At 39.5% G+C, this 288,358-nt stretch overlaps 2 protein-coding genes across 14 annotated transcripts; both read right to left on the bottom strand.

Annotated features, from left to right (window-relative positions):
- Positions 1-30,545: 30,545 nt before the first annotated feature.
- On the bottom strand, positions 30,546-41,485 carry aar2 (AAR2 splicing factor). The gene is made up of 4 exons (XM_052031410.1): positions 41,346-41,485; positions 39,943-40,715; positions 34,641-34,870; positions 30,546-30,945 (listed from the first exon to the last, which is right to left on the bottom strand). Exons 2-4 carry the CDS (start codon positions 40,697-40,699, stop codon positions 30,778-30,780), a joined length of 1,155 nt encoding a protein of 384 aa, XP_051887370.1. The 5' UTR covers positions 40,700-40,715; positions 41,346-41,485; the 3' UTR covers positions 30,546-30,777.
- Positions 41,486-54,295: 12,810 nt separating this feature from the next.
- On the bottom strand, positions 54,296-262,355 carry LOC127578716 (remodeling and spacing factor 1-like). Of its 13 annotated transcripts, none has more exons than XM_052031069.1 (26): positions 262,065-262,355; positions 148,404-148,561; positions 145,080-145,283; positions 118,702-118,806; positions 115,962-116,004; positions 113,685-113,760; positions 111,115-111,333; positions 108,909-108,996; positions 105,990-106,142; positions 93,756-93,853; positions 88,889-89,064; positions 83,935-84,119; positions 80,710-80,745; positions 78,771-78,950; positions 74,411-74,518; positions 72,077-73,925; positions 71,067-72,040; positions 70,354-70,491; positions 70,037-70,087; positions 69,409-69,795; positions 67,903-68,019; positions 65,863-65,943; positions 65,662-65,754; positions 62,678-62,758; positions 61,457-61,573; positions 54,296-58,098 (listed from the first exon to the last, which is right to left on the bottom strand). In XM_052031069.1, the coding sequence occupies exons 2-26, from the start codon at positions 148,545-148,547 to the stop codon at positions 58,093-58,095; spliced, it is 5,709 nt and encodes a 1,902-aa protein (XP_051887029.1). In that variant the 5' UTR covers positions 148,548-148,561; positions 262,065-262,355; the 3' UTR covers positions 54,296-58,092. The 13 variants fall into 13 exon arrangements, with proteins under 13 accessions (XP_051887029.1, XP_051887034.1, XP_051887031.1 ...); XM_052031074.1 differs by having other exon boundaries at positions 72,113-73,925; XM_052031071.1 differs by having other exon boundaries at positions 71,067-72,148; positions 72,185-73,925.
- Between the last annotated feature and the right edge of the window lie 26,003 nt (positions 262,356-288,358).

The following is a 288,358-nucleotide window of genomic DNA, read 5'->3' as shown; positions in this document are numbered from 1 at the left end:
TTCTTCTTCCTACACACAGTCCATTTCAATCTTTCCTTCTGAACAAATGCCTTTGCCCCAGCAGGAGTTACTTACTCATAATTAGAAGTGGGGTATTTGTCTGACCTTGTTCCCTTCTGAAAGTCAGAGAAAATGAGGCAACATTTAATGCTATTTCTGAGCTGGTGGTATGAAAGTGTATATCAGAACTGGGGTGCCACTTGTGTACATGTGATTCACATAATGCAGCCATTTAAAAAAAATTATTACCACTTATAAATTAGTGTACTACACAGAAAGTAATATTTCTGCTTTTTATATTGAACTTGCTGCCTTGGTTGATTTCTCCTCCCATCTGTGCTCTTAACTCTTCCCTCACTGGCATGCACTGTCTTCTGTCAATCCCTGGTCTATGTTCATTTTCTGCTGATGGAGTGACATCATAGCACCCTTCTCACAAACCACAAGTTTCCACAGTGAAAGAAAGATCCATCAGTACAAATCTAAAAAATGATAAAGTCATATTCTCTGGCAATTATACTTAGCATTCTGACTGGTTGCATCACAGCCTGATCTGGAGGCTCCAATGCACATGATCGCAACAGGGTGCAGAGAGGTGTAGACTCAGCCGGCTCCATCACGGCCACAAGCCTCCCCATCATCGAGGACATCTTCAGGAGGTGGCATCCACTACTAAGGACCCTCACGATCTGGAACATGCCTACTTCTCGTTACTACCATCGGGGAGGGAGTACAGAAGCCTGAAGACCCACACTTAATGATTCAGAAACATAAGAACATAAGAAATAGGAGCAGGAGTAGGCCATCTGGCCCGTCAAGCTTACTCTGCTATTCAATAAGATCTGGCCTGAACTCAGGTCCACCCTTTTGCCTTTTCCCCATAATCCTTAATTCCCCTACCATGCAAAAATAAGTCTTAAATATATTTAATGAGGAACAGTAGCCTCCACTGCTTCCCTGGGCAGAGAATTCCATAGATTCATTACTCTCTGGGAAAAGCAGTTCCTCCTCATCTCCATCCTGAATTTACTCCCCTGAATCTTGAGGCCATGTCCCCTAGTTCTAGTCTCACCTACCAGTGGAAACAACTCTCCTGCTTCTATCCTATCTATCCCTTTCATAATTTTATACGTTTCTATAAGATCCCCTCTCATTCTTCTGAATTCCAGTGAGTATAGTCCCAGATGACTCAACCTCTCCTCATAGGCTAACCCCCTCATCTCCGGAATCAACCTGGAGAACCTCCTCTACACCTCCTCCAAAGCCAGTATATCCTTCCTCAAGTAAGGAGACCAGAACTGCATGCAGTACTCCAGGTGCAGCCTCACCAGTACCCTGTACAGTTGCAGCATAGCCTCCCTGCCCTTAAATTTAATCCCTTTAGTAGTGAAGGCAAACATTCCAGTTGCCTTCTTGATAACCTGTTGCACCTGAAAACCAACCTTTTACGACTCATGCACAAGCACTCCCAAGTCCCTCTGCACAACAGCATGCTGCAATCTTTCACCACTTAGATAATAATCTGATCTTCTATTTTTCCTTCCAAAGTGGATGACCTCACATTTACCAACATTGTATTCCATCTGCCAGATCCTTGCCCAGACTCTCCACATCTTCTGTACTATTTGCTTTTCCACTCAATTTAGGGTCATCAGCAAACTTAGATACACTACTCTCAGTCCCCTCTTCCAAATCGTTAATGTATATCATGAACAGTTGCAGGCCCAGCACTGACCCCTGCGGCACCCCGCTCACCACTGATTGCAAACCCAACTCTCTGCTTTCAATTGGTTAACCAGTCCTCTATCTATGCTAATACATTACCCCCAACTCCATGCATCCTTATCTTATGGATGTCTTTTATGCAGTACCTTATCGAATGCCTTCTGGAAATCCAAGTATACAACATCCACCTGTTCCCCTCTATCCACTGCGTTCATTATATCCTCAAAGAACTCCAGTAATTTTGTCAAATAAGACCTGCCCTTTCTGAATCCATGCTGTGTCTGCCTGATGGAACCACTTCTATCCAGATGTCGTGTTATTTCTTCCTTAATGATAGCTTCAGGCATACTTCTGACTGCAGACATTAAGCTAACTGGCCTATAGTTACCTGCCTTTTGCCTACATCCTTTTTTAAACAGTGGCTTGACATTTACTGCCTTCCAATCCATCAAGACCTGCCCAGAATCCAGAGAATTTTGGTAAATTATCACAAACACCTCTACTATAACTTTTGCCATTTCTTTCAGTACCTTGCAATGCATTCCATCAGGACCAGGGGACTTGCCTACCTTTAGGCCCACTAGTTTGCTCAGCACTACCTCTTTAGTGATAGCTATTGTATGAAGGTCCTCACCTTCCATCACATTCACAACATCTCTCTTTGGTGTGTTAGATATGTCCTCCACCGTGAAGATCAACACAAAATAGTCATTCAAAGCTTCGGCCATTTCCCCGTTACCCAATATTAACTCCCCCTTCTCATCTTCCAAGGGACCTACGTTCACTTCAGCCACCCTTTTCCGCTTTATATAATTATGAAAACTTTTACTATCTGTTTTTATATTTTGTGCTAGTTTACTTTAATAATCCATCTTCCCTTTCCTTATTGCTTGTTTAGTGGTTCTTTGTTGCTTTTTAAAGTTTTCCCAACCTTCCAGTTTCCTACTGCTCTTGGTGACTTTGTATGCATGAGCTTTTAGTTTGGTGCCTTCCTTTATTTCCATAGTTATCCAAGGCTGGCTCTCCCTACCCTTATTGTCCTTGCATTTAACTGGAATATACTGTTGTTGAGCACTGTGAAAAATCTCTTTGAAAGTCTTCCACTGTTCTTCAACTGTCCCACCATATAGCCTGTGTTCCCAGTCTATGCTAGCCAACTCCTCCTTCATCCTCCCTTGTTTAGGCATAATACACTGGTTTTAGATCAAACTACTGCACCCTCCATTTGTATGAGAAATTCAATCATACTGTGATCACTCTTTCCAAGAGGATCCCCAACTGCAAAATTGTTAATTTTACCTATCTCATTGCATAGGACCAGATCCAAGATAGCATCTTCCATTGTAGGTTCAGTAACATGCTGTACAAGAAAGCTATCACAGATGCATTCTATGAAGTCCTCCTCAAGACTGACTTGACCAACTAGATTCTCCCAATCTATGTGGAAATTAAAAATCCCCCATGACAACTGCTGTTCCATTCTTACATGCATCAGGTATTTCTTGGTCTTTTGCCTGTGCCACTGTAATGTTATTATTTGGTGGAAACAGCTTCCATAATTACATAATGTTATTATTTGGAAGAAAGAGCTTCTTCCTCTCCACCATCAGATTTCTGAACTATCCATGAACACTACCTCATTATTCCTTTTCTTTGCACTATTTTTTATTTTTGTAATTTTATGTCTTTGCATTGTACTGCTGCCACAAAACAACAAATTTCATGTCATATAAGTCAGTGATAATAAATAAATCTGATCTAATCCGAACTTCTTGATATAATTACCTATTATACAATTTCCATTCCGTCAACGTAGCACAATTTACATTCAGTATATCTCCTGATCACTATTTCCAGGTGGAGGACAGGAATGTTGAATATTTCCCGTGACTACCAAAGTGTGTCCTTCTGGCTGGTGAACACCTCCTCTGCCTGTCTTCCTCATCTACAGACTTAAATAATCAATTCCCCACCTTTGTTTGAGATTCCCTTCCCCAATTCCAATCACATCAGCTAACCAAAACAGACTTTTGACACATATATATCATTTCAAATGGGCAGACTTGAAACCAACACAAAATCTAAGTCAGAGGCATGAATTGTATGGGATGCACTAAAAATTGGATCAATTATTGAAACCACAAATATTACTCATTGAATTTTGCAAGCATAAGGTATTGCACCTGCTTCAAATAACAAAGCCTTCTTCAGTTCCATTGTTGAGGAAACCATTTTCTGGAAAGTCAGGAGAAGGAAGGGAATCAATGATGGCATTCATTCCCCACACTAACATCATCACCAGTTATATTTCATATCTAATGCCTTTTCCCCCAACACTCCCTCCTGGCACCATGTACCATGCCCCTCAAGCCCAGAAGATTTTCTCTTCTTCTGCTTGTGGAGCTCTTTGGCTATCTCTCCCCACTAGAATCCATATCGTCACATTCCCAACCAAGACCCATATGTAATTGCAATAAAAATATCACAAAATCATACAAGACTAAAAAAATCTATTCAGAAAGATTAATCTGTTCCAATCATTTCAGCTACAACTGGAAAGGTGCCAACACTTGATTAATTTGATATCAGATAAAATAAGAGCAATCCTCTCTGTAATAACTCACACACATGAAATCATAAAATGTTAATATTTGAATCCAACACCAATACCAAGTAGCCATGGACAAGAATGCAACTGTACAGAACCACGCTTCTATCATCTCTCCTGTGGTCCATATTTTCAAAAATGTCATTCCAATTAGTCCCAAAAATAATAATGCCAGCTCTGGTGCTTTGCAACAACCAGTGCTGAAACACTGCAAGGCCATTCTCCTAAAAATGCCCCTGGATTACGGAGAACTCCGATTCACAAATTGCTGTGAGAAGGTAAAACATAGAGGGAATAAGAAAGGCATGAAGAAATTCTGAAAAGATAAATCCAGCTTTCTTTATTTTAAAATGCATGAAGAAATGTAAAGGGAAATTTTAAGAACAAGAGAATGTATTGCATAGAAGAGAAGCAATAGGCTTTCTTAATGTAGATAAAACTAGAATGTTTATTAGCTGACATCTCTGCAGCATAGCAGTTTTATTTGTGTTAATATACTGAAATTTATGATTTTAAATATCTTCCTTTCAACTTAATTCAATAATTTAATGATAGTAAATAAAACAAAGACATGTCTTACATCTACACAACAGATGTGGTTTAAACATGAATTTTGTTTGACTCCTGACAGTTCAGGGAATCATAAATCATTTTTTAGCAATAGAAAAATAAGAACAAGTGTGCTCTGACAGATTCAGTGAGAAAATGTATTGTAGTTATAGCAGTGAATTTCACATTCATAAATCTCAATGTGCCATGGATATTATTGATGGAATTAGGAAGAATGACAGGTTTTTAATAATCTCTGACACTTGAAAATTGTGAAAAATGTTATTTTGTTGTGTAAACTAGAGCCATCATCCAACCTGAAAGATCCCCTAATCTTGAACACAAAACAGTTCTGAAGAGAAAATTACAGAAGGAAAATTTACAACAATCATAAAGTCTGCTGGTTTCTTAAAAACAAACGTAAGACTCCATCAACTCTGATCTTCACTGAGATGTTAAAAAACAATTCTTTGGACAATACATGGGTCTCTTATCAACATCGTACAAAGCCACGGGAGACTAAAAATTGTCGTTTCAAAAGATGCTCCAACTGAGAAGGTACCAACATTTCATTAAATTGGTATCAGTTTTAATGAGAGACATTGATATCCCATCTAAAATAACTCATATCCATGAAATCATGAAATGTTAGGAAGTAGTAACATTATTTGTATGATGAGTTTAAAATATCAATTTTCTTCAAGCACCTAGGGTTAATTTTAGTCTTTGACCCTTTCCTAGCAACTAAAATATTACTAATATTTAACAAAAACATTTCCTTTTCAGTTTTTATTTGGTTCAAACACATAAGGTACCAATAATACATCTCTAATTTATAACCTTTTTTTGTTAGGATGCAGGATTTTTCATATGATTTAGGTTTGTTTCTGATCCTTGAGCCGGTGCCAGAGTGGTAATAATTCCTGAAATGGATAAACTAAGTGGGTCCAAAATAAATGGTCAGCTAATTTATAGGATCATGATTAGCATTTTTGGGCTTAACCGACCAAACTGCAAGTATGAAACTGTTCATTTCTCTTCATCTCCTCAAAATGTTTAAGAAGTTTCAGAAAATATTTAAAATTAGCTCTGAGATGTTCTAAAATGCTTCTGTTTGATCAGTTGAGTGGTTTCAAGTACATTATCGGTGCTATATCAAATTGTCAGCTTCCTGAAAAACTGTGGGGTCACAGTGCTTTGAGTATTTCTTTGATTGCTGTGGATCATGGGCTGCTGACAACCCATTGCAATGAATCAAAATCAGATTGAACTGCTTGCACTGGAAGTAATTAATTAGACACAGAGTGATGGCACCCTTACTGTTGCACTAACAGATGGATGATGGAATAAATGGTTTCGTGGCTAAGTTTGCGGATGACACCAAGATAGGGGGAGGAGTAGGGAGTATTGAAGAGATAGGAAGGTTTCAGAGGGACCTAGACAGTTTAGGAGAATGGGCAAGGAAATGGCAGATGAGATTCAATGTAGGGAAATGTGCAGTTGTACACTTTGGAAGCAGAAATAAGCGGGCAGATTATTATCTAGGAGGAGAGAAAATCCAAAGCATGGGAGTACAAAGGGACTTGGGGGTACTCGTGCAGGATACCTTAAAGGTTAACCACCAGGTCGGATCGGTGGTAAAGAAAGCGAATGCTATGTTGGCATTCATTTCGAGAGGTATAGTGTATAAAAGTAAGGAAGTGTTGATGAGGCTCTACGGGGCACTAGTGAGGCCTCATTTGGAATATTGTGCGCAGTTTTGGGCCCCACATCTTAGGAAAGATGTGTTGACGTTGGAGAGGGTTCAGAGGAGATTTACGAGGATGATTCCAGGAATGAAAGGGCTTACGTATGAGGAGCGTTTGTCGGCTCTTGGACTGTACTCACTGGAGTACAGAAGAATGAGAGGGGACCTCATAGTGACATTTAAAATATTGATAGGAAAGGACAGAGTAAATGTGGCTAGGCTGTTTCCCTTGGTGGGTGAGTCCAGGACCAGAGGGCACAATCTTAGAATTAGAGGGTACAGTTTCAAAACAGAGATGAGGAAAAATTTCTTTAGCCAGAGGGTGGTGAATTTGTGGAACTCCTTGTCACGTACAGCAGTGGAGGCCAGATCAGTGGGGGTGTTCAAGGAGGAGATAGATAGATATCTAAATAGTCAGGATATCAAGGGATATGGGGATAAGGCCGGAAATTGGGATTAGAATAGTTTTTTTTTCTTTTTTTTTCTTCCCCCATTCCCCATTTCTCATTTCTATTTCCCTTTCCTTGAAGCAGACTCGATGGGCCGAATGGCCTGCTTCTGCTCCCTTGTCTTGTGATCTTGTGATGGTTGTGTGCTATATCACATCTAGTCAACTATTCCATTGTCGTGGCTATCCCTCGAGGTCGAGGATGATGGTCTTCGTTCCGTTGATCTATTTATGGGCTCTCAAGTGGCTTATGAGTCCAATCTTGGCTCTGAAAGTTCTTCCGCATTCAGGACAGGTAGGTCCAGCTGGAAGATCGGGCTTTGGTTGTTGCTGCCTCTCTTTCCATTTTCTTCTCTTTTCCTCTAATTCTGCACATCTGTCGGCTTTGAAGGTTGCTGTTCCTTCTCGGGTGATGGTTTGCCAGAGTTTCCTTTCCTTGGCATTGGTTTCCCAATTGTTGATGTCGATGTTACATTTCTTCATGTTGGTTTTTAAGACGTCTTCAAATCTCTTCTGTTGTCCACCTCTTTTACGCTTGCCTACCTTAAGCTGGGAGTGGACTATTACGTTTGCAGCAGTTCATGTGCAAGATCACTGCTGAAAGTTGACTTTCATACTAGCATGTCTGCATTTCTCATTGGACTGGATTGTGCTGATGGCTGGCCAACTGTTCCATTGAGAACCACCAACAGACTGCAGGGTTCACCATTCAGTCAAAGGAGCATTTAATCAGTTGCTGAGCCAAACAAATAATTTTTAACTTTTAAAATCAATTTCAATGGATTTAACATGTCTTGGATTATGAGGGACATTAAATTGCTGTCAAGGGTACTGGGAACAGGACCTTACCACATGAAATCTGGATGCCGGGCCACCACTGGTGACTTGCTCTGCTCACAGGACTGCAAGGGAAATAAAGCACAAGGTAACTGTGTGGCAGATAGGACTGAACAAGATCTGGCTGGTTGTTTCACTGTGTATAAAATGATTGCCATCTATGCTGATGTAACAAATCTGCCAGGACTTGGAAAATTTAATTCATTGCATATGAAGTAGATTTGTTTATATAGTCAAAAGACTGAAATGGGGCCATTTATTGACAAATTCTATAGCATTCAACAGCATTCACAATTGTTCTGATGATGAATGTTCATAGAGCAGCATTAAGACTTAAGAGAGCATATAGTTGGTAACATTGGTTTTGCTTACATTTTGGCAAAAGAAATATCCATTCACTTCTGCCATACTCCAACAGTGTCACCACAAGCAAGTCCCCGACCAGCACCACTGTGAAAGTCACCCCTGATTGTACCAGCTGTATCAACACAGTCACTACATAAGTGAGAAGAGTTTGCAAAATGGGTGATTTTAATATCACAGGTGTTTAATGATGTGGTACTGACTTCATTTAGTTTAAGGGCAGGACAGCTGAAAAGCATACAGCTAATAAAACAATGTGTAAGATGAAGAATCTAGAGGAACACTAAAGGAAATGGAACTAGTTTTCAGAATTAATCCCAGTGCAATTTCAGTCCTCCACATGGGTAATAGTCTATAACTATTAGATTTAACTTGTTCAAACCAACAATCCTTTTGCAAATGTAATCTCTATGTTTGGTTCTAAGCAAACTAAATTTGCTAAGTTGGCATCCAATTTAAGTAAAATTGATCATTTGCTGCTGGTAAACAAGAATGGATAACAGAAGCAGTGAAAAAATAATGGAACATTTTTAAAGCATGCTTCTGAGGAAATTATTTGACCATGTCTGTAATATTGGAGGGTTTCTTCAGGAGTGATATCCAAAAGCAACTTAGACAGAAGTTTAGCAAGTTTAAGAATAGTAACTCAAAAGATACGAGGATCAGCTTTAAATTCCATTAATTGCTTTGAAAGCAATCAAAAGGAAATGTAATCAAGGATGGATAATAAACGTCAGACAACTGCAAAGCATTTTTCAGCAATGAAAGTTGTCTGTCACTTTAAATCTCCATCACACTCTCAGTCTGGGTCTCTGTCTTTGCCTACTGACACTGTTCCAATGAAGCTCAAACTAAGCTCATAGAATAGCATCTCATCTTCCAACGAGACATTTTATAGCCTTGAATAAAACAATTCAGATAGCCAGCCTTTCCAGTTTGTATCAGAAATAGCCAATTCTCCCTCTGCACAGATGCTGCACGATCTGCTAAGTATTTCCAGCGTTCTTTGATTTATTTCGTTTCCAGTATCTGCAGTGTTTTATATCTCACATTTCCAGCATGGCATATTGTATGAATATTTTTTATATCTCATCTTCTATTTTCATTCATCTCCTTCTCTCCAAACAGCCTTCACCATCCTCTCTCAGCTGGTACCACCATCATCGTATCAGCCCATTAGTCACCACTCTATCCCAGACGTTTCCTTTGTTCTCTTCCCCCACTCCCCGTTCATTAGAACGGTGTAGGTAGGCAAAGACAGAGAGCCAGGTTTCTAACTTCTCTGGGTTAGAAACATTAACTCTCTTTCCCTCTCCACAAAATCCAACATATTGTTTATGTTTCACATTTCTATTTTCTCTAGATTTTTCAGTTTTATAATCCAATTGTTTGGTTGCAAAATAGCCCAACATATAGTGAGCTTCTCACTAATGTCTTTGAAAGGCAAACTAATTTTTAATGGGATAATAACATAGGAAGTGTGTAATTTATTAGCTCCATTAATTCCAGCCAGGCTTCAATAATCCTTTCTGAATCACGGCACAAAGTACATGTTCCACTGAGACAGAGGAGTAAAATATAATTCGTATCAAAGATGTTGATTCATGGAATAAAAAAAGTCCACTTTACAGTGCTTTTGGGCAAATACAATCTTGCAGAGTGTGTGTTTTATTAAGTAAAACTGGCATTAGAAAATACGTCTTGGTGTATCACATGTGTTGAGAAAAAGGTAGATTCTTTGTAATTCAGAATGAGACAGAAAGGAACATTGATCACAGAGGACCAGCACTAACCTTTAACATCAATCCTATTACTTCTTTGCTCATCACATTCTTCCCTTCATGGCCTTTTCCTTGTCAACATTTAATAAAAGAATTGTGTCCCGGAAAGCCACACAATGTCTAAACCAATTAATTAGAAAAAAACAAAAGCAGAAATAAAATGCAGATGCAGGGAATCTGAAATAAAAACAGAAAACGTTGTGAACACTCTGCAGATCAGGTGGCATCTGTGGAGAGAGAAACAGAGTTAACATTTGAGGTCAGCAGTTTTAAATGTCTTAACACAATTAATTAGAAATTATTTTTCAAAATACTATTTCAGAATCTTGTCACTGAGGGGTTATAGATGGAGCTTTCTTATTTCAAATGGCCTGTTCCCCAGTAATCTGCCACCTTGCTGTGTATGTGTGTGTCATGCACAGATATTTGCCTATGAAGTTGTGACATCCTCCTTTGCAATTACCTGATGGTTGGGCCTTTGGGCTGACAAGTCTCCTGACTCTTATAAATTTTGTCCTAGGATTTTAAAAGAAATGGCTAGTGAGATAGTAAATGCATTGTTTTATTATTCCAAAATTCCCTAGATGCTCATAAGATTCTATTAGGTTAGAAAATACCAAATGTGATGTGTTTATTCAAAAAGAGAGGGAGGCAGAAAGCAGGAAACTACCTAGTTTGCTTAACATCTGTCATAGGAAAAATGTTAGAAGCAATTATTAAAGACATTATAGCAGAGCACTTAGAAAAGTTCAAGGTAATCAGGAAAAGTCAACACGGTTTTCTGAAAGGGAATTTTTTTTCAACCAATTTATGAGAGTCCTTTGAAGGAGTAACGTGTACTATAGATGAAGAAGAACTACTGGATGTACCTTATTTAGATTTCCAGAGTGTATTTGATGAGGAGCCGCATCAAAGGTTATTGCAGAAAATAAAAGCTTGTGTGTAGGAAGTAACATATTGACGTGGATGGAAGATTAGCTGGCTAACAGGAAACAGAGAATAGATATAAATAAGTCTTTTTCTGATTGGCAAGATATAATGAGTTGGGTGCCAGAAGGATTGATGCCAAATCTTCAAGTTTTTACAATTTATATAATGACATAGATGAATGAACTGAAGGTATGTTTGATAAATCTGCTGATGACACAAAGTTAGATAAAAAAGTAAGTTGTGTAGAGGATATACAGAGACCATAAAGGGGTAGAGCGAATGGGCAAACTTCTGGCAAATGGAGTAGGAGGTAGTCAAGGTGTCAGGAGAATTTAGGAGGGCAAAGATCACTTTTGCCTGGTGGTCCATGAACCAGTCTGGGTCTTGATCTTCAAGTAGTCGTTTTCTCAAATAACCAAAGATTGTGCTGCCAGCTTGAAGGTGGCTCTTGAGATATGGGAAGTGGTCCAACATTTCCCAGGGTTGTGTTGTGAACCTTTATTGTAAGAGAGCAGTGTGGTGCAACAGGGGCAGATTGGTTGAGGACCTTTTTCTTGAGGGTGTTGAGTATAAGGCCCAACCTCTTGTTTACTTTGGTGAACAAGTTGACGATGGCTTGGAGCTCAGCCTCCAAGTACGTGTGAATACAATGAATACTCTTCACTGAGATTGGTGCTGCTGTAGACTCATTGGTTAATATTATTGCTTGTTTACCACCTTGAAGCAAATGTAAAATGGAGATGAATTTTTGCAGTAGCTGGATTTGAGGAAAGTGTTCATAGTCCCTCTTGACTGATGGAGACAAAAGCTTTAGTGACATAGTTCCTGCCTTACCGCCACTCCTGACTTACAAGAAGTCAGGAGTTACAAGAAGATCCATGACCATTATGAACTATTGCAATTCCAGATGTTTCAGATTTACTGGGATAAACCCTCTGCTCAGCCAAGATTACCAGTCACCTGCACTTTGAACTGTGCCCTTTCTTCCACACCGGTCCAGGCCTCGGTCACCACTGGGAGGCCAGCTGTCACTTGTCAGCAAAGCCCAGCGGCTCTCCCAGTGTAAACAGCTGACAAAATCAGAATCAGATTTATTATCACTGATATATGACGTGAAACATTCAAGAAACGACAAAAAACATTTCAAAAATGGAAACAGACAATGTCATGTTGCAGCTGTACAAAACATGGTCAGGACACACATGAAGTACTGTGTACAGTTCTGGTCACCACACTATAGGAAGGATGTGGTAGCAATAGAGAGAGCACAGAAGAGATTCACCAGGATGTCGCCTGGAATGGAGGGCTTCAGTTACAAGGAGAGATTGGATAGGCTGGAATTGTTCTCACGGGAGCACAGAGACCTAAGAGGTGACCTTATAGAGGTTTATAAGATTATGAGGGGCATAGATAGGGTAGATGGTCACAGTCTTTGCATATTCTGTGTTTAAATCTGGGATTTCCCTATCCTATATGTTTAGCTGCATTTCATGCCTCCAATTATTCCCAGCTCACTCCCTTGGCTACTTGTTGCTGCTCATGCATCAATCTTTCTTTGAAATTAAGGCCCATGAGATTGAATCCCAAAGCAGTATGAAATCTTAAAAGTGTTTCAATGTGCTTTGATTTTTAGCTTTGGCAAATGTTATTTTATTTTGAACTTGGCAGAATTTTAGGCAATTGGGATTTAAATATAAATTTTTAAACATACATGCAAAGTAACAATGCATCAAGAAGCACAAAGTGAATTTTCACAAAATACTTTCAGAGAAGCAGTAGAGGTTATACAATTGATTAATGTCTTAAGATCAAATAGAAAGAAATCAGTAAAGTCCTCAATCTATGTCAGGATTCAGAAGTCATAGAGCTAACTATAAAACTGCATGAAGTACACACATTGATGATGTGTACTTCAGAATCAGAATCAGGTTTATTATCACTGACCTGTATGTCGTGAAATGTGTTGCTTTGAGGCAGCAGTACAGTGCAAGACATAAAAATTACTATAAGTTACAAAAATAAATAAATAGTGCAAAAGAGGAATAACGAGGTAGTGTTCATGGATTCATGGACTGTTCAGAAATCTGATGGCAGAGGGGAAGAAGCTGTTCCTGAAACATTCAGGCTCCTGTACCTCCTCCCCGATGGTAGTATTGTGAAGAGGGCATGTGCCGGGTGGTGAGGGTCCTTAATGATGGATGCCGCCTTCTTGAGGCACCGCCTCTTGAAGATATCCTCAATGGGGGGGAGGGTTGTGCCCGTGATGGAGCTGGCTGAGTCTACAACCCTCTGCAGCCTCTTTTGATCCTGCACATTGGAGCCTCTGTACCAGGTGGTGATGTAACCAGTCAGGATGCTCTTCATCGTACATCTGCAAAAATTTGCAGAAGTCTTTCATGACATACCAAATCTCCTCAAACTCCTCGTAAACTAGAGCTGCTGGTGTGCCTTCTTCATGACTGCATCAATGTGTTGGGCCCAAGATAGATCCTCTGAGATATTGACATCTAGGAACTTGCTGCTGCTCACCCTTTCCACCGCTGACCCCTCAATGAAGACTGGTGTGTGTTCTGGTGTGTGTTGAAGTGGATCCTTGAGCAAATGAATCTCAGAACATTGGAGGATTTGGACTTACACCACTAAAGAGTTATTCCATAAAGATAAGGAAGGTAATAGGATTGACTTCCTCAATCTGTGTTACATTATGTGATGTCTGCCACAGAGCATTTAGGAATGGTGCAACTGGCCTCAAGTCCCTAAGGTGGGCTTGAACTGACCACATCACCTTTATAATCTTTCCAACTTGTGAAATTTTCTCCAAGCTGGTGTCTCAAAGAACAACCTGCATTACTCTGAGTTATTTCTTGTTTCCCTTTACATCATATCAGTCCGAATCTATCAATCACCCTTTTCCTCATAGCTTCCATTTCTCAGCCATTGTATCTATTTAGTTATCCCTAACATTACCTTCAAAAGTCTCCTTTTAAAATTATCTTCTTGACCATACTTTGGCTTCTACTTCTTACTTTTTGATTAGCATCCACATTTCAATTCACTAAAACACTGTCACAATTTACGTAAAGAGCATGTATAAATGCTAATGTATAATGTGACTCGGAGGCTGGTGAGTCATCTGTGGATTATGATTTTATTTCACAGATACTTATAACAGACTTTATTAACCCATTTTTCTCATGAAACTCTTTGAAAGACAACAATGATTGTTTTACAAGATCTGAGTACAAAGAATGCCTTTTGTGATTGTGGTGCTTTGAGAGTTCTCAGTATCTGTTTTGGATGAGAAGTGAAGATCAAACCCACATTCATTATAGTTAGATGAGCTTCAGGGATCTCTTGTAATATCTGAAGGGAAGAGTAATCTCTCAGTGTGTAGCTTTCAAACTTTCAGTATGAGAAAGAGCACATTGACAAGGTGGTATTATTAAATCATTCCACTTTTACTAAACAATACTTAAGGCTCAACAATCGTCCATCTGCTCTCACATATTTTCTCAAACTGAGATAGTATTTAATGCAATGTGATGTGTGTTGGCATCTGTTGTATAGTTATGATTATTAGAGTGAGAGCCTTTCATACCAACAGACACCAAACAAGAAGCAAGGGCAATTAGGGAAGGGCAATAAATGCTGGCCTTGCCAGCAATGCTCAAATCCCAAAAAACAAATAAACAAAGAAATTCTTAATTTAGGTAAGGTATTCATGCATGATTTTCCCAACAGACTGTTATCATTCCTTCTCCCCCTTAAGGACATGGATCTGCAATTCACTGAACAAGCTGCCAATCTGTTCCACAGGAGTGCTCAACTCCAGGAGTGGAGGAGCCACCTAATATCCAATCTAGTTCCATCTTTTGATAACTTGTAAGCATAGCCCTGACCTTCCAAAACCTTGCTGGTTGAAATGAATTCAGAGTAAACACATCGTGGTCCCATTTTTAAACATCTTCATCTGTGAATCATTGTTGCAGTGAGGATTATTCATTCCACATAGCTGAAGAGCCTGAGACGGCACTTCTCTAAAGTACATTAAGACAGGTCCTTAAGGTGATTGAGGTTGCCAAGATGCTTTAAACTGTAAATCTGTTTCATGCTGCTCCACTGCAACCTTTTCCAGGTATAAGTTTATTTAGTATTAGATGTGTGCATGTGCACAATATTACTTTTCCACATTAAATATTATAACCAGTCCCATGTTCTCAACACACTAAGTTCTGCTTATGCTATTTATTGCATCCGGTGCTCCCGGTGCGGCCTCCTGTACATCAGTGAGACCTGATACAGATTGGGTGAGCGCTTCGTCGAGCACCTTTGCTCCATCCGTCGCAACAGCCAGGACCCCCTGGTGGCCACCCACTTCAATTCCACATCCCACCCCCATATTGACATGTCTATCCATGGCCTCCTCTACTGCCACACTGAGGCCAGACATAGGCTGGAGGAACAACACCTCATATTCCGCCTTGGGAGTCTACAACCTGGTGGCCTCAGCATCGATTTCTCTAACTTCTGATAACCCCACCCCTTCCTTTTCTTCCACCTCCCCCCACTCCTTTGTCTTTCCTTATTCCTGTGGCTCCCTTCCCCCGCCTTGATGACCTGCCCATCTCCTCTCCTCCACTCCTCCATCCTTCATTCCACGGTCCACTGCCCTCTCTTACTGATTCCTTCTTCTTCAGCCCTTTGCCTCTTCTACCTATCACCTCTCAGCTTATTACATCTTCCCCCCCACCACCCACCTACCTTCCCCCTCTCACCTGGACTCACCTATCCCCTGAACTCACCTATCCCCTGCCTGCATATGCTCCTCCCCCTCTCCCCACCTTCTTATTCTGGCTTCTGCCCTGTTCTTTTCCAGTCCTGATGAAGGGTCTCGGCCCAAAACATCAACTGTTTCTTTCCCTCCATAGATGCTGCCCGACCTGCTGAGTTCCTCCAGCACTTTTTTTGTATAACTTCTGCTCATCATGGGTTTCTAACTTCTACAAATCCAGAATTCACATACGCAGCTGTGTATCATCTGTAAACTTTTGGATCGATTTCTCAATCCTTATATTTGTCAGAAGAACATAAAAGAAGCAGGTGCAGACATTTGGCCATTCCCACTATTCAATGACATCATGGCTGACCTGCCCAAGGCCTCCTCTCCTCTTCTGTGCCAGTTCCTTATGGCAACCCAATTTCATAAGGCCATAAGACCATAAAATATTGGAGCAGAATTAGGCCATTTGGCCCATCGAGTCTGCCCCACTGATTTTTTTTCTCAATACCATTCTCCTGCCTTCTCCCTGTAAACATTTAACTCCCCTACCAATCAAGAACCTTTATGTCTCTGCCTTAAATACACCCAATGACTTGGCCTCCACAGCCCTCTGTGGCAAAGAATTCCACGGATTCATCACCCTCTGACTGAAGAATTTCCTCCATATCTTAGTTTTAAAGGGACGTCCCTTTATCCTGAGGCTGTGCCCTCAGATCCTAGACTCTCCCACTAATAGAAACATCCTCTCCACGACCACTCTATCGAGGCCTTTCAGTATTCGGTAGGTTTCCGTGAGATCCCCAATCATCCTTTTGAACTCCATCGAGTGCAGGCCGAGAGCCATCAAACGCTCTTCATCCATATCTCTTTCAAGGATTTATCTACTTCCTCTTTAATACCATTCCAGATTCCAAAGATTCACCTGCTGAGAAACATTTCCTCCACAAGTCAGTTTTAAATGATCTTCCCCACCCTCTGAATCCTGTATTATGTCCTCTCATACATGATTCTCCCATGAGTGCAAACAAATGAACGCAAGTCATTAATGAAAACTGTTCTTTCCTATCCTAATGGCCGGCACCATCAATACTGGTAACTGATCTCCAAGCATATGCAAATCTGTTGATAACTTTATGCCAATGGTGATTCAAATAACTATTAATCTATTCCCAATCATTCCAGAGGATTCTAGCATTGATAATAGCCTCTTTTCAGTTTTCTCAATTTCTTTCTGAAATGTGAACAACTACTTCATCCACTCAATTAGAAAATTCAAAATTTGATCAGATTTGTTAGACAAAGCCTTCTTTTGCAAAAGCTGAGTGTCTCTGAAGATGCTTTCCCATCCTATGGATGTTCTTCTAGTAAGTCACCTTGGTATCTATTTGCAAAGATGCACCAGTGATATTTGATGCAGCAGTGTAGTGATTATATAATAGATTATCCCATTAAATCTCACCACGAGAAAAAGAACAACTGCAATGATCCATTTGCATCAATTCATGGGATACAAAGATATTTTAGAAATATCAAATGAATGGCATCCTGTTTTCTTGCCAAACCACTTATTGTCCAGGATCTGACTACATGTCTGCCTTTCTTGAAAAATATGTGAACCAAATGGTCCTCTATATGGTTCACAATAAAACTTCTGAAAATACAAGGAAGGATATGATGTGACTACAATCTCTTCAACTATAAAATGGGTAGAAAGGTGACCAATGGAATAGCTCTCATAACAACTGTCCACGTTTGTTAAACTTTACTTTTATCCAGCAGCCAACATTAAAAAGCTCCTTATTTCCATTATGCAAACTTGTGCTTTCTAATGTATATAGTTGTTTTTCCCTAATCCCCTAAAATCTGTCTTTCTCAGCCTTGACTATTCAATGGTTTGACCTCCACAGTTCTCTCAGGTAGAGAACTCCAATGATTCAAAATATTCTGTGAGAAGAAATTTCTCTTCATCTCCTTGTTAAACGGATGACTCATAACCCTGAAACCATGTTCCTTAAGAGTTCCTCAGTGAGAGGAAGCATCTTCTCAGCGTTTGCCAATCCACCTCAGAATATTTTATGTTTCAATGAGGTAACTTCTCATCTTTCTAAACTCCAGTGAATATCGTCCCAACCTGCTTAATCATTCTTTATATGACAATCACATCATCCGAGGAATCAATGTAATTAACCTTCTCTGAAGTGGCTCCAATGCAATTATAGCCTTCCTTAAGTGAAGAGATCAAAACTGTACTCAATACTTCAGGCATAGTCTTACCAAAACCATGAACAGTTGTAGCAAGACTTTTCACCTCTTGCCTCTCTTCCATTAAAGGCCAACATTCCATTTACATTCCTAATTATTTGTACCCGTATCCATCCTGTGAAATATGGGACATGTTTTAAATATTTTGGGTGTTTGCAATGATGTCACATAATACTAGTTCAAACCGAACATATGGCAGATATGGATTAACTGATTAGATTGTTTTAGTTGGATTACCTTGGATAAATCATATAATTTGTGCACTCTAATAACTGCCTCAATTTGATTATGATCAGAACTCATAAAACACACACTGTATGATGTGGTTTCCAAAGTTGATATGTCCTCTAGTAAGGTAAGGCCCTCTTGTAAGGTATCTTTATTAATCACATGTACATCGAAACACACAGTGACATGCACCTTTTGCGTAGAGTGTTCTGGGGGCAGCCCGCAAGTGTCGTCACACTTCCAGCACCAACATAGCATGCCCACAACTTCCTAACCCGTACGTCTTTGCAATGTGGGAGGAAACCGGAGCACCCGGAGGAAACACACGCAGACACGGGGAGAACATAAAAACTCCTTACAGACAGCGGCTGGAATTGAACCCGGGTTGCTGGCGCTGTAATAGCGTTATGCTAACTGCTACACTACTGTGCCTGCCCATCTTCAGTCCATTAGGCAGGAGTTTAGATATGTGGAGGGATATTCACTTGAGGTAATTGTATTTTTTAAATTATAACAAGTGCATAAACCCCAGCCAAAGATAAGAAAGTAACACCTGTGCAACAGAAGATTGGAAACAATGAAGTGAGAAACTAAATGCATTTATTCTTACCTCTCCCAAATGGAAGATGATAAAGGTACAAAAACATATCCATTCCATCATCTCTACTCCATGAGTGACTGTTCTGTTTGAATCAATTTCTGTACCACCTGAAGAGGTAAAGCTTTCAGGAAAATAATTTCTTTCCCAAAACATTCATGCAAATAGATCAATAGACAACAGTTTTGTTTCTCAATAGAAACTGATTTGGCTTCTTTACAAGAAGGCTAACTAATGATGAGCTGACAAGCTTTGCTAGAAATTAGTTTCATACATTTGCTATTTGTTGGGAATGGGAAAGAAGTGGATGTCTAATCTCATGTTTCAATGGATTTGCAGCACTGTGCTATACATGAGTGATCTTTCACTGAAAGTAACAATAGCAAAACAATAATGTAGGGGCTCTCTGAACAGAGCTTTGCCACAGGACATAGTAAAAATTAGTTCCAGTTTTTATTCCAATTGAATTTATCATCATAAACTTAATATTTAGTTTGAATAATTCTTGGAAGAATTGAAACATAATTAAATACTGCTTACGCATAGTTGACCAGTACTGCAAATTAATTATATGTTTCCCATAAACAAACATCCATTCAGCATGGAGTGAACAATCTGTTACTTTCAAACATTGCTGATATCACTGAAGAATTCCATAGAAACCTGACACATTTTGATAGCATTGTAATAGCCTGAATTTGTAACCGTTCTAATTTAAATACAATAAAATCTGTTTTAATGAATAACTTCTTATTCTAACCATCCAACAATTGTCTCAGCAACAAATTAATAATGACTTACATTTGATCTTGCAATAGCAAACCAATTATTCTTGAAGATTATTTGAAGGCAGCACATACATGCCTATGCATATTCAATGGTACTCAAGGTATCAGAAGTCATAGTGCTGCTGATCCATGTAACCCCACGAATGTATACATCTCAACATCAACATCCCTTTACTTTCACCTCTTAAAGTCAATGCTAGTATATATACACAATGTGTAGAAGCACAAGTGGACATAAAATCAACAGGAACTTTTAGCAGAAAACGGGTATAGTAATTTATGGGACAGAAGGAGGCCATTCAGCTCATTGTGACTGTGTTTCTCAAAGAAGTGCCCGACCTAATTCCACTTCCCACTTGTCCCTAATTCGGCACTTTATGTGAAAGCCTAGGTAGTTTTTTCAGTGTGTTAAAGGGTTTTGGCTCCATTACCCATCCAGGCAGTGAATTCCAGGCCTTCCCCATTCTCTGATTTGGAAACATTCTCCTCATCTTCCCTTCAATCCTTTTCCCAATTATTTTAAAATCAAGCCTTGATCATTGGCCACAACACTAGGCTAAAATAAAAGTCCTTCTTAGGCAATGCAACTAGGTTCTTTTAATTTTATTCAATTAATTAAATATCCAAATCAGGTTTATTATCACTGACTTATATGACATGAAATGTGTTGCTTTGTGGCAGCAGTAAAGTGCAAAGAAATAAAAATTACTTTAAATTACGAAAATAAATAAAGTTTCATGGACGATTCAGAAATCTGATGGCAGAGGGGAAGAAGCTGTTCCTAAATCATTGAGTCTGGGTCTACAGGCTCCTGCACCTCCTCCCCAATGGTAGTAATGATCTTATTCCTTCAGCTGACAGTGTTCCACAAAATTAAAGTCAGCCTGTGCAATTTCTTATCATGGCTAAAACTCCCCAGTCTTGGTAGAATCCTGACAAATCTCCTCAGATCACTTCCTGGTGAATCCTTCCTATAAGGTGGTGAGAAGAAATGTATGCAGCACTCTAGCTGTAGTTTAAATGGTGTTTTATATATTTCTTGCACAATTACTGTGTTCTTTTCTTCTACGCCTTGCTAATACAGAAAAGAAGCCCATGTGTTGTCCATGTCTGCATCCAGAAAAATTGAGCAAGAACATTCAGAAATAAAAATGGAAAATGCTGAAATCACTCAGCAGGTCAGGCAACATCTGTGGAAAGAGAAACAGTTAATGTTTCAAGCGTTGGACCATTGTCATAACTGGAAAAGAGAGAAAAACAAGTTAGTCAATGGGATGATAAATGACAAGTAATATTCATGTCACACAAATGCCAGGCAATAATCATCTCTAATGAGAGAGAGTCTAACCACCCACTCTCGACATTCAATGACATTTGAGTCCCCCATCATCAACAGTCTGGGAGGTCACCATTGATCAGAAATTCAATGAACCCAGTCATATAAATGCACTTACTCTCCATTTACCTGGATAAGTATAATTCAAACAACATTTTAGAAGCATAAAACCGTTCAGTACTGAGCAGTCCACTGGGCCGACACCTTATCCACCAGCCTGAACAATCATTCTTTCGAGCATTTTTGTACCTTGTGTGCATTGTGAGTCATCTGCAAAATGCTTCTCCATTACTTTCTAGACCACACCCAAAGCACCTCACAAACTCATGACCTCTACCAGCAAGAGGCATCAGGGTAGCATACGAAGACCATTGCCTGTAGGTCCCCCTCTAGGTTGCACACATAGAAGTAATTGGCATTCCTTCATTGTCATTGTGTTTAAATCTCTTAACTCCTTACCCAACTGGTTGTATTATCCTCAGAAGGGCTGCAGAGGATCAAGAGGTGGCTCATCATCATCTTAACATGCAATTAAGGATGGGCTATAAATGTTGGCCTTGCTCGGGAGAACCATATCATCAAAGATTAATTTAAAAAACACATTCTCAACCATGTTATGGATCTGTCCTGTCTCCTTCAGCAAGGTCCAAATCACCCAAAATGTTTTATCTTTCCAAGTACTGACATCAGTCCCTTTTAAATTAGGATTGAATCTGCTTTATCACCATGCCAATGAAAACTATATGCATGCAAAAATGTTTTTCAGGATATTCCTTTGTCTATCACCTGTAAACTCTGTTTATCGGCCCTTCCGCCTCAGGGAACAGTTTCTCTCCATAAATTCTGCCTCATTCGCTCATTAATTTAATCAATTTAATCAGATTCCCTTGCAACCTTCTCTGCTCAGAGATCAATCCCAGCTTCTCCAGACTTTCCCACTAAAGTCAATCCTTAATACCTCTGATGGAGTTTGATGAAATGCTGAATTTGTGGCTGAACCAATATTTTATAAAGCTTCTTAATAATTCTTTTACTTTTACATCCTTTCTGACAATGTTCTCAAGTGGCACTTTATCAAGTTCATTTTCACCACAGCAGCTTTGACCCCATCTGCTGTTTCTGTAACCTCATAAAGAAATGCATTCAGATGAGTTAAACATGATTTGTATTTTACAAATAAAATCAGAAAGTGCTGGAAACAGTTTGCACATCAGGCAACATCTGTGGACAAAGAAACAGAGTTAGCATTCCAAACTGGACAGGTGAGAAAGCAGGTTTTAAGTTGCAGAGACGGTGAGGTGGGGGAAGAGGGTGTTGATGGATAAGACAAGGGGAATATCTCTGGTATAATAGAGTCGGGATTGCTTTGATGATACACTGTTTATGAAGCCATATGGTGTAGTAGATACAGGATAGCAGTTAGAGACAAAGCAAAGGGACATATAAAAGCTGTGAAATGCAGATCAGTATTGTTGCTGAGAACTGAAGCCAAGAAGAGAACATTGGAAATGCCGGAGCAGGCAGTGCCTGTAGAGAGAGAAAAAAGTGAGTTAAATTTACAAATGGATAACCTTACAGCAGAGCTGTCCACTTCTGGTCAGAGAAAGCAAGCTACTTAAAACTGTTGAATTTTATAGTGCCAGAAGTTTAAACCCGAAACAGTAACTCTGTTTCTTTCCACATTTGCTGTCTGACCTGCTGAGTGTTTTCAGCATTTTGTGTTTTATTTCAGTGTTCCAGAATCTGTAGTTCTTTGATTTGTATTAACTAATCCTTACTCCTTTGAGCTTCCATTAATTTCCTTACTTATTTAAATGTTCTTATTTACTGTTTGTTCTAATTTACTGTTCGTAAAACCAAGGACAAACCAACTCATTTGTGCTTGCTGGGATTATACTCGATTTCCTTGGTTGAATCATTGATCTACCTTTATCCTTTACCCAAACCACACTAGATCAGATTGAAAAATTATCAATATTGCCAAGATTCTTTTGCACTGATATCTCTTCTGACAACTTAACTTCATTCTCCTAAATATAAGTCTAGCACTGCCTCCCCTCTCATTAGGCTTGTTGTGTATTGTTTATAGAAGTTCTCCAAAATGCAGTTCGGGAATCCTGCACCTTCTATTACAATTCCACTGATTCTGTCCCAATTAATTGCCCACATATTTGTTTTATTGTCTTGGAAACTATAGCACAGTCCCAGCAGTGTGAATTACCCATTTTATTCTTCAGTTCAGTCCATGTAGTGTCACCTGAGGCCCTTCAACCATTTCATCTCTCCTCAACGCTGACGTTTTTCTTCGATTGAGAAACTTAATTGTTTTCATGGGTCTATATAAGAATAAATCCATGGATCTCATCCATCCCTTCCTTCCTCTGGAGAAGCTACCAGTGTTCATGCACTCATGCAAGAACATACGACCTGCAGTGGTTGGGTTTCTCCTGCAGTACCAGAAGTGGAACCTTAGATTTTTTTGCAGCTTTGAGTATTTTGAGAGCCAAATAGTTTATTCATTGAGGCAGCTCTCCTCACGAAAAAAATAGATGTAGTATGCTTGGTAACACTGTAACACAGGTGTTAATAAACTGAAGCAAGGCATTTAAATAGAGCAGTTGCAGCCTGGTAAAATATCTAAGTTGAGTCTTAGCTCCATTTAAAATTCAAACTATTGAAGGAAATTGTCTTTAAGATACACACTATCATTTTCTTTTTTTTCTTTTCTTGTAAATTCTCATAAAGATGGTGCACAGGTAGTGTTTAAGCAAAGTGATATAGTATTAAAATCAATGGGAATAAAAATGAAATTAAGTAAGCTCTACAGCTTTGGGAGGAAATCTCTTGAAACTTTTAAATCAATCGACTAGGGTTTCTCATAGTAATGGACCTTATGAATAGCATCTCTTTTCTAATCTTACTTAATGTGTTTGAACAATATCACATCAATATTCATTAAATGTATCAATACAGAGTTGCCAATTTTGCAAAAAAATTCTATTTTTTCCTAATATACTAACCTTGTTCAGGAAAGTTAATAGATCTCTAATAACATTACCCAGAGGATTCAGTGAATATGATGGCTGAAATGTAGCAAGAAATAAAGGTGACTCATTTGGCAGGTACTAAGTGCATTCTATTTCTCAGGAATAAGCAAAATAAGGCAGGGTTACAGTGAATTCTTCATCCTGAAAGCTTAGAAAGGGGTAGGTAGAGAGGTCACACTATCCCAAAATGTTCTGATTGCTGTATTTTATGATTGCATTATTAAGTAACTCATTGTAAAATTGCACAAAAGCAATTGTGCCACACGAAGCAGTGTTAGAGGGTGGAAAGTAGTTGGACTGTAATTCAACTCCTATTGTGTTCTCAAAATATTTTGTCCAAATTATTTAATAATGTGTTGATCTGCAACCCACAATCATATAGAGAAGGGTCCCGGAGCCTTAGGTTTTGGACCTTGGCCCAAAAATCTTCCACTCCACCAACACCCCCACCCCAACCTACATAATCTGTTTTTGCAGTTCTGAGCCAAGAATAAGGTTGGAGCTCTTATGCAAAAGTGACAATGCACATACCTGGATTTGATCCAAAGCCTCTGGTAATTCAGGAAAATTATAGGGTCTCTGGTATGCCCTTTCACCTCACAGCCATACCAGTCCATCCATTGTTCTGGCATTAAATGTGTCCAGATGGAGCCTGTTTTCTTCAATGCAGTTCCTCCCTCTTACTTGTTTCCTGTATGGAGATTATACATAACATCCAACTATATGAGAACTGGAATTTAAAAACATAGTTTCTAATATAAAGAATAATTTAATTGTTGGAATCTCTTGCTATGTAAACACTTGAGACCTTTGGATTGACAGGACAGAGTGTGCTTATCTTGGTCACCTGGACGGCGTTGGGCCCCTTTGTTCTCGATACCTTAACATTTCAAAAATACATTAAGAATTAAAATTGCAAAAGCAAAAGAACATTGCTGCTAGAAATCTGTAATGGAAACATAAAATGCTGGAAATATTCAAAAGGTAAATCAGCATCTGCAATTAAAAGAAACAGTATTGAAATGCAAATCTGTATAGTATGTAAACAACATCTGAGTGATAACTCTGCCTCATTGTGAATTTCTTTCAACAAATAAAGATAATGCAACCTATTTAAAAAATACTCAAGATTTGCTGGGTAATCCACCCAGAACCAAAAGGCAATCAACATTGTTCAATATTGGCAGCGTCTACCTCAGAACAAACAAAAGTTGCATAAGGGACTGGAAGCAGATGTTCGGCAAAGGGCAGTGCCTATTTCAAATGTGGAGAAGTGTTTTGGAGAAACAAAGGACTGCAGGTGCTGGAATCGAGATGAAAAACACAATGATGCTGGAGGAACTCAGCAGGCCAGGCAGCATCTGTGGAGAAAAGCAGGTCAATGTTTCGGGTCAGGACCCTTCTTCAGAAATGTTTTTCCTTGAAGTGCACAGAAGTGGGGCATTGTAAAGTACCATGATCTGCAAATGGTCACTGTTGGATCTAAATGATAACTGCTACCGATCCTGATATTATGCTCTTTGAATTAATGCACTGGAGCTAGAGTAGCTTGTGGAAACAAAACTGAGGCATTACAGCACCACCTCTCGGGCAAGAGTATAAATACAGCATTGTTTTGAATGTTAAGAATAATTAAATTGTAGTAATCTCTTGCTTCGTTTATCCTGCCACAGATGCTACCTTAGAATTTCTGTTTTATGTTTTATGTCTACATTTGTTTTTTTTTTACTTTCCTTCTCTGTGGTGAGGCAGAAGGTTATTGTAAGTTAACTGTAACTTGATCAATCCTGGAAGTTGACCAAATGTTATTGCAAATCCAACAGGGTTTTAAAAAGACTGCACACGGCTGCAAGTTGTTTTTCACAGATAAGAACAAAGCAGACCTTGACAGAGTATTTTGTTGGTAAACTGCTTCAAAAACATTTTCAGCACCAGATAATGAAGTATTAAGTTTTTAAGCCTTGATGGTCTAAAGATTAGGATTGACTATTGTTAATTGGTATTGTGACAGATTTAGATAAGAAAAAAATGGAAGACTTGAATGTCGCATCAATGCAGTCATAGCTGGGCCAAAGGACCTTTTTTTTGCTGTATATCGTACGTAATTCTATGAAGGAGAGCAAAAGAATGACAGCTATTATTCCTACTAAATGTCAAATTGTCATTGAGAGATTACCAAGCTTGGGGATATAAATGTGCTGCAATAACATTTGGACTGCAGTCAGGAAGGGGAAACCGGGACACAAAAGAGCCATATCTAGGCACTGTCAAACCAACCACTTGTTGGTGCTAGTTCATGCGAGTTATTGATTTATGCTTGCTTATACATAATCAAGGATTGTTGTGTTTGATTATATCTTATCAGCAGTCAGGGATTACTCTATGTGAACAGCTTTGCATGCTTATTGGTATTCAGGGCATACTCCACATATAAATGGTGCTGTTAGATGCTTCTTTGCAACATTTAATTTGCAATTTCTTGTTGATATTTAGGTAAAAGAAGCTTACTGTAGAAACCTTTGCCTTGCATTTTCTACTCCATAGATCCGATCTTTGAATTGTTGGACAAGATGGAGGGATAATACTACATGTTGTACACCATAATGTGAGCGCATAAAGTAAAACTAATTAGCACATGTTCATCAGTATTACTTTTTAACATAATGACTATTTCCTTTCAAGGTTCGTGAAAATAAATTCATACAGCCACAGCACTACAAAGCTATGGCATAAAGTAGGCAGATCTTGAGTAGGATTTTTGTAGTACAACTTAATTTTTCCTTCGGTCTTTCCAAAATTAAGGGAAAATGCCCATTTGTCTGTGCAGAAGTTTCTGACAACTTCAAAGATGCCAGATCAGGGTATTGGAAAATGCCTGGGTGCAAAAAGAATATTCCTTTAACAAAGATTGGCATTGCTATAAAACTATCCAGACATTCAATACAATCTAGGTTACTAAAATGCTCAGAAGGTGACAATATTGATTTAAAAATAAATAGGGCAGTATAATTTCATTAATACTTTGTTCTCAATTCCTGGTGCCCCAATGCACTGTGCCACAGCTGCTGATACATTAGCAACAGCAAATGTGTGTCAAATACATCCCATTAAACAATGGAAAATATGAACTAATCAGTGACCATTGAGATATGTTTCCTAGATTTGCCAAACTGAATGATTTTCATACAGATCAGAAAGAAAACCAAATAAATCTAGATTCCAATGGAAATGTTGTTTTGCACAATGCGTTGGAAAACCAAACCATTTCTTCAAGATTTTGAGACACATATTCTCTTCAATCAATGTTATATTTTGTTTTACCTGTACGCCAGTCTTCTGCCCCAATGTTTGACAATGACTGGGCACAAGGTCAAAACAATAACTTCATACATTTCAAATTGCCAGCCCTGGCTGGCCCACTGGAGAAGCTACTAGTCAGAAGTTAGGTACTTCTGATTGAAAGAGGGCAATCAGATGGCGACTGATTTATATATTTTTGAAATAACATTGAAAACAAGTAGGAAAAATAAAGTACATTTGCCACAGAATTGTCTGATCCATATCATTTTGGTTTTGTTCATTTGTAGAAAAACACTAGTGCTTAATTTATTTTTAGAAATATTTTAGTGGATTTTAGCTATAACAGTTTTTTGGCCAATTTTTAAAAATCATATGTTCCCAATTGGAGTACAGCAATTGTTCCACATGATCTTTCTTTCATAAAAATAAAAAGGAATTTGAAAATAATGTATTACTCCTTCTCTGTAATCAAAAGTTCTTTTATGTGATTATCTTACAAGGTGAATGACTTGGAGTGCTTCCTCAATAGGTCACTGTTTAAAATTTTTACTTGAATGAACTCAGATTAGTCACTCCTTGTATGTAGTGATTGTTGAAATAGAATTCTAAATATCAGAGTTTCTAGAAAATGGAAAAAAAGATGTTGTCATAAAGGACTCACAAACCATGAGTGATTTAGTGCAATGGAGAATATGAAAATTGACAACTGACTGTCAACAATAAACTAGATTAAGCAGTCTCTCGAACCTAATCAATGAACAAATCTTGTTTGAATATGAGTTGTAGTACTTTTCCAGGTAGCATATTTTCTGCATCACTTAATTTTTCCATTTATTCAACATACTTCAGCTATTTGAAAAACATTTTCAGGGATGAACTTCCTTTCCCACACCTCTTGCCAATCTTCTTCATTCTCCATTGCCTTCTGGCTTAACTGTTTCCTTCACAACAACCAAATTGGTTTAAATGTCTTTTTAATGCTTCTTGCAATGTATTATGACCTTCTACAGAAACAAGTCAGTATTTTAATTTCAAAAACCTATCTGTGGCTAACTATATTTTCCTTCAATCTACCCTTCACGGAAATGTATTATAGCCGTATTTTCCAGAAGAGGGCCAAAAATGTATTACTTACTGTTTGTGCACTGTACAGTGAAGCCAGAGCTAAGAATAGGGCTTGATTTGATGTGGTAACACACTCAATGCTTCATATTAAACAAGCAGAATATATGTCAAATGTAAACTATCCCCACCACTTACATCTTGAAATTACATCACCTAATCTTAAGGGACATAAATATCTAAAATGCAATTATTCTTTTGCTATTTTAAAGCAGTATGAGCTCATTTATTTCAGTTTGGTTTGTAACTCCACAATATTATTGGAATGAAAGAACTTTACAGTTGTTTGAATTTTTATGATAATATGCTATGACATAACTGTTGACTGCTAATAGATCATTTAACTTATTTTTGAAACCTTCAAGCTTAAAACAATCATTGCTAAACCACTGTAATTAAGATTATCAAAATTTGGTGCAACTCACGATGAAAGAGCAGATAGATCTGATGCCTCACGGTTGCACTTGCAGGGAAATAGAGCAAGAGGTGATTTGATTGAGGTATTTCAGATTAACACAGATGGCATCTCTGAGTTATGGTGGCTGGCAAAACCAGATGCCAGATGTAAATTGAGAAAGCTGGGAATGTATGCTTTACTTTCCCTTGAGGGTGCTCAAACATAAGGCTCCCTAAGAAAACAAAGGCGTTCTTAACATCCTTTGAGTGGGTGTTAATTGGATTTCTGGCAAATAGGATGGGGAAGGGGGAAGAATAGGATGGCAGAAGGCATAATAAATTGCTCTGAAAATGTAATGGATTTCGTGCCTTCTGAGATTTTCCAAATTCCCAAGCTGTTTCAGATATCATAATTTAAAAACTTCTGAAGTTTTTTTTTGACATATTTGGAAGAGATTGTCTTTGTCTAAGATGCATAAGCAAAGACAGCAAACTACTAAGTTAGGTCAGGTAGAGTAAAAAAACCATGGAAGAGAACATAAATATTTCTAAAATTGAGAAAGGATGAGGCAGTCATACAGCACAGACAAGCCCGTCAACCTACACGGACCATCAAGCACCCATCCATACTAACCCCATTTATCAGCACTTGGTCCTTGGCCTGCTATGCCTTAGCTTGTCAAGATAATTCATAAATGCTGTGAGAGTCCCTGCCTCTACCACTACAACCAAATTGATATATGAAAAATCAATTGGGTAGTTAATTCACTGGACTTGGAAGTTGAGCAGACCTTATAAGTAGGGTAATACCTTATAAGCAAGGCTGAGACTGAAACTAGGTGCAAACGTAATCAGATTTTCTCACCTTTTTATTGCTTTTCCTATCAGTGTTCATTTCCACCAACCCATCATAGAACAATTTACTGACACCTCCAGGTATAAATCAAAAGCCTTTATGCCTTATCTGAAGCAGTACTAAATCTCAGCAGAGCACAGAAGGCTCAGACATGCAGGTACAACATTAAAAAAGGAATAGGGAATTTTTGAATAATTTCTTGTGGGCGAAAATAAATCTTAGTTATTTTCGCCCACAAGAAATTACTCAAAAATTCACATTACTGTTAATACTATTCATTAACTGGAAATTCTATCTGCAATTGTCTGTCACCACCTCCCAAGGCAAATTAAGTATAATGAACAAATTCTTGCAATTTAATACTGCACATTTCTGACAAAAGCTTTTGCCCATTCATGTTCTTCTTCAGGGTGAATGACTATCAAAACATTTTGTGTCAATGACAGGCAATGGAGGCTCAAGAGCACAATATTCATTCTAATTTCTAAAAATTAATAAATCAATGTTTAATAAATTAATAAACCACAGAGTTGTATTAGCCATAGGCGAATTGAATGAAATGCTTTCATGCTGTCTGAAGGCCATTGTTCTAATTTTGTTGTCTATTATATTCTGTGGAGATCTGCATCCTTCACTGAAATACAAATCACCGAAGTCAAGTTTTGCTCTCCTGTGTGATATTTCTTTCCCAGAATTGACAGGTGAGTCATTATTCCTTGTATAATAGTCACTTAGTGACATTCCAACTGAATCTGTTTTCCACACAAATGAAATGCTGCATTAGAACTGTTAAAAGGAGAGATTAAGATCAGACACTGAAGAAAAAAATTAGCTAGTTATAGTTCTGGACATCTTTTTAATCTGTTCAGTTTGGACACCATAAAAACAAACATTTCAAATGATACACAAAATGTATATACTCAACATAGAAGTGTATTTTACAACTGCATTTGAAACATCAGCAATTTTTTTTGTAATTTTACATGGTTTTTCAGTTGTTATACACAAAAGTCACATACTTTCAAATAATTAAAAAATTTACAAGCTTCAATCAGTTAGTTCCTTAATGGAATAAGTCAGTCCAGGGTCACTCCTTCGGGTAACTCAACCATTACTGGGGCACAATCATCAGGTTCTTCATCAAAATCCCACTTGAACTTTTTGGTTAAATGAGCTTTAAATTTTTCCACACGTTTTTGTAGAGCTTTGTCCACATTAGGGCCACACGAGTAAGAGAAGAATTCCTGAAATAAAACCAAGAAGTTTAAAGTCACAGGACAAAGGAATCATTTGAAATCCATTTGTCTTTTCTTAAAAGCTACATCAACCTAATTACCAGCAACCCTCCAAATAGTTTGTCTCCAAATCTTTGTACTTTGATGAGTCTGCTTAAAATGTTAATATTTTGATTCAATCTGCCTAAAATATAAATTTACATAACCACGATTCCTTTGAGTAGTAATTTGAATCATGAAGTCACGTATTTTTCCCAACCCCAAGTAACTTAAGTTTCAACGCATTCAGGTCTCTCCAAATATTTTGTGCTGATATACAATGAAAAATAAAACCGATATAACCATTAGCAGTGAGTCACTGAAATAAACTGTAGAAACTTGGTGCAGAAGGCTGTTAGCCTGTCATCCTTACACTGATTCTTGAAATGAACACCTGCAAGTTCCCCACCTTCATGTATTTGTCTAACATCTCTCAAAACTTATAGAAATCAACTTCTGCCACTTAGCTAGATAGTGTCCCAGATCCCATCAACCAAGGAAAAAAAAGCTATAAATTTAAAATGATGTGATCATATTTTTGATGATGCTTTGGTGCTTATACAGGTACCCACACTGCCTTTCTAAGCTATGAATACAGCAGTATTTAATAATATTGTTGCCAGTTCCAACCAGTAGATGGTGTGAAAAGTGCATTTCTGAAGTCTCTCCAACTTGGTCACAACCTTCCCCATTCACCTACTGAGATGGATAATTACACAATCGAGTAGTAACAAAATAAAAAGCTAGAACAAACTGAAGCATTGTACAGTGAATACATTATTGCAGTTTTGTCCACTGGCAACACTAAAACTTTAATTCTGTCCCAGTATCCAGGGGACAACAGCACACTTTGCAAAACATACTTCTTTAGAGCTATTCAGTACCCTTTAAATATATAGTTTAGTTTATAACATAACTGGACATGTGTACTACCTCACATAAAAGCTTAATCTGACAATTATTTTTTTCATGCCAGGTTGCATAACATGGGCGCAATGCCTCAAGATAGAGGGGAAAAATAATTAATTCTATTGCTAATCCTTTATATTTGTATAAATGAGGTAATGAACACCAATGAAAATTTTAAAAAACACATATTTCTGTGTATTGACTTTGCTGGAACAAAAGCAAGCCATGAAACAACAGGCCATAAAACCTAGTTTAAATAAAGAAATATTAAGGGATGAGAGAAATGACAAATAAGATGTCAGCATGTGCTTGTAGGAGAAAGGTACTGACTCAAATACAGTGCTATGTGGGAAAATAATTAAGACTTTCAGTATGGATCATATAGATTAGGCCAAGATTTGGACTTCTTAGGTATATTGGTTAGAATTTTATTGAAACTTTGCTACACATATGCATTAAAGTAGATGTAGACATTTTTAAAATGTATGGTTTATTAAATAAAATAATCAACTTATTTTACATCTGCTCTCTGCAAATGGAAACCAGTAAATGTAGTTATATGATACTTGATTCAGATTGTTTCAATTCCACTGCCATACATTTGTTCCTGGAGTTAGAATGGAAAAGGATCACAACCAAATCCTGTGAAAAGTCAGATTTGTTCTGGATAAATCAATGCTGTTTCTTGAGCAGTTAATGCCTTAATGTTCCAACAATAAATCAATACACAGAAATATATCTGTGAAACTAATTGACAGATTTTGCTCCACAGACTGAGAAACCTTTCTCAAGAGTCAAAATGGCATTCAGTGAAATTCCTTTGATAATTTGATCACACCAAATTTAAGCACAGAGTAAAATATTTAGCTCAATGAAACACAAAGCAAGTTGTGAAAATAGAACAAATCATCTGTTACTGTTAATATTACAAACAAAATGCTAAAAACTTTCAGATAATAATGCTCTAAATTTTAATTCAAAATCAAATCTTCGTGCAAAATCTAAAATAACAATAATAAAAGCATTCTGGGGCATGAGGGACGATAAGTAAAGCTAATAATACTTTTACATTCACTTTTCTGCATTGTGTGATATGAAACAATGCATTTCAAGGTGCAGATAAGTTTACTCCCATCAGAAAAGTCAATTCTTAGAATTTCCAGTCTTGCTTTTTTAAGTCAAACAGATAGTAATTGTTATCATCATTCTAAATGGAGAAACATGTTTAGGCTCATTGAGCAATCTCACACATTGAGTTTCAACCTGAGATGATTATGTGCATCAAGTGGAAGACAACAACTGCCATTCACTGCCTGCAGACGTCATGGAGGCAGGTTCCATTGCAGCCTTCAAGAAGGAATTAGGAGGCAAGGCTATGGAGAAAGGGCAGGTAGGTGCAACTAGTGAGTTGCTCTGATTGAGAGCCAGCATGAACATAATGGGCTGAAAGGCCTCCTTCTACCCTTCAACTTTCTATGGTTCATTTAAGATCTTCAGGTGTTTCAGACCTATAGCATTTGTGAACATCTTTACATTTAAAAAAAACTGTTTTGATCACATTGTCACTGATACGGGAGATTATTGAATGCCATAAGAAACCTGATGCAGCAAGATATAAAAGGATACATGGAAACATGGTGGTAAGAAACAAGGGAACAGTCATGCACAGCTTCAAACTGATCAACAGCAATACTGCTTGCATAAATCAATATTTTGGTCTGGCATCTGCAGGAGTAACAATGGAAAGGAAATGCTCAACGATAACATGGAGTAAATTCAAACAGCTTCCACAATCCAAGATTTGGTATTTAAAAACAGAGATAAGAAACTGCAGTCAGAAATACACAGTTCTTCCATGGTGTGCTATGCAGTAGTCTTCGCCAAAAGACTCAGTGTGAAACTCAAATACAATGGAGAGAGCTTGAAGTATTTGTCCATACATTAACCCACAAACACCAGCATGAGAAGTTAGTCTGACAAAGGTAATTACTAACAATCTACCTTATCCTGAAAATTTAATTTCAAGGGCCAAAAAAAACCACAAAATATAACAAATTCTTGAAATTGTAGAACTTCAAAAGTGAAAATTTCATTTGAAATCCAATTGAGAGTCATTTGATTCTTACTTAGTTTATGCGATGGGGGAAAACCTCTGAGCCAATCCCTCACCTGCTGCATTGGACTGTGTACTTTGAACAGCCCTAACAATGCAAGTTAATGCCTGATGCAAGTTTCACGGTTAGATCAAGGATTAGAATAAATAAAAAATTGTGCCAAATTCACTGTCACATCTCCTTGAAGGAAAAGAGATCTTGAAGGTACATCAACAATTTTCCACAAATAGGATTTCATTTGTAAATACATGCAGAAAACATTATTAAATATGTAAACAAGTAATAATCTCGTTACCCTGGAGAAGATCTGAGGTGAATCTTGGCAGCTGTGGCAAAGTACAACTAAATCATTTTCTAGTACTGCAAGTGAATTAAAACACTACTGAAGCAAGGTTTATATTTATAGTCAATGAATATTAACAGACAAAAAAAATTTGTGAATCCTCCAATAAGCCATTGTTCAAGTTTGAAAACAGATTTCTAACTTAAATTCAGAATAATTGTGTAGCACTGCTTAAAGTTTTATTCAAATCACAAAAGGCTCTCCATAAAGTATTCAAAAATGTGAAATATCTAAACACAAGCTTTAATGTTTGATTTCAATCGCTTTCTACCTCAATAAATATGATTTAGATAAGCTACCTGTAAAGTTGTGGTTAGGAAGTTATCCTTGGAGACTATATCCACAAAGAAGTCAGCAGGAATTTCATTAAGCTGGTGATAGAGGACAGAGATGAGGGCAGAATAGAGATCCTTTTGTTTTGTCACAGCTTCCTCAGAGTGACAGAGTAGACGAAGTAGGTCTTTCCAGTGCTCAAACGCATCGTAGACATTACCAATCAGGAAGCACACAAAAGAAAACTGCAGTTCCCCTGTATGTGACACAACAAAATCTATGTTCATTATATTAAAAACACAAAACAGTTTATGGAACATCACTGAGAGGTAAATCACATTATTAGGTCAATGTAATTCAGTGAAAATGTCCTAAACTCTACATTATGCAATAAATTTGCCTGAATGGATTTCCTTCCATGTTATTTAAGTGGTTTTTAAGCCATAATCCAGAAGCATTCACTATGTTAAAAAATAAAAAATAGTCACATACTACGCTGCACTTCAATTGCAAATTTCTACCAGTCATGTTGAAAATATGTTCCCAATAAAATACCAAAGCAACCTTCACAACCTGGGGTTATAATGTAGGAAATGCAATGTCCAGTACACAGGAGCTTGTCATGGTATCATTAACAGCTATCCATGAGACAAGACCTTTGTTTAACATCTCATGTGAAAGAAAACACCTGACTGTAGTCTTTAGCATGGCACTGAAGCATTAGCCAAAATCTGTGCTCTCAAGAATCCCACAGTATACCCCCAACTGTATCACAGTTAAAGATCATTCTTCAGATTCTAATTTGAGTAACAGGGCTTTATGAAACTATTTATTAGTTTCATTTTTGTTTACACTCAAAGTGAAATTATATTATATGAAGTGACCAGTTCATCTTCAATAATTTTATTACATTTTACTGATCAACGCTTGCAATGGCATACTCAGAAATAAAGCTTTTGTCCCATAATTTAAACAGTATTCAAACCACTTAAGTGTACCCAAAGTTATGAAATATTCTTTCAACACATGACCCATCTTCAAAGTAGAACACTTGCTCAGAATTTGTAGTCAGAAGCTAAGCAGCAATATCTCCTGCTAACCTCAAACAAAACCCTCCACAAACATCTAGCTAGCTCTTCAGTAGGAACTTGTCATTTTTTTTATGCTTTCTACTGTGAGCTCAAGGTGATCTATGGCATCCAGCAATTAAATATCATCAAGTGGGTTCTGAAGCCAGTTATATTAAAGAATTCTCACATAGCATAACAAGAAAGAGAAGGCACAATTTTTTTAATTAAGTATTACACAGATGGTGCAATGATTAAGGTAGTAGAAATATCATAAATTAGCTTTTTAAAAAGAAAATCAGAGAATTACATTATATACAAGTTAAATGATCTTTTTGGGGCTATATAGAATGCCAAACATTAATTATGGGTTTAGTACAGTATTAAAACCACTCAGTCATCATGCAACTATGCATAAAGCATTCTGAAATACCATAAGAAATACCATAAGAAACCCACAGCATCTGAAGAGAGAAACAATTATTTTTTCCAGATGACTGACCTTTGGTCTGAACGTGGAAAATTTGGAAAGCAGGCAAAAATTTAGTCCACTCAAGATGTTTGACAATTACGAAAAGATTAAAAAGGAAGAAAAAAATTAGAGTACAAAATAAAGCGGGCTCGAAATGCAAAAACAAATAGTAAGAACTTCTATCGATATTTAAAAACAGAAAAGTTCACAAAGTGAGTGCCAGTCCTCTTGACAACAAGTCTTGAGAAATAAGGAAATGTCAAATGAATTAAATAGTTTTTTTTCCATCAGTCTTTGTTTAGGGAACACAAGTAAAATCTCAGAAATGTAACCATTTTGTTCAAAAAGGGAGGGAGACTACAGGCCAGTTAGATTTACATTTGTCATGGGGAAAATGTTAAAAGCGATTTATAATAAGACACTACAACCTGGCATTAGAAAAATGCAAGGTAATCAGGCAAAGTCAATGTGATTTTGTGAAAGGCCTGTCATGTTTGATCAACTGATAGCAGTTCTTTGAAGAAACATGTTGAGAATAAAAGGGTGGATAAAAGATGCCATAATGAAGATTATTTTGGAAAGTCAAAGTTCACAGTGTAGGAGGCAACATCACAAGATCACAAGGGAGCAGAAGCAGGCCATTCGGGCCATTGAGTCTGCTCCAAAGAAAAGGGAAAAAGAAAAAGAAAAAAAAATGAGAAATGGGAGAATGCCCATGAGAGAGAAAAAAAACCTAGTCCTTTCTAACCCCAATTTCCGGCCTTATCCCCATATCCCTTGATACCTTGACTAATTAGATAACTATCTATCTCCCCCTTAAACACCTCCAATGATCGGGCCTCCACTGCTGTACATGGCAAAGAATTCCATAAATTCACTACCCTCTGGCTAAAGAAATTTCTCCTCAACTCTGTTTTAAACCTGTACCCTCTAATTCTAAGATTCTGCCCTCTGGTCCTGGACTCACCCACCAAGGGAAACAGTTTGGCCACATCTAACCTGTCCATTCCTTTCAACATTCTAAATGTTTCTATGAGGTCCCCTCTCATTCTTCTGTACTCCAGTGAGTACAGTCCAAGAGCCGACAAACGCTCATCATATGTAAGCCCTTTCATTCCAGGAGTCATCCTCGTAAATCTCCTCTGAACCCTCTCCGACATCAGCACATCCTTCCTAAGATATGGGGCCCAAAACTGCACACAGTATTCCAAATGAGGCCTCACTAGTGCCCCGTAGAGCCTCATCAACACCTCCCTACTTTTATACACTATACCTCTCGAAATGAATGCCAACATAGCATTTGCTTTCCTTACTTCCAATCCGACCTGGTGGTTAACCTTTAGGGTATCCTGCACAAATACCCCCAAGTACCTTTGTACTTCTGTACTTTGAATTTTCTCCCCTTCCAGATAATAATCTGCCCGTTTATTTGTTTCCAAAGTGTACAACGGCACATTTGTCAACATTGAATCTCATCTGCCATTTCCTTGCCCATTCTCCTAAACTATCTAGGTCTCTCTGCAACATTCCTGTCTCCTCAATGCTCCCTACTCCTCCACCTACCTTGGTGTCATCTGCAAACTTAGCCACAAAACCACTTACTCCATCATCCAAATCGTTAATGTACAAAGTAAAAAGAAGCGGCCCCAACACCGACCCTTGCGGAACACCACTAGTAACCGGTAGCTAACTAGAACAGGATTCTTTTATTCCCACCCTTTGCTTTCTGCCTACCAGCCAATGCTCCACCCATTCCAATATCCTACCTGTAATTCCATGACCTCACATCTTGTTAATCAGCCTCTTGTGTGGCACCTTGTCGAAGGCCTTTTGAAAGTCTAAATACACAACACCTACAGCTTCTCCCTTATCCACCCTACCTGAGATTTCCTCAAAAAACTCCAATAGTTGGTCAGGCAGGATCTTCCCTTCACGAAACCATGCTGGCTTGGACCTATCTTGCCTTGCACCTCTAAGTATTCCATAAACTCATCCTTGAGGATCAATTCTAATAACTTTCCCACCACCGATGTCAGACTAATAGGTCTGTAATTTCCTTTATGCTGCTTCCCACCTTTCTTATACAGCGGAACTACATTTGCGACCTTCTAATCCTCAAGAACCATGCCAGAGTCTATCGATTCCTGGAAAATTATCACCAGTGCTTCTGCAATCTCTAAAGCCACCTCCTTCAGAACCCAGGGATGCACCTCATCTGGTCCTGGAGACTTATCAGTCTTTAGTCCATTTAGCTTTCCTATCACCTTCTCTCTAGTAATCTTAACTGAACTCAGTTCCATTCCTTGAGACCCCTGACTATCCGGTATATTGCTGATGTCCTCCACAGTGAAGACCGATGCAAAATACTCATTTAGTTCCTCTGCCATCTCTTTATCATCCATTATAATCTCTCCCACACCATTATTGATTGGTCCTATATCAACCCGTGTCTCCCTTTTACTCTTCATATATTTAAAAAAACTCTTAGTATCCTTTCGAATGTTAGCTGCCAGCTTCCTTTCATAATTCATCTTTTCTTTCCTAATGACCTTCTGTAATTCCATGACCTCACATCTTATTAATCAGCCTCTTGTGCTTCTAACATTCTAACATTTTTACTTTTATTTTTCTTATTATCATAAGTTGTTATTAATAAAGTAGTTTTAAACACTGAATCATGACTCGGTGTGTTTCTTTTGTTGCTGGTTCTCTCTCAGAAGGTATGAGTGTTTTAAAACTCTCTTCTGCAATTGATGGAATTCAGAAGGGAGAGGTACTTCTTGATAAACAAGGGAGTGGAAAGTAACATGGTTGGTGGAAATGTGGAGTTGAGGTAACAAAGAGATCAGACATGATTTTTTTCGAATAGCAGAGTGGACTTGGAGAGCCAAATGGCCTATTCCTGCTTCTAATTTGTATGTTCGTATGTTCCCTGCTGACAAAAACTTGAAAAACTGGTTATCAGAAATTGTTAAGTTCAGTATTGAGTCCCAAAGTTATTAGGCATTGTTGGAATAGTGTAGGAGACTAAAGACAGAAAGGTTTTTAATCATGGAAAATTCATGACAGGGAACTAGAAGCTCAGGGCTATCCTTGTTCTGCAAAATAGTTACTTAATCTGTGTTTTGTTACAGCATCTGCAGTTGTTTGTTTTGTTATAAGATTTAAATTATTTTTAAAGTGCAGTTGGTTTGAAAATAGCTTAAATTTGTATATTCAAACGATTTCCAACTGCGCAAAGGGCAGTGCCTGTGAAGAAGCTTTGAATCACTGACAACTTCGAAATTTCTGTGCTAAACTATGCACGCGTGCTATTTCCAAAGTCAGTTGCGGTTTCATGGATTATTAGTGACAAACACCATTAGATTGTGAAGAATTAATGATGGCCAATTCTAACACTTGTCATTTTATCAGGCAAACCAAGACTGCGACAGCAAACAGAGCACAGATATACCAACTTTGTATTCAATGGATTCAGGAAGGGCACACCAATTTCAATTTAGACCAAAATAGTGGAAGACATTTGATTAATTTATTCTCTCCGGTTGCCTTTAATTAACTCAGAGATCCCATCATGAAACCAAGGCCCTACTTTTCTGTCATTCATCCCTACTGAGTTTGTTCTGAACTTGAATATCTTTCACACAACACAAAGGAAGCCATTCAGTTTATCACTCCGGTGCCAGTCAAGTCAATTGTAATATTGAAATACTGTTCAACTTTACATCATTTGAAACTGTATATCACATTATCTCAACAGGCAGCTCATACATTTCATTAAATACTAACCTAGAATATCTTTCGGGTTTGATGAGTACCGCTGGTTTATTACAGTTTCCAGAGCATAGCTGAAGTCCATATTATATTTTGTTATTTCAGCTGGGGATGCCCCCTCCGGATACTTCCGACTCGGAATCTTTGAGAATCTGATCTCTGTACCAGCCTTAATCTTCATTTTGGGCAGCCTAGCTAAACCCTCCTCATAACTTTTGCATAATGTATCATAAGGCAATAGATTCTGCTCCACTCGATCTTTTGTATGTGGCATTACTAGTTCTGGTTGAACTTCACAAAAAGCACTGATTTTTCCACTTACAGGCTGCAGCCTCTGAATCAAGGGATCAGTAATGAGATTGGTCAAAGAGACCCATCTTTTCATCGTGTCATATGGATACGGCCCCAAGGACTTGTCAAGTTCAGTCAGATTCTCTCTTATCCGTCCCAACTCTTCTTCAGAGACCTCCATCAGAATAATTTCTTCCTCTTTCTTGTCCCATCGCCTTACAAGAATTTCCCTCTGTTTTATATGAAAGAAACAACCAGTGCGTGGTCCTGTTACCTGACCACCTCTGCAATTCACAGCACTGCAATGCATGAAGTGGATTCCTGGTGGGATCATCTTTACCCCTTTAAACTTTGGTCCCAATTGCCAACAGTTATAATCAATGCCAAATTCAGTGCCTTCAGGAACTCCAAGTATGATAAGAGTGCCTCCTTCAAAGAACAGCTTTTTGGCAAGTTCTTGATCCATTTCCATTGTAGCCATGTTTTTAACCTGTGTTCTAAAAAGAGAGAGAGAGAGAGAGAGAATAATTTACTTTGCTGCACCATTACTATCCAATACATGCAAATGTTCTTTGTCCGGTATCTCACATGGAATATATTACCATGATTCGGTTGTCATGAAACAGCACTTAATACTGATTGTTACAAAGGCTTCCCCACAGCTTCAGTTTGGGGAAATTTCTTCATTCAGAGGGCGATGAACCTGTGGCATCTCTATCACAGAATGCTACAGAGGCCAAGCACTGAATATGTATGAAAAAGATAGATTTCAAGCCTCAGTACTTCCCCACAGCCCACATTGTCATCGGGGAAGGGGGGGTGGAGGTTGGTGTGTGGGGTGGATGGGGGGGTAGGGGTGGAGGGGGATAGGGGTGAATGTGGGGGTTGATGGGGTGGGGGTGGAGGGGAGTAGGGGTGAATGTGGGGGCGGGGGGAGGTGAGGATGGGGGAGGTGGGGGATATGGTGGACGGGGGTTGGGGGGGGATGAGGAGGCAGCGGGAGAAATTCCAGGAGGACCCGTCGGGGGAAGAGGTGACACTAGGCAGCTCGGCCCCTCGGCCCTCCTCCTCCTCCTCCTCCTCCTCCCCCGCCAAATTGCCCGCTGCTCCCTCCATCTCTGACTCACCGCGTCCCGCTGCCGGCCAATCGGCCCTTCGAGCGATTCCTTCCTCCCTCACCGCCTAAGCACAGCCCGCACTGCCGAGTACCGCTCACCGTCCCACCACTTCCTGTCCGACGGCAAATCCCTTCCCCGCTCCGGCTCCGGCGTCGCCGTTCCGCCTCCATCTGCAACCCAGCAAACATGCTCCAGGGCGGATCGAACAAAACCAAAACAAAAACTTGATTTCAGACGTAAATTTTAAAAGAGTGTCTTAAAGCATGAATAGAAGTTTTGAGAGCAGTTTGCAAAGTTTAGGTCCCTTGCAAAGAAAGAACAAATGTTTTTGGCGATATATCGGCAGATGCAATATGCAAGTGTTGAGTGGGGGAATTTCAGTGGGTGGAAGGGCTGGAGGAATTAAGAGCAGAGCTTTGCAAACGAGGATTAAAGTGTTAAAAATGGAACAACTGCTTATTCTGAGGTGGTTGAAGAAGTCAGTGTGAGGATCCTAGACTCTTCCACAGATGGGGCAGGAGGTGGTGGGCTGGTGTGCTCTCTCATCCACTTACACAGAGCTTCTGTGTTCTCTTGATGTATGGACTCGAGGTTCTCAAAACTATACCGAATGCTTCTTCTCTGCTTTGAGTAGTCATGATCCAGAAGTTCCCAGGAGTCAATGAGGATATTGCATTTCTACTTGGAAGCTTTGAGTTTATCCTCGAATCTTTTTCTCCTGCTGGCTGGTAATCCATGATAAAGCCCGGAATAGAGTGTCTGTTTCGGGAGTCTAGTGTCAGGCATGTGAACGAGGAAGTAGCTGATTGAGAATAATTAGGGCCTCAACGCTGGCTTTGTTGGCCTGGGAGAGGACAGTGATGTTGATTTGCTAGAGAATTTTACGAATACAGAGACGCTGGTATTTTTTTCAATGAGATGATCCACCAGCAAGGTGCCCCTGCTGAACTACACTACCTTCCAATAATAATAATTCATGAGATACTGGAAAATGTGGACCACTTATCATATCTTGGGATCCACAACTCAGTGAAGGCAGACATCGATGGTGACCTTCACCCCTGCTTTCAATATGCCAGCACAGCCTTTGGTTAATTGAGGAAAAGGATATTTGAAAGTCAAGAACTCAGACTTGGCACAAAACTCATGGTCTCCTGGGCAGTTGTCATTCCTGCCCTCGTATATGCTTCTGAGACCTGGACTACCTACAGCAGGTTTTAAATTTACAGAAAGTACTACAAGGAAAGCAAGCCAGCAATGCATTTAGCTCAATCAGAGCCACAAGGCTGCAGGCATCAGCTACAGCACAACAAACTCCATCCAGCTTCCTTTTTTCTTTGACCTTCTGGCCTCAAGCGTTGTCTGATATCGGCCCTCTGTTAATGAGGGCTGATAAATCATCAAGCAACTGCCTTATGTCCTATGCCATTCTGACAGGTGATCAACATTGGGATAGGAACATCTGCCCCATCATCTCTCTTTTCAATCTTTTTATTAATTTTCAAATTAGTACAAAATAATATATATAACATTAGTAATTAAACATACGGTGCAAAGAGATCAGGGTAACAATCATAACAGTTAATATATATAATCACAAGGAGTAAAAAGAAGTAATCTACACCTCCCGCTCTCTTATTAAGTGAACAAATACAAAAGGAAAGATTGAAAAGAAATAAAATTTAATTATATGGAAGATGAACCGCCAAATCAAAAAACAATATTGATAATAAACCAAAAAAAACCCAAAAACTTCAAAAAAAACTGGACTGATATTTCAATTAAAAAGAAAAAAACATTATTATGTCGTCAACTCCGCTCCTCTGTATTCAAGGGTTATTGAAAGGGATCTGAAAAAGGTCAGCTTATATCATATGGAAGTATTGAACAAAAGGACTCCAAACTTCCTCAAATGTAAGCGAAGGATCAACAGTACCACTCCTAATTTTTTCTAAGTTTAAACACGCTGTAGTTTGAGAAAACCACTGAAAAGTGGTGGGAGGTATTGGATCCTTCCATTTGAACAAAATGGATCACTTGGCCATTAATGTGACAAAGGTGATCATACAACGAGCAGAAGCAGATACATGGCGAGATTCCATCATTGGTAACCCAAAAATTGCAGTAATAGGATGAGGTTGTAAATCAATGTTCAATACAGATGAAATAATGTTAAAAAATCTTTCCAATATTTTCCCAAAAGGGGACAGGACCAAAACATATGCGTTAGAGAAGCCACCTTCGAATTACTTCTATCACATTTAGGATTTATATGATGATAAAAACAGATTAACTTATCCTTGGACATATGGGTCCTGTGAACCACCTTAAACCGTATCAAAGAGTGTCTAGCACACATTGAAGATGTATTAACTAATTGAAGAACTTTCTTCCATGTCTCTGTCGGTAAAAGTATCTGGAGTTCTCTTTCCCATTCAATCTTAATTTTATCAAGTTCCTCAATGTATTTTCATAATCCGATCATAAGTTATTGCTATCAGGCCCTTCTGATAAGGATTAAAACTTAAATTTTTTTCCATAATTTCAATTTTATATGGTGTCAGAAAAGAAAGTAAAGTAACTTTTAAGAAGTTTCTAATCTGTAAATATCGAAAAAAATGTGATCTAGGCAGATTGCATTTATTAGACAACTGTTCAAAAGATTAAAAAAACAGTTATCAATGAATAAATCTTGAAAACATGTTATTCCCTTCATTCTCCATAAGGAAAAAGCTGAGTCAATTCTAGATGGTTGAAAGAAAAAATTAGATTGAATAGGACTTGATAAATTAAATTTATTCAATCCAAAGAATTTATGAAATTGAAACCATATCCATATTGTATGTTTAACTATTGGATTAGTCATTTGTTTGCTCAATTTAGTAAGTGCAAAAGGGAATGAAGCTGCTAAAATAGAAACTAATGAAAATCCTTGCACTGATTCACACTCAAGGTGTACCCAACAGGGACAATGAATTGCATCTAAATCTTGTGCCCAGAAAATGAAGTATCTAATATTAATTGCCCAATAGTAAAATCTAAAATTAGGCAAAGCCATACCACCATCCTTTTTTAATCTTTGTAAATATTTCTTACTTAACCTTGGGTTTTTATTCTGCCATACATATGAAAGAATTTTGGAATCAATAGTGTTGAAAAAGGATTTCGAAATAAAAGTTGGAATCGCCTGAAATAGATACAAAAATTTTGGTAAAATATTCATCTTAACTGCATTAATTCGGCCAATCAATGATAAAGAAAATGGGGACCATTTAGTAAATAATTGTTTAACGTAATTAATTAAAGGTAAAAAGTTCACTTTAAGTCAGTCCTTGTGTTTCTTGGTAATTTTAACACCCAGGTACGAAAAGTAATCAGTCACTAATCTAAATGGTAATTGCCAATAAATTGGGACTTGCATGTTTAATGGGAAAAGTTCACTCTTATTAAGATTTAATCTATAACCAGAGAAAACATTAATCTGAGCAAGTAGTGATAATACTGCAGGGATAGATTTCTCCGGGTTAGAGATATAAACTAACAGGTCATCTGCATAAAGAGATACCTAATGAGTTCCCTTTCCATGAGTAATACCAAATATGTTAGAAGAATCCCGAATGGCAATTGCCAAAGGTTCCAAAGCAATATTAAATAATAAAGGACTCAAAGGGCAACCCTGTCTCGTGCCTCAAAAAAGCCTGAACAAGGGGGATCTCTGATTATTAGTAAGTATTGAAGCCATAGGTGTGTGGTAAATCAATTTGATCGCGGATATGAAATTTGAACTAAAATTAAATTTCTCAAGCGCGTTAAATAAATATTCCCATTCGACTCTATCAAGCGCCTTCTCGACATCTAATGAAATAACACATTCTGGAATTACAGATGAAAGAGTTGCCCCATAATCTCTGATTAAAATCATATTGTAATATCTCAGGTTTCTTTTGCATTGCTTCTTACTAAGGTGAATAACAGGGATTGAACTACCAACAAAATATTGTTTAATGAAAAGAGACAACTCTGAAGTAACCGGAAATTCAATAATGCATTAAAAGTCAACGCACATGATACACTGAGACTCAAGTACATTGCTGCCCCTTTAAAAAATTCTGATAAACCATCCAGTATACAACTTACAAAAATGAAATTATGTATTTAACTAATTGTTTACATATGCACACTTTAAGCAAAACCAACACATATTCACAGTCTTTTAGTCTTCTCAAGTTCAAAACCCTTCACTTACAGTCATATTTAATATCTCTTTAGTGGCGCCAGGGATGGATGATTCCATTGGATCACTTCTCCAGGTAGGCATCACACAAATCTGGTCTCACATGCCATTCCACAATCATTATCTGAACCTAACCATTTTCAGAACTATGCATTGTTATGAATACATTGTATTGCACGTTTAAACATTAAGACAAAACACAGTCTAATAATTCTTAGCTACTACAGTGGTTACAGTTATACATTATATTTGACACATTACAGGAAATCAAGAACTTAAGTACAAATATTTTTACTTTGGTTGTCTATCAGAAACTCCATTTCTGTGCCTCTACTTTCACACTCTCCGGCATCCTGGCTTTCTCTCTGACCTCCTGTGGACACTTGACCTTTCCTCTTTCTTGCTGTCCCCTTTGAAGTAATGAAGTTACCTCTGACTTTCACTTTGTGGCGGTGTCTCAGGGAGTCTCAACTGCCATGACCGTTTTCAGTGTCTTTTGTCACATTATAACAATGCTGCATTGGGCTGACATTAGTAAGTTCATATGTACAGGAAAATCCCTCATGGATGTTTGGAGCTTTGAACTACGTCGACATTGCAATGCCATCCCCTCTCAAAAAATCTGGTTAAACCTGTGCTTGATTAAGGGGTTTCACTGACTCTGTTTGCATCCAAAGCCTTATAGACACTGAACTGTTCACCAGAACTCGTGCAGTTTCAACATATCCATATCATCTGTGCCAAACAAGCTGCTATAGCATCTCGTCTTGAACCTCCTGCCTTCGCTTTCATCTGTGGATTTTTGTAATGGCAAAGCCACTTGCTCATCCCAAATACAGGGTGAATGGCTGAGACTGCTGGAATCTCTTGAGACCACCGGCATATTCATCTCACCTATTACCTGTCATCATAACTGGTTTACCGAGAGAACCAGACTTGCTAATAACTTTACACTGAATCACTTCCCTCCCTTAGTGAGCAGCATCCCAAAACCAAAGCCAATGCAACGTTTGTAGGTTCGTTTGTGTTGCTGCTTACTGAGGTAAATAACAGGGATAGTGCTACCAAAACATTCTTTACTTAAAAATTAATCTCAACTAACAGCAATGGTCGCAACAATGCATCAAAAGTCATAACAAATGTAGCGTTGAGTTCTTGTGGTAAACACATATACTCTTTTAATGCAGTTTTAATTCTGGCAGAAATGCCTACTATCTCACACATTAGTCAGAACTTTGTATCACAACCTTTGTCTTTAGTGTTGAATCCTGTCTTAATAGAGACATAGAAGAAATGCTTAACTGCTCAGGCTATTTCTCAACCCCAAGAGTAGAGTAACTACACTTCACAGCAGTATAATGCACTGAAAAAGTGTGAATTGTGCATGATACTGAACTGGTCCTCAAAAATTGGCTGACCATTTGACTCAGAACCCCTTGATTACCAATATATTAGAAATGCAAAACATAACAAGTTAACACATGCTTGATTTGGTTACTAAATTCAAAATTCTATTCTTTGGAAGTAAATTCAATGTTTGAGGAACAAATCTTGCCAAATTCACAGCTTGGTTGAATACTCATTACAAATGAAACACTGCGAGGGTGCAAGCACATGGGTTAACTATTAATTTATTGCACAGCTTGGTTGTACTTGTTCTTCATTATTGTCTACGAATTGTAAAAAGAGCAATTAAACATACTGAAAAGCATTCAGCCTTTTTTGTGTTATGTTTTTCTCATAAAAGTTTCAATGGTTTCTGAACATTCTTGTCGTTTTAATAAAACATTTACTTATAGCCTTCTACATTAATTTGATAAAGTTTTGAAAATAATACTGCATTGTTGAGCAGCTGAGATAATTGTGTCCTGCTCAGGTCAAGAAAGAAATTAATGTTTAGTTCAAATAAAGCTTACTGTGTTACTGTAGTTCAGGGTACTGATGGTACTTTTTAATTTACTGAAGAATGATGTCAATTTAATATGAGACTCAAAAAAATATTGTTTGTGTTATTGCAAGTAGGGGAATAATCAAATCCATTCAGTACTGATCCTTACGCAAACATCTGTCATGAATCCTTAAAGCCCCACTCAGTGTCTTATGCAGTATATTAAGAACATTATCATGCTCAATGATAGCCAAGTTGGTATGAGGACATCTTTCCAATATTGGTGAGAATTTGCAGACTAACATGGTAATTTACCACACCATTAAAACTGAATTCTATTGTGCCAAGTATTTTTGCTATGCATAGATTACCAGGATAATTATCATGGGAGATTGAGTTATAACTGGCCAAACTATCAAAAGCCTCGATGAGTATTTTGCAAGACACCAAACTATTGTGGTCCAATCTATGAGCAGCTCTTCCTTCCTTCCCTTAGGAACATGACATCATGAGATTCCCTCAGTATTCATGTAGTTGCCTGATTTTATTTTAAAAGATACAAGCATTACACAAGATTTTAACCAGTTATATTATCTTTATTTACTTATAATGGAATTGAACAGAGACATAGTTTAAATAGGTTTCCTTTATAATTATTTTACAGTCTCAGAAGGTAGTACCTACCCACAGAAGAAATGAGCATCTTATACAAAACTACATTTCATTGTAGGCTTTTGTGGGATACTGGTCTAAGGAACTTTAGTTTCTTTAATGATATGGAATGCCAGAATCAAAATATCAATTGCTACTACTGCTGATTAAAAGAGAAGTGAATCCATTTTTAATCATTTAACTATTTAATGATTCCAGTTTTTCCCCAATACCTAGTTCCCCAATCTCTGGATGGATTAGTTGGAGACCTCAACTTCAGCTCTGGTTACATTCAGCAGCCCAAAACTTAGAAGTCAATTTTTTTTTCACTAACGTAGCTGTTTCGAGGAGTTAATAGCCTCCTCCTGTTCCTAATTTTGTAGGATGAGGTTAATAATTTTCTTAGATTCTTGCCAATGCTTGTTCGTACTTGCTTTTACAACGTAATGAAAATTGGACTTTGAGCTCGTGTAGTTGGCTGTTTCACACAGAAGCCTATTATTTTTAATCAGGCAAGCAGATGACATGAAATATAACACAACTAACAATGTCATAATGACCCTTTCCAAAATATATTTCATTTTGTACTGTCTGCAGCTTTTTTTGTTTCATTTGTCAATGTATCTTTTACCAGAAAAATAAATGCTTTCTAGTTAACACTCTTTTAGATACTACTGAGGGAACATTCAGGAATTGCAGAACAAATTTTCTAACCTTGGAGGATTCAACATTATCAAAGAATTTGACTTTATAATGCTGATGAGATAGTCAAAATTATTCAGCTTGATCATTTTCTAAGTGCAGTCACTTTGACAGGGTTTGCAAGATGCATCTACAGTATTTCTCCAGTAGATGGCTCAGCTGAGGTCAAGAATACAAACATGAGGTTTGTTGGTAATCAGAGGCAGCTGAGGGGTGTACAGAAAAATTTCATTGGGATGATCCCAGTTCTGGGGGGATTGTCTTTTGAGGAAAGGTTGAACAGGTTGAGTCTGTACTTACTGGAGTAGAGAAGGATGAATGGCAATCTTATTGAAATTGATTATTACGGGACTTGACAGGATGTTTCCTCGTTGCAGAGTCCAGAACCAGAGGGCATAGCCTCAGAATAAGGGAGCACCCAATTAAGACTGAGATGAAGAAAAATTTCTTCTCCCAAAGGATTGTGTCTCTTAGGAATTCCTTGGCCTTTGGAGGCTCAATCCTTGAATATGTTCAAAGCTGAGATAGATGTTTAATCAGTGAGGGAATCAAGGGTTATGTGGAGAGGACGGGAAAGCAAAGGCAAGGAAAATTAAATCAGCTTCGATCTTACTGAAAGGCGGAGGAGGTTGGAGGGGCCAAATGGCCTCCTCCTATTCCTATTTCTTATGGTCAATGTAATGCTATGTGGATAAACACTGGAAACAAAAATTTCCACAGGGCCTTCAAGAAAAAGGGGAATAGGGCCAATTGAATAGTTCTCCAAATGTCCCACCCCCTCCGTGTGTTTTGTATAGTGACTCCAAATTTCATTCAGGGATTTCTTTTGGCACAGGACACTGTAATGGTACGTCAATGCATATGCTTTAAGAACACTGGTTACAGCAGCAGAATGGATATGTAATGGGGCAAGTCTCAATAAGCCTGAATTATTGGATCTAAAGACAAGCTCTATTTTTACCATGGGAAACGTACATTTAAATAATTAAATAAATCCAAACTAAAAGGTTGGCATTAGTAATGGTGCACCGATATGAAAGTAATCTGCCAACCATTCCCAATCTGGAGCATATTTGACTCCAGACCAATCATGTAGTTGATTATTAACTCTCCTCTGAAATGGCTCAACATGCCATTCTGGTCGGGGGACAATTAAAGGTGAGCAATGAATGCTGGTCCTGCCACTAAAGTTCACATCCTCTGAATAAAAGATTTAAAAAGCTTATGTTGGACAGTTACTTTGTTCTTTCAGCAATTCTTTTATTTTTATGGATCACCTTTCAACTGGGGCATCATTCATTTTAGGCATTTTTCGTTATACGCAAATTGCTGGTGGTTTTATAAATGTTCTTCTTGGGACAACATTCTTCGTGGTATACCAGTTTAGGGATATCAGCCACTGTTCATTCCTGATCTTCAGCAAAAAACAGATTATATTAAGGGAAGATGGTCTTTCTGCTAATTTCAAATCAAGTCATTCTGAGGCTCATGAAAATCCAGAATTCTTGCACCAAGAAGCCAATTGAAATTTTAAAAACTAACTTTGGTCATTTGTACAAGGCAATAGAATTAATGGATATAGGATCAAGTATTTATGACAGGCATGAGCAGTGATATGATTTAATAATGGGAAAGGGATGAAGGGCTGAATGGCCTTCTGTTCCTGCATACTGTAATCCTCTACATTGTTTGCAGTACTGGAGTAAAAGCAATTATATTTTTTCCATTGTTTTTCCATCCACTGTTGTAATGAAGACATTAACCAATTTATTTTAAAGGGTTTGAACACCTGATGAAAAATAATTCAAAGAAATAACCCATTTAAAGACATTTTATAACAAATGGTAACTTCTCGGTTTACTCTTTTTTGGAATAATCAGTCATTTTGTTGGATGGTGGTAGCTTTGCATTATTAGCCATTTTACTGGGCCATCTGTTTTTGTGAAATGTAGGTGGCTTATTGAGATCTTTCTCACTGCGGGACACTATTATTAATTCACAAAGATATCCATTAATTAAGTTGCTTTGAGAGGTTATGGCAGTCAATAAAATTACTGTCTTTCCTATTTGTTAGAGGAAATAACACTCAACTTTTACTTTGCATAAACAGCTTGAAAATATGCATCTGAACAGATGTGTACTGACGTGATAGTGATTGTACTCCCGAAGTAATTCATGAGGTGAAGCAATGTGAGGATATGCTGATGCATTAAAATGCACCATTTATGTGCAAGTTTTTTTAAACAAAGTATTCTTGATTTCAACCCCCCGTTTGAAAATGTTAACTTGCACAGTTTTAGCTGTAACTTTCACAAAATGATGACAGCACAGAGGAAGACCATTCAGCCCTTTAGGTGTGCAGCGAAGCATCGCATCTGACTGTCACACATTTCTCTCCATTCCACTGCAATTTTTAAAATCTTAACTATTGATCCAATTCCTGATTAAAATCTGCAATTGGATCAGCCTCCATTCCTCTGTCCAGCAATGCATTCCAGGTACACCCTCACTATGTAGTGAAGTTTTTCCTTCATGGGATCTTTGTGAAATGCCACTCATTTAACTGCATGGATAAGTTATGATTTGTGGGCATAAAGATGTATTGGGTGATAATCAGGAATCAACCTTATTCTATTACCATTGTGCTGTTGATCTAAATTTGTTTCTTCAATTAGATATAATCAAAGCTTGTTATAATATGAACCACTTTGCACACTAATTGTACTGCCACATCTGTTAACCCCTTGCCATCTCAAGTCATCAAAATAAGCCCCCAATCTACTGTCACCTTACTGTATTCTGACTCGCACAGCAGTCACATCTTCAAATATCTCCACAGACTGCAGAAGTTTCTTTAGAAAAGATTGTGGAACATTTTGTAAGAGAGAGAGTAACAAAGATATTTTTCAAATCTGAAACATGGATTGGCTTTAGATGTACCACACACACAAATCTGACACAGAATTGTATCGAAATGCTATTCCAGCTGTCAACAGAAACTGAAAATGTTATTTTCTCAGCTCTGAAATAAGCAATTTCTAAGACTTCAACCTGATGATTAACACAAAATAAAAACACTGAACAAATATAAGCTGGTTTTAATCCTGTACGACAAAGAATTTAGAGTATTATATAGGAACAGAAGGCCATGCAGCCTTCAGCTCCACTCATCTCCATCACAGATACTTCATCCTATATCTTTAATTCTAAATCAAATAATTAAACTGAGTTTTTACATGTTCAATTGGCCTTGTTTCTTGTATAATAGCAAATAAAATGTGAAATGTCACTTTGATGATTTTTTAGTGAATGCACAGGTTTATTTAAAAATAACTTTGTTACTGAGTAATAATATCAGGCAGCCAAACCAAATGTTGGTCTATGGCTCAACTCCATGAAATTTATTACACCATTTTTATAAAATAATCTTCAATTGACGAAAGCTTCACTATCATTTTAATGTAACATCGACTCTGTGCTGTCTCTTATGTACCACTGCATGACAGCAAAATTGCAGCCAATATCAAACTTCTCTGGTTGGGTTAAAACTAGCTACACTATGGATCTCAGTTAACATTATAAAATAGGCAATCCTTCCAGATCATTATGGCCTTCGACTCCAGGTTTTACTTCCTAATTTTCATTTTACTTCTTTGAAATTCATTGTCCACTCTGGCAAATTTCAGCCAATAATAATGGTTCAAAGAATAAACTTCAAAATTTGCCAATTCCATAAAATATATACCAAGACACCGATATTGCACATTAGTCAAGTATAATTTGGATCACTGTGCAAGGGCTCAGAAACTTAATCCTAAAGTTCTAAGAACAAGAAATCTTAAAACTATTGAGACAAGAATTTTAATACAAATATTACAACAAACATCCAAAAATTTAGCATCCTAAGGGTTTTATCCATCAGAATATTTCCGCAAGTTTTAAATGTCAATTGAAATATCACAGTTTGCTGGTATAGTCTCAGAGATTTCTGCATTTGGAATCAGTAAAACTTAAAGAACCCAGTAGATCATAACAGCAGTAGTAAGTATAAACAATTAGAACTTCTTGTGCAACAAATGTTGAATTATGTCAGCAAAAATCCTAGCTATGAAAAGACTTGTGGAGTTAATTAATATTGACATATTTTGCAGATATATATCAAACACATGATCTCGCAGATCTCCCAAAAGAAAAAAAAAGCTTCCATGAAGACCAATGTGCAAATTTTGGTTACTTATTTCATGCCTGGACGTAAAGAATTATTTATGTATCAGCATTGAATCTCCAGAGCTCCTTCTCACATAATGTATATGCTTGTATTCCCAGATATGTCGGTAGCTACAACTTGCAAACAAAGAAGTGCTTGGGGAATTTTATTCTAGAAAATGATCTAGAAAGCTTGATTCCATATTTGCTAATGTTTGCTGAGGAGCCAAGTTAGAGGGACATTGAATTTTCCTATTTCAGGTAACCCACATCCTTTTTCTCTCCTTCTGATCCATGCAGGTTTTCTCAACCCCTTCTTTCCAGGCCGCCCATCCCATTACCCAGTTTATTTTCTGCTGCCCCCATTTGCCCATCATACCTCTTTTTTCTGGTTCAACATAGCACCTTCCTTACTTATCAGATTGCAGAATCCGCAACTCTTTGTCGTCTCCACTCATCACCTCTGACCATCTCTCGACCCCCACCTTCCCCCCAACCTCTCCATCATCCCCCTCCTCTCCCTGTTCCACCTATTGCCTGCCAGCCCCTCCCCTCTTTATACTGGCTGTCTCCCCCCTAAACTCAGTCCTGATGCAGGGTCTCAACCCAAAACATTGACCATCCCTTGACCTGCCTGACCCACTGAGTTCCTCCTGCAGTTTGTTTGTTTGCTGTAGTAATTGTTCTTTCTGTAGTGTTAATTTGTGTTGTAACTAATTTGCTTTATGACATAATTGCTAAGCTATACAAAGCCAGTAATAGAGCTCAATCTTTGTATGCTGCATTATTTTTTTATTGTGAAGGAAAACTTGGAAGACTCAGTAGGTTGGAATATTCACACATGGAGAATAGCTTTTCTCATCATTAGTGCCATGTTTTTATCCTTTTAAATGTATTAAATTAGTTTTATCATTCATAACGCTGGTGTGGGACCATCAGGCTTAACAACATGAATGAAAACCTCGATATTTGTCAATACTTCCACACAACAACAATAATTGTCATTTTGATGAAAAATTAAATAAAAGCCTATGGAAGAAGGAACATTTAGCAATGAAAATGAAGTTTATTTTGTTTCTTTTGTAAATACCCAGCAGTTACTGTATTTTATTGGGAGGTAAATGTCAACATAAAAATATTGGCACTCCTCTGGCCTTATAGTTCACAGTATTTACAAAAATATCACATTTTCAAAAAGAAAAAAGCAAAAAAGATATAAAATAATTCAAAGAAAAACAATGAACAGGAATACAGATGGTGGTTAATGGAAAAGATGGATTTAAACATTTTACAGAGGAAAATATTTACTAAATAATTTGAACATACGATAATTTATAGATAAAGAATGAGTATGTGAAACAGAACAGATAATTGATGAGCTTTGGCTCATTTTGCAATGATTCTGTCCAAAATCCATATTTTGCTGAAGATCCATAAATTAAGCATCGCTTATGGAATATAGAACACAAAATCAGTTTTTCCAATGATCTCACATCCACGACTATTCAATATTTTCTTGATTTAATAATGCATCTAAGCAGGGAGTTCCTTTCCTATACACTCCTCAAAATACTTCTCAAAACAGAATGTTTTGTTTTCTAAATAGAACAGCTCGTCTAAGTTTTCACCTTTGATTACTAGCAGTCAACATATAAATATGGATTAAAAATATTATTTTGAAAAGCAAGTGATGCAGAGAATAGGGGTGATCACCTTGTAGAAACATTTAAAAATCTCCTGAGACTTGGTCACTAATGCCAGTGTCTCTTCCCAGTTTTGCATTTCAGACTTTCCTGAGCAGCTGATCAAGGCTCCCACTGAAAACTGGAGGGGTCCCCTTTAAATAAGCAGATCTGGTTCTAATATAGTCATCAGACCCACGTGCTATATCAAACATAGAACAGCACAGCACAGGAGAAGGCTCTTCTGCCCACAATGCCTGTGCCAACCACAATGCCAATTTAAACTGCATATCTGCCTGCAGTGGTCTATATCCCTCAATTCCCTCTATTAATTGGTCAATTGCTATCTTAACCAGAAACCTGCATATTCTTTCCAGATCAACCAAGAAAGGAGTTAGGGCCAGAGAAGCCACAAAAAGTACAAGTACTTCTTATTTTTTGACTTTACTTGTGGGCCAGGAGCAGCAGAAGTAAGCCTCCCTTTCCCAGAAGAATTGTTAAGCGCTCTCCTCTTCTAGCCGAGTCTCCTCTCAGACCCCACCCTATCCCAAAACAATAGTGGAGTAACAGAGTGTTCCTCGGACCTCAGCAGAGAATTCTTACCTCCCAATATTCTACTTCCACCCACCAATATGCTGCTGCTTCTCTCCATTTAAAATATTTCTGTGCCTTCATTTGCCGAGGCCCTGCTGCCTGACTCGAGCCCTTCCCACCCAATTGCAGTTTAAAGTATCACCTTCTTTACTTTAAAACAAATAAATTTAATACAGTTAATGATATAGGCCATGCTAAAAATCACAGAGCTCGAATCATAGATCTATACAGCATGGACAACAGACCCTTTGGCACAACTGGTTCATGCCGACCAAGTTGCCGAACTGAACAAGTCCCATTTGCCTGCTTTTGGCTCATATCCCTCTAAACCCTTCCTATCTGTGTTCCTATCCAAATGACTCTTAAATGTCATAATCGTACCTGCCTCTACCACTTCCTCTGACCCCTCGTTCCATATATGAACCACCTTCTGTGTAGAAAAAGTTGCCCCTCAGGTCTCTTTTAAATCTTTCCCTCTCACTTTAAGTCTATGCCCTCAAGTTGTGGACTCCCCTACCCTGAGGAAAAGACTGTGGCTATTCACCTTATCTATGACCCTCATGGGTGTTATAAAGCACTATAAAGATCACCCCTCAGCCTCCTTTAGCTCTAGGGAAAAAAGTCCGAGCCTCTCCTTACAACTCAAACCTTCCAGTCTCAGTAACATCTTTGTAAATCTTTTTTGCACCCTTTCACAACATTGCCCATAACTGGGCATACACCGAATACACAGAGATATGCAATTGAAGCAGGGAAGTGATAAATTATCCTGAGTCAACTGCCATCGTGACTTGAAAAATCAGACATTACATATCCACTTCTGACGTTAATTCTTGAACGTGCAAATTATAAAATGCATTTCACTCTGTTTCAAAAGTGTACTCTTCAATACTTCTCATATTTAACTCGGAATTAGCCTAAAAAAACCATAGAGCTGACAAATTTTAATCACCCAGGCCATAAAAATACACAGTTGGATCCCACTGCATGAACAAATACCCATAGAAATTCATCCTGGGTTGATGGTATTAAGAGCTTTCTATCGTAGCATATTTTACTTGCGAACAGAGTATAATATGTTGTTTCCACTATATACTGAGTTAACCTGTTCCAAACTGGGGTGTGGATCTCTAAGGTGTAATGTGTTTGAATTCCCTTTTTCCATGATCTTACTGTAGACATTGTTCATTTTAAACACTTTGACTAAGGTAGCCGAGAAGGGAATTTCCAGCGAAAAATAGTTCAATATCCTTCCAAATGTTCATCAACAGCATTAGCGCCTGCACTGCAGCAAAGCTACTGAATAATTCGCATCCTTTTGAATATATAAACAAAGGGCACAGGAGATATATCTGGCACATTTATTTCACTTTGAAGTAAAAGGATACAATGAATACATATCATAGAGCTGTAGAAGGGGATAAAAGCAATGATGGCGCATTTCATATCTGTATTAAAGTGCGTCATTGCACTCATGCACACAAATTCATGTCAGTTCTTGATACAAATGGAAAGATTTTCAAATACTTCATCACTCATGGTCATTTTAAAATATTGGATAAATCACTAAAACAATCCTATCAAAAATATATTTAGCAATGGTAAACAAATGAATGACAATTGATTAAATGCCAATTGTGCAAATATTTTGCTTCTCTCAGCTGTTCATTGCATCATCTAAGCATGCACAAGGCATTTGACATCATATGCAACTGCATGTACAGTAATCTGATATGCAGTAATCAAAGTGCCTTAATACTAATGATGAGTTATGTATAAATGATGTCTCATGTCATGCTATGTAAAGCAATGTATCTGTATACTCAGCAATGCTGAATAGTCCTTTGCAGGCATTATGAACAAATGTGACTTTACTGTAACTGTTCTAAAGAATTCAGAACAAACCAAGGGGGAAAAAAATCCCAGTATGCTTGCAGTGCAATGGAATGGAGAGGAAATCAATTTTGGAACAAAACATTCTGTCCTTTGTGAACCATTGCTAAGTATTTTTACTGAACCACTATTTTGATCACCTTCCTATACACATCACCTGGAACAGCTAGTTGTGTGCTAACAAATTTCTATCCACTATCATTTGATTAAGACATCTGTGAAAACTCATTTGCCTAAAATTATTCACTTTCAAATAATTAAGATTTCTTTTATTTTACAAAAAAAAAACACGAACAGCTGTCAAACCGAGCGTCAGTTTAAAAACCAACACCAGGTAACCATTTGAATATTACAAACCTCAGATGAGGATTACATCCAATCTTTATATTACCAGATAAGCATACTTCAATATAAATTAATGCACATCCAAATTGGGAACCAATATGTGCCATTCATTTCCATAGGATATTTTGTATGATAGGTGCTGACCTTTATTAACAGATCAAAAAGGAAGAAATTTAATTGACACCCATAGCATAAGCATGTGTTATTAAACATTAGTTGCAATATCTTGCTTCCATCTCCATGAAAGATGCTCCCCTGTGGGGTGGGGTTCTGCTTGCTGGAAAAGCTCATATTGTAGAATGATGGTTAGAAGTTCTAGTTTTGGCGTACTTTCCCTTCAACATGCGTTTTCTGGAATTGCAAATGTTTTACTTTCTTGGCGGTGATTGGAACTGAAATTTCTTTTTGCACAGCAGGAGTATATTTTTTTATATTAATAATGATATTCTTATCCATTTCTTCTGTGTGAAATTACAAGGCAGCAAAATTCTGTGTTGATGAGAGCAACAGTGTGATTCCATGTTTCTCCGACGTGATTTGTGGAGTTGTACTTCCACGTTATTACTCCTGAGGGAGAAGAAGAAAATGTTTTTTTAAAATTATTCCAATGCACCTCCGTCAGCCATTTACTTTCCCCACCTGACCCCTTACCCCAACCCTTTCTGGCTTGTGCTAGTCTGAACATAAAACATTGAAAAATTACTTGGCTCTCAGTTGGTGCAGTCACAACTTTTCCTGTTTTCATTTTTTTTTGACCAGGAGTCACTGGACAAAGACCAAGAGCAGACAGATATTTCTCTCATCAGCAAAGGTACCGCAGTGTCCTGTCACTGTACTAGGTGTGAATTATTAACAAACACACAAGGAATTATGCATGGGTGATCCTATTCAATAGAGCTCACTGCCACAGTTGGCAGTGTACTTGTACACCAAAAGGTATTTGGGAGGGTTACATTTTTTAAGAGTAGAATGCCTAAAGGAACATTTCTAAATTAGAAATGTGTCAAATATAGTGGTGGAGGCTGATACGTTGGTCAAGTACAAGAGATTGTTAGATCGGCATATGGAGGAATTTAAAATGGGGGATATGTGGGAGGACGGGGTTAGTTAGTCTAAGGCGTGGTTTAAAGGTCGGCACAACATGGTGGGCCGAAGGGCCTGTATTGTTCTATGGTTCTAAATGCTCATCCTTTAAGTGATAAGGAAGTGTTTAAATGAATAGTTGAAAAGTTAGTAGAAATGTGTACAGTTTTTACCTCTATAAAAACAAAATAATGTGTGGATTATATAATGAGTTGATGGACTAAGAACTATTTATTGCAGTACAAATGGAAAAGTTTTGAAATATTTGCTTAGACCTTAGCACAATAGCCAGAGGTAATGGAGCAAGGCTGTAAAACAATTCATTACTCCATTAAAGAAGCTGTCAAAAATTCTGGATGTCTAAAAATTCATTGTTTGCGCATTGGATTTGAAAGCACTCTGTAACCATCTATTAAAGAAAGAATTTATACAGAGTCAAATGTATGGACAGATGGTAAATTTAAAACTACATGTAATTAAAGTGCTAAATGTAAATCTAAGTGGTTGGCAGCCTTGCATCAGTTATTAGGATGTCCACTTTCTAAATTTTTGTCAATTATAGCTTGACAATGAATTTCAAGCCCATCTGATGCATTGATGCAACTATCAGCTTGACTCAGTGGAAAAGATAATACAAGGTGGCATGAAATAAGAGAGGCCAATTTGTCTGATCATCCTGTCCACTCAATGGATGCAGAATTTTCTGTCATGTAATCTATTCAACCCACTCTAAGCAAAGAAAGTAAATTGTCCAAGACAACAACACTATAATTTTTTCAAGCAATGCAGCTTAAACTGAAAGAAATTAATCCACTCAATTCAGCCCTGTCCACTTGCATCCCATGGATGACTAGCCTTTTATCCCCAATGGCAATATTAACCATCATGTTCTATACAGAATGTGATCGACTATTTATAACTTTCAATCTTTTTATTCAGCTTTTCTCGCCCTGCTATATTTACTTAAGTAGTATTAGGTGCAGATTCTTGACAGAATTTTTGTACTAAGGTTTGAAGTTTTTAGTTTTTAACCACTAACCAAAGGACCGACTCAAAAATTTGTGGTTTTTTTTATTGCATCTATGAAATTGTGTTAGCAATTTATTACAATGCTAACCAGGCATTTTGCTAAACAATGATAAAAACTGAGGAAGCAATACCATTGCACTGAACCAAAAATAACCACCATATAATGCAGTCCCACTTTTCACCATATATTGGAAACAAATAAATCAAAATGCTGGAAGAACAGCCAGTCAAGCAGCATCTGTGGAAGGAGAAACTGGTCAATGTTTCAGGTCGAAGACTCTTTATCAGAACTGAGAAAGAGAGAAAGCAAGTTAGTCTAAGTGGGAGAGAAGATGGGGGTGGGCAACGGGTAGAACAAAGGGAACGTCAGCAGTAGGGTGAGATGGACAGCCATTGAACAGACATTTGAGCTCCTTTGTCTCTGGAATGTGTTGCTAATGTTGTGAAGTCTGGTGATGTTGTATAGTCTGGCCTACTGGGATGTGCTGAGCAGGCCAGAACATAAAAATGAAAATAAAAAAAGGGAGAGGACTTGCATGTACAATTGGCCAGTTCCCGATACAAACAGAAAGAAAGAGCAAGTTATCTGAAGTTGGAGAATCCAATATTGTGTCCTGCAGGTTGCAAGGTACCCAGATGAAAAATGAGGTGAGTTTTTTTAAGCTTACATGTTGTAACAGTGCAGGAGGCCACAGAAAGACGTCAGAGTGGGAGTGGGATGGTGAATTAAAATTGTTAGCAGTCGGAAAGCTCAGGGTCACTCCTATAGACTGAGCATAAGTGACCCTGAGCAATCATCCATTCTGCATTTGCATCTTTGACCTGAAACATTAACTGATTTCTCTTTCCACAGATAATGCTCGACTAGCTGAGTTCTTCCAGCATTTCTGTGTTTGTTGCACGACATATCCATTGCTGAGTACTCCTGTTATTTTAAAATTGAATTATGTTGCACTTCAAAACAAGCAATTATAGGAGCATCTACAAATCCCATCTCATGATATTCCCCTCAGAATCACCTATGGTTTTGCAATCACCATTTTATTTAGTTAATAACATTTTTTTATGCTTTTTAGTATTTTCAAATCTTGAATTACAGAGTTCTTCAATTGTCTTTTCTCCAGAGACCAAGTTTAGATACACTAATCTCTCTTCTCAATGGGGAAACTTCAAGGACCAACCCACTTTTGTTGCCCATTTTTAGAACTCATTCAAAAGTATCCTTTTGTAAAGAATGAAAAAAAATTTCTCATATTATTTTTAAATGTACAACTAGTAAGCCTACATTTGTGAACATAATTTATCCTGTGAAAAGCTTGTCTTACAAACCGATCGTACGGGTCAATTCATTACACAGTGCAGTTACATTGAGGTAGTACAGAGTGCATCGATGTAGTACAGGTAAAAACAATAACAGCACAGAGTAAAGTGTCACAGCTACAGAGAAAGTGCAGCGCAATAAGGTGCAAGGTCACAACAAGGTAGATCACGAGGTCATAGTCCATCTTATTGCATAAGGAAACCGTTCAATAGTCTTATCACAGTGGGGTAGAAGCTGTCCTTAAGTATGGTGGTACGTGCCCTCAGGCTCCTGTATCTTCTAAATCTTTTAGATGAAGGTTTTTAGATTACTGCCTCTCAATCTCATCTGACACAGAGCTACATTTAATGTATCTACAAAGAAATATTAATGATAGAATAGCTGAATGAAGAGATGTAGCATTAAATGATCTGCAGAAGGCAAATAGGAGAGAAGAAATAATGATAAAGAATGATCATATTAATAAAAATGACGGACACTGAATTATCATACCTTTGATTCCTTTGCGTTCTGCTCAGTTTCAGACTCTGATTCTTTATAAACAACTGCCTTTGTCACAAGCATGTCAGGGTGCTGCTGTTTCACCTCCTTAATTGCAAGGGCCAGAGCCTAGAGTGCATAGTTTAATTAGTGAGACACAAAGGTAGAGCCCTACTGAAAATTGATTGCTAGATAAATTAAGGAATTACAGTAATACACTGATTTCTTTGTTCTGTAGAGTTTAGAAACTAAAGACACAATGTCCGATGGATTATGAATCATAATCTTTCTTAGATCTTTTTTAAACATGTATGGTGACCTTAACGATAAGTGGAAGGTATCAGGCAAAAGGGAACCTAGGTGCCTACCAAGCCCACTTTTGACCCCAGGAACAATGACATGCCAGTGACTTGAAATCTCTGAACTCACCCTCATGCCAATGGAATGGAATTCAAGAAATTACAAGATGTCGGCCAGCAAAGGAAGGATCAGAGCAGCTCGACAAGTGTTTTGGGAAGGCAACCAGGAGGTCTGTCTGAACCCCAGACTTCTGTTGGATGTTGGAGACCGCTTCTTTGGGCCCTCAACAGCAGCTCCATAATCTATACCCACAGGTGCTGCTCTTTGATTTCTACCAGGAGTCTGACAAGTCTACGCAGATAGTCCCAGGGGTTTAAATCCAACAAACTGAGAATGACTGCACCCTCATTGGCTCCAACCATACCACTGCTGGTTTGAGTTAAAATTGAGGTTACTCATTTTTGAAACTGGAAAATTAATATTAACTAGGAATCTCATCGATCTTTCTCTCTCATAAATATTCAAGATGTTTAGAATGTATCAACAACAGCTTCCAATATGGAGGTAACCATTGTACTGATTACCAGGAAGCATACTTTATTTATAATTGAAATATAAGCTGTATTGGGAAATCAATGTGTTAAATTGCAGTCTACACAAGTGCTCATTCATACAACATACTGCAATATACTGCATTCGTGAAATCAGTGCAAAATATTTTCCTCCATGCAATCGTTCTACTGCACTACATAGTCAGTATTTACTTTCCTATACATTGCCATATCACTATGGAAAGCAGCAAAATCTATTTTCTCTCCTATTGGTGGTCACTGAAAATATCACTATATAAATAAAGTTCCTTTTCCTTTAATTCAACATCATAGGCCTGTGCAATAATGACTTGATGAAATGGTTGCATTTTAGATGTTGTACCTGATCTTGATCAACGTCAGCATCTCCTGTGATGATGATTCTCTTCTCAATCCTGGTTTCAGAGAATCCCCCTTTCACTGACTGGATAAATAATAATATCTTTTAGAAATACAATTTGAACAAAGAAAATTGCTTTGTCAACTCTGTGGACCTTTGCCATCAGGGTGTGCATGTAGGGAAACAGCATGCACTCTGTACTGGCCAAAACCTGTGATGATTTCTTGGCAACTTATTTTGAGAATTCTTGACATGATAATTATTTTCCTTGTAGGTTAGATACCCAACTGATCAAAATGTAGATCAGGAAATTGTCAAATGTTTGGCATTGCATCAAAATATCTGAATCAAAAGAAAAATTACGCACAATTCCCATGACACATTATGCTAACTGGTTTATCAGATCTTATCATTGGCAAAAGTAGAATTGACTAGAAATTTTTCTATCCCCTCTTTCTGTTTTATCAGTTCAGAATTTTCAATTTTTATTTTTCTTTTCCCCCATTACTCCTCTTCACTAACTGAGTAAGGGGCAGAACAGAAGAAATAGTCTTTGCTGTTTCTCAGGAGCATGAGAAAATTGTGCAATCCAGAATTGGAATTTTTATTCAAGAATACAACACCGAAGATGCTAAAAGTCCAAAACAAAACAGACGCTCTGGAAATATTCCACTATTAAGCCAGATAGTCATCTAACACAGAAACAGAGCCATGCATATCCATTTACACTAATCCAACTGTCCAACAATTGGCCCATTGCCTTCTAGGTTTTAGTGATTCAAGTGCCTGTCGAGACACTTCGTAAATGCATTGAGAGTCTCTGCCTCTATCACCCCTCAGGCTGTGTGATCCAGATCCTACCCACCAACGTGGTGAAAAAATTCTTCCTCAGTTCCCCACTAAACCTACTACCCCTTACATTAAAACTATGTCCTCTAGTTTTATACAGACTGCCATGGAAAAAAAGTCTTTCACTATTTACCCTTTCTATGCTCCTCTTAATTTTTTAAATCATTAATCTGAAATGTCAACTATTTCTCGGTGTTGGATCTAGGACCTAGTTATACACAATTTAGCTGCTGTATTTCCTTACAAGAGTTAGTACACTTCAAAAATACTTCAAGTTGTGAAACATTCTGGAATGATCAGAGTTCACAAAAAATGTTTATATAAATATAGGTTCCCACTTTCAAAAAGCTCATACACTCAAATTAGGAGAGGGTTAAGGAGGATGAGGAAGAGGGATTGGAGGTCTAAATGGGAAAGGAGGAAACCAAATACCATGATTTTAAATTAATTAACGTAGCAAAGAATGGTTATTAAGCTGAAAGAAGAGGAATCAATAGTGTCTCTGTTAAATAAATTGACTAGCAGAAAACAGGAATTGGGATAGGTTTGGTGGTAGCAGCATTAAAAGGCATAATCATAATCAAACAGCTTAAGAAACCCAAGGTATGAGGAGAGCCCAGGATTGCTCACTGTGGAAAATACTCAATGTAATTATTTTATGTATTCATGTTGCTGCAACAATAGCCAAGGCATGAAGATCAATGGAAAAGCAGATAGTACTGAAAAGGAAATGTTCCAACATCTACCAATACAAAATTCACACTTCTGTTTTCACTCCTTTGGTGATTTATACAGCTCAGATTACAAGCTCAGTTCATTCACTCTCATTGCAATTGTTTCTCTCCACCCCCCCCCCCCCCCCCCCCACCCCAAGCCAAATGCAAAAAACACAGAAAATAGGCTGAACTGCACAACGTCATCCACAAAACACTGGCAAGTATCTGAAATCTGTTATTAAAAATGGTATTTTGTTTCATTGATCACCACTTTGCAGTTGGTCATAAACCTAGATTAATGAGTGCTTTTGAGTTGTCAGCTTTCTTCGAGTTGTGTCAACATTTTTGGTGCTTTTCAAGTGCTTTGAAGTTTTACAGGTGGGAAGCATCAAGTGGTCCAATTCATGTGACTGGGTCTGGAGGGACTGAGTTATAAGGAGAGATTGGATAGGCTGGGACTGTTTTCCCTGGAGCAAAGGAGGTTAAAGGGTGACCTTGGAGGTTTATAAAGTTATGAGGGGCATAGAAAGGATAAATAGTCATAGTCTGTTTCCCAGGGTAGGGGAGTCTAAAACTAGAGGGCTTAGGTTTAAGGTGGGAGGGGAAAGATTTAAAGGTGACCCGAGGGACATATTTTCCACATTGAGGGTGGTGGATAGACGGAATGATCTGCTAGAAGAAGTGGTAGAGGCAGGTAAAATTACAATATTTAAAAGACACATGGACAGGTTCATGGATAGGAAAGGTTTAGAGGAATAAGAGCCAAATGCAGGCAAATGGGACCAGCTCAGGAAGAAACCTTGGTCGGCATGGACTCGTTGGGCCAAAAGACCTGTTTCTGTGCTGTATAACTCTGACTCTATAATGTAAACTCTACCATAAAGAATGAACACCACCACTACAGTTACCTCTGCTGACCTTTTAACATGTCAAGCAACTTGGCTACACAAGATAGTTGGAATACAATCAGAAGCAAAAATGCAAAACACCTCAGCTGATAAAGCAAGATTAAAAATGAACACTCAAGATCATAACCTTTCCATTAGTTCGGAGACACAAGAGATTCTGCAGATGCTGGAATCTGCAACACACACAAAATGCTGGAGGAACTCAGCAGGTCAGGCAGCATCTATGGACCAGCATCTCAGGCAGCACCCAGGATCCTGATGAAGGGTCTCGACCCAGGACATCGATTGTTTATTTCCCTTCATAGATGCTGCCTGACCTGCTGAGTTCCTCCAGCACCGTGTGTGTGTGTGTGTGTGTGTGTGTGTTTGTTGTTTTCAGTTAGTTCAACCATCTTGATAAAAGTAAAGTGCTTTCTCAGCAACTACCCAAGTGTTTGGAATTTAACAACAAATAATTTAATTTCTATCGCCTTTGGGTGCATTCCCAGTGCAAGCGATCTATGAGCAGTGTTACCTTGGTGATATGAGTAGTGGTTGATGTAGATATAGTTTCTGAAGTAACAGACTGAGAGCTTGTTACAGATACAGCTCCACTATTATTGTCAACCTGAAAAAGTAGTAAAATATACGCAGCTTAGATTTCAGGGTTCAAAAGGACTGCTTCAGTTGAAAGGAAAAATCTTGAAAATTGCCACTTTAATAGTCAGCAACCTACAGCTGATGCAGACGGAGTTTCTGAAACAATTGTTTGAGAGCTTGTTACAACTTCATTCCCCGGATCTGGACTGTTGGCAATCTACACAAAACAAAAGAGAACTCTCAGTAAACAGGTGTTCCAGTATTAAAATGTGCAGTTTTCCAAATTTATAGAATGACAGCACTCTATTTATGCTCCTAGAGTCATAGGGATACAGAATGGAAACAGCCTATATTGTCCATGCTGATCAAACAGCCATTTTACACGAAACCTACATTAATCTCATTACCAGCTTCCCCCCAGATTCTATCACTCACCCACATTCTTGGGCAATTTATAGTGGCCAATTAACCTATCAACTTGCACCTCTTTGGGATGAGAGGAAACCAGAACACTTGGAGGAAACCCAGAAAGTCACAGGGAGAATGTGCAAACTCCACACAGACAGCACCAGAGGTCAGGATTGAACACAGGTCTCTGGCGCCATTAGCTGCACCACTGCGCTACCCTGGTGTCTTTTTCCTAGTGTCGAGTCTATGACCTTTTGGAGCATAAATCTGTTGAGCCTACCTGACTGAGATCATTACGGTATGTCAATGTGCCAGTGGAAAACAAAAACAATTCAAAACTAAATGCAGACCGAGAAAAACTAATAAAGTCTGTAAAACCTCAAGTGAAGCTATTCAGAAACTCATCTTCAGATCTGACAGAACTTTATACATCTTGGTATACAAGTTTCAGTATTCCCCAGATTTATTTTGAAGGTGTGAACGGTTTAATAGTAAAAATAAAATAATAATATAAATGCCACATCTCTGGAACAGTCCAAATAATATAAAAACATGCATTTATATTCCACCTTTTAGAACTTCAGGGCAAATCTGAAGGACTTCACAGCCAATGACTTCTCAATATTTACTGACTGCAGCAGTCAGAACAGTCATTGCAATAAACGACCTCAATATTATTGGACTCATTTACACCCTTTTCTTTTATTTTAAATACATGCGCAGTGCCCAAAAGCCACTAAGCACACATTAGATCTCCCAAGCAGTCATTTCTGGGCTTATCAATAATCATCAGGAAATTGGCCTGGGCATTTCCATGCAGGATTCACCTCAGCACGGCTGACATCTGCCCAGAAACAGCTGTGTAACCAATGGCATTTGAGGTCACACAGCATGTGTTTACTCCACTGCCAGCAGGAACTGGAGCTTCTGGGGGAAACCTGTAACCTCTGTTATTAGCTGAGAAAAAACAAACAAGTGCACAGGCTTCCAGAATGAAATGTTAATTAAAGAGTCTGCACCTCATATCGATGTCCTGCACACTTCTTCTCCCCGCCTTGTTTTTAATATGTCTAGATAATGTTGCAGAATTTTTTAGTCCCTTCACTGATCACAGTGTTGTATAATTGTTTTATTATATTTTTCTTACAACATGGAAAGCCACTCAGCCCATCAATTCTGTGCCCACTCTCAGAGCAATCCTTTCCCCCTACTTATTTCCCTGTAACTCATTCTCTCATGTGTCCATCAACTGCACTCTAATTTACCTCTAGTATAGGTGGGTAGCAGGAAAATCACAGTAACCAATCAGCACATTTTTGGGATGTGGGATGAAACCCAAGCTCCCAGGGAGAACATGCAAATTCCCCACAGACAGCACCAGAGGCCAGGATTGAACCCAATTCACTGAAGACACCAACAATACCTGTTGCAACAGTGCTTGTGGGCTGCATGCAGTGATCACTGATCTGAAAAGTGTGCAGTGACTTGGGACCACTCATGGCATGGGAATGGGGTGGCCAGACAAAATGAGCAGACCTATGTTGTTCTCCCCCCGCCCCCCCACCACCCTTTTCACACTCCTACAAGGCAGCCTTAACACTATAGCAACAGGTGGCTGATCTGTTCCTTGCTTGTGGCATCTGGAATAAATGTTTAAAAAGGGATTTAATCTTTCCACCCACAAAACCTCTTTGCACTTTTCATTTCCATTCCTACACTGACCACTGTTCAACTCCAAAGGAACAGCAGAAATAAAACCCCTGAATACCTGTGTGGTTTTGGTGGGTATTTTGATTTCCAATGGTAAAAATGTTTCTTTGGAGGTGGTTTCCATTTTTACAGTAGGTACCTCACTCGACAGCCCAGTTTTTGTTTTCGTAACATCCTGAAAAATAAAACAATGCCCATATTTTTTCCATTGCCAACGTTTTGTAGATTTAATGTACCGACCCTAACCATCAGGAGATGGGAAAACATTTCTCCTTTACTTACTTTGGTCAGATAAGAAATAAAGTCATCAGGTTTTCAACCATACATTGGCTTTTTACATGAAAATGATCTCAACTTTAACATCTGCACATAAAATGACTTTCATTGCATGTATTTTTAAGCTGAATACAGAAGCCCCCAATTAACTGCTGATTAAAATGGCCAAATGTGCAATTTCTCTCTTGGCCTTTAACATTAAGCCATCTGTTATGTATGCTGATTCCAAAAGAAAGGAACATTAAGTTAAGCAACTGCCACTTGCATTCTTGTATCCCTTTATATAATTCCATGTCAGGTCTTTGAAAGACAATGTTTGAACCTGCAGAGGACTACAAGAATATAAATGAATAAGGTTAAATAATAAACATGGAAGACACAACAATCGTGTTCATGCACACGAAATGCCTGGCAACTAGCAACACAAAACGAGTTAGACATTGGTACATACTAAGTTGCATTTTTTGAACTTGTATTAGATCTTCAAAAAATATTCATCAGTCACCCAATGTCCATATCATGGTAGCAAAATTGGTACCATGATTGGTAGAACTACCAAGAGCACGTTTAATTAAGCAAAGCATTAATATGGTTTAAAATAAAAACACAAATGATGGCAAAACAAAGCCAAATGTGTGAAAAGTGCTAAAAATAAACACTTTTGACCCAAACATTGCCTTTAATAGAAATACCACAGTCAGCAGCAAAATGCTGCTTTTGTTCAATATTTCTAGATGTGCAAATGCTGAAGAATGGGCAGGAACAAACAGTCATTTAGTTCTTTTAATACAAGCAATTTAGTTAAGCAGCACATGCACTGGTACAGATTATGCAGCGTAATATTACATTCGGTTACAAGAAATAAACATGCCTTTTATGCATTCACTGAAAGTCACAGATTAATAATGCAAATTAATGCTTTAATCTATAGTTAAAATAGAAAATGAGATGTACAGTAAAACAGAAACTGTTCACAATAGACAGGTCAGTCAACATCTGCATACAGAAGAGGGTTACAACATTACTGGTCAATGTGCTGGATAGGCACCCAACATGTTAACCTATCCTTTTCCATTACAGATGCAAACTAACTTGTTCTGAAATTCCTGTGACGTGTTTTTACCCTTATAAATGTCCAGTTTATGAAATCACCATCCTTTGGTAAATCTGATCTATTGTGGTTAATTTTGAGGAAGCAAGCGATTAGATGAGATGGTTACAGTTTTACACCCAGGGAGACGTGAAATGTAGAAGGTGGGGGCATGCATTCTGCTTCCTAAAGGGTTACCTCATGTTGAGGTTTCTCTTGGGTGCCTTCAGGCTCCTGGTCATTGCTTTTGTGCTGATCAACTCCGTCCTCTTGAGTGAGCTGCTTTTCAGTACTTTTGGTACTCGGAGTACTGGCTTCAGACACAGCACTGTCATTTTCTTCTTGTTTAATCACCTTAGTTTGTGTTGATAGCTTCTTCCCCTCCAATACTCCATCAATTCCTTCAGATGCTAAGAATTCTTTCTCGACTTCAGCAGGTCCTGAGGAGTTTGTAATGATGTTGGAATGTTTGTGTTCAACCACCACTGTCTGGGTCACAAGCTCTTGCATCTGCTCCATGGCTTCTTCAGATTCTTGTCTGGCCAGCAAGGACCTCCTTTGCAAATCCTGCTTTGCTTCAGTGCTCTGAGTAAGAAAGAATGGTGAAGATCAAGGTAATAAGGATCAAAAAGCAACAAAGGTTGGAATGTGAATGTGTGTTAGAGACCAATGCAACTGGAGTTAAAGTTAACTGGAGGAATCTGGAGGATGAGCAAAAAAATAAATCAAAACATGAGAAAGGACAAATGGTTGATGTGACATATGGGTGGTATGAAGAGACAAAGTAAATCAAGGTCTAAACTGGATGTTAATTAAAATCAGCAACCTTGGATTTGGCAGATTCTTCATCACTAATTTCATGTGAAGAGAACAGCTCCTGTAAAATGAAAAGCATATTCATAAATTAATAGAATATGGTTCTTGCTTTTCAATATAGAGGTGATACGTTGGCAAAACCAGAGGAACACTTGTGATTAGGATGATACATCTGATTGCAAGAGGGAAACCCAGAAACATTGAATAAATTAAACAGGCTATTAGCAGAAAACACAGAAAGCTTGCAGTAATAAGATACAAAATAAATGATATGTAAATTAACTCTTAAATCATGTTTAATTATGAAGTTTAGCAAGAGTTAAACACCTGGGATATAGTCGCTGAAGTAACAGAATCTTCTGAGGCTTCCTCTTTTATTGAAGTCTTCCCTGGAGATTTTGAAGCTTCTCTTGCAGGTTTTGCATCTCTGTCTTCTGAGGTGCTTTCATGAACAGCAGGTTTAGTCTAAACAGACAAAAGCATCAGTTAAAAGCTGAATTGGAGAATTCAGAAAAGAGCCTTCATTGTTAAATGACACAGCAGCAAACAGTTCGGGAGCTAGCACCACAGCAATAGCAGGAAATCAGCCACTAATAATTGTTTTGACAGGCATTAGTATGCTTAAAAAGGAAGGAGCAGAACAGTGGAGAGAGAAAATAAACTAAGCAAGGGGAAATCACAGCCTATTCTTTTTTCAGAGCATCATCAAAATGCAACTTTCTAGCAATGTGAGAAAAGCATTGACATTTTGTTTTTAGGAGACACTTCAGCTTCGACTGTTCTCATTGCTGCCAAAGGTCAATGTGGTAGATCGATTGACATTTGCAGTTGCAAAACTCTAAATGGTCTAAATAAAAAGGAAAGCAAATTAACGGATTGAATACAATGCTCTGCATTTAGCAATACACATGACTAAAACATAAAATAGCAATTCAGAAATAAACTTGTTTCAAGCTATGTAAAGTTGTATGATGTAGGATGCTATTTGACAAAACATGCTGGAACAATGTTTCCTTGTGATAATTCACATGAAGAGTTACCACTGCTTCTGTCAATTCCACTTCACAGCCTGAATCCGGGGATCCAACTTCAGAAATCTGTGCAGCCTGTTCCAACACTTTGACTGGCTTTTTTAAGTAAATATTTTCTCCCAATTTCAATTCAAAGTACGATATTTTATCCTTCAGAGTAGCCGACCCCATATCATACACATCTGGATCTCTCTCTTTAAGCTTGGCTGAAGAGTAAATTTCTGCCAGCTGCTCTGATGGATTTGGAAATTCTCTGTCGCGCATAAATAAAATGCTCTCTCTTCCCGGTTTGCATATTGGCTTCAGAGGATCAACTTTTGGCAACTCTGTAATTCTTACGTACTCAAGTTCAGTAACTTGATTAGACTTGGGCTCTTCCTCTCTCGATTTGGATGGAAGCAAAGTTATTGTTGATGGTTGCAATCTTTCAACATGAGAAAATTCAGCTCTAAGGACCACTTGTTGGTCTGACAACTCAAGATCAGGTGAATCCAGTTCAGACAATTTTCCCTCAGAATATTCCTTTTGAGATTCTGTTCTGGAATCTACTTTGTTGTTCACAAGAAACTGATCTTGACTCGCTTCTGATAACAGTTCATTGGATGCTAAGTTGTTATATTCAGTCATGTTTGTGGATTTTGAGCAGTCCAACACAGATGATACATGCGCAGAAGAACATATTTTATATTCATCACTCGCTGTCCTTGGGAAAAAGTCTTTCAATTCATCCCTGTCATTTGATTGAGACACAACTTGAACAGAATCATTGGCATCACTCTGGGAAAGCTGCTTGAGCATTTTATTATCATTGAACTTTTCACCATTATCTTCCAGTGTACATGGCCTTGTCCCTATTCCATTGTCCTTAGGTAAACATAGCCTTCTCTCATTTCCATCATCCTCCAGTGTACTTGGCTTTGACTCTTTTCCTTCATTTTTCAGTGTACATGGCCTTGTCTCTTGTCCATCGTCCTCCAGTGTACCTGGCCTTGTCTCTTGTCCATCGTCCTCCAGTGTACCTGGCCTTGGCTCTTGTCCATCGTCCTCCAGTGTACCTGGCCTTGGCTCTTGTCCATCGTCCTCCAGTGTACCTGGCCTTGGCTCTTGTCCATCGTCCTCCAGTGTACCTGGCCTTGGCTCTTTTCCTTCGTCTTCCAGTGTACCTGGCCTTGGCTCTTTTCCACTATCTTCCAGCGTGCATGGCCTTGGCTCTTGTCCTTTGTCTTCCAGTGTACCTGGCCTTGGCTCTTGTCCTTCGTCTTCCAGCATGCATGGCCTTGGCTCTTTTCCTTCGTCTTCCAGCGTGCATGGCCTTGGCTCTTTTCCTTCGTCTTCCAGCGTGCATGGCCTTGGCTCTTTTCCTTCGCCTTCCAGTGTACCTGGCCTTGGCTCTTTTCCTTCGTCTTCCAGCGTGCATGGCCTTGGCTCTTTTCCTTCGTCTTCCAGCGTGCATGGCCTTGCCTCTTTTCCTTCGTCTTCCAGCGTGCATGGCCTTGCCTCTTGCCCTTCGTCTTCCAGCATGCATGGACTTGGCTCTTTTCCTTCGCCTTCCAGTGTACCTGGCCTTGGCTCTTTTCCTTCCTCTTGCAGCGTGCATGGCTTTCTCTTTTTCCCATCGTCTTCTCTTGTGCATGGTTTTGGATCTTTTCTGTGTACTTCCAAGTTTGATCTTTCCTCTTCCCCTATAGAATGAGGCTTTAAGTCACATGTTTCTGACTCTTTTTCTGAGAATGTCCTTGACTCATTATTATCCCATCGCATTGAACAGGGCTGAGACACTTCAGAATCTTCTTCAAAGGCACAAGCCCCTTCAGCCTTGTGAGCTTCAATGGTATCCAATGGGGAAGCAGCTTTGCCCTCTACTTCAGTTATTATTTCTGATTCCTTTACAGCTACTGAATAACTGGATTTAGAGTCATGCTTCTCTTCATAAATGGACATGGAGTCCTTTTGGATAGCTACCTTGGTGTCTGATGTCTTCCCTTTTTCGGAATGCAATTCGTCTTTTTCAGTTACAGAGAGAATTGATGTAAATGTGTGGTTAGAATCTATCTGGAAAGTTGGCTCAATTTCTTCCTCTTGATCAAATGCTTGCAATTCTGCCTCCACTTCTTGTAGACTTTCTCCTTGAAAGCCTGGGCCTTTTCGGTCAGCTGTTAGAGAATCCGGTTTTTTCTCACCATCTTGTGGAGAAATGTCCTTGGAGTCTTTAGGTTCCTCACACCTGGTTTTACCATTTTCCGGAGAAACAGATTTGGATTCCTCTCTGCCAGTCATTTGCACAGGCAATGTCGACTGTGCACCTTTACATGGTTGGGAGTCGGATTTTAAATCTTCCTTGGATTTAGATAGCTTTTCTCTAGTATGTATTGAAACTTGTTCTAACGATTCTGAGCTGCAAACTGAGGTATCATCTACATGTTTGTGTTCAGAAATTAAGCACTCTTCATCTAAAACTTTCTCAAATGCAACTTCATATTCAGCTTTGTGTTTTTCCACTTCAGGTTCTTCTTGTTGATCTGACTTTGGTAACTCTGTGCAATGCAATGGAGTAGTTATTGTCCTTGTCTTTTCTATTGAACCAATAGATTCAGAAGAGTCTTCTTTTTGTTCAGCAGATAGAATACAAATTTCTTCAGTCACTGGAGATTTGTCTTCACATGGCTCATCCTTGTGAATTGCTTCTTTTATAAGCTCCATTTCAGGAGATGATAGTTCTAAATCAATTTGCTTTTTGTCACAAACAAGTGATATAGCCTCAACTGCTTCTTCTTCTTTGGATTCATTTCTGTCACTTTTCACTTCAACTACAACTAGTTCTTCTAGCCTAGAAGCTTGTTTTTCTATTATAACCCATTCATCAGAGCCCTACATTTCAAATACAGAAACTTGTCAACATCACAGTATTCCATGAACAAGAATATAGCAACAGACATGCATTTCATTTATTTCATTTTGCTTTATGGTGAAGTATGAATTGCTACAATTGGATGAAGCTAAATTTTCTAAATATACATTTTAGTAATTCTGTGAAATGTGAATACATGGTAATATGATTTAGTTTTCTAGGTCCTCAATACAGCAATTAATGATGAAATAAATGAATCATAAATGGGTAAACAACAAATTTCACAGTAACAAACATCTTTTACATTTGTCTAATTTTAATGCTTAGCTGTTTTACATCAATAAATATTAACCCTTTAGAAAATATTAGCAAACTGGTTTAAAAAAAAATCACCCCCCGATGTCAGTTCTGCCATCTAAAAATAACCATCATTAAATAAGCAGAGATGAATTTTGACAAAACTATAATTCAGTGTGTTGTTAAATATATAACTGAAAAGGTCAACCTCAGGGGAAGATGCAAGACTTTTCTTTGCTGAAGCTTCCAGAGATAAGGCAATGGCACCCACTTGAGAAGTAGGCTCTTCCTTGACCTCCTCTTCAGCCCTCGCAGACTGATAAAAAGGTTAATTAGCTGATGTACCAGAACATATTGCATAAAAACACATAATAGATGTGCTAGCTTCTTGCTTGCACTTTTAGGTGTAGATGTATCAGATTTTCCTTTAAAATAGTATCAAAACTGGTCATTCACGCTTGCACAATACGATACACTGTACTCGGTTAAAAAGCACAATATGCGGGCATTTTATCAAATAGCACCATTTCTTAAACTTTGCAGTTACTTTCAAGATGTTTGATTTTTTTTTCAATTAATAAACGTAGCATTAATAAGAAAGCAGATTTTCTTGTAACGTTGAATTGTGGTATACCAGTCTATTTGAGTGATCTATGGCGATTTTGCTCATGCTATTAAATATCTTAACAGCTGTGGGGGGAGGAGGCTGTTAAACTTTAAAAAAAACTAAAGGCTCAAGGCAAGTGATGAGCAGAAGTTTAATTAACACTTGTCTGCTCCTCAAACTGCTTGCAGTTCCTAGAGGACCCTCATCCTGTAACAAATACCACAACAGTCAGATAAACATGTCCCTGAAAATAACTTCCCAAAATGTTCTAACTCATCCCTGAACTAAACCTCAGATTTTCTCAAGGCCAGATAAGCTTCCACATGTACCAAGTTCTGTACAGCATGACAGGAAATGCAACACAGGAATCACAACACAGGAATCTTGCATTCAGCTTTTTTAACCGCTTCCAAATGACACCACTTTCAGAGCAGCTATCTGCTGCCTACACTTTGTGTCTTTTCAAAAGCTTCACCCAGAAGGTTGCCAAGTGAGGGCCGGCACCTGACATGAAAAATGTTGATGCCATGCACTTACCTTGTCAGACATGGAAAGGTAATTTTGCTGGCTGAGTCCACCCTGGAGCCAAGCAGCAAGGCCCTCAAGTGGCACAACGGCCTTGAGCAATGTAATTGGATTGTCTGGGTGGGCCTGCCTGCAAAACCTCAAAAATTTGGACTTACGGCAAAGCCACAATATTAGCTTTGCTGTCAGTCAAAGCTCTTGGAGTTTACCAATGCATTTGAATGTTCCTGATATTTAGAAGTATTCGAGAAAGTTCACAATGAAACAAACTTAATTTTTTCTGATGACAAAAAAAATGCGAAAGAAAAATCACCTATTTCAAAACATTGTTCAAAGCACATATTTACCTTCCCATTCTTCCTTGCACTTGTAAAATTTGTGGATCCTGTGCCAGATCCAAGACCAGGTTTCCCAGCACAAATACAAATACTGGGGTATTCCAGTGAGCTCCTGCACCACAGCTGGATCCCACAGGGAGCACCCGGGAAATCACTGGCAGATCTTAGCTGCAAGTTTGGGACTACCACATTCAACGTGGTGAGTCCTACACGTGCCAACACTATGCTGAGAAACTGTGGCAGTTCCATCTGGAAATGCCAGTACAATCCAGCAACATCGAGGCAAGTCTGCTGTCAAACACAAAGCCTGTACAAGAAGAACAACAAACAAATAACACTGAATATAGAAAATTACTTGAGGCACCTTGACCTTCAGAACTCCCATAAAATTTAACACTTATTGATTATGAAATGGAATTCTTTTCTTAAAGATTTTCCATATTCATTAAACTCCAATGTATTTTAATCAAATACCACCGTGGGCTGCATTTATTGATTGAAGCACAGCACGGCTAAAGAACATTTCACATCTATGAACTCATAACTTTAAATAGTTAATTAAGAAAGGTCTGAAGACAGATTATGGCATTATTTTAATGATATCAAAGTGTGTTTTTTCCTACTGACTTTCAGTTCAGCAATGAGTCAATACAACATCTAGAACTGCATGGCTTATCACAGGGATAAATTGAATGAGAAATAGTTGAGGACTGGAAATAAAACAGTAAAACTGACTCATGTGGTTTACTTGGTAAGATTTGTTAGTACTGGCAACAGTCTGCTCGGAGGTCAGAGGATGCCAGTAAAGGCTGGTGCAGCACACTGATGGGAAAATGGCCAACACAATCAGTACAAATGGATTAAATCAGCAATGTTAGTGATATGACAGTACTGGTAAGAAATTTAAGATACATTCATCCCCAAATCTACTAAAATTGAAATTTGCACATTTCATAACACTACTTGGTTCTAAGAGCCGCTTCTGGAAACAAACTAAAACTGCAATATAGTTATGTTAAATTTTGTTTCTGGCCTTCAGTAAACTGTAGCATTTGAATAACAAATTAACAAAACCCCAAGTGAAAGAACCACAAGGGAGAAAGAAGCCTCATTGTTCAACAACTGAAGAATTTAAGAAAAAAAGGAGACATTATAAGCAAATATACAAAACACATGTTGCTTGTGCTTTGTTCTTCAACCATCAACATTGCTGAATTTGTGTCAGTTACAAACATACAAAAAATCTATTAGCAAGTTGCAGTTTATACAAAGTTTCCTTGCAACACAAGGACTATGCAAACACTGAATAGTAATAAAAAAAATCATACACATTGCCTATCTGAAGATTACAAGTACCGCTGTCCTGTGCAGCATTTTTCAGACACATACCCCATATCGTCAATCAGAATACAAAATATTTACTATAAAATTTATTAGAATCAAACAATAAATTAGTGACTGTCACATCATTTTTATTAGTACTAGATTTTTATTATAACTGCACAATATTTAGTACTCTTTACCCTCTGAATGTACATGTCATAATCATACTTGGTTAAGCAAAGGTATGTCAGAACAAAAGCTGTGCCATTCTGCTTTCTTATTCACTTACTCTCTGGACACCATGGATAAATCAGACCTCAAATGAAGACTCCTTCCACACCAGGAAATTTAGTAGGTCACGCATAAAGATCTGGTGTTGTCTATTTAAAGCTTGTTTTTAAATATATAAAAAACAAGTATAAACATTTTAAAGCTTTTGTTTTAAAAATAACAAGTCAATTTTGTGGGGCAAAAATAACACTGAAGGTGGAAATGAAAGATCACAATCTCACAAAAATAGTTTTAATAGATCTTCTTTGGATCCATCAGATGTAAAAGTGATTGGAATGTGCATGGTATATATTCTAACCAGTTCCAATCTAATGTGGGAACTGGGAGAACTTACCACTCTGAAAAAGACAGGCACCTTGGATGGACATCGATGATCCTTTTCAAAAATGGTACCAATTGCAGAATTAGCATTAACAAAGAGATCCGATATCATTACCATCCCCTTGGCAAATTTAAATGAGGCCTCTTTAGACCGGTGAGTAATCATGATGCGTTCATATTCAATGGTCAAATGATATTCATATGTGCAGCACAATATTTGGTATGCTTTATCTATGCTGTCAATCTCATGGGTGCATAGGTCATAATCATGCCAAATTAAGGCTACAGTCAGTACAAAACCTCATTTGAGAGCGAGCTCGAGACAGACGAGTAATGAGAAAGGGAGCTGAAGATGTATCAGATCGGCCTCCCAGATGTGGCTCGGGAAAGGTTATTTTTGAGCACCAATGGAAATGTTTTGAAGTAACCTTCGTCATTAACCACATTGCATAGATGAGAAAGAGTGCACTGCATTTTATTGATTTGCTACAACTGTCCTCCTCAGTCAAATTTGATTTATGTCAATAAATATGTGGAATTTAAAAGCCACACAACATTGAAGCTTGCACATTATCTACAGCTGCAGTAATGTTGGGTTAACTGTAGATGGCACAATCTATTAAAAAACTCTCCCTAACTCTAATGCATCACAAAGGTGAACTGTGGTGGAAATATTATTAACACTATCAAAGCAAATGCACTTAAATACCATGGCAAAATCACATTGCTATGTTACTGAGGAGGCAAGATTAGAATGGAAGTTTTACACTGCCATGAATTTTTCACAAGGAATTTGGAAAATGTTAAGTACTTTATTTGGACAACTCTTCTCTATCTAGGGTACAGGAATATTGCAGTCTGTCATTCAAAAAATTGTAGAGTAAATGAATCTCAGTCAATAGTCTAATCACCGTTCATATTTCTGTTAGAACTTCCTATCATTTTATTCTGCACCAAGGTGGTGGTCAAAACCTTCTGTGTGAGAACTAACTGTGGTGCAATTCTATTTTAAGTAACATCCACACTGTTCATCCCTTTGCTGCAACTAGAAAAATAGCCATCACCAACACAGTAACAAACAAACGGACCAGCAAGAGCCAAAACCAAGTTGGTAAATCTAACACACTTACAGCTTCAATAAAGCGCTTAGAAACAGAACCCACCTCTTTGAGCTTCTCCGATTCCTCCTGCTCCTTCTCTTTAGGTTTTGATGGAGAAGTTGTTAATTTCTTTTCCCGGTCACCGTGACTTATCTTAATATTAGTAGACTCCTGTAAAGTCCGTTTGAGTTCATTGATATTGGCCTGATGCTTTAATAGCACATCTTCTGATTTATCCAGGAACTTTAAGCAGAATTGAAAGAAAAAGAGATTGTTACATTAGTGGTAACAAGACATTGGTTTCAGTGTCACTGATGAAGAGAGGGAAAAAGATTTGCCCATTTCTTAAGGTACTTGTCTGAAATTTCATTGTACCATTTTAGTGAAGCAAGAACAGAAATTTAGATTAATAAGATGGCTGTTGGAATTCTACTGTTCTGTCACTTGGGAGATTGACTAGACTAATAATTATTTTTCTACAGTACATTTTCATTTCAAAAGAGAGTTCAGCTTAAACATGTGCGCTCCAATTTAATACAACATCCTCAATATGATTTCATTCCCCCGAAATACCTTATGGAGATTCCAATTCCTGTCAATTTCATAGGTAGATCACCTTCAATTCCTTTATCATGACTGCATATTATTAAGTGACAAAGCTCAACTTTTCAATGTTTATGTAATGGTGTTAAATCTACAACAGCTGGGACATAAATGTGAATAATAACCTGCATATAATAGAAGATATATTATTATTTATCAGTTTACTCATTTACAAATGTGGGCATTATTGGCTAGACCAGCATTCATTGGCCATTCCTAACAGCCTGAGACAATGATGGCGAGCTGCTATCTGAACTGCTGCAGCCTCCCTGGTGAAGGTACTTTAGTGCCGTTGGGCAGGGAGTTTCAGGATTTAGACCCAGCATGAGAAGGGAACAGTAATATATTTCAAAGTTCAGCTAGTGTGCAGTTTGGAAAAGATGGTGGTGGTATTATGTGCCTGCAGCCCTTGGACTTTGAGGTGATAGAGATCATGGGTTTGTGGAGGTATTTTTTTTAAAGATGCTCTGCAAGGTGCAGAAGGACATTTTCTAGATGGAATACACTGCAGCCACAGTAGAGGATTGGTGTCACAGTGTGGAAGACTAGATACCAAAGGGTGATAGGTAATAAGTACGTTAAACATTATAGATTTAGCAGTATCCATAGCTACCCAGCACCACAGACAATATAATCCAACCCCAACTGTAAAGGCGGCTTCCATCGTACCAAATTATATTTCTATTAGTTGCACCTGCCCCTTCCTCAATGAACAAGAAATCATAACAGTCAACAATGAGTTACTGCATCTAGTGAAACTAGCATTGCATCTAATTGGAAGTCATGTTTCTAATGCTGATAAATACAATCATACAATGGAAGATCAACAAACACACACAAAATCAAATGGCTAGCAACTTTGTATGCAGCAAGCAAGTAAACAGCACAGAGTGCTACACTGCAATGTAATGCATTTGGTGATCAAACAACTTCAGCAACATCTGATGAATGGTTAAGACTTGGTTATCTTCCAGAGTGAAGCCTCAGCAGGATTTTTACAGCACCACAGCCACTTATGAAATGTATATTAGCGTATAAGTAGTGTACTGACAACAATGAAAAAACTATGATTCAGAAAATTATCACCCACTATTCTGTAACAAGGAGAAAGCTCAGTATTTTAATGTCTCAAACAGCATGAATTTCCAGTTTTGAGTTACAAATAAGTGTTTCAAAGGGAATAGTAAATATCTTGGATTTTGTAGGTGATAAATCTTGAAGGATAAACAAGCTGGATCTACTGGATGTTATATCTATAATTAGTTTGATGAATGAATATCCATTCAAAATAAATAGATACCAGTTATCTTCTAAGCTGAGAATGTTTTTTTGAAAACAGATATGAAAATGTTTCACATAAACTACAGTAAAAACCAGTCCACAGTGGTCTGTACACTACCTCTTGCCTAAGTTTCGGCTCATCTTCACGTTCCGTCTGACAGCAAAATTTTAAAAGAAATCAAATCAATTAAATCCAAAACAAGATCTTAATCTATTGACCTTCATGTGAAGAATGAAATCAGGCTTGGCTATGTGAAAAATCAATGCTTGAAACAAATAAGCTTGCCCAACAGAAAATAGATTAAATCAATAAAAGGTGCATTTAGACTACATGTTTAGCATTGTTTCAAAGCAATTTCTGTTTCATATTAATAGTAAATTTGTATAGGCAAATCTGGAGATAAGGTCTGACTTGTCACTAAGGTAAGTCAGACTTGCCCCTTCAGGGAGTCTCATGCTGCTTCAGTCCATGTCAGTATTTTCCTCCAGCTCTGGGTTTAGTTTGCTTTTGCACCAATTGTGTACTTTGCGTCAACAATGCATTCTAAATCCATTGGATAGTTTGGCTGATTCAAGATCATTGGGAATGACCAAAAATTGCTTCCATACTTCTTGAATGCAGTTGGTTTAATTCAGGTGTAAACGTACTTTTACTTGTTTGCATAAACACAGCAGGTGTTTTACTCATTGGGCATGAGAAAATAACTTTTCTTGTTAATCATTCTCTTCCACATTTCCTCTACGTTTCCTCAAGGGAAAGGGGCTTGTCTTGATTCTAAGCCTAACTGAGAATACAGTCAAACTGATTGTGCTCTGTCACAATAACGTGGAAATATTTTCTATGCTAAGGTATCTAATGCAAGTCCATGAAATGCTGGAGGGACTCAGCAGGTCAGGCAGCATGTATGGAGGGAAATGAACAGTTGATGTTTTGGGCCGAGGCATTTCATGTGTGTTGCTTCGGATTTCCGGCATCTGCAATCTCTCGTGTCTAACACAAGTCCATATTGTGATGAAATAAATTTAGATATGCTCTTTCCTTGTTCTTTGGATGAACTGTAGTAATCCATTTTCAATGTCATTTTATAGTAAATTTACCCATAGCAGCTAGTTCACTGGGTTGGCAGAAAATGTGAAAATTGTTTACAGGTCAAAAGCAAAATCAGCAATTATCTGAATTGTATGTTCCATCTCGGCTTTATGTCAAGCATCAAGGAATCAGATGGTGATTTCTGCCACTAAATAAAACTATTAACCAGATAAGATGTTCAGACAAGGACCAAGGTCTTTGGATTCTTGCCTGTTAAAAGTTCTGGTGACTGCAAAGTTTTGGAACGGAACATGAGTGTTAAATATTCCTATTTCCAGTTCAGATCCTGTGTGCAAATCCAAAAAATAAAAGATGCTAGGCTATGTAATCACAAATGTAAAAACAAATTGATACTCTTCGAATTAAAAATAATACATGAATAATTAAGTCCCAAATACACATCCAGAAAATGCCATACACAGTGGTATTTTACTTCTTTCCTGGAAAATGTAATTAAACTTCAGCCAAAAAAAAAAGTAATAGGCAGCTCTTTTCAGTCCTTGTGAACAAAAAGAAACACAAATGTAGAATTTTTTCCTTATTATAATAGTCCCTCTTTTCCTTCAGTTTTATGCTATCATACACATTGCAAAGCAATGATTTGCAAGGTTGCTTCTAAACAACTCACATATGGCTAACATGCAACAAATAATTAGTAAGGGGAAAAAAGAAAAACAAGTCTGCACTCCTTCCTGTGAAATCAGTAATTCATGACATAGCAACAGCACAAAAGCCAGCCACAGCGACTTTCTGACTGTGCCCAAAGTATCACTGGATCAAGGTGGTCCTTGGCAATAACTCTGGGATGGCTTATTTCACAAACAGATGAGAGATTTCAAAAGATAGATCAATGAATTTGGTAATTAAGCAGAGGTCACCAATACTAAACAATGGAAAGGATCATAACATCACTGAAAACCTATCTTCCACCATTGAGGAATGCAATTACAGGTTCATTGGAAGTTTACACAGCAGTAGCACCATCCTTGATGAAGATTTGCACCACCAATCTTGGGTAGCACCATGCCAGACATTTGTCACACTTCTATTTCAATACTCTGCTGAGGACATGCAGTCCTATTGGGGAAGCCTTTTAAACAAGACATGAAAACAAGACCTCATCTGTCCTCAGGAATGAATACAAAGAACCCACTGTGCCATTTGATGAAGAGCAAATATTAGATTTGTTCCTCAACCAGCATCATTCCACAGATCATCTGATCATAAATCTCACTGTTTGTGTGTCTACACATCAGCTGCTTTCTGACACTGTAACAGTGATCATGCTTCAAAAAGTACTTAATCGGCTGTAGCTGGTTTGCAACTTCCCAAGGTTGTGAGAAGTGATGTCTAATTGCAATTCCATTCCTTTTGCTGATTCAGCAACCACGCCATCTGCCACAAAATAACATGCCCAGCATACGATGAGAGCTGGTGTTGATTTGTGGAGAAGTATTCATCACTGTACCAGTGGGACTCCACACTAACCTCAATACTGTATGTGTTCACAATAATACATACAAAGCAATGGTAGCCGCAGCGGCTGACCATTTTCTACAACAGCAGGCGACCGTCAGCCTAGCTGGAGACATTCCGCATCTAACCCCAAGTACATTTCCATTTCTCTCTCTGCGGTGTCCTCTGTGACTCTTCTGACTCAGAGGTCTTGTCCAACTCAATGCTGGACTGCCAAATGCCTTCACACAGCTGTCTCCCAATTCTTTGGCTTCTTAATGTTTTCCCCATTATTGACTGTACTTTACCATTGTCAGTGGCAATTTCAAGCTTGGAGTAGAGACAAAATTTACCACTGCTCTGCCCCAATGCTGCTCCTTAATCCCAATTTGGGAAAAGACACCTTTCTATCAATATGACTGACCAGCTCCTTTTTCAAGCATCTGCATAGTGAGCCTCTTCCGTTGTGAGCCCCTTGTTATATTTAAGCAATTTTGAGGTGGGTGCTTATTTCTATTCCAGTCCAAAGATGCTCTATCTCAATAGAATCAATTGAATTTTAATCCCGACGTGAATTGATTTGCATACAACATTCAGCATTACTGACCAGAGAGGAATATCTCAGCAACAGTGTGCCATTCCACATCTTCAATTATGCTGACTTGGACATAAAAAAGGACAGAATATTTATTTGAAGAAACATTACCCTTCTAGGTTAGAACTCACTCTCTTGGACTATTGGTTAAGGGCAAAAAAGATTATCTGCATTGGAATCTTAAAACTTCAACACCGTTGTACCTTCATTTCTTTTATTTTTGTTGGCGTTGTTACTTCATCTGTTTTTTCTGATTTCTGGGAGGATTTCTTGCTGTCTGACTGTGTTGTGTCTGGTGTTTCTGTTCTCGAAGTTTCGCTTGCATCCTTCATCGATTCCTTCAAAAGGGCATCATGGTTCTCCCCAACTGAAGCTGGACGGAAAAACTCTGCAAGTCAGAATACCTGACGTAAAATATGCTCATTATACACAAAAAAGAATTTGCAACAAGCAGTTTGATACAAGGGAAAGGCATATTCCTGCAAACAGACTGGGGTGGGGGAAGAAAGCATTGTTCTTTGCACTATTTATCAGCAAACACTTGAGCTGGGGAAACCATTTTTGGGTACTCTTAAAAGTGTACCACGTTCCAGATGTTCAGCACACCTGCCCAACTCAGACTCAACATCCCAACAGTGAAAATTGGGTGGTGTACCTGCAGCATATGTTCTGTTTATTTTTCCCAGATCTAGGTCATCCTTAGAGCTGACTGGAGATGGTGTCAAAAATGAAAGTTGACAGTTTTTGTACCTTCTTCCCAGCTTCACATTGCTGTGGCTTTCTGTGGCCTTGGCTTTTTCCTCAGATGTACCTCACTCTGAAATCCCCCAATGCACCACTGCAAATCCTGACATTCTTCCAATTCCCTCCTCTTGGACTAATTCTGATTCCATTCCCCTGAAAATCCAGCCTTACCCATCAGCTACTTCCAGGTTAGGGTCAGCACCAAGACAAAGTTTTCAGGGGTGCTGATGGCTTGGAACAGACAATCTTGTCTATTTTTTCCCCTCGCAGAGGAGATGGGTATTACTGGCAAGACCAGCATTTAATCACCAATCTCAAATGACCTCACCAGTGATTTGCTTGCACTTCTTCCAATGTCGTGTATGGAATGCAGTCTCCTCCATTTTGGAGGAAACAAAATTCAGTTTGGGTGACCACTTTGTGGTGCACCTCAGTTTAGTCTGCAGAGGTGACCCAAGGCTTTCAGTCGCCAGTCACCTTAATTCGCCATCCCATTCTAAATGACGACCTCAGACACTGTTCCAATAAGGCTCAACATAAACTTGAGGAACAGCACTTCATGACTGCCCGGGCATGTTGCAGCCTTCAAGTCTCAACATTAATTTCAACAGTTTCAGGTAACTCACTTCTGTTTATATTTAATTTTTTTTATTGTTTTAGTTTTTAACTGGCCAATTCTGCTGAAGGGATATTTATTTGTAGCAGAAACTAGTTCCCACCCCACCCACCCCTCCTCTCCAGAAACATTGCCCACTGTGCTTGGTATTTTCAGCATTCTACTTTCGCTTTCAAGTTTAACAATAGCTCTGACCTGCATTTCACAGCTTTACATAACCTCTCTCTCTCATTCTAACTTCCCTCATTAACCTGTCAATCAGACAGCTCCATCAACAGCTTTGGCAACCCTGCCCTCACCCTATTAGAGGTATTCCCTTTGTCCCAGTTATTTCTGCCCCACCATCTATCTTGTTTTCTTACTTTCCTGGTTCTGACGAAGGGTTTTCAACTGAAACATTTACTCCGTTTCCTTTCTTTAGATGCCGAGAATTTGGCTGAGTGTTTCCAGCATTTTTTGGTTTTATTTAGATTTCCAGGAGCTGCTGTTTTTTGATTTTCAAATTGTCTCTGAATGAAGAGGCTTAGCTTGCCTTGCTGTATCCGAAGGCAGTTCAGCATTAACCATATTGTTGTGAGGCTGAAGATGTAATTGGCCACAACAGTAGATTTCCTCAGTGAACCAGATGGGGCTCTCTTTTTAAAGTGACAATTAAGTAGTTTCACGGTCATCGTTGCTGACACTAGCTTTTTATTCTTGATTTATTTAATTAACTGAATTTAAATTCCCAGCTGTCATGGCAGGATTTAAATTCACATCTCCAGAATATTAGTGGATTAATGGTTTAATAATAAATCACCATGCCAACGTATCCAGCTTCCACAGTTTGCCAGTTTTATGTTGCTGAGGTAATTTTCAGAAGGCTTTGTATGCCCCCCTGCACTCCTCCCAGCACTAGGTGCTCCAGCTTCCACTGATTTCTCACCTAGTATTCCCTGCTTTCACATCACATATTCATTTATGAGCATCAAACTTATTTTCAGATCTACTGCTACAGTCATAGTCCCTTACCGATAATTGAATAAGGATGCAAATTGTTGTGTTCGAGGAAAACGTTCAGTTATCATCAACCAAATTTACATGGATTTATCATTGAAATGTAACTGCAGTCAGCATGTTATTTGTTGAATAACTGAAAACAGGTAATTGTATCTATTCACAAAGGACAATGGTCAGTTCCATCAAGCTGATTCAGAGATAAAATGTTATAATGTAGAATCAGACTATTTGATCCATTAGATTTGCAGCATCGCCTAAGGAACCTCTCTCTCCTCATTCCTGCTGTTTTATTATTTCATCTTTTTTCAACGACCATCCATCTCCTAATGTGTAGTCACCTTCAACAACAATGGCAGTAAATTCCATGATCCAACCATTCTTTTATAAATAATTTTAGTTTTAGACATTATCTGAAATATTTTTGGATTAATCACAAAATTTATATTCCTGTTAGTTCCTCATTTAAAACAAATATTTTTTTAAACCTCTTAAAATATCTACAACTTTGACAGTTTCCATCAAGCCACGTCCTCACCTTCCCCAAGTGAAAAAAGCCACAACCCCTTGACTCTGTCTGCAGAATTGCCAGAGCCCATCCCCTTGCAGTCTTTCTCAATTGATTTCTGCATATTTTTTGACTTATCAAGTTAAGCCATATGTTGGAAATGGATTCCCCAGTGTCTCCACCACTTAAACATACCAGTTAAATAGTTTGTACCACTTTGTTACAAAGCGCTCCTTGAAAATCATTTCAAGACTGGTGAACAAATGCACCTTTCCTCAAGCAGTTTGACTTCATACTCTCTCTGGTTTTCAGAAGCTGGAGGTCTCTGTGCTACACTCTTATCTCACCGGACAAAACAAGGGCTTTTGACAAGCAGAATAATAATTCTACATTAAATGCAAAGTAGGCTGTGGAAAATAAGACCACTTTAATGAGAATGCGGTGCTTGGATACCAGACCATTAATGAATGGGTCGTAGGTGGAGCTTGTGTAATTAAATGCTTTCCTCTATAATCTTCCCTCAAACACAGCTCCCTGATATTGGTCACCTCTGCTTTAAAAAGGGATACTTTACACAAATGGTTATTGTAGAGTGTTCTGTGAAATGTAATACATTCAAAATTTAAAGTGATTTTGAAAAAGTAAACCTTCCACCAGTCAGTAAAGTTGAAAGTCCCCACCTGATGAATAAAGCAGGGAAGTCCAATGAAATTTTATGTAGTAGGTTGACTACAATGGAACTAAATTTCAGAAGAAAAAGAAAAACAGACCTGCTACTGTACAGCAAAATTAGTTACTCCAACCATTCTGTAGCCTGTTATATCTCAGAAATAACAACAGGAGAAGAATACATCAAAATGGAAGGGGATAGGTGCACAAAAATAATAATTAATCAAATGGGGATGAAGAAATAGAGCCGCGGACAATTTCTTCCCCCACCTCCCCCGATAAAAATCTGTTGCAGGTACTTTGGGATTAGTGGCCTCTTTCTTTGCATGAAAGTTTGCAATCCAAGTGCAATAAACAATGGAATTAGCAGAGGGAATACTTTACCACCAACTGAGAGAGCAGGAGCAATGGGCTACAGGCATCGCAAAATTCCTTCATATTGCGAATCCACACAATATTTGCAAACACGTACAATTATTAGATTAGTACCTTTGCCACAGCCCGCCAAATACTGATCCTTCATACGTTTTTGAAGAAATGTTTTTAATCTATTTGCGGTTTGTAAACATGAAAGTTATTTTTGATTAGAGTTCCTGTGGTTTGAAGGATATGTAATAACACAACTCTATTACTAATTACACTTTTTTGACTGAAACAAAGGAGCTATACAGTTAGTGGCAGACTTCATACACGTTATTGCAAGTCATTTAATTATTTATTTGAAAAATTACATTTGACCCAAAGCAGAGAATAGTTGTAATGGATCCTCTGCACCACTGGAGTGGATGGAGTGAACTCGCACTTGTCCTACTAAGGATAGGATCTTCAGTTAGTGATCACATCAACCAAGTTTTCTGGATATCAAGTTGCTCCTCTATTAATTCAGAATCTACAGGACAAAGGTTGTGTTATGGTGCCTTCACCTTGTCCAAATACTGGGCTCCAATGTATTATTCAGTGCATCTATCGTACAGAGCAGAGAAAGAAATGCTCATTCATAGCTGATCAGCTCTTAATGCCTTCTATAGTTTCTGTAGTTGTAAATACTGAACTTGCTTCTTCATTTTTGCCCGGATACAATTCTAGAAATATGCAACACCCAAAGGCACTTGAACAAACTTGCCACATTATCATCTCACCTTACCTGGACATCCTTTCACTTGCCACCAAAGGTTTTTGATCAGTGTCACTAAAATAACAATGAACATCTTTAAAGGAAAGACCAAAGCTTTAACCAGTATGTAACAGTACGCCAAAATACAGAAGAGCTCAGTGACTCAAACTGTAATGTCTTTATTTTGGCCACTTCAATTATTCACCACAAAACACTTTACACAGGTAAGTTAGTCCTGTTTAGGAAGGAAATGTGTATTTCATCCATTCAAATATAGGAAAAAAAATAAGGAAGATAAATGATAAAGGGAAATGTGATTACATGATATAACTATAGAAGTGCAAGAGGTGGCAGCAATACTGGGAGCTAATGGCTTTATTCTGGACAAAAGTTTTTGATAGCCCTCACTAGACATAATTTTTGTTTTATGGTGCAGATTCAATTCAAGATCTTCACTGCACCAGATACTACTAAGCAAGCTATTTATTCAGACCAAATAAAAATTCATACCTCCATCTAGACTCCTTGACATTGTATATCTTTTGCTTGAAGATCGTTCAAAATAGGGTGCTGGACGATCAATTAAAGCACTGGCTTGCCTTGTCTGAGCCTGTGTACGACCACTGTACCGGAACTTGGAACCCATTACAAGGAATCCCTTTGGAGGTGGCTCAGGGGACACAAGTCTAAAAAGTAAGTTAATGAACACAGAGAGAAGTTTGGTCAGTCAACAAGGAAATTTACAAAACACATTACAGCTGACAAAGCAAAGCTATGATGACAATATGCATTTATATGGCACCTTTAACCTGGAAAGCAAACATCTCCAAGTGCTTTTGAACAAGAATATTGATAACAAACTTCACAGATCTTGGGGATGACTGGTCAAAGAATTAGGTGCTTTGGAGGATCTTAATAGATGTGAAGGATGTGGAGCTGCATTAAGGCTTAGTAAGTGATTTCCAGAAAGAGGAGTACAGGTAGTTTCTTAATATTGGGAAAGCAGAGCAGACTGAGTAACTAGAAAGGATTTTTGATGATGAATTTAATCTTTTACATCCAAAGAATGCAGAGGTCAGCAAGAATTGGAACGGTGCAAATAAGAGATGGAGATGGTCATTTCAATAACAGAATCTTTGAATGATGTGGGGATTTGTAGATTGCAATATGAAAGGCCAACCAGTGTTGAAAAAAAAATTGAGTCTAGAGATGGGAAGATATGTTCAGAAGTTATTTCTCAGGTCAGGTGATTGTGCCAATAAGCCTTCAGTACCAGTGCGTGGACACATCCCAAACTGAAGAAATGTAGATGTGGGATAAGGTAGTAGCAGCACATACAAGAAACTTAGGAGACTGCAAGTTTGGATAGAACAGTAATTGTCAAGAATAAAGAGGAAAAAGGTCACCTTCTAAAGGAACAGAGTGTGACAACTTATTTCAGAACAAGTTCTTAATGAAAAAATCTTTGTTTCTTCACTGAGGAACTTGACAATGTCTTTCTGCAGCTTGTCCACAACATAACTCATAACTATATCATTTGTCATTGCCAGTTAACAAAGCTCCAGTATTAGCAACTCTTTTACATTACAATGTTTTCACCAACTTGCATCCAATTAGAACTCAGACTGTTTTGTGGAGAAACTGTATAGTTGTTCTGTACTGTCACCTACAAGGAAGAGCTCTAGAAATTACAAATAAACTCTAGTTAGGATTTATTGGTTAAGGATCCTTTATTTACATTGTAAGTCAATGTTTTATGAATTGCTTTATTCTCAAAAGTTTATAATTATCCATATCTTTTTTGAAAATATGGACCATTGCACATCTTTTATTTGTGTTAAAAAGTTTACAAGCATTGTGCGAATGATCATCACCCATGGGTAGAAACTAAAATCAACTAAGTTCTTTCAAGGAGTCAAGCATCTGTACTGATGACAACCGAGCATCCAGGAGCACCTGTTCCACACACAGAATAAATAGACTGCAGAGGGCAGGGAAGCTTGGGGATCATCTCAGCGAGATTAAAAGAGAAAAATTCCCTTTAGTGGTGGAGCTGCAAGTACAAAGTAAGACGAGTAAACATCCTTGTTCACATAATATTTCAAATCTGTGGTTTAGCACAGTAAAGACTCTCACTGCAATGATCATGACAGTGCAAGCCAGCATTTGTGTTGACTTATTTGTGTGGGAGGGGTACCTGAATTTCATCAAGAAATTATGTATTTAAAATGAAAGCCAGTTTGTGGAATTTGTTCAAATTTCCATCCTCACATGTGCCTTAATCATCAGAGAGCCTGCCAAATTAAATCCCATAATGTTAAGCTGTGGGATGGAATTAGCCACCTGCTTTGGTTGCCAGCAAGCTGCACTTGCTCACTGCCTCCCTACCCACACCTACCTGAAGCAGTAACTGGATTTATGAGGCTTGATTATGATTGGCAAAGTACTTTGGAGCTTATGCCCTTCCAGCTAACAGCCCCACCACATTAATGTTTTGATAGCTGGCAAGGCCATCTCCCCAAATGTACCAGCTATCTGTGAATGAGAATGTACACTCAAAAATTTTAAAAACTATTAAAAATTAATAATGCAGTAAAAACATTAGAAATACACAGGCTACAAACCACTATAAACTACTTAAAGCATGTTTAAGTTAACAATTAAATACATTTAATGCAATTATTTCAAAGAAATTGTTTTGTGTCTGCTAAAGAAAGACAATGCTGCATTATTACAGTCACATAAGCAAAGCAATAACTTGTGTTTCTATCACCTTTGAATGTAGGAGAAAGACTAGTAAGACAGAAAATGGTAAAAAAAAATTAAGAATGGGAATAAACTACGTACAAAAAGAAAACCCCATTCTTCAAAGTGGAGCGAGAGCATCTGTGTTTTGGGCTTACTGAAACTGTAAAAATTTTAAAAAGTAAATGTAAAAGTTTACATGTGAATGTTTCAAACAATACAGAGAAGAGTCAAAGAAGCTGGAATGTAATTGGGACACAGACCAATTAAAGTGGAACGAACGGAGCCACTGAACCTGCACTAGGTCTAATCTGGCACAGGTTCAATGGACTTACTGCTGGGAATTCACGGGAGAGATCCTCACCAAAGCCGGAGTGAAATTGGAATGATTGGTGAGGACTTCTGCAACTTGTGCATTCACATGAGTGGCCCTCAACTGTAGTAATAATTCAGATTGTCAGTTTGGCCTTCCCTGCAAAATAAAAGTTGTTCACCTCTGATATTCAGTGATAACTTGAACTGTGACCTTACCATGTGATTTTTCTGTGGTCCTATAACTCTCTTGTCAATTTGCAGTTTAATATTACAAGCAGCTTGCTGAATAAAATAACCCAGTATAACTACAAAAGCAAGGTAATAACTTTCACATATTGCCTTTTAATATCGTAAATAACCCAAGGCACCATTGTAAGGCTGAGGGAGTGACTGGTAAAATGGTGGTAAAAGATTCGACAATGGGAACAAAGTATGATCAAAGAGATCCATTTTCAAAAGGTTAGGTTTGAGTCATCTCCAAACATTTAAATTGTGCTTCAAAGTTTTGCAATGCTTACAATAAAACAACAACAAAAAAATCAGCCTGAAAGGGGAAATAATATATTTTTGCATTGTCCTATTAATATGCGAGACTGCTCTAAGAAGTACTCAATAGAGAACAGGCAATTCTTTTGAAAACTTCCTGGAATTCAGCTTCCCAAGTAAACAGAGGTAAATAAGTGATAAATCTTTGGAGCTTATCCTAAGCGATAGGTCCCCAGTGACTTCAAGGATACAATGGGGCAATTGTGCGCAGTATCATTTGATAAGCAGATGTTCCCACATAGAATATTTATTACAGTTTTGACTATATATCTTTAAATCTGCAGCTGGATTGAAGGCTTGATAGCCTTAAAATATTGCCAATCAAATAATCTGGCAATTTAGCTCGTCCATTTTCAGAAAGTCAGAATCTAGTTATTTCAAGACGCTAAAAAATAAAATACCTTTCTCCTGTTTGATGGAAAGTGAAGACTCTGTCTTCATCACACTGGAGGTCAATGTCAAAATAAGAGGAGGAGGCAGGGACCAAACAAAATAGAAAACTACCAACACACACATTCTGAGATGGCATTATCGACACACAGCCACTAATAAGTAAACACTGGTTGCAGATGGGGCAGAGCACGTCAGAGTTTTTGCTGTCCTCAAAGCTGTGTTTATGCAGCTAGAAAGGATAGTTTTTCCCCGAAGATTCTGTTGAAAGAGCAAGATACAGCCAATGGAATAACTGCTGAACTTTTAAGTACGCAAGAACCATCAGTGCATGTCATATGATGGAACCAGAATTTTCAGTTATAGTCAGCTATACATAAATGTTTTCCAATTTAACAAAGAGCTAAGTGTCCGGTTAATGGAGAACATCTGCACTATTTATTTTGAAGAATGAAGCATGAACTTTGTGACCTTCGTTCTAAAATCCTGGACTTGGGATGTTGATTGATAATAAATTTAAAGATTTATTTCTCCTCTCCAAAACTAGCAATATGTACAGGAATGTTGAAAATTGCACCTTTGAACCTGAAGAAGAATAATGGAAATGGTTTAAGTTATGGGTTAAGAGACTCTTGTTGGATTAAAAGAAAGACTAATGAAGGAATACTGCACATGAAAGAAATGATAAGGCTGATTATGATGAGAAAATTAACACATTGTGGGCACATTAATCACAAGAACAGTTACAGGGCTTGTTATTGTCATTGGAGATAATAGATTAAGATGCAGGCGAGGCAAAAATAGCATGGATCAATGTGACAGAATACTATAAAGGCTGATGCAATCTGCCTGTGCAGAGACAAGCTCGCATGTATGGGTTGGTAATCTACAAGTCAGTCAGGGGAAAGAGGGGGAAAAGAGAGAGGAAGAGAGAGAGAGAGACAGAGGAACCAGGATGCAAGGGGATCGGACAGGAAAACGGAGAGGCAGAGAGAATAAGAACAAAATGGAGACAGCGACCAAAACAGAGGAAAACATTCTAACCAGAAATCCTCGGCAGATCAAGATGTATTGAAATTTCCATGAGCAATATCTGTTGGGTGTACTTTAAACTGAGCCATAAGGATACTTTGATTCATGGAATTTCCAGTGTGGTATGTATTGTTATTGATTCCTGACTGACAGAAATAACACAAAAAAGATACTTTCTGCAGCATATTCCTCATTATTTTTTTTGTTTACACACAGGACCCAAGGGCAGTATTGTGAAGAATCCCTAATGTATTGACAGAATTTGAAAACATTCTCCACAATCCACGTTCAGTATATCTAACAATTCCCTGCAGGCATAACAAATAATAGCCCCTGGTTTTGAGTTTACCTGAAGAAGGTGTGGTGTTCTATGCAGACTTTCCAGAGTCTCTTGGCAGCCCGGTGATTTGGGAGCTTGAAACCAATGGTGCTTTCAAACTGCTCGTACTGAAAATTGGAGCGAAACAGCAATACGTTAAAGCGTAAACCTACTGCATCTTGAGCCCACTACACAAGCTAGTAAAAAGAAAATAAATGCTTGGACTTGAAGCCCAACTGTTGTACATTTCAGGAAGAAAAATGTATTGATGCCACATCAACTGGTGAGAAGGTCTGAAGGAAGAGTGAGGAGACGAAAACAAGTGGTTGGCTGACTGAGTATTGTGGAGACAGCACACAGCCGATTTTCATACAACACAGGATGCCTGCTTTCATCAGTCTCACATTCCAATTGAGCATGAACCTTCTTGCCAATTAGTGAAACTTTACCGCATAGGTGAGTAAAGCACAGGAACATTTTAAAATCCACAATGCACCAGTGCAGGACTCCAATTTCTTTCATTACTTTCTTTTTTTGGCCCTGTTGCCAATATTACCTCACTCTTCAAGATGGTGCCGTGCACTGACAGCCAAAAGTGCTGAAGCAGTGCATGCTGACTATACCTGGGGCAGTCGGTCAGTGAGTAACCCCACCCCCTCACAAAAAGTGCTGCAAGACAGAATTTATAAACCATTACATTTGTCTCAAGCATTAATCCTCAAGGGTCTGCTAATAAAGATGTTGGACATCATCTTCATTTTCTATTCTGGAAGATTCCATACATTAACAGAAACAGAAATCTTGAGTAGAGACAACACTAACACAGGACAAAGGTGTGACAGTTCTCATTAAAACCATGAATGTATATGGACATTTTATACTTTGAACTTCATCTTGACAGATACAACTGAACTTGTTTCCAGTAACATCTGGCTGGAGGCCAGGTTTTGAGATGAGATTTCCCTCATCAGAAGTCATAAAAAAATTAATATAGAAATGCCCTTAATTTCACACAACAACTGGCACCTTTATAGTGCCTTTAAATGTAGGAAAATGACACAAGGCAGTTTCACAGAAGCACCATCACACAAATTTTAACACCAAGCCACATGAAAATATATTAGGATAGGTAACATGGGTTTTGATGAGCACTTTAAAAAGGAGAGAGGCAGAGGCAGAGTGAATTCCAGAGCTTAGGGCTGAGGAAGTTGAAGGTAAAAGCTGCTAAAGCTGAGCAGAAGTGAAGGAGGACAGAGATCTCAGGAGCGTTGGAAGGCTGGAAGAAGTTGCAGACATAGGCAAGTGTGAGACTATGGAAGGTCTTGGAAATAGGTTTGTAACTGTGAACCGAGATGTCGTTGGATTGGTTGAAGGAGGGAGGAAGAGTTAGGAGGAGATGAACTTACGGAAGGTCAGGTGATGCTCACATGAGAAGGTTGCTGAGGGATAGAGTATCCCAAGAGCACCTGTCTGCGTGCAGTCAAATGTGTGTGTGCAGGAACACACACATCAGCATCCCGTTGTAAGAATTTTCATTGTTCAAAATGTATTTTTCCTTTGCATTTCATAGTTCAAGGTTCTGCCAGTCCATAACAAAGTAAATCCTGAACAGAATCATCCTCAACATTTAAAGTTCTGAGAATCAATAAAACTGGAAATCTGAGGTAAAAACAGAAAATACTGAAACACTTGGCAGTTCAGACAGCAACCATGGAAGGAGAAACAGTGTGAATGTTTCCGGTCTGACGAAAGGTCTCACGCCAGAAATGTTAACTGTTTCTCTTTCCATGGATCTGCATGACCTGCTGAGAATTCCAGCATTTTCTGTTTTTATTTTAAAGTTCTACGAGCACCAGTTAAAATGTCTAATACTCATTTGTGCAATTAATGGTAATTAGGTCACTGAATCTTTGAAAGACAACTGGAAGACACAGTTGGTTGTGAGGAACAGGAATGGGAAAGCCTTTTGTTGTCATCAAGCAGAAGATGAGCCTTGCGAAGGCAGTGCCAGAAAAGTACAAGAACCTGTTATACGGGATGCAGAATGCTGGAAAATGGAGACAGTGGAGCAGCTGAGAGAGGGGTAGCGGGTATCATAGAACATTACAGGCCCTTCGTCCCACAATGTTGTGCCGACATTTTATCCTGCTCAAAGATATATCTAACCCTTCTCTCCCACATAGCCCCCTATTTTTCTGTCATTCATTTGTCTATCTAAGAGTCTCTTAAATGTCCCTAATGTATCTGCCCCCACAACCTCTGCAGGCAGTGCGTTCCACACACGCACCATTCTCCGTGTAAAAAAATACTTACCCCCTGACATCCCCCCCATACCTTCCTCCAATCACCTTAAAATTATGTCCCCTCGTGTTAGCCATTGTCGCCCTGGGAAAAAGTCTCTGACTGTCCACTCCATCTATGCCTCTTATCATCTTGATCATCTCATCATCAGTGGACATTTTGGATGATGTCATGAAAGGACAGAATGTAGATGAGAATAAACAATGGCCTAAGGATGAACTGCAAAGGAAACCGCACAAGAGTGGGAAGAGACAGAAACAAAACACCTCTGCTTTTTGTTTTAATGACTTCATAATGATTGTTTTACAAGTAATATCACATGAGTGAATACGATCACCAGATGGCATTCTGGCAGAAGTGCACAGAACATGTTAAAAAAAAGCATAATTTAGCACCTGATTTTTCCCAGTCTGTCAACCAGGGTGAAGCATTCTTTAAGTTCACAAATAATATTCATGTCCCAGTTTCAGTGAGCTTGTTACCTGTTAGCATTAATTCAATAAGTAAATGAGGTGATTTAAGAGGTATATTATTGTTCCACGAGCTTGTGATATTTCTGATGTGAATGGCAGACTCATGCAATATGCATCTGCACCTGGCATACGAGAAATATTAAAAATATCTGAAATCCAAGACTGCTTCACAAGGTAACATCACATCACAGAAGCCCATTCTCCATCAGAGATCTTATTTTCTGCAAAACTTAAGTATATAGCTTCCTATAAGTAGGAGAGCAAGGGGAAGAGAAGGTGCTGAAAAAAAAATGTACTGGTGTCAGAGTAGGGGACAGTATAGCAAGGGGTATTAATGCTGTTCCCCATTTTGCAAAGAACTTGTATGGCTGCCCAGTACCATCACCTACAGTGGCATGCAAAGGTTTGGGCACCCCTGGTCAAAATTTCTGTTACTGTGAATAGCTAAGCGAGTAAAAGATAACCTGATTTCCAAAAGGCATAAAGTTAAAGATGACACATTTCTTTAATATCTTAAGCAAGATTACTTTTTTTATTTCCATCTTTTACAGTTTCAAAATAACAAAAAAGGAAAAGGGCCTGAAGCAAAAGTTTGGGCACCCTGCATGGTCAGTACTTAGTAACACCCCCTTTGGCAAGTATCACAGCTTGTAAACGCTTTCCGTAGCCAGCTAAGAGTCTTTCAATTCTTGTCTGGGGGATTTCCACCTATTCTTCCTTGCAAAAGGCTTCTAGTTCTGTGAGATTCTTGGGCCGTCTTGCATGCACTGCTCTTGAGGTCTATCCACAGATTTTTGATGATGTTTAGGTCGGGGGACTGAGAGGGCCATGGCAAAACCTTCAACTTGTGCCTCTTGAGGTAGTCCATTGTGGATTTTGAAGGGTGCTTAGGATCGTTATCCTGTTGTAGAAGCCATCCTCTTTTTATCTTCAGCTTTTTTTTTAAACAGACGGTGTGATGTTTGCTTCCAGAATTTGCTGGTATTTAATTGAATTCATTTTTCCCTCTACCAGTGAAATGTTCCCCGTGCCACTGGCTGCAACACAAGCCCAAAGCATGATCGATCCACCCCCTTAACAGTTGGAGAGGTATTCTTTTCATGAAATTCTGCACCCTTTTTTCCCCAAACATACCTTTGCCCATTGCGGCCAAAAAGTTCTATTTTAATTTCATCAGTCCACAGGACTCGTTTCCAAAATGCATCAGGCTTGTTTAAATGTTCCTTTGCAAACTTCTGACGCTGAATTTTGTGGTGAGGACGCAGGAAAGGTTTTTTTCTGATGACTCTTCCATGAAGGTCATATTTGTGCAGGTATCACTGCACAGTAGAACAGTGCACCACTACTCCAGAGTCTGCTAAATCTTCCTGAAGGTCTTTTGCAGTCAATTGGGGTTTTTGATTTGCCTTTCTAGCAATGCTATGAGCAGTTCTCTTGGAAAGTTTTCTTGGTCTTCCAGACCTCAACTTGACCTCCACCGTTCCTGTTAACTGCCATTTCTTAATTACATTACGAACTGAGGAAACCGCTACCTGAAAACACTTTGCTATCTTCTTACAGCCTTCTCCTGTTTCGTGGGCATCATTTATTTTAACTTTCAGAGTGCTAGGCAGCTGCTTAGAGGAGTCCATGGCTGCTGATTGTTGGGACAAGGTTTGAGGAGTCAGGGTATTTATAACGCTTTGAAATTTGCATCACCTGTACATTCCTAATGATGACTGTGAACAAGCCATAGCCCTAACAAGCTAATGAAGGTCTGAGACCTTGGTAAAAGTTATCTGAGAGCTCAAATCTCTTGGGGTGCCCAAACCTTTGCATGGTGCTCCTTTCTGTTTTTCACTCTAAAATTGTACAAAACAAAAATAATACACTAATCTTGCTTAAAATGTTGTAAAGAATGTTTTATCTTTAACTTTATGACTTTTGGAGATCAGTTCATCTTCTACTCACTTAACTATTCACAGTAACAGAAATTTTGACCAGGGGTGCCCAAACTTTTGCATGCCACTGCACTCTTTCATTTATAAACTTCCAATGAACATGAACTGGAAATTAGGAAATCTAATGTTTATTTAAAAAGTAATTCATTTGATAAGGTGCCACATCAAAGGTTATTGTGGAAAATAAAAGCTTGTGGTGGAGGTAACATTGACATGGATAGAAGATTGGCTGACTACCAGGAAACCAAGAGTGGGCATAATTATTCTTTATCTCATTGACAAGATGTAACAAGTGGTGTGCCACAGGGATCAGTGTTGAGACACCAAGCTTTTTTCTCCCCCACAAAGTTTTTGGACAACTTGGATGAAGGGATCAAAGGTACCATTACTAAACCTGCTGATGACACACAATTAGGAAAGCAAGTTGTGAAGGGGACATATGGGTCCACAAAGCAGTGTGGATAGATTGAGTGGGCAAAAATCTAACAAATATCCATTTTTTGACACAAAAAAATTAAAAAGCATATCTAAATGGTGAGAGATTGTGGAGCTCTAATTTGTAGCAGGACTTGTGTGCAAGGGCAGCAGATGATTACAGATTAACAAAACATTATCATTTAATGTGAGGGAAAGCAAACACAAAAAGGAGGAAACTTATGCTCGAGTTCTATAGAGCATTGGTGGGAACATATCTGGAACAGTGCAGACAGTGTTCTTCCCTTCCACCATCAGATTTCTAAATGGTCCATGAACGCTACTTTGTTATTCCTTTTTTTTTGCACTATTTATTTTGTAATATCTAGTAAATTTTATGTCTTTGCACTGGACTGTTGCCACAAAACAACAAATTTATAAACATACAAGTCAGCGATAATAAACCTGATTCTAATTTACTTAAGGAAGGATGTAAATCCATTGGTAGCCGTTCAGAGTAGGCTTACTAGAGTAATAGCTGGAATGGAAACCTGTCTTCTGGGGAAAGGTTGGATTGTCTGCGCTCATATTCACTGGAGTTCAGAGCAGAGAAATGGGCCTTGATTGAAACAAAAGATTTTATGGGATCTTCTCAGGGTGGATATAGAGATGTTTCCTCTTATGGGTTTCTCTTTTTGTCTCTCAGAGAGTAGAAAATGTTTGGAATTTTGTTTTTTTGTCAAAGGGCATGGAAATAGTGTCTCTGATTTTATTTTAAGCAGAGGTGGACAGATTCTTGGTAAGCAAGGGATGAAAGTTTACTGCAGAGAGACAACCACGATCAGATTAAATGGTGGACCAGGCACCAAGGCTGAGTAACCTGCTCCTAATTCATGTGTTTGTATATATGTTCTTCACTTTCAACACACCAGCACCTAGGGTTTTGGAAAAGAAACTAACCCTGCCCCAAAAATTTCAAAGGAGGTAATAAAGCTCTTTAAACATGTTAAGTAAAAATAATGTCAGTAAAGCTTATGTTGTGCCTCAAGCATTAAGTATGGATCAAAAGTATGATAGTTTGGTGGTTTAAAAAGTCCTAAGTTGAAGTTGGAAAACAACAGTTTGTGGGCTGAAAAACTGGTTCATTAATGTCGCTCAGGAATCAAAAACATCTGCCTTATCGAGTCCAACTTCATTGTGATTCCAGCCTCACGTGCAGGAGGTTATCAGCCCCGACATCAGGACACTGTCGTGCTAACAATTGTCAACCTTGCCAGTGACATCTAGATCAAGAAGGGTGTTTAAAAAACAAAAAAAAATGAAGTCCCTTGTATGTTGCTGACTTTTAATATGCTCAAGGGAATAAGGAATGGAAAATAAAAGCTACCTTGTCAAGATCATTTTAAAGTATTGAATGAAAAGAGCCAAAAGAAAAAAAAAAGGACCATCTATAGTGAAAAGGGTGAAACAACAGAGATACCATACAAGGTTAAAAATATCTCAGCCCAGGATTTCCATTTAACAATCTTCATCGATCTCCATTCCCACATATGACAGGGTAATGTTGCTGCTGCTTGTGTTATATTCCACCCCCCCCCCCCAACAGTGTAATAGTCAAGAAAGCAGTGTCAACATTAAAGGTCAGCAATGTGATGATTTCAGACATATTGTACTATTAAAATAGAAATCATCATCCCAACTCAGATTCAGGTCATTGACTTACAAAGATTTCTAATATTTATTGGATTTTAAAAACACTTTTCAAAAGTTCATTCCTAGTCTTCAAACGTGCCACACAGCATAGAGTCAGAGAGTTATACAGCACAGAAACAGGCCCTTTGGCCCTGCTCGTCCATGCTGACCAATTTACCTACCTGCGCTACCCCCACTTGCCCGAATTTGGCCCACATCCCTCTAAACCTTTTCCATCATGTACCTGTCGAAATGTCTTCTAAACCTTGCAATTGTATCCACATTTACCACTTCCTCTGGCACCTCGTTCCACATACCCACCACTATCTGTGTGGAAAAAAATACCCCTCAGGTCCCCTTTAAATTTTTCCCTCTCACCATCAAGCTATGTCCAGTAGTATTAGACTCCCCTACCCTGGGAAAAAGACAAACCATTCACTTTATCTATGCCTCTCATGGTTTTATACCTCTAATAGGCCAATCCTCAGCCTTCTATGGCCAGGGAAAATCAGTCCCAGCCTATCCAGTCTCTCCTTATGACTCAAGGCCCCCAGTCCCGGTAACATCCTGGTGAATCTTACCTGCGCCCATTCCATCCTTCCTACAGCTAGGTGACCAGAAATGCACACAATATTCCTAAGTGCGGTCTCCCTGACCTCTTGTATGGTTGTAACATGACATCCCAACTCATGTACTAAATGGCCTGACCGATGAACTCTCTCTACCAGTGTCGCCACTTTCAGTGAACTATGTACCTGTACCCCCAAGTCCCTTTGTTCAACAACTCTGTTCAGGGCCCTGCCATTTATTGCGTGTGCCCTGCCCTAGTTTAACTTACCAACATGCAACACTTTGCACTTGTCCAAGTTAAATCCCATCTACGTTCATTGGCCCACTTTCCCAGTTGATGCAAATCCTACTATAATCTCAGATAACTTTCTTCACTGTCCACTAACCCACCAACTTTGGTGCCATTCACAAACTTAGTAACCATGCCAATTAAATTCTCATCCAAGTTAATATAGATGACAGACAACAGTGGACCCAGCACCAATCCCAGTGGCACACCACTGGTCATAGGCCTTCAATCTGAAAATCTACCCTCCACCAAGAAAATTTTGTATCCAATTGGCTAGATCACCCTGGAGCCCATGAGATCTAACCTTCCCAATCAGCCTACCATGAGGGACCTCGTCAAAGGCCCTGCATGTCAACAATGTCTACCAGCCTGCCCTTGGCAATCCTCTTGGTCACCTCTTCAAAAATGAACATAATCAAGTTGGTGAGACACGACTTACCATGCACAAGGCCATGCTCACTATCCCTGATCAGTCCTTGGTTTTCTAAATGCAGGTAGATCCTGTCTCTCAGAATCCCCTTCAGTAACTTACCCACCACTGATATTAGGCTCACAAGCCCCTAGGTTCCCTGGTTTGTCCCTGCAGCCCTTCTTAAATAAAGGCACGACATTAGCCACTTTCCAGTACCTCACTCTTGGCTAACGATGATACAAATATCTCTGACAGAGCCCCAGCAATTTCTTCCCTGGTTCCCACAATATCCTAGGATACACTTGGTGAAGCCCTGGGAACTTATCCACTTCTATATGCTTTAAGAATTCCAGCACCTCTTCTTTTATAATACGGATGTGTTTCAAGACATCACTATTCTCTTCCCTGAATTGCCTAGCTTCCATGAACTTCCCCATGATAAATACACGAGAGCTACTCATTTAACACTTTGTCCATTTCCTGTGGCTCCACATTGATCTTGAAGGGGGACCTATTCTCTCCCTAATTACTCTTTTGATCTTAATATAGAATCTCTTAGGATTCTCCTTTACGTTATCTGCCAAAGCTATCAGATGTCCTTTTTTTTGCTCTCCTAATTCTCTTCTTAAGACTACTCTTACATCTTTTACACTTAAAGGATTCGCTTGATATCAGCTGCCTATACCTGACATATACCTCCTTTTTCTTGATGAGAACCTCAATATTCCTCGTGAACCAGGGTTCCCTAATCCTGCTAGCCTTTTCCTCCACTCTAATAGGAACATGCTTGCCCTGAACCCGCCCCATCTCACTTTAAAAACCCCTCCCACTTGCCAGACACCCTTTACCGGCAAGCAACCTCTCCCAAGCAAGTTCCTGTTTAATGCCATCAAAATTAGCCTCGCTCCAATGTACGACTTTGTGGACCAGTCCCATCTTTTTCCCTAACTTTTTAACAACTAGTAGAATTGAGGTCACTGGTCCAAAAGTGCTCTCCAACTGACAACTTAGTCACTTGTCCTGTTTGATTTCCCAATTGGAGATCCAGTGTTGACCCTTCTCTGGTAGGGCCACCTGTATATTGCTTGAGAAAACTTTCCTGGAGAAACCTAAATTCTGTCCCATGCAGGTGCTTAGCACTACGGCAGCAACACTTCAGTATTATGTCCGCAAAATGCATCTACATGTTCTCAATCTTCTGGCCTATCAATAATGACAAGATTTGATGTCTCTTCAGTGTAAAGCCATTCTTAAGTTCCTTTATTAAGGACAAATGAATCATCCTTCTCGTCAAGTCTTTATTTTGAGATGGAGTACATCTTCATTAAGATTCATTTCCATAAATATCTGCCATGGCTTATCCACCATCTTACTTTTTAATCTATTTTTCAAGTCTGCTTTAGCTAACTCTACCTAACTTTGTAAGTGGCTCCATTTAAGTTAAAGACACTAGCTTCAGACCCACATTTCTCAATCTCAACTGCAATGTCAAATCCTTATCATGCTTCCCTAGAGGCTACTTCCTTACGAAATCACAAATCCTGTCTTATTTCATGTGACCAGATTGAAAATAGCCCATTTCCTGGCTGGTTCCACAAGTCTCATAATGGCCCAAATGCATTCCATGAACTTATCCTCGAGATAAGTTTGCCAATTTGCTTTGCCCGGTACACGTGAAGATTAAAACCACCCACCTTTACTGGGGTACTTTCCTTACACGTCCTATTATTTATCAATTTTTTTTTTTTTACTGTCCTAGGTATAACCCCTTTAGCATGCCATAGGTTGCTTCCATCAATGACATTAGTTTTAAATTTCTTATCTCAACCAAACTGATTTTATATCCTGATGTTTCAAGCCAAGATCATTGTACATAACTGTATTGACAGATGCCTTGGCTATATATTACTGTCTTTACAAAGGTGCAGTGCATTGTTGCCTTCTGGTATCAGGGTCACACTCCTGGAAAGGTATCACAATAGATTCCAGTAGAGGTGACATTTCAACATTGGCCTCTAATCTCAGTGTTCCCAACTATCTTTGTGCAGATTTCTGCTTCTTTTTATAATGATTGCTACAAAACACTGGACACGCAGACATTGAAGTAAATCAAATACACAGAGTAGCTTTTCTTAAATTTTATTTACAGCATGGTAACAGGCCCTTTCGGCCCAACGAGTCCACGCTGCCCATTTTAAAGCCATATTAACCTACCCGTACGTCTTTGGAACGTGGGAGGAAACCAGAGCACCGGAGGAAACCCATGCGGACACGGGGAGAACGTACAAACTCCTTACAGACGGCAACGGGAATCAAACCCCGATCGCTGGCGCTGTAATAGCGTCGTGCCAACCGCCACCCCTTTTATTTAACAGCGTTACATCTTGCTGAACAAAATGCAAACCTTAATTTTGTGGCAAGGTAAAATGCTGAACAATACTGAGAGAGACGCACACAAGAGACCGCAGCTGCTGGAATCCAGAGCGACAAACAATCTGCTGCAGGAACTCAGTGGGTTGGGCAGCATCTGTGGGAAGTCTGGGGGAGAAGCATGAAGGAATTGGTCCTAATGCAGGTTTTTGACCCAAAATATTGACAATTCCTCCCCCCCCCTCCCCCACCAGAGATGCTGCTCATTCAGCTGTTCCGCCAAATAGATTGTTGCTGATCAATAGTGTAAGGCAGTCTCATCCTACACAATGTTCTCATACTTCTAGTTATGTGTAAATGGAACCTTTAGAAGTTCAGTCTGCCAGTCAATAAATCAAACTCTAACACTTGCCCTTTAAGGTTTATACACCAACTGCTATATGTCTGTGTATCCAATGGTTGTATAGCAATTACAATAAAAACAGAAATCTTCATAACGCTAGCTGGGGACACTATGATTAAAGGCTTTTATTGAAATGACACCTCCACTAGAATCCATTAAGCTAACTATCCAGGAGTGCATCCCTGACACCAGGAGGCAAGAAAGCATTGCAGCTTTGAAGTAGTGATACAGTGCAGTAACATTCAGCCAATACATCTATCAATAGAGTTGTGTTAAAGGATTACTGCAATGTGCTGTCAGTACTAGAATTGTGCAGACTCTGATTTATAATAACCGAACACCCTGAGCTCATCTTTCAATTTGCAGAGTACAGCACTACAAACCTGTTTGTCAAATCTAGTTTACCAAACCTATTACTGGAGAGTAGGTGGGAGAGGAATAATGGATACACCCTTTGCAGTTATCAGTCCATCACCTGTAGAGGTCACTGAATCTCCCCTTGGGCAAATTTACAGGTTGACTGTAATTTATACGTGCGCACTTGCTTTGCTTTGTAGGAAATGCTTTCTACCATCCGCTTACAATTGTGTATGTTGGTAATGATCCTAATTGGCTGCATTAATCGAAATGTTTTCTGGGAAAATTATTTCATTAACATTAATTAACTTGACATTTGGTAATGATTTTTGGTCTTCGGATGCAGATTACAATTTTTCATAATATGCTATAAAATATCCTTTATTGGATGTACATCTAATAACAATTTCAACCACAAAATCTATTTTTTTGTGTATGACAATCATGTCTATGTTCAATCCTTGGTTACGTTCAGTTAACGGATTGCAAGATTGCAAACAATTTGTTGCCGTACCCTTGGGCTAAGGGAGGAATAATTCTCCAGAGTTCCTCCTCTTGACTGCTGAGTCATTTAAACACTGTTCCCAAGCTGAAGGAACCATTCCAGTACCTGACCACTCTTTCATGCTAAGACTGTTCTTTACCAACATCTAATTCATTTGTTTAAGAACATCAAACCCTATTCCTTTAAATTGCAAGATTCTCTGCAATCCACCATAGTCTCAGAGCTCAATACTAAAAGGGACCATGATCTTCATGGACCACCTATGTCAGCTGTGTAAACTGTTCATTCATGCCACAACCTCAGCTCGTCTGCTTTTGAAAACCTCATTCACGCCTTTGTTACCTCTAGATTCTACGAGTCATGTGCCTTCCTTGGGAGGCAGGATGAAGAATTACTTCTCCTTGCTAGAATGCTTCTTGGACGTGCTCTCTGCATGTGGTTCCCAAGACCCATTACAGAACACAATGCGGGAAGAAATGGAAAAGCTGGAAGAGAGGTTGATGAGAGTAGAGAAATAATAAAAATACAAATCACTTACTTCCCCGGGTCTGATTTTAATGTAGAAGTTACTCCTTTTGTACGAAATCTTAAGAATCTTGGGCCAAGCGAAACGGTTTATTCTTAACCGGTCCCTGTAAATTAGAAGTCCATTTGCACAAACACCAAGCATGATGTCAATCCCTTCAGAGTCCTATGAACAGCAAGCACAGAGAAAGGAGGTCTGTGATCTTAAGTTATTGATGGTGCTTAGTAAGTGTTCAAAATTGCCAGCAGTAGAAGTTCTCCAGTAAACGATTCAGTTCAGAATCTGAATGTTGATCGGCCAAGTAACCACGTTTTCTTTAAGAACCTGATGCCACAAATGAGGCACAGGGAATGGTCCCAAAAGACCATCCAATTTAAGGCTTTTGGCGTTTGAGATGAAACCACTGGCCCCTAGCAGCTTGTGGTGGAATGCTTTGCTGCAATCCTGGTCCCTGAGGCATGTCCAAAGAGAAGGGATAAATGATCACAAGGTAAGCACAGAAAGCTGGGAAGGGTGCTGTAGAGGGAGGAGCGACAAATTATTGGGATAGTGGGGAGAAGAGATCATGGAAAGGAGGGATAGCTTAAGCTCTAGGTTCAGCCAAGTTTATTTTTATATATAGAGAGTTTCCCATAGTATAATGCAGCTGTTCCTTCACAAATCTCTGGTTAGATTACACAAGTATCACAAATGTAGCAGACAAATAATAATATGATAAAACAAATAATACTAAACATTAAGGCTGGGGGCATGAATGGAGCTTTCTGATTATTAGGAATATGGTGGGTTTCACCCTCTCAAATTCATTTCTGCTTCTTCAGTGCATAATCACCCACTTAGGATATTGAATGTACAGGTTTAACTCCTTCAGTCTGAAGAGATATGCTAAATTCAAATCTCTAGGCTATTGTGTTTCCTTTCAAAAAGATATGAACTATTGCTACATTTTAGGATCACCATCGCTTGCTCAAAATAATGCATCTTTTGGAAAGCAGCACCAATTTCCCAAATCCCAGCCTGTGAAACCATGCTGAAAGATAACAATTAAATTAGAATGTGACACATTTATTAAAATAATGGTTAGAAATTGACTCTTTAATAATGGGTCTACACCAGGCCCTCAAGCCACTGTTTATCTGACTAATTTGCCTGTAGTTTAGTCTAACTCATTAAAATAATAATTGAAACGTTAAAAATGCATAAATGGTGTAATTTTGTATCATTGCAAGGTTTTTTTTAGGGCCTTGGAAGTACATGGTTTCACATTTTCAATGAAGGAGCATTAGAAAAAGCAATAATTTATTTGAAACCATAATAGATTTGTTTTTATTTTATTGTTGTTAGTTATCCTCGCAAATAATATATTGATGTTAGTGCTTAAGAACAAGTTTGAACATTCTTTTTTGCCAACTTGCCCATCAATTGCTCAATGCTCTCATGCCAAATAAAATGACTGAATCACTTCATCATTGTAAGTTGCAAAACCGAAGAATTACAAACAGAAGCACTCATGGAGTTACTCCCTACCATGCAAGCGTATTTTTTAAGTATCTGGCAAGAGAAAAATTTGAAGGTTTCATCAGTGTTTGGCATTACGGATACAAGGAAGAGTCTGAAGAGAGGACCAATGGTTAAGATACAGAGAGACCAGATTTTCCTAAAAATTGTAGCTCAGAGTTTGGAAGTGAAATATCAGATCAACAGGCCCAAACAGACATTGAAGGGTAATAAAAAAGCCCCTTGCAGCATTCCAAATCCTAGCATCTCCAGATGACAACTTCCCAATCTCAACAAGAACAGCACATTGATTAAAGCATGACTATTCATCAGAATGGTGGGGATAAATTCTCTACACTTCTCCACTGGTAGGGGAGAGAAAACTTATTCTGCTTTTGAAAAGCACCACATCATTGCTGGCTTCAAAGTACAATCCATGTTTCTAAAGACTGACACTTTCTTTTAATTAAGAGATTTCCTTGAAGGATCAACGCAGAAACACAATGTATAAGCACATTTTTATTTGTGTTAATGGTATAGTTACAGTTGATGTTACAAAATGACTTACTATATTACAAGGATAAAGCTTAATTTCCTTGCCTGAAGAAATATGCCTCACATAAAGACTGGAGATGAGGGCAAAAAGAGAGGCAATAGCCCAATTTCATTTTACCAATAAACTCTCCAGAGTGTTTTTAGACACCCATGGAAACAGGCTAAATTGGCTGAAAGGTCATGATAGCACGTTCAGTGGCAATTTTTGAAAAGGAATTGGAAAAGAAGTGAAAAAAAATAATGCATGACTGTGAGGAAAGAGTAGGGGGGTGTATCTGACTGGATAACTCTTTCAGGCAGCACCTCATGGGAAATGGTCTCCTTTGTTGCAGCATCCATCTATAATGCCATCATACTTGACAAGTTGCTTTGAAAATTATGCTTTATGCTTGTAATGGAGGAAAACTCCTCTGAAAGCCCAACACTAATAATGTCATTAAATAAACACAAATGACAGTGTATGTAACATTAGTATTCTGTGGAAAACTTTAAAAGGAAAAAGACTTCCATATGGTGTTTTACACATCCCTGACACAATGTCCTGAAGCACTTTACAGTCAAAGAAATACTTCTGAAGTGCAGTCACTTTTGTAGAAATTTGCACAAAGCAAGCTCCCACAAAGAGCAATGTGATAACGATCAAATTTAAAAAAAATATATAATTGATAATGAGGGGTAACTACTGATATTGAAAATAACTTCCCCATGCTTCTTCAAAACTTGTGTTGTGGAATCGGAGAATGAAGCTATAGACTTTTAAATAAGTATTAGTATCTTTGTTTTATTTGTACATATTGCCTAAAAGACACCAAAAACACCTGATAGTTGTTACGTTAATAAAGAAATCTATGGAAGAATAGGATTCAGAATGATGATTACCTTGGCATGATGCAAGTCCACTCCATACATAGAGAGTTTCTTAGCATTTTCCAGAAAGTTCATTTCTGCTTCTCCTGGTGTCATGCCCCTATAGGAAAGTCATAATGCACAAAAAACTTATTGTCTCTGTTGAATACAATGACTTGGAAAATAGACACCAACATTGAATGGAATAGTATTTCAGGTTTTCAAATGATAACCAGTCTTTGTCAAATATTTCATTGTATGAGGTCAGTACGTCCCTCATTACAAAAATAATCATTTTCACTGTTTAGTGATAATAGGATTTGGTTTTTTAAAATCCTTTTCAAAGATAAAATTACAATTGCTGAAGGCACTTTGAAATACATCCCTACTCTCAGATGGTTGATGAACAGAGACTTGATAGTGTCATTGAAGTGTTGAAAACAGAAGTGGGCTATTTAGTCCTTCACATCTTCTCCACCATCTAACAGCATCACAGCTGATCTTCTGTCTCAAAGCCACATTCCCACTCTGTCCACATACCCCTTGATGTATTGTGTCTAAAAATCTATCTTCATTTTTCATAAAAATATTGACTTGCCTCCCACCACCTTCTGTGGTAGAGAATTTCACAGATTCACTATTACCTAAGTGAAGAAATTTCTCTTCATCTCAGTCCATAGTGGGTGACCTCATGTGCTGAGACTGTGACTCCTACGTCTAGGAAAAATACCTGCCTTCCTGTCAGAATTTTGTATGCTGCAATAAGATCCCAACCCCCCCCCTTATTTTTCTGAGCTCCAGTGAACACAGGTCTCATCGACCTAGTCTCTCCTCATTGGATAGTTCTCTCATCCTAGCAATTAATCTGATAAAATTGCTGGTGCTCATAGGGATCTTGTGTATCCTTGTACAGGAATCACACAGGCAACATGCTGCTACAACAACCAATTAGGAGGCAAGCAGTCTATTGGCCTTTGTTGTGAGAGGATTTAAGTGCAGAAGTAAAAATATTTTATAGCAATTACATTCAGCCCTGGTGAGACTGCACCAGGAACATTGGGCAAGAAGATCACACCTGCACACAATGTCATATTTGCAATAGAGGGAGTGTAATGAAGGTTCGCAGATTGGATCCCTGGATGGTGAATGGTGGCAGGGGCCAGGGAGGAAGCAGCAGAATTGCATCTTGAGGGAAGATTAATACAGACCAAACATGTTCTCTGAAAATCAAAAAAAAACCTAATTGCCCAGACAATAGAAACCTGAAAATGCTGGGAACACCCAGACAGTCAAGCCACATTTGTGGAAAGAGTGACAGAGCTCACAGACAGATCAGATAGTGTTTGAGGAAGAGAAAAGCCGAGTGAACTTTACATTTGGGCTGTCGCAGAGCAGAAGAGACCACTTCTGATACAAAACAGAAAAAGGGAGTTACCCAAAATTGTTGAATTTAATATCAAATCCCAATGGCTGCAACATACCATACTGTACCATGATGAAAGGAAATTTTTTTCTGCCAGAGGACAATTAAGGCTGAGTCTTCAAATACATTTTTAAAATAGAGGTGATTTTTAAATACTCAAGAAATCAAGTGATATCAGCATTAGTGTAGCAAAGTGGTGCTGAGACAAGAGATCAGCCTTGATCTTACTGAATGGTAAAATAGGCATAAGGGTCCAAGGCATTCTCTTTCTTCCAATTATTATGCTCTTCAGGTCACTCACCTGAAATACTTGGTCTTTATGTTTCCACAGATGCTGCTCGACCTACTGAGTATTCCTACCATTTTGTGTTTATTTCAGATTGGCAGCATCTGCAGTATTTTGCTTTAGTGTTCACCAAGCACTGGGCATGCCAGCATCCCATAGAACAAGCTCAAACACCTGGTCCTTGTTTAGTTTGGTGGCTGAGTGGCAAAATGCTCACAAACACGCTGCTTGCTACTTGGTCAGTCAAGTTGAGACACTGATTAATCTTGCGTGAATCCTCACACAATCTAGAATGGGACTTGATGGATTCGGAGGCTAGCAAAGGAATTTGACTGGATAATAGGTTTTGATCTTGCAAGCTGACTGCCAACCAACTGAGAATAATACAGACTGGATGCCTGGAATCAGGGTACACAATCAGTAGTTTAGCAGAGAAAGGAAACTTTTCAGGTGAGGATAATGCTCAGAACAATAGATCACATCCTGAAGCAGTTCAGCGCATACACGAACAATATAGATAGTTCTTTTACCTGTAGGTCTTGTGCAGCTCCGCCACCCTTTCCTCGAGTTCTTTTGTCTGATTTGGTGCAAAGCGAATCTCACTGACATAGTCAGGTCCATGCTCCTCAGGATCATAATCTCCCAGTTCTGCCTGAACAGTGTATGAACCCAACAGAGCATGTGTAACAAAAGAGCAAGGCAATCGCCCAGAGATAATATCATCTCTCAGCTGCAGACAAAGGTAATACCTGAAGTAGAACAGAGCCAATAGAGCAATCACTGGTGAGACAACACACATCAAATACTGGCTTACTGCCACTCTCTTCCAGTATACTTAAACTCACCAGTCAGGCATAACACAGTACAGCTCCAGTATTGACAAAATAAGAACCTTCGTCAAATACCATCAAAAGAACTAGGCAGCACAGATCAGCTGGGTACTGGCAAATCATTTTGGGGACCCGATTCAATTCCAGCTCAGACCAAGGGCACTGAAGTCCATCCTGCCTCCTGGCTCTGGGAGCAGTAAGCAGGACAATTATCATTAACATGGTGTTATTGGTTAACCGAGCTGGGAACATAGCATGCTGATATAGCGAGAGGAAGCAGGGGATAGGTAGTTTTGGCCCGAGGCTGTGATTAAATCGTGACAGCTTCTCTCTGTTGTGCTGCATCTGAACCAGAAGCTCCAAATTCAAACAATAGACTCCCGAATGGAAAATATTTCCCAGCACACAAAACAGGGCTCACTGACTTCATAGAGCAAATTTAAATAGCAGTGTGCCACCATGCCACGTAGCTCTGAGAGGACTGATGAAAACACCACACATCTTCACCAAGAGCAAGGGAAATACTGGTCAGGAATAAGATTTCACCTGAATGGATAATTTATGTTCAAAGCACATTTTTAAATTTGTACCTAATAATTCAGGTTTAACCTTTTACTTGATTTTGCTCAATTCTCTGACAAAATTAAAGCAGCTTTAGCAAGTTATGTCGAGGCTGGGGGAAATCCTGGTCACTTAAAACAGTTTAAGCATTCAAGTGCAAACTCAAAAGGTCAAGAGTTCACTGTTCAGTGATGCTTTACACACATTCTTGCACTTGACTCAGCTCAGTGGATTTTTGAATGTTTCAGCTGCACTGACAGATGCACTTTTATCAAAGTGAAAATTCCTGACTCTGTGGAGTGGGAGGGAGCAAGGGGAATGCTCGCAGTTCAACTGTAATATTTCAGTTGAACCTCCAGCAGTCTTATCACACAAGAAGCATACAAACCTCTGTAGCCCCACAGGTCTTGCTGGTTTAGCTAAGAGGTTTGACGATTGAGAAGTGATTTGATAACACTTTTAAAAATGGGTTCTTTTTGTCTTCCTATTTCTTTAATTGTGCCCAAATTGGAACAGAAACATACTCTCCTAGAAATTTGATTCAATTTCTCAGCAGCTAGAATTTCTAGGTTTCTGAGTGGCAAGTTCTTGTCTTCATTGCATCTATTCAAGTTTTTACAACAAATGAACATAGCTTTAAAAAAAAACAATGTGAAAACAAAAGCTGACACTCTGAAAAGGCATCAATTAAACCTGTTTTGTGTCATGTTACAGCACTTGTGACTTGCATCTGGTTTATCCTAAAAACACAGCTTTAAAAGAGTTCACCTCAGCCTATTTTAAAAAATAACATTTTTCATGATTCATAATGAAACAGATTGAATTTAAAAAGTCATGGGAAAGCCGAACACATTAAAATAAAAAATAGCACTATGAAGCAAAGACATTCACATTAGGAGACCCTGACACATCTTGAAAATGCATCTTTTTACTCCCTTTTCTCCCCCCACATCTGAGAGAATATTTAAAGCAGAACGACTGACTTAATAGAAGCACTTCCTTTATGTACTTCTTGACTCTGGAAGTGTCCTCTATCAAACAACAAAAACTTTATTAAAAGACTTTTTTTTAAAAAAAGTTACCATTTGATGGAGAAAAGTGTGCATCCATAAAAAAGAAAGATCAAATTTATACTCAAATATATTTCCAGGTAGCATAGCGGTTATGTTACTGGATAAATGGTCTGGTGTCATTCTGATTGAATAATGGAAGCAGATTCTTTCACAACCTTTTAGAAAGATGTAAACGTGCAATTGACCAAGTGCTGGTAAATGGAATTAGTGCAGATGGATAACTGATGATTGGCATGGACATAGTGGGCCAAAAGGCATGATTCTTTGCTGTATGACTCCATTCCTCTACTTCTCACTGCAAGCTGGAGAATTTGTTCAATAAATCCAATATAAGGATACATCAAAAGCAATGGTGAAACTGCCATATTGTCGTAAAAATCTAATGGCCTTTAGGGGAGCCGCAGCAACGTGGTCGGTTCTTAACTGCATTGTGAAGTGGCCATGGAAACCACTCTGTTAAATCCAAACAGCTATGAAAACAGACAGCCAATGGTTCAAGAAAGCAGCTCACTGTCACCTTTTCAAGAGTTTATAGGGACAGACCATGTTGCCCTTGCCACCAACATTTGGATCACATGAATGTATAAAGTTAGTAAATAGCTTCATGTGTACGAGTCAAACAATCGTTAAGCTTACCTTGTGATATCTTCAGAGAGCTGGGTTGGGTCTGGAGGATAGAACTTCACTGTGAATGCAAGATGCCAAGGGCCACCTGCAGAATAAAAGGAAGTCCAACAATATGGAATATATAATAAGGACAATCCAAAAGGCAAGTTATCCTCATAGACTTGACTGTAACTACTGCGTAATGAAAGCCAGAGCCTGCCTCTGAATGGACCACACAATGCAAAGCTGGTGCACGTTCAAATCTTTAAACTCAATTACAATCACACACAATAAAATGTGGTGTTGCTTACTCAAGTGCAATTAGCAAAGAGCTTTGAGAATATTGCAACTCTGCCTCAAGGTTAGAAGTACAGTACCTTAAATGCAGAAAAAATGAAGATATATATAAAAATAAAAGAAGGGTTTATAATTAACTTTTATCCTCTAAGCCCCATCAGACATTCCATAGGTGAAGAAGAGAAGAAGAGAGCATTGTCTATGGACTTGCTGTGTGAAATCAGCAGCTGTGGAATGATTTATTCCAACACTCATGGTCCATGTACATTGAGTGCATTGGGAGTGCATTGTTTTAGTGTTGAACACTGCAGAGGTATGTCAATTCATGTTTTAATCCAGTTTATGATTTCTAATGGAGAGTGCTATTCTCTCAGATTTATTATGGAAGTAATCTGTAAGCAATTAATGATTATACTTGAATAATTGATTTTCATGTTTAATTAACCATCTTTTATTCTGCTACTTCTTCCACTACACTTAAACGGAGTAGGATATTTTTTCCTATCAAACAACTAAACAAGATTTAGAAGGTTTTTCCAAAGCCTTTTTTCAACATATCATGCAATGGAAAATTAATTTATAGCTAAATTCAAGTAATTTGCAGTCAATTACAATCAGATTTTGTAACTTAAATTTGCAGACTAAATTACATGGTAATAGAAGACCGACTGCATTCAATAGTTGCTAGAAATAATTAATACAGGTTAATGTTTGAAGGCTCCAGATCAATGGTTTCAAAATAGAAATTAATTTTCAAAACAAAAATGAATTTTAAAGAATATAACTAACCTACCCATCAACGGAATAGATCCAACTTATTGCGCTCATATCTTAGTACATTATTTTGCTTTCCTTTATCGTAGAAAAATAGTGAATTTTCTATTTTAAATTTTCAAAGAGGCAAATCTCAGATAATCTTCAGGCTGGATTGTATGGTAGCTTTTATTTATTCCAGGGATTTGGGTTAGGCCTACGTTTATTGCCCATATCTACTTGATCAAAAGGATGGTCCAAGAGGAATCAAAAGTCCTTACGACATGGTCTTGTTGCTCTGTTACAGGAAAAGATAACAATGTTTTTCAATAACTCTGGGGATAAATTTAGTTCAGACTCTCTTATGTACGATACAACCTGCAGCATAATCTCTCCATCAAACCCATGTCAGCTCTACACTCTTGTGCACCATCTGCACAGAGTACAGCAGTCCACATAGGGAACAAAGACAAATGCACATTGAAAGATTTCAGACTGGGCATCAGATTGGACTAAACTTTCTTAAAAACAAGATGTCATCTGAAGAAAGCATACGAGGATAAATAAACTGATCAAAACAGGTGCGCATAGGCTTAGGACAAGGGGAAGGAGTTCTAAAGACGATTTGTGGGGAAAGTTGTTTTTTTTAAAAACAGTGGTCGATAACTGGGATTCAATGCCATAAGTGGTGGAATCAGATATAATCACAACACTTGAGCTATTTAGGCAGGCACTTGAATAGACAAGGCATAGAAGGATACTGACCAAATGCAGGCAGATGGGATTAGTGTAGATGAGCAAAATGGTCAACATGGACATGACCGGCCAAAGGCTGTTTCTGTACTGTAGAATGCTATGGCTCTAAAACTAATTAGAACCACTGCCAAAATAGAAAACTAAAAGCAACAGAATAGTTGATGTACAAATTTGAAAAGAAAATGACATGTGTTAAGATTTGAGAAGACTGACAATAGAGGGGAATTTATCACAAGGTGACAGCATCAATTCCAGAAGGACAGTAAATCTATAGCATCTACCTGATAACTTTAAATGATGGTGACAAATAAAGACATGCTTGTAAGAGAGGTGACAATAAGTGGGTTTTGCTGAGCACGTGAACAATCACACATCAAATTGTGTGCACAAGGCGAATGTTAAAGGAAGATGGAGGTTAAAAATTGAATTTATTCCTCAGTGCACCTTAAATAAATTGATGTTATGTGAATTGTTGGCAAAAGAGTGGTATGAAAGACTCACTTCGAATTTGTTTCTTTATATCTTTTGAAGGGTCCAGCCAGTTCTGAAAATAATAAAAAAAATGTTTAATCAGAAAAACATGACATAAATATTTCTAGTCACCTACTTTTCACATGAAGAGGTAATTGCCCCTGACCAACATTATTTACAATATCTAAAGTTAAAAGTATTTACAGAGTTTTTGATTAAACCTATAATTGTTGACCACTGCATGGATAATGCTAAGCATTTACATTATTCTATAAATACAACTTGTCAAATTGTTTCCTCTTGGAACAAAACATAGATGCCTGTTATAACTTGGGAATCGGTGCTTCATGTTCAGTTTTTATTTGAATGTCAGCCATAAATAGAAAACAACTGATTGCTTAACATTTCCCCCCCTAAAAATGTGTTTAGCTCCATACAGACAGATACATTTACTGCAATAATAAAAAAAAATCACAGTTCTGTGATTGCTTCAAGGAGACCAATTCTGAGGCACAACTCTTACAAGTGAAGAATCTGGCATTATGCACTGTTTCAGGAATTAGAAGCATGTGTCTTTTGTAACTAAAACCTTAAAAATATTTGAATATGCAGTTTGTGGTTAAAAAATGTCTCCATTCATTAATTGATAGCTGATTTATGAATGGCAACATTCATGCAGCTTAAGGACAACAATGCAAATTTATATTTTGGAAACACCCAAAATATGTACAATTATAAAGGAAATAATATCGGAAGAAAAGATGCACATCCACACATAATCATTATTTTTTTTCTTTTAAGCAGACTTCCTTCCAATCCTGCCTTCATGGATTTACACTGATTGCTCCCAAAGGCAATTAAAAATAAATCCCATTTCTAAGGCAGGCTGGGCTTACAGTTATCATGAAGCTTTGTTGTTCCATTATGAGTGGTGCACCATGCAAAACCACATTGTTCCTATTTACTGGATACTCATTTTGAGTTTGCACTGGTAATTCTCCAAATGGTATTACACATATCACTGAGGGAGATACTCAGAGTCCAAGTGTGACCTCATCAGCAGGATAATTACTACTGCAGTAAACCACTCCACACCACAAAAGCAACATCAACAGAAATATGGAAGGAGGGACATAGGGAGAAAATTAGTTGTAGTTTAGAAATCTGGACTTTTTTTCCCCCATTCTAGTAATCATGCACTTCAATCACCCTCAAGTTCATTCACAAATATGCAGGAAGAAATTAAATTTTGGCTCAGGGTGGCAACATAAAAATAATGGGCTAATTTGCCACACTGTCCCTTCAGTGTGTAACATGAACTACGTTGAAAATCATTTCCAAATGCTTGTTCGGTGACAGCAGTTAGAAGCCATCAACCCAAACAGTAATTTTCTTTCTTCATTTTACCAATGTCTGTCTGCAACAACAGTCAGATTCCCTGGTGGCTGATTAGTGTTTGAATTCTCTGCCAATCCTCTGATTTGGGACCTGTGTTTTGTTATGGTCTGGGAGACTTTATTTTCGCATTAGTTGGCTTTTGAAGTCAGACAATCAAAAAAAAATTGGGTAGGTTGAATTGGAATGAAGAGGCCCAAGATGGGTTATTTTTCCATGAGGTTTTACCAGTGCAAAATAGATTCTTGCTTTTGGAATCATTTTATAACCATGACAACTATTAAATAGAGTTCAAATACAATCCTCTACACTTTTGATAATGAATATCTTAATGATATTTCAGAAAGACGCTCCAACAATCCCTAAATGTACATAAACATCCAATGTTACATCCAATTATCCAGCGTCTCTATCTCTGAATTTTGTCCCAGTTTGAATCCAAGCATGACAGACCGTACATTACACACCTCGCATGATATTCTTATATGATTGCTGCTGCCGCCTCACTATTCCAGTGACCCAGGTTCCACCCTGACCTACGGTGTTTTCTGTGTGGAGTTTGCACTTTTTCCCCTCCGTCTTCATGGATTTTCTCCAGGTGCTCCAGTTCCCTCCATCATCCCAAAGGTGTGTAAACTGTTAGGTTAACTGGATATTGCTAATCACACCAGGGTGTACATCTCCCAGGGCTGAAATGGTTGCCACAAGAGGATGCGGGTTTAAGGTGCTGGGGAGTAGGTACAGAGGACATGTCAGGCGTATGGTTTTCACTCAGAGTGGTGAGTGCATGGAATGGGCTGCCGGCAACAGTGGTGGAGGCGGATACGATAGGGTTGTTTAAAAGACTCTTGGATAGGTACATGGAGCTTAGAAAAATAGTGGGCTATAGGTAAGCCTAGTAATGTCTAAGGTAGGGACATGTTCGGCACAACTTTGTGGGCCGAAGGGCCTGAATTCTGCTGTAGGTTTTCTACGTTTCTGTGAGTCGTAAAAACTTTTGGGGGGGGGGGGGGGGGGGGGGGCGGGAAGATGATCAGAAAGTCGGGAAAATAAAATGGGATTAATGTTAATGAGTGGTTGTTGGTCGGTGCAAACTAAGTTAGCCAAAGGACCCACGCTCTATGACACTATAACCTGCTATACATCTGACAATACTGGAGTGATTAATATTGCACTGGCTGTTGGACAATTTGGAATCCTTATCTGGAATTTGTCTGTGGAAGGTACTACATAATGAAAGTCCTTTTTTCTTCATCAAACAGCATGGATACAACCATAATGCCACATGTATATGTTGCACTGCTGCATGGTTGACAGTGTTTCTCAGAAAACCAAGGAAGACACCTGCAGTGATACATAGAATTATATTACTTACCTTCTGACTTTCAGAGTCACAGAAAGTCAGACCATAGTAATCCTTCTCCAGCAGGTTGAGGTGCTCACAGACTAGATCAAATAGCATTTGGCCTTTGGCACGCTTCTACAAATTGGAGAAAAATTACAGCATTACAAAACCGAGAGGCTATAAAATGTGTACGTCTCACATTAAAACAAAACAAAGCCTGTTCTCTGGGTTCAAGTTACAGACTGGATTAATAGAATTCATGGGCTACTGTTAGCATCATAACAACGCTGTAAAGCTATCCACTGACTACAGATCTTCTTTGCAAAGATTTTTCAGCCTTTGACCCAAATCTCAATGGAGTTCTCAGACAGTCATCTGTGAAGAGTCCCAGGAGTTGCAATAAAGCAGGAAGATCTGACTTGCCAACTTCTATGCCCTTGCTTTTTAAAGATTGGTGACCAACACCTTATAGCGTGTGCTCTGATCAAAGTTGTTCCTTTAAACAAACATGAAAAAAATATTAGAAGAGAAAAAAAGATCCATTTTGAGCATTTGACTGTCTCTCGTGGATTAAATGTTACTGATAGATCTGCATAATGGATCCAGCTATTGAGCTGATAGGAGTTGAGAGTTTTAATAACCTTCACGAATCACAGGCCAACTCCAATGTGCATTGCCAATGGTACGTGCCGAGGATATATTGCCCTTGTGACACCCTTCACATCATATTATTTTTATGGGGATCTGGACAAAGAAAAAACTAGCTTTAAAGTAACAGTTACCAGTTTCAGTGTAATAGTTACAACAGCTGAAAATTACACTGACGTGTGACCAGAGGTGCAACTATTGCTTACCTAGCCATATTCTACAGCTCCTCATGGGCTAACAACTTCTGATTTTCACAATAAGTAGGTGGTGATTTCACCATAGCTGCACTGTGTGTGTCACCATCTATTTTTGCCCTCCACTGTTTGAAGCAAATACATTTGATTGTCTCAAGGACAGCACAATTTCGAGGTTTTCTCTGCTCACTTGACATTTTTGCTTAAATTTCAGCAGTCTTTTCACGTTGTATTTCTCAAACTTCATTATCTCTTTCAGATTTCACTGAGATTTCTTCAGTGTGTTGTTGAACCGTAAAGTTACAGAACATTGAAAAATAAACACTCAGAAGTACTTGCAACACAATTACACACAAACTGATTCTTTCTAACTTGACAGCTAAATTGGCCAGAAGGCAGCAGCAGAAGTTAAAGTCAAATATCTTCAAGTGGTTAAATGAATAAATGCAGGAGTGAACCAGCTGCCTTTTTATTCCTTCACACAGAAACTGAATTACTTGCAACACACACAAAATGCTGGAAGAACTCAGGTCAGCAGGATCCATGGAGGGAAATGAACAGTCAACGTGTCGGGTCGACACTCTTCATCTTATTTGCTTCTAACTTCCTCTGGTGGTTCACTGGTTAGGATGAAACTGGTTCATCCACTTAACTAGAAACAAAACACGTGGGGTTCTACAATTAATCGGAATATCTTTCATGGAGTGTTTTTAAACTGTTGCCTTCATTTTTAACTTTTATTTGCTGCAGGCTCTATGAATTTCTGAAAATAGCTAAGTGATTTTGAAAACAGTATCACAAAAAAAGGCACCGTATTTTCACTTTGTGGCCACAGTATTGCACTCCAAAATTTAAAGTAGTTTAATGCAATTTTTTCACATTAATGCAAACAAAAACTTGAAGCAATATGCAGCACTGAAGCCAATTTTATCTCACCTGTAACTGATCACTGATTTGCTCTTCATTCAAGTCTTCTTATTTTAATGTCAAACCTCAAGAGGTTACAACAACAGAGGTATAATATGGCCAGAACATAAGTACGAGCATTCACTACAAAGTGGTCACTGCATTGCTGCAGTATTAAATGACAACTGTTACTCAGACTGGCATAGAAAATGTGGTAGACTGAATCCTACAGCAGGGAAACAGGCTCTTACATGTCTATCCAAGCTAGTCCCATTTGCTAGTCCTATTTCCCATCTGAATACCTCAGATAATAGAGCAATAGTCACTGTGCAGCTCCGTCTCACACTGATTTATCCCTTTTCTAACCGCATAAATTTTTTTTTGTTTTGAATGTACAAATCTGTTTTTTTTTGTATACACAGAACCTCCTTCTTAGGGTATTTCAATGGAGGCATTGACAAGTAATGATTTCAATATTGAGCATTAACAGTGGGAATTACTTTGTGGAAAATCATCAACCTGCAAACCGATTTTTGTTTCCACTGATAAGCATTAAGGAAAATCATGGATTTTGTGTTTCCAATTCCCTGCAAGTAAAGTGCCATTCGGAATCCCATTTTGTGTTCACACTGAGTACAAAAATCACATCAAGACTGTTTTCAAACACTCACGGAACTAACGTGCTTTAAATATATAAAATCCCAAACACTTTAACGCCAAAAGGATCCAATGCAATTTAAATTACAAATTAACCAAGCAGTACTGCAAAAATATAACCATCATGCACATTGTGATCATGGGTCTGTAAGGAATGTCTCAAACACATTCACCAATAAACAGGATAAGGAGTGCTAGTTATTATCTCTCAGACAAAACAGGCCATTGTGCAAGAGGGAACAAACTAACCTGCAACAACTGTAGCGAAACACATTGCACAACTTCCAATTTCTGTTACAATTAATAACATGTGTGAAGAAATCTGATTTGTCTCAGGTTTTATTGAATTTTGAATGAGCGGACTAAGTGCAAATTATAAATCGGTTCAGCTAACTTTAGCCAAATTGGAGCCCTGTAGCATTTGTTAGGGGTCTAATCAGCAGTTATTTGACTCACAATAGCACGCTGACATTCCATCGCAAGTCTTGCAGTTCAAAGGCTGATAAGAAAAATAACAGAAAATGCTCAAAGTAGTCAGGAATTTAGAAGGCAACCAAGAAGAGACAAACATAGGTCATTGATCTGAAGCATTAACTTTATCAGAACTGAGAACAAGATGAATATTGAAATTCTGGAAATATTCAGCATATCCAGCAGCATCTGAGGAGAGAGAAACAGATTTAATGTTTCAGGACAATGAGCTTTCATCGTAAGTGGGAATGGAGATACTTGCAGTTCATGACGCAAAGGGGGAAAGGGAAGGGAAAACAAAAAGGGAAGCTTTTCAGTCACATCGCAAGCAGAGAGATTAAGTGACGGATGGGATAATGTGCAAGGTTACTAAAGCCTAGGAGGTGACAGTGTGGAGTGATTAACCTGAATTATCAAAGGATTTTGGAAGGAACATTAGAAATCTAAAATAAAAATGCTGCAAAGTCGATTATCTAAAATTGTGGCAGTCAGAATCTAGAAGGCTGTGTTGTGCCCAGTCAGAAATTGAGGTGATGTTCTGAGCTCAAATTGAGCTTTGCCAAACATCACATACTATCCCTTCCCCTGGTTTGGCTGAAACTCGCAAACCTGGACAATTGGCAAGAACATATTCTGCTTCTAATCTAACATTTGCAATGTTAATCCCTGAACTGGTGACAGAGATTGTTAAATCAAACAATGCAGCATCTTTACCTTTACTCCCTTTGCATTTTTTCACTGCCTGGCCAGATTATAGTCTTTCAATGTCCAAAAAGAGAGGGGCACAAGGATAGAGCTGTGCTGTGGGAAGAGGGTGAGGGGATGGCAAGTAAAAAGGTTGGTGCTCATCTGCATCTTTTAAAGAAAAATCTGTTGTCTGATGCGAGTGAAACGGGATGCAGGATTAGACATGAGCAAATTGTCACCAGGTCTCATCCTTGGCTTTGGCCAAGAATCTAACGACCACTGTAATGATAATGAGGATTATTCCATGTGGGATAGGATACTCTCAATACCACGTTCCACTTGCATTAGTTCCTGCTGCAACCGAGACAGAAGCGTGCAGCAAAAGTCACGCAAACCATTTGATTGTAAGATTGAGAAGGTGGCGGCAAGGGCATCTGCGGACTGCAAGTCTGAGGCTTATACAGTGCTCGATGTGTGAAGGAGAAGGAGATGAACATTGGTTTGAGTTCTGATCGACAGTGGTAGCTTGTGATGTCATTGTGGGGGTGGGGTGCAAGCTGACTCAGGCATGAGGCTGTCAGTGCCATGAGTGTGACTGGAACTTTGAAGATGTATTCACTGACCTTGACCACTGGGGCAGGACCTAATCCATTTGTAACACCGTATCCAAATCCTTGGGCTTTGGTTTTTGACACTGGCCACCACTATCTTAGGAAGAGGTTTCTGGATGGCCTGCGAATTTCATTCACCTCGTCCACAACCCAAATCCCCCAGTAACGGCCTCCGGTAGATCTGGTAAAATTAGAACCGAGTTTCCTTCATTTATCAGGACTCACCTCCAGAACGACCAACAACACCTGCTCCAGTCACAACACAGCTCTCCCAACACAAGGTATAGACTCGCTTTACCTCGAGCTAACCACTCTGGATACCATCCTCCTGCTAAATGCAGGATAGTTTGCAATGACAGCATCTTCAGACAGTATAGGTATCCTGATGCCTGTATTGTAATCAAGGGATGCAGGACAATCTTGCCTCTTGATCCTCATGTTTATACCCAAGGCTATTAAGACAGGACACCACACCCACGCCATCACCTTGTAGCAAATCCCCTAGTTCTAAGTTGTACAGACAAAAGCAATGTAATTAAACGTTACATCTCGATATAAAATAATCCTTTCATATTTTGTTACCTTGCACTCAGTCCTTCTGTCATTTAATCTCTCTGCTTTCTACGTGACTGGAAACCTTCCCCTTTGTTCCATCTTCCCTTTCCTCTGCATCATCAAATACAAATCTCGATTCCCAGTTATGATTAAAAAGTCATTGTCCCAAGGTAATTGCTCAATTTAATTGAGCGACAACAAAACAACTCAGATAAGGTGCAGGCTGAATCAAAAAGTTGCAACCCTCAAAGTGGAGGGCGATGTGGGAGGGAAGGGTCAGTGAGATTAAATGTCAGCACAACATCGTGGGCCAAAGGGCTTGTACTATGCTCTCGTGTTCCAATGTTCTCTGTTCTCACCTGGGTGAGATTGCCTATAGACATTAATAATTTTACAGAGCATTACCAAGATTCTGTAAAGGTTTCCTATGAAAAGCTTCAAGTAGAATGATTAGCAATACTTCAATTTAATCTGCACAAAGACATACCAAAATTGAAATTCACTAATTCCACCCCACTACTACATCTGGGATCTCCCTACCTACGCATACAGTATGCTGCGCAGACCCAACACATTGTACGTGCATTCTGTTTAAAAGTTGTTTAGTTCATTTTTCATTCTGATTATCTTCATTAAATCTGATAAGATTTGAATAAAGGGCAAAATTACAACAGTGGCCTGAAGGTAACTGGAACATTAATGCATGAGAGTGAGAAATGTTTGGTGAGAAAAGATCAAAGTCCCTTTGGTCTTTCTTCATCATGCTGGTCGTTGAATAATTATTGTAATCCATCTCTATCAATTAGTCTACAACTGACCCAGCCGTGACTGGAGGAAAATCCCCATTGGCGGAGATCTTTGGGAAAAGGTCCAAAGTCTCCTGTGCTTCCCACTTACTGCACCTCAGGTCTCCAATTCCACATCCCATCACATCAATAACTGGCTGGTGTGGCAGATTGGGGGGGGGGGGGGGGGGGTGGGGCGGGGAATAAAAATCAGCAAAATATATATTCAGAAGTATAGATGCATTAAATTATAATAACCTAGCAATTAATATTGGAGTTATTAGTGCAATGTATCTTTACCGCAGTCATATTATATTCCTTCGTCACAGGGATAATAAACCATTTAACCTAAATAGCCTAAAGTCGCCATTAAATGAGTAGACAGAGAGAAAAAAAAAATCACATAATGTTGTTAAAAGCCAGCATTGCTGAGAGTTTAGAGGCTAATGAGATAAGAACTACATCCTCTTTTATTGGAATTGAAAACTTCCATTTTGTAAAGACAAAATGCAGAATGGAGAACAATGCAGAAAAATTGAAATAGAAGCAAATTGCTGGCAATACTTCTGGAAGCCAGTCAAAACCTGTGGAGAGAAAGAGTCATCATCAGATACTCCAGATACCCCTCCTCTCAAATCAGTGCCATACTCACTGAGGCATCACACGGTCTTTTGACTCACAATACTTTTTGCAGTCATAGAGCTGATTTATCTGGAAAAGTGGGTAACATCCCTGATATTTTTCTTCAGGCCTGACAAAATGGCCCTGTATCTCCCACCTCACTAAACAAGAGCTCAACTTTGTGCTCCCCTTTGGTCAGACTGCCAGCTGAGACGAATTCTGCCCTGAAGTACCAGCTGCAACGCAGTACTCATCCTTCAGTCCCATTTTACACATTAGAAGAGCCTACTCCCTGAAATTGCATTACACAGCACTCCCCAGGTTGCTACCTGCCCTCGCTGGAACACAAGTTAAATTCAAGCTAAATGATTCCTCAAGCAATTAGATGATTTGTCTGACCTGGTATTTGAATCTCTGGAGATTACATTTTTGACAGAGAGGTGCCCCTCTCATTAAATAATTCATTTGCACAACCTTTTGTAAGTTAGAGTGAACAAAATCATGGTGAAAAGGACACAGAGAAATAAAACCAACTCCTAATCAAATATATTGTCCAGGATTATTTAATGAATATTAGAGTTATGTTCTGTTCCCTGTCCAAACCTACTCTGAGTCAGACTATTTTAAGAATAAAATGAATCAGCATCATTTTTTTTCCTTTACACCCAGCAAAGAAAAGCTAACGTATTACTGTGATAATTCACCTGTATTGAAACCTGTGACTTTATTCCAGTGAGAGCTGGGAACAAAACAATACAATCTATCCATCAAAACAATCCACTTATCATTGGCACAGAGTAAATCCATTGTCATTTTCCCTAGTTTTGTGACTCGGAAAGAAAAATCTCTGAAATGGGAAGAACACAGTATGAATACTCTCAGGAGGATAAATCAACATAATTTACAGGACACAGCTTTGCCAAAGGAACTCACATCTCCAAATCCAAGAGGAACAGTTTTACAATTGAATTTGGCAGAAATGAAAGTTCTTCGACAGCCTTCAAAGGGTGCTATTGTTATTTTTCAATTTTCTTTTCAAGTCTTGAATTAATTGTTCATCAGTGCCAACGATCTGGCCAGTAAGCATTGGCTCTTATTTCTTCCCTGCGTGTCAATCAAACAGAAGACTTGCATCACAGAAAACAAAGTACGTACACAAAACAAAAATGTCCATTTTATGTTTTCAGCAAATGTAACATCTAATGCAAGGTCAAAAAGTCAACCTCATTCTTAATGGAAAATGGAGCTATGAGCAAAACGTTGCTGCCAAGTTTTGAACACCATACTATCCTTGTAATGGAATTCTTTGATATATTTCAACAAACACCATCAACTTCATGCATCATTTTCGTCACGTCAATGTCGTGAACCAATGCTTCCACTTCCTCCCTCACCCTGCGTAAAATATCTCGCAATTTCTTCTCCTAATGGTTATCATCAGTGGGAGGATGGGGCAAGGTTGGGGAAGCTAGCTAATGCGCAGTGGGGAAACAACAGGCTCCTGCCTCAGCACTCCACACAGCAGTACATTACCTTGTTAATGTCTTATTTTAATGAATCCATTCATCTAAAACAAATATTCCCAATATTACTGTGTGGAAGGTAACACTGAATTAATAAATCATCATCTCTCTTATAACAGTGCCTTCAGGATTCCAATCCCCGCTTTAACGTTACTGAATACTAATGAGATCCCCTGAAATCGCTCAATGCCAACTTTGGATCCCAATATTAAAATAAAAACAAGCTAATGAATCCATTAAAAAAGGTATGCAGAACACAAATTCTAAATTGCATTCAGGCAAACCATGTTTAGCCAGTATGCAGTAAGCCCAAGACAGGGGGCAATTTTGCATTTAGTTTTAGGGAATGAAGCAGAGAGGAGGGTCAATGGACAGGGAACTTTGGTCCCAGTTCAGTTAGATTTAGCATGGTTATCAAAAAGGACATAGATAATACAAACACCTACAAATTCTCCTCAGTCGCACACCATACTGATTTGAAAGTATCTTGCTGCTCCTTTACTGTTACTGGGTCCAAACCCTGGGAGTTCCCTAGACTCTGGGAGAATCTTCACCAGAAGGACTGCAGTAGTTCAAGATGGCAGCTCACCTTCACAATGAGGAAAGGGCAATAAATGCTGATCTTGAGGCAGCAGTTCTGGTCACTTTTAAGGTGAGATGTGCACTGGAGAGATCGCAGATGGGATTTATGGGTGTGTTACAATTGCAGCAATTAAGGAAAGATTGGATAAGATGGAGACAAAAGAGACAGCAGACACTAGAATCTGAAGAAACACACAAAATGCTGGAGGAACTCAGCGGGTCAGGCAGCATCGATGGAGGGAAATGGACAGTTGATGTTTTGGGTCGAGACCCTTCATCTGGACTGAGAGATAGAGGGGAGATGGCCAGAAATAAAAAGGTGGAGGGAAGGGGTGTAGCAAGAGCTGCAATAGGTGGGGCTGGGGGTGGGGGTGGTGATAGGCAGGTGGGAGAGGGGAGAGTGGGAATAGCATCAGAAGTTGGGAGCTGAAAGGTGGAAGTGACAAAGGGCTGAAGATAATGAAATCTTATAAGTGGAGCATGGAACAAAGGGAGGGAGGTGGGGAGGGCAGAGGGGAATAGTGGGGTGGATGAGGGGAACTGGGGGAGGAATATGTAGGTGATTGGGGGGGGGGGGGCAAGTAAATCAGGAGGAGACAGAAAAGGAACAGAGGGGGAGTAGTTCCCAAAGTTGGAGAATTCAATGTTCATACCACCAGGCTGAATGTTAGCAGGCAGAATAGGAGCTGTTCCTCTAGTCTGCTGGATAAAATAGGATTGTTTTCTTTGGAACCGAGAAGGTTGTGGGCCTTCTGAGGGCTTACAGCCTTCACGGAGCTATAAAATAAATGAGTGGCTTAAATAGAGTAAATACAAATAACCTATACTCCTTAACAGAGATATCAAAAACCAGGATGGACAGGTTTGAAAGTGATTGTAGGAGGATTACAGGGAGATGAGGAAAACAAAATTTCCACCCTGGAGACCAGTAGAGCTCTGGAACTCACTGCCCAGAAAGGTGAGAGGCAGAAACCTGTATCACATCTAACCAGTGCTTGAATGCTTGTTTGAAGAGCCATAAGCTGCAGGGCCTCAGATATACTGTTGGAAGTTGGGATTAGGTTAGATAACTCTTTTCTGACAGGCACAGCCAGGATAACCCGATTTCACAGGGTAGTGAAAAAGACATTTAGCATACTGGCCTTCATCAGTCAGGGCACTGATGATAGGAGTTGGGACATTACGTTGCAGTTGTACAAGTCGTTGGTGAGGCTGCACTTGGAGTACAGTTTTGGTCACCCTGTTGCAGGAAAGATGTAGTTAAACTGGAAAGAGTGCAGAAAAGGTTTACGAGGATGTTGCAAGGACAGAAGGGCCTAAGTTATAGGGAGAGGTTGGCCGAGCTAGGTCTTCATTCCTTGTTATGTTAGGAGGATGAGGGGCAACCTTATAGAAGTGCTTAAAATTATGAGAGGTGGACGGTAACAGTCTTTTCCCCCAGGGTAGAGGAGTCCAAAACTAGGGGGCATAGATTTAAGGTGTGAGGGGAAGGATTAAAAAGGGACTTGAGGGGCAACTTTTTCCCCACACAGAGGGTGGTGAGTATATGGAATGAGCTGCCAGAAGTGATTGAGACGGATACCACAGAATCATCTAAGTAGCACTCGGATAGGTATATGGAGGGAAGGGCCTGGAGGGATATGGGCTGAATGTAGAAAATTGGGACGAGCTAGGCATGGACTTGTTGGGCCTGTACCCATGCTGTATTGCTCTATGACTCTAAGGTCTTCTGTGTAAAGTTTCTATGGTAATAAGATAGTAGAAAGAAACATTTTGCAGGGATGTATTAAGCATCCATACACGTAATTCTGTAATTTCAGAGTCCCTGGGTGAGTAGGAAATAGATTATATGCTTAAAGTATATTAAATATCACACTTTTACTACCTAAATTTTTCACTACACTATCTTCAAAGTTACGATAAAACTGTCTATGACCGGAAAGGATTTAATGCAATCTAAATTACCCCAAATGCAAGTCTGTTTTCATTGCACTGCAATGGGATTTATCTGCAGGAAACCACATTACAATCCAGCAAGACAATTTTGTCAAGAGAAAGAAGGTCGACGGTGAAGCTGTGAAAATGCAGTTATGCATTTACAATGCCAAGAATATTTCCATCTCACTTTTCGGGCTTTAACTTTTTACATAGATAGTATAGCACTTCGTGTTTGGCACCAAATCTAAAGGAAAAGAAAGGAAGAAACTGTTGCAGACAGTTGTTCATTAAGTGGTTTGAAATGTTCAGCTCCAGGTGCAGAGAATAAACATTTTGGTAAATTGTAACCTGCTGAAGTAAAGTAGATTAGATCTGTTACAGCCTGATGGTCTTCAGATAATCTCTGCTCAAACTGTCAGTCACACCACCAAAGTGGGAATTACTGATCAAACAGAATTCCCCATCATCAGCATCATTTTGTTTATTCTGACTGGCTGTGTTGTGCCTGAAAATTTTGTTTAGATTGCATCCACTCTTGACATTCTGGAAATCCTAAATAGGGTGTAGTTTGAACAGTTTTGAGTTCTGCAAACGTCAAGAACATCTACTCGGCCAATTTTGCTAAATGTGTATTCACTACAGAAGTCAAAGTAAATGGTCAAAAAACACAACAGTTAAGAAAAATTATAATGTGATATGATTCATTCACTAATTTATCCTTTTACTGTATACGATGTTATAAAGTATAAGATTAAAGACAAATTTTTAAACAAGGAATCCAAATTAAAAATTAATATTGTTTCAAACACACAGTAGGCTTCTCATCGTATGTGAAGAGAACAGATAAAGAACAAGGAGGACAGGTCACCACCACCTTCTCAAACACAATTAGAGATGAATGAAAAACGTTGGTTCTGCCAGTGTTGTTCACGTCCCATTAATGAAAATAAAGTACTTCAAGCACACAGCTCCTGATTAGAATTGAATAAGTGAGGACATATTTTACTAGAAGTGAAAGCGAGGGAGAGGTAAAGTTTGACAGTAAGAAAATAGACAGCTTATTAAGTTCCCAACAAAGAAAAATTAATAAAAATTATGGATTGGAGAGAAAGCAGCCTGAATTTCCTGGCTTTCTTTTAATCAGGTACCAGACCATTCCATCCATACTTCCTTGTGTTATTTTTCCCTCCCCTCTCGTCTGATTCTATTAAAAATCTTATTAATCTTTCATTTTTCAGATCCTAAAACTTCAACCACAATTTATATTTGCATAGCTTTTCACACAGCTCAAGGCACTTCACAGGGATGCAATCACAAAAAAATTGGCGCTGTGCCAAAGTAGACAATAGGCTACATGCTTGGTTTTAGTGAGTGCCTAATGGTAAAGAGAACAACTGGGAGGTTTAGGGTGGATGGCCAAAAGAAAGGCTACCAAATGGGGGGCTTAGGGTGAAGGAAATGGATAATGCACAAGGGAGTAAAGTTGAAGGTGTGTAGACCTATGGTAGCAAAGGGAGGGAGGGAAGAGTGAGGCCAACAATTATAAATGCAAGGATGAGAATTTGAAAGCAGATGTGTGGCCAGACAACATAGGGCAGATAGCACAAGGGTGATGAGCCATTGAGATGATGTGAAATGAAGTACGAGTTTCAACTAATTAAAGGCAGAAGATGGGGAGGCTCTCCTTGAGGGCACCAAAATAGCCAAGTCAAGAGATAAAGAATCAATCTAAGAAATGGTGGCTTCACTTCAAGGTGAACTTGAGCAAGATTGCAGAGGGCCTGTGAAAGAAAAAGGTACAAGTTTCCTTTATGGAGAGACTACATGGTTAGAAGCTCAAATAGTTTGGAGACAATTTGGCTCACAGACCAGGTGGGGGTCAATTGGGTGGCTGGGGCAGCAGTGTCAGAAGCAGAGACAAATCTCTTTCAAAGGAAGACATGATTTGACTTTCGTTGAAACTTTTCTATTTTACTTCTGCAATATCTCCATTTTCCAATATAGAATAATGTCGGCTGCAGTTATGCCACGGCACTATGACATTACTGCATGTTATTTCCTCCTCCCCTGAGAGTCATTTCCAGGGCTCAAATAAAAAACCTTTGATATACTTCAAGATCCAATATTTTAGGAAGCGAGGCAAAGAAATTGCTTCCTATGCAACCAACATTTGAGCAATTAAATGACAAATAAAATTTGCAGTGTAGATTAATTTATCTAGCAACTCAATGAGAAAACAATTAAAATAATTCAGAACAGATCATAAAAATCACTCACACCACCTTGGAACAAAGCACAAGGTGTTCATTTTTCATTCTATTTCTGGATTATGTGGAAGATTTTCCATTGTAAAACAAGAGCCTTTCCATCTGCCCATATAATAGCTGATGAAACAGCTATTTATTGATTTTTTTTCAATTTTGTGTTAATTAAAATATGCAAATTATCCTTTGAATAGAGGAATAGGTTACCCATTAGACAAGGTGAGTTAACTTTTAAACTTACTTCAGGCCTAATCCCTATACAATACACAAGTATGCCATTCGATGAGGAATACTTCGAACAGTATTCTGATTCACACAATGTAATTTGGACTGGAGACAGTAGTTTCGTAATTTAATAAATGCTTTGCAAAACTTCATCATAAAAATCTAAACTCAGACAACTGTAAAGGAGCTCTCTGCTCAAGTCCTATTTGATTGTTCTTTTTCAGACTTGTTAATATATTTTTCAAGTATTTTTAACTTTTCAGTTAGAAGATACAATCAATTCCATCTTGTCTGCTCTGATGCATCCTATATCCCAAATTTTCTTTTCACCTCTTTTGAGCTCCTCCCAAACCAGCCTAGTTTGAGATTTTTGCCTCTGGACAGTCAACTTTTCCATTCACCTACAAGGACTCCACAATTCCCCCATAACTGCAACCTCAGCCACGGTTCCCCATACAAAGGTACTGGTCTTCACATATATTAATATTCATTGGCCTTAGAGTCCCAGGTTTCCATTCACGCATTTTCATGTGCAGAAGTCTGGACTTCATAAAAGAAATATGGTGCTCAGTACGGGCATCACACGGAGTCAAATGATGGCGTCCACTTTTGCTAGTATTCTCCAGCTTAATGCTGTGGAAATTACCTCTCAGATGCTGTAAAAGACAGACCTGGCTTGGAATTGAGGACCCCATTAATTTCAATGGGGGTTTGAGCTCTGCAGATTAAGAGGTAGAGGAAGGGGAAGGCAATCTTTTAAGAATATTATTTTGTTTTAGTTTAATATTTATAAATGGTCTATAATTAACTTCTTTTATAAGATTTGAATATAACTACTTCAGTTTTAGTAATCTGTAAAACTCTGCCTCCCAGCTTTGCCAGTGTGAAAGCCTGTCAGAGACAATTCAGGGGTTTGTCCTTCACACTGCAAAGCTTGCAGCACAGATCATGCTGTTGGGAGTTTGAGGCGCGGAGGACCAAAACAGGTCCTCCGCATCCTGCTCAGGTCCATGGCAGGGATTCAGGCAGCCATTCAAGGTGGCTGGATCTATCCAGCTCAGGGAAGCCTTCTCCAGAAAGTGTAAATGCCTTATTGCACGTGGTACTTCAAGTAACTTATAGAAGATAATCGTAAACTGAAATCAATTACCCAATCCTTCAGCACTGCATGCCTATTTAAATAGGTGCTGTAGGGATTTGCTGCTTTATTTAAAAACTCGATTGTAAAATGCGTGTTCATTGTTCCGTTCTGGCCTTTTTTGAAATCAGTCAGTCATCTCTGCAGGTTCGTCAGTAAGTAACAATCACTGTACTTACTCAAGGTGATCCAACGGTATGCTAATACCACTGTACTTGAAAGGAGGAAGAGGAGTTCATGCAGAAGGAGCAAAGGTGAATGCATGTCAAGAGTCTGCTACCTACTCTGTCTTATCCCAGAAGCTAAGCTTTTAGACCGATGCATAATTAAATGCAAATCTAAATTTGCACACTGTCTTTGTGAGGGAGGCAGTTGTTATTACATCCTCTCTACCAGCCCAACCTGCATGCAAGACCCACGACAGGGATAGTCCTGTGCAAAGCTTAGAAGCTGTTTACATGACATTTGGTGCTGTTATTCTTCAGCCCACTGATGCATGAAGCAGATGACAAGCACTTTGCTCCAGAGGAAAACACTAACCACACTTCAAATAGCAAGGAAATGTGACAGAGGAAGCTGCCACCTCTTGTTCTTTTAAAACTGAGTGTATTCATAAAATTCGAAAACAAGAAAATGCAATATAGCAAGAGGAAATTAACAAAACAGGGATTACACAAAGATCCACCCAAACATGCAGCCAATAACCCATAACTCTGGAATTCGAGCATAGACTGCAGTGCAACCGTGTGTTCAGGTTGCTAAAATTGTATCTGAAAATAAGAGGCAGGGTCTGGACAGTCCATTTTGCCCAGCTGTAGCTGTTCCCATTGGCCAAATCTTGCAACAGGCCATTTACAGTTAGAAAAGACCTTTTTCAATTGGAAGTTGTTCGGCTAGCCGGATAAACCTTCAATATTGCTTGCATTGTTCGTAACTGCAGCCATCCATTGACACAAGGGCCAGGAGATACCACTGACCTGAGAAGCTCCAGGAGGTCCCAAAGGTGAACAGTGCTGGTTGAGTTTTAAGAATGGCAAAAAGTGCAAGAGTGGGGGCAAGGGAGAAGTATCTGTCTCTATTCTTTATGAAAAAAAGTTGAAATTTAATTTTTTTTTAAGAACAGGTTTTTCTTGGCTCTGAATGTCAAAAGATTCACAAACATTCAATTTCAATGTCAGCTTTGACAGCCAGTGAGTCTAGTGACAGGGGTTCACTAGCCATCAATGCTACTCTGGGAGCAGCCACATGTACAGGGAGCAGTCTTGTGCTGCCGTGGGCCTTGCTGATGAGCCGAGAGCCAACATCTCACTGGGTGACTCCTCTCCTGGACCAACATGGAAGAAACAGCAATGTCTAGGAGCAGATAGCGAGAACCTGCCCCATGAAGTTGCTAACCTACTTCGCTTTACAAGCAGGCCAAACCAGCTGAGACATTATACTTTAATAATCAGACAACTGCCTGTTCACTCAGAAGATGTTGGCTTGCTTGGTTGGTGTTTACTCTCCTGCTGTATCCCTTACTGGGCCAGAAGGCAAGGAGACCACTCTATCCTACCGACAGACAGGAAGGCAGGCCAGTTGCAACTAGTTAACATCAGTCAACATTGTTAAAATGAGCTAGTCATTTTGAAGCAGATGTTCCCATTCTTTCCCAGGGGACACTCAAATTACAATAATGAATTGCTTATGTTTAATCACCGTCAGCCTGCTCTTCACGTTCAGAAGATTCTAGGAGGACTGTGACCGCAGCTCAGTTTCTGCTTTGACTGCATCTTCCTTTACCGTTGAGTCAGGAGATCCTGTGATGATATCTTCACTAGAAGGATAACAGCTGTTCAAAATAGTGACTCATCGTTCTTCTCTCAATGACAATTAGTGATAGACAAAAAAAACCTTTGGCCTTTGCAGTCACACCCACACCCTGCAACCGTCCTTCAGAAAAGAAAACCTTGATGCCAGTTCCGAATTTTTAAAACAACATTTTTTCTAAAAATTTGTATTTGCTTGGCCTTTTTGTGGATCTGGTAGCACAGTTGGTTAACTCCTAATGCAGTTTATGGATAATTAGGGATGGACAAGAAATGCCAGCCTTGCCAGTGAGATTCACATCTCAAGAATGAATAAATAATTTAAAAATTCTGTTGGGAAATTAAAGGTATAATCATACACCGAGCCAATATTTCAGGTGTTAATTCTTTCCTTTTCTTATGCTGCTTTTCCCTCTACCCGTCAATAATCCTTTCGGGGCAATGTTAAGCCTGATTCTTTTCTGTTGTAATGAATTCACCTCATTCTATGTAGATGAGGATTTAGTGGAGCCACATACAATTGATAATGGAAGCAGCAGGCCAAAGGAACGGCTTTGTCTTGCTAACGTGCCCAGAGGTAATGTCAGTTTGTTAGTTGATATCAAATAAGGGCATGGTGGAATTTTTAATCTGCAGTTAATGTGGGAACAGCAAGTGAGGGTCAGTGATTTAATTTGGTGCAAGCACTTTTATGTTAGAGCACAAAAATAAAATCACCATCAGGTGGTAATTCATTCAGTAAATGCTCTATCATTTTCTGTTGTTTTATCCCTGCTAATTTGCATCAATCTTCCATCTGAAATGGATCCTTCTCCTCCTCTTTGGATCTCCACAAAGCTCACAAAGGAATGAAAATACTATTTTCCTTGTACTCAAGGGCACTTACCAAGTTAATGAGATCATTTCAGCCCACAATCCAGTGTCCAGAAAGAGCATTAATAACCTGACCTACATCAGGCCAATGCAAACAACAGTATTTCTGCAAAAGCTGCTTGAAGTATGTTGTTTTTTTTAAAAAAAAGCTCAAATTAATAGTTTAACAACCATATTTTTCTTTATTCTTTGTCTGAAGCACACCTGTAGATCAAGTCACAATATTATGCATATTTTAATGCTTTTTCTCAAGTTTAATGAAGGCAAGATGTAGTTTGCATTTCTAATTCCAAGCCACACTTAAGGCTCAATCATTTACTGTGTGGCTCAGTCTAAAGCCAAGAGGAATGTTTCATAGAATAGCATTTCCTGATTTTCCACATTTACTAATGGTATCTTTTTGTACCTTCTATCCCACCATTTTCAATGTTCTACAGATTATCCTTTGCCTCAGCATCTCCTCCCACGCAATGCCACCATAGAGCACAACGCCCCCTCCTCCCCTTTCACAAGGACCACTCTCTTAGTCACAATCACTCCTACTCCCTACAACACTGCTTACCTGAACAAGCACAAGGGACAACACATAACCTTTTACTTTCCCATCATTCAGGGCCCTAAACACACACAAGAGAAACAGCTATTCACTTATTTACTGGTGATGAAACCATCTTCTGTGACATGGGAGATCAAACACAGATCGAGTGATGGTACTGTGTAACACTTGCTCTGTGACCCAGTTGTCTGGTTGTCTGATGCTCTAATGTTCCATTCCACTCCCATTTGGATTCTTCTGTCATCTTGTGATGATGAAACTCAGGGCAAGTCCTTATCTTTGGATTTGGCACGGTCTGCTGGACTCAACACCAAGATCAATCATTTCATTACTGGTTCTCTTATTTTCGTTCACACCTACTCTGCACCTATCTTGGTTCTTTTCTTGTTCCTTTGGCATTATATTAGTGCCATCATCCTGTCTGCCATTTAATCTCTGTTCCATGCTATCATACGCCAACACTTTTGCACATTCTTAGCTTCCAAACCACCTGGCTACATTCACTCTTCCCTGAATTTTATAACATGTTCTCACAGAAACTAGATTTCACTTATTTCTGCTGTGATAACTAGGTGACAAATTTTGTTCAAATCCTAAACTGGGGGTCATAGAAACAAAAATATCTAACTTGTGACATCCTCGCTTTAAGAGATTATTATTGTGGTTTTCTCCCATTCATACAGGGGAAAATACAATTTACACTTTCACAGATGGTAGCCACTTGCTGAGGTCACAGCTGTCACACACTTGCCTGCTGTCTGCTGGGTAGTGGGTCAGCACAGTAAAAGTGCACTCTGAGAAAGTCATGAAAAACAAGGGAAAACAGAGGCATCCTGGGTGGAGGGGAGGAGTGAAACACTGAACTGGACTCCACTGGAGGTCTACCTCACACAATGCAGCAGGAGAGTAGTAACGTTGCTGGATTAGCAGCCAGTGTTTTGAACCATCGGTCCAGAGGAGAGTTCAAATCCCACCACAGCAGTTGGGGAATTTAAATTCATGCACTTAAAATAAATCTGGAATTCCAGAGTTAGTCACAGTAACGGTAACCGTGAAACCACTATATTGGTGTAAAATTCAACGAGTTCAGGAATGTCCTTCAGGGAAGGAAATCCGCTTGTCCTGACCCAGTCTGGGCTATATGAGACTCCAAAACCACCAATTGGTTCAGCCTTAACTACCTACCCAGTTCAGAGGCAATCAATGATGCCCGCATCACTCAAATGATTAAAAGAAATCCATCCCACATCACAAATGGACCACTGCCACAGTGACCACTTGGGCCACAGATGCAGTATTTTCCAGTACACAAATACTGTAACCATTTTCAGTTCTGCCCATCTTCAAAAATTGATGACGAAATCCATGCCCAAGGAGGAACCCTTCAAGTCGCACGTGTGATGAGCTGCTTGTTTTAGCGTGTATCAAAAATGAAGGATGCAAGTCACAATCTTTTCATCCAATTTCTGTCAATGAGGCACAAACAATATCAGGATGCGTGTTGTATGTCAGATCAACAAATGTCAAAACAAAACGACACGTTAAACGTGAATTGTGACAGAAAATGCTTCGTCCAGTTTCCTGATGGGCAGGGTTTTTTTTAAAATACAGGAAATCAGCTCAACCATTTCAAAATTGTAAAACAAAATGACTTCTAATGTTCATTCTAAAAATGACACTAAATGTTCTTTCTCTAACCCAGTTTCTAAGCTAATTTCTTCCCTTTCTGAAAGGCCGTGAACTGAAAACATCCTCACCACAGATGCTGCCTGATCTGCTGAGTAGTTCCAGCACCATTTATTGCAGAGTAAACTTTCACACCATCAATCTGGACTTGTCCTTCAATTGGGTTTCCAGAAAGAAAGTTCAAGTAATTAAGCCCATTACATTACCCAGTTCACATGCAGGCAGCTTTAATTGTCAAGGTTAACACTCTTTATTTCACTTCCCGAATGGAAATCAATATTTTACAGCACATAACTACATTGGGAAAAGGATAATGCTTCCTTCAAACTTTGCATTAGATATGAGCCAAGACTAGGAAATGGGTTTAAAAATAACCATGCAGATAATAAATTGCTTTAAAAGGTTAACAATAATGAAATAAGTCATTTCAGCTTCACTTCTGCAACTTCAAACTGAAATTATTTTGAAGTGAATGTTTCATACTGTGTCAGAGCCATATCACATATTGGCTGATCAAGTGATTTATCTCATGAATTAACACAATTTGCTTGCTCTACAGTTTTTAAGCACAATCAAAAATAGACTGGTTGAAATCCTGCCCATTGCTGCTTAGTAAATCACTCAGAGACCATAGAAAATGTCACGTATTGACCTCAAAATACCGCTGAAATGGATAAAACTAGTTGCCAAGAAAAAGCAATGTGATCCCAGCTGTAGGTCAAAATAGAGCTGGAATATGTGCTTCCTCATGACAATTATTTTTTCTTACTTCCTTGCTGAATTAAAAGATACACATCATTCTATCCATACATCTCTCTCAGTGATGGACCATTCCCAATCATCAGAGCAGTAGGAGATACGATTGATCCCATCAGAGAAAGGAATCCCAAAACAGTGGCATTGGTCAAAACGAACATTCCAAACTCCCTCGTTCATACAAACTTGAGAGATAAGATTTGAGGTTGATGGTCATCATGTTTGAGGGTTGGCAAGTATATTGGCAAGTTGACTGAAGTCCTGCAAAGGATTGACAAGATAGATGTTGAGAGATCTGGAACTAAGGGGCAGAGTTCAGTTTGAAAGGGCAAATTCTTTATCACATTCAAGGCTGAGGTAAAGAGGAATCTCTTTTACACAGAGTTCTAAACTGGAATGCTGTACTCGGGAGGCTGTGGATGCTCAGCTGTCAAATATAATCAATGCTGATGTTAGCAAGTCTTTGAACATTAAAAGGGGATATGGAGAACAACAGATAAGATAAAAGATCAGCCACGAGCTTACTTATTGATGGAGTAACCCACTCCTGATTCTGTTCCTCATGTTGACACCAGGAGAGGAATGCTCACAAATATTCCAATGACTCTTGGCATTTTCCCCACACAACAAAGGATGTAACACCTGACCTTGCACCTCTTTCCTTGCAATCATCCAGAGAGTTAAACTATCCCTGCAGGTGAAGCAGTGATTCACTTGCACTTCTTCCAATATGGTGTGCTGCATTTGTTGTTCACGATATGGTCTCCTCCATACTGGAGAAACCGAACACAGATTGGATGACTACTCCCACTCTGACCTGTGTCTCTGTGACATTCTGCAATTATAACAAGGCCCAAAGTAAACTTGAGGAACAGCATCTCATCTTTGTAATGAACATGTTGCAGCCTTCCTAACTCAATATTAAGTCCTCTAAGCTTGGGTAACTTGCTTTCTCCATTTATAATAGAACGGGGCAGTTCTGCTGTAGGTTATCCAGCTGTGAAATTGGCTAAGTTTATGACTCTCCAGTTGTATGGCCTGAGTGATGGGCATTTCATACACATCTGCATTTTGCAGCTTTTATATTCCTTTGCCCTCTCCCTCCGCCCCCCCTCCCATTCCCTCTCATTAACATCAACTCTCTAAATTGGTCAACACCTTATCCCCATGGCAACACTGACCTCACCCCATCAGATATTTCCTTTGTTTTCCCACCTTTCTCCCTCCTCCCTGCAACTTAAAACTAACCAGTTTTCTGTTTTTCCCAGTTTTGTTGAAGAGTTAATCGTCTCAGGCTAAAGACACTCTTTCTCTTTCTATTGACACTGGTGATATTTTCTGTTTCTATTTCATGAACACGTAGGATGGGACAAGTATAACATTTCAAAAGTTATTCTAAAATTAAGTTGCTTCCCCCGGCTATAGTCTTGGGCTTGAAAATTGTTAGAATGGGCTTTTTAAAATTGCTTTTCCCATTGTAGGATATTGGGTATAGTGTGCAGGTAATCAGAGATTAACTTAAAATGAATCTCTGATAGACCTAGAAAACCTAATTCATCTGGGAGGGTACACTAAATGGGTATTGCAGCAGACGCTAACAATCGTTTCAGAGTCTGTAGTATAGTGATTGGGTGAGTGGGCTGGAGGTAGAGAGAGTGGGTGAAGGCAGAGCGATGTTGGAGGCTTTGATGTGATTTGGCTGGAGGCAGGGAAAGAAGTTATCAACGGGTTGTGTGGATAGGAAAAGGGGAAGGATTGTGCCAATGGGTCAAGATTAGTAGAGAGGAAGGGTTGTGGTGGGGGGGGGGTGGGTGTAGAGTTGATCAAAACCTCCTTCACAACCTCAGCAGATTGTGGAGATGGCCAAGGGTTTTGGCCTTGGGTTCAAGATGGTGGTGGGGGATGGGATGGGGCAAAAAAAAAAGAGTTGGTAATTGTTGGGGTGGAAGGGGTCATTGAAGTGTTGAGGAAATGCAGGAGGCTGTAGTGGGGGCTGGAGTCCAGAAAGATGCAATGTGATTAAAAGTCTCAGTCAAGCAGTGCACTGAGAAGAGCATGTAGTCCCAGCAGACCCCTATAACCACCAGTCAATCCCAGTTCAACATGGTACAAGCTCCTGAGCGATGCTCCAAAAGCTGTGCTGCGTAGAGAATGAGGTCATGCGAAGAGTGCTCAATGGAATTTCAGAGATGACACAAAATGACCAGAAAATTCTAATTGTAACATTTCACTCAGGGGTGGAGAGGAGAAAGGAAAAAGATAACATATGCAATTTAATTTCTAAGCACAATATGTGCAATTACTGTAACCAGTTATAAATGAAATGACTCAACAAGATCATACTAATTACTCATGAAACAATAGAATGAAAATGCACCTGGCTTCAGAAGTTGAAGAAATATGAATCAAAGCCACAAAAAGTAGTAAAATGGAGAGCTAAGTGGCACAAGAATTGATTTCAGTCATTTAAACATTAACAAGGCAAGAGATCTTTAAATTAGACTGCAGTCCCAGTTAACATGTTGAAAGTTTCCAAAGATAGACATTTCCTACTCTGCCATTAAATAATAATACACACATGGCTAAGAGAAAAGATACATAAAACCACAAAGGACTGCATGGGAAACAAGGGGGAAAGAGGTTGAGAAAGCGCGCACTGGGGCAAGAGGGAGAGCCAGGGTAACGAGTAGTTGAGTCCAAATATGAAATATGTTACCTGAACAGAGATGTTAATAGGTTCATAAAACAAATACAGGAGCTTGTTTAGATAGTCTCAAGAAATTCTGCTTATAATAAGAGTTCAATGAGGCTCTTAGGGATTTTACAATGAGTTTAAAAAGTAAGGTCAACAGTTGCTACAATGCAAGGGAAGATGCTCATTATTCAGCCAAGCATGAATTGGAAGGCTTTGTACAATTAAAAGACAGGAAATAAGATAGACCAACAAAAGAACCATGTACTGCGAAACTCAGCTTCAAGGGATATAAATATTTCAGCTGAGGAGTACTTCACTGCTGAATGTTGTGGGCTTTCTGAATGCAGACCTTGATAAGGATTGGTGCAATCAATAGAGAGAAAAAGAAAATCACAAAAACTGTTTCATCACCGTTAGCCTACCAGCTTGATCCAGTCACATTTTACTTGTAAAAGTTTATGTATCTGGTTTGTTTCGTGCACTTGTTACTCAACTGTCGTGAAAATTGACTAATAGATACTTAAGTTCTCTCTCGCCAGATTGGTTGGCACTTCAAATCATTTTTAAAATTGACAAAAATCTCAACATCCTCCAAGTGCAGCTTCTGACCCCGAGTACAAATGTCCATCAACTTTCCATCACCACAATAAACCCACCTCTGATCCTGGACATTCTCACCAATATCTAGCCAACAGATACAAAGACTCCATCGCTTTCTTGGCGCACCAACCGTTACCCCAACTCCACCCCACACCAGATCATCCAAAATTCTGCTGTGCAGCTCCTATCCCACACCATGCCAGATCTTCAATACACTTATTCTTGCTCATCTACTTTGACTCTTGATTCCCTGAAATCTCCCAACTTAACCGCAGTTAATTTCAATTTCGTTATGGTCTTTCTTCTGTATGTCCCCATAATCTTCTCCAACCCCACAATCCCTTTGCATAATTATCTTTTCTTCCCAATGTGTCCTCTCATCCTAACTGTCCCACTGTTTTTGCCTACATCTTCAACAATTAGGCTCTGTGCTTTGCAATTCTTTCCCTCAATTCCACTACCTCATCGCCATTTCCTTTCCTTGACAAGATCCTCTTTAAAATCAACCTCTTTAAAAAGTGCTATATACGTGCATGCTAATAGCAACATCATTCATAATAAAGAATGTACTACAGGGAAGGTAATCACTGCACATTATTTCTCTATTAGCCAAGTTGAATGAGGACTTGGTACACATTTCCAAAGGCCTGTGGATACCGCATCAAGTGAAAATTTCAAAATTGAGATCAATAAATCGAGGATAAATAAAAGGGTAAATAATTAGAATTTCAACAAAGGAAAAACAAGTTGGAATAGGCTTGAAAGTTGAATAGTATCCAAGTTCCTGTTGGGGCAGAAGTTGCAAGTGCCAAGAATGAAAATGGAAGTGATAGCCAGGAGACAGAGTGGTAGAAACTTGATTGAAAAGAACAAGGTTAAATGAGATGTCTGGAAAGACATAAAAAATGAAGATGAGAAAGGAAAAAAAAAATGAAGTCACAATAGAGAAATAAACCAGATAGACGTGCCAGGCACTATTCATGCAGACAACATGTGACTTGTTGACAGACAGTGGTTTACTTAAGAAAAAGATTGTGGCAGCAATGCTGTTTTCTATCATTAATACACATAATTTCACCAGAGAACTCTCCACTTTTACACTGGCATTCTGTCGCACTCTCTACTCACTCAAATCTACTTGCATGTGCACGTACGTTATTAGAATTATGAAATCCTCATTTGATGATAAATACTATTGCTAACTTGATGACACATTGGGTATTTCACCAAAGCTGAGAGGTGAAGGGCCCTTCATTAACCATATACCACTGCCTCATTATATGACCATCTGGCTGAACAAATCATTTAAAAAAAAGAGATGAATGACCTCTGAAAAGCCACTAACTACAAAGCTTTGCACCTGCTACATCAGCCAATATGTAAAGATGCACAACAGGGAACTGCTTCAAGTGAACAGCATCAATACTGCACCAAGGATTTACTATCTGTACACTTCAGTCATACTGTGTAGAAAAATAAAACTGAATTAACTTACTATATTTTAGCAGTCCTAACTGACAAAATCCGTTGCAATGACTGGGAAATAATGCTCAGTTCAGTCTGATGCCACCAGCTACAGACCATACATAGTCAAAGATCATTTCACATCCAAGGTGTATTGACTTTAAGAGAAAAAAAGTTCAGATTATTTTCATTAACTTTGAACCGAAGGCCAGTGGTGTCGCTGTCCAAAAGGTTACCTTGGCCCAATAATGCATCATTATTCAATTTTGATTGCAAATTGGAAAATACTTGTTCCAACCAACGTTTTAGGAATTTACATCTCTTTAAACAAAAAGATGGAAGTGTTTCTTCCCTCTGAAAAGAATCTCAAAAATGAGGATTTACCATCAAGGTAAAAAGAGATAACAGCAGCGTGCAAAGACAGCTCCAGTAACTGTCTACGACTTGCTCTTGGAAGGAACTCTGGTACCTTGCGTACACGTCAAGGATAGTAGCTCAGTCACAATTGTCATTACTGCCTGCAGTGTTTGCTGCTTATTCTACATCACCTTTTTCTTAGACAGCCCCTCTGGATAGAGGTGGACTTGCTTCCGCTCTGGTTGTGTGGGTTCTAAGGTGGTTAATGAGGGAAACTACAAACTCGTCCAGAGATGGGGCAGGCAGTTTGTGAGGTGGTGTGCTCCTACTGCCCCTTACGCAGGGCTTCTGTGCGCTCTCAACACATTGACACAAGGTTGTCCATACCATCCTGAATGCTCCATCTCCACTTTGAGTCGTCATGGGCCAGAGACTCCCAAGATCCAGTGGGGATTTGCAGTTTCCAAGGAGGCTGTGAGCACATCCTTGAATCTTTCCCCGTGTGCCTGGCAATCTTTCCCTTGGACAGAGCTCAGGAGTACAGTGTCTGTTTTGGGAGTCTGGTGCTCTGGTCTGTCCATCAGAGCCACAGCAAGGCCTCAATGCCTGGGAGAGGTCAATGATGTTGACCTAGTTAACCTTTCAGTGATTCTGTAGGATTTAGCGGAAAAAGCATTGATCGTTTCTTTCTTGTGCCTTGGGGTGACTGCGATTGGAATCCAGGAGTCATTTTTCATTCTAAGTAGCAGGAAAAGCTACTTGGAATGAACGTTAGAATTGTCTGCACTTCAGGACGTCCCAGTATTTTGAAATACTGGTATATGATGGGTTATTAGGATGTTAGGCAAGAGTGCTGGACAGCCCCTTACAGATCACTTCAATGCCAAAGCCTCCATCCACCCACTCTAAATCACTATTCCTCCTTGCAGTATTTACCACTTTCTCCTTCCCTCTCAATCTGATCACTCACCCACGACCTACAGAAGGGCTAAGAAATCTTCTATCAGAGGAATCTGCCCAGTACGTGTTGGCCATTGACTGGTCTCGGGTAATGAAGGCCAAAGGCCAAACATCAGACAAGCCTGGAATCCACCCACACCAATACAGGACGTCCCTGCATCTAGTTTACTCCAGCAGGCACCAATTTCTCAGCCAACTTTCAAAGACATCAGATAGTTATGGGAGGCCAGTCAGCTCACCATCTCTATGCACGCTGAACTACTTTTGATACTAATCGCACTTCCTAGCTGCCAGTCTACAATACTGTGGGTTGCAACGCATCCAATTATCTCCAGAACCTTGCAGGGTACCTACATCCACCATTTGCTCAGGCAGCAAGCTTCAGGCCAGTGATATATTTTTCCTAACGTCCCTATAATACTTCTATTCAAAATTTAAAATCTGCTCCTCTGCCTCCGGACTTCTCAAAGGAAAGTGGGACATTTTTATTCATCTTATCTCAGCCTCCCATATATAATATACAGATTTAATTTCCCCTTCATCTGCCTTGCTCCATAATAAACATTCACAGCTTTTATAACTTCATAAGTTAGCAAAGATGGATTATTTATTTTTAAATTTAAAATCATTATAAATAGGTGCAGAAGACACCAGAGCTCAGCAGATCGCAATAACAATTAGGATCTCACCGCACCCTGTTTGTGACCAGATTTCTGGATAATTGAACTGCTTGCTTACATCTTGAAAATATTTTGCACACTCAGGCCAAATTCCTTGTGAGCCAATTCCATAATGGCTGTTAGTCTATTTTAAATGAAGATATTTTTATATCATGCAGTGGTCCTTACCTCCACCTCACATTCAAATTCTGTGCCATCCAGAAGTGTCACCTTGCACGGCATGGTCTTTGGCTTTTTGGATCCTTTTAATGGTGACTTGGGGGTTCTGCCTGGTGTTGTCCTTTCCGAAGTTTTGTCATCATCAGTTTCTCCAACGTCCAGCTCTTCAACAACTTTTGGAATGGTTTCTGTTTTTTTATCTTTCTCAGCATTCTGTTGGGAAAATGAAAAGGAAAAGAACTCAAATCAAACACACAAATCAAAGGAATTTTTTGAAGTTTGTTTCTGTGCTCCGTGTTATATTTGCATTTGGTCAAAGATGTTCGAAATTTATTTGGCAACATTTCTGGAATTCTGTTGCATGTCAAAAAGAAAGTTCGTGTGTCAAAATTGCATAGTTCTTGCGCACAAAACAAATTTGCAGGATGCAAGGGTACAGCACAGAAGTGGAGGAAACTTCGAGTCTATTTGATATTTAAAAAACTGAAAAGGAAAATCTTTGAGAGAACAAATCATCTTTTCACCCCTTGAGAGTCCAGTTAAAAAACCTACCATCCGAATTATTATTTTGCCTTTTCACCACGAGAATACCTAGATTTTGGTCCAGGGTCAAACCATCAGCTGCAGGTGAGTAACTGTTTCAACTGCAGTTTCTAACATTTCTAATCCCTTTCTCGCCACTTGTTTATTTATAATTCAGTTTGAGCTTTTAGCTGAAGAAAGCTTGTTAAATATTTCATGATGTGTTTAATTAATAAAATCAAACAGCAACCAGTTGCGAGAATTGCTTATGTTTAAATCATGAGTTGGCAAATGTCACTGGTCTGTTAAGAGCATTATTCAATATTAAGAAATTTTTTTTTAAATGTTATCCTGATTATAGAAAATGATGTCTGACCAGAGGTTTTCAAAGATTTGGTAACATACTCTCCTCATCCAGGGAAGTGGACTATCTCTGCAGGACAATTCAGCATTACATCCACTGCAACTTTCTGCAGGAGGGATCAAGTTGGTACAGAAAATTTTTTAAAAATCTGAACAAGTATCAGTTGCTGTATTAAGTGGGACAATATTTAATTTGGATCATTTCACTAATAAATTCTGAATTATCATAAGAATAATTTTCACCACATTCCTGCAGCAAAGTCTGGCAGCAGAGTGGCATTGTATCCCAAAATGCCATCCACTGCTTCCATTTCAAGGACGATTGTCTGAATTTAGCCAGATGTAGCCCACCGCCCGCAGTCTCTGCTGAGATATGCAGCAGTGCTGCCCTCACTGTGTGTGCAACCGTATTAGAAAGGCTGAGTCATACAGCACAGATGGCAGCCCTTCAGCACATCCCGTCCATGCCGACCTTTTTGCCCATCTACACTAAGCCCATTTGCCCACATTAGGACCATAATTAGAAATAGGACGAGCTTAGGTGGACATCTTGGATGACATGGTCTGGTTGGGCTGAAGGGCCTGTTTTTGTGCTGTATTACTCCAAGACTTGATGCATCTTTCTATGCCTTGCCTATTTAAGTGTCTGTCTGAATGCCTGGATGAAAACCTCCTGGACCAAATTGGCAGGGTCTTGCATGGCACCAGGACCTCATGATACAATCAGGTAACACGTGAGCCAAACTAAGACCTAACCGTGAAACCGTGGCTGAGAAATCTCTGACAAACAGCAAGATAACACACAATGACAGGTGCTGCTGGTAGAGCTGTCTCACAGCTCTGGTGACCCAGGTTCGATGCCAACCTTAGATGTTGTCTGTGTGGAGTTTGCACAAATCTCCCCGTGACCCCAACATGCTCAAGACTTGCGGGTTAGGAGGCAATTGGTTGGTAATTGGCCACCGTAAATTGTCCCTGCTGTGTAGATGGTAGATAGGTTGCATAATATGGTGGTAGAGGGTGGGAAAGAGGGACGGGAATATGGGGAGAATCAAATGGGCTTGGGTGGGATTCGTGTAAATATGGCCACATGATCGTCAGCATGGGACTTGGGCTAAAGGGTTCTAAATGTCCTAAATTACACCATCATTGCCATCTGTTACAACTTGTTTTTTTCCCTAGTCCTTGTGGACGTCCCTGACATTTAGAAATATTCAAAAACTTAATTACAATAACAAAGCACCTCAGTGCAATTAATGATGATCAAATAATTAGAAAAATTACAGTAAAGACAAAGCAAGAACTTGGCTTACTGTTTTTCGTCATATCTGTAACATCTCTCTATATGAATGAACGAGCAGATTCTACAACACGTCCCACTTGGTACAGGTTCTACGATCAGAATCTTCAGTTTAAAAACCACGGAAAACTCAGCACACATGTGGAGTCCATCAACAGAGCAGAAGCGACAGATTCACTTTCAGGAATCTTGTCAGCAAGTTCAAGACTTCTGCATTTGGATACGTGGGCACTGAACTGCCTGTTAGCAGCTTAAGTAAATTGACAAATCTGAGCAATATTTCGTTTTTGAGATCCAATCCCCAGAAATGAATGCAGTACTCCAAATGGGCTTTGTCACATAGTGACAATTATTTCTACTGTTTTGTATTATAGCACTCTAGCATCCTACAACTTATTTTAAAATATTTTTCTTTATACCTGTACACTAGTTATGAGTGATTTCTGTACTTGGAACCTTATATTTTTCTGCTCATTTGCCATTGTTCCTCCTCAGCATTTTAAAAATACTCTCGTCCAGAGTGGGAAACCATTTGCACACATTCACACTGAACTCCATCCCCCCAGTTTTGTTCATTTATTTATCTATTTACAAGGCTAGTTCCCCCACCTGCACTCTTTATTGTGTCATCAGACTGAAATATATTGCTTTCTGTTCCCTCAACCAAGTCAAAAGTTTCCAATTCTAACAACTCCCAAATCAAGATTAATTCTGGAAAATACAACAGTAATTACAATATTTTACTTATTTTCTAACCTAGAGTAAAAACCAACCACTTCTAGAAATTTCTCCATCACTTTTGTTTTTTCTAAAGTTCTGAATACTGTTCGTTTGTACTCCTTGCATTTCTGGCACTTTCTCCTTCAAGTAGCCATTTTCCAATTATAAAACCACATGTGTCTGTCATTAAGGGCCCTACACTGGAAACGTACAGCTGGCTGAGTGTATACTCTCTGGTTGTTTTCTTCTTTCATTGTTGACCAATCATCCTACACAAAGCCAATGAGAATGTTTCTCTAAATGTGAGAGAATGACAGTGCAGTCACCTTGGCAGTTCATTACCCAGTCCACTAATTACTAGTATCATATGCAAAATGTCAGCAACTAAGAAAACCCCACTGAAACTTCAAATTGTTGCATGCTGTTACCTGGTCTTGCTTGCTGTTGGAATCGGCTGCCAGATGTTCTTTATTGTCTGCCATCTCTTGCTGTATGGCAGGTTGCTGCTCCTGCTGGGGAGACGGCTGCTGAACATTCGTTAACTCAGAATCCGTGCCGGATTCCGTTGTCATAGTTACAAGTTATTCTGAAAGAAGAAGCAGCAAAAGATGTATTAGATGCTAAGTAGAAGATGAAAGCCAATTTCTAAAGCTTCAGGAAAAGGCAAACTAAATATTTTAAACACAAATCAGGGAAGTTGGCAGTTTGACTTTGAATACCACAAGAAGTTTCCAGCATTTATTAAATCTGCCTTAATAAATTACTTTGTACGTGTGCCAACAAAATAATAAAAAGCCAGATCCATAGTAAAACTACCACCTTCTCCTGGAAGAAAATTACCAAACCCTGCCCTTCGCAAACATCAAACCCAAAGCTGTCAGCAATAAACTCCAACAGATAATATTCGGCTCACTGTCTCCCAGCAGGATAAGGCATGCAAGCTAATTTTCAAATAGCAAATCAGCTTTTGGCTACGAATGCAATGAGTGAGCTCTTCTGTGGTCCAATGATTTTGTTTTACATTTAATCATATTTCAAAAGATGGAAGAGTGTATTTAGAATTAATTGATGTCAGCTTCAATTCCATGGAATCAAGAAATCAATGAATAACCATTTCCTTATTGACTACGTTTATAAACTTTAAGTTTGATGCATCATTTGGGTGTGATTTTTCTCATGGGCATCGAATGACAATGAATTGATCCAAGCATGCAAATGAAAAGACAAAAATAATGGTAATGAAGGCAAAAATCAATTAGTTGTGCAACTGAAGGCAAGAATATGAAGCAGTGGGCTGCAAAAGGTCCCTTGAGTCTGCACCACTATCTATTAAAGCTGGGGTCAATTGACTACTTTGTCCAACTTTCTACCCTATTATCGATCCCTGGGTGCCCAAATACTTAAATCAATCTCAACCTGGAATATACTTAACAACTAAGGGTCCAGAGTCCTCTGGGAAGAATTCCATCGATTAACACCCAAGTAAAGAATAATTCTTTCATTTTAGTTCTTGATAACAACCCCCTTTTTGCACTAATTCAAGACTTGGCAGCCAGATGAAAAAGCCTCACAGTATCCACACCAGCAATCTCCCTCAAAGTACGTTGTTTCAATTACCTCTCATTCTTCTACACTCTTGCAAACCCAGCCTACTCTCTCCTTCCAGCACAACCTACTCATCACAGCAATTACTCTCTCAAACTGATACAAGGCAAGTACATCTCTAACATGCACAGAGACAAAAACTACACACAAAACTCCCAATGTCATCTTGCTGAAATCCTTTACAGTTGCAGCAAGACTTCATCTGCATGCTTCAACTCCTTTGCAACAGACACTGGCCTTCCTAATTGCTTATTTTCTGTATTTTTAGAAACAGCACATAACTATTTCTGCTCTACAGTGACATTTACCAGTTTTCCACCATTTCAAAAATTGCCTTTCTATCTTCCCCATTAAGAATGGACAGCTACACATTTCCTCACACAATATTCCATCTTTCACCCATTTGCCTGCTCACTTATCCTGTCGAAATCCAGAGCATTTCCCTTACGAGTCACTTCCCCAACTAAATTTAATATCAAACTAGGAACTTCTGCAACATTAATTACAAATATAAAATCCCAGAGCTATTTCTTGTGGCTGTCCACGAGCAACAGCCTGTATCCCATAATGACAAGCTCACTCTTGCCCTATTTCTGTTTTTTTTAAACCAATCTTTTCTGTGTCAATACACTTAACTCAAATCCTCATTTTATGTAACCACCCTTTGCATGAACTTTATGAAGTGGCTTTTCATATCTCAATATACACTACATCCACTGATTGCCTTTTACGTGCCCCTCCTAGTTACTTCCTCAATGCTTTCCTATGTATCCTATCACCAAATCTTTGATAATGGACCCAGGCATTTTCTAGACAGGTGAAATCTTCCCTTTTCCCCTCTCCCCTTCCATCCCATCTTGACAAGCAATATCTCCAGTACTTTCTCTCTGCTTATGACTTTTATAGCTTATCTTCTTCCACTGCAAATCAGAAGATGCACAGGGTTGGATGATCTAAGACCCATCCACCCCCCACCTTCCCTACAGATCTTCACATTCACACCAACCTTTTGTGGCCACTTGGCTGCCAGTGACTGAGGCCTCACTGCTGTGCATATTATGTAGTCAGAAGACCTTTTTCACTGTTACATTAATGGCCAAGAGATCCATTCTATTTAAATGGAAAGACCCTATACCCCCTACCACATTTCGATGGTTTTCTCAAACTATAACATGTTTAAACCTAAAAAAAAAATTATGAGTGGTACTGTTGATCCTTTGCTTAAATTTGAGGAAGTTTGGAGCCCATTTATTCAATATTTCCATATGATATAAGCAGACCTTTTTCAAATCCCTTTCAATAACCTTTGAATATAGAGGAACGGAGCTGACGACATAATTTTTTTTTAACCGAAGAAATATCAGTCCAGTTTTTTTTTGAAGTTTTTGGTTTGCTTTTGTTAATTATACGTTTTTTTGGTGATTTGGGGATTTTCTTTTCATATAACCAAATTTCTTTTCAATTTTTTTTAAAATCACGTTCACTTAGCAAGAGACCGGGAGGTCCAGATTACATATTTCACTCCTTGTGAGTAAAAATTAACTTATTATTGTTATCCCGATCTCTTGGCATCATATGTATATTAATTTGAAATTCAATAAAAAGATTGAAAAAGAAAGATGTTTTTTCACAGTCTCTCCAGCTGCATCTAGTCACCGCAGACATTTAGAACCAATTGAAATGTATTTAAATAGCTAAAATTTTGTTTTCTTTTAAATTCAAAAACACTTAACTTGTGCAAGTTTATCAAAACCATCATTATGAAAGAAAATCAGGTAACAAACAAGCCACTCAGTCTCATTACTATTTCTGTGTTGGCTAATGTTCTCATGGAACTGCCCTGGACTCGAGTCCAGGGGTGCAGTGAGAGGTCGGGTCAGCTCACAATGCACAGACATAGGATTAAGGAATGCACTGGAGTTGGTTGGCACTACCTTACAGAATCACCAGCTGGCCAAGAACTTGATCCTGCCCTTTATAAATACCTTCAATTGAAGCCACAAAGACCGGATTGCTGATTTCCCAAACAAACTGATCATTGAACCATTCTTGAGTTCTCAGCTCTCTGGGTCCACATTCACATTTTTTGGTTAATTACTCTGGTGGATCCCTCAGCTGGTTCACAGTATGTTTATCTTCTGCACCAAGACTATAGCAGGCCTTGTGACGGAGAGTCATTCACAACTTATTACTGGCCTTTGGTTCCTGTATGGAGCAGAATTCATTTACTGACATCACTTCCAGATCTACATGTCGTCATTTGCTCATGGATTTATTCATCCCTCTTTCACCCAGCTCCATCACCCCTTTCATGTCTCCTGCCCTCCACTTAACTTGCCTCCAATTTTTCCCCAGTTCTGAACAAAGATTATTGATCTGAAACATTCTCTTCACCGTCAACACTCGCCCTGCTAAATATTTATGCATTTTCATTTCAGATCTCCAACATCTGCACCACCTCGACTCTTAAAATTGCAATATTGTTATTTTGACCATTAACCCTTCACAACTCAACATCTGAGCAAAACATTTTACTGATTTCCACTTTCAGTGACTAATATCTTGCCTTCATTCACTGTAAATCTTACAATAGAGCAGATTGTCTGTTGCCCTGATACAGCCAGACAGCCATCCTTCAACCCCCTCCTCACCACCAGCATCACCCAACCCTCCAACCTGGTCCATGCTGATTCTTTCCATCTGGTCTGGGGTGCAACCTTCCACTGCGAGAACAGTGATAAACATATCAACGAGGCCCAGCACAGTGCCTCTCCATGCATGTGGTCAACTGCACCAAAAGAACAGCTGGTGAGATGCCACCCCATGCACACTGGCTGTCAAAGCTCTCATTGCTCTTGAAGTGTTTGTGAATGTGTGTTATTAACTGTCAGTGTATTGTATCAAATAGCATAGATAGAACAAAAAGAACAGCTAGAACCTCTTGTGGAGAGGTTAACATTTGATCACTTGAGACATTTGTCTTTAAGAATAGGACAACAGATTAAGCTAGTATTCCACATAGGTGATAAGCCTCCTCCAGAAACAAATGAGGATGCTGTTCATTTACAAGCCTAAGAACATTATCCCTGCATATTAATGGCCATGATAATTTTCTGGTGGACAATGGAAGCAATAATGGAAGCAAGGTACTTTCATTGGGATCTCCAAACTTCTGTATGAGGACAATCAGCAGGGCTGCACAACTTCCCTCATCTGTCTTATTGCAATGTTATTTTACATACACATATAAATGCCTTATGTTGCAGTATTGTGTTAAAAATAAAAACATTTTTCAGGCTGAATTAAGGCTTTGACTGCAGTCTGAACCGCTGGCCGAGGAGGAAAGCACCTCAGTACTTACAGTGCATGGTGCACTGAAGGATTCTTTGTGGAAAGCAATATGACTAAGTGATACACAAGGAACAGTTTGAATTCAAAAGTCACCCTAAAGCAAAAAGTAGCTTTGAAGCTCAGGCAAGATTAAAGTATTTCATGCGGTGTTTCATCTGATCACAGACTGGCTGATGGTGACTGGGTAATATGCAACTCCTCTTTTCGCATGCATCATTGCCCAGCTAAAGTGCATCTCGCTCTATCAATCCTGTCGATGACTTTTAAAAAAACTCAAAACATGAACCTGCAATTCATTGTGGTGGCATTAGACTTAATATCAGTAAAAATCAGAACAGAGTACAAAGAAAAACCAAAAGTAGGTGGTCCTTGACAGAGACTTTCTGGAAGTCAAAATAATTAAGGGAATTGATTATGGACCATCAGATTGCATCTTCAAAAAAACCTCAAGGGGCTTTCTTAAACAGGATATGCCTTCAAAAATTTTGCTGGTTGAGCATTTTCTCTGTATAAGGAACAGGACAATCTCACCCTTCATTGTTTTTTTAAAATTATTATACACAGTTGTGATAGAAGACTCAGAACTTCCTGTTAATAGATGTAGACCACTGTCCTTTTTAAATATAGGGCATGTATTCGTTTGGCTCCAACTTATGGAACATTTCTGATGCTTTTTTAATTGAACTCCTAAAAATTCTCTCCATCCCCTTTGGATGAATGAAACATTTGGCTCAGTGCAATCAGCAAACCACTTAAAAACATGCACCGCGTCTTTGCTCAAGCATGTGTTTAGTGGGTTTCTAACGAGGTCCATTGCTGAGTCCACAGTCTGATGCACAGGAGACACAAGGAGTTTGAACAAGGCAGTTCATTCAAGGGCTCTTCACAGACTGCCTCTGCAACCTTCTATAGTTATCAATGCAGCCTGAAGTGTGGTGACTGCCTCTGGAACCTTCTATGTGGTATGACACATAGGGGCATCAGCGTCAAAGCAACAATTATTGTTCTCAGCTGAAAACCACAGCAGTGGTAAGTTCTCACTGGCATTTCCTTGGGCGTCCTCAATCAGCATCCAAGAACAGTACAAGGTCATGATGACATTGCCATTTATATGAACTTACCACATGCAAACTCAATGCCAATGTTTCTTAGTATTACAATGACAAGTGCACTTCAAAGGCAGTTTATTGGCCGTACAGCATTTCAACCTACCATAATCTTGGGACAAATGCAAGTCTTTATTTTATTATTTTATAACCAAGTTGCAACCTTCATTGATCCAGTTAAATAATAGCTCATCATACTCTTAAGTCTATCTCAAGATCATTCATGTGCCATCTTAAGAAAGGCTACGTGAACCAGAAAAGCCCAAACGCAGATAATAAAGTTTATCTACTATTAAACTCACTGATGCTTCCAAATATTTTCTAGCCTAAAGAATGCCCAACCCCCCCATACATGAGCTCCAATTGAAGTATGTTAAAAAGTATTTCTGGAAGAGCATAAAAGTCAATTTTATAGCAGTTTACAAAGATTAAAATTGTAAGTTTGAATGTGATGTGATGGGTTAATATTAAAAGAGGCTCACCTACACAGAACTTAATACTCTTATGGAGCATCAATAAAAGCAGACAATGGCTTAGACAATATTTGGTTGACAAAAGCACAGCGAGTCAGTGAATTCAGAGAGGCCAAATCATACCTGACCAATTTGGGGAAAAAAAACACTAACTGCCAGAGGCAAACCATTTGACATGGAATAAATCAATTTCCCTATACCAATTAGATATTTCCACATAAAGGACGATGAAACTTCAATCTAGAGAGAAGTTGACTAAATCCTGGGATTGGTTAAGAAATTGGCCAAAGTGCTTATGGAGAGGAGTTCTCATTTGGGATACCCCTGTGCTAACCAGTGAAGCAAAAAGTGACCTGGATTCAGAATCTCAAGGCAAAGTTGTCAAACTGTCAGATGACAGAAGGGGCAATGGAGAAGGCAGTTGATAGAGCTGTAATTATAAACAAAAGAAAAACAACTAAGGCTCATAATTTAAGCAGCTGAGGTAATGATAACCTACACAGATAATATTAACTTTTAGGAACAGTGTATACCAAGCAATCGTTTTGCCCTGGCATACCTTAAAAAAAGAACAATATTCAGACAACATTTTGGGGATTTAAAAATGAACAAAAGGAATAGTTCTTGAGTATCTGAGATTCTGATTACTTCACTGATTACTCAGGAGAATGCTGGAACGACGCACTCAGTGAACAGAACCATTGACAGAAGTTTCTTGGACATCTGCATTAAACTGGGCTTGTGCAGTTGGTATCAGCTTCCTTCCATGATAATGTTGAGTGCTGACAGCTTCATTGTTGTTCTCTTCACAAGTTACAGGCCATGATCTTTTGGACGGCACAATGGGTTGGATTGCACTGGCCACTGCCAGCTATTCCAAACTAAACAACTGGTATTCAGCCACTTAACTGTCAGTACATTCCAGACTTCCACACGTGTGCTGCCAATTGTGTAAGTCGAGGATTTACTGACAGATTCTAAAGGCCAGTCTTGGTGGGACTTCCAGGAGTCTCACAGGGGAAAATTGCAACCAGATCCTGTACCAGGTTAGCAGAGGCACGAGATCCAGCACTCCATTTATTTCACTGGCTATTGGAAGGCAAATGGTTAGTAGGCCTTGAGGGGAGGCAGAATGCCTTCTTAAATAAAATATATATTTTGCCTTGGATGATTGTTTTAATTACCCATTTTTATTTAGGTACTTTTATCTTAAATTAATTTGCTTCAGTGTTAGGAGTTATAAGAATGTCTCTGAATGTCAAAGTGGAGGGCAGGGCTTTGCCAGGTATCAGGGCAGTTCCTACACCAGGGCCTCTTCATGGTGCCAGACACACAATGGGGGAGGTTGCAGGACAGTTTGGTGGGGATCTGTGGCAGTAGTTTCAGGCTGATTAACTGAGGCAGAGCAATCTGGCCCAATAAATCAAAACTCTTCATTAAATATGCTATCTGACTATTCAAAGAAAAGCACAGGGTTCTGCTGACATCCTAGAAAAGAACGTTCCCTTAACTAACACCACTTAAATATCAGCTAGTCATCAATTACAGCTTTGAGAGCTCATGTCCTTGCATTAGAAAAGACTGCAATTTTGAAGTAACCAGTAGCTATACAGTACTCTTAGACAGAAGGGAAAGCACTGCTTACATAAGCATTATCTTGTGCTCCAAGCCAAATCACATCTTTCTGCACCAGTGTTACATATCCATTTTACTCTTGTCAATCATTCACCTTCCAGGTTATTCCTCCACAGATGGACAGAATCCAGAATAGGACATGGGTCTAATTTTGACTTGCTTGGCTTGCACTCAATGGTCTAGCAATACATTCGATGGTGCCGAGGTTGAGATGGTTGAGAGTTTCGAGTTGCAAGGAGTGAACATCACCAATTGCCTGTCCTGGTCCAACCACTTAGACACCACGGCCAAGAAAGTTCACCAGCGCCTCTACTTCCTCAGGAGGCTAAAGAAATTTGGCACGTCCCCTTTGACACTCAATTTTTTTTTTTACATCGATACACCATAGAAAGCATCCTATCTGGATGCATCACAGCTTGGTATGGCAACTGCTCTACCCAGGACCACAAGAAACTGCACAGAGTTGTGCTGAGCTGTGTCCACATCATGGAAGCCAGCCTCCCCTCCATGGACTCTGCCTATACTTCTTGCTGCCTCAGTGAAGCAGCCAGCAAAATCAAAGACCCCACCCGCCCAAGACATTCTCTCTTCTCCCCTCTCCCATCAGGCAGAAGATGCAGGAGCCTGAGCGCACATACCACCAGGCTCAAGGAGACCTTCTATCCCACCGTTGTAAGACTATTGAACAGTTCCCTAGTACGGTAAGATGGACTCTTGACCTCACTATGTACCTTATGACCATGCACCTTATTGTCTACCTGCACTGCACTCTCTCTTTGTAGCTGTGACACTTTATTCTGCATTGTTATCGTTTTCCCTTGTACTACCTCAATGTACTGCGTAATAAATGGATCTGTATGAACAGTATGCAAGACCAGCTTTTCACTGTACCTCTGTACAAGTGACAATAATAAACCAATTCCAATATCAGCAACATGGTACCCTGCATCATCAATTAGCTGATGAAACCCTCTCCCGGGTGATAGCAAAATTCACTATTTAAGTTTGAAAACCAACACCAGACCTTCTGAATATGAAGAAACAGAAGCAGGAGTAGGTCACAGCTTAATAATGAGCATTAACAGACCACCAATAGGGAATGAGGTATTAATTAGAGACTGACGTAAACAAAGAGCATCAACAATAGTATTTAATTGCCTTTTTGTACAACCATCCCCTATAGGTTGGAGAATATCCTGACCTTTCTTCCTGCACTTCAAGCCTACGTTCAGTTACTAAAGAGACTAAAGTGACGCAAAATCACTGCAATGTTGACCAAGATTTATTACCAAGAGGACTGAGGTAAATTATTGCCCATTGTTCATGAAGAGCGAGGGGAAACAGAAAGTAATATTAAGAGAGATTGAACTGAAAAAGGCAGAATTGGTGCCAGCATTTAAAGCTTTCACAACATTGCTATCCATCACTGTTCCTAAGCAATGCATGCAATAAAAACATAATCTATTCCAGATCCGAGTAGAATATGAATATTCATTCAAGTGCCATGTACTTTGCTTCAAGGTCTATGTCAGTAGTTGTGAAGAGTACATTTTTCTTTCATCATAAATTATAAAACAGAAATTCTATTTCCAACTTGAAAGTACACCGGAAAAAAAAACAACGCAAGCAAGTATTCAGCTTTCTCAGAAAGTTTGCGGTCCACTTTGTGTAGCAGACAGGGACCAACCCCAGAGAACACCTCAGCTACCCACCCACTCAACCAGGCCCAGCACAGCTTTTAGACAGAATTGAAGCATTCACTTCAGGAGACAAGCAAAAGATTTATCCATTCCGCAGTGGATGGTTTACCACGACCCATCAAAAAAAAAGTGAGAATGCTATACAGTTAAGATGGATCTCTGGAAACCATACACAGAATTTGTACCATAAATTTTAATTTCAGTGACTTATAACTAATATCCTAAAGAATATAACAGTGAGAAACATATACGACACTGAGCTTTGTTTTATATTGCTGTTGGCATACATTTTGCTTTGGTGTGGGCTGGAAGTATGTACCGTTACCCAAGTCTCATTAACCATTCCTTGCTCAATGGGAGGGAAAAATGAGCTCCCCACATTGCAGGCACAACCACAGTTGCTTTACCTTACAATCTACATGGCTGAAATGTGCTGCTGCAAAATCTGCCACATATTTAGATTTTTTTCAGAATTTAACAGACAACATCAGAAACCCTAAATTTTCAGCATGTATACAAATAACAATAATAATATCTAGGATCACAAAATTATGTCTGACAAACTAAAAAGTATCCAATAATATTCACCCCCCAAGATGTATAACATACTGAATTAAAATAATATCTTAAGTAAACACTGTTTCTAGATTTTCGTACAACATCTACACACGTAGCAAGACAGCAGAGACAGGACATACAAAATAATGGGCCAAGAGTTAAAGATGGAATTAAAAACAGACTATGTTGAAATACTCAGGTCAGAGAACATCTATGGCGAGAGAAACACAACTAACATTTCAGCATAAATCACTTTCCATGACGAATCCTGATGAAAGGCTATCAACCTAAAATGTTAACTCTGTTTCCCTCTCCACAGATGCTGCCTGATCTTCTGACCATCTCCAGTATTGTCTGGTTGTATTTCAGACTTGGAACATCTGCAGCATATTTTTCCCAATTAAAAATGGAACTCCTAAAGCAGACATCTGTAAACCAGTAAAAGGCTACATCACCCCTCAGTTTTACACAGAGTGAAGAAATTCCTTCTCCACTCTGCATATGATTTAATAACATCAGTACTTTGGATTCTGCTTCAGAAATGTCATTCTACTGACTTCAAACAAAATGAATTAGCGTGGAGTTCAATATGTATACATCGTGAATTCAGCACATAAAACCAAGGACAGATTTCTGCCTACATTTTTTAAAATGATGAGCACGTTTATTTATAAAAAGCTGTTAACCCTTGGCCACATGAAAATCACAAGCTCACTTGAAAAATCACTAACCGATTAAAAGACAGGAAGCCAATCTAGAGGTAGAATTACCTTCCAAATTCCTAGAGGCAATAAGCTTGATAAACAACCAAATAACGTGTTTTTTTTGTTAAAAAAGAGAAAAAGCAAGGGTTTGACAAGCAATTCTCGTCATGCCTTCTGCCTGCACCCCCCCACTATCTTGGTCTACTGCCACCCTTTTCTTCCTCCCACTTTTTACTTCCGACAGGGACAAACCTCAAGGCCTAAATGTTCCTTCACTCTGTCCCCTCCGAACATATTTTCTGACTGGTTCCACTTAAAAGGGTTACATTTCTTCTCAAAGTGGAGTTTTTCCCCAGAGAAACTGGAATGAGAAAAAAGATTTGCGTCTTTTTCTTGATCAACTAAATCACCCACACTCCTCACTCCTGATATTAAAAACTAGAATCTGTGCTTCATGATTGTAAAGAATTAGTACTGATCTTTTAAATTGTCAACAAAATACAGGTGAGACCACGAGTTGGTGTCGGGTACAAATGGGAACTTATTAACATTGCACATATAGCCTTGGGGAAGTACACAGGATTTTGAAGCTTCTCCCAATAGAGAGCTAAGATCTTAATGAAATCAGTAGATATGGGATTAGTGCAGGAAAATGGCACTGGAGTTAAAGATGGCACTGGCCTCCTTATTGAATGATGGAACAGGCTTAAGGGACTCCCACTGCAACAAATGGCAGAAAGTCACCAGGAGAGAATGGCATAACTAGCCCTTTTCATCAGTTATGCAATATCAACAAAAAAAACCCTGAATTTACATATCAGACAAATACCAAAGTTTCTAATGAGATGTGGCTCCAGCAAGTTCAAAATGCACCCATAGAGCACTCTTGTTCATGATGCAAAACAACCTTTGGGGAAGGAAGGAAATGCTATTCTTTGAGCCAGATGTTGACACTTAAACAGTTAACTTCTATGGGTGATCTCAGCAGCACACATCCAGCTACATCTGGTTGTATTTGCTGGTGAAGAATTGTGCTCTTGAACTAAGAGGACCAAGCCAAAGCTGAACTTGAAAGTGTGCTTCAAATTTCATATTATCTATGGAAAAAAAAGACATCTATACAGCACTTCACAAGACATCTGAAAGCAGTCTCCAGCCAATAAAGTACTTTTTGAAGTCTCGTTACTGTTATGTGATAAAGGAAACAACCAACTCATACACAAGCTTCCACAAACAACATTGTGATCATAACCAGATATCCATTTTTCTAATATCCAGAGTAGCGGTGAAAGTTATCTGCTGCTCTTCTGAAGAATGCCATGGGGCCTTTTACAACTGCTAGTGAGAGCAGAAGGAACTTCAAAATTAAGGCCCTATTTTGGTGTTTTTATTTTTTTTAACAAAAGACAGTTCCCTCAGCACTGCAAAGATGTGGCAGCCTGAATTTTTGTGAAGACTCTAGACTCAGACTATAACCCACAGTCTTGCAACTCAGATGGAAGAATGCAAACAATTGAGGCATAGTTGACATGGAATATCAACAAGTCTCCCAGTTTTTAGTCCACGTTTTGACATTTGATTTAGATCCTATACATTTTGAGTTAGAGATTATTTTGGATTGGAACATACAGCACTGAAACAGGCCCTTCAGCCCACAATGTCTATACCAACCACTATGCCAATTTAAACTAATCCTACCTGCCTGCACATGGTCAGTATCCCTCCAACCCATGCCTGTTCACATGGCAGCCTAAATGCCTCTTCAATATTGCTACTGTATCTGCTTCCACCACCTCCCCTGACATCGTATTCCAGGCACCTACAACTGTGTAAAAAAAAAACCTGACTTATAAATCTTCTTTAAACTTTCCCCCTTTCACCTTAAAGCTATGGTCTCTCGTATTTGAATCCTGAATGAAAGACCGACTATTTATCCTATCAATGCCTCTCATAAATTTTATACACTTCTTTCAGGTTGCCCCTCAGCCTCTGATAAAACAATACAACTGGTAAAACAACTGCTAAAAGTCACAGTTTGTCCAACCTCTCCTTCTAGCTAATACTCTCTAATCCAGGCAACATCCTGGTGAACCTCTTCTGCACCCTCTCCAAAACCTCCACATCCGTCCTGTAATGCAGCAACCAGAACTGCACACAATACTCCAAATGTGGCCTAACCAGAAGGTTTTATATAGCTGCAACACAACTTAGCAACTTCAAATAGCTGATTGACTTTTCACTTGAAAACTGAAGTACATCTCACTGCTTTATGACTCCAAGTCTTCAATGACATTAAAACTTAAAATGACTTATTTATATTGTGCTTTTCATGACCTCAAGATCACGTCTCAAAAGTACTTCACAGCCAATGTAGTACTTCTGAAGTGTAGTCATTGTTGCACATTGGAAGCACCCAGCCATTTTGTTTTATTATTTTATTTGTATGATGTGATCCCATAAATACAAATCACAAGAATCAGTTTTTGTCTTGTTGGCTGCAGGATAAACACTGGGCAGGGCAACAGAAAGAACTTTGGTCTTCAGTGAATAATTACCACTGGATGTTTACATTTCACCTGTGAGAAAGTGAAGGAGTCAATTTAATGCCTCACCAAAAAGAAAAACACCACCAACAGCAAGGTACTACACTGGAATGTCAGCCTCGAGGCTCATATCAAAAACAAACCCTAATGCTCAAATCTGTGGAGAGGCCAGAATGCTGTCACGGAGCCAGGGATTCCACGTTAAAATTGGCGTCTTTTTCCACATCAAAGCCAGCTAGGTTTCGACTTCCAAACCTATTCAAGCACTGCATCGAACACCCAGAGCTGTCGACCAAATTATCCAAAACAGCATATTGCTCTTAAATCCTAAATGGATCTATTTTGGCTTAAAACGCAGGTGCATAATTACAAACATTATCCCTTAGTCACGAGTTGAGCGCTGACTCAGTGCATTAACTAGTTTACCAAGATTATCATTTCACATTTTTCGGTGACTGGAGTATGCATGCACCAGTCATATGCATAACACTGGGACGCAGTTGCAGCCCAACTGACCTACATCTGTGATTATCAGAAGAAAGGCTGCTTCAGGAATTTCCTGATGTCATTTCATAGTTGCATTCACTCTGGCATATTGCCTAAATCAGGATTTGATGCTTTACTTTATATTTGTAGCTCGAGTGAGAAAGAGAATAGAAATTATTCATGAATCCCTCCAGCCAAAATGTGAAAATGCTCTTAAATTTACAGGATCAATAGACTAAACAGAATTATCGCCTGTAATTTCCTCCTCTGCTTTTCTGGAGCAATGCCTGGTCTCCACCCGATATTACCCTAGAGGATTGCATAAATTTAGAAAATAACCATATTCGGCACTACGGTTTGAAAACCGCCTTTTCATGGGTGGACTGAAAAAATTCTTAGCATGTTTAAGACTGTAGGACTTGGCCATCAGATGGGAAGCTCAAACTCTTGGAACTGGAAACTTTGGTTGGATACAATTTGATGTTGATCTTTCTCCTTCACATTAAAAACTTAGTCTAAAACTTCTCTCATATACCGAACAAACATTCTGAACAGATTACCATTTCCTGTGAAGCATGCAGGGTAGATCAGAAGAAGTGGCTAGAAGTACAAAAGAAGTGTACAAGATGAAAAATGGTACATTTATTATTAACCAAGACTTGGAGGTTGGGGGAAAGAAAGCAGAGTTATAAATAAATGCGTTACAAGTCAAGGTAACGTTTTTCTTTCACCTTTGCAAATAGAACCACATCATGATAAAAGCACAGAAAGATCATCCTCGCTAATGTTAGCTTTGTAAAGGAGCGATCCAATTAGTCCCTCTTCTCCGTATGGTCCGACTTTCCAGACGTCAAGTATTTATTCAGTTCCCTTTTTAGCATTACTGTCGAACCTATTTCAACAATCCAGTTAGTCAAAGAATTCCAGATAATTAAACAAATGCAAACAAAAAGTTTGACCTATCAATACATAAATTGGGATGAGTGACTACATTTTTAATGTAGGATCAGTTGAATATAACCCTGGTGCAAGATGGAACATTTTGCCAGATGTAATAATGTGACAGAACTGGAGCTCTCATTCTAGATTGCAAATTCTTGACTGCCTCCATTGCAAGCGTCATGCCTTAAGGAAAATCCAAAAAGGCATCCTGACAGAGGAGCAAATCATTTACAAACTTTGAGCCAGAACACCAACATCACTATACCAAATAAGCTCCCACATGGAGAACAACAGTAATTCATGTTAAATAACAAAGTTATGTCATACATTACAACGTACTGAGGTATGCTATGAAAAGCCGTACAAATCCATATTGTTCCATATATAAGATGGTTATAGGAGAAAATAAAAACTCAAATGTGATAATTTGTCACAATTTTTGTTGGGATTAATGGGTTTTTAGCAGGGTGTGAAACTGCATTTCTCAGAAGTCACAAGAGTGTGTCAAAGGGAAAATGCTGGAAATACTCAGAAGGTCAGGACATGCAATAAGAAAAATGGGGTTAAGATAACCCCAAACTTGTATCCTGATAGAAGCTCATAGAATTATGCAAGGCATAGATAGACAGCTGGTATCCTTTTCTTAGGGTTGAAATGTCTAATACTGGAGGGCATACATTTATGGTGAGAGGGGGGCAAGTTCAAAGGAGATGTGTGGGGAAAGGAGATGTGTGGGTGCTTGAAATGCACTGCCAAGGGTGGTAATGGAGGTGTATATGATATAGAGTCATTTAAGGGGCTTTTAGATAGGCACATGACTAAGCAGAGAATGGAGGGAAATGGACCTCGTGTTGGCAGAAGTGACTAGTTTAATTAGGCATTTAATTACCAGTTTAATTAGTTTGACACAACATCATGGGCCAAAGGGCCTGTTCATGTGCTGTGCTGTTCTGTGTTCTATAGAAGGTCATTGCCGCAAAATGTTATTTCAGATTTCCAGCACCTAGAGTACTATATTTTTGACTTCACCCAAGATATGCTATGCAGATCAGATTAGCCTCTTTATAGAGTTTAACTGGTAACCTCAAATGAGGCTTCTTTATGCATTTATTTTGCAATCCTTTGGGTGCACATGTACAATGAGACTGATCAGATGCAAATCCACTAATGCTATGAGCAATCACAAGGAAACACCTCTGTTACTGACCAATTATCCACTTGTACTGATGGTGAACAAGGATGCTATGAAACCACCTGAGAATCAACCCAAAGAATCATTACAGAATCACTCCAGCAGCCTCTGCCTCTTCCTCAGCAGCTAAAGCATATTGCTGTGTGGCTGCTGCCAATAGGGAGTATGCCCTTAAGAGCTGACACGCTTCTCCTAAGACTGCTGCACAGCAGTAGTGTCAGGAGATGTGCAAAATTGGATGAGCTCCAGTTGGGGAATGTGAAGGCCCTGTTTTAGCTGTTCTTGGATCACTTGGGGGGTGGGGGGGAACCAAATTGCCAGTGTATTGTTCAGCCACCATTTGAGCATTAGATATTCTCTGAGCCCCAACTTAAAGCAGTCAATTTCAAACAGCTGTGCACATTCAATCCGTTTATAGTATCTGGAACTGAAATCAGGTCCACAGGATAGGTAGCCAGGAAACATGTTTAATTACCAACTAATTTTCTAGTAAATTAAAACATGGAGCTATTCCAATCACTGTCCTAATACCACAATTAAATAGACTGATTTGTGCATATATGAGGGGGCATGATAATATACCTAAAAATAAAATATATAAAAAAAATCCACTTATATAGACATTGTGCCCGTGTTTATTGTGTCAAAACACAACTAAAGCGATGGATCATCAAAAAAAAACATGGAAAATTGACCAAAATCTAGTTTGAATAGAATCAGAATAGTTCACATCCAGAAACAAACGCTAATACCAGATCTATGCAATTCATGATGGGGTTTCAGCAACATTCATGCAAATTCCAGTCCTTTGTTCTGAAGCCTTTAAGGATGAGCACCCCCCTCCTCATGGCATTATGGAAGAGAGAAAGATTGTAGGATAAGAGGGAGACAGCTTCCATATTCACTTAAGGAGATGTGTGTGTCCCTTTAAGATCCCTTGAAGGGATGTGCATGTCCCAATGAGATACCTGCCAGCAGAAGGACCAGAGAGCCAGGACAGGTAGAGAACCACCAGATCCACCGTAAGAGATTCTAGCTAGAGATGGCTACAGTTGTCGCCTTCAGGATTGACAACTCCCATACAATAAGGCCGTGCTGAAAGAAATTTCATGATCTCAAGGTACATCAAGGTGATCTGCACACCACTGACTGTACCTCCGGAGTAGATTTCTTCACAAAAAAAAACTTAACTTATGCAGGAGGACCAAGTTCCTTCAGCAAGATACTGCTCATCAGGAAATAGAGATATCATAGGAAAAGCTATCGTAACTTGAAGCAGCGATTCCTTCATGTGTGTGTTACATTCAGCATAGGTTGACGTGCACAGCAGGGGGAGGAGATCATCTAGGCTCTCCCAGCTGATTACGAGCGTTAAGGACTGTAGTGAGAATTTTTATTTTGCTAGCTCCTTATGAAGTTCCTGTCTTTTCAGAGTCCCTTTTATGCCACGCAGACAATGCCCTGCTGGGAGGTAAAGCTGTGGGTACCAAGGACTTGTCTCTGGGCACCTTCCTCTTCCTTCTGTTTTGTTGCTCTCCAGTCTTCACCTCATGGCCCTCAGGATCCAGTTTTCCTTCTTCTTCTTCCTCCAGCAGCAACTGCGGGGTTCAGTTTACAAGATTTTGCAGCAGCCAGACAACAATGAGGTGTCCACATCTGCACAAATACCATAAAGAGCCTCCAGATAACAGAACCTCAAAAATGAGGCCGACGTCATTTCCCACTACAATGACTCATTGTATCTGGCCTTGGCTACTCTGACTGGAGAGAACTCCGGTGGGAGAAGCCAGGGAAGTAGAAGGCACCTCTTGACCCCTGGATTGATCACTCTGGATGCAGCAACTGCCCAGCAGAACAGATGAAGGATGCATGCGGCATGGAAATGTGATGGTTGCCATGAGCATTTTTCTCCACAATATTCAGTGGATTGACTGGAAAAACTCACCTTTTGATAAAAAGTTTAAGGGGACCCCTTATAGACACCAAGTACAGTCAACGGCCATCCATATAAAATCATCAGTGCTGGCAAAACCCAATGTCTGATATGCCATGTGTTGCTCACTGAGTTCATCTACTGTGGTTTCATTTTTCTCAATCGATGCATCACCTTTAATGCAGCAGGTTGGGAAACTTGCCAAAGATCTGCTGTAGCAACTTGAACTGTTCCTGCAGTGAAGAAATTGAAAGTTACTGTAACCTTGATGGAGAGAACAGTCCAAAACAAGAACGTGGCCAAAGATCTTCCTGCAGAACTTCACATGCCTCAGTAATGAACACATTGGAAACACTCAGCCTGTGAGCATATTGTTCATTAGAGAGGGCTACACAAGACGTAGCATCTCGAAAGACTCTGTGGGAATTACTTCTGTTGATGGGCAGAGAGTCATGGAATACAACATAGAAACACATCCTTCGGCCAACCACGTCCACACCGACCATCAAGCACCTATTTTTACATTAATCCTATTCTAATCCATTTACTCTCCCTGACACAATACCACTCATCTCCAGACTCAGTGCAATTTACAGTGGTCAAGAAACCTAACAACCTACACATTTCTGGGACTTGAGGAAATCCACAGTCTCAAGAAGAACTTGCAAACTCCACACAGTCAAAATCTAAGGTCTTGAACCCAGGTTGCTGGAGCTGTGAGGCATCAGCTCTACTTGCTGTGGCACCAAGCTGCCCTGGTGTGTTATTACCTCTTGGCCCAAAAGGTCTCCAGCCCACAGGCATAATCACAACCTCCAGTTATGGAAGCTGGCCATCAAATGGATATCCCAGCAGCTGAGTGCTGGAAATTAAGCACTCTGTTACTTTTAAGCAGTTTGTGGACTTTGCAAGGTGCGAGAGCAACATGCAGTCACATTTCCCAGCTTCACAAAATTCTCTCTTTAAATAGCAAAGAGAAAAGCAACTGTGTTGTCCTAGTTCTGACACTGTTTCATGATGCTCTTAGTGTGGAGCTTGCTGCTCCAATTTACACTGGAATAGTACATTATGCAAATAAATGTCTTTTGGTGTGTGCTGACATCAGGCTAATAATGGGTAACTGGAATCCAATCTACTCCAGTTCAAATCAAAACCTGAAAATAAAAAAGGCACTATACAATCCAATCTCAAAGCTGAAATGTTTCATCTACTTCATATCGGTAGACAACAGAGGGTATTGAAATGGAGTTTGGTTTGAACGACAACATACACAATCGTTCTGTAGAGACAATTTTAACTTCACACTAAAATACAACACACTTATGTCTTGGCCTCATTGGCAGAAGAAATCTAAAATGCTGATTTATTATAATGACTACCTAATGGAGGGAACATCAGTGCAATTAGAACAGCAGTCACCAACCTTTCAGCTCTGGGGATTCAAATCCAGCCCTTGCTGCTGTCGGTGGTGCGACGAGTGCTCCACATTAGTCGTGGCTCACCTAGCCAGCAGAACAACCCAGAATGACTATATCTGCATCTATCCAATGAGGCAGCAGCTGTGCTTATACTTGGTACACAAGGAATCACCATCCCTCAGCTTGAAGAACAAAGTTCACAAGCAGTCTGCAAAAACATTTGTATCTGAGCAATGAGTGATAACATTTTCCAAAGTCAACTGTGCATGTAAATTCAGCTGGCTAATGACTTCTCGTGCACATCTGTGAAAATTTGAATGAAAGGCAGTTTCCAAAGAGCAACTTTATCCAATTTAGAACAAAACATTACAGCACTGGACAGGCTATTTGGCCCATGATCTTGACGCCAATTTAAACTAAATGTCCTCCTTCTGTGCATCACCCATATCCCTCCATTCCCTTCATATTCACATGACTACCTAAAAGCCTCAAACTCCACCAAACTGCCTGCCTCCACTACTACCCCTGGTAACCCATTCCAGGCACCTATCACTCTCTGCATAAAAAGAAAACTTGCCCCTCACATCACCTTTTAACTTTCCCCTTCTAACCTTCAAGTCATGTCCTCTGGTGTTCGACATTTCTACCCTGGGGAAAAGATTTGACTGCTTACTCTATTTATGCCTCCCATAATTTCAAAAACCTCTATCAGGTCTCCTTTCTTTTAGCTGCCTTCGAATATTTAATTTAAAACCACAACTTCTATCAAAGAAACTTCATTGAATTTCTATTAATCAATATTTCAATTATTGCAATGTTTGTGAATAGTGGCTATTATAAAGTAGAGGAATTAGTCACATGGAGTACTTAAACAGTTGTATGAGGTACTCTGTCTCCATTAAATTTTCCACGTTTTCCACCAAGCTGGCTCACACACACACACACACAAAAATGCCTGCAACGTCTCACCAATCCAAATAAAGTTATTGTGGTATTTGCCATAAGGGCAAGAATACAGAAAATGAAGAAAATGCCTTCAAGTGGTGGTGCTGGGGGTGGGCACAGATGTGGGTGGGGCGGGTCACTGCCTGAACAAACACAGGACTTCAGTTTAACTCTTCATGCTGGAGTATTGGGATGTTTTATTCCGGCAAAAATACAATTGTTATAAATTGAGCCAAGCCAATACTTACTGTTGGCTTTACAAATTGGGAGCATATTTTACACAAAAATTCTCCTGCAACATAACCAATTTTTTTTTAAATCCAAGACAAAAAGCCAAATTATTGATCATACTGACAAATCTGATCTCACATGGATTTATGCCCCTATGTGGGATCTGCAAAATAGTTCTGGCTTTAACTGCTAACACACTTTTCCCCCCACCATCAGCCAATGGATTGGGCTGGTGGTTTAACAAGGCACAACTGGAAAACAGAAATTCAAGTGCATTTTCTGAAGAGCAACCACCTCTCTTAGAGGTGGTTACAATATTTATTCGGAAACATATTAGATTGCATTTGTTCTTTCTAACTTGCCAGGTACATCCGCTGAAGTTTAACAAAGTCAAAGTAATAAGAGAGAATGAAACAGGCCCGCATAGGGTTGCAAAACATTACATTTGCTGCAGCCTGGAGAGTTTCTTCACATGGTCTCAGCAAAAAGATATTTCTCAGCAATATCATACCAACAGACTCAGCAGAAACAATTTCTGCTCTTTATGTGACTGTGGGGACATCTTGGTAAGTGGTGTTGTGCAGTAAATAAAGTGGAGATATACACAAATTGTTGAGGGGCAAAATCTGCTTAATCCCACGAATGATGCCCCTTCACCACCAGACAAGCTGACCCTTTGCTGCTTAATGATGCTGTGCACTCAATTTTTTCATTGCACCTGTGCATACATGTACTCGTGCATGACAATAAACTTGACTTTGACTCTTTCTTGCATCATACAATTTATTCTGAATTATGCAAATCTGTTTAGTTCAGGTTATAAGCAGTCACAGACAGTTTGCATCTTCCAGACAAATATAAAGCAGTTTGTGTGCTGCACAGTATAATTTTTTTTAAAGAAAATCCATCCACTGGTTACTGAGAGTGGAAATGGCACACTTCCAGATTTTCAGCCTGGGTGCTCAGTGTGAATGACACATTGGCCACATGACTTATTTACAATATACAAAGCTCATTTTTGATATCATGTGCACATAATTGTGCAGTATGTAGAACAGCCACTCATGGTGCTGATCTCACATAATGAAATGGGCCTTAAGCAAGATTGGGGCCTCTTTTGATATTCAAGGGTTTCAGTATCTTTGGATCTCTGCCAGGCAGTATATGCCCTGTCTTCATGGTGGGGTCTTGATGTTTACATTTGTTTTAATCCACCCCTCCTATCAAATCTCCCTAGAGTCAGAGTACTACAGCACAGGAACAGGCCCCTGAGCCCATCCAGTCCATGCCGATCTGATCTTCTGCCAAGTCCCATCTACCCGTACCTGAACCATATCCCTCCAAATGCCTCCCATCCACGTACCCATTCAAACTTCTCTTAGATGTTACAATTGAACCCGCATCCACCGGCGGCTCATTCCACACTCGCACCACCCTCTGAGTGAAGTCGTTCCCCCTCAAGTTCCCCTTATATATTTCACCTTTCATCCTAACCCACGTACTCTAGTTCTAGTCTCACCCAACCTTAGGGGGAAAAAAGTCTGCATGCATTCACCCTATCTATATCCTTCATAATTTTGTATTCCTCTACAAAATCTCCCCTCATTCTCCTGCAGTCCAAGGATTAAAGTCCTAAACTATTCAACCTTTCCCCGTAACCCAGGTCTTCAAGTCCCAGCAACATCATTGTAAACTTTCTCTGCGCTCTTTCAAGCTTATTGATTTCTTTCCTGTAGGTAGGTAACCAGAAATGAAAACAATAGTCCAAATTTGGCCTCAGCAATGTCTTGTACAACTTCAACATAACATCCCAACTCCTTGTACTCATTCCCAATCAGCTTATCAAGCAACAACTCCCAAGTAGTCTCCCCACCCCCGCACACACATTCTTCACCCTCATCACAACCCATACAATATTCTCACTGCCTTCACAATCCTCTTCTCCTTGCACTCTAAAAGGAATCACAACACAGAAAAATAGTGCTGGAATGAGTTTCCATGGAAGGGAAACACAATGACTTGGGCCTGGTGCCGATAAAATATTGTAGCCTGGATTCCTCACATTCAAAGCCACTTTATCACTTCAAAATGATTTTATGAGCATTATAATTTCAATCCCTTTTTGAAGATTTTTCCCTCAAAATGGAAGAAAACCACTTACATAGGACCAGAAAACAGCTTTAAAAGGAATAATGCTCTGGACAAACTTCTAGTCACATTCATAACAATTTGGCCAAGTTAATAATCTTTTCTCTCTTTGACAATTCCCTTCCTTTGCCCTTCATCAGAGGACACTGATCACTATTTGTGCATGACCCAACAGCATCAAATTAGCCATTCAACAGTAAATACTGGCTTACTGCCATAATCAAAGGGGCATGAAAGCCAAACATAACACCACTATTAAAGTATTAGCTGTGAGCAACAATGTGGCCTCAAACCAAGGCAATGAAGACAACTTCTTATGAACATACAACTCAAGTTAGAACTTAAGGCCCACGTCGTCCTTACTTCATCATACCAACCAAGTTATTTAAGTCTCCTAAAATTGTCTAATCGATTCAAAAATATCACGTTATAATATGTACCAAGTGCTAGTGGAAAGTTAAATTATTATGCGGTCTGTTAAACAAATCATCTGCTGGTTGGTAGCACTCTAGATCAATTAAGGATCATGGTGAAACCCTAGAACATGGAGACATGGACTACTTCCCAAACCTTAGGATCATTAATCAGATGTCAGTGATGAGATTCACCATTGCCTTCAGTGTGCCAGCACAGACTTTGGCCAATTGAAAAGCATTTGAATGTCAAGACCTCAGCCTTCATCCCAACTAAACCACAGAAGTGCTACAAAGTACGATATTTATGGAATATAGGATGGCAATAGATTGAGCAACAAGAAAATTGGCAAAATGAATCAGAGGGACAACGAAAAAGATACCACACTCATTGCGGAATATCTGTACATTGATTTGCACTCATATACATTAACTCTTAAGAACAAGTGTTAATTGAATGTCACTGCAATCCCTGATCAACTACTGAAAGATTGAATGCACCATGCTTCAGATTCGGTTGAAAGTTGGCACAATCAGACTGGGATAAATGTCCAAGTGAATTATCTAATCCTTCCCATTATTCAAACAAGAACTCAGTACACAACAATCAGCGTTTGGATGAAATGCACTGCATTGAAAGGAAAGTGGAAGGATATTGAATAGTTACTTCTGTGGCTTTCTGAAAATTATGTTCAGGTGAGAACTACTTCCAGTAGATAACCAGTGTTCAGAGTGGAAGTGTGAATTTAGTTAAGTACCCTGGTCCAGACAATGGGCTGACTGGCCTCCTTTTGTTCTGCAGATTCCATGATTTTTCCCTTCTGAAGTTGGTCATCTGAAAAATGATTAAAGCAGAGGTACTTCCTCAGACAGTGATGTCAAATAATAGCGCACTCTTCAATCTCCCAATCAGCAGCTTCAGAGTTGCAGAATATGTTCCTGATGAATGGAAAGCAATGTTGAAGATGATTTTCAATACAAGCCAATTTCGTAACAATGAATTACAATGCTGTCTCTTGCACCATACTTTTTCATAGAAAGTTTCATTGCACATCTCCATCAAGATGCCTCCCATAACAATTGTTTATGACACAAATCTCACTGTGTAATAATGATATTGAAGAATTACAACAATGCTTCAAAAGGATAATAAATGCTCTTTGCAATAAAAGAAAACTGCATAAGAATGTAAATGAGCACATTTTGGAATACATTTTACCACCCGAACACCTTATTGATGTAATTTAATACACTGCTGATGAAATAGAGGTTCAACTAAAACAAGAGGTGACTATACGATTAAAATACAAACAAATAAGGGTTAACTTGCATTGCTCCAACTCAACTTTCAAAGTATCATTTGCAAATATACCCAACCAGTTACTATAATTAATCTGAGAAAGGATGGAGCAAAGTAAAAATTAGGAACTAAAAGAATGAAATGCAGAAACTGCAGTCAGCAGCTGTTAATGTCAGTCATAACTCAGGGCCATAGTCAAGGAGCTCTCAATTACTTCTGCCTGACTGCAACAGCTCAATTCTGTCCTCAAGGAAAAAAAATTGATGTGTTCTTCCTCTCCTCTATCAGGTTCAGACTTTGTTGGTGGCCGCATCATATTTGTATTATAGAGCTGTATGGGAAGACTGCACAGTTATTGTGACCATTTGCAACAATATCAAATCAAACAAAATTGGACTCAAGATGAGTCAAGAACTGTCATTAGAAATTTAAAAAAAGGTGATTCAGCAATGCAGCTGCATTATTTTGTAGATTTGGTGGAACATTAGCTGCATTCTTCACGAATGGCTCCCCTTGATGATCTGATGCAAATCCAACATCTAATTCTTAATGCTCTGGGTTATTGAGAACGTGAATTCTTAGGGATTAGCCAGAGATGCTCAATCTTCTGTAACAGTGGCCTATCCATTCTATTGCTAGCGACAAAGAAAAAGACAGCCACAACTTTCAGAGAACCAAATGTTAAATCCCAAGATCTCTTATCACAATCAAAGCTACTGCAATCACAGTGTTTGTCATTCAAAACTCAACTCTGTGCAGTGTATGGGCAAATAAAAAAAGCCAGTGTAAAGACAACACTCAATTTTAAAATCCCTACTCAAACTACTCAGAACCATTGCCTCTACTAAATGAGCTTTATTACCTTATTGGCTTTATAGAAGTGTACTGATCTTAGAGGTGTATAATATCATGATTGGTCATAGAAAAGATGAACACACCAGTCTTTTTTCCCCCCAGGGAAAGGGAATCAAAAACTTGAGGGCATTGGTTTAAGGCGAGAGGGAAAAGATTTGAAAGACGAGAGGGGCAACTTCTTCACACAGAGGTTTATGGAATGAGCTGCCAGAGGGGGTGGGTGAGACAGGAACAATAACAACATTTCAAAGACATTTGGACAGGGTACATGGATAGGGAAGGTTGAGGTATGTGGGCAAAACACAGACAAATGGGACGAGCTTAAATGAGCATCTTGGTTGACATGGATGTTGGGCTGAAGGGCTTGTTTCCATGCTGTATTACTCTGGCTCTACTAACAATGGCTTTGAAGAGTTATGTCATTTTCTTTTTGATGACTTTCCATTTGAAAATAATTACAAGTTTCAGGTTATTGCTATTACTCATACACTCCATCCAGCAACAAAGAAAAAAAAATTCACAGCTTGCTGTTATCATTACCGCAGATACGCAACGGTTTCCAATCCTATCTTGAGGCTGTCAAAGCTCCTTGGAACTTACGCTGCACATTTCAAACCACTTTACTTCAAGCTAATAATCCGGTAATAAACACCTCTTTTCTATGATGGTAATACACAAGTGGCAGGGCCTACATTAGTGTGTTGAATTCTTTATAAATTTGCGCATTTATGCAAGGATACCCTTGAAACCCAATGTCTATTTTGATTGTATTCTACAGGCCTTTGTCAAATTTTCACTGACTGCTCTTCCCACTGCTTCAGTCATCTACAATATGTCAATAGATCCTTTAAACTCAAGCAGCTTGATATTTAAAATACTCTATGTTGTTGCTCACCTAGGGAAATAAACAGAGGTGATTTCTCAGAGTAAGAGCTGAAGACAGGCTAAAATTCTACGAACTGCAAAATACCCTGTTAGACAATACTGAGCTTGGTTGATGAAAATATGCTCGAGGTAAATGGAAGCAGGTTAATTATTTCTAAAAAAAAGTTTAGCATTGGCAATTATAATAACTTACAAAATTAACTTGCTAAATAGCAAAGAGTTCCTATTCTAACAAGCACTAGAAAAAAAACTAAGAAGAGGAAATGTCAGCTAGAACCTTGTTCAAAAAATTAATAGATTTGTGAAGTTACCAGCAAAGATGCAGATTGGATAGAGAGACAGATGGATATATTTTGTTAAGGACTGTGGAATGTGGCAAGATAGCAAGTTAATGGGAAGGATGTTAAAGCATCAGTCATGGTAGATTCAATAGCATTTTTCCCTTGCATAAAAAGAAATTACTTGAGCTTTTTGCAAACAAAAATGTGGCCCTTGTTCATGTTCAACCCATACGCTTTCTCCATCTCCTTAACCATCTTCACACCACCAAAGTATTTCCCTCTTTCTGATTCCTGCTGCATTTACTTTACATCTTATGCAAATGCCTCTGTTTTGCAGCCTTGAAACAAACTTTGGAACTTCACATTTCTGTTTTGAAAGCTCCCCTGTTGGCAAGACAATTCCTCAGATGCAAAAAATAAATTTCAGGTGAATTACTGCATATGCAGATGCATTTAATGCTGCTCTCCTGCTTCTCTCACCGCTCCCCCCGTGCTCGCTGCTGCTCTCCTGCCTCTCGTATAGATGCATTTAACATTTGGTTTGCAGCCTACTGTTCAGATCAAAGAGCATACCATTTGAACATAATATTACTCTTCAATTTCAACTCACTTGTGGTGGAAAGTAATGCAGACTGGCAGAAGAATAAGCATGCTGAAGATGATGCAAGTCACAGAGAGATACGGAGTAAAATGAACAGGAAATGGAGACAAGAACAGCACAAAACCCAAGGAAGAGAAGGGAAACAATGCAATGCACGTGAAAAGGAAGGGTGGATGATAGTGTGGTGATTGTCTGTAAAAATGCTTCAACTGCAATCTGTGTTACAGCAACCAGACATCTGAGTATTTCCAGGATTTCGTTTTACTTCATATTTCCAGCGTTTGGCTATGGGATTATTGTTTAATTCATTGCCACAACTGTCCCAGAAATGCCTACCTTTAAATGTCTCTCAAGGGATTTCTATTTGTCCCTTTTACCTTGTCCATGTTCATCAATTTCACTTTTGCTTTTCAACAGCTATCTAGCAACAATCACTTCCAGTCACATTTCTCCAGCTCTGCTTTAATCCATCTAGATTCTTAATAAGATTCCTCCTCCATTTTGGATTCAATGATCATCATGGATACGTTCTAAATATTCAGCATTTCTCAAGTCGCTGTTCTCAGTGTGTCCTGAGACCTGACCTCTATGCCTTGCATGCTCTCGTCTTCAGCACGGCTGACCCACTTTTTCCTCTAAGCTATCCTGGTCAGTTCTGATGAAAGGCTGATATGAAACATTAACTGTTACTCATTCCACAAATGCCAGCAGACCTGCTGGCTCATGCAAACAATGGGCCAAATGGCCTCCTTTTGCATCATTATAAAAGTATGAAATCAGATGGTTGTCCTGGGTCAAGCTCAGCAAGTGGATAGTGCATGAAAACATTCCATGTACTGTGCTGTGAGTGATAGACAGGTGAAACACATAGTAAATGGTGGCAAAATGTGTGGACCAATGAAGAATGGAATTCACACTTGTCTAAGTGAAGAACATTCATTTTTAGCACAGGACAGACAGAGTCTATTCAGGTCTCACCACTTTAAGCTTCTGCTATATAATTGGCAGGGTGGTTTCCATTCCTCCAAGAAAAAGCTGGTACCCCCACTTCCAAATCAAGTCGATCAGCAAGTTCTCAGAAAAATCAATACAAATCACCTTTGATAGTGCACTTCCCTGTTCAACATTAACCACTTGCCATTGTTGCAGCTTTCCCCCAACCCCATACCACAAGCAACACTACACAGCATCCATAGATCTATGGAGCTGTGCTACACAAGAAATTATAAACAGCCCAAGCTTTCTCAGGGTGAACGGTTCTGAGTTAGGTTGAACAATAATCTTTTCAGGAAATTAACGCACTGCAACTAATTTAACCCGAGAACCTGTAACGATATATGGAAGTTACATTTAATCGAGAGATCACTAAAAGAGCAAATTGCACGTATATAGCACCTTTCAAGACCTCGGAACCACACAGTCACTTAATGTTCCTCTTGTGAGAAACTTACGAACTCTCTGTCCCAAACGTGCACGCAGCACAAAATACAAGAACTGTTTCTCATCGGTACTGGGTGAGCTGTAAATTTTTAACCAAGATAGGGAGCAAATTTCTCTGGTCCTCTTCAAACACTGATATCCAAACTTTTAGGTTGACCCCAGAGGGGGAAGCAGGAGCTTGTGTTTGAACATCTCCATCTTAAAGAGCATGCCTCCAAGACAGTCAATGTGCAAGCCTTGATTTTGTGCTCATCGCCAATGTGAAGCTCAAACCCTGACTTCTCTGTATTAGAGCACTGAAGCCCAGCACTAATCAACACTGTGCTTGTAGATATCACTCTCCGACCATCACAATTTCATCCAAGGAGCTTGATGCAGTGAAGATTTAAACAAGGTGAATGGTTGCTAGGGGTAGGGAAGAATGCAGAGAGTTTTATCGAATGGCAGAGCAAGGTTTGAGGGGCCGAGTGGCCTGTTCCTCCTCCTTGTCTGCATGTTTATAAATGGATTCTCATGGAGAGGCCTTTTATTTTCCCCCCCAAAAAATAAGGAATTTGCTATACTTAAATAGGACCAGAGCCAGAAAATTAAACTCAAGTACCCCTACTTTTGCCTTGTGGACAGGAAGCAAGACACAAGGTATGATTATGCAAAAAATCCCTTCTCACAGATGATTATACTATGCAATGTGGATCCCTCTCAAACTCTATACACCATGTACAAATAGCATTTGTTCACTATTATCATCTGCACTTGATTAATCAATGTCCTAAGCAGCATTTTTAAACCAAGAGACTGAACTCAAAGGCAATTCCAAAGCCAAATGCCCAGAGATCATCGTCATCTATATTCCTAATTAATCTCTCCAAAGAAGTGATTCAAGGGCAGCCAACCTTGACTGGATGTTTTCCTTCAGGTTTTATTTACATAACCCCAGTCTCCAAGCATTCTGCACATCCAAAGAACTCTGATACCCATCCACAATCAGTTTTACTTTGAACAACGTCTGAATAGAATGTTTTTTTTTTTTAAAATGAGTCACTGATTTTTCTTCTGGGTTGTTCGATGGTGTTCCTAGGAAATTAATTTTCAATTCCAGGATTAGACTGGAGAATTGTGAAGCCTTGGATATACGCAAAATGACTGAAGAAATTGGAGTAAATGCAACTGACACCAAACATCTGATCTCAGCAGCAGGGAAAAAGTAGTTGCAGGATTCTGCACAAGATCGGCAACTACAAAGAAGGATGATCTCTGCACCTTATGAGACAACAGCCAAATAAGCCAAGGGAGCAAGTGGTTTTCGCTCAGTATCTGAAGACAGCAGAACACGTGGTGCATGTGAATCAAAGGCGATCCAAATGGCAACACTAGCTCTATATGCTTCCCATTTACCAATAATTGTCAGAATTTAATCACAATATCATAGACCAGACCAGAACAGAGCAGGTGGCAGCAGTTTGAACTAGAGTCTGCAAATACAAGGAACAATCCAGTCAGTCTGAATCTAGCAGGTTTTCAAGTCCACCTTGAAAGCCATAAAGCATCTGCTTTCACTACCTTATTGAACATTGTTTTCCAAACTGTAACCACTCCTGGATCAAAACAAAATCCTTTTCTTCACGAGTCCTCCAGTTCTTTTGCCAACTGCAATATTCTCAACCTTCCATGCATCATGTTTTGCTTTGTCTTGTCCCTTTAGGGATTTTACACACCATGTTCTCCTTGGTGGGGGGGGGGGGGGGGGGGGGTGGAGGCTAAACAAAAAAGATTTGATAGAGAGATTTTAGGATTTAAAGAGCAATGTTTTATATTTTGTCAGAATAATACAATGGATTACTTTGAAGCAGTGATAACTGCAAATATTATATATTGTTACAAATTGGTATTCTGCAGAAAATCTTCCAATGATATGTACGAAAGGAATAGAAAATCTAGAGCAAAATGCCATTGATTATGAAGGAGCCGAGACAAATCTCACAAGCCTGGAAGATTTCACTGTATGTTCACCAAGAGATTTGCATGATCAGTATGCAAAGCAAATATTCAGGCAAAATTTGATGTTAAAGCTACAATATACCCAAATCCCTTTGCTTTTTTCACTACCTTTGCAACCATCCATCAACAGTCTGCCCGAGGCTTCTTTGCCCTTAACGCCCCTGATATTCAAGTTACCATAACCTTATATATGGTTCCAGTTATTACACTTAATCAGACGTGCTCTTCAAATTATTGTCACTCAGGTGGAGCAGAAACAGAAGTCATTTTGGCATTTTATTGCATACAAGCTTCATAAAAAAGTGTAACCTCACTGAGACCTGCACACTATTTATATTTGATGAATTTTATGGAATACAAGTATGTCACATTAAAAATTAAAACACGTCTGTGTCTAATGTTCCTAGTGTGCATAAATGATGGTTAAATGACTTGAAACCCAATGTTCATAATTATGGAAATATTATATGGATTGACACTTTCTTTGGACCTGTATTCTTTATGCCAATTTATACCTATTTTCACTTCCAGGTATATTCTAATGAGACGGGAAATTGTAAAACAGAAAAAAAGACTTTGGCAGGATGGCATAGGTAGGTCAAAATTCATTTCATTTCAAAATTTTTGTCATACTACAGACTTCACACTTAAATTAAAACATAAAGTGGTAACCAACATTCTGGAACTGTGAGAAGTAAAACAGGTTATAGAAATGGTAAAAAGAATTCTCAGTTAACAGGAGTGGTAAGTTTTAACAAATAAGAAATACCAATTTCCTTCAATCTTTCCTTTTAAAAATATCCATTAGTTTATTTGTTCAAATATTGTTTATGTACAAATCCCTCAATCCAGTATGCTTTGAAAGGGTAGTAATGTAAATTAGTTTTCAAAACTGAAATAGAAATCAATATTGGGATCAAATTTCAGAGATGCCAATCTTCACACTCATGTCATACTTTTATGCTCTGGACACACATGAAGAAATCCTTGTTTCACATATTATAAAAGCTTCTTACACTGGTTAATCTCTTGGCTGCCTGATCAGGGACTTGTTTTCATCTAATGCACGATGAACAACATGATGAAATCACAGCAACAATCATAAAAAGGCCACAAATCCAATATCAAAATAGATACCAGATTCTTTTTAGTTTATTGCAAAAAGCAAGGGTCATTGGCAAGGCCAGCATTTCATGCCTGTCTGCCAAGTGCCTTCAAGAACCATAAGTATTCTTGCGGTGAAGGTACTCCCACTTAGTTGTCAGGTAAGACATTTTGGGTTTCTGACTGAATGACAGATGAAGGAACAACAATACATTTTCAATTCGAGGTAGTGTATAATTTGGAGAATTTGGGGCTGGGAAATTTTCCCATTCAACAGCTGCTCTCATCGTTCTTGGTGGTAGACTGGAAGGGTCTGCTGAAGTTCCTGCAGTATATTTTAATGATGGAATAGATTCCAACCACAGGGTAACAAGAGTGTAGAGAGGTTACGTTTAGGATGGTGAACAAGATGCCAATCACGCAGGCTGCCTTGTCGTAGATTGTAATGAGAGTATATTTCTGACTAATACATTTGTTGGAAAGGTCTTGTTGAATCAGCAGGCAAGACTGCAGGATACCCAGCCTCTGATCTCAACTAGCATTACACAGTATTTACATGCCCAGTCCACTTAAGTTTCTGGAGACACAAGAGACTGCAGATGCTGGAATCTGGAGCAAAAAAAAACAATCTGCTGGAAGAACTCAGTGGGTCAAGCAGCATCTGCGGGAGGAAAGGAATTGTCGGCATTTCGGGTCGAAACCCTGCATCAGTCCTGCTGCTTGACCCACTGAGTTCTTCCAGCAGATTGACTGTAGCTCCACTTAAGTTACTGGTCTTTTGTGATGTCCACAAAATGATGACGGGGGATTCTGACAATGGTAATGTCATTGAATGCTAAAGGGAAGTTGGTTACACTTTCTCTTATGAACATGTAGGCAGCACATCTCTGATAATCCTCATGTTTGCAAGCTCTTAAATTGAAAGTTTTAAATAAAAGCACAAGAAACCTGGACCGTTGACAGAACATAAACCAAGAAGCTTTAAGCAGTTCAAATAGTAAGGAAAAATAGACAAAAAGAAAAAAAAATGAGGTTTACCTCTGACCAAACTCCCAAGACTCTCACATTCAAACAAAGGATCAAAAGCAAAATAGATAAGAAAATACCAAACTTATTAAACAAGAAAATGCACGTTTTCAGAAATTTACCCTAAAGCTCTGCAATAATGAGACCGATGCAAGAGCAACTAGCAATTACTGAGCAACAAGTCTACAATAGATGTGCTGCCTTGGAGTCTAGTTCCCAAATAGCTTTAATAAGCAAATTGTTCTGCAAAGGAAGAGGGGTTGCACACCCAATTTTTAAGGAATAGATTTGCATTTATATGATGCCTAAATGTTTTTTTCAGATCATTCCAAAGCACTTTATAGCCAATAAAATTAAATTTTGCAGTGTAATAAGGAAACCCTAGAGGACAATTTTTGCACAGCAAGTTCCCACTATCAGCTATTCGACCATGATCAGACTTTCTACAAAGATAAACTGAACCAACCTCAAGCTCATTACCCAATTTTTCCAAACTACTGCATACTACTAAGTGAGTTCTAAGTTCACCACTCCAATTAGACACACGTACTTTGTGTGCGAGGGAAGAGTGTAAACAAATTCTAAAGCAGAAAGAGTATTTGCAGTTTTGCTTGACTAACAAAGAGGCCTCATTAGCTGATCATCTAAAATCATATCCAAGGATAAGTTTTTAAACCAATAAAAAAGGGGAAACAAGGGGAGCTTAATTATTAATCATAAAAGCAAAATATTGTTGATGCTGGCAATCTGAAATAAAAAAAAGGCTGGAAACGCTTGGCTGTTCAAGCTGCATCTGTGGAGGGGGAAAACAGAGCTAACATTTCAAGTCAGTGGCCTTTCATCTGCCAAGCCACTTGGGTATTTCCAGCATTTTTATTTTATTTAAAATTAGTATCATTGCATTTTGCCTGACAATAACTTGCATTTAGATAAAACAGAAGCAAATCACAAGGTATTAAACCCAAAAGGTTCTTAAAATCTCATCTGCTGGAATTCTGCAGCCATCAGAACAGCAGTCCATCAGATCCAGTCCCTCTGCAAATCCTTACAAATTTAGGGCAAGTGCTCCAACAATGCTCTTAAAGTTTAACACACAAATTGGTGTAGGGATCCAACAGTTCAATTATAGAAAAGTAGTAGCAGCAACAGGCTCTCTTCTATCAAATTCTTCTGATGCCAGTTAATACTAGCACACCTCATCCCCCAAATTGAAGTGCACACAGCTTTTACACCATCAAAAGAATTCATGTGAAGTTACTTGATTACTCCTGCCTATAATACGGTTCCCAATGCACACCCACTTACAGTGAGTGGCGTGTGCTGCAGTTACCTGCATTTTACTTTTTCCACAGCATTTAGATTCCGGCGAGACTCAACTACATAAATTCCCAGAATCTGAGTTTCAATACTCAAATAACATTAACCAAACCAATAACTATGGCGTTTTATATCATTGTTTGGATTCTGTCAGTGCAACAAATGGAAAGATTCAATGGCACTCATTATAAATACGTGCTTTCTTGAAGAAAAGTTAATGTGTTAGTCTTAACTGAGTTCTCAAAGCTGCTGCTGACCAGCAGAGTAAAGTATGGCATCATAGCAATCGATCAAGCTGACAACCCAAGTTTCAAGAGGATAGACCAATTGCTTTTCTTAAATGCATGTTATTTACTCAGACTTCATGTATAACACAAGATGATGCAAAAATTGGAAGTGCAGTAAACAGCAAGGAGGCTAGGAAATAGCCTCCAAGGATATTGACAGGCTGACAGGATGAGCATGCACCTGACTGTTGGAACTTAACTTAGAAGTATGAATAAATACATTTTGGTAGCAAGAACAAAGCATAGTAATTTTACACAATTTTGAAGGGGATGCAGGAACAGAGATATCAGGGAGCATATATGTGCACAAATCCTTGACAGTGGCCAGACAAGTTGAGAAAAGGGTACAAGATGCTGTTGTTTAGCAATAAAAGGTAGAGAAAACAAGGCAAGGAGATAGTTGAATCTGGTTCTGCAACAATGGAGGACATGTAATTCTGCTGATATTCACTGAAGTATTCAAGGACTTCAAGAGGTTGTAGAATAGACAGAGTTGAAAAATCTTAGGAATGTGGAAGACTGGAGAAGGAAAGATCATTTTTTCCTTCGGCAGAGAAGTTGAGATGAGATTTACTCAGTATGTTCAAAAGCATTAAGGGCCTAAAGAGGGTGTAATAAGGAAGTGCCTCTTTTGGTAAAAGGACCAACAACCAGAAGATCTTAATTTCAAGTCACTGGCTGAAAGGTCAGGAATGCCTTGAGGTAAAACATTTTCTTGTGAGAAGTTGTGATCTGCAACTCACCCGTCCAAGATGGATGCAAAAGTCAATTCAACTGTGTCTTTGAAAAAGAACTTGGCTAGCACAAAACATTGCAAGGCCAGAGGGAATGAGCCAAGCAATAAACTGAGTGAATACCTCTTGCAGAGAGCCAGTGTGTGTTCAGTGGGCTTAATGGCCTCCTCATACTGTTCCATTCTATGATTCCACTATCAACTGCAGAAAGGGTGCAGTTCCTGTACAATCAATGAAGTAAATAATTTAATGAACAACAGAGTGGGAACAGCCTGTTACAAATCTGTTCCCTAGTTATTACATTTCAACACATTTCTAATTAGAAATGTCACTGATGATCTGAAAATTCCAGCTTTCCACAGTTATTTAATCTAAACACTCATGATGAACTTATCGCATTCCACACCAAGAGAGTCAGAGTTGTACAGCACAGAAATGGGCTCTTCGGCCCACCACATCCATGTTGACCTTTTCAACTCTCATCTCATCTATACCAGATGACCAGTTTTCATCAACAGGCACTATGCTGGAAGCAAATTGAAGGTTATGGTCTGAATTGTGTTGCTTAAAACAGACTTTGTTTAAATAGTCCTATGTACACTTCCCTCCAATGTAAATATTTTTCTGGCACATTAAGTAATGTGAACTTTCACCCATTTGAGACTGGTGTGGGAAATAAGCATTTTAGAGCTCTAAGACTAGACAGATTTTTGGCTGCTTAAAATCAATCAGAGAAACAAAGATTTTTAAACCTTTGTTTCTGTGGATATGGGACAACGATGGGTCCTTGACCATAAAATTTCCCATTCTGAGAGTCATTGATATAATGGTGGCAGCCTCCACAGGTTTTGAGAATTACCACCATGTGTACGACTGCTACTGGTATAAATTTTCCCCAACCATTTTTAAGTTCGACAACAAGTCCATACATTGAATGACACTTTTAAATAATCTCTCAACAACGTACAACTGTCAGACATCAGAGACTGACAGACATTCTTTGCATTCAAGGCAACTATGATAAGAAATACAGCACTTAATCTACTTCTGCTTTGTATATGGTTATAACATGGCTTGAAGCTTACAACAAGCTTGAAGGCCCGAGGGAATTCTGAACAAGATTGAAATGGGGAGCATGGGCATCAAATACATGAACGGCAAATCACTCAACACCCACCTCCACCTTGCATGTGAATGCAGTAACCCAGATCAAACAAGGAACCATATGCTTTTATCCTACACTAGGCACAAAATCAATCTTCGAGATAGAGCCCCTCTCAGACAAATCCCCATAGTGGCTTATGAACTTCAAATTCAACTTATAAATGTTGCTTCAGCCTTTGCAAGGCAACGACAATGATATGATTGCTCATGTGTAAATGGACACTGCGTCTGTGACCAGTTTTACATTTGAGCCTCGTGGGGGGAGGAGGGGCTAATGGAAAAAGATTAAAAAGGTTAATATGGGTAGAGCAAAATGGGTTTTGTTGCTTAGCTACTCAAGTGTGTCTGGAAGTGACATTACCATACAAAAAAGAAATGCATCCCAAATGTGCAATATAGTAATACAACATCAACTGATCTTTCATTCTGAGATTCCATTTTATTGAGTTAATGGAAACATGTGACATATTCAGCACAAACAGGACGTCAAAGCTGCCTTAATTTAAAAGATGCACTCTTTGCTGAACTGATGATTATTTTTGGATCATCTGGGACCATTTCAAATGGCCATTTCAGTCCTGCCAATAAACAGCACAAGTTTAATATTCAGCAAATTCCATATCCTCCCACCTTTCTATTATCCAATCCTTTGCTCAAATCCTTTTGGAATTCACTCCTCCTCCTTTATTTCATATCCCCTCTCTCTGCAACTTCCTTTCATGCACAAAGTATAAGTTCACCCATCCTGCTCCTCAGAAATGGATCCAGATTTCCACATTCCCTGCAATGCACTTGATGGCACAACCTTCTGCCATCATTGACTGACATCTTGCTGATTCACTGTCTAATCACCTCCAGCTCTCTTCATGGCTGACAGTTCCTCTTCACCACTTCAGCCATTCCTGTGGTTATCTCTTCCAGCTGTTCTCCTGATTACCCTCAATGCTGTTACTTCTTGTTTGCTGAACAATGGGGAATGGGAATCAATCAAGTGAAGGATTGATGATCACTGTTAAAAATGCTGCACAGGTGCAGGCAATGTTTTCACAAGCCTCAATTCCGGTTTACAATTATAATCGGGCTCTTTACACAATAAAAGAAAATAAAATCATAACCTGGAATTCAAGTCTTTGCACAAAGAAACATACATAAATCAGTAGGGAGGATGGGCAGGCTAGAAGCAGATTACACAAGAAATAGGGTTACAAGTACCTGGCTCATGGATACCTTCTGCATATGAATGAATGTTTGGGAGACCAGCTAGATGGATGGAGATGTATTTGCCAGCTGTTGTGGGGCTGCAGACATTTTCTACCAGCTGGGAATGGCACATCTTCTCTCCCCATTCCACCCCCCGCACCCACCCCCCAAATACTCAGAAGATGGATCAGGGTGAGCAGATTCATTCGTTCATTCACTGAATGTCAGTGAGGCTGGCTGCTCTTCCCACGCCTGCTCACTCCCGTCACAGCTGTTTCTGTGATCCTCTCCCACACACTATTTTTGTTCATGTCTGAATATGAACAGTTTGGGTTATGAAAAGTTCTCAGGAACAGAGCCCTGTCATAACCTGGGGACTTCCTGTCGATAGCCAGTCAACCCCTTATGCCTACTTAGTCATTCAATAAGATCCTGGCTGATCTTTTACCTCCATGCAACCTTCCTGTTCTAAATCCATGTTCCTCAATTCCCTTTAGAACTAATAACCCCTCAGTCTGAATCTTGAATATACTCAGCAACTGCAAGGTTCCACTGCCCTCTCAGGTAGAGAATTCCCAGAAAGATTCACTGCCCTCTAGAGAGAGAAATCTCTTCTCATCTCCATTCCAAATGGCTGACCCCCTCTTTTAAGAATGTTCTGGAAACCCCAGTGGCTTCATCCCACATGACCGAGATCACCCCTCAATCTTCCATGCGAGAGTCGAAGCCCAGTCTGTTTAATCTTTCCTCATGCAACAGATCAGCCATCTTGATCGTGCCAATAAACACAATACATCCCGATCTCCATTCTTTTCATAGCCATTTATGGTTCACTCTCTCCATCCATAAAACTGACCCAAAACCACTCCCAAATTACACCATCTCATCTGTGATATTCCTGCAATTATTATTATTCAGAGACTCTCTTCAGATTACTGCCATATTTCCAAGTACAGCAAGAGAACAACTTAGAGAAAATTTACTGCAATTTGAGTGCTACATTTTAATTCATCCTCTGAACTCTGCAATTTACTTTGGTTTCCATTCTCCCCAGCCCCCACCACATTCTTTATCACATCGTAATATGAAAAGTTTCGATTTTTCAAAGTCCAAGTTTCACGCTAAAGGAATATAAATGCATGTTGAGCATTTCCTTGGGCCTCAATTATTTATGCTGACATACCCATTTCACATTCAGACTTGGAATAAGGCTGACAGGAAATTTGAGCCTAATCTGACAGTAGAAGAATGTTTTCTGAATTGAACCCAGGTTGTGCCAAGGGAAGCAATAGCAGGTCCACACGCTTCAAAAAGGGAGGTAACAACACCAAGTGCAAGTGATTCAAGTTGCAAATTTAAGCCATGCAATCAAGCAGATGGCTGCTTGGGAAATGCCAGAAGTCACAGAAGCCCAAAGTCAAAGGAGTTCATTGTCAAAAGCACAAATGAATGTATGCACAGGTGCAATTAAAAAAAAATTACTTGCAGCAGTATCACAGGTACATAGCATCAGATAAGCAGCAATTAGAAAAAAAACAATCCATTGTTGTGCAAAGTGATCATAGGTGTTGCTATACTGAAGGTAGTGATTAGGTTTGTGCAGTTTGCTTCAAGAAATGAAAGGTTGAAAGAAAGTAGGGGTTCTTGAACCTGGTGGTGTGGGACTTCAAGCTTCTGAAGCAGAGCAGAAAGTTCCAGAAAAAGTCTGCAAATTTGGGTTTCCTTGAAAAGTATTGTTCATTATTAACCTAGATGAAACAAAAAGATTCCAAACAAGATATTTTAACCTTGTGGATGGGTTTTTACCTTTGCTGTTTCCAAAGTAGAGGCAAGATTGATTATACACTAACTCTTACTACCGAGTGTTAGAAATCATTTTTACAAGAAAGGATCGCTCAGAGAAACAGTCAGGGGTTAACACGAGCTAGTGTGGTGTACCAGTAAGAAAGTGGCCAACACAAAGGGGTTAAATTGGCCGTGTTAGGGTACAATCATCCCAGTAAGAAATTTAAGTGACTTTCATCTCTGGATACATGCAGTTTCTCAAAACACAAAAAGTGCCCATGCAAAACATTCCATTTTCAAGTTAGGCTTTGAACTGCTGTAAATGGTTCAAGGAAGCTACAAAGCCCTTTACATTGAAAGCAGATGGATCAGCACAGGAGAAAATGCATCAAAGAAACAAAATAACTGAAGACAGGTGAGCCACTGAAGTCAGCCAATAAGTTGCTGGGTTTTTTTGGAATACCTTTCCTGAAAGAAAACATTTCTTTTTCCATGAAGTCTCAATATTTTTACTGCTCTTTTCATCCCCCACCATTCTCTAACCCTTAAATCTCCAAAATCATAACTGAATGGTTATTCATTCAAAAAACAAGTTTCCAATCTGCTTGGGGGATGCCCTGTAAATGCAGGTCAGCTTCCCAGTAAAAACTCATTCCTTTCAAATAGAATAGTTTGCTGGGTTTTCTCAGAGAGGAATTAAGAGTTGACCACATCAGCTGAAGGCTGTCTAAAACTAGAGGGCACATGTTTCAGGTAATAAAGTTTAGAGAATATCCGAGGAAGACCATTTTCCACCCAGAAGTGCTTAGAATCTGGAATGCACTGTCCGAGGGGGTGGAGGAGGCAGGTAGTCTCAACATTTATGAAGTTTTTAAAATGAGCACTTAAATTGCCGAGGCATAAAAAACTACAGGCCAAGTGCTGGAAAATAGGATGAGTAGAAATAGCACACATTCCTGCATCGTTCATCAGGACTGATTTCTGCAAATGTATCCTGGTCAAATTCAGCCAAGGTATTGGTGAGACTGCAATATTGTGTGCAGTTTTGGTCACCTAGCTATGGGAAGGATGTCATTAAACTGGAAAGAGCTAAACCACAAGGTTAAAACATCTTGTTTGGAATCTTCAGGTTTTCATCTCTTACATTCCAAATGGACATGTAAAAGCACAAATAGTAAATAGTTTCAGATTGAAGCTCACAAGATTATTTGTCATTAATGTCGAGCAACAGAAATAATCACAGCAACTCCATTTTACAAAATTATTTTGTCCAATGGCATCTTGCCCACAAGTTACTGCTGCAGATGGAACTGATCTGTCACATGATCTGCTTGACTCAAAGCTGAATAATGTACCAGTTCCTCCTTCAGCAGCCATTTGCAAACTTCATTTGTGTCAAGGCCTCCTTGGAAATATTACGTGTCAAGTGACTTCTGCAGACATTAACCTATAGAACCAACAACTGACAAATGAAAGCATCAAAATATTGTCATAACTGAAGAAAATGGCTTTTAGATATCTACAGCCACAGAAAAAAGTTCCAGTCAACAAATACACAGGAGACATTTTATATTTTTTTTAGAGAAAGGTTCCTTACAAGCCCCACAAATCTAACTAGCACAAGATCTCAGCTCACCCTGATCAAGAATTATCGGTGGTGTGCTGATCTCCACAACTTCACCAATCTCAGCCCCAAAAGCAAAAACAAAGCATCTATGCCTGTTGTGTGGATGGATCTACAGAAGTATTCATACCAAAACTATTTTATTGATATCGTTTCCCCAAATAAAGCACATGGCAATTTCTCCTCACACCAGCTGGATTTAGTAGGATAAATGGTTAAGTTACTCAACCAGCAAAGAGACCTTGATCCATGATCCAAAATCCAACTGTTTGGTACATTGGTTCAGCATTCAGTTAAGTAATTTGGAATCAAGAGTTGAAACTAATGGTGACCATATTGTTAAAAAAAACAATTTGCCTCACTAGCACCCCTTAAGAAAAGGGACACTTCCATCCTTACTTGATTTATTGTATATGCATCTCTTGAACCACAGCTGCACAGTTGACTTCAATGGGACATCTCAGGTAGGGTGGATAAGGGACAGGCTGTGGATGTTGTGTATTTAGACTTTCAAGAGGGCTTTGACAAGGTGCCACACAAGAGGCTGATTAATAAAATGAGAGTTCATGGAATTACAGGTAGGATATTGGAAGGGGTGGAGCATTGGCTGGTAGGCAGAAAGCAAAGGGTGGGAATAAAGGGATCCTGTTCTGGTTGGCTACCGGTTACTAGTGGTGTTCCGCGAGGGTCGGTGTTGGGGCCGCTTCTTTTTACTTTGTACATTAACGATTTGGATGATGGAGTAAATGGTTTTGTGGCTAAGTTTGCAGACGACACCAAGGTAGGTGGAGGAGTAGGGAGCATTGAGGAGACAGGAAGGTTGCAGAGAGACCTAGATAGTTTAGGAAAATGGGCAAGGAAATGGCAGATGAGATTCAATGTTGAGAAATGTGCCGTCGTACACTTTGGAAACAGAAATAAACGGGCAGATTATTATCTAGAAGGGGAGAAAATTCAAAGTACAGAAGTACAAAGGGACTTGGGGGTACTCGTGCAGGATACCCTAAAGGTTAACCACCAGGTCGGATCGGCGGTAAGGAAAGCGAATGCTATGTTAGCATTCATTTCGAGAGGTACAGTGCATAGAAGTAAGGAAGTGTTGATGAGGCTCTATGGGGCACTGGTGAGACCTCACTTGGAGTACGGTGCACAGTTTTGGGCCCCTTAGGAAGGATGGGCTGATGTCGGAGAGGGTTCAGCAGAGATTTACGAGGATGACTCCCGGAATGAAAGAGCTTACTTATGATGAGCGTTTGTCGGCTCTTGGACTGTATCCACTGGAGTACAGAAGAATGAGAGGGGACCTCCTAGAAACTTTTAGAATGTTGAAAGGACTGGACAGAGTAGATGTGGTTAAGCAGTTTCCCCTGGTGGGCGAGTCCAGGGCTAGAGGGCATAATCTTAGAATTAGAGGGTACCGGTTTAAAACAGAAATGAGGAGAAATTTCTTTAGCCAGAGAGTAGTGAAATTATGGAATTCTTTGCCACGTACAGCTGTGGAGGCCCAATCATTGGGGGAGTTTAAGGAGGAGATTGATAGGTATCTAATTAGTCAAGGTATCAAGGGATATGCGGATAAGGCCGGAAAATTGGGGCTAGATAGGAATGGTATTAGTTTAGCTCATGGAGAAGACTCGATGGGCCGAATGGCCTACTTCTGCTCCTTTACCTTGTGATCTTGTGAGATCTAGAGGGAGGTAGGGATGGACAATAAACACTGGTCTTCCCAGGAAAGCCACCACTGAAACCAATAACAGCAATTCCTCAAAGTGATTTGTGCCAAGGAGCTGAATACCCAGGTTCCAGCTCCTAACTGCTGTCCAATAGCAATGCCAGATATACACAGTACACACGCAAGAACAGCAGCATCAGCTCCAATTTTGTGATTTCACCTCCTCTCTCACAAGGGAGCTCAGCAAAGACGTAAGCAATAATCTCACTTGAAACCATCTTCCACTGAGGAAATGACACCCTTGGGTGGGGAAAAAAATCAGCAAGGGACAAGCAGCAGATACCAGTAAACAGGAAGCAACAGTATAGAATTTCTCTATAGATATTCTCATTTAGAGATTCAAGAGGCAAGAGTTACGACATTTGAAAATAATAGTGAATTAAACTGTTAATTTAGTTTTGCAAAGATGCACTTGTGATATCATATGACACTACATGAGAAATTCCAGAGCAGCTGTGTATTTTGTTATTGGTACAGGCCTCTCCATTCAATTGGGTCATGGATTTGTGATCTAACCCCATGAGTATTTTTACCACACACCTCTGGGTCAATAAAAATCTGTGTCAGATTTAAAATTCACAACTGACTACTTCAACTATCATTGGCATAAAAGAACTTTAAACTACAGCAAGAGAAAAGAAAAACCCGAGTAAAAAACTGAAAGAAATGGTTGAAACTACTCTCGTTCCATAAGTAAACAGACTTCTTAATAATTTATCCAAACTTAATTAGCGACTTAAAAAAAAAGAGAATGCTGGAAACATTCTACAGGTCTTGCAGGATTTGTGGAAAAACAAATGGAGTTTCAGATTAAAAGACATGCTGTTAGAACTGCTAAAGAAAAAAATGTGGCTGTGAAAGTGAATTTTGGTCAATATTGTATCAAAGAAAAAGGGAAATAGAAACCATTAAGTGTGAACAAGGCCAGAGAGATGGGCAGAAGTGACATCTGAGAAAAGTTGCAGAACTTCAAAAAGTGACATTCCTGAAAGTGGCAGCGAATTCAACAGTAAATGAAAATCAAATAGCTGCGGATGCTGCAAATCCGAAATAAAAGAAAGAAGCTGCTGGGAACACTCAGGTCAGACAACATCTGTGGAAAGAGAAACAGTAAACATCTCAGATCAAAAGCCCCTTCACCATTAATTAAGTTATTCACAAATGCAGAACTTTGAGTTTAAGCTTTAAATATATTTAGTTGGTTAATTTGAATCAAGTAAAACAGCCTCAAGGTTTGAATTTTATGGAATATTCAAGGGCAATTGCTGTGCTCCATTGCAGCCATCATAATTAATAAATACATTTCAATGCAAAAAAGTCATCAGTTGGAAGGATGTTTTAATATGCGGGAACAGTCAATTGAACATGTATCCATTCCAATCAATTTCTAATTTCTTCTGTGTTCCATCTCAGATCAATTCTATTTATTACACAGAATCCTGATGGGTTGCATCTCAGCCTAGTACAGCAATTGCTCTGCTCAGGACTGACGGAACCTGTAAAGAGAGGTAAACACTGGCTAGTCCATTACAGTTTCATCACTTCCTTCCATCCAGTCCAGCTTCACAGTGCATTGCTTCAGGAAGGCTAATAGTATTGTCAAGGATGCCTGCCACCCTGGCCATTCCCTTTTCTGTCTTGTACCTTCTGGAAGAAGATACAGATGTTCGAAAGCCCAGACAACCAGATGCAAGAACAGCTTCTTCCCCACTGCTATCAAACTGGCAGGGCCTCGGGGAGTGTAGTAGAACAGAGGGACCTTGGAGTACAAGTACATGATTCTCTGAAAGTGGAGTCACCAGTAGACAGGGAAGTGAAGGCAGCTTTTCAGATGCTGGCCTTCATGAGTCATTGAGTATAAAAGCTGGGAGGTCATGGTGCAGTTGTATTGGACGCTGGTGAAGTCACACTTGGAGTAGTGTGTTCAGTTTTGGTTGCCCTGCTACAGGAATGTTATTAAACTGGAAAGAACGCAGAAATGATTTTCACAGATGTTGCCAGGGACTGAGTTATAGGGAGAGGGTGGACAGGCTAGGACTTTATTCCTTGCAGCGTAGGAGACTAAGAGATGATCTTATGGACTATAAAGTCATGAGGCACATATAGACACAGTCTTTTTCCCTAGGGCTGGGGAAATCAAGAACTAGAGGGCATAGGTTTAAGTTGAGAGGAGAAAGTTTAATACTAACTTGAGGGGCAAGTATTTATTACACAAAGGACGGTATCTTTGTGGAATGAGCTGCCAGAGAAAGTGGTTGAGGCACGTACACTAACAACTTAAATTATATTTGGACAGGTGTATGGATCGAAAAGGTTTAGGAGGTTATGGGCCAAACACTGGCAAATGGGACTAGCTTGGATGGGACATCTTGATCAGCATGGACTAGTTGGGCTGAAGGTCCTGACTCCTGAACCAATCACCTCTTTTACATTGCCTTCGTGGTGGTGCTGCCACGTTCTCGGACTCTTAATTCTCCCTCTCTGATATTCAGTTATTGTTGCCTTAGCATTTCTTTTTGCACTGCTTCAGATTGCACAATCTTTGCAGCATTGGTGTTTTGTGCTCACTATATTTATTGTTGCATTTAATATTACCATGCAGTTTTCTGTTTATTCTGCAAGCTTCACGTGACGAGGACTTTCATTGCAGCCTGATGTATAGGACAATAAACTAATCAGAATCCGAAAACAATGCTCAAACCTGATGAGAAAGGGCATTAACATTCTACCTGAACTGCTGAGTTCAGTATTCCATCTCTTGGAGAAATAAAGCTGTTGTGTTCTTTGGAACATGTATCCTAAATCAGAAAATTGTTACAGATATCTAGCCAAGATACAATTTGGAAGTACAAATACAGTGGATGGTGGAAACCTAAAATAATGCTGGAAATTCTCAGGTCAGACAGGACCTGGAGGGTGGGGGAGCCAAAGTTAACATTTCAAGTTAAAGGCCTTTCATACAGACTGTGAACTGAACTACGTTGAAGCAACCTCTCTCAAATAATAGATGATCTCATGAAAATGTGTCAGCCAACACACCGTTTAAAAGTGAATACTGCACATGCATTCAATATCATTATAGCTTGTCGATCATAAAGAACTGATGTACCTCGATGTCAACTTCTGGTTGACTGCTCCACGGTGATGGCAATCTGCAGATGGGGAAGTTTAAAAGTGCTGCTCAGATCGCCAAAACAGGAGCAGGCAATACAAACAGATCTTTTTTCCTCATGTTACTGTCCAACTATCAGCATTCATCTGGCATAGCTGGGCACAATAGACAGTTGCCACTTGTCATGGCATAACTGGACAACGTGCAGACATCTCTGCTCGCCGGCAGGGACTACTTCATTTACTGAGGAGTTGTGAATGGAATTGAATATTGTGCAAATCAGCAGCAAACATCCCCACTTCTGATGTTATCATGGAAGAAAATTCATTGAGCAAACAACTGAAAATGGTTGAGTGAAGGTCACAACACTGAGGAACTCCTGCAGTCATGTCCTGGGGCTGGGTGACTGACCTCTAACAATCATAACTATTTTCTTGTGAACGTTAATGACTCTAATCTTTGGAGTGTTTTTCTTTAGGACATTCCCCATTTCCATGCTCAAGCATTTCCCCACCCCCAATTTATCATCCCATTTTATATCTTTAAATTTTGTTTGAAACACTCCTGTGAAACACATTGGGTGCTCCCACTCTGTTAACACAGATACTATGCAAATACAAGCCGTTGTTGTATTTGAGTGATGTCACTATCACATCAATCAGGAAAGAGCTCCAACAGAAAGGAATTGTAGTTCAAAAAAAAACATGCTTATCGTGAAAAGTGCAAATAAAACAGAAAATGATAATGTGGAATGGAGTTTGTTATCCACTAGTCATCAGTTTTCAAACTTCATTACTTTTTTGTGAGCACTACAATGTTAACATAATACCGTTACTGCAAGAAATTCAAAATATTGTTCATTGACTACAGCTCCGCCTTCACTACTAAAATTCCAAGCAAACTCGTCACCAAACTCCGAGACCTGGGATTCAACATCTCCCTCTGCAACTAGATCCTTGACTTTCTGACCAACAGAACTCAGTGAGGATAAGCAGCAACACCTCCAGCACGATTATTCTCAACATTGGTGCCCCGCAAGGCTACATCCTCAGCCCACTACTCTACTCCCTAAATACTCATGACTGCATGGCCAGATTCTGCTCTAAGTCCACCTACAAGTTTGCAGATGGTACCACCATAGTAGGCCGTATATCAAACAACAATGAGTCGGAGTACAGGAAGGAGATAGAAAGCTCAGTGACATGGTGTCATGACAACCACCTTTCCCTCAAATGTCAGCAAAACAAAAGAGCTCGTCACTGACTTCAGGAAAAGGGTGGTGGGGGGGGGGGGCACGCAGGGAGTACATGCACCTGTCTACATCAATGGTGCTGAGGTCGAGAGCTTCAAGTTCCAACTTGAATAGCCTGAGCTGGTCCAACCACGTAGATACCATGGCCAAGAAAGCTCACCAGCACCTCTACTTCCTCAGGATGCTAAAGAAATTTGGCATGTCTTCTTTGACACTCTCCAACTTTTATCAATGCATCACAGAAAGCATCCTATCTGAATGCATCACGGCTTGGTATGGCAACTGCTCTGCCCAGAACCATAAGAAACCACAGAGAGTTGTGGACACAGCCCAGCCCATCACATCACAGAAACCAGCCTGCCTTCCATGGACTCTGTCTGTACTTCGCTGCCTTGGTGAAGCAGCCAGCATAATCAAAGACCCCACCAAACTGGGTCATTCTCTCTTCTCCCCTCTCCCATCAGGCAGAAGATACAGGAGCCTGAGGGCACATACCACCAGGCTCAAGGACAGCTTCTGTCCCACTGTGATAAGACTATTGAACAGTTCCCTTATACAATGCGATGGACTCTTGACCTCACAATCTACCTTGTTATGACCTTGCACCTTATTGTCTACCTGCAATGCACTTCCTTGTAGCTGTGACACTTTACTCTGCATTCTGTTATTGTTCTTACCCTATACTCTCTCAATGCAATGTGTAATGAATTGATCTGTTTCAACAGTATGCAAGTTTTTCCACTGTACCTCAGTACAAGTGGCAATAATAAACCAATACCAAATACCCACTGAGGAAGGCAAACAGTTACAATGTTCATAATACAGCACACATTTCCCAAACAATGACAAAGTTTCAGGCTAAAATACAAAGCACATTTATTGATCAACATTGTTCAAGTTCAGCATGCAGCTGAAGTTTCTACACCACAGTCCTCCTCTGCAACAGAGCACTCTTCCTTTCAAAAGGGCTTGAATTCTTCTGCCCACCCCAAAAGAAAATCAGAGCAGACTACTTGATTCGGTTTCTGGCAATAATCCGCACCAGTAACAGTGAATCTTTGCCCTTCCAAAATGCTGTACAGAAAAAATATCACCGGTGAGTGACTTGACAAGAATATTTTCTGAAGAACTGCCTTAAAAGCTTTCAGATAATCAAATGAAAAGGCACTTAAGTGACTTCTCCAGGTCCTAATATAAGAGACGTATCCTACCCAAGAACTGAGATGCAGACACGTCCTCAAATTTGTTAGTTTCAAATGACTTCTGCTATACATTAATTATTTTAACAGATGCCACCTACCAGCTCCTTTAATTCGAAGCATCTATTGAAACTTTAAACACAGAAGTGACTGGGAGGGGCAACGATGCACCAACCAGTTGAGCGGCTCAGAATATTTTGTCCTGGCAATGAACCATGATATAAACAAATGGTGCTGTTACAGAAGTATGGAGAATGAATGACAACTTGTAAATATGCTCGTTTCTGCACTCTAACAACCAGCTTGCAAAATTAAGGACTATGTGCATTATTAATAAACAAAGCACCGTACTATGAACGTAAAGATTTGATCTAAATATTGTCACAGGAGAGGAGGTGAAATGGGAATTCAAAATTAAATAACCAGTTTGTTTTCAGAGTCAGCTAAACCATACGTTGTAGCATTAAAAAAGCCTCCACCATTAACAACAGTTACTAGTTTTTCCATACTTTGTCTTTTAAAAGAAAAGAAATCACATCAATTATAACTGCCATTAAGCAACAGAAAACGGTAAATGTTTTAACAACTATCTGCTAGGTGCCAGGATCCAGTGGAGAATGACTCACCTCCTGATCCCCAAAGCCAATATTCATGCTGTCGACACTGGAAAAAGGAGCTGCACAACAGAAAGCTAAAATCTTCACTCAGACCAACACTCGAACCCATAAACCAGATATTAGAATAAGGCAGCCATCATCTGCTTTGGAGAATAAAAGGCCAATTGAGCAATTTTGTACTGATGCAGTCTGTGGAATATTAATTCATGTGTCAAGTCACGTCATTAACTCATTCATATGACATTGTCATGGTGAAAGATTAGAGGTTACTTAGTTCTTGGAAACAATCCTATCATATATCCTATAAAAATACTCAGTTATTGCTAAATAAAGCGTTTCATTCATATTTTCTGCCCTGTCAGTAGCATCAAATTGTGAAAAAAAACAGAATCTTCTATAGATTTTTAAGTCTTTTCAGTGAAATATTATGACAAGTACTTTTAAATTTGAAAGCAACCACATGCAATGTCTAAAAAAAAACAGGCATTAACAATCACTCTGTTCCAGAGATGCAATGTAGCAACTGTGGTTGCTGTGTTGGGAAGAAATAGCAGCCCTTGTTAATTTCTGTTCAATACGTTAGCCACAGTATTTAACCAATATGAACTGAACAATGCCACAGTTAATACAATAGTGACTGAGACTAATTTAGACCCCAGTGTGACATGCAGAAGAGTCTATTTAATTCTATGCATTATTCAGCTAAGCTCACAACTTCACTGATAAAATGTTGAACAGTCAGTTAGTCATGGGTTCGTGCATTTCATTCTTAACCACAAGCAGCTTTGCCTATTTTGGATCAGCTGCTTTGCAGAGTTCAGTGCTGCATTTATAAGAGGGTGGGGCATTATGAGAAGAGAAAGAGCAGCCATTTTCTGCAAAAGCATACTTCACCTTGCCCTTCACATAATGACATTCAAAGAGCTGAGGCAGTTAAGTTAGAACAGGTTCCACTAACTTAGCTTGTATTCTCTTGACATTTAAGGGCTCAATATTGTGAACAATTTTTTGAAATAAATAGTTATGCTATGATAGATATCATGAGTTACATGGCCTGCAAACAGACCCTTCACCCATATTGACCATCAAGCACTCATTTACACCAATTCCATTTTATTCTCCCCACATTTCCATTAACTCAAACCCACCAATCTCACCACCCCAGGCCCCACCACTCGTGACACATGAGCAGCAGCTTACAGTGGTGAATTAACTTACCAATCTGCAAGAGTTTGGGATGTTGGAAGAAACTAGTGCACTTGAGGGATATTCATGTGATCACAGGGCAAATGCACAAACTCCACACAGATGGCAGCATTGGTCAGGATTGAACCTGGGTCAGTGGAGCTGAAACAATGGTTCTACCGCACTCTTTCAGTTTAGAGGAGGGATTCAAAACAAGGAAAAGTATGATCTTAATATTAAAGCTAGAACACTTGGGAATTAGATTAGAAAGCACTAGTTCATACAATGAACAATGGAAATCTGGAACTCATTCCCACCAAAAGGCTCAGGGTGCCAAGAAAACAAAAATCTTTAGGGTGGAACCGTAGATTTTTGATAGGTAAGGCTATCAGCCATGGTGTCACTGATAAGGTGATAGGACAGAATCGAGGAGCTGAATGACCTACTCCTACTTTTACAGTTATTTGGTTTCTGCACATATCGTACAGCTACAGTATCCACACGTTTGCAATGAAGGGGCAGTAGTGACAAATAAAGTATCAGCTTTTTTAATAAATTAGCATTCAAGTTATTTCTCAATGATACATATTCTTGCACAACGGAGACAAGAAATTCTGCAGATACTGAAATCTGGAGCAATACACAAAAAGTGCTGGAGAAGCTCAACAGGTCCGGCAGCATCTATGGAGAGAAATAAACAGTCGACGTTTCGAGTCAAGACCCTTCATCAGGGCTGGAAAGCAAGAGGGCAGAAGCCAGAATAAGAAGGTGGGGGGGCGGGGTGGCTGCGGTGGAGGAGTACACGCAGGCAGGGGATAGGTGAGTTCAGGGGATAGGCGACTCCAGGTGAGAGGGGGAAGGTAGTGGGTGGGGGAGGGGGAGAAGATGGAATAAGCTGAGAGGTGATAGAAAAAGGCCAAGGGCTGAAGGAGGAGGAATCCAGTAGGAGAGGGCAGTGGACCGTGGAATAAAACCATGGGGGAGGGGAGGGGAGGGGAGGGGAGGGGAGGGGAGGGGAGGGGAGGGGAGGGGAGGGGAGGGGAGGGGAGGGGAGGGGAGGGGAGGGGAGGGGAGGGGAGGGGAGGGGAGGGGAGGGGAGGGGAGGGGAGGGGAGGGGAGGGGAGGGGAGGGGAGGGGAGGGGAGGGGAGGGGAGAGGAGAGGAGAGGAGAGGAGAGGAGATGGGCAGGTCATCAAGGCAGGGGAATGGAGCCATAAGAATGAAGGGGAGACAAGGGGGGGGGGAAAAAGAGAAGAAGAAAGAAGGGGTGGGGTTACACAACATCTGTTTGCCAGTAATAAAAGGACTAATTACAACGTTAGTTCCTGTTCTTACTGCAATTATAAAGTAGAATTTAAATTTGACTCCAGTCTTTCTCCCTTTAGATTCTCTGCATTGTCAACCACCTGACTGATTCCTACATTCAGCCAAATTAAACCAAATGTCTGAGTGCCAAACTTCAAGAGCTGTCATCAATTTCCATGTAAAACTCTTGACTTTTATCTTTATCCCAAGGTGCACTTAAACTACACTAATGCAGTCATCCATAGACATGACTCTTCCCACCAACTGGTCTCCACAGTGAATCTATCTAAAAACTCCTCTTGTACACCTGGACTATGGAATTACCATTTTAAAAGCATCACCCAGAGAACAGCCACCAACTTTGAATGTTATCTGAAGAGCAGTTCGCTGGAGCACATAGTCTCCAATCAAATGCAATGATTAAAATATTAAGTTTGTATTAGCACTTCAACATCAAAGACTCATCCATCACTCCACTGAAAACAACTGAATGTCAACTACAGAAAGAAAGATAATTCAAATTATACATTCACAGGGTGGGGACAAATCTTAGACCCCCAAATGCATTTTCACTATTAAGATTCTTCAGCTGAGCCCTGCCAAATAATCTCTGTTAAGAAGATTTAAAGATTTAAACCTAGCTTCCATTAAGTACGTGGGCTTAAAAACATTTAACTTGCACTCAAGGTGGCTGGAATTAATTTGCCCAGATTTTCACTCATTGCTTGGAGGACAGGCCAGCAGGTAAGGGGTGGAGGTGCGATGAGTGGATAAAAGCACATTCCATAAGAATTGTTCACTGGAACCACAAGGGTAACAGACTGACCTTTCCCATACCGCATACCTAATGGTTGTGCACGCAAATATGCAACAATTTTATAACACTAAAGGCAATGTGAATGTGTTACTTTTAAATCATTATTCTACACGCCAGTCCAAAACAATGCAAGGAGGATTCAGAAATTATTCCAATCTCATCCCAACAAAAGGCAACATTCAGAAAACAGTGCCCCCAAAACAGAAGGTAGGTATGACCAATAGAACTCCAAGCCTGAAATAAGTCCCCTTCTGTGATGCAAGCTGAAAAACAAATTTCTTGGATTTGCCTCTTGAATGGTTGGAGATCTTGCATGTCATGACCTGTTCAAAGCTGTGCCAAGTTAAAAGAGCCAAGGTAAATAAATGAACGAGTGATTCCAACTCATTGATTGCCATGTTGAAGGTATCAACGAATCCAGAATAAAAACTGTCATTTTACACTGCACAAATATCCCACACAAAATTGGACAATGTGAATCACTTCTGTTACCTGGGCTCAACTCTTGTCCTCTCACTTTTGACAGACAATAGAGAAGAAAAACAGCCAGTCTGTGTTATTTTTGGCAAATTTACTTTCTGTATTCTGAACAAGCAGCTGCTAACACAAAAAAAATGGCAGTTGTCCATCAGACTCATCCCCTCAGCACTTCTCCTACAGCTGGGCACACAGGGTCCGGTGCTTCAAGTAGGAGCAGAAAGTGAACAGCTTTGGTACCTCAGAAGAGTGTTTCCAGCTAATTACTCATCACCAATGAGGTCCTTGGGAGATCCAGCCTACAGACTATAAAGGATGCCAGAAGTTAACACCATAGAGTCCATTCTCCAATCCATACTCGACTTACCAAGCAGTGTGCTGTAACTGCGGCTTCACAAATTAAGTGTCTAATACGATTTAATGGGCAAGCACCGTAGTGTGGGCAGGCACGTTAGTGTAGCGGTTAGCGTAACACTATTACTGTGCCAGCGACCCGGGTTCAATTCCACCTGCTGTCTGTAAGGAGTTTGTATGTTCTCCCTGTGTCTGCGTGGGTTTCCTCCGGGTGCTCCGGTTTCCTCCCACATTCCAAAGACGTACGAGTTAGGAAGTTGTGGGCATTCTTTGTCAGCGCCGGAAGCATGGCGACACTTGCGGGCTGCCCCCTGAACACTCTACACAAAAGATGCACGTCACTGTGCGTTTTGATGTACACGTGTCTAATAAAGATATCTGGTCTTACCTTAACTTCTTTGATGACCAAACTAAGAATTTGCAGCAGAACCAGCATCCAGTCCATTCAATGTCACCTCTTTCTCTGCTCTCACCAAATTAAAACATTTTACAAATTTAAAACTGTGCAAGTCCTACCATGCCAAATCACACCACTTTCTCTTAGGCAAACCCTCAGGATCAAGTATTTCTTAATTCTACTCCAGTTCTGTGAGTTCCAAGGTGGCTAATGAGGCCAGTGTGGAAACACTTATAAGCAACCTGCACAACCCTAATCACAACCTCAGTATATCAGTACCATGACCACTTGGCACGACAATGGACTTCAAGTTTTTTTTGTGCAAATTGTCTTCTTTCTTGTAAAATTTATGTTTTTCTTGTGAATGTTGCGTCTCTAATGCTGCGTGAGCGTGATGCTGCTGCAAGTTTTTCATTGCACCTGTGCATACATTTACTCGTGTATACGACAATAAACTCTACTGTCTTTGATCAGGGCTTTTGTGTCTCCCAAAGAATGGCCTCTAGGTTCTCAGTAACATCCAGAGTGCTCCTTCTTCATTTTGAATGGTCATGGACCAGAGATTCCCAGGAGGCAGTTGGGATATTCTATTCCAGATCCGAGTTCTGAAGTAGCCAATGAGCCCAATATGGGACATACACTCCGCCATGGGCAGAATAGTAGTTAGTTTGTAATGCAGTGCACTCCTTCTACCGTTAACATCAGGTTTCAACGTAATCCCAACACATGGACTTGTTTCTCAATGCCATTCTGAATGCTCCTCCTCCAAGTTGAGTGGTCATGGGCCAGAGACGCCCATGAATCAAAGGAGACGTTATAACCTTTCCAAGGAGACTTTGAGAACATCCTTGAATCTATTCTTCTTCCCCTATTCCTTCGGGGAAAGCAAACCAGGATTACTATGTTATATAGCTGAATACCAAACATTATGCCAAACTCAAGTATCAAAGAAGGTAGAATGGACACTTGAGCTTACTTTTCCATATGGTATGAACAAAGAGCACAATAGTCAAGTCAAATTTATGTATCAAAATTATTAACTAATGTCAAAAACAATTAATGCGATATTACAGCTTGGAATCAAATCAAGTATATACACTTTTGCTGTACAACTCATGTATTCTTGTGTTGTACAGCAAACCAGACGGGAGGTTGAAACAGTTTTGATCTGATTTATTACTGAGAACTACACAGGAAACTTGGGGATTGCAAGCATCTCAAAGCCACTTTTATCAAACATCAACCAGTAAATGATGAGTGTTGGCACCAGGATTATTCAGTCTATTGGTGGAAATTTGACATTGGGGTGGGCAGGAAGATGCTTGAGGGATACATTTCAAAGTATTTGTGTATTCTTGTGGACTAACCGTGAATTTATTGCTCCAAACAGATCCCATCAATGGCAGTGTGTTATCACTGGTATTTTAAAACAAGTAATACAATTTAGAGCCAGCAGATCTGCAGTACCTCAAGGGCTTTGGTTGCAAAAGGATACAACTTCTATGGCTGATTACCATCTTTGAGAATATACAAAATTTAAGTAACAAAAATTTGTCACAATTGGAAAGTAAGTCAAATTATTATCCTGCAATAGCAAATGAAGGGGTGAGAAGAAGCCAAATAGCATATCGCGTTGGAGCAGAAGCATTAGCTATCACTCAACCCACAGTGCGCAGCCATTCCCACAGATAACTTACCCAAAGACCAATTGTGTCCCACCAAAAAGCCAGATGTAGCAAAGCATCCCTGTCCAGTCACCACCAGCAGCCTACCCATATGCTCAACTAGCTAATGTCAACAAGGACTACGTAACCCAAACAGAGACATCAGAAAAGACAAAGATGGGGTCAGGAGATGAGAGCGAGGAGCAGGGAACCAGCAAGATAATAAAACGCCATTCTTTATCTTCAATGGGGTGACTGGTTCACCAGTTCATAACCAGAAGCTTTCACATCACTACCTCAAATTTGGCTGCCAAAATGAAGTGGTTTAAAGAAAAAAAGATTCTCATTGGAAGCTAAACTAGGCATATATGGCAGATTTATACTGGGGTAGCCACTGGGAACTGGATGAGCATGGACCTCACAATAAATAGCGTAATTAGTTTTTGTTTCTTACCAGAATAGATCTTATATTTTGTCTGCTCTAATGAGACTTCTATTTTAATGATGTTTACCATAAAAGATAATTGCATCTCTTGCATGTCTACAACACTCCCATTTGCAATTATTATTTTTCTGTGGTACAACCAAATTCCACAACAGCAATATTGCAAACCACTAAACATTTTATTATAGCTTGAAGCATTCCATTCAGATAATTGAAGGCAAGAATGATACAATCTCCAAGACAGAAATGTTTCACCATGCCAGCGGACAATTTCACGTAGTCATCACTTCACTGAAATACTAAATCCTAATAATATGTTCTTATGACCTAGGAGACCATTCAGCCTGTTGAATTTGTACAGGGACAGAAGAGACTCCCATTGTTCATTTATTTATCAGGAAGAAACTACTGTCCTTTCAACTATGGGAATTCAGACAAATAATCTGACAATGTAGAGATAGTGCAAGGGTTTATAGAGACAGAGGCAAGTTTGATATGGGCATCTTCAATATATATGTAGAAACTGGATGAAATAGCTGAGAGGGGATAAGACAAGACTGGAGCATGGAAAGAGCCTTGGAAAGCAAAGTGATAGAGCAAGAAGATAAAACACTGCAGGCAATGCTTGGGCTAAGACTGGCTCAGCGAAAATGAAACCAAGTGAGCATGATCTACTCAGTTGATGGAGGAAAGGAGTTTGTTGGCAAGGATGTTACACTCAACTGTGGTAAATACTACAGATACAGGAAGGAAAGACAAGGTGCAACATCCTACCCTTACCAATAAAAATAAGTCACAATGTCGTCATAAATGGAAGGCATTTCACATGATGGTGGAGACAGAACCCAAGAGTCACAGGGGAGACAGGGCACATGTTTGGGAAGTGATGCACTCAGAGATAAGTGGTAAAAGAAAGTTGGTGTTAATGTGCAGGAACTGTGGAGTCAGGGGTTGGTTTAAGAATGCTAAGGGCAATCTCAGAGCTGCAGGGGGAACTGCCAATCAATTAATATGGTGACCAAGAAAGCAAGCAAGTCGCTCACAGTTTAATGGAAGCAAATTTAAGGAAGACGGCAGTGTCTTTATCATGAAAAAAAATAAGCCATAGGCATGAAGGGAAAACAGGAAAGAAGCTACTGACGAGCTGTTAACATGCAGCACTCGTTTAAATATATTAAACCTGCTCAAGTACATACAGGCCTTGACAGAATCCTCTATGACCAGGAAGGGGTAGAAGCAAAATAAACAGAAGAAATGCACACAATTCTATCGAGGTTTTAAAGGCAACCAAGTGGAGATGCAGGACACTTCATTCACAATTTAAAATGAGACTCAAAAAATGCAGAATTTCAATTTTATACTCGCTGGTACCCCAGCCTTGGGAATAATAGGAGTGAAAGGAAGGCAAGAGCTGCAGTCTCGATTAGATTACTGCAATTTCCAGCATTCAATATGGACAACGCATGATACCCTGGACGCTCATGGAACACTTGAACCTTATAAGCCAGTATTGCACAAATGAAAAAAAACATTAACACAACGTTAACTAATTTTGCACATGGTTCCAAGTGAGTTTAAAGAAAATAATTATCAAGGCTTTCAACTCACCAAAACAACAACCAGATGCATTCTGACAAGATTGTCAACCACATTGTTCACACTCAAAGAGGGAACTGTTTTAAATAACACTAAATCTTCAAAAGAAATGTAAAGGGTCAGAGTACTGCGCAAACCTCTGCCAAAATACCTCAAGACAGCTGTTCTTCCAGTTTGTATTTGGCCTCACTGTGGCAGCGGAGAAGGCCAAGGAAAAACAGGCCATTGTAGGAATGGGAAGGGGAGTTGAAGTGACATGCACTAGAAGCTCAAGACAGCCATTGTGGACAAAGCACAGATGATCTGCAAGAGGGTCTCCAAGTCTACGCTTGGTCTCACCAATCTAGAGGAGGCCACATCAAGTGCAATAGATGAGGTCTGAGGAGGTGCATATAAATCTCTGCCTCACCTGAAAGGGCCGTTTAGGTCCCTGGATGCATGTGAAGGAGGAGGTGTAGGGACAAGTATTGTATCGCCTGCAGTTGCAGGAAAAAGCATCAAGAGATGGGCAGGGGTGGGTGGGGAGGCGACGACAAGTTGATCGGGAGCCATGGAGGCAGTGGTCCCTGAGGAGAATGGGAGGAAGAAGGGAAGATGTGACTAGTGGTGATGGGATTCCGTTGCAGCTGGCAGGAATGTCAAAAGGATGATATGCTGGATGCAGATGCGAGCAGAGTGAAAAGGCAAGGACCTAGGGAACACACTCTCTGTTCTGCCTTGGTGGGGAGGGGGTGGAAGTGACTGCAGATGTCCAGGAAAAGGAGGACGTGCAAGTGGGGGCTCCATCAACTATGGTACAGATGAAGCCACCTTTCCTGAAAAAAAAGTGATAAAAGGAGGACCTTTCAGAAGTCCTGCAATGGACTATTGTGTCAATTGCATTCAGTGTTCTTGATGTGGCACCTGCTACATCGGCAAGACAAAGCAGAGGCTAGCTGATCCTTTCTCAGAGGCGCAGCCACCAAGAGCTTCCAGTTGCATGTCATTTTAACTCCCCTTCCCACTTCCACATCAACCTGTCTGTCCTTTACCTTCTCGACTGTAATGTTGAGACCAAAATGCGAAGTTAAAAAAAAAACACCTCCTATTCCACCTGGATGGCTGACAATCCAAATGGGATGAACAGTGAATTTTCCAATTTCAGGTAACCCACACCCCATGTGATCCTATCCCACTCCGACCAATGTACATAGAACATTACAGCACAGTACAGGCCCTTCGGCCCAAAATGTTGTGCTGGCATTTGATCCCACTCGAAGATCTATCTAACCCTTCCCTCCCACATAACCCCGCATTTTTTTTTATCATGTGTCTGAGAGTCTCTTAAATGTCCCTAATGTATCTGCCTCCACCATTCTGCCAGCACTACGTTCCACACATCCACCACTCTCTGTGTGGCAAAACCTTGCCTCTTACCATCCCCCCGATACCTTGCTCCAATCACCTTAAAATTATGCCCCCTTGTGTGAGCCATTTTTGCCCTGGGAAAATGTCTCTGACTGTCCACTCTGAATGTACCTAGGTTCTCTCCCCCTTTGGTCACCTTTTCCATTCCCCCCAACCCCATTACCGAGATTCATTACCTTGCCCCACCTGGGTTTCTTCTCCCTTGTCCCACTTTCTCACTCCTCTCCCCCGGGCTCCATCTGCCCATCATCTCAGACCTCACCAGGTTCCACCAATCGCCTATCAGTCTCTATCTCACCTCTCACTTCTATGTACTGTCCATCTTCCCTCTACGCTCTCAGTCCTGAGGCAAGGTCTCAACCAAAAACGTTGACCATCCCCATAAATGCTGCTTAACCCTTTGAGTTCCTCCAGCTGCTTTTTTTTGCTATCACTTGACTAGGTGTCAAGCAGGAAACAAAGAAAACACACAGTTAAATTCAGCTCAACAAGACATCCATGTTTCTGATTATGCTGGGTTCGTCAACCACTATGTTATCATCTGCAAAAAAAAAGTACTTTTGTTCTGTTATGAATTATAAACTGTGTGAAGCAGCTCACTCCTCACATTCTCAACTGGCAAAACCAGTATTAAACTAATGAATGATGCAAATAGGACTCTCAGATGAGGCACACCTCTATGCTGTACAAGCACTGAAGAAAGGATTAATAGGAGCAAGTGATGCAATTTAAATATAATGATATAAAAATTATTTAACCAGGAACTTGAAAGTGGAAGGCCAACTAGGTTGCTAAGGAGAAACATGAAAAATCTGTCCTTTTTTGCATTCAAATAGAGAAACAAAGCAATCTACCAAATACGTAAAAGGAGACTTGGGTTAAACTGTACAAAGAGGTATTGCAAAGTACAAGGAGCCACATGATAAGTATGAGAAAGACAGGAGTAATGTTACTTGATTGGATTTAACTGATTATTGCTCTTATTTCTAGTGACAGACCAGTGTCTGTACCAGTTACGATCCCTTTAATCATTTTCAGATGCAGTTCGCCATAATGCAATAAACAAAGATTCTGAGAAAGCTGCAGTATTTCCTTACAAAGGAAGAAACAAGTATTCAACAGCTGTTAAAGTGATATTTGATATCTAGACATTCTGATATTGAGTTTTATTGAATATTATTGATACATATGAAGAAATTTTACTATTTTTGACAACAGATTGCAAATTATTATTGTTGTCAGGAATGTGCAGCCACACCAAACCTTGAAGCCAACTCTATCACTGGCAACCTCACAGAAGGAAAGCAAGACCTTGGTTATCTCACCCACACCAAAATGCTGGCACCTTTAGGGTGGTCTTGAGATTGCCGAAATCATATGCTGGTGATTCAAGGTCATTTCATGTAAACTTTCACAAGAGGATATCCTCCAAACTCAGTATAAAAAGGCAGAGAAACAAAGGACTGCAGATGCTGCGATCTAGATGAAAAAACAACAAGATGCTGGAGGAACTCAGCAGGTCAGGCAGCATCTGTGGAGAAAAGCAGACAGTCAACGTTTCAGGTCAGGACCCTTCTTCAGGACTGAAGATAGGAAAGAGGGAAGCCCAATATGTAGGAGGGGAAGAACAGATCAGTGATAGGTGGACAAAAGAGGGGAGGCGGGGTGGGCTGCTTTTCTCCACGGACACTGTCCAGCCTGCTGAGTTCCTCCAGCATCTTGTTGTTTATTCATCACTGTAAAATGTAGCTTTTAAATCTCAATAGCAACTCACATGCAACTAATAATGTTGGTGGACTACACCCAAACCTATTCCGAATGACTTGTCTCTGTAGAATTGTGCAATCATTAGTCATTTATGAGCCACAAATCTGTACTTTCTCATTCCAGCCCCTAATTTAAGTGCTTAGCATTCTCTTCCCCCCCCCACCACCAATATACAGGAAATATCTGGCCAAAGCAGAAGCCAAAATATCCTCAAGCAATGCATGTTTGCTCAACCTGCATTGCTGGGATCCCACACATCCATTCAAAACAAGAATTGATAGCTTTAAACTATCCTTTCCTAGATGGCACAGCAGCACAGCTGACAGAGCCACTGCATCATTGCTCCAGAGACCCAGGTTCATTCCTGACCTCAGGTGCTGTCTGGAGGGAGTTGGCACATTCTGTGACCATGCGGGTTGTGGGTTTTCTCCAGTTTCCTCCTGCATCCCAAGAACATGCAAATTGGTAGGTTACTTGGCCCTTAGTGTGCTACAATCTGAGGGCTTGGGGGGGGCAAGGGTGGGGGGCAGGGGGTGTGGAGATGAAAGAACTGATGGGTACATGGGGAGAATTAAAATGGGAAAAAATGGGATTAGTGCAGATGGGTGCTTGACGGTCAGCATGGACTCAGTGGGCCGAAGGGGCTGTTTCCATGCTGCAGTTTTCTAGGACTCTAAAAATCGACAACTTGAAGCCACCCATGAACAAACATAGTTTGTAAAATGGACAAATAAAGTACATTCATCTGTGTCTCTCTCTGTAGTGGACTCTCCTGAAAACCAAAAAAATCAGCTGGATGGAACCCATCCCTTTCTGTTGCACATGACAGGCTTGTACTGCTCACTGATGCAAGAAAACTTTACGATCATTCAACTCCTTAAATTTCACTGACCTGAAACAAAATATTCTTCGTAATTTGACCACAAATCCATGAAATAGTGGTAAGGGTTTGTTGCATGTGCAAAGATTGGAGAGCATTGATCTAATCTGCTCTGAGTTTAATAGACAGCGATATTATTGAAACATCCACGACTGAGGGGGTGGGGTTAGGAAACCTGGCAGGACAAAACAGAGATGCTGCTTTTTTTTTGTTTCCCCCACCCCCACCATGGGTTGGGAAGTCTAGAACCAGGAGGCAGTGTCTGATGATGTGTGGTTGACCAGTTATGATGCAGATGAGGAGGAATTTCTTCTCTCAGGTGGGTTGTAAATCTTTGGAATTCTCAATCCCAAAGAGCTGTGTATATTGAAGATTGGATTAGATCATGCATTGGGGGGAGGGATATGGGGAAGAGAAAGAGGTCTAGAAAGTGGAGTGGAGGTCAGAGATCCTATCAATTAACACTTGAGATTTTCTGATTTGGACTAATCACATCATGCATTAAAATTCAAGTTACCGAGCATGTGCCATGATATGCTCAGGTCCGAGACTTAAGAGATTCAGCCTTCCAAATCTGTCAGTTCATTCCACTGCTGCATTTCAAATGGTGTCTATTTGGCAGAGGAACCCAGTCTTGCCGCAAGGGCCTTAGGAGAACAGGGGTGACAGTGGCAGCAAGTCTCTTGAATCCAAGACCCCATTTATTTCCATGGGGATTGCAATGGCAAAAATATAGGAGTCAAAGGATGAAGAAAATTGCTTTTAATCTGAAATATATTCAACAAAGGCAATGATTAGCTGACAATGTGTTTTCCAAAATTTAAAAAAGTATATGCTTAATTTAAGTTATCAGCTACAATTTAGTATTTTTGAGCCCCTGAATGTCAGAAATATTTGAAATCTATCATCAATGATTTTTTTTACAGTTGTCAAAGACCTATCCCCAGCTTGGCTGGCTGACAAGGGCATTTCAGGGACCTGGCCTTCCATGCTCCACCTGATGAGCTTAAGCTCAGGATACGGAGAGAGAAAGTTGGGGGGGGGGGGCGGGCAGGTAGGGGGTGGACTCCATATCCTGCTCAGACAAATGCTGACCAAGGTCAGACAGCAGCCAGCAATTCAAGGGTAGGGGGCAGGAAGGAGGGATACGGAAGGATAAAGATTGGAGTGTTACTGTGCCAACGTGATTCAGTCCATGAGTAATACAAACCGATTGGAATCTGCAAGTTATTCCAAGAGGATATTAGAATGTTGTTTCAAAAAGAATGAATTAAAAATTAAAGTTCAAACATAAATTAGTTTAACTGGTTTACGGACATACCAGTGAACTATTAGATTCTGTGGTTTGACATGTTTCTATATCAGAAGGCAAGCAACGAGCAGTGATGTGTTATCAGTTTGTTCTTGGGGATTATGAAAACAAATTTGTCAGTAAAGCAAAGTAAAATATGTTAATAATAGAAAATAGTTAATATTCTCTATAGAATTTATTTTCCATTTTTCTAACAAATAGTAATCTCTCTGGTATTCCAGCCTTCTATCCAACTCGTGTAAGAATACAAGAAATATCCATAAATATGACAAATTCCTTAATGTAGTCAACTGATTGCTTCTCACAATAGAAGTCTCAAATTATTCCCTAAATTAACATTCAGAGTGAGTGAGAACCACTAGGGTTTTTAAATCTTTCATTTAAAAAAATCTTTTTTGTCCCCAAACAAACACAATAAAGCAGGTACAAGTTAAAACCTTGGACACTCACTACCAGTCAGTTAATATTCTAATTAATCCTCAACGGCAAGGCATCTGGTAATTATATGTAAATGAATTATTTTGGGAAAACTGTTCTAGTCTGCTAGCTTTGATACACACTTGAGAGTATTCTTGATATAAAGAGAACAAAGAAGTTGCAATTATTATTTTGGGACTAAACAGGTTAGATCCTCCCTGAATAATGGAAAACAGCAGCCTGCAAAATGAATTTAAATGAAAAACTGAAATAATTGTCACGAAATCAAAATGTAATTAGCAAACTCAAGGGGAGTGGTGAAGAAAGAGGCTCAGTGAATATTCTTTCCACCTTCCCCAAGTTAATTAAATGCCCAAATTCAATCCAATTAATATTCAACGATATAGGGATTAACTCCTCGTAGCATTTCAAAGCCACAACTAAGCCCATTTTGATATGTCATCTTTTCAGTCCCGTGAGAAATTGGACTACATTTCCAAGTTTGATTGCATTCATAATGGAGATGAATATTTATCTGTTTATAGCAAAAAATTTCTACTATAATTTCACACAAAGCACACGTCAAATTAGTGACCCTTTCCCATCCAGAGAGAGGAGCAAATTTAGATAAAGTCAAAATTGCCAACTAGAACAAAATCTAATAAAGTTAAATAGTGTTAAGTCAAAAGCACATTTAAAATTAACTCCTATCATAACCTAGCGACCAATGTGCATTTCAATCCCAGTTCGCAGATGGCCTTAAGACCCGGAATACAAGTTCTCCAGTGCCACCGACGCATGGACAAAACAGAGGAAGAGGAAAAGGGAGTCAGAGCAAAAGTGAGTCATGATCAATGACAGATCATACACTTGCACCACAATGACACTGAGTTGGGGTAAATTTCACCCAACGTTGGAATTGAAATTCACAAACTGCCTATTTGAATATGCTATCTACTTCTGATGTTTCTTTCAATTTCATCCTTAAAACTTTGCCAGAAACACTGCAAACTGCCTTGCCATATAATCCCTTGTTTTATTGAAACTTTTGAAGAAAAAACCTCCTTTCCTTGACCAAAGTCTCTAAAATCACACTGGAATTGGGACTAACTAGTCAACAAAAAGGAGAGCAAAATTAAGCTGATCTATGATGCAGCAACATTTCCCTGCAATGGTGCATTTATAATACAAGTTATCCCACAGCGAGCTTTAATGGACAAGATATTTTGTGTCAAAGCACTGAGCTCTTCGACAGTACCTCGTGAGAACCAAAGCTTTGTGCATTCGATGTGAATTTCTAAAATCTATCCTCAAAAATCAGAGGGAAAAGCTGGATAATCTTGAATTTACTGTCAATGACTTACTTAATCAATGTAGTGAAGCATTTGTAAAGGCTTCAAAATCTGTCACCTCCTCTATGATCAGGGCAATTACTTCTTGACAAAATAGAAAGTATTGAGGGAGGGGAAGTGATAGGTCAAATGGAGGCCTATAACTTCCTACCTGTTGTCAGCATAGGTTTCCCAGGAGATAGTATAATTATAAACACATTTATAAAGGCACCAAGGTCTTTGAATGCTGCAGTGAAAAGGCCCTGTTGAAGGTCATGCAAAGTAAACATGAGGAGCTGTTCTCAGATTTGAAGAGGTCCCCCAAATGGACTACATTCCCCTAAAGCTCCAAATCCCTAACAGCTAAACTGAAAATAGTAATTTTCTAAATAAATTGCAAAATAAGCTTTAATAAGACAGAATTGCCTCATATGCTTTTATTTTGGGGAAAACGTGCAAATGCTAGAGACTAGTAGGTACAGGATGTGTTGGGAAGAAATCAGAATAATTTGCACGAGATCAAGCATTGGGTAAACCAGAACGAAATGAATTGGCCATTTACTGCTTGCACAAACTCAAGTCAACCTATGGCTTCTGAAATTTCGCAGAGGGAAGCAAATTATTTTAAAAGGACAATGTCAAAACAGCACAGGAATTCTGTCCCAAGCTTTTTTTTTAAAAATATAAATATTGTGGTTTTTAAACAATAGAAATTACAAAATCCAATACTCAAACCAGAGAAGCAATATTTTATAAGACTGAAAAATCAAACACACAAATGTTTGCTTCATTTCTCTCCTTGCTTCAGTATTTTCCCTGCCAGCTCAATTGTCATGAGAGCAATCTGTTCCATCTCTGACTCTCCAGCTTCTATTTTTATTTTGGCTTGTCATTGCCAATTAGTTCTCGAATTCTTCCTTTCTCTGCCTTTTATTCATTCCTCACTAACATCTTTCAGTTCTCACCAGGCCATTTTCCAAAAGCAAGCCAACATCTAATGAGGAGAAATTACCTGCAGAACTCAGTAAAAACTCATGAAGCATCAAGATACCAAGACAGCATTGAGAGAGACAATAAATTCCCCAGAGTTCAGTGGTACAAAGGGAATTTGATACACAGACTTAATTGAAACCAGCACAGATCACATCGATTTTAAACAGTATCTGACTGCTGCTAACCACACCCAAAACAGCAAGGACCACTTTCGGTACTAACAGCAAAAACCAGAAGCAGATTAATATCAATATATTTGTCCCATATTAATTTCCTCCAAATCTTGAAGTCTGATCTTACCATCTATCATTTTTAAGCCCTTCTGCACATTATCCCAATGTGCCAATACAGCATTTAGCACAAAAACCATGGCTATAGAATTTCCCTTACAGCTGGAGCATCTTGGAAACAATACCAGAGCAGATCTGTTCTACCATTTTCCACTTATTTCAGGATTCAAATGCACATTCTCAGCAAGGAGCCATGCTGAAAAGAGGGTAGGTTAGAGTTTGCACTAAAATTGCAAATCCTTCTGAGAGAGAGCAAGAGAGAGGGAGAAGGCTTAGCTTATGAGCGCAGCCAAAGATTGAGAAACTTAAGTTGGAAGTAAATGGTTATTTACTTCGTTTTTAAAAACTGGTTAATACTGATCAGATATTTTGGTAGGGCACTGTCAATTCAGGTCCTTGAACAGTGAATTCAATAATCGCCCACCATTCATTTGCATGCAGAATGGAAGAGGATAGATGTAGTAGGAAGGGAAATCATTGCATAGGAGCTAAAACACAATTGTTTCTGTTTTAAATATTGCTTTCCATAAACTGGTATTGCAAATAGTACCAGAACGCATAATGACCACCTCAGCACAGGTGTGACACCAAAACTGGGAGCTGCACAACTCAGCAATATCCTTTGTTTTAAAATAAAAAGACACACCCAACTGCTACAATTACTCATATTAAAGGACATCAATCCGGAAAGCTTCCAAATGCCATGTTTGAAAACTGTAGTTCAAATGGTCACATCATCAATTATGGGATCCTTAATGGAACAGCAGAATTCTCGATTCAACATTCAACTGAAGAACACTCTGTACGACGCTGCACTCCTTTCAGGGTAAAATCAAGTACCTTCCAAGTCCATGAATGGTCTCAAAGGCAGCCTGAATAACCTCGTCAGTTTAGAAATGCTACTAATTCAGCAAAGTTAAATACAAGTATGCATGAAAAACAGCTGGCAGTTTCTTTGCCAGTGTAACAACCTTGAATTCAAAGTGTAGCTCCTTTAGGATATGTCAGCTCAAATATCTTGACCTTGAACAGCAGTAAAAATTCCACAGCATAAATTTGGAAACAATGATTGACCAAGAACCTGTCATTCTTGATACAAGTTCAAATGCTCCTACTTTGCAATTTTATCTTGTATATAATAAAGTACCACAGAATTATAAAACAGGAATTCATAAAAAGTTTATTTTTTTCCAGCATTAATGCAAATACATCAAACATGACCTGACTTAGTGGTATCCGGGAAAAGCAGGCAACCATTCATTGGGAGATAGTTCTACATTAGAAACTTTGGTTACTTTATCCAGCACGACTTGAAGGATACAGTGCTCAACAAACCACAGTTGACCATTTACTCCCCTGCCTCCAGCACCCCTCCCAAAGGGCAATGAAATCCTGGAAGGCCATCACCATTGTACAGCTGAGGAGTACAGGGGCTGTGCTACAAGTCTGAATCTAAAGTTGCCACCTTCCTGCTGGAACCTTGCCATAAGCCATTTTTGTGCTGATAGCAGATTTTCCAAGCATGACACTCAATTTTTTCCTGTGATGCCATGCGTGTCAAATCATGTACAATTGCGTAAAACCACAGAATGAAAAGGATAAAGAGAAAAAAAAATGAAGTGCTCCAGTTAAACATCAACTACAGATAGTTCTGCTAGAATGCGATAGTTAAGTTCCAAAGAAACCTTGGTGTTATAAAGTTGACCAATAGCAGAACAGGCTGCAGTTGCCTTCAAAGCACAGATTTGAATAGGTTTCCCCAATCACGTTAGCGCTATAACCAATGCGGCCTGTATAATGCAAATAGTTTTCCCTAATCCCTCAAATGAGTTATAACCAAGTTGTGTTAAGGAACCACACGTTAGAGCAGAACTACTTGTACTAGGTAGTGACCGCATACTAAATCAGGGGAAATCTTCAAGTTCCTCCACAGCAACTGGTAAAATGTTATGTTAATTAAATAATCTGCAATAAAATGTTAGCACCAGTGATGATAACCATGAAACCAATGGACTGCTGTAACATAAAGATGAACTTGGTTCACCCGAAATTATTGGAATTTGGGGCCTGAGAAAATCAAAGTTGATGGGTATGGAACAGGAATGTGGAGGTGAGGTTAAGAGAGGAAAAGATCTTCCATTTCTTTGGCTGCAAATGAGTGAAAATGTGATAGGTCTAAAAACAAATATTTGCTTAAATTTGCATTTTTTTAAAATAGATACAAATTGGCATTGACATCAAAACTTCCTTCATGACAAAACCAGGAGGGATTACCAAAAACACTTCATTCACATTTTAAGTTGAATTCCCTTGTCGCCTGTAGTTGAATTCATAATTCCCTGCCTGTGCGCTTCCCAGGTGGTGTCGCAAAACCCAGGAAGGTGGGGCTGCTAGCTCCATGAAGTCTGTGCAGGCTCTGGCAAGCCTAACCTGAAACACAGTGCTCAGCCCAGTTTTTCAAAAGATGGCACCTGCATCTTGTCTTCTCCAGTGGTCACTCTTCCTTTCCTTGTTCTTTTAACAAATGGGGATTTTTCTCATTGGAGCATAAGAGAACGAGGGGTGATCTTATAGAGGCGTACAAAATCATGAGGGGCATGGATGGGGTGAATGCATTCAATCTTTTTCCTAGGGTTGGGAAATCAAGAGCCAGAGAGCATAGGTTTAAAGCGAGGGGAAAGATTTAGCAGGAAACCAAGGGGCAACTATTTCACCTTGAGAGTGGTCCGTGTGCAGATGAGCTGCCAGAGGAAGTGGTTGGGACAGGTACAGTAACAACATTTTAAAGAGGTGCTTGGACAGATACGTGGATAGGAAAGGTTTAAGAGGGATATGGGCCAAACATGGGCAAATGGGACTACCTTAGATGGGAATCTTGGTCGGCGTGGATCCAGTGGGCTGAAGGGCCCATGTCTTATACACTGTGATAAGTATTGAACGGTTCACTTATAAAGACTCGGACCTCACAGTCTACCTTGTTGTGACCTTGCACCTTAATTGTCTACCTGCACTGCACTCTCTCTGTAGCTGTGACACTTTACTCTACACTGTTATTTTTTTTACCTGTACTACCTCAATGCACTCTGTACTAACTCAATGTAACTGCACTGTGTAATGAATTGGACCTGTACGATCAGTATGCAAGACAAGTTTTTTCACTGTACCTCTGCACAAGTGACAATAATAAACCAATACGATTCTATGATAAGTCAACATTACATACCCCTCACTAGTTATAATGATATCTCCCTCTTTTCCCTATTTACCGAGGACATCCTGAAGGTATTCTGGCTGCAGTCTATTCCATTTTCCTAGATGGCAGCCAGCACGTCCATTTGGTTGGCTTTCACGAAAAAAATAAAAAATTATATGGCTGTCATCAGGTTCCCATCCATGTCACATACATTGGCCTCACTTGCAACCTCTCTCCGAATATAGAGACAGTCATCCATGTTTTGCTAACGATTCCTTTCAAGCTCAATAACTGTTCAAACAGCTTTTGGAAATGTGAATTCCATGCAGCCTCAGGGTTGTGTAGTACCTCGAGACATTTTTGATAAATCATTGTCATTTTAGTAATAGTAGCTGGTAACAATCTAAATATCACTGACATTGATAAACTGCCTTGGTATTACTGAGCTGAAGATATTTGCCAAGTTGATGACAATTTTGTTAACCTGTGACTTTCACAGAAATAAGCTTCTGATGCTCTCCCACCAGTGACAGCAGAGAACTGGAATACATGATTTTTTTAAAATCCCGTGCATTTGAGAAGAGCATCGGGATTCGTTAAATCTCTTGAAGGAGCTAATATTTGAAGCAGCACATTCTAGAAATTGTCCTACAAAATCTTTTAATGAGCTGAAAGCATCCTGTTTTAACAGTTTTTTCCCCCATAACCACAAATAACTTTTGCTCATAGACAGAGGCACTTTGAAAAAGAGATGGGAAGAGGGTGTTTAATTCATTCCCACCCAAATGACTTATGTCAGAAACCTGGCAGATGAATCACAAACCTGTGGTATTCACAAATGCAGAAAAAAAATTGATCACATTAAGCATTCAAACTTAAAAATTCCAAAGCCTTCAAGAAACTTAATATTGCTTTTGGATTATGAAACACAACCTTGTTCCATTCCAGATACTGCTGTTTTTATATATATATATATATATATATATATATATATATATATATATATATATATATATATATATATATATATATATATATATAAATATAAATAAAATATACATACACACACAGATATATATGCAGGAAACAACATACAGCAGGGTCATTTACCTGTGAAATGCAGTAACAGTGAGGGATTCCAACCTGGTACTTGCGTTAACAGTTTTCAAAGTTCTAGATAATATACTCACAGATATTCCTCACGTTACTGCCAATCTAATTTAAACACCACTGTGCAAACCTTGCGGCAAATTCACACCAAGAGTAAACTACAACCTCTGCAACTCAATGTTCACAGACACTGATCTACATAGAGTGATGGACATCAAACATGTGATGGTGTAACTGTGCATTCAATGCAGCATTGAAGTTCCTTCAGGTGTAACATTACTAAATGGAAATACCACTTTAAACCCCATTCCTTCTAACCTGTCAGCTAAACAAAGTGGAACTGAAATCCAACTTTTTGGGCTAGATTTAAGCTTTAGAAAACCAATAATACATTCCCTAACTGCTAAGTTCTTAGCTCTACACTTAAATCCACTGATGTCAGTGATGCTCTAGATCATAATATTAATGTTGCTTAAGATGAATTTACTGTTGCACTGAAACAATTGAAATGAGTCGCCAACCAGAATCACCCATGCACTACCTACTGGTGTATTAATGGAAATGGGTTTTATGCAGTCTTTGGACCTTTCTGCAGCCTTTGTATCCTTTGGACCATGGAGTAAACAATTATCCACAGAAACAAGTTTTAGTAACTGGTCAAAATACATCTAGAACACAAGACAATGTACAAATCAAAAAAGTAGATCCGAATCCAGGAACCGGGTTGGTTTTTGAAATTCCATTTTGCCAATCATAAGCAGACAGACCCATAAGTTTCTTTATTCCACACCTATTGACCTGCCTCAGTAATGCAAGGTGAAGACACAGTGCCACAGGTGTTAGTAGTCCCTCTCAGTACCTTGTCTATCAGTAAGCCAATGGAGGTTACTCAATTGCGTTTCCATCACTTCCAAGCCAGATTTTAATTTTCAATTTTGGTATTGAATAGGAAAAATCATGGCTCAGATCATTCTATTCTAACATAGTCTAGAGCCGTGAAAGGATAACAATAAACACATCCATTGAGCAAAGACTGCAAACTGTACAGCTTTCTTTGAATCAAGATCAGTGAATAGTTTAAATTTCCATATCCAACCAGAGTCTGGGTTATAAGTCCTCCTAATATTTTACATGATCTCTATAATTTGCCTTACTTTTGTGCTAATGGGGATCTCACGTAAGAGTCTCTTGCCTTCCAATTTCATAATGCCTTGAAAAAAATGCAGCAGTGACGAATTTCAATGCAAAGCCATTAACCAAATCTTATTTAGCAATGTTCTTCCCTTCTAATAAGCACTCTAAGGACAGCTATGTTATAGTGCATGGATCTGATCAGTTCCAAAGTAAAAAAGGGAAAGAAAGTAAACTTTTATGTTTATGCTTTATGGGAAAAACTTGACAATTATTGCATTTTACTGACAAATACAATTCATTTCCAAGGGTATTTAACTACTGTTGTGTAAATCATTTCATCTCATCTTTAACTGAAGCAGACAAATGTGTCCATCACCAGGGGTAAGAGCAAAGCGAACAGAAGCCGAGCTGGAATTTTGACTCAAGTGGCAAGACAAAAAGGGGAAGATCATATTGGCCATCCCACCTGTTCAATAGATATTTAATTCTATTGATCACAATATAATTAAATTACAGCATTATGTGCTAACAGATGCCCAAATCAATACTTCTCTATACTGGAGAAGCCAAACACAGATTGGGTGATCATTTTGCTGAGCAGCTGGGTTCAGAGCCAGAATTGATCCCAAACCTCCAGTTGCCTTCCAGTTTAATTCCCCATTGCACGCGACCCTATCCGTCTGTGTCCTCCTATGCTGTTACAATGGTGCCCAACACAAGTCAAGAGAAAACACTTTGTCCATTTGGACAATTTCTAGCCTTCCAGACTCATTATCAAATTCTCCACCATCAGTTAACTAGTTCTTTCTTTGTCTTTATTAGAACTGGCCATTTCCTTCTATAATCATTTAGCTCAGTTTTTTGGATTCTGACCTGTCTTATAGCCTTACCATTATAAGCACATGACACATATAAAGATGCTTGATCTGATCATAACTACCACATTGGTCTACCCCATCAGACATACACCCTTTCTTCTCCCCTATCTTCTCTGTGATCTCAAAATAACCGGTTTTCTCTCTTTCCCAGTCCCAGACCTGAAAAGTTAACTATTTCTTTCTACAGATGCCAGCTGACCTGATCAATGTTCCCAGCTTTTCCCATTTTTCTTTCAGATTACCAGAATCTGCATTTCCTTTGATTCCCAATCAAGTGTGCCAATACCGATTTCTTCCCCTTGGCTTTACATAATTGGAATCCATCTAAAAGTGTTGGACTTCCATGGACAGATTTAGGTATCATCACAAAAGAATTTTATTTCATGGGCAGCCCAGTGGCACACCAGATAGCATTAGGGCATCACAGCTGCAGTGGCCCAGGTTCAATCCTGATCTTGGGTGCTGTGTCTTTGTGGAAATGCCACATTCTCCCCGAGACTGCATGGGTGCTCCCGTTTCCTCCAACATTCCAAGGACATACTGGCTAGTAGATTAAAAGGCCACTGACAATTGCTCCCCATGAATGGTGGGCAGAGAGAGTGGATGGGCATATGAGAGCGAGAGTGAGAGAGCAAAGGAACATGGGATTGGGGCAATTGGTCTGAGAGCTGGCATAGACTGGATGGGCTGAATGGCTTCCTTCTACATAAATGTGAGCATGCTTGGTAAATCAACGTCTCATCCACAGTAGCCAGTTAAGCACTCAGAGTACATATACAAAATATCATGCTAGAGTAGAGAATAGCATTGTGACAACTAATTTACAGAACCAAAAATTGCTCAAATGTAGTAATGTATTCAGTTACTCCCTGAAACAGTCACAGACTCCAGTCCTTCATTTTATGAGGTGTAGAAAATTTCCAGTTTGAACTCCTTGGTACCAAGCAGTTTTTGAATCACAAATAAGTGGGGGTAATAAATCAGTTTTTTCTTCCCCCAATTTTTTACATGTTGTGTGTTAAACATTATTAGGTTAGTTAATAGTTCTAATTATTTGTGGGAGTTACTGACTTGATTAAGTCCAAATGCTCTCGAACTACAGATAAGGACTGCAGCCAACTTGGAGTTGCATGTGCAAAATCTTTTAAGGGTGGTAGGATAATTGGGAAGAATTTTAAAAAAAGGTAATAATGATCCTTGGCTTTCTGAACAGGTGCTTAGAATAAAAAGCAATAAAGTTGCAGAGATTCTTAAAATCGATGGTTCCTCTTAAGTGGGCTATTGTGAATGATGCAGTTTTCCATGCTTTTAGGAAAAATCTCCAGGCCTAGAAAGGTAGTTGGAGATTTTCCACTCTGTACCAAAGGATAGAGTCAGAATTGAACAGCACACAAACATGCTCTTTGGCCCACCACATCCATGCCAATATCTTTTAACCAATCTACACCATCCCATTTGCCCACATTTGGTCTGTATCCTTCTACGCCTTGCCTATTTAAGTGCCTATCTAAATGTCTCTGAAATTTAATGACTAAATGTGACTCCACCACCTCCTCTGGCAGCACACTTCAGATGTCAACCACCCGCTGTGTGAAAATCAATCTACTCAAATCCCTTTTAAAACTCCTTGATCTCATCTTAAACCTATCCCCTCTTGTTTTTAGTAGCCCGACCATGGGATAAAGATTCTACCCAAAGTCTCCCATAATTCTATATACCTCCATCAGGTCATCCCTCAGCCTCCTTCACTCAAGGGAAAACAAATCCTGCCTATCTAATCTCTCCCCATAACTAAAGTCCTCCAATCCAGGCAAGATCTGGGTGAAAGACTTCTTCACTCAACTCTCGTGTAGCCATTTGTTGATCTTGCAAAAAAGTTGAGAGATTGGATAAGAGGTGCTCAGAACTCATTAAGAACAAATAAAAGGAGAAACTGGTTTAAGTATCACAGAAAGGTCAGCAAAGCCTTGTGGTAACCGGTAAAAACAAGGAGGATGAAATTATTTTTATTGCAACAAAGCAAATTGTTATGATCTGGAATGCACCATTCTAAAAGAATAATGGAAGCAGATTCAAAGACTGCCAAAAGGGATGCTGAAATACTTGAAGGGGAAAATTTTCAGTCTTATGGGGAATAAATGGGACTGATAGGATCTGTCCACATAGGCACAATGGATGAAATGGTCACTGGTGCACAGAGTGGATATTTCCATTTTGTGCTCTTGGAATTAAGGAAATCAACCTTCATCAATTAAAAGCACATTCGTATTTGTCCGACTGAATCTAGATAGCCACAGAAAACAATAATTAGTTGTCACGGGCAATATTTGAATGGATGCTGAACAGCTATGAATGTCAATTCAAAATATACAACCTACCACCACACACTGGAGTCAGTCGGGCCCGAGAGAGAGTTTAGCTTAGCAATGAGTGCTAGTCAAACAGATCATGGATTGGAAACATCAACTGTTTTTCTCTCCCCAGATCCTGATGAAAATACTTAAAACAGTCAAGCATTCATTTTTATTTCACATTTCCAGCAATTGCAGATTTTGCTTTGCAAGTATATCACTCTGGACCACAACTAGGTTGTCAGTTACTTTTTTTCAACAAGAAGAATGTCCTTTAATGTTTGGCTGGTCCCTTCTTTGAATGCATCTTGAACAGAGGTGAGAGAACTTACATACATTAATGGAACTGAATTTCAGAGCTGGGGTCAGCAGAAGTTGGTTAATATCTCCAGCACCTCCCCATAATAGAGTTTCAAAAATCGCAAGACTTGGCCATTATTCCATGTCAATTCTAGCCTTTCCTCATACCCCAACAGAAAGGAAATGCCTTTTCTTTCATCTAATACTATTCCTAATGAAGGTTTCTGCTTTGATTTTGGGAGGAGAAATGTGACTTTGGTCACTAGTGCTAACCACATAAGCAGTTTGGCGGAGAGTAATCATGGCCACACTGTCGATTCTGGTGGTTTCAGTAAAATCAAATGTGGAAGCAAGTGCAATGAGTGGCCGGTCTTTGCACATATTAACTGAAATTTTCTTTTGGCCCCCAGCAGCCATCAGTAGGATGTCTTTATTAATTCAGATCGACGGCAACTGGTTGTATTCACCATATACATTACCGATTCGATACCTCTCCTATCGTTGTGTAACTCAGTGCACCAATTAACACTTGTTCATTGCATTGCATAGCTGAACATGTGTTTGGAGGCACGATGGAAACCTTCTCCCACCCCAACCGGTCCTAGTTATAGTTTAAATTCTGGTTGACTTCTAATGCACAAACAATTAGTGCTATTTATATTTTGTTTTGAGTTTCAAAAATCTGGAGTAAGTGATATAGCAGCTGCTTGAAGGTACATTTTGCTCACTTCAAGACTTTTGCATTGCCTAGCATGGGGGCAATAGTAGACATTCTTCTTGCAGCCATCACAACAATGGCAGTCAGTACAGACCATACAAAGCAAAACAAGCTCTCAAGAGGGACGGATTTGGGCTGTATAGGGAGTTGGAATCAGTGAGGAGGAGAAGGACTCTCAGTAAGGGCCCCACATCCACCCTGACAAGTTCAGAAATCAATTCTTCAACTTGTACTATAGTGAAAAATATGCATTTCATCTGCTGTGAAATTAGATGCACTCAAATGAAATCTGCACCAGCTAAAGCCACATCTGAACTATGAGCAGAACAAAGACAGCATTGTCAAGGTAGCCACAGCGGTGAACTAGTTCCTTCCTGCTTCAGATGAAGGACATTTGCATTAGCACAATCTACCCTCCATTGTTGCACTGCATCCAAATCCTTGGAGCTTGACTTCCAGCTCCAAGGTGTCTACTCCCATTATCTTTTAAGCATTTGCTTGGACATCCATCTGTCCTGCTGCAAATCCAGAACCCCTTTCCTCCATCTGAAAACCCTGGAGGTTGCTTTCTCTTCAGAAGTGCAGTTGAACATCAAGCAGTGTGCGCCAGCTTTAACTGGAGCAAGTCAATCACCCCAATGGTCCTCTGCTGCTGGGTGCAACCAATGAACAGTTAGTGGCAGCTGGAGAAAACAGGGAAGGTGAGTGGTAGGGGTAAAATGGAAATCCTAAATAATCCAGGGTGATATTATTCTGTCTGCACTGTACCATACAAGCTGAATGTGCACACTGTGATCATAGCAGTAAACTACTCTGTGCATTGCAAAGGTAATTTAAGCATTAAAATTACAGACCCAAGTTGGAAGAAATGCTTGCAAGGAACATCCATCAAAGTGATAGGTTTTTAAAAACTGATATTAAGAAAGAGCTCAGCTTTTCAGAGGAACGCATGCTGTTAGCAGGATTAGTTTCAAGGAACTCAAGTTCAACCACGACACAATCCTTTCTCTCTTCCCCCACATTTATTTTGAATACATTGAGAACTCAACAGATGACTTCCAAATGTCTATACAGAGCAGTGTTGAATGCTATACATAAGTGTCAGTAGTCTGCCTGATTGCTATCTGCAAGGGAGCTGCTAGTTTTTTTTCCCCTATTATTCCAGATTTCCATTGTCCCCAGTAGTTTGCTGGGAGCTTTCTGAAAGGAGTTATCAAAATGTGATTAAAAAAAAACTGGTCTTTTTCTCCCCCATAGTCAAGGCTGGATTATTAGAAAGCCAAAAAAAAAGACAACCACCAGAACAAGGACAGGGCACCCACACAGTTTAATGACCAGATCCGAACTTCAAATATACTAGGCTGGGGAAAGCAGGAAGACAATGCTGGAGCTATTGTACGACATTAACAAAACAAAAAAAATCAGTCCAAATTTCTCGTCTGCATTCTACTACAAAAGCTGGCGGTTGTGTACAGGTCACTCTCTCCTTCGGAACACTTCAACTTTGGGAAAACACCTTCCTTGAAAATCTCCAGCTTAAATGTTTTCTGTCCACATAACTGACAGCTGCTCACTTTGCAGTATGCAGATTACACTCATTAATTGCACTTGCTCCGAGGCAGAGCTCTAAACCATTGTCAGCCCATTCACTGAAGCATTCAGAGGATGGGTCTTACACTCAATGTCCACAAGATGTTCTACCAAACTGCCCCTACTGCACCATACTACCATCATAAACCTTTGTTGTTGGAGGAAAGCCTGGAAAGTCACATTCATTTCCTATATCTCAGCAGTCACCTCTCAGTGCAAGCAGATTGCAATCAAGTACCAAATTTCATCAGTCCTCCAAAATAGCTCTTGGTCAATCGAAGGAAAAGATATTTGAAGATCAAGACCTCAGACCTGGCACAAAACTTGGTCAACTGGTTCTCTGGTGGCAGACATCACTGAAGGCATCAGTGGGCAACGTTGCATTTCTTCAAGGAGAATGATGAAGCAGCTAGCCACCTCGTTTGTTAGGTGATAAGCTCCTTCATTTGCTTTTGCAAGGCCCACTGTCCTCCTGTGTGCTTCTAAAACCTGGACTACTGACTCACAGCATTGGAAAGTTACTCCCTACACCATCCGCACAAAATCCTCAAGGTACACTCGATGGATAAGTGAACCTAGGCCAGAGCTCTCTCCAGCCAATATCCCCAGTGTTACACTCAGTCGACAACATCAACAGGCCACATTGGGGTGTGGTGTCAAGCACGTGAACAAAGTTGATACTATTAAAGCTCGGTCATGGGAAGAAACAACAAAAGGTGGAGAGAGGAAGAATTCAAGAACGTGCCCAAAGTCTCCTTGAAGAAATGCAACATGCCCACTGACTGCTTCAGCCTCCTCAGAGCCCATTAGACTACAATGGAAGCAAGTCTCCTTGATCCTAAAGTACTGCCTATGGAGGAGGAGCATGGAAAAAGCTCCTACTCTGATTAGGTTTCCAAAAGTTCAAAGCAGAACTAGAAACTTGTGCATTTCCTTCAGTCCGTGGATGGTGGCAGAGTAAGTAAATACCGCAGGCCTCGCTATCAAGGCAGGGGAATCCGATCCATCCAAAGACAGGAACTCAATCTCCAAGGCAAAGGTGCAGGCAGAATGCGCCCCAAGCTTATTTGTAACCCAGTTTTGGAAGACTTAAACACCAATAAGACCACCCTGCCCATGACTGACTCTTTCATAAGACTGCTGAACATTGACACATGCACCAAATTCTACAATAATCCATGGTACAATACAAGCAAAAGCAGCACATCAGCATTTCCCCATACTTACTCTGCTCGAGCATTGGAATTCAGCCTAATTCTCCCAATGACTCAACACAAGGTGGATCCAACTTCATCTCAGGCACATCAGCCACCTGCTACACACATTCAGTTCTGCTCTAGTAAATCTAATCAAATATTAGACTGACTAAAATAGGTAGTAGATAAGAGACTGCCCATTTTGCAGTTCTACCTTCGTGTCAAATGCAACTGGCTGACTTAACCAAGCACCTGCTCTTCAGTGACTCTTAGAATGCATTGAAACCATTAAGTACAAGGTAACCCACCAAATATTTAAAGAGAACAGAATTTATGGAGTAAAAGTTAATTGCTTGGTAACAAAGCAAGCCAGATGTCCATTTACCACAGAAAATTCAGTGAATCAAAAATCAATTGCTAACTTTCAATTGAGAAATAGTTGCTAAATAGGAGAGGACGAGACACTCAAAAATAGAGCAAGATGACAGGTTTACAAAAGGAAACTCAATGCCAGCAAGTGGTCTTTCTAAACTTAAATGACAATTTAAGCGTTTGAACGTAACTCTCATTCAGCTTTAGTGACAGTGACACAAGGACAGATCACCATGCCAGCCGTCCGTCACTGCTTTTTCAAGAGTATTTCAGCAATATAGCATGAAGGAGCCAAGTGTCAACCTGACAAGCCTTCAAATCAAGTTTCAACAAGTTAGTTTATGCCACAGAATTTTTATATGAATGTCAAACACTGAGAACAGTTGCTTCCTCCTTGTTGGGGAAAAGAGAGGGCTGTAATTTTAATGCAGTGCAGAGATGGGGAATGCCAATGAAGGCACTAGCACAAGAAACACACAAAAGTTATTTTACTCCCAAGGCTCATTACCATCTTCCAGGACAGATTCTCACTCCCTTCACTGGTAACCCCAACTCTGCCACTGAAATCATGTGGGGCCAACATTTTAATACAGTTAAAAATCATGTACTTACAATAACAAACACGATACTGACACTGGAAAGGCAGGGCATCAAATTGCTTTTTGTTTTGTTTTAAAAAAGATAGTTGTCCTGGCAGGTAGAAGGACTATCTTTAAAATGCACTTTACAAAGGAGAGGAATCAAAATAAATCAGAACAGATGGAAAGAAATACAGAATTGAAAGTAATCTTGTGTAATAACTAAATAATCACATAGGAATCCTGCAGGCCACTTCAGGATAGGTTATTCAAATGAAATAATAAAACTGAAATTGTCAATTTAACCACCAGTGAATTAAAATGGAATCTCATACCTCCCCTCCAACTTTAACATGTTATTGTGCAACCAGATTTGAAATACTTCTCCATACATTCCACATACTGAAAACTACAAAAAGAAATCATTCCAATTAAATTACAAGAGAAGTATTTCACTCCAACTCCAAACTTTGCCAAGACTTCCATTGGTGAGTTGATACTTCTTAACAAATATGCAAGCACTCATTAGATTTAGTCCGTCAGTGTGCCCCTCAAATCTTTTGCTCGTTATTGCTGTTTTCTTCAGCCCTCGTTTTTGTTGAATGATCTTCCTCTAATTAACATTAAAGATAATAAAACATACCACAATAGAGATGCAACTTACTGGCAACATTTGGGGAAATTCAAGATTGCAAACATTGTCAATGGCTCCATGCACTCAGTCCAAGTGGATCAGTTCAGAATCAGGTTTATCATCACTGGTCTTTCATAAAATGAAATTTGTTGTTTTGTGGTAGCAGTACAGTGCAAAGACAAAAAACTATAAATTACAAAACAAATAGTGCAAAACAAAAAGGAACAATGAAGTAGTGTTCATGAACTATTCAGAAATCTGATGGAGGGGAAGAAGCCACTCCTGAATCATTGAGTATGGGTCTTCAGGCTCTTCTACCTCCTCCCTGATGGTAGTTTTGCAAATAATTTCACTATGCTAGCAAAGGCAAAATGCTGGCAATTATTAAAGTTAATCTCACATTGAGGATTATGCTTGCTGATAAGTAAATAATCATATGTAAAACATTCAAGGGATATCTCAGCATGTGATGAACAAATCAGATCTTGCCAGGTTATTCCTCAATTCAATCATAAACACATTCTAATTATTGTTCACTAAGGGGATCAAGACCAGCAGATACCAGCCAACATTGACAGCATTATATTACTGCAGCATGTTACAGTGAGATGCACAACAGAGGCTGAAAAACTGCCATGGCATGATTGCTCCTTTGAAGTCCCCTGTTGGATTAAATTCAGATCAAACCATAAATCCACTGCAAAACTCTCTACATTTAACCAAATTAAAATTACTGTAATCTACTTAAATCTTGCCAGCTATCTTCCATGTTACCCAAAAATTCATGCTTCAGTTCCAAGGATTTTTGATGTCAATCCTACCTCATCCCTCCTTAAAAGGCCAAATCCTGGCTCTGCCATGGTCTTGTGGACATAATTGCTTTCCAGTCCCTCACTCTGTAAGCCATGCAACTCCAACCAATGGCAAGCTATTCAACTATTGGGTCCTCTGTGCCACACCATTTCACCTCTTGGCTATCCACACGAGCACGGTGCCGAGATAAGTCACCCATTAATGAAGTAAGGGCTCCTCAAAAAACAGTGCATACTGCAGCCTCTTTTACCGTCTTGTTGACCACTCCCTTGAACTCAATGCAATATTGACACGGACACTTTCCCAACCCGTCTGCCTTAGCTATTCAGTGAATAAATACACCAGGATGTGTAGAGCATCGTTCATAAAATAATTTCAAATTCACGGGACTCTCATATTAATGTCCAGCACCATCATTATGGTCTCCTGCAAAACATTCATCTGGCATTAAATAACTGCAGATACACCAAAGATAGGCACACAGAATTCATTATGCCACAATCCATTGTTGTGAACAATGATTTTACACAAAGCAATGTCTCACAAAAGTCAGACGGACTAGTTCACTTACTTTTGATTGCTGTTGAGAGGAGGATGAAAGTGACAATTTTTCTTCACACAGCAAAATGGAATCTTTACCGTTTACCTGAAGTAGCTGATCTACAGAATCATCATCTTAGCAATCCAGTACTTCAATGTACTGAAATGTCAGCCTGAGTGGGTCTTGAACTCATTGCCTTCTGTTTCAGAAACAAGATTACCAACTGAACCAAGTTTACACTTAATGTAATAAAGACTATATCTGTTTTTTTTATTCCATAAATAATGAAAATCACATCGTGCCACATTTAATCAAGTTCACTATGATAACCAATGCCTTTCTGACAATGACAGGAAATACTGAAAACAATCAGCATTTAAGCATATTCTATTTTCCAGCATCCGTAGTTTTCTTTGATTTTCATTTCCTATTAAAGACTTGCTAAAGTGGATTATTCCAATATATTGCTTGAGTTTTGCTCACTTTGGGATTGAGTATTTCAACGTGCAAGGTTTACTTTGCACTTTTCAACTATTAAATAAATGAAAAACACAACTGAAACAAGAAAATGACACTGGCTTTGGAACATTTACCGGGAAACAACCATAGATTACAGTGGGAATTTCACCTGCCATCAAATGTTCAAACAAAGAACAATAGATCAATACAAACTGCTGTGTGATCACAAAGGAGCCTACTATTCCTACACCGGTCTCAATACTTCCTTCAACTTGATGTACTTGTCCCAAGGACAGATACATGAACGCTGGCAAATGGATGGTTATTTCCATCTGGATTTCATTACATCGCCAAGCTCATCTTACTCAATCTCCTAAACTGTCCTACACAAAAATGCAATAAAAGATTCCAGTGCATTACCTTTTAAACTCTGAAATCCTCTTTCTCAGCCACACCGATGCCAAGCTGCTTTGTAAAATTCAATCTAGCAGTCTGCTATTTGATCATCCATTCAAAGCTTTCCAGCTGGGATAAAAGATAAACCACAAGTATTCTCACTTACCAGGTGGTACAAATTAGCCCCAAAATGACAACCCCTCATTATACTTAAGATAGCTGACTATCAATGTACGGTGAGGAAGTCAAACTTTTGTTTAAAGTTTGGCTTAAGTTGTGGCAGTTGTTGCAGCAAGAGTGAACTGCTCGAATCATGCTAACAGCTGACTTTTCAAAAATATACCACCAATTACATATTTGTGTGTGCCAAATGAAAGACTACTCAGTAATTTCCTTTAAAAATGGAATATTTAAACAGCTGCAAATGATTTACCATTTATACACACCTACCACATGGAATATCAAAATGTAAGTGATCAATGTGAGGCAGTCTGTGACAACCTTAGAGCTAACCTGCAAATCAGGACAATAGTTTACTTACTGTAATCTGTTGCCAATAACGCTTGCCACACTCCCGTATTTAACATGTGACATATAAACCTCCAGATTCAAGTATCACAACCCATTTTGTTACCCTTTTAGCAATACTACATGACATTTACTTCACTCATTCCAAATAGATTAAATATCTGTATGCACATCTAATGCATTATAAATGGCACCTAACCCTAGGCTGTAAATTAATATTTGATATTTATCCTTGTAAATCACTTACAGGTGTCTATTACTTTGTAGCGGATGCTTGGATACGCACCTTTAAACTATTACAAAAATTAGACCAATAATAAGCATTCCCCTATACTCTCAGTCAGGACACATATCAGCAAGACTATCTTCTCTCTCTCCCTCCCTCCCTCTGTCTCCCCACCACCTCCACCCCCCCCCCCACCCCCACAGGGTAGAATTATCATCTGCACAATCATAGCAGGAACAATGCCCAACAAGGGAACTGCCCACAAATGCTCAACTATCAGCCATTTTACCCAAAAGACCAAAACTGCTGTTTTTTTTAAAAAAAAGTTGTCTGATCCTTACACAACAGAAAGACGAGAAAAAAAATTGAAAGCCGGTCAGTTTAGCAGTGAAGAAGAGCTTCCCAATTTAAAGTGTTCAAAATACAAATCAGCAACAAAAGTTATTGCTGGCAATTTAATATCATATTTTGGTGACAATGTTGAAGATTAAGCACAGGTCATTCTTCAATCCCCTGGTGCAATTTTGTCTTCTTAACTAAATGATTCTCCAATACATGGATCACATTCCATAGAAAATTATTGAAGATCAAGAAATAACTTGAAAAGCAGCTCCCTGCAATAAACAGGCAAAATAAACAATGATTTGGTTACTTTAGTACCACATGAATGAGAAGTGTGGGAAATAAATCGTAGCTGCTTATCAATGGCATACATCAAGGCAAATCATAAGGAGTGTGCCAAGAGCCATTCTTATTTTATGTTGAAGCTTATTATTCAGATTAATCCTCGGAGATTGTGTTTCTTGCTTACATGAAGGCTCAAGGGTATGAAGTGTATCAATAGGATTTCTTAAATTTGTTGAAGGTGAGCAATATTAGAAATACCAGTGATGCAGCCTGCTCTTTTCCATTAATAGCCTGGCAATCTGCAATCTACAAGCAGAAAAGGACATGAATTATGGCCTTTCTAACAGAGTGTTTCCTTGACAACCCTATCAATTCATAATACTGCACAAAATGTACAAAAGATACACCAAACCCTCAAATGCACTTCTGTAAATTGTATTTACTCCTTAGGCTTTTCATATAGATGAAAGTGAATACTGTGCTTCACAGGAAAGCTTGCATATTCAGCTAATAATAACCCTAAATGTTAAATTGTTGGACTCATTAATCAGACCACCAGGAGAAACAGTGGATCTTCCCAGAGGACTTTTTCTTAAATAATCTCTATCATGATTGTCCTTTGGGATACTCTAGGTTAATAACACCAATAAAAATATTTAGAACCAGAGAACAATACAGGACAGAAGAACCATTCAGCCAACCACAGCTGTACTGGCCCTTCAGTACAGCTATTCAATTAATACCCATTCTTCCCCCATAGCTCTTGGATTTTCTCCCTTTAAATATTTCATCCAATCCCCTTTTGAGAGGTTCCATTGAATTTGCTCCCACCACCTTCTCAGGCAGTCCATTCCAGAAGACAGCAACCTACTGTTTAAGACAAAGAGAAGAAGGTTCCTCACAAGATGTCTGGTTCTTTGTCAAGTACTTTAAATCTAAACTCTCCAGCTGGTGATCCTTCTGCCACTGGAAACAGCTTTACCCTATTTACTCCATTCAAAGCAATTCACGTTTAGTAACATTTAATCAAGTTAATTCTTAATCTTCTCTGCTCCAATGAGAATAACAAGCGCTAATTGCATCAAAACTCAGAAGTATCAACATGGTATGCATCATAATAATCCTCGACTTTATTTCAGAAGAACCTGTATTGAAAATGACAGTCATAAAATCATAATTATATTTACTAACACTGTTAGACTGCATAATCATGGTCAGATTTAAAAAAAACTATGTCAAATGTTTCCATTACCCAATTTTGTATACAAATCTAAAAGCAGTTCAGTGGTGAACATTTAATGCAGGATCTAGTGTACAGTTGGAAGTTACTGGTGTTAACAGTATAGGATGAACAGTGACTGTTGGTTTATGTTTAAACAGTAAAACAACAAATTTTCTTACTAAATTTATAAGTGTACACTATTAATATAAACCACTGATTATCCAGTTGATCTCCAAGAAGACATCATACAGGATCCTCAATGCTTAAACTTAACCGAGGAATGGAGCTGAAGTATGGCTTCTGTAGGCAAGATATCTACAGGCATTTTTCCCCAAAAGGTCATGAAGAAATTCTGTCCGTGGGTGGATCACAATGGACTTGACAAATACAGTTCCCTCGTGTACTATGAAAGCACTCAATAACTAATGACTTGTGATGCAACTGAAACTAGGGGCATAATAATCTACAAGCAATGACAAAAAGCTAACACATCTCACTGCGGATAACACGATTTCTTCAGCCGGCAAGTCTTCACTTCCCTGCACTGATGAGCTAGTATAAATATTACAGAGTGTTCAGATCAATTACTGCCCCATTCCCTGAGGTAAGAGTGAATTAAGCAGCAATATTTTCCATCCAAAAGGAGAAGGGATGGATTTCCTCTTAAAATAAGAGTACCACCACATATAAGTGGAATTTTAGTTCAAGGAAGACTACTTGGATTTGGATGCAACAATTCACACAACTGGCATCAGATGGGCATCCAGTGAGACCTTTGCTATTATTTGTTCATTCTGTGCATACAGCCATTTTAAGGGACTTGAATAGCATTCATTTGGATATGTCCGTGCTGTTACCTGGAGTGGAATCATTTACCCTGGCATTGAAAATATTTTTGTCAACAAATTTCAGCTAATTTATTTTGTCCCAGAAACCTGGAAAAGCTATCTATGGGATACGTCAAGCTTCTCTGACACAAATCCAGTCTGTTAACCCTCATTCATCGGATAGAAGTCAGCCATGACAAAAGGGAAATTGGGCAGCCGTAGAATTAATCTGAATATGCTCCCTTTCCTTCACCCTTTGATAAATTTATATTTGGAGAATCTTCTTGGGCTTTAAAAGAACTCAGACTCATTATCCAACTGACACAGTAATCACAGAACCTAAAAAGCTCACCTTTTGACATCACTCAAGTGAAATACTTCCACAAAATGCAGCATTAATCCAAAGCTTTGTTAAATGAAAGCCATGAATTAAAATAATGAAGTTCCATCACTTTTCAGATAGGAACTATTGTCTTCCTGATGCCAACACGGTTATCTCAATGTTTGGATATTTCCCTTCAGGTTCATTCCATTTTTGAATGCACTCTTGCAGAATGTAGCAGTTACAATGCTCTTGGAGAGAGTGGAGAGAAAAAAAAATGGATCCATCTCTGTTAATTATTCCATGGTACAAAGTAAAACACACCAATGTGGACGCTTGAGAGAGTACAAGTGTCAAATTTCCTGCCCATTATCAGGAATAGGCAAGAAAGGGGTCCAGCCACGATGCGAATCAACCGTTACTGTTTCCCTCCCTCCCACCCCCCCCATACTCCCTCGTCAAATGTTGGTGCAGTACTTCAGCAAAGCAAAAGTACTGGCTATAGAATGCATTAACTCTACATCCAGTATTCTCTGGCTGGATCTCCTGGTCTGGCTCATTTCAACTCTATTCCATTTCATGGGCCAGAATTGTGGAACTGCTTACTTAAATAAGTATCTGGAACAGATTCAAAGTATTGCTGACTTTATACCTTCAGTGAGAAACATTCACTGCAATTTTAATTGCATGTATTCAAACCAGAAGACTAAGTGTCCGTATAATTTCATGAGTCACGATGGGTTCTCATTTATTTGAAGCCTGGCAGGGATCTGTGATCCTGGCTTAATTTTTTCTTTCACCCAAAAAAAAAATCAATAAATGAAAAACCCAGACTAGCATTTCCCACTAGTCTCTGCTTCTGCAAACAAAGTTATTACCAACACAAAGATATGAAAAACATTTCCTGTTCCCAGAACTGCACATATGGTATCATTCAGATTCCTTAGACCAATGAAAGACAGCAATGCCTGTGACTGTTTCAAAAGATGTTTTAGATTAGGTAAACACCTCAAATGATTTGCAGAAGAAAAAAAAGACCCGTTTGTCCATAAATTCACCAAAATCAGGTGCCCATTTTGTAAATTAGCCCCAGTGAGTTTGGCAGCCATGAGCTCCCTCCGTTTTCTTCCCCATTACGTGTACTTGGTGCAGTGTTGAAGAACAAGATACTGATAAATAGAGCAAACCTTATGTACCTTAAAAAGGCTGAAGCTATTTCAGCAGTTCCCTTGTTTGACAGTTAACACCAACTTGCAAGCAACATTCTCTGCAACTAATGAACGTGCAGTTGTCCATAAGAAGTAAATTCAAAGCATGTTTATTTTGAATTCTATTATTAAAGTGATAAGAAAATGCTCCTCAAACAAATAATGCAATGGAATGTTGCTCATAGGAGTTCCAAGTGATTTGATATGACAATCATTGCAATACAGAAGACTGCACAAGGAAAGATCTTGCATTGTTTAGCATCTCAGGATATCCCAAGCTACACATACAGGAAAGTAGCAGCACCTAGCAAAGTCCCATCAATGACGAATGAGACAAATTGTCAGTTAACCCACTGCTGCTGGAGGTTGGCCAAGACCAAGGGAAACAATGAGGAGGATAAAAGGCAGGTTTATGGTGCGACTGTCACACCGCTTGGAATCGTCACAGCACCGGCTACTTGAGAAGCCGAACCCAACCAGCAGGCACATCAGTCCCGTTGCCCAGCTCTTTCCCCATCACCTGGTAAATATTTTTTTTACCTTTAAGTGCAAGAGGTGAACCTCTTTATGGGATCCAAGAACAGCTGTCAGACACCAGTAAAACTGAAATTCCAAAAGTCTACCGATGCCAGAAATCTGTAATGAAACAGTATGCTGGAAATACTTGGGTCATTTAGCATCTATGAAGAAAGAAGCAAAGCTCCATGTTTCAATCAATGATTCTTCATCAGAACTGGAAAAGACAGACAGTACTTTTACAGAGGACCTGGTTGCAAAATCTGTTTGTTTAGTTTGCATTTTTCTGGGGCAATACTGTTGTTGTTGCACATGTAGAAATTGGTGGGGTAAATCTTGCTCGGCCTTATACAATTGAGGACACCAACACTCACAACTAATGCCCGCTGGAATATACAAAGCAAGCAGAACATGAATGTTGGTATGGAACATAAACAGCACCTGCCATTTTGAGGCTGAACACTTCAGCTAATGCCCTCTGGTCACTCAAGACATCTGATAATATATTTGGCAACGGGTAGGGTCTTCCCCTCATAGAACTGTCCTCCTCCCTAACCTTCCATCAGTATTGAGCAAAAGAGCTGGTCAAACACACAGAGGAGGTTTGGTAAAGGGGCAGTGTGGAAAGAAAAGGCTCTGAGCAGCTCATATCCACCAATTACACCAAGACAGTTGTTCGCCTACCCGAGCTTCAGAGAAGAACAATATTCAAGCCACCCTCATTAAGGGCATCCTCACTGATATTTGCCACCTGCTGCAGCCATAACTGAGGCCTCAGAGCAGGGCAAGAACTGCATTGCCAGTGGCTGTAACCGTACCCCTAATCTTCTGTACAACTAGCTGGAAACATGTGCTACATTTCGGAGTTTATCAGCGACTGTAAAACAAAGATCATTGATGTCCTACAATCAAAACAGAATTATACTTTGTTTTCTCTTGCTAGACGACAACAGGAGGCAGAACACATGGCTTAGTGAAGACTGAGCCACAGTACAGTAGGGGCATCACTTCGGAGTTGACATTTATTGTCTGCAGTGCAATGGGATTAAAAAGGGGGATGACATTTCTTCAAAAGGACAATTAGTATGTGCTACAGACAATGAAAACATCCTAGGAGCTGAGGTTGAGCGAATGCAATCGAGTGGCAGTATTTAGTTTTGTATTCATTGACAGCTAGCCCCATAATTCAAGTATCTAAAAGGAGAAAGGCACAAGTATAGCAATGTTTTCTGCTCCCAACCACAAGAGTGTATGCAAACACCATCTGAAGCTTGTAAATCAAGTGAGTGTGAAATAATGGGGAAGTTAATACAAGAGGTAAATGTCTCCCTGCCAATGCCCACAGCTGCCTCCTCAATGACGATCATGACACAGCCAATCAAGCTCCCCTGTAGTTTATTTCTGTGTCCCTGGTACTTTCAACAAGAAATGTTCAATTTGTGATGAACCAAAGCTAACAGAAAATTCAATGCCAGCACCAAAATTTTCAGATTGCAAGCTCAAGTAAATTCTGATGCATTTGTTTATACAAAAGAACTTTTCTTCTAGACCCCTAATATGTGACAATCTCACCAATAGCTGCAAGTTATACTGAAAATGAGATTATTCTGCTTGTTCCAAAACAGGCTTCTGAAAGTTGTAAATGTAAAAAAAACATTTGCAACATTTCCATGCCACTAATTTCAAACTTATTCACCAAAGCATCTTCATCCTGCGAGTCGTTGGACATCAAACATTCATTTGAAAAAAAAGGACAGTTCATAGTCTTGTAGCAGGTAAACAAAATGATGAAGCTGGCGTAATCAAAAAGGGAAGGTTGCAGCAATGAAATGGTCACGGTGCAATTTTGGATAACAAGGGCAATTCAAGACATTCTGTGGCAACTTGCAGAAAGCTGTGGACAGAACTATGGTATATTCTGAGTAATCACCAGCGTAATATGTCTAAAAGCACCCAGGAGTTAAAGAACGAAATACTTTTGAAAAAGTTATAACAGCTTGCAAGAGAACTGCAAGAGACAGGTTACCATTAAGGGTTAAAGTTGTGCAAGGTATAGAATACAGAGGTCCTATCAGTGTACATCAGTCTGTAGTATATTGCATCATACTTCTCAATAGTTTCATACAAAATGCCACATCATTTGTAAATTTGCTCTTATTATTCTGTTTGTGGTATTGGCTCAGTTTAAAAAAGCTTCTTTTAAAAAAGGTTGGGTTGTGTTGCTCCAGTGAGACTTAATTAGTTTTACCCTAGCTGGACAGGTTCCAGCTGAACTTGGAATAAGTGCAAAAGACAAATATTTGTAAGTAATATGCAACCTCATCCTGCAAGGAACTGCAGGAGTCAATGTCATACCATGCATCTGGGTGATATCACGTGGCTCTGTTACTAGTAATGTGCACAAGTTAGAGGGTGTGGGGAATACACAAGCATTAGCTAGGATTCCTGACTGAACCAGTTCATTGGCAACTGATGGGGATAGGGTTAACGAAGCTGTGATTAAGGCTAGTGGTGCCGTTAGCATTTAAAGATGCATTTACCGACATTAAACTTCCTGCAGCACTGCAACCTGGCCCCAGCCACCAGAGTCCTGGCACTGGTTATTAATCCAATAACCATCTTCCAAAGTTGTTTGTCTGCTGGTTTTCCTGGCCTCTGATGGACATGGCTTCATGTTCAAAGAGCATCCTTTTCACTTAAGTCACCAGTGCAGTATCTGTAAACCTTAGAGCCTCGTTACTCCTTATGTTCTCAGAATCAGATTAGTTTATTGTCAAATACACCAGGGTGCAATGAAGTTCCTTGCTTGCATGAAGCTCACAGAATAAACAGTATACAAGGTGATAATATAAACAGCAATGAAACGGCAGAATGGTGCAAACATTGTAGTGCCCGTGTCATATATCTTCCCCTGCAAAAGTACCAAATTTGCCCCAGCTGCGATGCACCTCTCCTTTAAGCAGTACAGGAGACCTTCTAATAGCGTAGATTTGCTTTGAGTGCCACTGTCTTGCCAATTGGGTCCCTTGTTGAAACGTGCATTATTCATTGCGCCTAGCCCGAGCTGCATTCAGCAGTCATTTAATTAGCAGACAGAACTAAACCGGTGTGCTGCGTGCATCGGAAACAATGAGTATTGGTTAATCCCACATCACACTCTTGCTTTTCAGGGCCTACCTAATTTAGTACCCCATGGGTCTCTATCAGAAAGAACAATCTGTCACCAGTAACTATCACATAAGATGTTCATGTCTGCAAGTGATTCATCATATTTATGATGCAGTTGAAATCAGATTTAGAATATCCTTTAAGTCTAACAGCACCAAACAGACATCTGAAGGCATTTCAAAGGAATTAGATTAAAAGTAATGATAGCAAATTAGATTAGGGCAAGTGATCAAAAGCATAATTGAGATAGATTTTGAAGTTGCACCTTACAAGTAGAAAAGAATGGATTTTAGGAAGGGAATTCCAGAGCTTCGGGCAGAGCTGTTGAAGGCACAGCTGTCAAAAAAAATGGAACATTTAAATTTGAAAATGATTGAGAGGCAAGAATTAAAAGGAGCACCAGTATCTCAGAGGCTTATGGATCCAGAAGAGATCAGAGAGAATAGAGTAGAATGAAACTACAGAGTGATTTTACAGAAAAGCTCTTACTTAACCACAAGTTAACACTGGTCAGCAGGCACATATGTGAACAAGAGCTATGGAGTGCTCCAAGTCAGCTTCACTTGGTTAACTTCAATAATCTGTCACTGATAGAAAAGTCAGGATTCTTTTTCTGTAAATTAGCTACCACCTAGCAGACAGCAAACCAATGAGTTAATGACGTTTAGCAGTTAAGAAAATTGCCAGTGCTGTTTACCATTTCTACTAAGTAATACATCAGAAATTTGCAGTGAAATGTACATTGGTCTTCTCAGAGAAGATCTGATATTTAATCTAAAATTAAAGCTGTCTGCCCACAGTGGCACACTAAATTGATGTACTGCAGTGGCTCCCTACAATCTGCAAACAATACCTGACAGACTTGTAATTATTTTATTCATTTGTCACTGGCAAGCTCAGCATTTATGCTCCATCCTTCACCCCCAACCCCCCATTTCAGCTGATCTACTTCCAAACAAATTAAAAATTCAATGCAATATCGTGCCTGAATTTCAGGGAAATTCTTAGGCTGTGTTTACACAACAATAGTGTTGAGTCTCAAACTGGCTCTGGAACTAAACAATGAGAGTCACTAAAAGGATTTGTAGTTTCACATCTGATTTAGATTCCAAATTTAGCATTGTGAAGTGGTTTCAGTTGTGACTTCACACTTACAATAACATTGTGGAATATGGCTGCACTACTAACCATTGTATTAAAGTAGTGATAGGTTTGAAATCAGACTCTGCTCTACATACACTCAGTGCACAGATGATCTGTTTTAAGTTGTGACAGACAAATGAATTGCAACAAAGCAATCATCAACAGCCACAAATTATTCTGCACGGTCATTTGATATTTTGATCAAGGTTGTTCCTCGAAATGGCAAAAAAGTGCTATCAAGATAAAACACTTTGTGGCCAACAGATTCTAGTGTACACAAAAAGGGAATGCCAAGTGAGTGGCGCAGTGCATCACCAACTGTTCCATCATAGGGCCCCTTCCGCAATGCCCATTTCACATCAAAAACTAGCATTGCTTTGTAGTACTCAATCCCATGGAAAGGTTGGATTGGGTCTGGAGTCTGTACTCTGGTTCTCAGTGGGGTGGGGGGAGGGGGTGGAGGGTGGTGGTGGCGGCGGCAACAACAACAACAAACAACAGCAAGTCTAGATGGTGGGGTTGTGTGGAGTCAGCTGGAGGAGGAGGAGATTGCAAAGTGGATGAATTGAGTTAAAGTGCACAGGGAAATGGAAAGAATAGTGCTCAAGATCATCACTGGGGCCTTACAAATCACTGGGACAGAAGGATCTCACTCTGTTAGGACAGGAGAGTTGCAGAAGGGCACCAAGAAGGGACTTTTCTGATAGGGCTCCAAGTCAGCATTGTGCTGCTTAGCCCATGTTGTTCTTAGACCACTCATGGCAATTTTGTCCAATTTTCTCTGCCATGCCCATTAGAGTGCTATATGGGAAAGGCATCTTCCCATGCATCTCTGATGCAAAGATCTTGTGTGGGTCACTCTCGCAACCCAGACTCTGAAAGTACACAATCAAAATTTCCAAAGTGATGCAAAAAGACCTTAAAAAGGTGGTTATTTTCATCAACATACAAATTGAAAAACAGCATTACATGAGTGAAGTGCAAGGCATTTATCCCTTCACCACAGCATAATAATTGGTATTACATTTCATCAAGACTAAAATTGTGATTTAAAATTTTACAAAAACCTGATCATTTGGCAAGTTACGTTTTCTGCATCCCAACGATACTTAACAAAATCTTTTATTCAATATGGAGAAATAATAGCAAGAGCCTTTAACGTGAAGAGCTTTGTGTGGAATTGAAACATTTGATTTCAATGTACATTGGCCAGGATAGTGATTGTTCTGTATTCAGCTAATTAATATAAATTTATGAAAAGCCACAACATATAGCCACTTTTCACTATTTGTCCCATTAAATGCATTACAGAACATAACCTATCCAGAACTCATACTAAAAGGAATTCCTAAACCAATAAATGCAAGCTCCAACTTTCAAACAAACATAATGTTTCCATCAACAGCCAAGATTTTTAAAAAAGGCAAAAGAAAGCATCAGCCTGGGAACATTCAATAATTGTACCCAGATGTTACTGAATTATTTTTAAATGCAGGAAGTCTTTCCAGCTACCTTAAATGTTCAAGATAAATGTCATTCTTCATACAATGGAAATGTGTCTAAACTGAGCTTATGCAACATCTTGTTTAGTGTGGTAAACAACAATTGATTTAAGAATGCTTACAGCTGTGCACAGCATGTTGCAGTACTGGCCGGAGTAAATTGCTCGATCTGAAAATGCTTGACCCATTTTCCAGAGCCACCTTGAATTGATGAATTTCATGTCAATTACCGATCACACCAATATAAAAATATAGTAGCAAAGAATGAAAAGCATTGCAATACCTCGTGTAAAATGATTGTTGTGTCAAGCTGCAGTGGTACACAGAGGTGCAATCCAGGAGTTGAGGGGGCACTAACCAAGGTGGTACTGGAGCTCTGCACAGTTAAGCAGAACATATGAAAGTGGCCACAAACACAGGGTTTAGAATACAATTGAAGTCATCAGAGATCGAGCATTGAATTGCAGCTCAAGTGGATGTTACAGCATGCACAGCTTTGTAGCATTGCACCAAGTTTTTCTATGAAGTGCCACAGATCTGGTTCTGGGTTTCCACAGCAGAATAGTAGGCAATGGCACGATGGTGCTGCAGTTATTCTGTACCCTCATAGCTCTGGGACCAGGTTCATCCCAACCTTGGGTGCTATATGGGTAGAGAGTACATGTTCTCCCCTTTACAACAAGGGTTTCCTCCGGGTGCTCCCGCTTCCTCTCACACCTCAGGATGTGTACTGTTAAGTTAATGGCAAAAAGAGAATCCAAGCAAAGTTGATGGGCATGTGTGGGGCAGAAGAGGTTGCTGGGGACAGGGAAATAAGGAAGAAACCTGGAACTAAAGGGATTGCTCCCATGGCTGCAAACATGGGCCCTAGGGGCTGAATGGCCTCCTTCTCTGTCCAAGATATCTTGATACTTAACGGAGTGGGAAATAATTAAACTGGCTAAATCTATCACCTTCCTACTTCTCATTTTGTCCACAAAGCTGCACGTATCAAAAATCCAATTTCAAAAGCTGCTCTGTGTTGTAAATGAGACATTGTGCTGCTGAATAAATTGGAGCTTCACAAAGTTGCACAACAAATGTTATGATGGTTTGAAGGATTATTAGCTTTGGCGTGCCAAACTACAGCTATGAAAGGCTTACAAACAGCTAGTGACCGTGGGAATACAAAAGGGCCCAGTGGACCAATTTCCCCACCAGCCCATTGAGTTTGCTCCTGGGTCAGAATCTTCTGCTCACTGGAGCTGGATGGCAGATTGCCATGATTTCAAGCCACCACTGCTCTGGTTAGCCTTTAAGTGGAGCCCTGCACAATTAAAGCAGTTCACAAACCAAACCAATCTCAATTCCCAGTTCAATATTCCCAAAGACTCCAGTGCTTTTTGGATCAGTACAAAACTTAAAAATATCATTCGCCTCAGGAATTGGACAACATAGGAATGCAAAAGCCAGAAAAGTGAAATACATTTTTCTTTCCCCATTTTCTTTGAACTTTACTGGAAGTTAAACTTCTCATGTTCAATAGGAGCAAGAACAAGAATCAGTCACTACAGAAGTGGAATCACACAAAAGGTACACTGACCTCCCCACCCACCTGCATTTAGTACAGTCCTTACAAGCAAGGCTCCTTACTAGTAGCAGAGCCCTGTAAAAATCTACCCAAGAGCCCACAAGTAAATTATGGCAGAAAGAAAGTGTACCTGTACCAGTTTGATTCAGACACAAGTATTTTTTTTTAAAATTTGTCAATATTTTAAACACAATGCATCAGAAAAATTGTAGATGACTCCTTAAAATGCACCGATAGGAAGCAATAGCGAGTACGAGGAAACATTTTCCCCAGTTTCATATATACTTGGTATTTGTTTATTATTGTCACATGTACCAAAATACAGTGAAAAATTGTTTTGCATGCCATCCAGACAGGTCTTTTCAAAACACAAGTACCTTGTAGTACAAGGGAAAAGCAGCAACAGAATACAGCATATAGTATTACGGTTACAGTTACAGCAGAAATGCAGTGCAGATAGACAATAAGGTGCAAGGGCCATGACGAGGTTGACTGTGAGGTCAAGAGTTCACTTTAATGTACAAGAGGTCCATTCAAGAATGTTTTTTTTAATGGCAGCATAGAAGCCATCCTTGACCCTGATGGTGCTTGTTTTTGTATCTTCTGCCCGATTTGTATTGGGTGGGGGAGAAGAGAGAGCGAGAGCGAGAGCGAGAGCGAGAGCGAGAGCGAGAGCGAGAGCGAGAGCGAGAGCGAGAGCGAGAGCGAGAGCGAGAGAGAATGAATGTCTGGGGTGGGAGGGGTCTATGGTTATGCTGGCTGCTTTTGAGGTACCAGGAAGAAGTGTAGACAGATGCCATGCAGGGGAAGCTGGTTTTATGTGATGGAGCTGCATCCACAACTCTGCAATTTCTTGCAATCTTGGGCAGAGCAGTTGCCATACCAAGCTGTGATGGATCAGGATAGGATGCTTTGTATGGTGCATCTGTAAAAATTGGAGAGGGTTAGCAGGGTCATGCCAAATTTCCTTAGCCTTCTGGAGGAAGTAGAAGCACTGCTGAGCTTTCTAGCCCATAGCCTCTACGTGGTCGGACCAGGTCAGGCTATTGGTGATGTTTGTACCTTGGAACTTGAAGCTCTCGACCACCTCAGCACCATCGATGTAAACAGGAGCATGTGCACTGCTCCCCTTCCTGAAGTCAATGACCAGTTCTTTTGTTTTGCTGACATTGAGGGAATAGTTGTTGTCATGACACCATGTCACTAGGCTCTCTCTCTTTCCTGTACTCAGTCTTGTCATTATTTGAGATCCATCCACTACGGTGGTGTCATCTGCAAACTTGTAGATGGAGTTAGAGTAGAATCTGCCCACAGAGTACAGGGAGTAAAGTTGGGGGCTGAGGACAGAGCCTTGTAGGGCACCAGTGTTGAGGATGATAGTGGCAGAAGTGTTGCTGCCTATCCTTACTGATTGCAGTCTATTGGTCAGGAAGTCAAGTCAAGGATTCAGTTGCAATTGGTCAGGAAGTCAAGGGCACTTGGAAAACAGAAGGAGAATGCAACCTCACCAAACACCTTATTGAAAATAAACTTTTTCCAAGGAATCTTCCTTTCCTTTTGCTCTCTTCAGTGTTGTGCCCCAGGACAGCAAGAGGTCCAAATGTGTTAAATGAAAAATAAAATTATCTCCAGCCACCAAATTAATGACTAAATATAACCAACATACTCCATTTGTATAAATGCCCATTAATCAATACTAAGGTTTGGACTTCACAGAGGGATGATGAACCACGACCTACAAATTTGTACCAGAAGGAAATGTAGAGTATCACCAGATAAAGTGTAGTTTTCAATATCAGCACTTTACAAAGTATCAGCTGAAAGCTTCACATTTCATGATGTGTGTCAAGATATACAAGCTCCAAGGGTCTGAAGTTAATTCAAGCCCATGCTAAGTAATGAGATTTCAGCTTGAGTAACAATTATTATGGCATTACTGGTCAATACCAGGAATTAGACAGAGAGTAACTGACCAGAATTGGACTGGATCCTACGTCAAGTGCATACTACTAGCCACCCATTGACCCTGGCTAGAACTGTGCACTCAAGGTAGAATCCAGTTCTAATCCATGGCCAATCAATTAGGTTCTCTGTACTGATCACTGAAAGACAAATAATATTTCTAGAGCTACATTAGAGCTATATAGAAAGCAAAGGATAGAGGCGATAGTAAATATGGTGAAGAGAAATAGAATGATAGGCAATGATAAGCAAGCATTCATGCTTGCAGACAGAATGTAGATGACCTGAAAGTCAGCTGGACTAAACTGCGATTAGAGAACTGGAAGCTATCACATGCAGTGTATAAAGTACATCAAAGTGAAAGTAGTAAACTGTCTCACCTGAAGCTGTCGATGGTAGGAAGACAAAAGGATTAAAAGAGTAAGTACTTCCTCTCCACACTTGTACAAATGCCAAGGAAAATGGAGATAATCAAGACCATTTCCAGCCTTGAGGCTCTAATCATTCTTAAAAAGCTTCAACAGGCAGATTGTTCACAGCAGAGATCAAAAACAAGCCCTCTGCTCTGAACTCCATAATGGAGGACTGAGAAAGTGCTTCAAGAAAACCACCTTATTAACACATCCTCAGACCCATGGGAATCCCTCACCCACCACCACCCAAAATGACAGAGAAGCATCCAACAAGACCCTCATTAGTCAACACTGGACACATAAAAGCACTGGAGGAACTTAGCGGGTCAGGCAGCATCGATGGAAGGAAATGCACAGTCGACATTTCGTGTTGAGAACCCCCAGAACATCGACTGTCCATTTCCCTCCACAGATGCTGCCTGACCAACCAAGTTCATCCAGCGGTTTTGTGTGTTGCGCCAGATTCCAGCATCTGCAGTCTCATGTCTCTACTTAGTCTATATTGGCAGCATGCAAGCCCCAAATGCAAACTACAGAGGAAGCATGCAATAATCAAATCAACCTGCCCAGTCAAGTTCCATCTATGCAGGATCTGCCATCACTGCCACTGGAATCAGTCATGTCAAAACATATGAAAATGCAGTGAAGCAAATTCTCAACCAAGGGTCGACCCAAAAAAGGGAAAGGGAGGTCATGTATTTAATGATGACATCACACTGTAGCCAGTGGAAATCACAGAGCATGATCTGTTAATCTCCTAGATTTTTCCCCCCCAGAGTACCTTCTTAAGAATCCCCAGCATTTTATTTCAGACTTCTAATCTAGTGATACTTTGTATTTGCTCCTTTGTTGCTGGTTTTTCAAAAGAATCACAGCTTTAAAAAATAAATAATTTGTTAAATTTCAGATTCATGGCAAAGTAAACTTAGTAAATCGATGGGGGACAGTGAGAAGTGTCTGGTCTCCAATGTTTATAGATGTTAAAAAAAACTAGGATATGTTAAATTCTGCTTACTTACAATATAATAGGCTAACCATTACCAGCCCTCCAGGTTATCATTCACTCAAAATACAGTTCTACATGCATACTAAATGTTTTTTTTAAATCTAAAACAAAAATCAAGATTCCAACATCAGTAATGCATACTGAATTTTTAATACACAAACAGCATGTGTCTTTAGCTTTGTTCAGTAGCAATTTCAACCGCTTTTAGAGTTGGGGTGGTTTGCCTTGCTTGGCTTTGAAAAGATTTTTTTGGTCCTCTTGATACCTATAAAAAGGAGTCATTAAGCTTTTTGTGACGAGTAATTTTCAGTTTGTCACAGAAAAAGGTTTTATTGTCTGTACCTTGCAATAGATGTCTTTAAATGTTACCAAATATTTGAAGTGTGCTTGCTGCTCCTAACACAACTTTTGCCAAAATTTAAAATCTGCTTTGCAAGGGAAAGGCAATGATCTGCAATTTTATCAACTTCAAAACATCGACCTAGAGATCTGGCTTTGCAAGTCAAATTCTGCAGCCATCAATAGTTCAGTCATTGTGCAAATATCAAACAAAAGATGCCTGTCAAATATTAACATTTCATTTCAATGTTTCCGAGCCCTGGTCTCTGATCAGAATGGCCAATAAACCAAACCTTTATTATTACTGGTGGTTTAATCACTCTTTCTACAATACCAACGTGCTTCCTTCAAACACGAGCAGAACAGAAAACAGAACAGATAAATATTGTATAAAATCTCCACGATGATATACCCTTCATTACAAGGTCAGATTCAAGTTAGGATTCCATTCCTCATTTGAAAACAACCATGTAGTCACAGCTGAAATATGCTAACACAATTACTCACAGTTCAGAAACTTTATTAAAAATGGAAACTTAACACCACAATTTCAGGTCTATTGCTTTAATGGATCTGTGTTGTTATGATTAACACAACCATCTAGTTCACATTTTGGAACAATACTCACACATGTATTCCAAAGCTTGCACCTGCTGTGTATGCTACAAGCATTAAAATGAGCTGTGACAGGTACAGCTATTTCCCTCTATTTCATTCTCAACGGTCTGTCCAGCACTTAACTCAAGCACCTGTTAAATGCTCTGACTAAAAATAAAACAAAAATCTTGATATTTGAAGTGGCAACTTGATTCTTAACAGCACAAACCCAATTTTTATATCAATGCAACTTATTCTCAAGAATGCTTGCTTACACTTTGTACAGATCTGGGAAGCCTCTTTGGTGCTGCTTGACTTTCAAAGACAACAAGCTGAAAGAACCATTGTTTTATTTCTTTGCCACAAAAGAAATCCAGGTTAGGTGTTTAGTCTTTGCCATTTGTGATCTTTACACCTTCTGAACAGATCCACTTTCTCCCTTTGCTTACTGTAATTCACCAAGTTATTTATCAAATGGCTTGTCTATTAAAAAGTGACAGAGATAAAGCTACATTTACTAAAGGATTATGCAAAATGTACTTATTAAATGCTTACTTCAATTCAGTTAAATAAGAACTATGATTAAATTTAATGCCTCTTAACATGGGAAAACATCTTTGAAATAGTGGTTTAATTTGCACCCCCTCCAGAAGTACAGATTCCCAAATGAGGAACTGCAGGTAATGGGAATCAGGAGGTTTGACCAGCCTTGTTTATTCTGATTCCACTCAGCAGCCAGAGTTAGCAGATTTCCAGAGTTACTCTGACCTAAATGTATTTCAGTGCATCAGGACTTATGATGGATGTGCCCTACTGGTGAGAATGATTACGTAGGAATCGAACATTTTGGATAGCAACATCAATACCTCTCCTCTTTTGATTCTTTCAGCCTTTCCTCACCTGCTGCCTGCCAGCTCCTGCCTCACTCCTCCTCCCCTTATACTAGCTGATTTCCCTTTTCACTCAGACCAGATTCAGGTTCTTAACCCAAAACGTCGACCATCCCTTTCCTTTCACAGATGCTGCCTGACCCACTAAACTCCGCTAGCAGTTTGTTGCTTGCTCCAGACCACAGCATCTGCAGTCTCTTGTATCTCTTTATGACTCTTAGTCCTTCTCAATACATCCATCCACTTCCCATTCCAAGTCCTCGTGGCCTCAGAGTTTATCCCCAACTCACAACTCATTGTTTTAATGCCACTGAAAAAAAATCAGAATTCCAATCTAGCCTCAATAAGGATAAAACCACAAATGGCATCTCATGACAGTGGTAAAGAGGATCTATCCCTCCATATCTATCTCATCTCAACCTCCCTGTAATCCTTTACATGGCTGTCTATACCATCCACCTCCAACATACCAATGGTAGTCAGACAACGGTTTCCCATCTACAGATATCCCTGATGTCCCCCAAGAATCCATTGTAGGACTCTCCCTATTTCTCTTCTACTCAGTCTCTCAGCATATGCCCCCCAACAATATTCAACTCTAACCCATGGCCTCCTGTGTTGACTTCTCCACACTACAGGAGCCAAAATTTCCACCAAGTGAATACCAACAAGGCTGAAAACACATTTGATCTCTGTCATTAACACTATCCATTTCCCTGACAAGTGCCCAAAACTAAACAAGGCTGTTTGGAACCTCAATGCTATAATTGATGCAGAGATTGAGCCACATATGTGCAGTGTCACCAAGGACCAATGTAACATCACTTGACTCTATTCTTACCAGAGTTCAAATGCTGTCAAAATCCACATCCACACTTATTACATCTGTACTTGACATTTCCGACACACTCCAAGTCAGCCAAGGGGAGGTCTTATACTCATGCCCCATCACTTGCCAAGTCTCATTTCCCCCTCACTCCTGTGCTTGAAGGTCCCCAGTGGCTCAACATTTTAAAGTTCTCACCTTGTCTTTACTTCCAATCCTTATGATCTCTTCCACTTCTAAAACCCTCCCAACAACTTGCTCTCAGCCAATTCTGGTCTTCTGCTTGACTACAAAAATAAAAAAAGCCTACATTTTTGAACACACTTTTGGCCATCTGGCCCATTATCTCCTTTGGTGGTTCGGTGGCAATTTTGATAAGGTTTCTGAAGTACCAAGAGACTTCTTTCTATGTTCAGAGGCACATGGTCCATAAATTTTTTTTAAGAGTAGCCAAGTCTAGAAGGGATATGCATTAGTTCACTAACATTATTAAGGTCATTAGACTCGCTGTGCCTTCAATTCAACACAGTTATCACAAGTTCTGTCCAGTTTCATTACGCTTTGTTGTGGTTTCACATAACCAAGAGTGAACTACGTTTGTGTGAGGCTAGAATCATACTTTGGCCTGACTAGGCATTCCCCAATTGTTAATAGCTGGGTGTTAGGACAGTGTCATGTTCACTCTTACTAAATGCCTATTCAAAGTTTAAATGAAATTGAAGCCTATTGTGAAATCAGAAAGTTTACCACATAGCTATTTGCCCATAGACTGTGTTTAAAAAAAAGGAAATAGCTGCCCAGACTAATCCCCCTTTCAGCATAACATCTATAGGCCTGCAGGTCATGATTTTAAGTGCACATCCAAACTGCCCAAATGTGACGAAGGTTTCTGCTTCTACTGCCCTTTCAGGCAGAAACTTCCAGACCCTACCACCCTCAAGGTGGAAACAAATTCCAAATCTAATTATTCTGCCAATTACTTAAAACCTAAGCCCCCTGACTTTTGATCCACCTGCCTATGGAAACAAGTCCTTTCCATTTACATTATCCAGGCACCTCACACTTGAACTGAGTCTTCCCTTGATTTCCTTTGTTCTGAAAGAAGCAACCAATCTTACTTTGGCTTTCCTCAAAGTACACTTCTGCAGCACTGACAACATAATTGTAAATCTCCTCTCTAGTGTAATCACATCTTTTCTGTCGTTATGAGCAGTACTCAAGTTGTGGTCTAGGTTGATGCTCTATCAAATTCCAGCATAATCTCCCAGCTCTTATATTCTATGCCTTAGCTAATAAAGGAAAACAGCTCCCATGCCTTTTTGACCACATTGTTAATCTGTCCTACTAGAGCGGAAGGATTTGTAAACATACACATCGAGGTCCTAATGTTCTTGCACATTACTCAGTATCTTCCCATTGTACACTGATCTTGTGCCACTCCAAATGCATCATTTCTCTTGATTAAATTCTACTTGCTATTTTCCTGCCCAATTGACCAGACCACTTATATTTTCCTGCAGTCTAACCTTGTGACCATCCTTGTCAATCACACAATTTCTGCATCATCTGAAAACTTATTTGTCATACTCTCTACATTGAGGTCTAAAATAATTTTTTGTGTGCATCTATCTATATATACACTATAATCACACACACATATACCATAGAACCATACAGCACAAAACAGGCCCTTCGGCCCACCATGTTGTGCCGTCCATCAAACCACCCTCACACTATCTAAACCTTTCCTCCCGCATATCCCTCTATCCAACAAACTCTTGAACCTGTCCAATGTATCTGCCTCCACCACCACCCCAGGCAGCGCATTCCAAGCACCAACCACTCTCTGGGTGAAAAACCTCCCTCTGACATCTCCCCTGAACCTCCCACCCATAACTTTAAAGCCATGCCCTCTCGTCTTGAGCATTGGTGCCCTGGGAAGGAGGTGCTGGCTGTCTACTTTATCTATTCCTCTCAATATTTTATATACCTCTATCATGTCTCCCCTCATCCTCCTCCTTTCCTGTGAATAAAGCCCTAGAACCTTAAGCCTCTCCTCATATTCCCTATGCTAATCCAGGAAGCATCCTGGTAAATCTCCTCTGCACCCTCTCCAACGCCTCCACATCCTTCCTATAATGCGGCGACCAAAACTGAACACAGTACTCTAAGTGTGGTCTAACTAGAGTTTTGTAAAGCTGCATCATCACTTCGCGGCTCTTAAACTCAATCCAGCGACTTATGAAAGCTAACATCCCACAGGCCTTCTTAACTGCTCTATCCACCTGTGAGGCAACTTTCAGTGAACTGTGAATATGAACCCCCAGATCCCTCTGCTCCTCTACACTGCCAAGTACCTTGCCATTTACCCTGTACTCTACCCTGGAGTTTGTCCTTCCAAAGTGTACCACCTCACACTTCTCCGAATTGAACTCCATCTGCCACTTGTCAGCCCAGCTCTGCATCCTATCAATATCCCTCCGTAAGTTCCGACAGCCCTCCACACTATCCACGACACCGCCGATCTTAGTGTCGTCCGCAAACTTACTAACCCAGCCTTCCACCCCCTCATCTAAGTCATCTATGAATATCACAAAAAGTAGAAGTCCCAGAACCGATCCCTGCGGGACACCACTAGTCATCGCCCTCCAATCCGAGGGCACTCCTTCCACCACAACCCTCTGCTTTCTACAGGCAAGCCAATTCCTAATCTACACAGCCAAGCTTCCCTGGATCCCTTGGCCTCTGACCTTCTGCAGAAGCCTACCACGAGGTACCTTATCAAACGCCTTACTAAAATCCATATAGACCACATCCACCGCACTACCCTCATCAATCTTCCTCGTCACCTCCTCAAAGAACTCTATCAGGCTTGTGAGGCAAGATCTATTGCAAAACGCTAGGGACAGAGTACCAAGCCCTCTGAAGCCACATTGGTGACAGATTTCTAGTCCCAAATACACACAGCAACCATTAGCCTTTGCTTCCTGCTACCAAATCAATTTTTGACCAGGCTGTTAAAATCCACGTAAACTACATCAAACAGTGTCCTCATCAACCTTCCTTCTCAACTTTTCAAAGTGGATCAGACTACAAAGCTAATCAGAAAAGACCATTCCTGAGCTTTCTAAAAGTAGGTTTATACAGACCCTTAGAATGGATTCTAATTATGTATTGATTAAAGTACAACTAACTGGACTGTAATTACTTGGTATATTCCTTCCTGTTTTTTGAAAGAACAGTACAATATTAATAGTCCTCCAATCCTCCTGCAGTCATCAAGAACTTAAAGGCAAAGCCTCCACATTTTCTTCTCTTGCTTCTTTTAACAATCCACAATACATTTCATCAACTAGCAATTTAATCCTTTTCAAAAATGATAAACCCTTTAATACTTACTATTATTTTACGACATTCGTCCCATCCAACATTTTTCACTTGCTCCCCTAAACTACATCAGCATCACTTCCTTCGCTTGTGGAAACAGTTGCAAAATTTTCACTCTGAATATTATCCAAATCCACTCCTTCAACACACAGGTTACCGTTTGAGCCCCAGTCTTTCCTTGTGTATCCTCTTCCTTCATGTATTTGGTAAAACATCTTTGGATTTTCTTGGACTAGCCAATATTTTCCATACCCACTTTTTGGATTTCCTAATTTCCCTCTGTAAGATGTGGAGTTTGAAAATTGATCTTTTGTCTGGGAAAGAAAGTTTTTAAAATTGCATTTAAAAAAAAGAAATTTGTTTCGCTGCTCCACACGCAACAGAAAGACTAATTTTGGATTTTGTTAATGAATTAGCAGCCACTGCTCAGTTAACGCAAATGGCTCCAAAGTACATTGTCTGTTTCATGATTATTAGATAACTGACTCTATTTACACTCATTTCCGTTCTTTATCACCAGATATGCATCTACAGATTTATAAAGCATGCAAACAGTTTGTGACAGATGTTAATTTTGAGTCAACACCCGGGTGCTTTAAAGTACAGCACAGCCCAACACCTTTGATAGCACATTTCTCAGGTGGCCCACTAGACTTAAAAAAATCCAATGAAAGTAACAAAACTGTTGACAGATAGCACACAGACTTGCCTGAAGTAAACTTGCTCCTAGCTATACCAATTTTTTTGGGAACTTCTTCAGTCACTTTGCTGAAAGAAATTTGAGGGACTTTGGTTCTGTACTCTTAGCCAATGTATTAACAAGTAAAATACCAAGCCACGGCTGCATAGTTATTGGGTCACAGACAGATACAGCACAGAAACAGACCCTTTAGCCCACTGAGTCCACACCAACCATCAACCACCCATTCACATTAATCCCATTTGAATCCCATTTTATTCCTCCCACATTCCAAGTAGGACGGTTTCCAGGTCACATAATCAGATTCTCAAAAGCTTACATGACCAACTTTGTTTGTGATTTCTGCCAAACCTTAGTGTAACATCAATATTATTATTTCCCACTCATCTTTCCAAATACCCAAGTGTACTGATAACCTATTTCCAGAGTCAAATAGACATTACAGGGAAATGAATAAAAGACACCCCAGAGAAAGCCATCTTCCATAACTCAAAATATGATTGTTTATTTGCCCAGTTAGAACAGGAGTACAAACAGTTCCCAGCAGGTAATGCAAAAGATCTGAAGCCAGTTTATAAAAAAGCACAATACTTGAGGCAACTTTGCAAACAGATGAAGTAACAAACAGAAAATTAATATGGAATATTATTTATTGCCAATTGTTAAATAGTTTGTCATAGAAACAGATTTCTGTTTCAATTACATTATATCCAATAAATGGATGCAAACAGACTAAATTAGCATTGGAAATATCTGCATCAATTTGTATGGGCATTGGTTCAAATACTAAATTTGTGGGGCTTAATTTTTTTTCAGGCATCTTGGATAAATTCCTATATAGAGATCATGCACTGTAAATATCTAAATCAGGGTATAGTATATTTGAAGGATATCTATACGAAGTTAATCAATCAGCAAGACATGTTATACCTGCCTTTCTCAGGAATCTTCAAGTGCCTCCTGCGATTGCCGAAGTATTTGAATGTTTCCTGGTTTTAAGGAACACCTTCTTGTGGAAGCACGAGTAGAAAAGCTCCCCATCCATCATCCCAACCACATCCTCAATAATAGCTTGCTTCAACCTTGGTCTTCGAAGTATTATTCCCACTTCCCTCCATTCAAAAATGCTACCAGACTTGTTGTCCATTTGAATATTTTCAGTTTTTATTTCAGATTTAGTATCGGTCTTTTAATTTGACTAATTAACACATACATATTCCATGACTTTTGGATTAGAATTTTTGGAGACCTTTCAATACATCTAGTTCACTGGGTTGACACAATTGTTCACGTCAGACGTAATTCTTATCTCATTCAGTACCCAGACAATAGCCTGAAGGTGGGACTGTGCCCAAAATGTTCTTTTTTAAAATAAGGTAACATTTCAGCTGTCAGAGATCTGATGCTTCAGATTGCTAACATTGTAGTTCAAAACTAAGTAACAGGCAGTGGATAGGGCTTGTTATGCCTTGCTGGGATAAATTCCAACTCTTCCAGAAGGGTCCTGCTGGGAGAATTGCCCTGAGGCAAGGTGCAATTCATTTCAAGGGTCATTGTAGACTAACAATGTTCACTACAGACCACAAAATTCTGCCCCTTCAGTCTGTCGAGTGACTCAAGGGTGAATATCATCATGGAGTTACTCAGGGCTCTCCTGGTCTGAAAGTGATCTTTGATTTGGGTGTCCTGGTTAGGAAATGGGAGATCTTACATTTATATCACATGGGGCAGCTAATCTCCTACTTAAATGCCAGACCATTGAAAACCCTAGCCCTGCTCCGCACTCTGTGCCCTCCTGCACGGGCAAATAGCTATCAGACTGACAATTCTGACAGTTGTCTCAGCCACCTCCCAGCCTGGCTAGCTGTCAAAGACTGCCCATGCCAAGTTATGACGGGCAGGGCCTGTTGTTCCTACCTGGGAAGGATTCCTCCCAGCAGTTCCTGGTCAGCACTGAGATAGTTTCTTGAGACAAGTTTAAACGTTCTTGAAGTGACAGGGAATCCGAGTGCTCATTAAAGACTACAAAATCCAGCCCAACAAGTATATCCTGGCACAGGACTTGGCCATTGATGGTCAGGTGTTTGGGTTGGGAACAAGACATTGTTGTGACCTCGCACCTTATTGCACTGCACTTTCTCTGTAGCTGTGACACTTTATACTGTTATTGTTTTTTTACCTGTACTACATCAATGCACTCTGTATTAACTCAATGTAACTGCACTGTGTAATGAATTGACCAGTACGATCAGTTTGTAAGACAAGCTTTTCACTGTACCTCCGTACAAGTGACAACAATAAACCAATACAGATCTCAAACAGCACAACCAATAAACCCTTTAAACTCAGGGCTCAATAAATGTACTTGGACGCATACATGAAGAGCCATGACCTGTAGGATTTTGGATCCAATGCTGGAAGATGGGATTAGGTTGAGTAGCTCCGTTATAACTGGCACAGACATAATGGATTGAATAACCTCCTTCTGCATCTATGATTCTGCAGGAATATTGACACTCCTCCTCTATTTGTATGGTATTAGTTATTGTACCATTGTTCCATCTCACTGAACTATCTTACCAGAAAATTTGCAACCTGAACACAGTCTGACACTAACATTTAATGAAGACAGGAAATTGACTCGGGCATGCCATTATTTTCAGGCTAATGGTCAATCCAAGCACGTTCCAAGCAATTTAAGTCTTTGTTTATAGGAGACAAGGCCTGCTTATGAAAACAAATGCTCTTCTTTAGACACCAGGCAAGAAAAAGCCTGAACTGTAAGGGGAAGCACTCCTGCTCACTCAGACAGCTTGCCATTCTCACTCTGATCCCGAGAGATTGAGCTGCCGTCTTTCACGTGGCAGTCTCACTGCTCCTATCTAAACTGGCTTATCTGATAATAAAAAGGGCAGCAACCAATATGACAGCCATACAAACATGTGCAGGTGTTTGAACATCAACTTTCCTACTGAATGTGTACCGTCTGCTAAAAAATTTGATTATAAAAAGGCAGCACAGAAATTGAAGCAACGGGTATCGAATTAGAACAAAAAGGTAATTAAACCTCATTTAATGAATAATTCATTAATTCTGACTGATTTAGCATCACCAATTGGAGTTATAGAAATTCTTAATACCAAGGCATCTCCATTGTAGACTTTTCTACAACCAGCTATATTAAGTGATTCTTAAAGAGCTAGCTACACAAAGATTATGAATGCAACTAAAATTGTTTACATCATACAATCCTTTCTATTTCATCAGAAATCAGTCAGAGATTAAGATTAATTGTTTCAGAACACTCATAATGAAGGAACTCTTGAGCACCTGGGTCCAACCACATGGAGGCTGCTGTTGACAACATAATCCAGGTATTTTGTCAGGAGGGAGAGGCAGCCATATGGGAGTAGCAAGGAGGGGCTAACAGCTGAGGTTGAAAGATGAGCAGCAGCCTGTTTATTGGGTGGGTTGATTAGAGTATGCAGTCTCCCCTCAGCTCTACATGCTAGTCAGTTTATTTTTAACATCTCACCTGCAGCCCATCATGTCACTCTTTAAAACAATGCCAGTGGGACACACACAGTCTTGGTTTTCTGGAGCATCTCTGGTACCCTTCCTCAGGGCCATTGGTGAAAAATTAGGGATTAGTTATGGACGATGCACTCAATTTTTTTTCCAGCTTTTATCAACAAAGTAATCAAGATCTCACCAGCTGGTTTCAAACACTAACTCAAATAAAAGGGGTTTAGGAGACTGCACAATTCCCCACCTCCCCCACCCAGAAAAAATCATTGGATTTCTAGGATTTTGTTTATGGTAGAATGTGTAAATTAATTACTCACAATCAATGTGGAAAGTACAATTTTATTTGTAAAACTGACTGAGAGAATTGAAAAACCATTCAAATGTAATCTCCAGATTCCAGCATCTGCAGTCCTTTGTTTCCTCAAACGTAAACCAAATGTGTTATTTGGGCAGAGTCACAAAAGTGCAGTTAAGAATTTAAGCAATTACTCACAACCCTGTTTGAGTTGCAAGCATTCATTTCACAAAAAGTGAACGAGTAGCATACACATCACAATGAAATAGCTATTTTAATTTTTGTGTTTAGCACTTTGCTCTTCTGTCTAAGAGCAAAACCTAAACTTGACTGTGATCGTGACAGCTTCAGATAATTTAAACTTAATCAAGGTCATTAAGATATTGCCGCCTTCCTGCAGCACTTTTTCTTCGCATGTTTCAACAATACAGTTTGTAGTTTAAGTGCACAGATCAATTTCCCCAAACACATCATGGGTTCGCTCGACAAGTTGTGTCAGTATAGGAACTGACTTAATAGTGCTTTATACAAGAGCATTTTACAAGCCTACAACAATGGCAGCCTCTATTTTAATAGCATCTTTCACTTAAAATATTCACAGGAAAGTTAACAGAAAAATTCAGGCAAACAACATTTAGGGTCTTTAAAAAGTATTTCAGAAACAGAGTGACACAAGTTTATGGTCAGAGTTCCAGAGCTTAAGTGATGGGCAGCTGAATATAGTCTGCCTAAATCGGAGGACTATGAAGAGGCTAGAAATGGAGTCTGGATACTTCATAAGATTATAAAACTGGAACACGTTGCAGAGATTCAAAGATGCAAGAGGAAAGGTGAGAGTTTTAAATGAAGGAAATTGCTTCATCAAGATCCAATGTAGATCTTCTTAAACAAGGTGAAGGGGAATTGGAATATTATTGTTACTTGTACAAAGGAATAGTGAAGAACTGTCTTGCATACTGTTTATACAGATCAAGTCATTACACAGTGCATTGAGGTAGTACAAGGTAAAACAATAGAGAATAAAGTGCCACAGCCACAGAGAAAATGCAGTGCCAGTAAACAATAAGGTGCAAGGTCATCACCCACACCCCACAAGAAGATTTAAAAGAACATTATTAGTAATTTTTAGAAACATAGAATTTAGATTTTAAAAAGAATGATTATAATAGAAGTAATGAATGGATCTGCAGAGAACAGCTTGGAATGAGTCACCACCCTCCAGTGCCAAGTTAGGATATGGGCAGTAGAGCTTTAGATGTCCTCATCTACACAGAGTAAAAGAGGCTAGCCAGAAGGGCAATGGGAGGTAACAAAGGCACAGATGAGGGTTCCAGCAGTAGCTGATCTTGTGGAAGTATAAACAGGTACTGATATGTATATTTGATCCGAAGCCATCTCAGGGCTATGTACAGGTTTATGAACACACTAGTTCAGTCATAAACTTTAAATGGGAGATGGAAACACCAGTTAGGTAATGGCTTCAGTCATAAAATTTCAATTGGAAGATACTTTTCCTCATCCAGTACTGTCTGCCAAACAAGCAAACAGACAATTTAAAACTTGCAGTGCAAGAGAGACATGACACACCTGCATGCTAAAAAAGTTAAAATTCATTAGAAGAAAACAGTGGGCATTATAACAAACATTCAGAAGCTAAAAAAAAGTGTTTCCAGTAAAGAGAAGTTATTCCAATTATTACATTCAAAAGAGGATTCAACACCTTTTTGAGAAACAGGCCTTAAAATGGAGCTTCACACACCTGAAAACAATTTGAAAAGACCCAACATTTATGATGAGTGCTTCACATACAGCAACTTATATTAATCTACAGTCAAATATTTTGAGTAATGACTAGTAGAACTCATCAACAAAGGGATGCATTACTAGTGACACCAGAGCATCAAACATTGCCTACTGTACAAGGAGATAGGGATATTCTTCAAGTAATCCTGAAAAAAAAGGCATCCACGATAATGGAGCACTTCTTCAGCATTCCAATCAGCTGAGTATTGTGTCCTGAATAGGGATTCAAAATTAGTGAGCTTTTAACTTAGGCTGATATGGTCTCAACCTGGGCCAACCAACTGCCAATCATTACACGTACAAACATAAATGAAGAAATACTTTGAGATATCGGTCCTGTCAGCAAGTTTTCCAGTTGACTACAAGGTAGAGTAACTTTAAACATCATCGTTTTCCAAAGCACCAATAATTCTTAGACTGGATTCTAAGAAATCTAATGTCTCCATTTTTAAACAAAGATGTCACACAGGCCACCAAGATATCTTGCACCAAATTCTGGTCTCTACAACTCTCAAGTTTCTACTCATCCATTTTGGTTGGAAATCAAAAGGAAGTCCATCACTGCTGTGGATGTCTTTCCACGCATTATAAACCATCTATGTTTTGTGCCTATGCCCATACAGCTGCCAAGAATTTATGAAAACAAATGGAGTAAACAGTTGTGGAGACTCTGAATTCCCTCATTTCTTTAATCTCCTCCTTCAACCAGCCATTAGATTTTTTTCTCTGCTCGTGCTCTCCTTTGGATGCCACAACATTGAAGTACATTGAACATAGAACAGTACAGCACAGGAACGGGCCCTTTGGTCCACGATGTTGTGCTGAACAAATTAAACTGAACTAATCCCTTCTGCCCACACAATGTCCATATTCCTCTCCGCACATTCATGGGCCCAAGAGCCTCTTTAATGCCTCTATCATATTTGCCTCTACTACCACCCCTGGCAGCTCATTCCAGGGACCCAAGTAATGCCCTGTTTTGGTACTTCAGCCAGTAAGCAAATGATTTAAGACAATCTGAAAAGGTACCGGCGTTCACACAGAGACCTCACCAATACCGAACCCCAGAAGGTTTAGAAACAAGACAAAATTAAGTAACCAAATCCGCTTGTTTTCTTTTGGGTATAAGAGTGATGCACAATATAACTGTTATCCATCCTTACATCATTTCTTCTTAAATTAAGCTTTCATTAACTGTAACTACCTGGGACATGCTGATATCATAACTGGAAGCATATTGTGACTCAGATAAGGCTAAGTCATGATTTAAAACATTTACAAATTCCAGATGTAACTTCAAATGGATCTCATAACAAAAGCTGGATCTACAGCAGAGCAAGAAAGCTAATAGCAGAAGAATATCTTCTCCATTGTCTAGATATAAACTTCAAGAATCAGGTGTTTTTACGGCACAGTGAAAAGGACTGCTATTCTGCCCCACCCTTTCAATTAGAAAGTGATTCTTCAGCTCCACAAGTTTGTAAGCCTTGCATATTAGGCAGATAGGTTCTGCGTGGAAACAGTGCGAAGCATTAATGAAGGTGACTTCCATAATCACTTTGTCAGCTCCACTGCATCACATTTTTGCAGAAACAATGACAGCACTGCCAGTGAAGCTGTGAAAACTGCTACACGTACAATAACTCAATGATAATGAACATTGCCGACAACCAGGAAATCTACTGCCATTGCCGTGTACCCTTGAGATACAAAGTACCATCCCTGTCACCCAATTGATGTATATGTTGATGCCCAAAAAGTAATGTTCATTCCATTATGAAGAAAAATGGCTAACTTAAGCAAAATACGAACAGATGTTTAATGTACAGTAGTTATATGATGCATGACTCTACACGATCATGGTTCTCTGATTTACTGTAAAAATATAATCAGCAGTATCTAAACAAGCATAATCTGTGCTATTCAAACGAAAAGTAATAAATGCAATTCCATCAAATTATAATGCTGAAGTTTTCTTAAAGAGGCATGTTATTTATAGAAAACGATCCAATTCTATTATATTTATAGTCACTGCTTATCATAATTCAAATTGTAACACCCCACATATAATTGCTTCCTTCCTTAACAAACAAGATTGGCTACTGTCTTGTAAGGATACTGCAATCTGCACAGAGCAAGATCCCATAAACAGCATTAGGATGATTGGTTAAACACTTGTGACACTTAATATGGACGATGGAGAGATGTTAGCTGTGACTTAGCGATCCGCTGCCGGTGAATCGCGTACTTCTAGCTAAACTAGCACATTGTGTATAAATGACAGTACCTCCTACAATGCAGCATTCTTTCAGTACCGCACTGAAGATCAGCCTAAATTGCTGCACTCAAGTCCCGGAGGGAAATTTTATAGGAATAGCCTCCCGACTCTGGTGACAGCAATGAAACCAACTAAGCCCCGCTGGAAACACGCCATTTTAATGGAAAAAAGCTCCAATTAAACACCCATTACAAATATGGCCCATAAGTATAACATTTTTGCCCCAAGCACAACACATACCTTTGACGTACTAATTACATGGCCGTGTGCTATTAACCCACGGTTTATTTGCATTTCCATTTCACATATGCATAAATACCAAATCACATTTTACTCATACTTTTCCTCCTTCCCCACCAACCCGTGCAAACCACCATTGCTTATCCTTCACCACACTGGCTGCATTTTCAGTGTCAAGAAGAAATGCAGTTTCGCGTTTCTTTCAGGTATATAAAAAGGTAAATCGCTGCGTATCTGTATTTCACACAGTCCCTGGGAGTCCTTTAGTTGCCATTTTCCTACTAACAATATAACTATGCAGACAGCACGTCAGAGCAGAGCAGACGCTGCTCCCTGCTGCTGACCGTGGATTTTAAAAATAAAAGAATACTACCAGGATATCGCGAAACGACCTTAAATTAGCAAACAACGACCCAATTAATGGCTACTCATGTGAGGTTGCAGTTTTAAGGTGCTGACTCCTGTATAGCATTCGATTTTGATTCAACACACTGAGGAAAGCAGCTTAAAATGAATACTTTGCTAGGTGGAGATTTCTTTGTGTGTTTTCTACCCTGTGCACTTCAAAGAATCTGTCGTTTCTGTCCGTGCGACTGAAGGTTCCAACACTAACAGTCACACCCATAGCAAGTCTGGATTGAGTTTAGGGGTGGGTGGGCGGGAATTCCGTCCCACAATTGACAGAAACCACTGTCGAAAAAAAAGTGCTAAAGCAGATCATTTTACAGCGATTACAACACTCCAGAACACAGCTCTGATCGGCTAGAACCCATGACTACACTGTTGGTTCTTTCAGTCTGGTTCGATCCAGAGCGTGCCTTCTTTCTGCTGAGAATGGGTTGGAAGGAGAAACAGCGATCGCAGTCGTTTCCACCAAGCAGCCACAGCGAGACTGCCGAGAGGGAGACTGGCTCGCTATCTCTCCAGTTTCTAACACTGCAAGTTACCCAAAACTCTCTGCAATTGATAAATAAGCAAACAAGAAGCGCGTCTTAGGTACACACTGCCGACCAGTATTGCACGCCCATTAACACGATTCATTATGCGTGGGTGGTGGTGAGAAGCAATGAAAAAAACCATGCCCGAAACTGTATTTTAAAGCTAATTTACAACTGGGATTATTATCAGGCAATCGACAAGATTCTGAAACCCATGCAGTTTCACTCAGTACCTGAGGTGTCAAGAGACTTGTCAGGTTTGCTGCACAGGCGATGGTCATGAGGAACACGTTGTGATCGAGGAGTCACTACCCTTGCGTTGACAGCTCCAATCCAGTACTGTGAGGTGGTGGTATCGAAAGGCTCAGTGCGAGGTCTGAGGCAAACTGCGCGATTCGCCTGCTACACACCACGTATTAAAATCACTCGCCTGCCTCCAGCCCGGCCCAATGAGATCGCGTCGCCTCCAGCTTTAATCCCACAATTCTTTCACAGCAATGCAACAAAATCCTTACTGCAGGAGAGAGAGAGAAAATACTGCAATTGCCATTAACTTCCGCCACGTGATGAACCACAGCAAAGTTAATGTTTTGTAATCTCGTTAAAGAGCTCTCAGAAAAATGGGATGCTCGGAAATTAAATATTACCCAGCAAGCAGATGGTATGACCGCTCGGAGAGAGAATGCAGACACAAAGAGTCTTTCATGCATCGTATAAACATTGGGAACAGCATCCGTTATGATTGTAAATAGTTTCAATCACGTTACCGTATATGAGCGAAACTGTGGACTGCTGCATCTGAGGAGCAGATTGAGATGAGTGCCATTTGAAAGATTTGTTAGGCAATTTATTGATGAATGTGATTGCACAGTGCTTTTTTGTTGTATTGGATTCCCTAAAATGCACGATGCCTCAGGTGAAGTAAAAAATTGTTTTTTCCCCTAAATTTGTTCTTCCCTACTTTTAAACTTCAAAAGTATAGAGGAATCATGGAGTGTTATGAAAACCGTACTATCGTACCAAGTTTTCACTCTCCAGGTTGCATTGTTTTTATTGATAATTGTAATAAATGTATGGATATACTTCCGCAAATTGAAGGAATAAATATTGTAGTTTGATAGTACAAATGCTTCAGTTTGTATTAGGAGCTTAAGTGCTTTGAATAGAACGTTTAATATGCATACGTCCATGAAGTGCAAAGTCATTGATACCATTTTGTTGAATTATGGTCTTCATAGCTGACTGAACAATGTGTTTATTTTCCAGCCTCGCACATACGGATTAGGAGAAACTCTTTTTGGCATCCCAGAGCAGAAATTCAGATTAATGATTCTGTGGGTTGTGTCTGTTTTAGAAACTAGACCAACGATCAGTTGTAGCTTCCTGAGGGTAATTCTGTTGTCAGGAGCTCAATAATTCAGTCAAGTCCAGCAAAGAATCTGTGCTAAATAAGTAACTCCATGGAAAAGCTCTATTGTATAAACAGTGACCATGTTTAAAAGTTCACTTTAACGTGAGATTTATCACACTGACAGTGCCTTTGTTCTTTTGACAGTGCATGGACAATAGCAAAGATGCAGTTGCTGAAACCATTTAAGGCGGGATCCTGCGATCAGCGGCAAGGTGATGGAACACCTAATCCTGACCTTGAGGAAAGTGATTCCTGTGAGGGGGAATTTGCAGTCACCACTGTTGCTATCAGGCGGCAGATCAAAGAGATTCTGGCCAACCTCGTGTTGTGATGTTATCAGGCTAGCTGAGCAGCCAATGGCATTGAAGGACACAGCAAACAAGGAAGAAAGAAGCACAATTTTGAGCCAATATTTTCATCATTTTACAGAGAACTAACAAAACTTGAAACTCCCGTAGTCTACTCAAATAAAGGCTGAAATATGAAGCAACCCTTATTAAAAAAAATAAATAAATCATGCTTCAAAATATTTACCCAAGGGAATTGTACACCTTTTTTTACATGGGCGAGAGAATCTGCTGAGCCTTAAAATCCATAAACACCTCATGCAAAATGCATCGTAATTTAGGGGATTTTACACTGACAATAGTTGATAAATACTTCAACTTTTCATTGCAGCATTGATTTTAATTATTGCTACAAAAGTTTGGTGAGGATTTGTTTAGTCACTAATGATTTTGTACTGTCAGGCACTGAATAAATAAAAATATGCTTTGGGACATAAGAAATGTTAAGTCTTCCTCTGCAATGTTCATGAGCAAAAATAGTATGGAACATCTTGTATAAGACCCCAAAAGGAAGCATTCATTCTCCTACAAAAGTCACTTCCTTCTTCAAGTAGCTCTCATTGTTGCTTCATACATATTAGAGGTTGATTTTCCTTCTTTGTTTGATGGATAAACTCCAGCATTTATTGCAATATGCAACTCCATTACCCTAGTTGCCCTTGAACTGAGTGGCCATTTCAGAGGACATGTCTGAAGCCACACAAACAGCTAGAACTCATATGGTAAATTTCCTACCAAAAACAACATTAGTGAACAATTCAAGAATGCACGGTCACCATTTGTAGTGCCAACTTTTCATTATGGGTTCAGTTAATTAATTACTTAAAATTCCCCCAGTTGCTGTGGTCGGATTTGAACTCACTTTTCGGGAATATTAGTTCTAGGCTCTGGATGACTAGCCCCACAACATAATCTGCATACAATACTACCCAACAGGCTCCCACTTCAACTCATTCCTTTGTATAATATCAAAACTATGCAAAGCTTTACCGTAATGTTTTCTATATTCTATAAAATTCAGGTTTCTAAAAAATCAAGCCTGGTGTCAGTAATAACTGCTTCTGATTACCCAAAATTTAAAAATTTGGCAGAGAATTAATGAAAGATTGAAACATACACAGTAGACAGAGGTAGAAGCTGAAATGTCAAACACACATCGTGCATCATCAATAACCTGGGGATTACCATTGATCAAAAACTCAACTGGACCAACCACAGTGACCTGGCTTCAGTCCAGACCTTCAGTTCTTTCTGAGTGGAGTTTGCACATTCTCCCTGTGACTGTGTGGATTTCCTCCAGGTGTACCGGTTTCACCCACATCCCAAAGGCATGTGGGTTGGTAAGTTAATTGGCCATTGCAATTTCTCCTAACATATTAGTAAGCGGTAGAATCTGAGAGGAGGTGTTGGGAATGTGGGGAGAACAAAATGGATTAAAATAAATGGGTGCTTGATTGTCAGCCTGGTTTCGATGGGCCAAAAGGCTTGTTTCAGTGCTGTATGACTTTATGACTCTCTGTGTCTGTGACATAATTACTGTGGCTACAATGCCAGTACCTTGCAGTAGGTCACTCACCTCTTGACACCCCCAAAACTTTTCCACAATGTACGAGGTACAAGTCAGAGGTGTAACAAAATATCCTCCACTTGTCTGGATGAGTGCAGTGCCAGCAACCCTGAAGAAGCTCCACACAAGATCACAAGACAAGGGAGCAGAAGCAGGCCATTTGGCCCATCGAGTCTGCTCCAAGGAAAGGGAAATAGAAATGAGAAATGGGGAATGGGGGAAGAAAAAAAAAACTATTCTAATCCCAATTTCTGGCTTTATCCCCATATCCCTTGATATCCTGACTATTTAGATATCTATCTATCTCCTCCTTGAACGCCCCCACTGATCTGGCCTCCACTGCTGTACGTGGCAAGGAGTTCCACAAATTCACCACCCTCTGGCTAAAGAAATTTTTCCTCATCTCTGTTTTGAAACTGTACCCTCTAATTCTAAGATTGTGCCCTCTGGTCCTGGACTCACCCACCAAGGGAAACAGCCTAGCCACATTTACTCTGTCCTTTCCTATCAATATTTTAAATGTCGCTATGAGGTCCCCTCTCATTCTTCTGTACTCCAGTGAGTACAGTCCAAGAGCCGACAAACGCTCCTCATACGTAAGCCCTTTCATTCCTGGAATCATCCTCGTAAATCTCCTCTGAACCCTCTCCAACATCAACACATCTTTCCTAAGATGTGGGGCACAAAACTGCGCACAATATTCCAAATGAGGCCTCACTAGTGCCCCGTAGAGCCTCATCAACACTTCCTTACTTTTATACACTATACCTCTTGAAATGAATGCCAACATAGCATTCGCTTTCTTTACCACCGATCCGACCTGGTGGTTAACCTTTAAGGTATCCTGCACGAGTACCCCCAAGTCCCTTTGTACTTCCGTGCTTTGGATTTTCTCTCCTCCTAGATAATAATCTGCCCGCTTATTTCTGCTTCCAAAGTGTACAACTGCACATTTCTCTACATTGAATCTCATCTGCCATTTCCTTGCCCATTCTCCTAAACTGTCTAGGTCTCTCTGCAACCTTCCTATCTCTTCAATACTCCCTTCTCCTCCCCCTATCTTGGTGTCATCTGCAAACTTGGCCACGAAACCATTTATTCCATCATCCAAATCGTTAATGTACAAGGTAAAAAGGAGCGGTCCCAACACCGACCCCTGCGGCACACCACTAGTAACCGGTAACCAACCAGAACGAGATCCTTTTATTTCCACTCTTTGCTTCCTGTCAACCAGCCAATGCTCCACCCATTCTGTTATCCTACCTGTAATTCCATGACCTCTCATCTTATTAATCAGTCTCTTGTGAGGCACCTTATCGAAGGCCTTTTGAAAGTCTAAATACACAACATCTACCGCCTCTCCCTTATCCACCCTACCTGTGATTTCTTCAAAAAACTCCAATAGGTTGGTCAGGCAGGATCTTCCCTTCACAAAACCATGTTGGCTAGGACCTATCTTGCCTTGCGCCTCTAGGTATTCCGTAACCCCATCCTTGAGGATAGATTCCAATAACTTTCCCACCACTGACATCAGACTAATAGGTCTGTAATTTCCTTTATGCTGCCTCCCACCTTTCTTATACAATGGAACTACATTGCGACCCTCCAGTCCTCTGGAACCACGCCGGAATCTATCGATTTCTGGAAAATTATCGCCAATGCCTCCGCTATCTCTAAAACCACCTCCTTCAGAACCCGGGGATGCACCTCATCCGGTCCGGGAGACTTATCAGTCTTTAGCCCATTTAGTTTTCCTAGCACCTTCTCCCTAGTAATTTTAACTGAACTCAATTCCATTTCGTGAGACTCCTGACTAACCGGCACATTGCTGATGTCCTCCACGGTGAAGACCAATGCAAAATATTCATTCAATTCCTCTGCCATCTCTCTATCGTCCATTATAATAGCTCCTGCACTGTTATCAATTGGTCCTATATCAACCCGTGTCTCTCTTTTACACCTTATGTATTTAAAAAAACTCTTAGTATCCTTTCGAATGTTATCCGCCAACTTCCTTTCATAATTCATCTTTTCTTTCCTAATGACCTTCTTAGTTTCTCTCTGCAGGTTTTTAAAAGCTTCCCAGTCTTCTGTTTTCCCACTAATTTTTGCTTCTTTGTACGCCGCCCCTTTTGCTTTTATTTTAGCCTTCACCTCTCTCGTTATCCGCATTTGTGCCTTTTTTCCATTCAAAACCTTTTTTCTTGGAATATATCTATCCTGCAATTTCCTTATTTCCTGTAGAAATTCCTTCCACTTCTCCTCTGCCGTCCCTCCAGCCAACTTACTCTTCCAATCAATTAGGGCCAACTCCTCTCTCATACTATTGTAATTTCCTTTGTTCCACTGAAATATCGATACACCAGTTATCAGCTTCTCCTTCTCAAACTTGAAACTGAACTCAATCATATTGTGATCACTGGTTCCCAGTGGTTCCTTTACCTTTAGTTCCCTAATCACCTCCGGTTCATTACACAGCACCTGATCCAAAACAGCCGATCCCCTGGTGGGCTCTTCAACAAGCTGCTCTAGAAAAACATCCCTTAGACAGTCCACAAACTCCCTCTCCTGAGTACTACCGCCATTCTGGATTTCCCAGTCCACCTTCATGTTAAAATCCCCCATAATTATCTTCACATTGTCACTCTGGCATGCTTTTTCTATCTCAAACTGCAACTTATCATCCACTTGCTGACTGCTATTAGGGGGCCTATATATGACTGCTACTATTGTCCTTTTACCCTTGCTATTCCTTAGCTCCACCCACAAGGATTCCACCATCCAGGACAAAGCATCCCACTTGTTCTGTAACACATTCACCAGCTTAAACATTCATTCCCTCCCTTGCTGGTGCACTGTTTACAAAGCGCACTGCAGTTATTTGTCAGATGAGTCCAATAGCACTTCCAAGATGGATGAGGACTCTATGTGCTTGGAAGTACCATCACCTTCCTAATCCTCTCCAAGTCACACACCATCCTGATTTGGAACTACTGTATATTACTCTCCCTTCGCTATTGCTGGGTCTAAAGTCTGGAGCTCTCAACCCAATAGCATTGTGGGAATACCTTCACCTGAAGCATTGTGGTGACTCAGGAAGGTGGCTCGCCACACCTTCTCAAGGACCACTAGGGATGGACTATAAATGCTGGATAGAAATACTCAGATCCTGAAAAAAAAAGTAAAATCTCTGTTTGGATTACATTTAAAAGACAAATTCCTAATTTGGGACCTTATTGGAGTTTGAGAAGAACTTCCTAGTTTCAGGACAAAAGGTGTTAACTATAATCAATTAATCATTGTATCCTTGGCTGAGATCTTTGTTCAGGTGGTCCAGCCAATATTCTATTATACCATCTGCTACCTTGTTGCCTTCTCTTGGTTAACCATACTTTTACTTCAAGTGTTCCTCTGCCAATGTTAGCTGGTTGTTCTGAAGCTAACTAACTCATGCATGCACAATCACAGCAGCACCTATTAGGTTTTACAATAGCACTACTATGCCTTGACCTGGCCTAGTCAGACATTTGAGATGTATAAATTCTCAGAGACAGTGGGGCAATGCCCAAATGAATTGAGGGTGTCCTTAGAGACAATTATTAGCAACTCAATTCCAGCAGCAAGACAAAAAAAATGTCAATATATCTGCTTTATGAACGAGCCATTTCCCATTCAAATCACCCATAAAGGGAAGCATGTTTGACTTGATAAACCAGATTTAATTATTATTAATTATTATTATGCACTTTCATTTATTTAATTATATTTAATATTTAATTAGTAATATGCACTTTCTCTGTAGCTGTGACACTTTACTCTGTACTGTTTTTACCTGTACTACCTCAATGCACTGTGTACTAACTCAACGTAACTGCACTGTGTAATGAATTGACCTGTATGATCAGTTTGTAAGACAAGCTTTTCACTGTACCTCAGTACACGTGACAATAATAAAAATAATAATATTAGGTGACTTGAACGTGCTTTATATTATTAGTACAAATTTAGCATAATGAACAAGATTGTACTTGGGGCTTTAATTGCCAGAACTCTTTACATTCTGCTGCCAAACATTATAGGAAATAAATTAGATATAGCAAGGATCGCAATGTGTGATTAACCCTGTGCGTTTGATCCAGTGCAGACAGCACTAACTTACTGCTGCCTGTTCATTAACACAGTTGTGGTATCCAGCCAGAGTTAAGTTGATTGCTGTGAAGTTGATTAGTACCTCAGCAGGGGGCCCAATTTCATGAGTGTCCAGCACAACTTGAAGCTGATCTCTTAAAAGGGCAACTTCATAATGATTGCAAATGGTTGAGGGAGAGAGTATATCAGTTAATGATATTTTGACCAGTTTGTAAAGCACCCAAGTCTGGGAACAGATGAATATAGCCACGGCCTTGACGTCAATATAAACTCTGATTTCCTGGCACGCCACTCCCCGTACTTGTTACAAACTCTGAAGAGGCCTGGAAACATTACTCTCCTTAAACCAACACTGTGTAGAAACCAATGCTGGCAGAACCAATGCAGCTAACAGTGAGCAAGAAGTGCAGCGGTTACCCAATAACCACAACATATACAAATTCTTCAGTGCTGTCTACGGCAGAACACAAAAGGACCCACCATCTCCTGAGAGCCAGGAATGGAGGAGAGCTTATCATAGACAGAGAGAAAGTCAGTACACATTGAAAGGGGCACTTTGAAGATCTCCTCAATTGAGAGTCTGTTTTTGATGCAAGTGTCATGGACTCTATTCCACAGCACACTATATGTCACAATCTGTGTGCTACCACAGCCTGGAAAGGGTTTGAAAAGATCATACAACAGCGGACAACACCAAAACAACATGGCCTTCAAAGAAGATACGGTGAAGTATTTCTGTTATGAATGCACGGTCAACATCCCTAGTATTGAGGCTCCGACCAAACTCAACAGCTCGAGGGGGTGAGCCGCAGCAGTCACGTGCCTGACACCACACTTCCTAAACATGCATTTTACTTCAAGCTTATCAACTCTTGAAAATCCCTGGTCGATGATTGCTCAAAATGGAGAAGGAACATCCATGAAGGCACTGAGTACCTTGGGTTTCAACGACTGGCCATCAGTAACACGAGGAGGAATAATCAACTTCCCAATCACCCTGCGTATCAGGTCCGTGGGAAGTCTATAGATCCTGTCTACGATTGTTCAGCTACATTAGGTACATCACTGAGGTGACCAAGATGGTAGCGCTGGAATTTAATTAGCATTGGAATCTGATTGTGTCATGGTTCCAAGTGCTGGTCCTCGATTCGGCCCCATTGATGGTGCCTTGTTGTGCAGCACATGATTTCCATGCACTACTAATTGCATAATAACACACACCTGAGTTCCATCAGGAGATTAGTATTAGAACTCTGGTTCCACGAGCACTGGTTGCCAGAGTATGAGTTAATCTTTGGGTATACTTTAACTTCTTAGAGTCGTCCCTGTTTTCCTAGGATATCCAGTTTCCATGTCGGACTCTGCCTCAGAGCTCTGAGGCAAGATTCCTCCTAGTTGTTGCCTGTGTTCTGTTCTGAGGAAGCATCCCGACTCCAGTCTTGTCCCGGTGTTCTACATTTGGGTTCTCTGTGATCTCGCTCTTCGTTTGATGTTGTGACAGATTAGGATTGTGGTCCTCCCAGCAACTGTGTCCTTTCTGAAATAGTTGTCCACGTGACTTGTTATACAGATCTGCGCGCGCGCACACACACACACACACACACACACAAAGAAGCCAATTTGGACATTAATGGTTACCTAGAATGCTCAGATGACAGTCAATACTCAGCAGAGTTTTACAGCCAATATACATATAATGTTGCCCCACACCCTTCACTACACATTAGATTGCAATATGTTCAGTCTCCATCTACTGATCTAAGTATAATGTGCAGAATAGAATGCAATGTTCTTTCAGCATTTTTCTAATGGTCAAATGTACAAATTATTTCCTTCCTTTTTTGATTTTATTTTACATTTCAAATTACCTCTTTTTGATGATATCTAAATAAAATAGAATGCCTTTTGTATGCAAATACAAAATTATTCCCATCATTTTTGCTGATTGGGATAAATGAATGGAAGTATCAGTGCTAGCTTTATAACCTTGTCAGTAGTTGGAAATGTAATCATTCCACTGCGCAGGTTCATGTCACTTTGTATCAGTCTGACCCCTATTATTCTCGTTCATGCATTCAGGCAGATCTTTTTGAATTTTGAAGAATCTCTGAGTTCTGCACTTTCTAATACCCATGCTGCGCAACAATGGCAGTGACAATCTGGTAACTGTACACGTTTAGAATCTCAATCTATTGATGAATTATTTCACTGGCTTAGACCAATTGATTCCTGTATTGTAAAATTGTCAAGGTGAGATAGAGGTTGTAAAGTCTAAAGACACTATTTTATCACAAATGGCACAGAAATTGCAAAATAATCTTAGGCAGTTTTACACTGAGATTCATGTGATTGTGAAAGATTAATGTTTCACAGTGGTTGATAGTCACAGATATTCTTGGGTAAATCCTAAGAACTTTGACAGCCAGCAAAACTGATGGCAAAGCTTTTCTAGTTGTCAATGGCTCAAAAGACAAATTTTGCCCTTGCCAGCCCCAATCACAGCATTACATTACTCAAGGCCTTGCTGTCACTCAAGGCTTCATCAGCCTATTCTGGGCAAAGCAAGATCAACCCTCTGAATCAAGTAATTGGCAGCCATAGGCAACAAGAATGGGCAGTAGGCCAGTGACTGTAAAATCTGGGCCAAATCCACTCTTTAAAATTTCCTTGGTATTCTCCGTCTTTAAAAGATCATTCATCAAAAGTTATGAAAGGCATTTATGAAAAAGGATTTAAACTGTAGTTGAGGGCACCAGAACAAATTTACAATCATCTGTAAACTATTTTATTTTCTATTTCCATTTATTTCTTCTTTGAGTCTGCAGGAATCCAATCTTCAAAGAAAAGCAGGGGCAGATTATCGTTAAATTATAGACCTTCTACATTCTGGTTTCAGATAACTTTGTTTCTTCTACAGGGACTTTTCAAGTATTCAAGAAAATATTTTACATTTTGCATCAAAATGTATCTTTTTTTTAAACCTTTAAGAAAAAAACAGCAGCTTTATTTTAAATTAAATTCGACAGTGGAATCACAGGCTTTTCCAGTGAGAATGGCAAGTACAGGTGGGCACTTAAGAATTCATAATACTTTCCTTTAAAACAGTTAATAATTTACCTTCAGGGGCTTTAAAACAATAAGATGTAGCAGCTGAGCCCTCCCAAAGAATCTGACCTCCTGCCACTTGGTTGAGATCCATCCCAGAATCAAATATGTTTCAGTCTGAGCTCTACTCTCCTGGTGGTCACCAGCATAATCAATGTGCTAAAGATGCCAGCACTGATTATGGAAATTTGGGTTCTGCTTGGTTGTCCTAACAAAGTCCAAGCTATTTTTAAACGAGCTGTAGAACTAATATGAAAGACAGCTGATTTATATTAGTAGTAAGAATAGCTTCATGATGGAAGGGAATGTTAATAAGATATTATTATGTTGATTGCTTAGTTCTCTTTTATTGAGAATAAAGTTGAAAGAGGAGTATATATACAAAGTCAAGGAATTGGAATTTTACTTGAGACATGTGATTGCTAAATTCCAAATAATTATGTGACAGGATCACTGCTCAGGGAAATTATAACCAAAGCTCTGTATTTACACTGCCTGGTTTCACTGCAATAAATCTGAAGTGGACGTTACTCTGACGTAAACTTGGCTACATTAACTCTGCGAATTGCAAATTCTGAAATGATGAACTGTTTATCGTACTTTGTGAGAAAACACACAGACCAGAAGCAGACGTCATGTCAGTTTAAGTTCACAGTATGAAACTACCCTGGCCTAAACTGGATTAACTGCTAATATTACAAATTGTCAGGCTAACTTTCTTTTTCAGATGAAGGCCAATTTGCAAAGGAGGACACCTTGAAGTGATGTAAGTGTCCTTTTCAGACATTTTACATGCTCACATTGCATACGATTGACCCTGATATCTAACAGCAAATTCTGAAATGTGTAAGAGTATTATTTTCAGGATCTTCTGATCATTTCCCTACAAAAAGAATTTAGAATTTTCTGATGGCTTGTCAAACTATTCCCTCATTAGAGTTGAAAATTGAGTGAAATATTCCAAATATGGCATCGTCGATGATCCATATTATTTGTTACAGCAGTAATCATGTTCTTGCAATTACTTGATTTGCCTCAATGGTAACAGTATCACAATGATTGAGTTGCTTCAGTGAACAATCAATACTCATACCAAAGTCCCTTCTGTAGTAATGAACATCCCTGATTCATGTATTAAACTTTACTGTTCCATGCTCTAGGATGCATAATTTTACATTCATCTTCTTTAAAATCAATATCCTATTCACTTGGACATCAACCGAATTGATCCAGATCCTTTCGAATATAATCAATCTCCTCTGATTCATCACCTGATCATGTATCATCTTGTCAGCATCAACATGTTTTGCATTGTTTATGTCAACAACCCAGAACCCAGAATCAGTTTTGGTGGACCTGCAATATTTATCATACTTTGAATAGAACTTGAAGGTTATTTACTATCACCATCTCTTTTCTACTGTGGACCCAGTTTCTCTACAGTTATCCAGTTAGTTCTTAATTCCATGGATCTAAATGATGTATAAAAGGCTTACAGATGGAACATTACCAAATGTCTTTAGAGAATTAAATCAAATTTTGTCCATTGACTTGTTAACTTGTGGGATTTGCTTCTTCAAAGTAGTGCATTAGAATCGAAATCCTTGCCTACTGTTCCATCTGGTACAGGTGCCCTCTAGACATTAAATTCTTTGAGTTGTTAGAATAGCATATGCCTCATTGAACTTGACGTATGCTGCAGATTCCTGGGCCAAAATGAAGAGTTATTGAAAAAAGCTGAAAGGTGCTTCCATCACCACAACAGGAGATAAATGGAGGGAAGCTCAGAGAGAAAATCTGGCAGGATATCATTGGGCCAGAGTTCAGGTCAGGACCCTGGAGGGAAAGTGCTGGGGGTGGAGAGATGGAGGGGAATGATGGGATGAAATTGTCAAAAGGACGGAGGCAGGTACAAGATCTGTGCTGAGATGTAAAGTGATCTGATGAGTCCTGGAGGAATATGAGAAGGGAATGAATGCTGAACAAAGGCAAGAACTGAAAATACAGGTGACCCCCACATTGGGGCGTTTTGGGTAAAGGAAATTCACCCTTACAGAATTCACAAATAACTACCCAAATTTTGAGATACAGAATAATATTTACTCCCTTGAAATTTATGTGAAACAAAAGTAGATAAATAAAATTTACTTTTTTTTTCAACTCATATTTCTTGACGCATGTGCAGATGACGTGGCTTCATGTTGTGGAAAATTGGTATCGGTATTGGTTTATTATTGTCACTTGTACCGAGGTACAGTGAAAAACTTGTCTTGCATACCATTCATACAGATCAATTCATTACACAGTGCATTGAGGTAGTACAAGTAAAACAAGGCAGAATGCAGAATAAAGTGTTACATTTACAGAGAAAGTGCAGGGCAGGTAGACAATAAGATGCAAGGTCATAACGCATAGATTGTGAGGTCAAAGGTCCATCTTATCGTACTGGGAACTGTTCAATAGTCTTATAACAGCGGGGTAGAAGCTGTCTTGAGCGTGGTGGGATGTGCTTTCAGGGTTTTATATCTTCTGTCCCATGGGAGAGAGGTGAAAAAAGAATGTCCGGGGTGGGTGGGGTCTTTGACTATGTTGGCTACTTTACCAAGGCAGCGAGAAGGATAGACCAAGTCCATGGAAGGAAGACTGGTTTCTGTGATGCGCTGAGCTGTGTCCACAACTCTCTGCAGTTTCTTGTGGTCACAGCACAGCAGTTGCCATACAAATCCGTGATGCATCCAGACTGGATGCTTTCTATGGTGCATCGATAAAAATTGGTGAGGGTCAAAGGGGACATGTCAAATTTCTTTAGCCTCCTGAGGAAGTAGCGGCACTGGTGAGCTTTCTTGGCCGTGGTGTCTGTGTGGTTGGACAAGAACAGGCTATGTTCACTCCTAGGAACTGGAAGCTCTCAACCCTCTCAACCTCAGCACCATTGACGTAGACAGGAGCATGTGCACTGCCCCTTTCCTGATGTCAATGACCAGCTCTTTTGTTTTGCTGACATTGTGGGGAAGGTTGTTATCTTGACACCATGCCACAAGGCTCTCCTTCTCCTTCCTGTACTTCAACTCATCATTATTTGAGATACAGCCCACGATGGTGGTATCATCTGTAGACTTGTAGATGGAGTTAGAGCAGAATCTGACCATGCAGTCATAAGTATATAGGGAGTAGAGTAGGGGGCTGAGGACACAGCCTTGTGGGGCACCAGTGTGGAGAATGAACATGCCAGGGGTATTGCTGCCTATCCTTACTGGTTGTGGTCTGTTGATCAGGAAGTCAAAGATCCAGTTGCAAAGGGAGGTGTTAAGTCCCAGGTCTAGAGTTTGGTGACGAGTTTGCTTGGAATTATAGTATTGAAGGCAGAGTTGTAGTCAATAAACAATAGTCTGATGTAGGTGTCTTTACTGTCTAGATGCTCCAGAGATGAGTGTAGGGCCAGGGAGATGGAGTCTGACATAGACCTGTTTTGGTGGTAGGCGAATTGCAGTGGGTCAAGATTGTCTGGGAGGCTGGAGTCAATGCATGCCATGACCAGCCTCTCGAAGCACTTCATGATGGTGGATGTCAGAGCCACCAGGCGGTAGTCATTCAGGCACCATTACCTTGTCTTTCTTAGGTACCGGGATAATAATGGTCCTCTTAAGGCAGGTGGGAACCTCAGATTGAAACAGGGAGAGGTTAAAAATATCTGCAAATACCCCCGCCAGTTGATTTGCACAGGATCCGAGGACATGACCAGGGACACCATCCGGGCCAGATGTTTTCCGCGGGTTCACTCTCTGGGAGACTGATCTTGCGTCCTCAACTGTGATCATGGGTTCACGTACATTGGAGGCTGTCAGGGTGGGTGGTAACATACCAATCCCCTTCTGTTCAAAACGTGCATCGAATGCCTTAAGCTCATCAAGAAGGGATGCGTTGTTGTTGGCGATGTTGCCCGACTTTATTTTATACCCCGTTGTAGCATGTAAACCCTGCCACAACTAACGGCTGGTCTGGGACTCAATTTTGGACTGTTATTGTCTGTTGGTGTCTCTGCTAAATTGCAATATGAACTCTTTTCTAAGAGTGCAATCCTCTGTAACGTGGGGGTCACCTGTATAAGAACTCACACTAAGGAAGATTAACTCATCTTTGGAGAATTTCTTCTGCTGGAATCCCTGGCAATGGCTGGGTTGGGCCCTTTATCTAATGTAGGAGTAGACCTTAAAACCAATTTCAAGATTCGCATTATAAGTTATAGCCCGTGAGTTCATCAATGGATGGTAAAAGAGCCCACAGGTAATGTTGTTTGTATGTTGCCAACTGTTAGTAATATGCCCACTCAGCAGCCTTTGAACATATGTGTATCACTCACATGGAGAATTGCAATGCAACTTATGGAAGGTTTCCAATATAATTCAATTGAAGTGCACATAAAAAAATTGCACCATGTAATCAAATTTCCAGGCCTTTGTGATTTCTAGACATTATGTTTAATTGCTGATGCTGATAACAACAGGTTGACGAGTGGTGGTTGCCTACATTAATTTCCAAATTTCCTTTATAGGGAAATGATCGGAAGGACCTGAAATATATCATTCTCAGACAATTTGAAATTTACTGCCAGACAATATAGGATCTTTAAAGTACAGTGTATGTGAACTGCCTGGAAGTATGCACATCTGCATTCTTAATGTTATTATCAGCCTCGATTGCAACATCAAGTCAACGTAGAGTGATTAATAAACCTACTTATTCCCTCGTTTGGATGTTACTGGTCCATCAATTCTGGTAGATTGCTAATTATTAAATCTAATATAACATCCTTTACAGCTTTCTGTTTCCAGCCTGTCACTGAGTAACCTTGTAACACTGTTTGCACTTTAGAAACTGGGCCCACAATAGAAAAGAGATGGTGATAATAAATAACCTTCAGGTTCTATTCACTTTTTACCATAATTGTCCCTGATCAGTCCACCTGACATCTGCAACATGAATGTTTCCACGATTTACATCCTGTGCAATCTCCTATAAAGTCCAGTTATGCCAAATCCTCCGACCTGAGATTGCAACATCAAGGAAAGATGTACTGTGGCACCTGCATTACTGGGCTGTTTTTGGTCAGTAGATTTTGAAAATAGGTCACACTCTCATAACATCAAAAATAACTGATTATATTTCTGAACTTTTTTTTTAAAAAATGACTTTGCATTTGTCCAGACACAAGAGACTGCAGATGCTGGAATCTGCAGCAACAAATAATCTGTTATTTCAGGGTTCTGATGCAGGTTTTCAACCTGGAAAGTTGACAATTTCTTCCCTGCACCCCCTCCCCCCAACCAACTGACACTGCTTGCTCAACTCTCTGAGTTCCTCCAGCAGATTGTTTGCATTTGTCCACATTTGTAGAACATCCAGTGCAAATCTGCCCACATTCACTGGTACATGAAGTGTCAAGGAAGCATGTTTTCTGATTTCTTGCTGGAGGTACAATCATTTCATTTTTAGTTCTGCTCTTTATCTGTCTGCTTACTTTGAAATAGCAGCCACCAATTATAATTTCATTGCAATATAATGTCAAACAATTTGCTTCTGCTGTTTCTTTTCTGCTGCTCAGTCCACCTATTCAATACTTTTTTATGTCATGTTCTAACAATGACATCGCTCCTGCACTCAACTTAATAGCTCCATCTCTTGGCCATCTTCCACTGACAATCGTGTTTCCACAACAGCAATAATGGCCAGAATGGAATTGACTGACAGTCGGCTGTTCCAAAGGGAATGGCTGCCAATCAGCTGTTCATGCTTCAGCAGGTTTCAGATTGCACTGGTCATCAACTGTCTGCTCATTTGTTGGACTCACCATTGAGTTCTGCAGCAGAGCAGTGAATCACTGAAGAAAGGGTCCATGTGGGCTTTATGCCTGCTTTCAGCTTTACACCAGGGAAGACTTGCTGACAAACAACAATCCCATCCATCTGACTGGGATCACTGATTCCGTGGTAAAAGGTTTGTGTAAATGAATGCTTTGTTTTACTGTTCTTAATTATTTCTTCTTCACTTATACTTACAGCAACTCAGTCGGTGGCCAGTCGGCCCATTGGATTCATGCCGGCTTCCAGGGGAGTAATCACATTTGTCCCACTCCCCGTCATTTCTTGGTACCCCGTAACTTAATTCTCCACACATGCCCATCCATTGCCCTTTGATTCCTTGTACCATTAAACTGCAATAAGGGAAAAGTTATTATTGATGTAACAGCACATCTTTGGGACGTGGGAGGAAACCAGAGCACCTGGACAAAATCCATGCAGTCCTGGAGAGAGCATGAAAACTCTGCGTGGATAACATTCGAGTTCAGGATCGAAAATGGATAGCTGGATCTGTGAGGCAGCAGCACGAACTGCTGTGCCTCTATGCAAATTTATTAGAATTTCATTCTACTTTTAATCAACTTTTTTTTGAAGAAAAATGGAATAAATCTTTCAAAATCATTGAGACCTTTTTGAATCACTTCTAATGTCTCTGGATATCAGGGATCTATAAATACTCAAAAAATTCCTTTGACATTGGTGAACTGTCAAAGGCTGTCATCTATTCCAGGGGCAGGATATGTTGCCTGAGGCCAAGTCTCCTCTCCAGCCCACTCCACATCATAGGACACCTCGTGTGTGACAGGTGTGAGTTTGTCTGGCCCTCTGCCTCCAGAAAGGTAGTGCAGGCACGGTGAGTCTGCTGAGTATGAGTCTGGGCAGAGAGATGGTCCATCATCTTCTGGCAAAGCTTCAATATGTTCACTTCAGAGGGCAGTCACCAGGTAATCACACTGGTGTGGGCTGGAGTGACATACAGTCCAGAGCGGGTGAGGACAGTGGGTTTTCTTCCCCCAGCACCCCAGAGTCAGCAGGTGGGAGATACCATGTCCAGTTGGCAGGGCTGAGCTGATGTCAAGTCCGATGTCAAAGGACGTTGACTTGACGCTTCCCCATTTCTGTTTCCACAAGCGCTGCGTGATCTGCAGAGTACTTCCTGTGCGTTATGATGTTATTACCGATTTCCAACAACCGCAGTATTTTGCGACTGTGTTGTGACTTTCTGCTGGTCATCCAGGGATGGACAGGGACTGGATTATTCCTCCACTCACAATCCAAAGATTAATTCCTGATGTTCATATAGGAGCATAAAAAAATAACACAAAGAAGGACTGGTATTTCTATAGAACTTTTTCATCTGCTTCTTCAAAGGTGATACATGCAGCCCACCAATCAGAGCGGGTTGAGTTTGATCAGGGCCTCTCTGTTGGGGATCTTGGTCTGGAAGAAGATGCAGATATTGTTTTACATATTCACCCTGTGGATTTGGAGGATTTTGCAGAGGCACCTTTGGGGATCTCTCTCCAGTGTTTTAAGCTGTCTGCCACAAGTTGTCTCCAATGCAGAGTGAAGTGTGGAACCACTGATGTTGCTTGCCCATATGCATGGTTCCTGACTTGAGGTCTTGGGTTTTGAACACTTTTCTATGCAAGTTGCTGAAGGTTGTCCTGGAGCACTGGAGGCAATAGTGGATTTGTCTTCGATATCTGCCCTCACTGAGAGGTGGCTCCAGTATTACAGGATGTGACCTATGTAGACTATGGGCCTATCAAAGACATTGACCCTTCCCAAGCCTTCCTGCATCTTGTTACCTTCCCAGTTCTGGCAAAGAATCCTTCAACCTGAAATATTAACTTTGTTTCTCCTCCCACACATGCGGCCTGACCTGCTGAGTGTTTCCAGCATGTTCTGTTTTTACTTTAGATTTTCAACATCTGCAGTGTTTTTTTTATTTTCTCACCATGGACCTTGATTTTTGGTTTGTGGTGGTGTCCAATGGGGTAGGTTGATAAAGGACAGTTTTCTTCAAGATGTTTAGAGTATTTTCTAGATGTCAGTGCATGTCCCATCTTGTCGTGTACTTCAGTGAAAGAATCAACAAGGATTTGGAGCTCAGCCTCCAAGTACAAGAAGTCCCCGGATTACAAACGAGTTCTGTTTTTGAGGCTGTCCGTAAGTCGAATTTGTATGCAAGTCGGAACAGTTACGTACAGTTCACATCTAGCGTCAATTAGTCAAACGTTTGTCTTAATATATAGGAAATATTTTACCTAAAACGTCATAAATATAATAATGCAGTAATAATAATAAATGTAACTACAGTACAGTATTTATAATTGAGAGAGAGAATGTGTGTGTGTAGGTATAAAAAACATTAAAGAAACATTTCTTAAACTGTTTAGATAGAAAAGAAAATATAATGATTAAAGGTTAACACTTACTCTCGTTCCTATTGATGTCTTGCATGCCGGAAGGAGCCTTAATTAGCAATTAAAATGACTTTATTAATTGGATGATGGGCCTGGTGCTGGAGAGGATGGGTCTGGTGCTGGAGAGTCAGGGATTGATACTGCTACTGGAGAGTCAGGGCCTGATTCTGCTGCTGTAGAGTGAAGGTTAACTTCTGAAGTCAATTTCTTAAAGTAAACATCAAGGGTGGCTTGAACAGAGCTTTTCTTTTTCTCATTATAAATGGCCTTGTAGCAGCTGAGGCCGTCGGTAACTATCCAGTAAACTTCGCTGAACCTCTCTGCGTTAGGATCTTGCTCCTCTAACTTTGCCATCCCTCTGCTTCAATGAGACGAAAGGCTTCAGCTAACTCCTTCGTCAAAAACTTCTGGGGTTCTGGGGTTTCTGGGTCCCAGCCTTCTTCCTCAAATGCTATCATCTGTTGCTCCATGAGGTCCTCATTGGTCACTTCTTTGGCATGGGATTCAAGCAAGTCTAAGACATCATCTTCATTGATGTCTAACTGCAGTTGATCATTACCAATATCAACCACAGCTTGCCTGGCTTCGGCGATGTCCTCAGCTGTAAACTCTTCAAAATCATCTGCGAATTGGGGGCACAATTTGTTCCAGACTCCTTTCATGTTGGTTTTCTTCACTTCCTCCCAAGAATCTGCAATGTTTTTGATGCCATCATAGACATTGTAATTCCTCCAGAACTCCTTTAAGGTCATTGTGTCATCTTGGGTAGCCCTGACTGCTTGGAGAAGGTCCAATTCCATTGCTTTTCCAATGTTTGTTGGCGTTTCACCTCTCTCTGAACGCTTTATTATTTCCACTTTCATTTCAATCGTGATCGTTTTCCTTTTCTTTGATGCATCACCATCACTTGCATCAGATTTACGCTTTGAAGCCATGATTATGGCGTGGCATCGTTCTCCCTTGGACAGACGAACCACTTAAAACGTGCAGTGTTTTGAGCGTCACGCAAAGTAGTCCACCCATTCATTAGTACGAACCATTGTGTGTAACTCAATTTTTTTAAATAATAGGCTTTATGGAGGTCGGTTCGTAAGTACCGGCGTTCGTAAGTTGGGCATTTGTAACCCGGGGACTTCCTGTATACACATACAGACAGACAGACAGACAGACAGACAGACACACACACACACACACACACACACACACACACACGTGTGCGCACACACACATGCACACATACAAAAACATGCTCTGTGTAGTATAGGTTGATGACTGAAGTTGATGTGATCTTGCTTCTGGAGTGGAGACAATGAAAGTTGAACACGCATCAAACAGATTAACTCCACTCCAGTTGGAAGTTTGTTGCAGATGAGGTGAAGTACTGCAGTATGAGAAAGGGATTGGTACAATGACACAGCCTTGATTGACTCCAGTCTGCACTGGAATTGGGTCTGTGGTGGACCCATTTGTTAGGATCATGGTTTGTATGTCAACATGGAGCAGACAGAGGTTGGAGATGAATTTTTCAGGACAGCCAGATTTCAGTAGGATCCTCCATAATCCCTTAATTGATGGTAATTGGTTTATTATTGTCACATGTACAATGAAAAACTTTGTTTTGTATGCCATCCATACAGATCATTTCATCACATCAGTACATCGAGGTAGTACAAGGGAAAAGCAATAACAGAATGCAGAATATAGTGCAGGCAGACAATAAGGTGCAAGGCCAACATGAGGTAGACTGTAAGGTCATGTCCATCTTTTCATACAAGAGGTCCAGTCAATAGTCATATAACAGCAGGATAGAAGCTGTCCTTGATCCTGGTGGTACGTGCTTTCAGGCTTCTGTATCTTCTGCCTGATGGGAGGGGGGAGAAGAGAGAATGTCTGGGTGGGGGGGGCTTTGATTATGTTGGCTGCTCTACTGAAGGGGAAAGAAGTGCAGACAGCTATTGAGAGATCAAAGAAGGCCACATACAGTAGTTAAGTCTGCTCCCTGCACTTTCCTTGGATTTGGAGTGCGGTGAAGATCATAAAAGAGAATGCTGGAAGAGCACATGTGTCTTGGTTGATGGAATCTACATCGAGGTTCTTTGGTCACTGGGAGAAGGCAGTTGAGGAAGCTCATTATTATGACTTTCCCTGCAGCAGATAGCAGACAGATCCTGCTGTAATTACCACAGTCAGACATCTCCTTGCTTGAAGGTGGTCTCTGCGAGCCCCCAGATTAGGGAGGTAGGTCATGAATTATTATCAGAATTATTTCTCTGCCATGTGTTACTCCGGATCTTACAAAGCATTTTACAGACAATGAAGGTTTTTTTTTAGCATAGTCACTGCTGTAATTGAAGATTCTCTTGTCTTTTTTTGATCATTATTATTCATGCCTGGAGTTGTCTCTCTTGTTGTACATCAGGTGAGGTCTGAAGCAGGCTCAAAGACTCAATTGATTTCAATGGGTATTGCAGATTAGCAAGCAATGGAAGGGGTAGGAATGTGTTTAATTGCTTACTTCAATATAATATTTTTAATTGTTTCTGAATGTTTTAATCACTTTTGAACAAATTCATTAATTTTTGTTTTTTTTTAGTCAATTGTTTCGATTATAATAGTTTTAGATCACGAGATATGGATGCAGAATCGGGCCATTCGGCCCATCAAGTCTGCTCTGCCATTCAATCATGGCTGATTTTTTTTCAATTCCATTCTCCTGCCTTCCTCCCATTACCATTAACCTCCTTACCAATCAAGAACCTATCAATCTCTGCCTTCAATACACCCAATGACTTGGCCTCCACAGCCCTCTGTGATAAAGAATTCCACAGATTCACCACCCCTCTGGTTGAAGAAATTCCTCCTCACCTCAGTTTTAAAGGAATATTGCTTTATTCTGAGGCTGTGCCCTCAGATCCTAGACTCTCCTACTAATGGAAACATCCTCACTACGTCCACTCTTTCCAGGCCTTTCGGTATCCGGTCAGTTTCAATGAGATCCCCCCTCATCCTCTTGAACTCCATCGAGTACAGGCCCCAGAGACATCAAACACTGTTCATACACTCAGCCTTTCATTCCTGGGATCGTTCTTGTGAACCTCCTCTGGACCCTCTCCAGGGCCAGCACATATTTCCTCAGATACCATTTCCTTAGATATTCCAAATGTGGTCTGACCAACACCTTAAAAAGCCTCAGCAGTATATCATTGCTTTTATGTCCTAGTGCTCTCGAAATGGATGCTGATGAATATTAAAATATCTGGGGTCACCGCCCGAGGTCCAATCATGGATGACACCCTGCGACCCATTTCCATGCCCTATCCTGAGCTCAGGTCTAATTGAGCAGAAATAGGTTAAAACGCAGAGACTGGAATGAAAATAAAAACAGAAAATTCCTGCAAATATACATCAGGTCAGGAAGCACCTAAGGAGAGAGAAACAGATTTAACATTTCAGGTGAGTATTTCCAACACATTTCTTCTTTTAAATTTCAGATTTCTGTCATCTGCTGTATTTTGCTTTTCAATTGGAACAGAACTGGCTCCACCTCTCAGCAGCCAGTGATGCAGAAACGCCAAGGCAGATTTTGAACTTGGAGTGGCTTTTTGGTCTCCAGCTACCATCAACAGTTACCCCCTGCAATCTTAGCACCTAGTTACTGATCTAGAACCGTGTCTTATGGAGTCTGTTCAATACCTACCTGTGCTGTGTGGTATGAATTTTCTTTCTATTAAAGCTAATCCCAGAATGCAGAGGGGTAGATTTGCACATCATGTGCAAATAAGCCCATCAACTATTCCTTCCAGGAGCATATTTATTGCAGAGACCTATTGGATCTGGGGATGATATTGCCCAGAAGGTTCTTCAGAAGTCAGGAATGAGGTGCAAATCTTATGGTTACAGCTTTTGTATAAGATGTTCATCAAGCTACAGGTCAAGCACTGTCATCTTGAAATAGTAAAAGAACAGCAAGCAAAGAACAGCAAGCAAGTAACAAAGAACCTGTCCTCGTGCTCTCTCTTTATACTGTAAACTAGTTCAAGCTGGTTAGATAACGGAGTCTTCTCTGACAGGAACAAGAAGAACAGTCTTGATTAACACTGCCATGACATCTCAGGCTCACAGACAAAGAGACTACAGAAGTACGGAACCAACTATACTACAAATTACCGAAAATCTACTGAAAATTTACAGATAAACAGGTGATTATACAAACATATAAGCAAGCATGAAGGAAGTTAAACTATAAAGAAAAATAACAATTTAAATAGTAATCCAACAGACCTCATGCATGAACATGAGAACAAAGTTGTTCTCATTACAATGGATGTGAATATTTGTGTAGCAACCTGAGAAAACTCAGGCTATCGAATTTTGGATAAAACAATGCATGCTTTTTGTTTCACTTGAAATAGATCATAAATTGTGACACACACCCAGCATGGGTAGTGACCTTTTTAAAAAAAAATCCTACCCAACTTTATTTTCTTTTATAGCACAATCTTAAAATCCAATGTGAAAAATCAAATGAATGCCCCTGCCTGTGACCTTTAAGTACTAAAAATATATTAGCTTGATGCAGAGCTCTGTGTATCTAAGCACGCTGACACAGAAACGTGTCTTGTTGGTTCTGCACACAGCAACGTTATTGGTCGCAGACTGTTCATGCAACATAACCAAAGATAAGAATTTAGTAGTGTTCCAACTGATGGTTCTTCTCCTGGACATTCAAGCACTTTCCTGTACCTACTGCTGCTCTTCCTTCCCCTTTCCCTTGCAGAGCTGCAACGATGCAATGACACTGAATCTCCCTGGAGCTCACCTCATTACATCTCATGACCTTGATAAAAGATTAAGTTTAAATGTTAAGTTGAAACAATACAAAAACATAGAAACCAGGAGCGGGGTGGACTCTTCGGCTCTCCGAGTGTGCTCCAGCATTCAACATGATCATGGCTGATAACTTACTTCTTCCCATATCCCTTGATTCCTTTTAGCATTAAGAAATATATATACCTCCTTCTTGAAAATATTTAATAATTTGGCCTCTGCTGTCCTCACCCTCTGGGTATGAAGTTTCTCCTGATCTCAGTTCTAAATGGCTTGTCCCATTAGCTGAGGCTGTGGCCCCTGGTTCTGGACTCTCCAGCAGAGGGAACATCCTCCCTGTTAGCACTTCATAGGTTTCTGTGAGATCCCCTCTCATTCTTCCATACTGCAGTCAATATAAGCCTCATTGACGCAACCTTTCCTCATACTTCACTCCAGCCATGCGAGAAATCAACCCGGTAAACACTCATTGCTCTTCCTCCATGGCAAGAACACTCTTCTTTGGAGAAAGATACCAATTCCGTACACAAACTTCCCAAAGGAATCTCACCAAGGCTTTGTACATCCTTTCTCCTGTACTCAGATCCTCTTTCAATAAAGGCCAGCGTTCCATTTGTCTTCCTAACTGCTTTGTGAGCCAGAACGCTAGTTTTCAGCAACTGGTGTGCAAGAAAATCCGGCTGCTATTTCACCTTCCCTTTTCCCAATCAATCATGATTCAGATTATCTGTTTTTTTCTGTTTTTAGAACCAAATAGATAACCTCACATTTGGTGTATAATATGTAAGTGTACCTTTAAGATTAAGTGCACTATGTGTTATGATTTTGTTACATTGATCTACCAGACATTACTGTTTAGTTGAGAGTTACTGCCTCTAAAAAAGGGTGTTCTGTTGATAGCTCTGCCACTGTTTATCTGTTTATGCAAGCAGCAACACAAAGGAACCCACTGATTCTGCATTCATGATGACTAATTTTGCAAAGAGCTTCATTAACAAGTATTAACATACTCATGGCATTTGGGGAGTTTTCCTGGGACACTGAGTGTCATAAATTTAGCAGTAGGATCAAGGTTAAGAGGAGACAATGTGATTGTTAAATGGCTAAATTGGTATGCTTCATGTCTGAAAAATGGATGCAACACAAACCAATTTCCACCACAGTGTGACTTCCAATTATTCAGGAGCAACAGCGTGGGTGATCCACTGTGACTGCGTTACAAAAGAAGCTGTTTGTTTTAACATAGTACACTAAGGACAACAGTTGAGGACAAGGGAAACTTCAAAAAATTGCTGGAAATATATGGAGTTTTCAAAGTGAACTGCATGCTCAGAAAAAAAATCAAATTTTGCATTGTTTCCACATTTTTGAAAATTAAGATTTCAAGTAAGGTCTAACAGTAGAACCATTGGCTTTAATCAAAAATCGTGGGTGGCATTTTCTGTTCCTCTTACCCCAGCTTTGGAAGATGTGATTTAGAACAAACACTCTCTGCATTCAGATACAGGCCACAGTCAGTTTGATTATATTCATTTATATATACATATTTCAACTGTTACTTATTATTTATGAACTGAAAAACTATAATAAAATTGCTGAGATTAATCAGGTAGACCTCAGCTCTCCATTCTGTCAGAAACTCTCAAACTCATTGTCACACTCAGCCAAAAGGGAAGTAGAGATGGTCATCACAAGTTTAAAATATTAAATAACCATCATCAGGGTGTATTATTATGGTACAGTCTGCTGTACACCTAAGCGTTGGGTATCTTAGAATTGCTGGAATCAGGCATACACCATTTTAAGTTCATAGAATCACAGCATAAAAGGAATCCATTCAGGGTAACATGCCTTTGCCAGCAAATTGATTGAGCAATCCAATTAATCCCTTTCCCATTATCATATACATATTTTATGTGCATGTATTGCAGACCAACTCAAAAATATTTGCTTATTTTGAAGTATATTAAAAGTTCTGCTTGATGTACAAGTCTTGCATTGTTAATAGTTATTCAGGACATGTTTAAAAGCTTTAGCCTTTGGTTGATAACAATAAAAAGAACAAATGGAAAACATCTGTATCGCTGCTAATAGCCTTTGTAGGATATTATGAAAAATTCAAAACACATGTCGGCTCTCAAGTCAAGAGGAAGATAACTCCACCTCCCCCAGATTTAGCTGCCACATGAAAATAACAGACACATTCATTATGACTGTCTGGTTTATTTTGGATTTGCTTGCTTTGCACAAGTTTCCACGCTCCAGGACCTTCTCAACTTTATTTATATTTGCTTTTGAACCAAATATATCCTCCTAGTGTTTAGATTTTTCCCCCTGCTATTCTACTTAAATGCTTATCTACTACTTTGTTATTAGTTCTGAGAAGATCCTAGTTATGTTCTTTCCCATATCCTGTGTTGTTTTCCGTATTAATTCTCATTTATGATTTTCATTATCGATAGTTCTGTTCAAAGGGCCTTTGGTAGAGTTAATCAGGAGCAGTCAATTCCACAGGCAGCTGGCTTAATAACTACAAATGCAAGATAATAATTTTGCAAAAGAACCAGAGGGAAGATGAAAATTGTCTTTTTTAACCACATCTTTGCAATGATCTGGAATGCACTGTTAAATGGATTTCACAGCAGTCACTATAGTAATTATTGAAAATGGAGTTGGAAATAGAATTGAGAAAAAAAAGTTTTCGGGCCAAGGGCAGAGGTGTGTACCAATTGGGTCGCCTTTATAAAGAGCCAGTAAAAACATAATGGGTTGAATGACCTCCTTCTGTAATACAAGCTTCTTCTATTTCTGTTAATACTTCTGGGATTGAAAAT

This window comes from Pristis pectinata, chromosome 16 (genome assembly GCF_009764475.1).
Source record: "Pristis pectinata isolate sPriPec2 chromosome 16, sPriPec2.1.pri, whole genome shotgun sequence".
Taxonomy (NCBI): Eukaryota; Metazoa; Chordata; class Chondrichthyes; order Rhinopristiformes; family Pristidae; genus Pristis; species Pristis pectinata.
Note: the sequence above shows the minus strand (reverse complement) of the source record. Positions and strands in the feature narration are given on the sequence as shown.

What these genes read in the sequence shown, in the direction of transcription:
- LOC127578716 (XM_052031065.1), bottom strand. Translation starts at nt 148,547, where the DNA reads ATGACAACGGAATCCGGCACGGATTCTGAGTTAACGAATGTTCAGCAG. An exon ending in CAAAAATAAAAGAAATGAAG is followed by an intron (nt 80,746 to 83,934) that starts GTACAACGGTGT and finishes TTTTGCTGTCAG; the next exon opens with ACGGAACGTGAAGATGAGCC. An exon ending in CTTCAGCGACTATATCCCAG is followed by an intron (nt 70,088 to 70,353) that starts GTGTTTAACTCT and finishes TTCATTTTACAG; the next exon opens with GAGCTGTTCTCTTCACATGA.
- aar2 (XM_052031410.1), bottom strand. Translation starts at nt 40,699, where the DNA reads ATGGCTACAATGGAAATGGATCAAGAACTTGCCAAAAAGCTGTTCTTT. An exon ending in AAACCCGAAAGATATTCTAG is followed by an intron (nt 34,871 to 39,942) that starts GTTAGTATTTAA and finishes TGTCACATACAG; the next exon opens with GGGAACTGCAGTTTTCTTTT. An exon ending in TCCTAACCACAACTTTACAG is followed by an intron (nt 30,946 to 34,640) that starts GTAGCTTATCTA and finishes GTTTTATTTCAG; the next exon opens with GAATTCTTCTCTTACTCGTG.